This window comes from Peromyscus leucopus, chromosome 19 (genome assembly GCF_004664715.2).
Source record: "Peromyscus leucopus breed LL Stock chromosome 19, UCI_PerLeu_2.1, whole genome shotgun sequence".
Classification (NCBI taxonomy): Eukaryota; Metazoa; Chordata; class Mammalia; order Rodentia; family Cricetidae; genus Peromyscus; species Peromyscus leucopus.
Window position 1 is genome coordinate 30,658,842 of NC_051079.1, and position 285,724 is coordinate 30,944,565.

Consider the following 285,724-nt stretch of genomic DNA (forward strand, 5'->3'; position numbering starts at 1 on the left):
GTGTCAGATCCCCTGGAACTGGAGTTGTAAGGGGTTATTAGCTATCATGTGGGTGCCAAGATCCAAACCTCAGTCCTCTGCAAGCACGGCCAGTGTGGGTAGTTGTTGAAAGATGCACCCCTCCAGCCTTTCCTATACATTCTTTTTTTAATTAATTAAAAATTTTCATTTATTTTACATCCTGACTGCAGTTTCCCCTCTCGCCTCTCCTCTCATCCCCTCCTGCCTCCTGAGGACTTGCTAAGATACCCAGCGTGCAAATGGAAGTGGAATCTAGCCTAGCTAGGTGACTTCAAAGCCACACTGCCTGCCACAATACGCGATCTTCACTGGATTCCCCAGCAACAGTCACCTGACCTCAGCCTTCAGGTTCCTTGGGACTGTCAAAACTCGCCTTTCCCATACTGAACCCTTCAAAAATGGAAATATTTTTCTCCTCTGCTTGTCAATGCCTTACATCTTTTCATTATATAAAGACAGATGATGAGAGATGTCAGAGTAAGAGCACGCTGTTCTCAAAGTTGAGTTATCCAGCAACACATGGTTACAACATCTTAGTGAATCTGTGCTCTTCTGGCCTGCAGGGGTGTGTGCAGACAGAACACTGTATATATAATAAATAAATAAATCTTAAAAAAAAAAAGATGAACACATGTAATACTTTCTAATAAAATAAAATGTTTATAAGTAGTATAATCTTTAAAGCTAGTTAGACTAAACTTTGCTAACTCTTTCTATCTAGGAGAAAAAAAATACTAAACTTACTAGAGATGAAATAAGTTACAAGCTATTGATAGTGTCTCTGAACCTGGACAGTGACACACACAAGGCAAAACTAGGGGCTGGAGAGGTAACTCCATGGGTGAGAGTGCTTACTAGCAAGTATAAGGAATGGAATTCAAATTCCCATACAAACATTGAAAAAACCTGGGCATCTGGCCAGCAAGATGACACGGCAGGAGACCTGAGTTCAATCCCTAAAGCCCAAGTGAAGGTGGAAAGAGAATACCAATATACAAAGTTGTCCCCTAATCTCCATGTTCCCACTGTGGTACAAATACCCACCCACCCCCACACCACACATATACACAATAATAACAGTAAATTGAAAAGCAAAAATATTTGCTTGGGCTCCATAACAGCCAGTGTAGCTTAGGTTCAGTGGCAGACCATGTCTCCTGGGAAAAAAGCAGAGAACGACACAGCAGAACACCCAATGTCGTCTTCTGTGTGGCACATGAGCATGAGCATAGAGTTCTGCACACTACATGCACATCTACTACACATGCTCACACCACACTCATAAAAGTAAGTAATGGAATGAGCTCACTCACTATTGTCTTTTTCTTCTCTCTCTTTCTTTCTGTTTGTTTCAAGACATGGTTTCTCCGTGTACCCCTAGCTGTCCTGGAACTCACTCTGTAGACCAGGCTGGCCTCGAACTCACAGAGATCCACCTGCCTCTTCCTCCCGAGTGCTGGGATTAAAGGTGTGCGCCACCACTGCCCAGCTCTAAGCAGTTTAGCTAACTCCTTAAGTGGATATATGATATTATATAGAGCTGTGATGCTCCTTAACCTGCATAAACAGTAAAACTACACTTTATAAAAAGGACACACCGACAACAGGGCACAGTGGGACATGCTTCTAATCCCAGCATTCAGGAGATTGAGTCAAGAGGATCATGAGCTCCAGGGCCAGCCTGGGCTACAGTGAGACCCTGTCTGAAACACAAAAAAACAGACCAAAAAGGAAGTGGCCTAACAACTTTGTGTAAAGATTAAAAACTCCTAGGAAACAGAAATTACTTGTTAAACACAAATAATGTGGCACAAACCATTTCTCTTGGAGGCCCAAAGGTGAAAAAAATGCAAGTTTATTTTAGAAATCAAGGAGAACTGATATAACTATGATTACATACAGAATCCAACAGTTAGAAATGAAGTCTATGTAGATCTAGCTTGAGATTCTCAGGGCAGAAGTACCTTAGAAACCATATTAAATCTCCAATTTGCATGAGCTCAGTGAACCAGATAGACCATTGTGTCACCAATATCCGTGCGTAGCCCATTCTCCGTGAGGTGAACTTTCTTGCTCACTAGATCCACATGGAAAACAGCATTTTCGGAAATGAGTGTCTTCTCACTGTGTTCTCTCCCTAGGACTGGAACTCGTCGAGGCCCCAGCAGAGGATCATCAAACCTCATCAGTTTCACTTTGGAAAGATCTATAGCAGAAGAGAGCACCAACATGAGCATCTGCATACAGTCATTGACACAATCCAGTTGTAATAGCCAAACACAAGCACTGTCATCAGATTCTCAGGAGCCAAGCTAGCATCTAGTAAACTCATCCCCTTCCAGCTTTACGCCTGATTCCAAACAGTCAGAGAATCTGTGTAACACATCCGGAATGTAACACATCCAGAACACCAAACTAAGACGGGGGGAAATAGTGTTCTTTTTGTTTTAAGTGCCAGCCTATGGTTTAAATCATCTTTACATGCTTCAACAAAACCTTTGGTGCTCTTGAATGTACTCAGCTGGTGAAGGGACCCTTTTTGAGCTATTTCTAGAGAATTCACTGTGAGAAACAGTACTACCTATTTCTTCTTTTGCTTAAGAGATAAGAAGTGCTTGCAGCACAAGCTTGTGAGAATCAAGAAGAGAAGGAGGAGCAGAGGGAGGCACAACTTTGAGATGAGCTCCAATCTGACCTGCATCTGGTCTACTATTGTGCAAGCTAGTGAAATGGCTCCTGACCAAAAACAAATAGGAAGCAAAACAGCTACCCAAAACCAAACAAGTGCTTGCCCTATGAATAAATTTATGATTCAACAATCTGGTCAAAAAATTTTTATTTAACCAATTCTGAGACGTCTCAACATCAAACAATTTTGTCACAAATGCTCGCTCTAGGACTATGCCGTTCCGAGCATAGTGTGGCCAGTTATGCTTCACCTGCCCCTCCCCCAAAGACATTTCCTACATCACTTCCAAGCTTTTCTAAAATAGATCACTGGGTGGTCTGTGAGCTACATTCCCTCATGGTGTCTCAAGAGGACAAAGCTGAGCTTTGTAAGGGATAAGAGATCAAAGAAGACATTAATGCAGCTGGCAGCCATACCCAGAGTACAAGTCTTGCAGGCATTCTCTTCTCTCTGGGAAACAAAGACTGAAAGGCTGCAAGTTTAGAGAAGAGCTCTCAGGGCTTACAGAGCAATTACCTGCATCTGCCATAAAAGCCAACCCTGCCTGGGGGTGTTCAGAGTCTCTGCAGAAACCAACAAAGCACAAGCCCTGAAACCTAACATAGGAGAGAGGCATCGAGTCTTCCCCAAGCCTGCATCTTATTTGGGCGAACACAATTCACTGTAACAGCTATTGCAATTTCACCTGTACATCAGCGGCACCAAGTATTTTGCTATAGAAGCAGTAACAAGCTCTGCCAGCAGATTTTATACATTCACTGCAGCTCGCTCTCTAACAGTCTTCCCTCGTCATTTCAACCAATTCTAATTCGAACTATTTCAAAGAAACCTTAACACTCAATCAGCCTTCTAAGTGACAAAACACATTTGCTTTGATGTTTTGCCATGTAGTTCATTACTGCCAATAAATTCATAGGGCTTTCGTAGTGGCCTTTCTATCTATTCTTATCCTAGATCTCTGTCATCACCGAAAATGTTGAAATTTAAGTCTGCAACCACACAAGATTTAAGGCACTTAGAGAAAAGATAAAAGCGATTGAAAGCCCCTAGGGACTGATAACATGAAATGGAGCCTCTCACCTCCAAGTTATTAGTTCATATGTGGCATACGTGTGAGTGATTTAAAGTCATTATCATCAAGAGTTGCTCAGTGAGTGGCCTTTGTGGAGTGAAATGATGGTTTGAGTCTAGTTCCTCCTGGCCCTAGATCATAATCACTCTCAATACAATTGGCACTAATTGGACGGCTTGCTAGCTAGTGCAGCGGACAGACTATGAAGTGTGTTATTGAATTGAACTGTTTTTCTATCTTACATACTCAATATGCTCGGCCCCCATACATATCAAAGCAACCCGAAAGCCTACGGAAAGTATCAAGGTTAGATACTTCTGTGGATTCTCACGTAAATACCAATTTCAAACTTTGCTAATGCATCTATCCATTTTCCAGACTTAAAACACTATATATTATTCACAGCTTGTATGAGTAGAGAGTGGAAAAACTGTACCAGAGGCTCCATGAGGAAAGACAACAAATAGAAAGCAATGCCAGCACAACTCTGAGGAACCCAGGCAGTGTTCTGAGGACCTTTAAATGGAAGTTGACTTAACATCTTAAAAAAAAAAAAAAAAAATTGCCAGGCAGTGGGGGATGCATACCTTTAATCCCAGCACTCAAGAAGTAGAGGCAGATGAATCTGAATTTAGAGGCCAGCCTGGTCTACAGAGCGAGTCAGAGCTATACAGAGAAACCCTGTCTGGAAACCACTCACCCACAAATAAATAAAATTTATTAATTTATTTATTTTATGAGTGTGTGTGCATACATGCATTAGCATGCATGTGTAACTCAGAGGACAATTAAGTTTCTCTTCTTCTACGACACCATGTGGTGTGGTGGCCCACAGGTGCCTCCTAGTGAGACCTTATTCAAGGTCAAAGAATCTGAGCTCACTTTACCCAGCAGGGCTGCATAATGGGATGATTTGACCATGGGTCATGATTACCAGGTGTTTTAAAGGGTCTACACTTGGCCGTACATTGTGCTTTGATCTTGAAAGGGTAGTCTTTTGCCTTTCCCCTTGACATTCTAAAAAAACTCATAAGAATAAGGGATGGGGGCTGGAGGGATAGCTCAGCTGTTAAAGGCTAGGCTCACAACCAAAAATATAAGAATAAGGGATGGGGCGAATGGGTATTGACCCAGGGCCCTCCTGAAGTATCCTGTGTCGCTGTCTTTCTCCTCATTGCTATCTTTCTATCTAAAAGTTCCTCATTCTTCCCTCCTCCACCCAAGAACCCTTAGAAAGGTGGGAGCAGGTTGGAGATGGACTCCAGCAGACTCCCACAGTGGGGACCAAGGTCATCAGCTTGGCAACAAGTGCCTTAGCTCACTGAGGCATCTCACTGTCCCCAATTTAACTCTTCCCAATACAATTTTCAATGCAGAAACATGTCCTCTAGTATACCACAACCTCATAATAAGGACCCACAGGTCCCTACAAATACCTGTTTTCTTTAAAAGCCACTCTAAATGTCTTCCAGGGCTACAAGTTCTTCCTACTACAAAATCTGCTTAAGACTGAACAAAAGCAATACAAATATGAAGAGGCTTCCTAGATATTCATACTTTCAAATTTTCAAGTCCTGCTTATTTGTTCTAAAGGCATATCTATCATTCTATGCTATTTCACTAAGGAAACTTAATAAATGCCTATATGGGCTAGAAAGATGGCTCAGTGGTTAAGAAACTTGCTGTTCTTGCAGAAGACCCAGGTTCAGTTCCTATCACCCAGTTACAGGTGGCTCACAACCACCTGTAACTCCAGTTACAGGAGATCTGACACCTCTTTCTGGCCTCCATGGATGCCTGCACTCACATGGTGCACATACATACACTCAGGCATATACATATACACATAATATAAAAAACAAATCTTTAAGAACATCAATGAATCTTGGAAAACAGTGTGTGTGTGTGTGTGTGCGCGCGCACATGTGGGTGCACTCACATGTGCATGCAAAAGCCAGAGGTCAATGCTGGGTGTTTTCCTCTGTCACTCTCCACCTTATTATTTATTAAGAACCCGGAGCGTGCTGTTTCAGCTGCATTGGCTGGCTATCTGAACTCCATCTGTCTCCACACACCCCTCAGCTTTGGGGTTGCAGACACAGGTCACTGCACCTGGCTGGTTTTTGTTTTGTTTTGAATACAGGTGCTGGGGACCCAAACTCAGGCCTCCCATCTGCATAGCAAGCACTCTCCAGACTGAGCTAGCTCCCCATGTCAGCCCACGGGAGACATTTTGCTTAGGGAAAAAGCTTAACAAGAAAGGAAAACTGCTGCTGGGTGAAGTGGCGCATGCCTGTAGCTCGAGCTGCTCAGGAGGCCAGGCAGGAAAACTGCTTAAGTTAGGTCAGGGCCGGATAACAGTGAGGAGTCACATCTTTTAAGAAAAAAAAAAAAAGTCTACTAATAAAATGTATCTAATCTTTAAAATAAAGTATAGATACATAGATCCTACTTCTGTGAAGTACCTACAATAGGCAGGGAGGTGAAGGGTGGTCACAGGGACTAGAAGGAAACAGGAAGAGGCAACAGTTACTAGACACAGGGCTTTGGTTGGGAATATGAAAAGTTCTGTGGCTGAACAACATGAATACACTCAATGACCTGAAAATGACTCCAACAGCCAAGCATGGGGGGCCACACTTAAAATCCTAACCCTTTTATATTTTTGGTTGTGAGCCTAGCCTTTAACGGCTGAGCTATCCCTCCAGCCTGCCTTTAATCCCAGCACTCAGGAGGCAGACCCAGGTGAGTTCGAGGCCAGCCTGGGCTACAGAGTGAGTTCCAGGAAAGGCGCAAAGCTACACAGAGAAACCCCATCTCGAAAAACAAACAAACAAAAAAAATCCTAACCCTCAACAGGATTGGAAGCCCAAGGCCAGCTGAGCTACACAGAGACAGCCTCAAACAAACAAACCCAAAAAAAAGTACATTTTATGTTTATAAATAACTTACTATAATTACAAACTTTTTTTTTTTTTTTCGAGACATGGTTTCTGTGTAGTTTTGGTGCCTGTCCTGGATCTTGCTCTGTAGCCTAGGCTGGCCTCGAACTCACAGAGATCTGCATGGCTCTGCCTCCCAAGTGCTGGGATTAAAGGTGTGTGCCACTACCGCCTGGCTACAAGAAACCATTTTCATAAAATAAAATCCCTTACTAGTCCACTGTGGTTAACCACACGTGTGGTGAAACACAGTGTGCGCTCTCTTCCTCCTAACACATTTCCTTTGCTCTCACGAGGCCCAACTAGACAACATTTTCTCCATAAATACGCCCATAATCACCACAGCTGGAGAGCTCACCTCCCTGTGGCCTGGACTCAATCTTCACTTTTCTTATGGACTCAGTAGTTTCTCCCTCAATTACAGACAAGTGTTTCAATAGCCTAGTTCCCACCCTTTCACTCCATACAGCTCCTAATCAACAGTGCTCTAAGGAATCCTCAAACCCAGGATCAACAATTGTTCTTACACATACTGCAGGCAGACTCTCAGCAGACATCCAAAGCGCAGGAACCAACCAACCAGAGCAGAAACAAAAACATATGTTAAAGTGAACTCAAGTCTTCTATTTTAATAGGATATGACCACTCAATACAGTTCTATAAGTCAGGTTACTGTTGGGATTTAGAAATACTGTTAGCAAATTTTTATGATGGGCTGGTTAGATGGTACCGTGAGTAAAACTCTTGCTGCCCAACCTGACCACCTGAGCTTGATCCTTAGAATCCATGTAAAAGTGGAAGAAATGCCCTGCCTAATCACAGTAACTGTAAAGAAAATTTTTATACTGATTGAAAGTAGGCTAGTTCTTTTTTTCTGAGACAGGCTCTCACTGTAAATCCCAGGTTGGTTTCCAGATTGGCCTCAAACTTTTGATCATCCTACTCCAGCCTCCCAAATGCTGGGGATATAGGTATGTAACACCAAACCCAAACTAATCCATTTTGATTATTATCAAAAAGAAAAGAGGGCCAACAAGATGGCTCAGCAGATACAGGTGTTTGCACAAGCCTGATGACTGAAGTCTGACAAGCTGGCCTCTGACCTACATGTATGTGCATATATACACATACATACTTACTAAGTGAAAGTCATAAAAAATGAGATATAACTCAATGGGAGACACCTTGCCTAGCATGTACAAGAACCTGGACTCAAAACCTGGCACTGCAAAGAAATGAGGGGCTGCAGATGGCTCAGAGGTTAAGAACATGGGCTGTTCTTCCAGAGGCCCTGAGTTCAATTCACAGCAAGCACATGGGGGCTCACAACCATCTGTAATGGGATCTGATACCCTCTTCTGGTGTGCAGGCAGAAACACGGTATATACAATAAATAAATCAAAAAAAGAAAGAAAGAAAAAGAAAAGAAATAAATACATAAAATTCAATGAGAAAAAGACCAATCCTGGGGACACCTGTAATTCCAGCAGTTAGGAGGCAGAGGCAGAATTGTCACAAGTTCAAAGCCAGCCTGGTCTACATAAGCAAGTTTCAAGTCACCTAGGGCTTCATGGAAAGAGCCTGTCTGAAAACACACACACACACACAGTGAGGGAGAAGAGATAGGAAGAGAGGGAGAGATCAATATCCTCTAAAAGACGGACATTAACATTAGTCAGTCTTTATAATCCTGAAGAAAAGTACTGGAGACATACTGACCTGTCTCTCATGGACCTGGCTAGAGTAGAGTGATGGTTAATCTTCACTAACTTGACTGCATTAAGAATCAAGGAAGCACAGATCTGGATATGGAAGGGCATTTCCACAGAGGTTTACCTGAGGAGAGGCCTACTGCGAATGTGGGTGGCACTAGCCCATGGACTTGGGTCCAGACGGACTCGGAAGGAGAAAAGAGTAAAGACAGCTGAGCATCAGTGCTCTCCCACCTGCTTCCTGACAGCAAATGTACTGTGGCCAGCGCTTAAAGATCCCGCGGCAACAGCCAAGGGCTAGTCTCACTGCCAGGCCTTTGCCACCATGCACTACACCCTCAAACTGAGAGTTAGAATCAATCTTTCCTCTCTTAGGTCGCTTCTTATCAGGTACTTTTTCATAGTAATAAGAAAACTAAAACACTTGGTACTGAAAGGGGAAGCCACAGCACTCAGGAGGCAGAAGCAGGCACATCTCTCTGAGTTTCAAGAAATCTGGTCTACATAGCAAGTTTCAGGCTGGCCAGGGCTGAATATATAGTAAGACCTGCAGGGGAGGGAAGAGGGTGTTTATATTGAATTTAAATCACAGAACATGTACTCTAGTCTAGATCAGAAATTGAGATTATTTATATATTTTGCCTGGAAAAACACTGTTTAAAAGAAAAAAATAGGAACTTTGGAGTCCAACAGTTTGAATTCTAGGCTTGTGATTTCCCAGCTGAACAGACTTTGCAAGTTACTTTGTGAACTTCCACTTCACTATCGATACAAGGGGAATAACAATAATACTTACATTGTAATTGTAAAAAGATTAAAAAGCTAATGCATGGAAGATAATCAAAAACTCATTCTATTTTTCCTCTTTCCCTAGGAAGAGACCAAGCTGGATAACTTTGTCTAGAATACTAAGGGTATATGTTTCTAATTTTGAATTACCACAAGAAACATAAATCACTTATTGTAATTTTAGAACCACATAGGATACTGGAAAAATATCCAATCCAGAGCACTCATGACATTGAAAGAAAAGAGAATTGGCTTGGCACTTAAGCAGCACAAAGTTACAACTACCTAACTCCAAACAAGACCAAAAGAATCTAGGTCCCCAGTGTGGGGCCCAATTCTCTTCCCACAGCTGCGTAACACCATCCCTTCTACTTACAACTCATAAATACACGCGCCTCTGCTAAGTGGGCGTTTCAAGGACACTATTTTACCTTTGATTCCTCGGTCCATTTTCATTAAGCGTCTGATGATGGACTCACAGCTGTCTCCTTGCCTGACATCAATTTTGGTTGAGAAGTGGCCATTGGATGGCTGGGGATTTACTAGGAAAATTGACACACCAGGCTAGGAGAGTAAAAATATAAGTTATGACACATCAAACTTGAACACTGCCAAAAATAAGGGCAATCTCCACTGTATTTTTTTTTTGCTTTTTCTTCTTCTTTTTTTTTTTTGGTTTTCCAAGACAGGGTTTCACTGGCTGTCCTGAAACTTTCTCTGTAGACCAGGCTAGCTTCAAACTCACAGAGATCCGCCTACCTCTGCCTTCTGAGTGCTGGGATTAAAGGCATGCATCACCATGCCCAGCCCCTCTTCTACATTTTCAATACCCACTAAAGTCATTTCTAATTCTGCATAAAATCATGAGCAAGACACATGAAAGAAAAACTGTAAGTTCATGTTTACACCTAGATGTCTTGGTAAAACGGATTACAACTGTATGTATCAATGCTGGTGACAGACTATAACAACAACAGCATTTTCTCTTCTCACAACTACTATAATTTGTTCAACTTCTCTATTACAGGCCAGGCACAGGAAGAAGCACTTTATTAGACATGACTTCCATATCCACACAGGGAAAATTAAAGCTGTATAAAACACACTGTTTCATTTATTCACTTCTGCAAGCCACACCATGAGACAATGAAAGAATTATTATAAAATTCAGGTGTGATAAACTCAGGTCTCCATGATATGATTACCTTACTCTTTCAAAATAGACCAGTTTTCAATTAAAAATGGTCCAAATAACAACATGTCTAAGTCCTCTATTAGAATATTCTATGCAGTCATAATTGTAGTCCAAAGCTGAATGGATTCTTAGAGACTAAATAGAATCTGTAAGACCTTTATACGTCTACCAATAATGACCAAAAAATAAGGAGAAGGCAATTCCAGCATTAATTAAGATGATGAACCTGCCTGGTTTATACCAAAAAGCAAAAAGCCTTGCATAACAGATAGTCAGAATAAGACATTTGAAAGTTTTGTCATGGTTTAAAAGTCTTACCCACAGCTAGCTTGTTTTCATTTTTTCAGTAAAAACCAGGTTCAAAGCTGGGTGGTGGCTACACATGCCTAATCCCAATGCTCAGGAGGCAGAGGCAGGTGGATCTCTGTGAGTTCAAGGCTAGCCTGGTCTAAAGAATGAGTTCAAGGATAGCCAGAGATACACAGAGAAACTCTGCCTCAAAAAACAAAAAATAAATAAATAAAGAGGTAAATAAACAAACAAATAAGTAAATAAATGGTCCAGAGCCTCTTACTTTGGTTTTTAAAACTACAAATAATAAACAACACTACCATAAGGCATAACCAGTACTGCACAAGCCAGAACAACAGAACACCTAAGTGCAGCCCCATTTTAACCCTTCCTATTCAATTCCTTCCACCTATGAATGACGATGTTGCTCTTGTCTAGGCCTAGAGCAATGATTCAACATGGCATCTTCAACTTACTTCTGTTCTGAAAACATTAAGCGGCTTCCCAGGACAACATTCTTCCCTGACTTTATCGTCAGCTTCAGAGGCAAACTTGACTTCTATATGTTCTAGCTAAACGGATAGGGAAACAAAAGTCATTAGCAGCACTTAATATGGCTGAAATCAATCACCACCTCATCTCATTAAGAGCAAACTGGTTTCTCCACTTAATACGAAACGATCTGTACAATTTATTGTTTTCCTTACAAATATGAAGTGAAATGTACAATGTTATTAACATTCATTCATATTAGCTGTTTCATGGCATTGTTCTTTACAGTTGTGTGTGTCACTTTCTATATCGGAATCTGACATCTACCCACCACAAAAGAAAGAGCATGAAAACCTTCCACCTAAACAACAGAAGCTCCAAAGTTTATCATTTGAGAAGTACATAAGCAGAATAGTTCAGTAACGAAACACACTGCAGATTCCTGAATCTGACTCTGAGGTGTGTACCTACTGTCCATGTGAAAAGACTAAAAGGAGTTCCTGACTGTTGAAAATGTATACATGAGCATTTAGAGATACACATAAAACAGATGTCTGCTAATCTTTGACTTCGTGATCAACAGGCCTAGCAGGCACAGGCTCTGGGCTCAAACACCAGGGACAAATGCACAGTGACAATGCGTTCTCGTGGAGAACTCTCCTTCAGCTGTGCTCAGGAAACAGTTCACAGTCATTCTAAACCCACATGGTTTTCAGTGTCTTCATTATCATTAGAGCCACATTCTGAGTCTTCTAACAGTATTCTGCAGCAAATTAATTTTCCTTTTGCCTCAGCTAAGGGAAAGCATTTTTAGATTCTGTGTAAGTTGTACTGAAAATGGACCAGGACCACAGATTATAATTAAGTCAATTCTGTAACTCTGAGGTCTGAATTTGGGACAATTAAAGCCTTCCTATTATGCCACATTCTAAAAGGCATCTAAATACAAAAAAGTGTCGCTCTGGTTTGGGGCTATGGGTTTTCTTTGTGTGTGTGTGTGTGTGTGTGTGTGTGTGTGTGTGTGTGTGTGTGTGTGACACGTGCTTCTGATTCTTCTGATTGCTTTAAAGACAATCTAAGGAGAATCCCTAGCCATATATAGCCCATGTTTTACATATAAGATAACTGATAAATGAATAAAGTGACAGATCATTTTCTTTCTGCAATTTTTATATCCACTCATTTGCTTTCATCTGCAAAACGTTTATTAATTATTTAGTAAAAGTTCTAAAGACTGAAGATGAAGTTTATGGAAAGTATCCTAACAGGCTGCAGAGCTGGACTGGTTTTATAGGAAACCACAGTAATTAGCTATGCAATCCCCAGCCCTCTTACCTCGAGAGAATTTGTTAGGTAGACTATGTTCTCCATAAGTACTGCCAGCTCATCAAATTCCAACTGTAAATCCAAGACTTGAGGTCCTTTCTTCTCCATATTTTCCTAACAGCCAAATGGTTTTGAAAAACAAAATCATATTAAAGACATGTTTAAAAGACTCTATTTTTCCTAAGTAATCAATCATTCTCTCAACTGATAAAACCTTTACATTTCAGCAGGTAAATGAAAGGCCTTTGACTCATGGGTTTCCCTTATCTTGCTTGTTAATGCAATTACTTGCTCAGAATAATTGCCATTTAAAATAAGATAAGATTTAAGGAAGAAGTGAAAACACTGGAAGGCTTGGGATTTCAGGCATTGAAAATAAATGTGGTTTTAAAACTGTGTGTTTAGATGACTTACTGTACAAATGGATTCATGAAAAAAATTTATGAAAAAAAATTTCTTCAGCTAATTTTTTTTTAATTTTCCAAGATAACAAATAGTAAAAGTCCCAAAGATATTCCTGCAAAGCTTAAAGAAAAACTGACACTGTCATACTATATAAGTATTCATATAATCTTGTGATATTTAAAAAACAATTTCTTATTCTTAATTTTCTTCAACATTAAATATCTGCTACTCCAAACATAATCTTAGTGGTCCTTCTCCTTAGGTGCACCTACAGCTGTGTAACACAATGCGTTACACTCCTGGGAAAGTAGCCCCACATTGTTCCCACTGTGCACAGGCTACCATCTGCAGTTGACTGGCACCTTTCTATAGGGAGCATCAGCTACTGATCCCAGTGCACTGCGGGTGCTCCTCACCGGTCCTTCCCCCATGGTGACATGGCACAAAGGCAATCGGGCGGGGGCCAGTGCTGCTCTTAGTCTCCCAACCTTCAGAGCCACAAGGCAAAGAAACTCCCGTGTTTATACAAACTATCGTCCAGCCTTGGCTAGGGATGTCACATGGTAGGATGCTTGCCTAACATGTGCAAAACACTACATTTAATTGCCAATAATACCACAAAAAGAGAAAGAAAAAATTATCCAGTCTGTAGTACTCTGTTATAGCAGCAGAAAATGGACTAAGATATCACCTACGTTCTGTTTCCTTTCCCATAAAGTACAAGAAAGGCAGTTTCTTTAGAACTGCCTCATTTCCATATAGTCCAGATTGGTTTTCAACTTAATATGTAGCTGAGGAGTGCCTGAAATTCTTATCCCCCTGCCTCCACCTCCCAAGTACTGGAATTATAGGTGTGTACCACCACACCTGGTTTAGTGTGGTGCTGGGATCAAACCCTGAGCTTTGGACACAGTGAGCATGCTCTCTACCACATGAGCCACATACCCAGCCCAAGAAAGCTATTCTCTTATTCTCAGATCCATCGATCATTTTCAACATTTGCAAAACCACTGCTTTTTTTGCTTGGCACATCAACAATACTATTTAAGAATATATTACTGCTGGGCATGGTGACACACACCTTTAATCCCAGCATACAGGTGGCAGAGGCAGGAGGAACATTTAATTTGAAGCCAGCCTGGTCTACAGAGCAAGTTCTAGGACAGCAAGGACTACACAGAGAAATCCTTAAAAACAAAAACAAACAAACAAAACAAAAAACAAAAAAAAAAAACAGGCAGGAGATCTCTGTGAGCTTGAGGCCAGTCTTATCGTTCCAGGCTAGCCAGGACTACAAAGTGAGACCCTGTAACAAAAAATTAATTAACTGAAAAATAAGCAGCCAGGCAGTGGTGACGCATGCCTTTAATCCCAGCACTTGGGAGGCAGAGCCAGGCGGATCTCTGTGAATTCGAGGCCAGCCTGGTCTAGAGAGTGAGATCCAGGACAGGCTCCAAAATACACAGAGAAACCCTGTCTTGAAAAAAAAAAAAAAGAAAGAAAGAAAAAGAAAAAAGAAAAGGAAAATCTGATACTGAGATCCTGAAGAACTCAATTCTTTCATAACAAAGAACTTACCAGCCCAATACATCAACAGCCACTGTACTATCCACGAATCTAGCCACGGTCACTGTAGTGCATGCTGCTCAGTTACCCACAGAAATGTGGAAATGTCATTCCAGTCAAAGGATCCACTAGCAACACCCTAACACGAGCCAAAGAACGTACTTTCTTCCTCAAAATTGGAGAGGAAGAAAGGCAGAGCATGGGAATAAGTCAGTGCAGCTACTCTAAGCCTAATTTTCTTCTAGAATACATATTTTCATATATTCAGCAATTGTGCAAGTAAATTCAAAATCTGACTGTTCATGTCTCACAACCACTGACTGAAAAGTGCTATTTTAGCATGTCATGCAGGGAGATTGGGAAGGCTTTTCTCTTCCCTTCCTCTGTCCTAGCTAACCATTTCTTAAGTGGTCATAGCTGTCCAAGGCCCATACTCACTCACCTTAATCATGGCAACAAATGGCATAACTTTCTTCATATATTTCTTCAATTCTGGCAAATTGCCTAGTTCACAAGCAATGACTTTGTTATCAGGCAATTTTCCACCGTTGGCCTAAAAGTGGAAGCAGGAGAGGAGTGTAAAGAGAAATATTTAAAGATGATACGAGACCACAGGTATGCCTGCAGGAACTGTGCCAGATATAGAGGGTAGCTGCTGGAGAGGATGCTCAGCCTAGCATCATGAAGTACAAGTTCAGGGGCTGATGCAGAAAGATTCCTTTCTGAATAGAAGAGGCCTGTTTGTCAGTCCAAATGAGGAACACAAGTGCGGTGCACCGAATATTTGCCTTTCTTAATAAAGGCAGCCCCTCCTGGTAAAAGACTGACGCAGTCTTATAAAGATCTTGTCCTCAAGTTCAAAGATCTTATCATTTCATTGGTCATGTTAAAAAGGAAAGCAATACATTGCTTATATAAAACTTATATATGACTACTTTGGGAAGATTTTTCCCCCATGATTGTGTGAGTGAAAGTGTATGCATCTGTGTGTGAGTCTGTGTACATGAAAGCAGGTGCCCACAGAGGTGAGAGGTATCAAATCCCCATGGAGCTAGAGTTGCAGGCAGTTGTGATCTGCCTGATGTAGGTGCTGAGATCCAAACTCAGGTCCTCAGCAGGAGCCATCTCTCTAGCCCTGAAATATGATTGCTTTTGAATAGTCTCCTGGGGGGGGCGCGGTAGGGAGAGGATTCCCTAGTTTCTGATGATAAAAATAGTGTCATTTCTATCTACTCAAAACAAAACAAAACAAACAAACAAAAACAGTTATCACATATCACCAATGGACAGTCATGTAATGGTACACAGACATACACACATGCAGGTAACATACACTTAAAATAATATACATATACATACTATAATCATACAGATAAAAAAAATTAAAAAGAAAAGTTAGGGTCAAGAGTAGTGGCACACCTTTAATCTCAATACTCAGGAGGTAGGGGCAGGCAGATCTCTGTAAGGGATTGGCTGACCAGGATTAGCCATAAAGATGTTGGAGGACTGAGGAAGTCAGATAGAGAGGGACAGGAAGAGAGAAGGGAAGGTGGAGGGAGATTTCCGGGGTTTTTGGATGGGGAGGATTGGACGTGGAGAGCAGGGTCAGCCGATTACTGATTCCATCCTTGATTCAAGGTGGCTTTCTTGGCACAGCCGATTGACTGTGAGAACAATCCTACCACAACAGTTCTGAAGGGAATCAACATCACCTCAAAGTGGCTTCGCAGGACCGACAGGGTGACGTGCTGCCAGAGAGGGTAGTTCTTTGCCACGTAGATGGTGCAGTGTGAGGGCCTCTGTGGTGGTTGCTTGTCAGTCTTCTGCACAGGAGGAGAAAAGAAAAACATGGGTCCTGTGTAATCCAAAGATGGGAACACTCAGCACCTAGACTACCACCCTTAACAGCTGGAACATACATGCTTCAAACATTTAACAGTTAGAACAAGCATGCTTCAGACATTTAACAGTTAGAACATGCATGCTTCAGACATTTAGCAGTTAGAACATACATGCTTCAGACTGCTAATAGTTAGAACATACATGCTTCAGACCTTCAACAGTTAGAACATACATGCTCCAGATCCTTAACAGAACATACATGCTTCAGACCTTTAACTGAACACTTCAGTTAGAACACTTCAGACCTTTAACTGTTAAAACATACATTCTCCAGACCTTTAACAGTTAGAACATACATGCTCCAGATCTTTGACAGAACATATATGCTCCAGACCTTTAACAGAACATACATGCTTCAGACCATCAACAGTTAGAACATATATGCTTCAGAGTTGTATCCATAGTACACATAGGACTACCCATTTTAATCACTTAGTTTTCACTAGTTTGTTATCTGACCACATGTCATAAGTAATGATCTTTTTAAAAACTGGGCTAGAGAGATGGCTCAGTGGTTAGGAGCACTGGCTGTTCTTCCAGAGAACAATTTCCAGCTTACAACTGTCTGTAACTCCAGTTCCAGGAGCTCCAGACATACATGCAGGCAAAAACACCAATGCACATACCATAACATAAATAAATAATTAATTATAAAAAAAACAAAAAAACATTTGAAGGATAACTTTACCTTCCCTTTAGCAGGCATCATGTAATTCTTGAGACGTAATCTAAGGTCATGTGCTACTTCCATGAGATACTGTGAGGAACGGATCAAAGATTCATCCACAGGACCTGCCACAGGCCATGAGGCATTCATAATTGAATCAGGCTTAAAAAAAAAAAAAAAAAAAAAAAAGAAAACACGACTGAGTGAGATTAAACACTTGCTTTCCAGGCCTTGCTTACAGTTTCACACCATGGCTACCATCTGTAATCGTGTGCCCCAAGTTCAAACCTGACTGCACATAGCACACTTCTCCAGTCCCTGATCTAATGTTCCCTAGAATTCAAGCTGTGAAGTCTGACTCTACATTCTTAATTAGCATCCATTTGTACAAGCATATTAATACCCACACACATATGCTCACTTTCAAAGAAAATTATGTAATGCTAATTTGCCTAAATTTAATCATTATTATATAAATTATGCATGCTCTCGGTTTTTATCCTATTAATACTTCCAATATTAAAAGTATAGCTATTCAGCATATAGCTCACTAGCACACTTCCGCATGTGCTCATAGACTGGAAAACACAAACACCTGGCTAAGGAGGCTGGAAAGGAACATGAATCAGGCCAATCTACTGATCTGCAAGCCAAGGAGAGACAACTGAATTTATCTTCGTACTATGAATGTGACATAGCATCCTGACATGCAGCCCTATATATGCAAGGAGTTTTATATAAAACAAGAACATTTATGTAAATATACTCTTATATCTTTGTTCATAAGCACTTCATTCTGTTAATTATAGCTCTCTAAAATATTTCCACCTTTTTAACCACAGGAAGAACCATATTACACATGCATTCAAATGTACATCTGAACATATGCAAATACAGATGGGAATTAAATAGTAGACAACATGCACATGATCACATTTCTAACACATACATATGTGTATGTACAAATGCACATATATGATCTCTCTTGTATGGCTCTTTCAATCTGATGATGATGAATCTAGTATTATTCCTGAACTTCTCATGAGTAACAGCATTATCACAACACTTATTTACTAAGGCCAAACCATACTACCCACAATATTTAAAACCCAATGATGTGTGTACCTTTCCCAGCAGTGTCCAGATGTGCTCACACAAATGTGGACAGAAGGGAGCAAGAAGAATTGTCTGAACTTCAATAAACCGGAACACAAGCTCTCTGTGCATCCCTTCTGTGGCCAGTTCACGGTATTTATCTTTCGAAGCCTATACAAAATTTCAAAATTATCATTTTCCTCGTCTTTAAAATAAAGATGAAATGTTCAGTTTCTTGGTTTTAAGGCATTAAGTCTTTTAAAAATTCCATAAGTTAATATAAAGATTTCACTTTATTTTTAAAACTCTACAGTATAAAAAGAAGCTCTTGTCCAGAGAATATTATATCTTCATATTAATGATTCTCAAGAAAGAACGTAGCTGAGTAGCAAGAGTGCATGCCTACCTAGCACATGCAAGGCCCTGGGTTTAAAACAAACCAGATAATTGTTTCAATTTTCTTAACTGCAAGAAAAATAAAGAACAAAAACAAGTCTCAGAATTTTGTCTGTTTGTCTACCTGGTTTGGGGTTTCTGAGACAGGGTTTTGCTATGTATCCTATGCTTGCGCTACCTCTATTTTTATGACAACACTCTTTGATCCAGGCTAACTTCAACTCATAGCATTCCTCCTGCCTTAGTCTCCCAAGTGTTGGGATTACAAGCATGAGACCATGATGGTCAGCTTTTTTATTTTTTAAGGCATTTTAAGGCATGTTTATGTCAGTGAGGCATAAAGCTAGATCTCTGCACTGTTTTCTAAGGTCAGGCTTTGAGCAGCGCCCAGAGCAACACTAACATAAAGGGCTATGAATGCAAGATGTCCACGCTCAGCACTTGGCCTTATTTAACCACATCTGAAAACCAAGTTACATAAATCCCAATGTAACATTTACAAAACTGATTGAGTAAAGCTCCATGTGGCCCTTGAAATGCCAAACTAGGAAAAATACTGACACCTTGTGGAGAAACTCAGAAAGCATTTGCTTTCATGTTTATGGCAATTAATTATACTTTTGCCTTCATATTTATCAATTTAAAATGCTTTTGTGCAGTGGGACACAGTGGTACATGCCTATGTAGAGGCAGGAGGACCTCTTCTTAATGCTCCTGGGTAAAATAAGAGCAGAATTTTCTATACTAAGATATCACAGACACAATGTCAAAGAAAACTACTTTTAAATCACAATTTATCAGAAAACTCAGAAACTCACTGAAAAGATTTTCAGTCTGTACTTTGGACATGCAATTATTTCATAGCAAGAAGAAAAAGGAGGAAATACACCATATTAATGCTGACATGTTTTAGATACCAAAATAATAGCATACCTGAAACTCAAAAAAACCTGTTTTCAAAGCTTCTTTAAACATCATTTTTTCATAGTTTTGATCTGTTTTTATAATTCCTGCATTCATTTCACTATTGAATAGGGAAAGAAAATCTATTCAGTTTAAAGGCAACTATATATTTTATGTATTTTAAAGTATTATTGTATACTTATATTTATGTTTTATATATTTATATGACATAGAATTGTACTTATGTATTTTATATACATATAAATATATACATAACTAATACATAGATCAATAACCAGCAAAATGAGTATGACACCAAAAATATTACAAACTGCTCAATACAAGGCCCAGGAGGATGGCTCAGTGAGTGCAGGGCTGCCATACAAGCTTGAGGGCTGAGCTCAGATGCTCAGGGCTCAACTGAAGCAGATGATGTGAGATGGGAGGCTGAGATAGGGGAATCCAATGAGGCCCTCAGGCAAGCTAGCCTGCTGTACACAAGGACCAATGCCTGAGGTTGTTCTCTCTCTCTCTCTCTCTCTCTCTCTCTCACACACACACACACACACACACACACGTTTTTAATTTTTTTGGTCTTAAAAAAAAATTGCCCAATATAAAAACTGCTTTGTCCCCCTTAAAACCGTACAGTTTATTTGTCTACCCACTTGTTTGCAATGTCGGCTTTCACTATCCAGGGCTCCTATTTATAGTAACAGACTTAACAGGGTTTTGTTGTTGATTGTTAAGTTTCTTGGTGGAGCTGGGCATGGTGGCCTGTGATCCAGGTACTTGGAAGGTTGAGGCAGGATGATATTAAGCTCCAGGCCAGCCCTAGGTAGTGTGAGACCCTGTCTGCCCAAATACTTCCTCATTGAAATCATTGTTAATGATCCTTAACACGCTATGAAAATCACCTAACTAAGGCGGCAGCCAGGATTTACAGATGTTAATAGATACCAGCTATTGGGAAACACATCTCTCACCATCCCAGGTTTAATCTGACCTGAGCTGGCCCTGATCTCTTTCATGTCTTAGCTCTCACCTACATACAGTGTGCTTCACATACCATACCCTTCCCAGGGATTGTATGTGTTTTCTCCCCTCCCTTCAAGACTACTGTCTATTCTTCCAAGAAGCCAGCATTCCCACATCTCCCGAGTCCTCCTCACTCCTGCTGCCGACTTCCCAGGTAGTAGGTGCCTTGTCCTCCCAGCAAGTCTGTGTCGTCTCACTCATCTCTCCCAAAAAGGCCAGCAAGCATCTTGATTTTTTTTAAAGGTCCTCCTCCTTTTCTCTTAACCTGTTCACCTATCACCATTTTATGCTACTGTCATGGGAAACCGTGAGAGAAAGATTATACAGAGGTTTTGGAGATACAGACAAATTCACATCCCAAGTTTCCTATTACTACATCAAGGCATGTAACGAAATAACTGCTAAGCCTCAGTTTCTTCATCTGCAGAGCTGAGCCAGCTGCACTGTTAGCGCACGAGGTAGCTTTGAGGCTAGAGTCTGATAGAAGTGTCTGGCACAGAGAGGCCTCGACAAACAGCAGTTATTGCTATCATTTAACTTCTTTTAGAAAAAGAGGAGAAAACCAGGAGCGCTCGGCCATTCCCACGGCATAGCGTTGGCCCAGGGTTACCTGGCAAACACACGATCATTGAACGAGCTGGCAGGTCCACTTCTGAGGCTGTCGCGGTTGGCGAGCATTTCTTTGACCCACTCTACCCATGTGTACAAACGGAGGATACCTGCATCTGCCATGGCTTCCACAAAATTGGCATCTTCAACAGTGTCACCAGCATCAGCCAGAGCCAGGCGCATTCCTGAAAGAAAACAAGATCGGTCACTTAAAAACATGGTTACTGGGCTGGAGAGATGGCTCAAAGGTTAAGAGCACTGATTGCTCTTCCAAAGGTCCTGAGTTCAATTCCCAGCAACCACATGGTGGCTCATATGAGATCTGGTGCCCTCTTCTGGCCTGCAGCCATACACGCAGGCAGAACACTGTATACATAATAAATAAATAAATCTTTAAAAAAAAAAACATGGTTACTGACTGGGGGTGGTGGCTCACACCTTTAGTCCCAGCAATCAGGAGGCAGAGGCAGGAGAATCTCTGAGTTTGAGGTCAGTCTGGTCTACAGAGAGAGTTCTAGGACATCCAGGGCTACACAGAGAAACCCTGTCTTGAAAAACCAAATTATATATATGATTATATATGATTACTAAAGGCCAGGCATGGTGGCAAACACCTGTAATCCCAGCACTTGGGAGGTAGAAGCAGAAGTTCAAGGTCATCCTTGGCCAAATAGAAAGTTTGAAGCCAGCCCAAGCTATATGAGATTTTGTCTCAAAAAGGACAAAACAAAGCACACAAAGGACAAAACAAAGCACACACTCACATTCTAGGAAAAAAATTATGTATCCAGTTGGGTACACTGCAATCCTTACATATAAATTAAGAAATAATAAATGTTATATATGACTGTCCTGGATCAACAGCAAAAGTAAGACTCTCAACTATTTACAATACTTTTTTTATCCTTTGTATCACATTTGTCTTCTTTTATACATTTGTATCAGTTTGCACACACTTAGGACAAGGTGTTTCTTCCCCAGGCATGTTGAGATGATAATGGTACTGAGGCATGTTTCTTGTTATACATAGTGAGACAAGCAATTAAGGCTGAGCCTTAGGATTAGAAGTGTCTGTGAAAGGAATCCCAGGTCAGCAGTCTTCATTTATGTGGTATGGGGTGGCATGCCTGCTTGATGAGTGGGGTCTATCACATGAATATGAAGATGCCCTGAAAACAGTTAAAGGTTTAGAGGAAATTTTACAGTCCTTGAGATTAGTGCACAGGAGTCGAGATCGTCAAAGAGCAGCTGAGTTTGCCTGGCCTCTGCTGTGTGTGTAGTGAGAAATACATCTGAGTCCAAGATGGTAGCCAAACAGGAAGTTGTTTGTATAAAGGAACAATTACAACAGGAAAGGGAGATGTGGCTAGCACCTCTGTGTTAGCCTCTGATTTGGCAAGTAAATTAGGTAAATGAGAAGATGAGATGGAGGTGCTGGCTTGCCGATTCTTTTTAAAGATTTATTTATTTATTATGTATACAAGGTTTCTGCCTGTGTGTATGCCTGCAGGCCAGAAGAGGGCACCAGATCTCATTACAGATGGTTGTGAGCCACCATGTGGTTGCTGGGATTGAACTCAGGACCTCTGGAAGAGCAGCCAGTGCTCTTAACCTCTGAGCCATCTCTCCAGCGCCCAGGCTTGCTGATTCTTAAGGCTTAGGTGCCAGAAGAAAAAATGAGTACAAGTTAGATCTATGCTCAAAAAGCCCTTCCTTGGATCCAAGAACTTGGAATCTATGGGAAGACTGAGAGAGTGAGGAGGAAGGGGAGAACATGGTAAAAAAGATAAAAGATACCCCTCAAGTCCAACCTTTAATAGAAAAAGCAATAATCTATAATCCAGTATGCAGGTGGGGGCATTAACAATGGTCCAATGCAAAAAAAATTAGTGTGATCAGGACTGTGGAATTCGGAAAGATTTTTAAAACAAGCAATGAAAGAGCCTGTCTCAGGCTGGCTTGGGGGGTTGTGGGACAGTGGATGAGATCAGTCTAAGTGCTATGAAGACAGAATAACTGAGTGATGTAACTTTTCATCCCTTTTTTTTTTTTTTTTTTTTTTTTTTTTTTTTTTTTGGTTTTTCGAGACAGGGTCTCTCTGTGTAGCTTTGGAGCCTGTCCTGGATCTCACTCTGTAGACCAGGCTGGCCTCGAACTCACAGAGATCCACCTGTCTCTGCCTCCCAAGCACTGGGATCAAAGGCATGCACAGCAGCCACCGCCGCCGCCACCCGGCTCTTCTCATCCCTTTGAAAGGAAAATGCTGCATAACCTGTGACAGTGTAAGGGAAATCAGTCCCTGATGGATTGGCTTATCAAAGCCATTAGGAACACTTGGTTATATCTGTCTAAAGTCCCCATAAATATCGGGAGTTGGAGGACCACAGAGGAAGGACAGACACCACTGAGGAACTAGGAATACAAGAAGCTGTGTTTGAACCCCAGTTCGCTGGACCAGAGAGAACTGTGTTCATGGAGAAGTTAGAAAAAAGGCTGACCCAGCAAGGATGGTATGGAGCTTTAGCGGTTTTGCTCAGTTCTTTGGTGGAACAAGATCTTCATAAAGTAGGAAAGGCTCTGGTGGCTCCTCGACTTAGACCACCAGCATGTGAAAAGTGTCCGTAAAGGAAAAGAACAAGCTAGAGGAAATAAGGAAAATGCAAAGCAGAAGGAAGGGGTCTGTCTGGGTTACTCAGAAACAAATGTGGCAAGATGTGTGTTGAGCTGAAGTTCCTAAGAAGAAAGCTGACAGGAAGCCAAATTGTGTGCTAACGAGCTTCTCGGAGGCTTTAAAGCCTGAGGGCAGTCCACAGAAGACATCCACGATGGAACACCACCAGAGAAGATGATCAAGCCTGTCCCAGGGTGGAGAATTATTCTCCCAGACGAGGGAAGGCTCATTTCCCTCCAGCAAAAGCTTATGCTAGGAGTGGAGATGGTCTGCCTAGTCAAGAAACTCCTCTAAGAGCCAAGTGTGGAAACAGGGAGGCTACAAGCCACTGTGCCCACCCAGGGCCACTCACACCAAGGGAGGTAGCAGGTACACAGGGAAAAGCAGGGCCACACTCGTTGGCCCTGTGTCTGAGCAGATTACGTCAGGCCCACTAAGTTTATCAGGTTTGGAGAACTGTAGGAAGACTCCATGGATGAGCTCCAGGCTATGGAAACATAATGGCTCAGAAGGAGCTATCTAAGCTTTCTACCCAACCTTGATCTGTGGAAGAAGCAACTGATACAAATGGATGGAGCCTTTCTGCGCTGTATTAAGACCTTGCTTATGTTTGACTTTAGTATCTTCTTAGCTGTGAGCCTATGGGGTCACCTGACACTTGCTGAGAACAGGTGACAACAGACTTTCAGAGTACTTCACCAGGGTTATCTTTTAGCCCCACTATTTGTTATGGAATGGTGGCTCGGGATGTTGCCTTGTCCCGCCCAAGGTTTTGTTATATAGATGACACAATGCTAACCTCTAGGGTTTTGCAGATTTGGAAAGCCATTAGAAAGACAACCAGGCATAATGGTACTTCTGCAACCCTACTGGGGCTGGGTTAATTGAAATAAAACAAAACAAAAAATTCCAAAAGGAATCCTACATGGGTGAAAAAGGACACTCCCAGGGGCCATAAGGTTACTGAATGAAAATTCCAGTACTAAGAGTGGAATACTTTCCTGTGAGTTGTTGGCCAGGAAAGCCCCTCGGGCCCCACAAATCATAAAAGCTATTGCTATTTCTGTTGGTTGTATGCCAGGACTAGACTGTAAGATGTTATTGCCAAAGGCACTACATGTACATCCTTTGACTGTGGGACATGGAGAAATTAGCCAGGACTGAACTAGAAACTCCCACCCTGCTGACTGGCTATGATAGCCTATGAGGGCGCTATGTAGGCTGCTGGTGAAGAACTGTCACCAACATTCTTGTTTGGCTATGGACCCACGTGTGCAAAATATCAATATGCCAGCAAGATGTGTCTGTTTGTGCAATAGTTGCTCAGCTATCATGGATAAGGCCAACAGCCTTCCAATTGGATTTAAGATCTGCTCTAAAAAAGGAAATTCACATCTGGTACTGTAAGCCAGGACAAAACCTGTGGCTTGGAAGATCAGAAGCCCCAATGGGGAAGCAACTTCTATAGTTTTATTTGATGGGTGTCGGATGCCTGTCAAACTGCCTTCTAAACACCCACAGACCACCGTTATCAGCCTCAACTCATAACCACTGGTGAAGCTTTTGGGAACAAGTGACTGCTACTGTGACGTGTAGCCTATTTCTTAACCATAGGTGGACATCTGTAGTCACCTCCTTCAAGGCTCAGGGATCATTGCAAAAGGGGGCAGAAAGGATGTAAGAACTGAAGGAGGCCGTGGAGTGTTGTTGAACAGTTTCTTGTGAGATTGAAACATTCTATCCTAGAGAAGCTCTTTCCACAGGAAAGGGAACAACTCAAAATACCTTCAGGAAGTCCCTGAAACTAACCAGATTCCACTAGGCCCCTCCCTGCCAGAGAAAACAATAAAAGCTGAGAGTCCAATCAGACAAACTGAAGCCGAGCTGCAAATAAGATACTCATAGGAGAAAAGTTGCAAAGATGACTCTGAGACTAGATCAGCTGCCTAGATGAGGTTTAGGCCAACTGAGGCACTTGGGAAGAACATTCTCCAACCTGCTGAGTTGTGCAGGCTGTGTACTGTGCTCCAGGTTCCCAGCTATGTAAGCTGCCACATGTGCTGGGGTGGGCTTTGGTGATAGAGCTGTCTTTGAGTCATTTCTGCTCCTATAAGTAATACCAATAAACTCACTGGGTCACCAAAATTTAGTTTCCATATTTTGGAATATGGAAGGTATCCACATCTTGGTTTGTTATGGAATCCCTATCTAGAGTGAGCAGATGTGTGTGTGCTGAATCTCCCCAGAAAACGTTTTGTCACACAGCAGGCTACATTGAGGGACCTTGTCCCAAACAAACAAATATTCTAGGCCAGGGAAGACCCCACACACCACCACCCCCATTGGTCATCTAATGCCAAGTAGTCAACCCTGAAATCAAATACATAAAGTAACATCACACAGACTAAGCAGGGTATATCTATATAATAAGAAATATGGCCAGGCAGTAGTAGTGCACACCTTTAATACTAGCACTTGGGAGTCAGAGGCAGGTGGATCTCTGTGAGTTCAAGGACAGTTTGGTCTACAGAGTGAGATCCAGGACAGCCAGGGCTGTTACACAGAGAAACCCTGACTTGAAAAACAAAAGAAATATGTATGTAACAACAACTAAAGGAAAGAAAGGTCATGAGTGTGAGACAGAGTAGGGGTGAGGGTGTACATGGGAAGGGTCAGAGGGAGGAGTGGAAAGGGAAAATGATGTAACTGTATTTTCATTTTAAAAAATAAAAACATTACAAAAAAACTGTAGAGCTGTCAAGACGGTTCCATAGGGTAAATGCTTGTCATGCCTGATGACCCCAAAATCCCCAGAACACACATAAAAAAGCCAAATGTGGTGGCACACATCTGTAATCCCAGAATCACTACAGTGAGACGAGAGGTGGAGACAGGAGAATCACCCCGAGTTTGTTGGCCAGCTAGTATGAAGCACACAGAGAAACAAGAGACCCTGCCTCAAAGCAAGGTAGAGAGAAAAATCAGCTCTAAAAAGCTGTCATCTGTTCATTGAAGACAATGCTGTGGGAAAACAAAGCTGTCATCTGATCTACACATATGCACCACAGTATGTGCATGCTCACTCACACATGCATCATACATAGATGCACAAAAAATAAACATCTTTATAAACATTGAGTTTTTTTAATAGATTATATCATCAATACTCCTGTTTTAACTTATATACTGTGCTGCTTATCCACAAAGAAAACATGAGTATTTAAATTTCTGTTAATAGCAAAAGAACCTATCTTCTGCAGCCCTATCTGAGTAACAGCAAGGATAAAAAAACATGTACTCACCATCAGCTGAAAATTTGTCAACAGCTTGGCTCAAAGTGAGGAAATTGCCCGTAGATTTTGACATCTGAAAAAGAAAGCAGTGATCAGGCATTAATAAGGATATATATAAATGAGCAGGGTGGTGGTGGCGCACGCCTTTAATCCCAGCTCTCAGGAGGCAAGGACAGATGGTTCTCTATGAGTTTGAGGTCAGCCTGGTCTACAGAGTGAGTTCCCAGACAACTGGGTCTACACAGAGAAACCCTGCCTTGAAAAAAAGAATATACACAAATAAGACAATCCAAATCCAGTTAATCGGACTGGTGGTGAGGAGTCAAAGAACCAAAGCATCTGAATGAGAAGGACAAGGAGGTGACATGACCAAGAGGCAAGCACTGAAGCTGAGGCCATTAAGGATCTGCGTGGGTTCCCAGTCATCAACACTTAGGACAGGGCCTCCCTGTGACCTCCTTAAGGCTGGGTCACAGAACTGACTCGACTATACTAGGGGACACTGGCTGCTTATACAGGGGAGAGCCTTGCTGACCTGGAGTCATTAGAAACAGAATGGGTTCCCTCACGAGGGTAGAGTGAGGCTTTCGTGACCTTCAGCAGCACTTAGAGAGCAGCATTCACAGCAGACTAAGAAAATGCTGTATTCCAATAGGGTCTAACCATGTAGCCCTTGCAGGCAGAGCTCATAGAGAGTGCTAAGATGAAAGGTGGGCACCACTACACCCACCCAAGGAGAAGAACTTCTAACATTCACCTTTCGCTTCTGGGTACTGGCTCTATCTGACACCGTATACTGTAATTTATACCATCTGCTGTTTGTTCAAATCTGTATCTATTTCCATTGTAACACTTCTAAAGACTGGTTTTCATTTGTATTTATTTATGTCTATGTGAGGATATGGATGTGTGTGAGCATGCACATGCCCAGAGTCCAGAAGAGAGCATGAGCTCCTTGGAGCTGTAGTGACGGGGGTACTAGGAGCTTTGAGGTCTGAGCAGCCCTCCAGTTCCTGCTGTAACACTCAGAACAGCAGCCCTGCCTGCCATTACTATTCTATTGATTACACCAACACCGATTGGTTAGCCAATGAACCTAACTTATTAATTTGGAAGTAAATGCAGTCACTTTTGAAGGGTGTGTGTGTGTGTGTGTGTGTGTGTGTGTGTGTGTGTGTGTGTGTGGTTTCTGTTGAGCAGGCATTAGAGGGACAAGTAGGGAGACTGCATAGCTGACTTAGTGAGATAAATCCTACAGAGCCAACAGAAGGGACAATATTCCTAAGGGTGTTGGGAGAGCAGTGTACACGGGAACAGCATTACATGATACATGAAAACCCCTAGAGATGCCAATGTTCTTGTTCCTCAAGAGCAGTAAGTCACAGCAGCAAACAAGGAGCAACAGGCATTCTCTGCACGAGGTGAGAGGCAGCGGATGGGTCACAATGCTAAGATCTCTATCTATGCTTCCTGTCCCCCCTCCTTTCTTCATTGCTCTCCTCCAGTGAGTGCCAATACCATAACAAACCTGTCTGTCCTGCTTACTCAGAAGATGAAATCAGAGTTTATGCTATTAGTCCTAAAGCGTTTACTCTAATTCATATCACTGTTTACTTTTGTCCTCAGCTGAAAGCCTTGCCCAGAGCCTCACCTTCTCTGAGTTGAGCAGCAGGTGTCCATTTGCTCGCACAGCCACGGGCCACTTGTCACTTCACAGGTACACAGTGCAAGACAGAGAACAAAAAGTAAAACAGGATTACAGTTCCCCATGATACCCTGAGGTGAATGTTAACAATGAGCAGACTGTTGAGACAAGGCCAAGGCACTGCAACTGTGGGTGGCTTCTGCTTTGACGTTCTAGGGCTCAAAACCAGGGCTTGGCTCATCTCACGGAAGTGTTCCCTGTGCTGCGCTCCTGTTGCCAACAGGAAGTAACTGAAAAGAACCAAAGGACTAGGCCGGGCAGTGGTGGCGCACGCCTTTAATCCCACCTTTAACTCAGGAGGCAGAGCCAGGCAGATCTCCAGTGAGTTCGAGGCTAGCTTGGGCTACAGAGTGAGATGGAGGACATGCACCAAAACTACACAGAGAAACCTTGTCTCAAAAAACTAAAAAAAAGAACCAAAGGACTAGCTCTTTGAGTTATGAAGACAAAAACAGAGCAACTGTTTTGAAACCATAGGCAAGGCTCAGGTATGAACACAGGAAGATCTTGAAAATATGCTATATACTGTGGTTACCTTTGCATGAATACAAATATAGCTAATTCCCAGAATACGCATAAACATTTGTTCCAAAAGAAACCAGAAAACAGGCAGGTGATGGTGGCATACACCTTTGATCCCAGCATTTGGGAGGCAGAGGCAGGAGGACCTCTGTGAGTTCAGGCCAGCCTGGTCTACAGAGTGAGTTCCAGGACAGCCAAGGCTACAGCAGAGTAGAGTAAGCACAAAGGTGGGTGAAAGGGCATGAGCAGCCTTTTATCTTTATACACTGCATTATGAACTCTCCAACTTGTCTTAAAATTGCTGCATTCCTGCAATAAACAGATCACTATCCCTTGAGAACCTGAAATAAAAAACACTCTGTGGGCTGTCAGTCCAGAAAGAAGTGCACATTCCACTTAAGGCATACTGTGACAAATCCAGTTAAACCCTCCATAGCCATTCCTTAAGATACTTGAAGTCTTGCCGGGCGGAGGTTGCGCACACCTTTAATCCCAGCACTTGGGAGGCAGAGCAGGCGATCTCTGTGAGTTCGAGCCAGCCTGCTACAAGTGAGTTCAGAAAGCGCAAAGCTACACAGAGAAACCCTGTCTCGAAAAAAAAAACAAAAAACAAAAAAAAAAAAAAAAGATACTTGAAGTCTTAAGGTACCTTACTGACCATCAAAAAACACATCCCACCCAGACTTGAGTGTTCACCTTTGTTCCGGCCACATGGCCACATGGTTGTAAATGTAATACGAAAGATGATTTGGAATCAGATCTTTGCCAGAGGCTCGAAGGTCCACTGGATACCAGAACTCAAACTCCTGCTTCAGCTGATCCAGTTTTTCCTTTGGAATTTGAGTCTTAGGAAATGGAGCATCCTTGAAGAACACATAATCCCAAACTTCCTTAGTCATCTGCTGGGGTCTGCATTGAAATAAAGCAAACAAAGGAACGATTATTTTGAAATAATCAGAATTTTCACCTACTCATGAATTGAAGTTTTAATTAGTTATAGTATCAAGCAGACAAACCACTCCCCTGTGAATCGAGAAGGCATGAATGCACAGGACGGGCTACTTAACCACCTTTATCAGTTGCACAGTACAAAAGCGAAACATAACAAAATACTGCTAACTCCCCCCAAGAAAGACAGGATCGCACCATGTAGCCCTGGCTGTCCACTATGCACACCAAGCTGGCCTTCAACTCACAGAGTATGGTCTACCTCTGCCTCCTGAGTGCTGGATTAAAAGCAAATGCCTCTTGCTAGCCAAACTGAGAAAAATAAATATGAAAGAATCAACTTCTAAATATGTAAATCAAAATGTCACCATATGTGCAACTGACCATGTGCATAGTTCTTAACTATGTACCAACCTGATGCCCAGCGGAGACTCTGCCTGCCCTCGCAGGTCATTCCCCTGCAACAGATGTGCTACTGTGTAAAATGCCATGTAAATAGTGGAATCTGACAATGACTCAATCAACCACTGCTCATCCCAAGGCAGACGAGTGCCTGCAACACAGAAAGGAAAAAACAATGATGAATGAAGCTAAGAGATGCCCGCCGGAAGGAGGCCCATCTTCAACGCTACTATCTAGGAAGTTCTGCTGCTGTTCCGAGTGTGGGTTATTGCTATTGTTTTGTTTGTGGTGGTAGGAATTGTGCCCGGGGCCTACACATAGGTCACACTCTACAATTGCACTACATCCCCAACCCTAAGAAGCAAAAATTCTACTTTAATAATTTGTAACGATAAAACAGATAAAAAATAAAAAATGGGTGAACCTCTGGAGTCCTTTAATAAAAATGCCATGGGGCTAGAGAGAGGGTTCTATAAGTAAGAACTTACCTGCCCACACATAAAAACCAGAATTTGGATCCCAACACAACGTAAAATCCTGAATCCCTTGGCCCTGGCACTATGGGGGAAACCACTGGGGCTTGCTGCCTGAGAGCCTAGCTCCAGAAAGTGACAGAATGGGACACCAGACCTACTCCACTTGCCTCCACCCAGGCAAACACACTCTGCTCACAAATGTGCCATATACACACACCATACTCACATACACAGGGTAAGTACATCTAACAAGCAGATCATACTATCAAAGGCATGCGGGTTGGATAGGACATACCTAGCATTAGGTAGATTACAGAGAGCCACATCCTAGTTTTTCTCGTCCTCTAACCAAAACCTGTCACTTCCAAGGTAGCAAACACCAGAAGAAAGGGGGAGGGAAGGTGAAAAGTGCATTCTCTATCTAACAAAACCATCCGATCCGAAGTGCGGGAAGTCTGCTCACCTAAGCCGTACGTTCTTGAGCAAGCATGTTCTTGCAGCCAGTCTAAAGAAGCCTCAAAATTCTTCCTGCTCTCCTCGCAGTACCTAAGAAGAACAAAGGCCAAAGTGTGTCTTTTCTTTGATCAGCCTCCACATTTCTCACTCCCACGCCCTTCTCACTTTCTCCCATCTTACGTTTCCATGTTCTTCAAACACTGAAATGTCTCTTTCTTCCAGCTCTCGTCTCCATAGTCCAAGTACCTGGGAGGGAACAAATGAAACTTTTCTTACTGTCAGAAATGACCACAGTGACTGACGGAATCTTCTTGTCATAAGAGGGACTAACCACTGGTCACACAGGGCCACGACACATTCATCTGAAGACCTCGACATCACTTGTTTTTCTGGTTCCATGTAGATAAGTGCATCCCCCTAAATGAAGGTAAATAAAGACATGGCAGATGTCACATCCAATTCAGCCCTTATTCTTCAGGGAGAGAAGCCTTCCCCTCCCCAGGCTTGACAAGGTCTGCTTTTCTGTGCAATGCCTGCTTCTGAAACACTTCATCAAGTGGACCACGTTACAGGCTGCTCATCATTTCAGCACTTTCTAATCTTAGGATTTGACAGGTGGGGCTTCTTATGACGCTTCTTATCTTTGTTATAAAAATACAAAGAAGAGCTCATTCCTTTCTCTCTCCCTCTCTCTCTACGAGGCTGCACACACCTTCGCTTTCTCTCTTTCCCTCTTTCTTTCTCTCTCTCTCCCTCCTTCTCTCTCTTCCCTCTTCCCTCCCCTTTAATAAAAAAAACTTTTCACATGGGAAAAAAAATAAAGAAAAATTTAAAAACTAAATACATAATACCACTGTTTTTAAGAGAAAAATATATAAGCATGAAAAATCTTATCATAAGATTTAGAGTCATAAAAAATTCAGTTTCAAATAGAAAACTGAACACAATTTACTTACTTTTGATTTTTTGAGGCAAGTTTTCTTTTAGCCCAGGCTAACCTCAAACCTGCTATGTTGCAGAGGATGATCTTGAACTTCTGATTCTCCTGCCTCTACCTACCAAGTACTGAAATAGGTATGCAACACCATGTAGGCTCAAATCTTATTTTATTCTTTAACTAGATATAAATATCTCTTAGTATATTGTAGAGCCAAACTCTTTAAGCTAGGAATTTTTTTTTTCTTTTGATTTTTTGAAACAGGGTTTGTGTAGCACTGGCTGTTCTGGAACTAGTTCTGTAGCCCAGGCTTGTCTTAAACTCAGAAAGGTCTACCTGCCTCTGCCTCCCAAGTGCTGAGATTAAAGGCATGCACCACTACCATCTGGCAAGCTAGGATAATTTTTAAAATTAAAATCCAATATTATCATTCAAAAAATGACTCACTGCTCTCTACTTACAATGCAGTTCTTCAATCTAAATTAAAAAGCTATGCTTTTGGTTTGTAAACAGTGGATCAGAAATAAACATTTAACTCCATCTAAAATTCCAATTCCAACTGACAATAAAAAGATGGAGAAATGGACTGACTCTACAAAGATAAGTAGAGACAGAAACATAGAGGTATGACAGATGGAGATCAGTATTAAAATAAGCAACACAGTTGAAAGCTGTCCTCTCCAAAGAGAAATTAAAAGGAATGTGAAAGGACAGAGTAAATGGCTGCTTTCTGTTGCTATTGCGTGTGTGTGTGTGTGTGTGTGTGTGTGTGTGTGTGTGTGTGTGCACATATGTGTATGTTTGTGTGCATGTAGAAGTTAGATATCATTCTTTAGGTGCCATCTATCTTTTGTTTTTCCTTTTGAGACAGGGTCTCTCACTGGCCTGGAATTCACTAAGCAGGCTAGTGAGTGACCCCCAAGAGTGTGCCTGGTTCCACCTCCCCATTGCTGTACATTGGCATGCACCATCATGCAAGTCTTTCCCAGCCTGTTTCCTTTTGGAACCAGCATCTTGGCTAATGGCACACTCATGTTTCTCGAGCCTCTGCCTCCTGGTTACAGACATGAATCAACACACTCAGCTTTGCTTTTGAATTCAGTAAACATAAAGACCACTGTCTATATCGTTGGTCAGAATGATTGTCAAAATCAAAACTTTAAGAAGTAGCTAAGTGCCGGGCGGTGGTGGCGCACGCCTTTAATCCCAGCACTCGGGAGGCAGAGCCAGGTGGATCTCTGTGAGTTCGAGGCCAGCCTGGACTACCAAGTGAGTCCCAGGAAAGGAGCAAAGCTACACAGAGAAACCCTGTCTCGAAAAACCAAAAAAAAAAAAAGAAGTAGCTAAGCAAAGTTCTATCAAAGGAGGAAGGAAGGAAGTGAAGAAAAAAATACAGAGGTAAAAAGCAAAGCAGCACAGAGAAAGGATGCAACCACTGTACAAGGCCACGGTCAGAGACATCGCCAGAGTCCTCTGGTTGTGCTCAGCACACCAGCTTTGGTTTTGTTTGGGTTTGACTTCTTCTTGTTGTGGGGGAGAGGGTGTGTTGAAGACACGGTCTGCATAGCCCAGGCTAGCCATGAAGTTGAGATCTCCCTGCTTCTGCCTCCTAAATGCTGAGATGACAGGCACACACCCACATGTGGCACATGTCAGCCTTAGGGCACAACCTCATCCCTATTACAGGACATGTGAGTTAAATGAACTGCAAACAGGCCTAGTTCCTGCCTTAAAGCTATGCTATCTTCTTTATACAGTGTTAGGTTCCACTATAAAACGCACTGCTAAAAATACTCGTAGGTCTATTAATTAGTTAAGTGCTCTTCCCAAACAGTCCCCAGAGGACAGGCTACCACGTACAGAGTCAATCATGTTTTTCTGAATAGTCTTCTTTACGTTTTGGATCTTCTGTCCTTTAAATCCATCCACCAACATTACCTACAAGGATGAGAGAGGAAACATATAGAACAATTAAAATTTGCTTCAAGTTTCCCTAGCTAAATTTACTTAACAGACCAAACCAAAAAATTTTTTAGAGTAACAGTTATCCCATTTATAACTTTATTTTAATACAGCTGACACAACTGATATTCATATACTTATTTCTGTAAGTGTAACTGGGTCTAGTACAGTTGTCTTTCTGTAGCTGTAGCTAATGTCTAGAAAGATACACTCACTTCCATGCTCAAGCTTCCACATGGAGATGAATCATTTATACCAGTGGTTCTCAACCTGTGGGTTGTGACCCCATAAGGGTCACATATCAAATATTTACATTACAATCTATAACAGTAGCAAAATTACAGTTATGAAGTAGCAACTAAATAATTTTATGGTTGGGGTTCACCATAACACGGACTATATTAAAGGGTCGCAGCATTGGGAAGGCTGAGAACCACTGTTCTATACTATAATCATTCCTGGTGGTTTTAGAGGTAACCAAGTATATTCCACTCAGGCATCTCTTTCCAACCCTGCCCATTACAGTCCTGCTATAGGCCTAATGTCCTCCAACTTCTTACTTAGTGGGCAAAGAATTAACTCACCCTTTGTTCCCACAGATTAGGCCACAGGCCTTATAAAGCTGCCTTGGGTAAAAAGGTCAAGTTTTTTTGTATGTCTGACTCTGTGCCACTAACAAGTAGTTCCCATTTTAGGTGGAGAAACACACACCGCTTTTGCTCTTCAAGTTTCTAACATATTGATGCTTCATTCTCTATAACTATGAAGTTAGAGTCATGATCATCACTGTGCAGGACCAGATCATGGAGCAAAGCTGTCAACTCTGAGTCCCCATTCTGCCACAAGCTACCTGGCTGGGCTTGAGTAAAACACGTAGCCTCTTTGTGCTTCAATTTCCTTACCTGTTAGTGGAGATGATACTGCCCACTTTGCAGCATGATTTTATGAATTAAGTTACTTAATAATGGATCTGGACAGATGGTTCAGCAGGTAAGAGCACTTGTTGCTCTTACAGAGGATCTGGGTTCAGTTCCCAGAACCCACATGGTGGCTCACGGGCATCTGTAACTCCAGTTTCCAGAGATCTGGTCTCCATGGGCACCAGGAGCATATGTGTATGTGGTGCACATACATGTATACATACAGGCATAACACACATACATATAGTAAATCAATAAAGAAATAAAATTATCTTTCCTTTTAAGTTAATATATTGAAGTATTGGCTCTTATTATCATTCAAAATACTGTCATGGTTTGACAAAGAATGACCCCCACAGGCTCATATATCTGAATGCTTCAGCACAACTTGAAAAGGACTAGGAGGTGTGGCCTTGTTGGAGGAAATGTGTCACTGGTGGGCTTTGAGGTTCCAACAGCCCAAGCCAAGCCCAATGTTTCTCAGCCAGCAGATCAGGATATAGGTCTCAGCTACTTCTCCAACACCATGTCTCCCTGCATGCCACCATGCTCCCCACCATGATGATAACGGACTAAACCTCTGAAACTGTGAGCAAGCCTCATTTAAATCCTTTCTTTTATAAGAGTTGTCTTGGCATTAGGATCAAGGTCCATCCCTGGTGCATGAACTGGCATTATGGAGCCCACTACCTATGGTAGGACACCTTGCACAGCCTTAAGGCAGGGAGAGGCGCTTGGACCTGCCTCTACTAAATGTATGAGGCTCTGCTGACTCCCCATGGGAGGCCTTACCTTGTTGTAAGAGGGAATGGAGGGTGAGTTCAGTGGGGGGGGAGGACTGGAGGGGCGAGAGGAGGGAAGAGGGGGATCTGTGATTGATATATAAAATGAATTAAAAAAATTTCTCAATTAAAAACAAAAAAGAGTTGCCTTGGTCATGGTGTTTCTTCACAGCAATAGAACAGTGACAGAGACAATACACAATTCACTTAAAAAAAAAAAGAAAGAGATTAAACTAGTTTTTGTTTATCTAGGAAAGGGGAAATGCAAAATTAAAAGAACACTCTCAATGGTGTCCTTAAAACCATTCACTTCGCCCGGGCGGTGGTGGTGCACGCCTTTAATCCCAGCACTCGGGAGGCAGAGGCAGGTGGATCTCTGTGAGTTCGAGGCCAGCCTGGTCTACAGAGCGAGATCCAGGAAAGGCTCAAAGCTACACAGAGAAACCCTGTCTCAAAAAAACAAAACACAAAACAAAACAAACAAAAACAAGACAAAAAAGCATTATTTTTCTAAAATTTTAAAGATGTATTTATTTACTTTATGTGCAGTACCTGCATGCCTTTCCGATCCCCTGGAGTTACACTGGTGTTACAGTCGGTTGTGGGCTACCACGTGGGTGCTAGGAATCAAACCCCTGTCCTCTGTAAAAGCAGTAAGTGCACTTAACTGCCAAGCCATCTCCCCAGCCCTGGAAAAGGAATTCTTGATGCAGCCAACCTTTAGTTGTATTGTATAACAGGAACTAATCTTAAATATCTCAAGAAATTCTTAGAGATTCCTAGAGCACACCAAAAAAAATATATAATTCTAAAAATGTTTCTAGAAATGACATGATAAAAATTGGAAATTTAGAATAAAACGTATTTCTCTTTTTCAAATCAAAAACTACATTGAATTTTTCTTTTTCTTATTTTTTTAAGTTAAAATTATTAACAGGAACACCAGAACATATAGCTACAAATAAAAACAATAAAAATTATGACTTACGCCATCATAAAATCCTCTTAAATACAATTTCTCCTTTGCTTCTGCAAGTTTTTCACGGTCATTCTGGCTCTGAATTTTCAGCTCATCACAAAGGGTCACAGCAGACAGAGTTCCAATCCCTGGGATTTCAAGGACCGGCACCTGCAGAGAACAGTAACACCAGAAATGGATTCACGCTGAAAGGCAGACACAAATCAGCCGTGAGGACATGGTCCCTTTGCCCGGTAGAGCCACCTTGGCTCTTACCACCACCAGGCAGGGACATACACTCGGTGCTCACAGACCACTGACCTGAAGATGGGAATGTGTGCACTCCCTTACCACAGGAACACCACATGCCACCCCGGCTCTCACCCAGACACACAGGTCACTGAATAACTAAGGCTGCAAGAAGCAAAGCAATGTCAACTATTGTTGTGGATCGTTTCAAGTTTATGTCAAACTTTTGGGAGTCTTTTCCCCCAGTGCTAAGGATCACACCTAGGGCACTGAGCATGCCCACGCTCACTCTCCTACTCTCTTCATGACAGTCATTTGCTAGTACTGTTCTGACTTTTCTTCTGCAGGTACTGCATGAAAACAAGGAACATTAAGCAGCACTGCAAGGCTACAAAATAAATATTCCTGAGTTAAGTACGGTACGATGTTGACAAATTAGTACAAAACCAAGGAGGATTAAAGGCTGTTCCCAGACTGCAGGTGCCAGGTAGAAAGAAAATTCGTATTGTTAATTTTTCTTTTGCTGTTATTTACAACAGTAAATTATCAAATTAAACTAAGAAAATTATTCCCTCTCTTATTTTTAAACTCTACCAATTATTTATTTTTGTTATAAGAAAAACATGTAAGTGTCTTTTCGCCTCTGATAAAGATGTGTGAAGCCTGTGAACATTCACATACTCACCGGCTCAAACGGCAGGACCATGTCATCTCTAATTCCATATTTTGCTCGGAATGCCTACGGAAAATTCATAAGCTAACATTAATGCTCAATTGTATTACTGATACAGTCAGTGAGAAAGCAAACTCATTTTTTCTTTCCTGAGGCAAGGCTTTACTACAGTAGCCTATGCTGGCCTTACACTTCCTGCCTCAGCCTCCCTCTCCCCTGGCTTCAAACTTTTATTCCATTATTTGTTCTCTCCATACAGAACATTTTTAACATTATCAAATATTTCAATAAGGGATCTGTGATCTTTTAAAACTCAACAGTTTACTTTAATGTGAGTGCCCTTCAGGTATATTCAATATTGTGCCGTTGTGACAAAACTTGTCATCTATACAGTTCCCGATTAAGAGCTATGCAACCAACTTACAAACAAAACCTTGTGTTTTCAATAAGTTTATGATTTTTCATTGAGCCTCATCCATAGCTATCCTGTGACACATGGAATCACACAGGCCACAGGTTGGAAATGCCTGTAGGAACTGCAGTCAAATGCAACAGTACACACAGACATCTAGATGTCACCCCAGGTAAGAGTAACATTCCCACCTGTAATGAAATATGAATATAAAGTTTTTCTGGGGCTGGGAGAATGAGTCAGTGGGTGAGAGGACTTACACAGCCTGAGGACCGGAGTTCAAATCCCCAGCACATATGTGAGAAGCCAGGCATACTAAAACCCCAGCACTGCACCAAGTGGAGACAGGAGGATCCCTGGGACTTGTGGCTACCAACCTAGCTCGTAAGTCCCATGAGAGACTGTCACAAGAGTGAGGAGGAGAGTGGTAAAGCAGGACACCAAATGTGCTGCTCCGACCTGTGTGGCGGTGCACATACTTAACACACACACAACCTTTTCAAATGTGTCACAGAATTGTATTTAAAATTCCAACCACAGAAACATACAAATACTGAAAACCAGGTTAGAGAGAATAAATAGTTCAGAGACAAACATGTATGCCCTCAGCCTTGTCTCACAGCTGCTCAGTAGTATCCACTAACATTATGCTGAATTTAAAACAAGGATATGGGCTAGTAGTGGTAGCACATGCCTTTAAATCCCAGCAGAGGCAGGTGGATCTCGGTGAGTTCAAGGCCAACCTGGTCTACAAAGGGAGTTCCAAGAAACTTGTCTTGGAAAAAAAAAAAAGTAAGAAAGAATAAAACAGGGGCATGAAACAGATACTTGCTTGCTTTTTCTTCAAGTCTCTGAGCGCTGCAAGATCATCCGGGGAATCAGAAGGAACGCTCGTGACCACACCAGTGCCTTACAGAAGAAAGAATAAAATAACTAACTAATACAACCAGAATGTGGTTAGCAAAGCATTCTAATAGCAAAGTCTGTACCTTTGTCCTCCTTAATGGTGAGCATAGGGAGAACGTAGACCACCTTATAGCATGTCAGGGGTGCAGAAAGTGAAGCCCCAAGGATTTCCTGTAAAAGAGGAGCAAAAAGGTGAAGAAATACAGGTAGCTGCAGTGACAAAAAGTTAAAATAAATATTAAATTTTAAGGTCAAGAGGCTACTATTGAAAACTATACAGGAAGAAACTCCTGAGAGCTGTATCTGCACAAGGCAGTTGCTGCAGTTAATGACATGGTGTTACACAGTCGAAAATCACAATGATTTGAAATGTTCTCACATCAGATGTGGGAAATCTGAGGTACTGCTTCTTAATTAGCTTTACTTAGCCATTCTACCATGAATACATATTTCAAAACATCATGCTGCTCACCATAAATGTGCACAATTTCTCCACCAAGTACACAAAATAAAATATATAAAAAGTAGCTGGGTGGTGATGGCACACACCTTTAATCACAGCACTCGGGAGGCAGAGAGCCAGGTGGATCTCTGTGAGTTCAAGATCAGCCTGGTCTACAGAGTGAGATCCAGGACAGGTACCAAAGCTACACAGAGAAACCCTGTCTCAAAAAAAAAAAAAAAAAAACCTGCTTCTAGGATAAAAGACAAACCATTCAGATCATTCAGATCATTCAGATTTCTATTAATTATTATAGAGCCAAACAGTGAAAGCTTGTGTAGTTATAACCAATAACAAGGAAGCTATTTTGGTAGTGACTGCCAAGACACAGTAAGGTAAAACAGAAAGCAAGATACAGTACAATATCCATATACATTTGCCTATAACGTATGTGTTGTTAAACCGTGAAAATATTTCTGGAAGAACACACAGGACATAGACATATTTAACTACATCTGGAAAGGAAAATGTATGAACATGGATATCTGCTTCCCCTGTGGTACTGGGGACCAATATCAGGGCCTCACAACACCAGCAAGCTCTCTACTAATTACACCCCTGCCCTGAAGAGCTATCATTTTTATCTTTCTGTGTCTTTTGACTTTTGAATCTTGTAAAAGTTCACAAGACATTAGGTGAGCATAGTGGCTATAATCCCAGACTTAGAAGGCTGAAAAGCAGAACTGCCACAAGTTCAAGGCCAGGATAGGCTACAGAGTAAGACGTCTTAGAAGAACAAAATGGCTAGAGCTGTAACTCACTTGGTACAGTGCTTGCCCAGCATGTACAAAGCCCAGGGTTCAATCCCCAGCAACATATGTGTCATGACACGCATGTAACCCAACCCTCAGAAGGCAGAAGCAGGAAGATCAGAAGTTTAAGGTCATCCTTGGCTATGTAACAACCTTAAAGCTAGCCTGGGCTACATAAGACCCAATCTCAAAAAAAAACTACAACATAAATAATAAATAAAAATTCAACTGAAAGGGAGACAGTAGTCTGTCATATTTTTCTTTTACAGCTTGATTATCAAGAAACCGAAGATAATATTTATTAAATGGTAGAAAAGCAGCTCTTATTCCAATCTCAGGAACAAAGGCAATGTTTTCAAAAACACTATTCTCATAGAGCTATTAACCCAAAGAAGAACTGTGTATTTTTTCAATCAAGTACTTGCTGAGTTGAAACAAAATTTAAAAACACTATTGTAGGGATAATGCAGTGACTACCACACAGTAAATAAAAACAGGCAACCAGACTGCTTGGGATTGGCTAGACACACAGGACGACATACAGAATGATTCCATTAGGTCAAGTTCAAGAATAGCAATTATTGGACTGGAGCGATGGCTCGGCGGTTAAGAGAACTAGCTGCTCTTCCAGAGGTCCTGAGTTCAATTCCCAGCAACCACATGGTGGCTCACAACCATCTGTAATGGGATCTAATGCCCTCTTCTGGCAAGCAGGCTTAACACTCTATGCGTAATAAATAAATCTTAAAAAAAAAAAAAAAAAAAAAAAAAAAAACCAGCAATTATCATGGATATGTCAGAGCAGAGGCCCCTTTGAAGGGGTGCGGATTCGGCATGGCAGAGCCTTCTGGAGAACCCTGACAGTTCTGTGCCTTGCAAAATACAGATGCCCTGCATATATTATCCCATGTGCACTCTAATTGCAAAGGTTTTTGATGCTTTTCCAAGCTCTACTGCTAATACTTTCCTCTAATTTTACAATGAAAATCCAGAGTGTGCTCCCCAACTTACCTCCCCCATTAATTCCTTCACAACAGGCACCACTCCATTGTGCTTGGTGAAGCCTTGGTATGACATATTCCTGGCCGCTCTCTGGGTGCAGATGAATATATCACCATTCGCTGTCTCAAACCCAATGTACTTCATATCAGGCCGAACCCAACAGTTTGTCTGTCCAAACATAGTCTCAGGTCTAAGGGTAGCAGCTACTAGGAAGAGATTTTTCCCTTTCAGGCCACTAAGAAGAAAAAGCACATATTTATATTAAAAATGTAGCTTCCCTCATAATTACCTGATTGTTCAGAAATTATAAATCAAGCCAGGCATAGTGGCAACTTCAATCTCAGTACGCAGAAGGCAAGTGCAAGAGCACTAGGCTGCAAAGCAAAACCCTGTCTCCAAGAAAAGAGGGGGGAAAAAAGGAAAGAGAAAAAGGAAAAAAGGATAATGAAACAGTAATTTTTAGAAAACCTACCTTAATTTTGATGGGTACGGTTCAAGCACCTTCAGTTTAACTAGGGTATATTCCTGAGGTCCAACACCCTAGACAAATAAACAAGGGGAAAAACGTGGATTCACTCTGCTAACTTATGCAGGAATCTGCTTCAAATTTCTGACATGGATTCTTGCACATAAGAATAATTCTTCCTTCCAATGAAGAGAGTGCCATTGGTCATAATAAAGAGTATCACAGTGACTACTCGGTGTCCCAGATACTCACCTCTCCAGTTTGTCTGTCATGATCCATGCAAGGTTGTCCATCTTTTGGAGAATAGATGGTGTACCTAGAGGGGGGAAAAAGGGCAATAAGCAGCAAATATTGTTATATTATTCAAGTTACATCATAATGTATCAGCGAGTATCACTAATATATTACAAGTGTGAGCTGTGACTAACATCCTCAACTAAGCCAGTGCCTAAATCACTCATGCTTTGATGAGTAGTTCCAAAAATGTAGTTATTAATATCTCCACCTTCATGAAAGAAAGCACTACTGAAAACTTTGGATTATCCTTAGCTTTGCAGTAATGAAATGTAAGAGTATAAGATAAATTCACATAGCCAGGCAGTGGTGGAGCATGCCTTAATCCCAGAATTCAGGGTGCAGAGGCAGGGAGATCTCTGTAAGTTCAAGGCCAGCCTGATCTACAGAGCAAATTCCAGGACAGCCAGGGTACACAAGAAACCCTGTCTCAAAAAAAGAAAAAAAAAAAGATAAATTCATATATAAAGTGTAAGTTGTTTTTACTTGATCTACATTGATCTACATAATCAAGGAAGAAACTTAGCAACTTATAGAAGTATAAGCTAAAACACAAATAATTTTGTTAGTGGTTTGCTAGGAATATTGAACAGAATCATCCCATTCTCTCTGGTTCTAGTTGTCAAAAACACAAAATAGCTCAGAGAAGTCAAGACACTGTGCAGCAGCGAGGAACTGGGAATGCAGCTCCGTGACAACACATTTGTCAAGCAGGTGCAAGCCCGGAGTTCAACACAAAAATGAAAGTAGAAACAGGCAAGATTAAAGGAAAACCAGAGCTACAACAGAACGAGATGAGAGTGATGAAAAAAAAAGACAGACAGACAGATGAATGGGTGGATGGACAGATAAGAGAGAATAAGAAAATACAGGGTACAGGTACTGAACTGCAATGCAAGAATTATGATTTTTAGTTTATTATACTGAAACAAAACAAACTCACCGCTTCCCAAATTTTATTTTGTTTCTTTCTCTTAATGTTAAAAACTGCCACCTGACAAAAGAATCATAGTAAGGATTCACATCCGTGGTGATGAATGAACGCCGCCAGTCTACCTATAGAAAGAAAAGGAAAAGATAATTTTTATAGATAAGGATTCCTATGAGTCAACTATTTACCTTTCTACTATTTATTCCAACTTAAAATTAGATCAACTATTAAAGAAAAAAATCTCTAGTTCCACACATTAAACACATATAAATCATTAAAATAATTTGTTTAATTAATAGGTTTTAAAATATACACACTTGCTGAGCAGTAATAGCACACGCCTTTAATCCCAGCACTCAGGAGGCAGAGGCAAGTGGATCTCTGAATCTGAATCCAAACTAGTCCACAGAGGGAGTTCCAGGACAGCCAGGCCTACCTAGGAAAACTGTTTCAAAAAACAAAAAACAAAAAAACACACTTACATATTAGCTAACATATAAGATTTATAATAAATGTAAAAGAAATACTTAAGTAATACAGTCAACATACTCGAGTTAAAGACACTTTGGTGTCTTCATATTCTTTAAATAAAACCCCTTTCTTACCAACTGTTAACAAATGTATTCTGATAAGACAAATATTGAAGTTTTCTTCCTCACATTGAGTCCCACTAGTTGCCAACAAATAACATCCAAATTTTTGGTGACATTCAGCCAGAATAACTGCTGTAAATTTAAAAGTTGTTCCCTATATTTTTAAATGATATAAAAATTAATGCCTTTCACTTGTTAACACTGATGGCAATGGCATACCTTCAAACCTATTTTCTTCAGATCCTGAACAGCCAGTGGTGGGAAATAATCAAGCCAATGTTCCGCTTCAGAGAACTTCACTATGTCTTCATCAGAAAGCCCAAGGGATTTCATAATGTCCCACTGGTACTTGGAAGATCCTGTTTTGGCAGCAGCTTTACTCTGAAAACAATTAAACACAAACTCCATTAAAGCACAGCCAAAAACTGTTCAGCATCCCAGGACCACAGTAACTTTAATTCAGTAATCCCACTTGGTAATTCTGTTTCTTTTGGAAACAGGGTCTCACAATGTAGTCCTAACTGGCCTGAAACTCACTATGTAGACAGGCTCTCTCACAAGGGATCTGTGCTCTGCCTCACAGCAACACTGCTACAAGGCCACAGAAGGCAGGGATACTGTTTTGTCAGGATGTCCCCCAGGAAACAGACACTAGGGACAACAAAAGGAAGGACCACTAAGGAGCACCATCATGATGGTCTTAGCATCAAACTCTTTCTTCCAATAGCACACATGCCCTTCTTAGGTCAAAGTGAAAACTGAAGCACAGTCTATTGAATGGTTTAAATGTTGGCTCCACTGTAACCATAGGAATCTTGTTCCCCATGTAACAGCGTTAAGAGGTAGAATCTTAATGAGGTTCTGCCCTCAAGACTGGAGCACTGCTGCGCCACAGAAGACAAACCCAGCCGCTCCTCAACATGTTACTTCCTCTCTCTCTCTCTCTCTCTCTCTCTCTCTCTCTCTCTCTCTCTCTTTCCTGTCCTACTACTATTTCTTTGCCCTTCCTTGACAGATAACCAGCATGAAATGCCTCATCAGGTACTGAACTCTCAACATAAGCCTTCCCAGCCTCAAGAACAGTGGGCCAAAAAATTTCCAGTCAGTATAAATCACCCAATCTGTGGTATTATCGCTGCAACACAAAAACAGACATGACTTTTTTGACAGCCAATAAATTCTATATCTGAATAATACTCCATGTCAAAAATCATAGAAGACAACAGTATAGTGTGGATTCTAGATTGAGTCTTTTTCTTTTAAATTTATTCACTTTTTCTTTATGTATATTTTAGGCTGGAGACATGGCTCAGAGGTTAAGAACACTGGCTGTTCTTCCAGAGGTCCTGAGTTCAATTCTCAGCAACTGCATGGTAGCTCCCAACCATCTGTAATGAGATCTGGCGCCCTCTTCTGGTGTGCAGGCAGAACACTGTATACTTTATGTATATTTTGCTCGAAAAATACATATCATGTGTAGGCCCGGTGTCCTCAGAAGTCAGAAGAAGCCATTAGGTCCCCTCAATCTCTGAGTTGTGGATGGCTGTGAACTATCACGTGTGTGGGTGTTGGGAACCATACCTGGATCCTCTGCAAGAGCAACAAGTACTCTTAACTGCTGAGCCACCTCTCCAGCCCCTGCACCCGCCACTCCCCAACTGGATCTTAAAACAGAGAAACCATTAGGAGAAGGATGGGGGATATCTTTCTGTACACTGTGAATATGTGTTGCTCTGATTTGGTTGATAAAGAAAGCCATTTGGCCTGTGGCAAGTCAGGTTATAGCTAGGCAGGAAATCGAAGAGAGAGACAGGAAGAAGAAAGGCAGAGGGAGAAAGATGTCAGCCACCACCGAAGGAACAACATAGAAATGGGTTAATTTAAGATATAAGAGTTAGCTAGCATAGTATTGTAAAATAAAATAAATAAATAAATAAAAAGAGTTAGCTAGCAAGAAGCTTGAGCCATAGGCCATGGCCATGCAATTTGTAATTTATATAAGCCTCTGTGTGTTAACTTGGGTCTAAGCAGTTGCAGGACCAGATGGGGCACAAGCATTTTATAAATGGCTGTGGGACCTTGGTGCCGGGAGAGACAAGAAAAACTTCTAACTACAGAGAGGTAAAACTTCAAATACAAGGTCAGCAAGAGGACTTATTATGGGTCCTATCCTAGATCCTACAGGACGGCAGGAAGAACCTACTCCAGAGCTGTCCTCTGACCTCCATAAGCATGCACCCACTGGTAAGCTTGCCCCCACACACCTCCATAAGCATGCACCCACTGGTAAGCTTCCCCACACACCTCCATAAGCATGCCATGTAAGCACTCCATAAGCATGCACCCACTGGTAAGCTTTCCCACACACCTCCATAAGCATGCACCCACTGGTAAGCTTCCCCACACACCTCCATAAGCATCCCCACTAGCCCCCACACACCTCCATAAGCATGAGCCCACTAGTAAGCTTGCCCCTATCCCCCTCCTACATACAATTTCTAATTCAAATAAGGAGGTTAGAGAGAAAGCTCAGCAATTAGGAGAGCACACTGCTGTTGCAGAGGACACATATTAGGTTCCCAGCAACCACATCAGGCTGCTCACAACTGCCTGTAACTCCAGCTCCGGGAATCCTTCTAGATTCTGTAAGTACCTACACATAACAAACCCACACAAAGACACACACATACACACATAACTAAACATAGAATCTTTTAAAAAGTGAGGTCTTCTTTTAAAAAACTTCGGATGAACTCTATAATTTAGTACACAGCACTGAACTAATGTTAGCTGCTGAGGTAGGAGAATTGTATCAGTTACAAAAGAGTAACATTAGGGAGGTGGGCAAAGGTTATGCTGGAACGCTGTACTATCTTATAACTCCTTTAAATTTAGAATATATCAAATTAAAGTGAAAAAATAACAAGAAAGCCAGACAATATTTTGATTTGATGTGTTTTTTTTTTTTTTATGTATATGGGTATTTTGCCTGCATGTATGTCTGTGTACCATATGCATGCAGGTACTCAAAGGGGCAAGAAGAGGACAGCAGATACCCTGGGACTGGAGTTACAGTCAGTAATGAACCACGATGTCGGTACTCGGAATGGACATGGGTGAACAGTGCTGTTAACTGCTGATCCATCTCTCCAGCTGATCTGATGTATTTTTCATCTTTGTGGGTGTATATATGATGTATGTTTATGTGTGCACGCTCATCAGTAACTATGCTGCACATGTGGAGGTCAGGACAACCTCCAGTAGCATTTCTTGACTTCCAGCTTGTTTGAGGCAGTCTCTGTTGTTCGACACTGTGGCTCCAGACTAGCTAGCCAACAAGCTTCTAGGGATTTTTCTGTCTCTACTCCCATCTCATTAATGGAGGGCTGGGATTTAGAGAGATGTGCTTACCCAGAAAGCTCTTTACCACTGACCCATCTAAGCAGCCTTGATTTGATAGTTTCTTAAAATTACCAAGTACCTTTCATGTGCCAAGCACCTGCCAGTGTTGGGTATGTACATATAAACCAGAGAGGGAAAACTTTAGCCAAGAAACTGAAACATAACCACCAGACCTTTTTTCCTTTGGCTTTATCCTTCATTATTATATCTCCAGGCTTAACACTGCTGTCTTCCTCTTCCTCTTCTTCCTCTGGAAACTCAGGAGGGCAGCCATACAGCTCTATTTCTCTTTTCAGCTTGTCAGCACACGCCTACAGCACAACAGGAGAGAGAGCCAAGTTCAGAACTCAAGGAAATAAAGCTGTTTCCAAGACCAACTAAAATGGACTTTCTGAAATTGTGTGCAACGTCTATACATACATATTCTATACGTGTCACAATAGAAAACCCAAACGATGCAAATCACACACCTCAAAATCCTCTGATATAGTTTGTATTTTATTAAATATCTACAGTACTCAATGTAGCATCCTGATACACTAAACAGCAGAAATGAAAAGATTCATAAAACACAGTATGTCACTTTGGGTAATAATACTAAAGGTTTCTCATTTTGAAGATTATCTTTGTAGTGGAAGGTAAATTCTTACCCTGTTAGTAATCAGCACTCCTGCTAGGCAGACAGGACAAATACTAAATTAGAAAATAGCCGGGTGGTGGTGGCACGCGCCTTTAATCCCAGCACTTGGGAGGTAGAGGAAGGCAGATCTTTGTGAGTTCGAGGCCAGCCTGGTCTATAGAGTGAGATCCAGGAAAGGCGCAAAGCTACACAGAGAAATCCTGTCTTGGAAAAAAAAATAGAAAACAGACACTGACATGAAGTGATTTATCCAAGACTATAAGCTACCGAACTGGGCTTTCCACCACAGCTCTTCCCAGCTATACCATGAGTTAAAACATTGAAGAGTTTTAGTTAATAAGTAAGATACAACTAAAAAGGTACTACTGACACACACAGATGTTCTGGGGGTTGAGGCAGGGAGATTACAAGTTCACGGTCATCCTGGGCAATATAACAAGACTGTCTCAAAGTAAAAATTAAATAAAAATATGGATATAATTCAGGTTTAGAGAGACTATTTACATAGTAAAGCAAAGCCCTGCCTCCAAGTCTAGTACTGAAAGGGGAGAAAGTCCCACCATTTGGTTTGAAGATGTGACCCAGAGTTAGAGCACTTGGCTACCATGTATAAGACCCTGAGTTCAATTTCCAACACCACATACGCAACACAAAACAGTCATCATTTTGCAACCACAAATACAGTAATTCAAATAAGCCAGGATTATCAAGAGATGTTAACACCACTGAGCTACTGAATTATAAGCCATTCAGAGGTTCTTAATATAGTCCCCACACGCTACTTTTTAATTACTAAAGAAGACACCCTTAGAATGAGGAACTCTGTCATGTATTAACTTAATGTTACTAAAATGGGACAGGCTGCCATCGTATGCTTTCTGATGTGACACAATGAGAAGTTTATGCCTCATCAATATAATATTATTTTCAAAGTATCTAAATCCAAACATTAATTAACATGACAAACAACTAAAAGGTCTAAAGGGAACTACATGTGAAGCACAACCCCTAGAAGAAAACGTAAAAATGCAACCAAGAAAGACATCTTGAGATGACCAAGGAACTACAGAGAAGATACAGGTAATAATATCACATTAACACTCAATCAAGAGGAGATAATGTGACTACAGTGGTACACAGAATGCCCCTGCTCTCCAGAGATGCACGCTACAGAGGAAAGAAAGATGCATGCTACAAAAGAGATGAAGACTACAAGAGAGAGAGGACATACTGCAAAGAGAATACACACTATAAAGGAGATGAACTATAGAGAGAGAGATGTGCACTAAAATCTTCAGGTAGATAACATAACATCTGCAACTTACTTTCAAAAAGTGCACAGACGCCGGGCCGTGGTGGCGCAGGCCTTTAATCCCAGCACTCGGAGCAAGGCAGGCGGACTCTGTGAGTCAGAAAGTCGCAAAGCAATAGAGAAACCTGTCAAAAAAAAAAAAAAAAAAAAAAAAAAAAATGCACAGAATAACTACAGAAAGGCATGGGTGCCTAGGTGTGAGCTGACAGAGCTAAAGCAAAGGCAACAGACTGCAAGTAGAACAGACTAAACATTCCCAGTACCACCCTTTCACCTCTTCTGCAAGTCTGACAGCTGCCAAAACAACAGGCTGGAAAACACAGGTTCCTGGGCTGGGGTGCAGCTTAGGCATCACAGTGCTCACCTCACCCACATAAAGTCCCGATTCTAGCCCCACATCATACACACCAGGCATGATAGCACAGCCTATATTTCCAGGACTTATGGGATGGAGGCAGGTCATCCTTGGCTACACAGCAAGTTCAAGGACAGCCTAGGCTACATGAGACTTTGTCTTAACAACAACAACAAAAAATCCTAATTCTGTTACTTTTAAAATCTTTTCGGGCTGGAGAGATGGCTCAGAGGTTAAGAGCACCGACTGCATTTCCAGAGATCCTGAGTTCAATTCCCAGCAACCACATGGTGGCTCATAACCATCTATAATGAGATCTGATGCCCTCTTCTGGCTATTATCCATAACAAATAAATATTAAAAAAAAAAAAAAAGTAACTCTTAGAATTAAAGATCAATACTGAAAGAAGGAGGTTAATAAAAATGTCATAAATTGTGTTCAAACTAAGGGTAGATGCTGGAGAACTTAACTCTTAAAAAAAAATCTTTTCAGCAGAGTGATAGTGGCAAACACCTTTAACCTCAGCACTCAGGAGGCAAAGGCAGGTGGAGCTCTGAGTTCAGGCCAGCCTGGGGAAAAGAAAAAAAAATCAATTCTCGTTTTCTGATCTATTCTTCATTGAAAATTACTTCTAAAATAAGCTTTTATTTTGTTTTGTTTTTGAGAGAGGGTTTCACTATGTAGATCTGGCTTGCCTAGAACTCTCTCTGTAGACCAGGAGACCAGGCTGGCTGAAAACTCAGAGATCTGCTGGCCTCTGCCTCCTGAGTGCTGGGACTGTATTGCTTTTTTGAGACATGGTCTCACTATGTAGACTTGGTTTGCCTGGAACTCACTATGTAGATCGGGCTAGCCTTAAGCTCATAGATATCCACCTGCATCTACATCCCAAGTACTAAGATTAAAGTTGTGCATACCATGCATCAGCAAATGAACTTGCAAAAATGATCAAAATACGACGTGCATTACTGTATGTCATTCTATGTGTACAAACAGATATATATCGCTGTACATTTTACTTGTTAGAAATAAGTACCCAATTCCAACAGATATAAATATATAAATTATTCAAAACACATTAAAAAAGACATAGAAATCACTTGTGCATCAATGTGTGCTTTGTGTTTTTCCTTTTTCCTGAAACAGTCTCACAGTGTAGTTCAGATTAGCCTCAAACCCTCAATCCTCCTGCCTCAGCCTCCGAAGAACTGAGACTATTGCCCTGTCACAGCTGGCTAATGTATACTTTTACTTAAGCCCTTCTTTCAATAAATTTGCATGTGCCCATGCATGTGCATACATGTGGAAGTCAGAGGACAGTCTCAGATGTCAGTCCTGGCCTTCCGGTTTGAGAGAGGGTCTCTTGTTCACTGCTCCATATGCCAGGCTAGCTGACCCTGAGCTTCTGGCAACTCTTCTGCTTCCCATATCCTAGTAGGGGGACACTAAGATTACACATTTGCATGCACTGCTGTGTCTGGCTTTCAGGTGGATTCAGGGCTCTGAATTCAGATCATCAGGCTTACTTGGTGTGATGTATGAATAAAAATGGCCCACCGCCGCAGGGCGGTGGTGGCACACACCTTTAACCCAGCACTTGGGAGGCAGAGGCAGGCGGATCTTTGTGAGTTCGAGGCAGCCTGGGCTACAGAGTGAGTTCCAGGAAAGGCGCAAAGCTACACAGAGAAACCCTGTCTCGAAAAACAACAACAACAAAAATGGCCCACCTAGGCCCACAGGGAGTGGCACTATTAGAAGGTGTGACCTTGTTAGAGTAGGTGTGCCCATGTTGGAGGAAGTGTGTCACTGTGGAAGCAGGTTTTAAGGTCTTACAAGCTCAAGTCTGGCCAGTGTGGCACACAGTCTCCTTCTGCTGCCTGCAGATCCAGATGTAGAACTCTCAGCTACCTCTCTAGTACCATGTCTGCCTGCATGCCACCATGCTTCCCACCATGACTAAACCCCTAAACTGTAAGCCAGCCCCAATTAAATGTTTTCCTTTGTAAGAGTTGCCATGGTCATGGTGTTCCTCACAGCAATAGAAACCCTAAGACACTTGGCAAGTGCTTTACCCATTAAGCTATCTCCCCAGCCCTTCAAAAAATTTTAAATTAGCCAGGCGGCGGTGGCAAATGCCTTTAATCCCAGCATTCAGGAGGCAGAGCCAGGTGGATCTCTGTGAGTTCGAGGCCAGCCTAGTCCACAGAGTGAGATCCAGGGCAGGTACCAAAACAACACAGAGAAACCTTGTCTTGGAAAAAAAAATAATAATAAATTTATTTTCACTATAACAAATTTAATTCATTTCATAGAACACTTTAACATAATATGGCACAAGTTAAATCCAATTCCAAGATCATAAATCAGGTATTGTTGGGGAATATTATTTTAAGGTGTGTTACCTTTGCTTATGTTGCATTTGTTTAACTCTGTGAAGCTGTGTTACTGTGCCTGTCCAAAACATCTGATGGTCTAACAAAGAACTGAATGGCCAATGGCAAAGCAGGAGAAAGGACAGGTAGGGCTAGCAGGCAGAGTATTTATAGAAGGAGAAAACTGGGAGAAAGGATCTAGTAGCCAGAGGAGGAGGACTCCATGGGCCAGCCAGCCTCTCATCTACACAGCAAGCCACAGAGTAAGAGTAGGATTTACAGAAGTAAGAGAACGGGAAATGCCCAGAGGCAAAAGGTAGACAGGATAAGTTAAGAAAAGCTGGCAAGAAATAAGCTAAGCTAAGGCCAGGCATTCATAAGTAAGAATAAGCTTCTGTGTGTGATTTATTTGGGGAGCTGGGCCCCCCAAAAGAGCCAAGAAACAACAACAAGGTATAATTGTTTACTCTAAGCTTAAGAGTAGAAACCAAGGGCTGGAGGGATGCCTCAGAGGTTTAAAAGCACTGGCTGTTCTTCCAGAGGTCCTGAGTTCCATTCCCAGCAACCACATGGTGGCTCTCAACCACCTATAATGAGATCCGGCATCCTCTTCTGGAGTGCAGGCATACATGCAGGCAGAACATTGTATACATAATAAATAAACCTTAAATAAAAAAAATTAAGGAAAAGAAGAGTGAAAGCCAATCCTCTAAGCAATCTTACCTTAATAGGCATACCGGTACAGTGTAACCCAAAGGGAAACAGACAACTTTTTCCTTTTAATCTCTGGTATCCAACTGCAAACTACAGGAAGAGAATCAAATTTAAATTATAAATATAAATGGTAGATGTACATAAAATGCTAACTTTTGACGGCACTAATTTCCCTCTGCCCAGCTTTAGAACAGACACTTTATCACTGCAAAATTCTTCTCCACTATCTTTTCTTGTTGTTTTTCACCAACACAGAAATTCTGAACATAAAGATGTCCAGAGCCCTGAACAAATATGCACATGGCATGGAAACAAAAGTATAAAAATTACACTATAAAAATTATTCTTTAAAATAAAGAATTTGAATTCCCTTAAAAGGAAATAAATTTTACGCATGCAATTTTATACAAACTGATATTTATTATAGACCCCCCCATCCCACCTTAGAAAACACAAGAGCATTACCTCACACTTGGATAAGGAAAACGTGTGTCCCAAATGAAGGCGTCCATTCATGTATGGATATGGGAAGGTGACAAAGTATTTGTCCTTGCTGCAAAATAATCATGTGAAAAAGAAAGTACGGAAAAGAAAATGTTAAATTTCTTTCACAATAAACAATGGGACAGAAAGGATGCCTGGTCATGCAAGTACTGTTCAAAGTCTAGTGTTTTAAGGAGCTGGAGAGATGACTGTGTTAAGAGCACTTGCTCCTAGAATAAGAGGACCCACATGACAGCTCACAATCATCTGCAACTGTTCCAAAGGCTCAAATGTCTTCTTCTGAACTGTGCAGGCACAGCACTCATTAGTATACTTACATGCAGGCAAAATAACTCATACGCATGATACAAAAATAAAATCTTTTTAAAAAAAAAATAAAGTCTAGCTATTAAAAGGTAGCAAGTTTGGGGTGGACTTGCCTTTAATCTATCACTCAGGAGCCAAAAGCAGGTGGATCACACAGCATGTGCAGTGGAGAGACTTCCTTTTTTTTTTTTTTTTTTTTTTTTTTTGTTTTCGAGACAGGGTTTCTCTGTGTAGCTTTGCGCCTTTCCTGGGTAGCCGAGGCTGGCCTCGAACTCACAGAGATCCACCTGCCTCTGCCTCCCGAGTGCTGGGATTAAAGGCGTGCGCCACGACCGCCCGGCAGAGACTTCCTAAATATCACTGAATAGCATGTACCTTGGAGAGATTTCCTAAATATCACAGAGCATGTGCAGTGGAGAGACTTCCTAAATATCACAGAGCATGTGCAGTGGAGAGATTTTCTAATATCACACAGCACGTGCAGTGGAGCACCTTATTAAAAGCTATTTCATTTCTCAGACGATCTTCCATTTTCATAAGAAGTATTTGTAACATGTATTTATATCACACAGCATAAATGGCACATTTGTAAGTGTTAATTTTTCAGCTAGGATGGAAGGCAGAGGAGACAGGGAGATCTCTGTGAATTCAAGGTCACTCTGGTCTACATAGTGAGTTCAAGGCCAGCCAGGGCTACATAGTGAGACCCTGTCTCAATAAATAAAACATTCATTTTATTACGCCGTGTAACATAACTGAGCACTTACAAATGCACCCTCCAAGTTATAACTCAGTGATGCCAAGCATGTGTGCTCTCTACTCCCGACAAGGGAAAACCAATAACTTCCACCTGGCTTTGTCAGTCTCTTCCTTTTCCATAGTTTACAAATAGTGTGGCTCACTTGTGAATTTTTTTAAAGCACAGTATATTTCACAAAGACTTTTGCAATTTGATCTTCACAATATTAATAAACTTCTTCAACAAACTACATATCTCAACCGGTCATTCTTTTACTGAGCCAAGCATTATTGTGATTCATATTTTATTAAATTTATTTAATGTGGACTAAAAATTCTAAAAACAAACTACAGAAGCAACAAACCGTAGTTTAAGGCGTAACAATAGATACTGTATGCCAGCAATTTCTCTTTCAATTTAAATATATCATACTACATACATCCCACTAGAGTATAGCTAAGTAGTAAGGTAAGACGATAGAATTTTAGAATTAGTAAGCCCTATAAACAGCCTACAGTCACACCTTAAGTTCATCTGCTCTTAAAAACCTGGTTAATTGCCTGGTTAATACTTGGAAGGGTAGAGCAAGGAGTAGTCCTACATGCCTTTAATCCTAGCCCTTGGAAGGTGAAGGCAGGGTGAGTTAGAAGCCAGCCTGGTCTACATAATGAGTTCTAGGACAGCCACAGCTACATAATAGAGAGACCCTTCTTAAAAAAATAAAAAAATAAAAAAATAAAAAAAAAACACTTGAAGGACAGAGGTTTAAAAGACTCACACCCTGTGAATTCTTATCAACTTTGAGAAGTTTGCTTAGCCTCTCTGTATGTTTCACCATCTATAAAATGTAGCTTAGTAAGAAAGAAAGAAAGAAAGAGAGAAGAGAAGAGAGAGAGAGGGAGGGAGGAGGAGGGAGGAGGGAGGAGGAGGAAGGAAGGAAGGAAGGAAGGAAGGAAGGAAGGAAGGAAGGAAGGAAGGAAGAAAATTTGTTTACCAGATTGGGGATAGCTTAGTTAGTTGATTGCTTGCCCAGAACACACAAAGTGCTGGGTCTGAGCCCCAACACCACATAGATCAAGCATGGTAGCACATGCCTATAACCCTAGCACTTAAGAGGTAGAGGCAGAGGATCAATTCCGGTCATTCTCTGCTACATGGCAAGTTTGAGGCTAGCTTGGGATAGTATGAAACCTTGTCTCAAAAAGCAAAAACAAGCATTCAATTTAAAGGTTATTAAGAAGCCAAGCAAGGGACTGGAGATGCTCAGTGGTTAAGAACATCTGCTGCTCTTCCATCAAACCAGAGTTTAGTTCACACACCTACACAGCAGCTCACAACTGTCTGTAATTCCAGTCCTAAGGGGCCTGATACCCTCTTCGGAGCTTTGTATGCACCGGGTGCCCACACGGTGCACAGACACACATGCAGGCAAAACACCCATAAAACACCATTTAAAAAAATAATAATAATAAATAAACATAATAAAAAATTCTTACAATTCAATGAGAATATTGAATAATATTCCTAGAATAATATTCCTAGCACACAGTAAGTTCACAGTTAGCCACCACCACACATATTTTTTCTTTTGTTTTTGTGTAGGCCAGGCTGGCCTGGAACTCAAGGATCTACCTGTCTCTGCCTCCCAAGTGTTAGGATTAAAGGTGTACACCACCGTGCCCTACTTGAACAAGGTCAACATATCCAAACTAAGGGTTTCACACTAATTTAACATTTTTGGTTTTTTGAGACAGGGTTTCTCTATGTAGTCCTGGCTGTCCTGGAATTCACTCTGTAGATCAAGTTGGCCTCAAACTTGGGGATTCACCTGCCCTGGCCTCCTGAGTGCTAGGATTAGAGGCATGGCCACTGTGTCCAGCTATTGCAGCATTCTTTGTGAGGACAATTACTTTGCTTTTGTTTTTCCTCCAGTAATCACTGTCTACAATTTGCCTCAAAATTATTATCTTAGGGGCTAGAGAGATGGCTCAGCTGTTAAAGGCTAGGCTCACAACCAAAAATATAAGAGTTCGGTTCCCAGCCCCCACAGCTGTCTCTCTAGCCAACAAAAAAAAAGGAAAAAAAAAAAAATGTTATCTTAGTATCAAAGCAATACAGTATTTATGAAATAAAATCAACAAAAACAGTACCCTTCAAAATTTTATTCTATATTGGAGTAATATCAGTAAGAATTTCCCAAAGAAAAAAACTTTCCTTTTATTAGTCAGTAAATACAAAACTTCAAAATACTCTCCTTTATCAAAATGTGAAAAAAAAAATAGTTTTAAAAAATCTGTATGGCTGGAAAGACAGCTCAGTGACAAAGGCTCTAGGTCAATCCTCCGGACCCATGCGGTGGCCATCAATTGATTCCTGTAAGTTGTCCTCTGAATTCCACACAAGTATCATGACACACTTGCAAATACATACAAAAAAAAATTTTTTTTTAAAATCTTAATATGAACAAAATCTAAGAATTCCGTAGGAAGCATCTATCTGACTTGAATACATGGTGGAACTCAGCTCCTTCAGTCCACTGTGTATTACACACACTTTCTTACATTCCTCTTCCTGGGGCAGCTGAACGTGAGGATCTCACCAACTCACCTGGTCTGTTTCTGCTTCTCCAAATGAGATGCATTGAGTTCAAACACTTTCTCGGCTTCCCATTTCTGCTGGACTTCTTTCTCAATCTTCTTCAAGAAGTCGACTTTGGCTGTTCCTTTTCTTTCCTATTAAATACAAAAGGACACAGAATGGCTTGCTTTAAGAAATAAGAGCCAGGGACACTACTGCATGCCATAATCTCAGCATCTAGGAGGTGGAAGTAAGAGCATCAAGATTCAAGTTCACCCTCAGCCACATAGCAAGTATGAAGCCAGCCTGGGCTACATGAGACCCTGGGTGAAAAACCAAGAGGAAAAAAAAAAAGTCAAGCTCACAAAGAACTGAGCTGTTCACTGACAGATCAAATCCCTCATGCCTACCTCAAAATATAAATGAACAAGATTAAAAGTTAGTTATTGAACCCAACAGTAATGCCACAGGCCTTTAATCTGAGCACTCAAGAGGCAGAAGCAGGCGGATCTCTGTGAGTTCCAGGACAGCCAGGGCTACACAGAAAAACCCTGTCTCAAAAAACCAAAATCATAATAATATACCTGAACTCACAATAACAAACTAGAAGAAAGGAGTGAGACTGCTGTCACTATAAAGGAGCTATATTTGAGGAAATAGATATTTCACCCGATCACAACATATGCATGCATTGAAACATATGGTAGGTACCTCATTAATACATATAATTTCTATGAATCAAGTAAAAAAAGTTTTTTTTGTAAAAAAAAAAAAAGTTTTAATTGAAGAAAACAAAAAAAGAAAGAAAGAAAAGAAAAAAAGAAAGGCAAGAAATAGCATTGAAATTGATTCAAATCGTGTTTAGTATCTCCAAACACTTCCGTATCCTCAACCCCCAGAACATATCATATTGCCCAAGATCCTTGGATTGCTTGAATCACCCAGGCCTCTGCCTGATGACTTAACTCACATCATTTGACAGGGTCTGACCTAGAGGATGTTTGTCTAATACATAAACAGATGAAGAAAGTTCTGCTCATACAGAAAAAGAAAATTGAACTTATTAGCTACCTACTTCAAATCAATATATAAATTTTTTTTTTTTTTTTTTTTTTAAGATTTATTTATTTACTATGTATACAGAGGAGGGTGCCAGATCTCATTACAGATGGTAGTGAGCCACCATGTGGTTGCTGGGAATTGAACTCAGGACCTCTGGAAGAGCAGTCAGTGCTCTTAACCTCTGAGCCATCTCTCCAGCCCCCAATATATAAAATTTTTGAAATCTCTTTTTTAAAAATGATACAAACTGGATATGGTGGCACATACTTGTAATCCCAGCACTCATTAGGAGGCTGAGGCAGGATGATCACCTTGAGTTTGAGGCCTGCCTTAGCTACATGGTATGTTCCAGGACAGCTAGGGTTACAAAGAGAGACATTATCTCAGACAGACAGACAGACAGAGAGAGCATAGATGTAGGTAGATGACAGAATAGTAGAAATGGAGAGTATAGATAGATGACGGGTAGACAGACACAGACAGAGCAATAGATAGATAAAATTAGACACTACAATGAAATACTCTCAACATACTGCTCCTATTTCACATGAATACTTACAAAAGTGAAGGCAATCCGACACAAAAAACATAAATTTGCTTTAAAAGCTAATATTTTGTATGTTATTTTTGGTAACTGGCTTGTGCAATTCTTGAGCACAAATTGTGTAGATGACAGAGTCATGTCACAGTATCAGAAGACTGGAGATGCCTGAGACTCTCATTTACTCCAATTACCACTTTCCCTTGTTCTTCTGCCCATATCCTGGCTCCACCACTGCCTAAATACAGCACCAGAAACACAACAGTTCTCTCCTGGTTTTCAGTCTAACAGTTCGGTACCCTCTTGATGCGCCAGTCTATTTTCGGCCCAACAGTCTTTTGTAAACTGCAAGGTGTACTATGAATCAAAGTATATTACTTTTTACTTACAGATATTTAACCTTGCACGATCAGAAACACACACATCAACAAAATAAAACAGAGAAATTAGTTCCTGCCTCTTTTCTTGGGGTTTTTTTTTCCTAGCTGGCTGTCTAACACTACTTCTCCCATAACGATGGATATGAATAGCCATGGAGATGATCACTTCAAAAGATATTACTATAACTAACTATAAATAGTCCTTTCAAGGTGGGTATGCAACATAATGGTAGGCCACTGGCCTAGCTTGTGCAAGGCACTGGGCTCAATTTCAAGTAACACTTCCAAAAAAAGGGAGGAGGAGGAGGAAAGAAAAAACATGATCTTCTGAAGAGCACAGATGAGTTACTTTTAAACCAGACAGGATATTGCACTGCTGAAATCCAACCCCCTTAGAGAAGGAGGCAGGAAGACTCAGAGTTAAAGCTACCCAGTGAGTTTCAGGGCCACCTGGGCTACATAAGACTATGGTTAAAAAAAAAAAAAATTCTAGCTCCAAAAATTCTTCAACTTTAGAGGGACCTTCTACTGATAATGGATTGATTCCCCTTTTCACCAATCCTTAGCCGGCCAGCCCACCCAGTGCCATCTTTCCACTGCCTCTCTGTGTCCACTTGTGCAATCGCTTCTGGTTCCAGTTACTCTTCCTCACCATGCCTACCTGGAAATAACCTTCCCAGTCATCTCTGCTCCTCCACCTCGGTAGGTGAACGTGGCAGGAGGAAAAACCGCCTGTTCCCAGAGGCCTCAAGGAATACCTCTCATTTCTGAAAGTCAGTCGCTCCCTCCTGCTAAGCTATTGAGGCCATCCCCTCCCCAGTACCAGAGATTGAATTCAGGGTCTTGATCATGCTAGGTAAGAACTGAGCTATCTCGCCAGCCCTTTTCACTTTTCATTTTGAGACAGCTTTGCTAAGTTATTCGGGTTGGCTTTGAACTCATTCTATAGTCCACGCAAGCCTTTAATTTTCAATCCTCCTGTCTCGGTCTCCAAAATAGCTGCGATTACTAGACCTGTGCCACCGGGTCCAGCTGCTTAATTTTAAATTAAAGTACATTTAAAAATCAGTGCCCTCGGAGACCTTAAACACATTCACAGTGAGGTGCCCGATGCTGGTTGTTGAAACGTTTACATACTCTTCTCTACCCCTATTTTAATTTGAAGCACGATGAAATTCCGTATTCGGAATCCAAGTAGTCCGTGTCCAGTGAAGACACCGGCTCAACTAGCGAGGAAAGCAAATGATTCTCCAGGAAATCCGTGCCTCAAGCGAGGGAAAGACGGCTTTCAGGAAAGGAGGTTTCCCTTCCCGACGACGGGCAGCATGTGGAGAGCCCAGAATACCCAAACAGCCGGGTTCCAGGGCCCGAACCTGGGGACGCTCTTCCCGCCCAAACTCACCGCCATGGTGCCGCCCAAATGACTCAAGATCCAGCACAGTGGTCCCGGTGATACCCTCAGAGAGGTGGCTCCAACTTTTCCCTCCCACTCGGGGAAGCCTAGCCTCCCAGGACACTAGAGCACACACTCCACACTTGCTGAGGCAATCTCACAGCTCAGAGACTACAACCGGGGGCGTCTCGCGGACAGCAGGGAGTTGTAGTTCCCAGACCATGAGTACTGAGAGCCAACTGGCATCTGTGAACTACAATTCCCAGAAGACAACGGGATGCCGGAAGTTGGTCGTAGCCATAGGCCCACTCCCAGGTGACACCGGCAGTGACGTCACCCGCACGTTGAACTACAAGATCCGTGATGCAGTTCAAGATGATGGACAGACGCAAGTGAGTACTAAAGGAGGTGGAGTTAGGAACGTGAACCTTCTCACCCCGTAGAGCTGTCTGTCTGTCAGGATGCCAGCATGCGGAATTGATTGCTATTCAGTGAGTGAGGTGCTAATTATGGCTTGCCACTATGCACAGGTATATATTACTACCAGTGGCGTTCAACAGCTCAGCATGTAGACATTTAATGGCATTTATCAAACAATCTGCACCTTTAGGAGAGAGATCAAAACCCCACCTGTTCGCTGAAGCTTGGCTCAGACCACGCCCAAGCCACATTTCAAGTACTCATCCGTCTATGGCTACCAAATTGGTTGGTGTATATATGCTAAAATATTTCCATCGGCACGAAAATATTCTATTGAACAGACCTGATAATAGATGGCTTTTACTCTCTAGTGCTCAGATTTGTTCATGCATTTATCCATTAATCCAGTAAACACTAAGCGTCTGCAGAGCTCTTTAAGAGAGGTGAACAACTCAAACGTGTGCTACCAACAGTACTAAGGATTTTTTTTTCACAAGTAGTTGGAGGTAAAATTTAATGATGGTGTAATACATGCCTGGAGTATAATATGAGCGCAATAAAAAAAATTGTTGGATGAAAGAAAGAAGGAACCTTAGGCTATAAAGAAGAAAGCTCCGGCTTTCCTAAATAAGGGCTGCACACACAAATACACTCCCTCGCTTTCCACACCTTCTTGTAACTAGTAACAATTTAGAAATCACTTTTTTTTGTTGTTATTTGTTGTTTTGTTTTGTTTTGTTTTGTTTTCAAGACAGGGTCTCACTGTATAGCCCCGGCTGTCCTGGAACTCACTCGGTAGACCAGCCTCTGCCTCCCCATGCCTCTGTGATTAAAGGCATGCACCACCACTGCCAGGCTAGAAATCTGTTCTTAACACTCCACGTCTGGGTTAAATGTCTCTTATATATTCCCTGAAGTGCTTCGTTTTCTCTCTCCCTTAAAAAAGAAAAAGAAAAAACATCTAACTAAATTTAACTGCCTGTTTATCGCCAGACTTCAAGCTTCGTGATATTAGGACTACACCTAGCAATATGTGGCACATGATAGGTGCTTTATAATAATTTTGAATGAGTGAGAGAATCTCATACTCCACAGCTTTTATAGCTGGTTGTACTTTCCTGTTACAATTGTGACCTAACCTGTACCATTTGTCATCACAAATCACACTGGCAATTGAAATCTTTCATGTAGCAAATACTTACTAAGCACTTCGAGTGAACCTGACATAGAACTAGAATCGAGCAGAGAACAAAACAGACATAGTTGCTGTCTTGTGGGGAGTATCCTTTATTTTTTTGAAACAGGATTTTACTATGTAGTCCTGGCTCTCCTGGAGCTCAGTATATAGACCAGGCTGGCCTCAGACTCAGAGACCATCCTGCTTCTGTGCTGGAATTAAAGGTGTTCCCCACAACCATGAGACTTTGGGGGCACGGGTATGAAGAGCATTTGCTATGCTTGCAGAGCCCCAGGAGCCAGTTCCCAGCACTTACATGATTGCTCACAACTACCTGTAACTCCAGTTCCAGGGGATCTAACACCCTCTTCTGGTCCCTGAGGGCACCAGGCATGCACATGGTACACAGACATATATACAGACAAACACCTATACATATCAAATTTTTAAAAATTAAAGAAAATTAAAATGTTAGTGAGGGGTACTCTGACTTTTTGATTGGGAAGTACTGATTAGACCATGTGGCCTACCCTCTATCAGTAAATGTAATTAGGAAGATAGCACTGTGGGTAAGAGCTCCAGCTATAAATCCAACAGATCAATGTCATCATTTCCCGAGTGATCTCAGGGAATTCCACAAACTGCTCTTTAAAGATAATAATAGCATGTACCTCATCAGATTGCTATGAAGATGAAAGGGGTGATGTGTGTATGGACCCTGTTTCTGTGTACACGTGTGTCTGTAAACATTTTTAAATGTTAGCTATGTATGGCATTAGGAAAATGAATCTAAAAACATTAGCCCGATTTAATGGGAAAAAGCTTTACCTGTGCTCCTGAGAATCTCTCCCCCTGCTTAATTGAGCTTATGATCCCATAATTGTGTGGCACGCCTTTTCTGATTGCCAAATCATATAATGCTCATACTTCAAAACTCAGAATAGAACTCAGTTTCTCTCTCTTTTTCCTACCTAAACTTGCCCCATCGCTTAGGTCATTCAATTTAGTACATTTTCTAAAGTAGGATTCATAAGGCTATACTTAATTTTGACTTGTCTTTGAGTCCTTCCGTGTTATTTTTTTATGCCTATTTACCTAACTTCTCTATTTTGAAATGACAAGGGATTGTGAGGAAAAGATTGTAGGCATTTTTTAAAATTTATTTATTTATTTATTTATTTATTTATTTATTTATTTTGGTTTTTCGAGACAGGGTTTCTCTGTGTAGCTTTGCGCCTTTCCTGGAACTCACTTTGTAGACCAGGCTGGCCTCGAACTCACAGAGATCCGCCTGTCTCTGCCTCCCGGGTGCTGGGATTCAAGGCGTGCGCCACCACTGTCCATCAATTGTAGGCGTTTTTCAGGATAGCTGCCCAGGCACATGATACTCAATGAGTATTTCATGGTTAGACAGATTTTTGTTGTTGTTGTTGTTTTGTTTGTTTTTTTTTTGTTGTTTTTTTTTTGTTTTTCGAGACAGGGTAGTTTTGGTGCCTGTCCTGGATCTCGCTCTGTAGTCTAGGCTGGCTGGGATTAAAGGCGTGTGCCACTGCTGCCCATGGAGACAGCTTTAATTTTTAATTGGTGTTCTCTTAGATTCATTTTCTACCTTTACCTTTACACTTCTTCAATTTTTTTTTTTTTTTTTTACACTGGCTTCACTAGGCAACCCAGGCCGGCTTCCAGATCACCTCGCAGCCAAGGCTTGCCAAGAAGGCATGATTCTACAGCTTCCACCTCCCAAGGGCTAGGATCACAGGTGTGCATCATCACACACAGCTGAACATTTTTTTCCCTCATGATCTAAGCTATAAGAAGAAAAATAAAGAGAAGGAAGAATAATCCTTTTAGGACTTACAAGCTTAGTTGATGACAACATTATTCTGTATGCAACTTCCAACACAGTTCATGAGTCAGCTGAGGTTGGGGGTGTGTACAGTGGTTACTTTTATGGGCTTTGGAATCAGGTGCCAAGGTCTGCATTGAGGTTTGTCTATCTCTGTGACTTTAGGCAAGTTCCTTCAACCTAGGACCTCTGAGTACTCAATATAAAATGTAGATAATGATCAGACTTACTTCCTTAGGTTGCTGAAAGGATATGAGCTTGTGCCATACAGGGGACATATTTACCAGTGTCTGGTACACAGTTAAATGCTCAAGAAATATGGAGGAGGCAAGCAAGCAAGAACAATAAATACGGAAAGCCAGTGCCATCACTTACAGGAAACTCGAGACCTGATTGCCACAATCTGGGGACAGTCATTAAGTTAATGGAGACTGTGTCTTATTTTAGACAAATGCAACCGAATTAGGGAAATTATCGTTCTCAGGTACAAAAATGGCTGAAAATCTTGCCTGCATTTCTTTTAAAGCAGTGATACCTGTAACTCCACCAGTCACTTATCTAGACACCACCGGTCACTGATGCAATGATTCCAGACTCAGCATCCGCAAGGTGAGGCTGCCATCTTAAACATTCCACAGAGCACTGAGAGCTGTGTCATGGGCTTATAAGGGCAATGTGACACCTGAGTCACTACACACTGCTTTTGAGCCAGATGTGGTGGTCCAGCAGGCCTGTCATCTAGTAGGAAAGGCACGGGCAGGAAATGGAGAGTTCCAGGCCAGTCTCAGCTGCAATGCTAAGACGCAGTGGTAAAACAAAGAAGTGTCAGTGCCTGGTGACATAGGTTTATAATCTCAAGTACTCAGAAAGCCAAGGAAGGAGAATCGCAAATCCAAGGCCTGCCTGGCCTACACATCAAGTTCAGAACAGTCTAGGCAACATCGTAAGAACTTGACTTAAAATTTAAAGTTTTGAAATGGCGTCAGATGTATTTCATGAGCGGTGAGTCCCTAGTTTTATCTCTAAGACAGAGAAGAAAGAAAAAAAAAAAAAAAAAAAAAAAAAACCACCTCTTGCCACCTAACAAATTACCCTAACCCCTGGTGGTAACAAACCATTCATTATCTCCCAGAGTTCCTATGGGTCGGGAATTTGTACACCTTGCTAGTTTGAGTGTTTTCATGAATACACAGTCAGGTGGTGATGAGAAACACAGTAGGAGCAGGAGAGCAGTGGGTTTGTTGTTGTTTGGTTTATTTTTTAGACAGAATCTTGGTATATAGCTCAGGCTAGCCCAGAACTTTCATTCCTCCTCCCTCAACCTCTAGAGTGCCAGGAACAGGCATTTGCCACCACGGCCCTGCCCTACAAGCCATTCTTTAAACCTATTTTTCCCCCATTCCAGGCCAGTTTCTCAGGCCAAACACGTTGGTGTCAATCTTGACTCATATATGTCTTTTATACCCAAATTAATCTGTCATCGAAACAAATTGACTTTATCTTTAAAGTACACCCAGAGTCCAACTGCTCACCATTCACCTAGTCTAAACTTGCGTTCTCTCCTCTTGGGATAGGCTTCCCTACCCCAACTTCTGCCCACCTCTCTAGTCTGACAGACATGAAGCAGTCACAGTGACCCCATTTTTAGAAAAGATTTTATTCATGTATTTTGATTGTGATATGTGTGTATATAAGAGTCTTTACTGGCTGAGCCATTTGGATAGCCCAGGATTCCTTTTTCAGTTTGGTTGGTTTTTCATTTGTTTGTGAAAATTAAATAATGTTTATTTATTTGTATGTATGTGTAAGTGTGTGCATGTATGCTGTGTGTGTGTGTGTGTGCCCATGGAGGCCAGAAGAGGCAGTCTAGTTCCCTGGAGCTGGTGTTATAAGCAGTAGTGAGCTGCTCAATGTAGGTGCTGGGAACAGGATCTGGGTCCTCTGGAAGAGGATGTCACATTCCCTGGAGCTGGAGTTACAAGCAATTGTGAACCATCTATTATAGGTGCTGGGAACAGAACCTGGGTCCTCTGGAAGAGCAGCAAGCACTCTTAACTACTGAGTCATCTCTCAGATCCATCTTGTCATTCTTATCTACCACCCCAGTCAAGGTACAAAAAGGTTGCACTACCACTTGGTTGTACCTCCCGTTCAGTCTCCACTTTTAAAATCATGTTATTTTCAAACATTATATGAATAGAAACAGAAAGTATATAAATTTTGGAGACAGGATTTCTCTGTGTAACAGGCCTGGCTGTCCTGGAACTATTTTATAGATTGGGCTGGCCTCAAACTCACAGAGATCTGCCCGCCTCTGCCTCCCAAGTGCTGGGATTAAAGGCATGCACCACCACTGCCTGGCAACAGTTTTAGTTTTCAGAAAAGTGTCTATCTGCTTTTCAGAAAGGCTCTGCCATATTACATCTCCATCAGCAAGGTGTGAATGGTCCAATTCTTCTCTGTACCTACTATATCATTCAGTATTATACATTCACATACACAAACATAAATGTGTGTATATATATGTATATATTCTAAAATGTATATATTTTTAAAATTTTTGAACCCCTTAAAACAGAGTTCTCTCAGGGAAACAAATCTGTTTTCAGAATAAAGACACTATTCAAGTTGACTCATTATTTGTCTACCAAATCACCTTGTGTTTACACAACTAAGATTCCAGCCACTCTTATTAAAATGACTTTTTTTTTCTGAGTCACATGAGTTGATCCAGGTGACCCAGACTCAGAACAAACTGAAACTTTAATTTTTTTTTAATGAATTGCATATACAAGTTCTGCATTTATATCCTTTCTCCTCCCCTTTCCTTTTTCAACACCCTCCCCCATGATGCTTCCCCTCTCTCAAATTCATGGCCACTTTTTATTGTTGTGGTTTTGTTGTTTTTGAGACAGGGTTTTTCTGTGTGGCCTTGGCTGCCCTGGAACTCTCTCTGTAGACCAGGCTGGCCTCAGCCTCCCAAGTGCTGGGATTAAAGGCATGTGCCACCACACCCGGCTCCAATCTTACTGTCTTTACCCAAGAATAGTAGCTAATGGATGGTAGTATGCTCAATTCTGTGTATTACACAGACAACACAATGTTGAATGAATTTTGAAGTAACCACACAGCTCGGATTATAATGTTTGTTATCAAGATAATTTCATGACAGTTAAAGGTGTGAGCTCTGAAGTAAAAGGGGCATAGTTGAGGATGGATCCTTGTGTTGATTATTTTGTAGACTTTCTGGCTTGCAGTTTTCTTGCCTGTGACAAAGGCTTATATGTTTAAGGGTGTTTAGGGGTAGTGTGAGAATGAGAGACTATAACAGTGTACTGAAACAGTGTACTTATCACAGGGTGGGTATAGAGTATGGGACTTGCTTCTAGAAGTTTCTATTTGTCACTGTCTCTTCTTCTCTGGTACTGGGGATTGAACCCGTTGGCCTTATATATAGGTAAGTGTTCTACTGAGCTATACTGCCTACTTACAAATATAAGAATGAATATAACCTCAAATTTTCCTTTGTCTCTGGCATGTGGAAAGCAGCACCAATTATGTATCTGCATGTTGAATTAACATATGTATATACTGCAGTCAAGGTAGCCTAGTAACTGCATGCCTGGAGTAAATGCACCATCCATCCATTCATGAATTGCAGGTGAGTCAGTTCTTTATACACAATGCATGCTACCAAACAAAATCAATGGAAAAATTCTGGCTCATAGCTCCTGAATATATCTAAACCATCTGGCAAATTCAGTGAGCCAAGCATGGAGGTGGAATTGAATACATTGGTTGGACAGACTTACTCCTGTGAAAGCAACTGTTCTTTTTTTTTTTTTAACAAAAAACAGAAAAAAAATCCAAAACACCCCCTTAAAAAACCATTTATTTATTTACTTATTTGTGTATTTGCGTGTGTGCGTGCGTGCGTGCGTGCGTGCGTGCGTGCGTGTGTGTGTGTGTGTGTGTGTGTGTGTGTGTGTGTACATGAGCATGCTCCATTGTGCGCAGTGGAGGTCAGAAGAGTCTTGTAGGAGCTGTTTCTCTCCATGTGGATCCCAGGGATTGAACTCAGGTTGTCAGGCTTGGCAGCAAGCACCTTTACCTGCTGAGCTACCTCACCTGACCAAACCAATTCTGTTATACATGGTATTTATCCAAGAGACGGTTTGCGGTTTGCTATGTTCAAGAACTGGTCCTAGTGTTTATAAATCTTCACACACACACACACACACACACACACACACACACACACATACACACACACACACACACACACACACACACACACACACACACACCAGGTATATATACATGTATCAAATACCTAAATTAACCAAAGTGATTATGATAACACTGAAGCAGAGAAAAGAAGAAAAGTTAGGCAGAGGCAGGCAGATCTCCTTGAGTTTGAGACCAGCCTGATCTACAAAGAGAGTTCCAGGACAGCCAGGGCTACAAAGAGAAATCCTGTCTCAAAAAAACAAATAAACAAATAAATAAAAGTAAAGGGCTTGAAGTTTAAAAAAAAAAAAGAAATTAGGTTGTAAATTTGTTCAGTAAATACATTAAACATTTTGCTGTTGTTGTTTTCAACACAGGGTTTCCCCGTGCATCTCTGGCTGTCCTAGAATTCACTCTGTAGACCAGGCTGGCCTCGAACTCACAGAGATCCTCCTGCCTCTGCCATCCAAGTGCTGGGATTAAAGGTATCTATCTATCACTATGTCCAGCTTTTGTGTTTGGTTTTTAGAAAAAGATTGATTCATTTTTATTTTATGTGCATGTTGCATGCCTGAAACTCTGTATGTGCACCAGAAAACGATGTCACGTCCACTGGAACTGGAGTTCCAGGCAGCTGTGAGCCACCAGCATGGTGCTAGGAGTGCCCCTTGGCCCTGTGGAAGAGCAGCGAGCACTCTTCCACTCTTAACTGCTGTGCTGTATACTCTTGTGGTTTTTGTGTTGTTGCCTTTTTTTTCTTGTTTGAGACAGGATCTCTCTATGAAGTTCTGATTATCCTGGAACTCCCTACATAGACTGGGCTGGCTTCAAATAACAGAGATACACCTGCTTCTGCTTTCCAAGTGCTGGGGTTAAAAGTACGTGTCACCACACATAGCTTGTTGTTTGGTTTTGAGGCAGGGTGTTATTATGTAGCCCAACATGGAAGTGGCCTGAGACTCTTCACTATTCCATCTCTGCCTCTAAGTGGTGGGGTTACAGACATGAACCTCCATACCTTGCTCATGCTTATACCGTCAAGAATTAGGCCTGATGAAATCACTCTTTAAATATTATTTATTTGCTTATTTCTTTTCTTGATTTTTTTTTAAGGCAAGGTTTCAGGCAGTCCACCCTGGTCACCAATTCACTAGGTAGCTGACACTGGCCTTGAACTGCCAATCCTTCCTCCTCTACCTCATAAGCGTGAATGTCAGTGTGTAAGCGTGAGTGTGAGTGTGTAAGCGTGAGTGACAACTGCATTAGGATTTGTTCTTTAAAGCTTGTGTCATTTTTGAGGGTAACACTGTCATTGCTGAAGTGAAAGAAAAACATGAGGAAGCATTAAAGGGGGGGGGAGGGAAGAGGGAAGAGGGAGCAGTGGGATGTGGGAGGGCTCTGGGCTGCCATCAGAACTTCTGGGGGCTGTGATTCCGGAGAAACCAACTCATCTCTCTGGGCCTTCCCTCTCGTTGGTAAATAGGCCTCCTATTTTGTTTCTCCTTATAAGGGGTATGCAAATAGAGGCCAGGAAGCCAAACTCCGCCCGCACCTGACTTCTGCACCTGTGAGATTACAGTGCCATTGAGATTTTTAAGTGATTGAAAAAAAAAATGAAAAGAATAATATTTTATGAAATGGAATCAGTCTTGATGTCCATGAACAGGCGAACGGATAATGAAAATGGGCTACATACTTATGATGGGATTTTTTTTCAGCTGTAAAGACAAATAAAATTATGAAATTTGCAGGAAAATGGATGGGTCTGTGCATTATTATATTAAGTGAGGTAACCGAGTTCTGAAAGGTAAATATTGCATATTTTCTCTCATTTTCAGATCCTAGCTTTTAATATTTACATACATGGGCGTGAGTGATGTCCTGATAACAGAAAGGGGGTCATAAAATGGAGGAAAGCCACATTGAGGAAAGGGTGAGGGTAAACGGACACTTGTGAAACTTGTGTGGCATGAGAGACTTACTAGAGGTATAAGAGTAAAGGGACAGGCTGGGGGGGGGGTGGGGAAGAAGAGAGAAGAAGGTGGAGTAACAAAAACAAACTGAAAATGAAATAATGATAATAACATTGGGTGCAATTTTTTTTGGGGGGGGGCAGAGGCTGGAGAATAGAGATGAGTCTCAGGCCAGTTCCAAGACCCTGTCTCAAAAGCCAAGAAAAATAATACTTTATGATACAAAAACTTGGAATTGACAGTTTTATTCATTAGAAATTTCAGGCTACTGGAACACAGCCACGATCACTTGTTTACGTATCATCTATGGCCAGATTCATGCCAAGTCATTTCATGTCGAGTAGTTGCCCACATTGATCTCAAAGTTCATATAACCAGACATGTTTACCATCATCTGGCTCCCTTTATAGAGAGCAAGCTAGTTCTCTATAAAGGTACCTGTTCTATGTACGGTGTATTTAGTACAACTGCTTATTTTGTGTTGATCCACCTCTTTTATGTGAGATATGTGCTCATTAGGTATTTTCCAAAATGTTATTATACTACATAACTCCACAAACAGTTCAGTTATCTAGAAGAGGAATTTCCCCTCCAATGGACGCTAATGCTTTAGTGTAAGTACATAACAGGGTCTCCGTATTTGTTACTGAATCAACCTTTTAACACCAGGGACAAGTCACTAATTTAAGAACACCAACAGGAATTTCTCATCTAATAAAAACTCAGTAACCTATTCTTGGCAATTTCCAACTCTCCTTTGCCATTATTTATTTATTTATTTATTTGTTGGTTTGTTTTTTGAGACAGCCCCGCTTTGCTGTTATTTTTTAAATGATGTTTGCTGTTCAAAATTCTCCCCGAAAAAAAGAACAAAAACAAACGAGAGAGAGAGAGAGAGAGAGAGAGAGAGAGAGAGAGAGAGAGAGAGAGAGAGAGAGAGAGAAATTGAGAGAGATTTTTAGCGCCGGGTGTGGTAGGCACGCTTTAATCCCGGTACTCAGAAGGCAGAGGCAGGTATCTGAGTTAGAGGCCAGTCTGGTCTACAGAGAGTTCCAGGACAGTCAGGGATATACAGAGAAACCCTGTCTCAAAACACACACACACACACACACACACACACACACACACACACACACACACAGAGAGAGAGAGAGAGAGAGAGAGAGAGAGAGAGAGAGAGAGAGAGAGAGAGAGAGACTCTGTGTAATTGAAGCTTAACAGCAGTAAAAAAAAAAAAAAAACCCAAAATAAATAAACAACAACAAAAAAAACCAACCCAAAAAAAAAAAAAAAAACCCAAACAAAAACAGAAGCGTGAGCGCCGATCATCAAAATGTGTAATGAAGAAAAAAAAAATAGCAAGATCTTGCTTCTTTGCAATGTGTCCAGCGTGAACGCATTGCACGTTGTGTTGCAGATTTACTACAGCTGAGTCATTTCGGGACACCGGAGTGAGTTTCCAGGGAAAAAACGAGCGGAAGGAACCAGGAAGAGGGGCTCTCCGGGTTCCCCCAGGCACTCCTAGCAGTAGACACCGGTATTCCGGGCGTGGGTGGCGGCGTGGTGAAAAGAGGCGCCGCGGACCCTTTAAGAGGCACAGCACCTTCTCCAAGATACCATCTTGCACCGGGAGTTCACTGAACTCTCCACCTACCTTGCTAGGTCCCTCCGCCCTCACTGGATACGGCCGGCAGGCGGGGCGGGTGGGCCTTACGATTGGCCCATCGCGCGCGGCCCTCTCTCGCCTATTGGTGAGTGCGCCCGTCGCTCCACGTTACCTCCCGCCCCCCGGAGCCTCCGGGCTAGGTTGAGTGGGGCTCTTGGGTTAGTTCCTGTTAGGCCCCGGCCCAGGGAGTAGGTGAAGTCTCTAAGATGCCCGGTGGGTCAGGGCACCCGGAGCTGTGAGGGAACGTGAGGCGGCGGCGAGCGGAGACCCGCGGCGGGCCTTAGGAGGAGCGGCGGCCGAGCCCGCCTTCCCTGCACCATGCTCATAGAGGATGTGGATGCCCTCAAGTCCTGGCTGGCCAAGTTACTGGAGCCGATGTGAGTGCGCCGGGCCGCGCCGGGCCGGCGGCATGGGCGTTGGGGACCCGCGGGGGCGTGGGGGAGGGGAGGCGGGAGCCCGGGCCGCCCGCCTCGTACTCGTCTGAGGCGGTGTGAGGTGTGTGTGGTGGTGGGGGGGAAAGGGGCCGGGCACGGGCGGCGGGGCTTCCCCGAGTACACTGGGAAGCCGGCCCGGGCTGCAGGCCGGCGGGAGGACTGAAGGACGCCGACCTGGGAGCTGGGGCGGGCGGCGCGGCTGTCGAGGGATTTTTAAATGTGAAAGCTGAGGTGTGGGACGGCGCAGCGGGCTGGAGGACTTTGCAAACAGTGGCCAGGAGCCCGGTGTCGAGGGCCTTCTCGGAACAGAGGGGCCGGGAAGGGAGAGCAGGGGTCCTGGAGCTTAGTCGTAATTATGGGTGAACTCCGAGGGGATGAGGCTATTTGAAGGGTTTGAAAGATGGAGTGCTGAAGTGCACATGGGCGCATGGAAGGGTTTTGATAAATTATCGGTGGAGCTCATGAGCAGGAGAGCAAGGGTACTCAGGGATTTTAAGGTGTTCTTGAGGAGTTGATGGTAGAATTGATAATTTTTAGATACCATAGGATGTTGGGGGAAGAGTCGAGATTTTTAATGTTTTATTGAGGGTTAAAAGAACCAGTGTATAGTATGGATGATGAGGTTGAAGCGGGTATAGTTGCAGCATCTCTCTCTCTCTCTCTCTCTCTCTCTCTCTCTCTCTCTCTCTCTCTTTAAATTAAAGATACGAATAAAAGGGGCACAAGAAGAAGGACCTTGTAAACATTGTTGGAAGATGATAGGGCCACTGTAATTGAGGCGTAGGGTGACTGTTGAGCGGCAAGGAGAATGAGAGACCTGTCTTCTGAAGATGTTTTGAGTAGTGTCAGTTGTGGGCATCTCATTGAGAGCCTTGACAGGGACAGCAGAGGCGTCAACTTCTTGTTTTAAGAAAGTAGAGGCTGCGTGGAGTGGCTGGAGATACTCGGTGTAGCTAGTCTCTGGCACAGCCTTGTGGGGAGGAAAGGATGGAAGGCAGGAGAGACGAGTCTAGCCGACTCTTTGAAGAGAGCATGGGAAACGGAATGGGAGGGAAAGAAGCATTTCCTGCGCGCTCGCTCTCTGTCTCTGTCTCTGTCTCTGTCTCTGTCTCTCTCTCTGTCTGTCTCTGTTTATTTGCCTTCTAATTACCCCCCCCTCCCCGGATGGTTCGAGGAGAAAGGCCGGCCTTGATTCATGAAATCAGATTACTCTAGTTAAAAAAGAAAAGAAAAAGGTGTTTTTCAGGGGATGGAAATGGGAAGTAGTCCCAGAGGTGTGGAAGTATGATAAAGTTGAGGCTGTTGGGACACATTATCATGCTTGCTTTCCTGTTCATCTATTATTTCCTCCCCACCCCCAAGATACTTGGTTAACTAACTTTTTGTTTTTGTTTTGTTTTGCTACTTTGTTTTTGGAGGGGTGGGGGATGGGAAGGTACCTCAGGAGGAGGGTCATCTGCGGAGGCAGGATGGTCAAGGAGGCTGTCTGAAGAAGTGATACTTGCATTCTGAGAGTGAATGAGTAGAGCATAGGTATAAATGAATGAATGAGTAAGCCTGCAGTAAGGACTTCTCAGGTTTAGATGAATGGTAGTCAGTCCAGTTAGAATGAAAATGACTTCTGGGCATACTTGAAAGTTTGGTAGAAGAATATTTGCATCCTTTTTCTACATTGGAAAGTTTTAGAGCTCTAAGATGGAAATGGATTGTGATGTGCAATTTGGAAATAAGATAGAACTAGGTAAATTTACCATACATGAGGAGAACTAAAAAAAGGGGAAAAGTCTGTATGTTTTTAAAAATCATTTGTATTTTTCTCTTTTGGTTTTTCGAGACAGGGTTTCTCTGTGTAGCTTTGCTCCCTCGAACTTACAAAGATCCGCCTGGCTCTGCCTCCCGAGTGCTGGGATTAAAACGTGCGTCACCACCGCCCGGCTGTGTTTTTCTTAACACTGGAAAGAGTCTGTTCTGAACAGCAGCTGTCCTGTTGTCTTTTCTTGCATTGTAGAATATTGAACCCAGGGCCCAACCAGTGCTTTACTGAATCACAGCCCCAGCCATCCCACCTTCTTTTTTTTCCCCCTCCTAAATTTTCCCTGGTATAAGCTCTCATCCTGTTGGTTAGTAGAGCTCTTTATTATCTTTTAAAATTTAATCTTTTAAAAGTATTAAATGTATGTTCTGTGTATTGGGTAGATAGTAACAACTTTTAGCATTATAAGTCCTTTTATTTAGTTTTTTTGAAGCACCCTAAAATGTTTTACTAGATAGTGAAGGTACTAGCTAGTACTTTTCTTTTTATTTTTTCATTTTTTTTATTTTTCAGGACAGGGTTTCTCTGAATAGCTCTGGCTGTCCTGGAACTCACTCTGTAGACCAGGCAGGTCTCCAACTTACAGAGATCCGCCTGCCTCTGCCTACTGAGTGCTGGGATTAAAGGCCTGCACTACCACTCACCAGCTCTTTTCTTTTCTCTTAAGGAAAAATCTAGTGTAGGAATGTCATCTTTCTTACTAATGATGTTTTTGTTGGGGTGTTTTTTTTTTTTTTTTTTTTTCCTGGACTGACAATTTTAATTATTCTGTAGTCTTGAATGAAAATTACATTTTAAAATGAATGTTTGAGAGATGGCTCAGTGGTTAAGAGTATTTGCTAGGCCGGGTGGTGGTGGAGCACATGCCTTTAATCCCAGCACTCTGGAGGCAGAGCCAGGTGGATCTCTGTGAGTTCAAGGCCAGCCTGGTCTACAGAGAGAGATCCAGGACAGGCACCAAAACTACACAGAGAAATCCTATCTCGAAAAAACAAAAACAAACAAACAAAAAAAGAGTATTTGCTGCTCTTCCAAAGGACCTGAGTTAGGTTTCTAGAACTCATGTGAAGTTGTTCAGTCTGTAACTCGAGCTCCAGGGGATTTAACATCTTTGGCATCTGAGGATACCTGCACTCACATGTACATACCAAAATGCAGACATACACCTACAAATAATTAAGAATAGAATAAGAATAAATCTTCAAAAAAGTAAATGAATACTTGAAAGCTAGGCATGGCATTGTACACTTGCAGTCCAGCACTCTGGAGGCTGAAGCAAGAGGATTGCCATGATTCCCAGGCCAGCCTGGCCTGCATAGTGAGTTCCAGCTTAGCTAGCACTATGTAATGAAGACCTTGTCTCAAAAGAAGAAAACCAACCAACCAAACAAGATTGCTTGATTTTAGTGTTAAGACTTAATTTGTGTTGATTTTCAAATCAAATTGAAACACACAGCATTCTTTGTTTTTGTTTTTGTTTAGAGACAGTATTTTCCCATGTAGCTTGTAGCCCATGCTGGCCTCAGACTTCTGACAATCCACTTGCCTCGGCCTCCTAAGTACTGGGATTAAAGTTACTCATTGAAGATTAGAAAAGAAAAAGAGTTAAGCTGGCGTCATATGCTAAGCCATATAGCATATACTTCCTAATGTATGCTAACCCTGAGTTTGGTCTCTAGCATACAAACATAAGCTAAGTAAGAAAAAAGACTTAACATTACTAATTAGACTAACAATGTGTCTTTGCTATGAAAGTTTAATTTTTAATTTATAGTATTGGTTTTATGTTTTTTTTTGTTGTTGTTGTTTTTTCGAGGCAGGGTTTCTCTGTGTAGTTTTGCGCCTTTCCTTGGACTCACTTGGTAGCCTAGCTGCTCGAACTCACAGAGATCCGCCTGCCTCTGCCTCTGCCTTCCAAGTGCTGGGATTAAAGGCGTGCGCCACCACCGCCCAGCTAGTATTGGTTTTAGAAAGAGATGTTGATAAAAAACAGTAAGTGCAAATGTCATATAGATCTTCATTCCTGGTACACTGTCATGGCAGATTACTTTTTGTTTAGATATTCTAAAAACATAAGTATATGCTAGTGTGGGTTGTGTTTGTAAGTTTACTTATTTCATATTCTAGATTCAAGAACACTTCATGGCAGATTGACATGTTATTACAACATAGTATTTCAGAGCAGTTGTCAGGCTTTGAGATAATGTAGTTGCAGTGGTTAGGTTGGAATCAAGCTATGGCTGAGCACATGAGTTCAGTTGTACTTTTTAAAAAGATTTTATTTTTATTTTATTGTATGGGTGTTTTGATTTGCCTCCATGCATATCTGTGCACTTTGTTTATGCTTGTGCCCATATATGCCAGAGAGGTATTAGGTCTCCTAGAATTGGAGACAGAGATGATTGTGAGCCATTTAGGGACCGGTAGAAGAGCAGCCAGTATTCTTAACCGGTGAGCCATCTTTCCAGCCCTGGAAGGAATAACCCTTTACCTCCCTTAGCTTTCTGGGAAAGACCATTACCACCATTTTTGATGGCAGTACACTAAAAGGGGAGGAAACAAGGTAAAGAATTAAAGACAGACTAAACAACAAAATCTTGAGACACAAAGATCAAAAAAAAAAAAAAAAAAAAAAAAAAAAAAAAAAAAAAGAATTAAAGACAGACTAGACCAACAAATCTTGGGTCCTTATTTTTCTTAAAAAGAATCGTAGACATCCTTGTCAGAGATACCATGTAGGCATTATGTATAAATTATGATGTTGTGGCATCATTTATCAGAAATCACTACTCATTTTAAGAAATTAATTTGTGTGTGCGCGTGCATGCGCGCACATGTATGTTTCTACATGGAAATCAGAGGACAACTTGTAGGAGTCCATTCTTTCCTACCATGTGGGTTCCAGGGATCCAGTTCAGGTTATCATGTCTGTTGGTGAGTGTCTTTATCTGCTGACCTATCTCTCTGGGGCCAAGACAAGCATTTTTACTTAACAGACCTGCATTTCTACCAAAATAAAAAGATTTAACTTTTTTCTTTTACAATACTAAGATTTGAACTTGAGACCTAGTGCATTCACGGCAAGTACTCTACCACTGAGCTCTCTGAAGGGAAATTTTAAACATTTGTTGCTTCTTGTTTGGCTTATTGCAAAAGTTTGTCTTAGTATGTTTCCCTCCCCCTCTTGGTTTTTTTTTTTTTTTTTTTTTTTTTGGACAGATCTTATTATATAGCACATATTGGTCTGGATTTCACTGTTGCCCAGAGTGGCCTTCAATTCACTCACAATCCTGCTGAATTCTAAGTGTTTTGATTACAGGTTGTGTGCCATTGGTGTGTGTTTTTAAAAGACTGGTGAGGTTTGTAAACTTCCTAGACAGTTGCTTCTGTCTGTATATTATAATGGAACACTGTGTGAATCAGGGCAGTGAGTTTCTACTTCTATATCTGTCTGATTCATTTTGATTTTTGCAGAAATTATCTTTCTCCTCTTAAATATTAACGTTTTACCTATCTTACAAATATAGTGTGGTAATAATGCAGACTCTCAGAAGTGTTCTTCATGCATTAGGTACCATACATTTTATTTTATGAATAGGAAGATACACTAAACTTTGTAGTTATTTTGCTTATTAATGTTAGGTACCGCTACCATCTTTAACAAATGTCCATTTGTCTTGTGTATAACACAGCCAGTGACTCATTGCCATCCTATAAGTAAGAATAGGGCTTGCAGGGCTAGAGAAATGGCTCAGGGGTTAAGAGCACTGGCTGCTCTTCTAGAGGTCATGAGTTCAATTCCCAGCAACCTACATGGTGGCTCACAACCATCTATAATGAGATCTGGTGCCCTTTTCTGGCATTCATGCATATATGCAGGCAGAACACTGTATACCTAATAAATCGTAAAGAAAAAAAAAGAGTAGGAGTTGCTAGTGAAAGTCATGGACTTGGCATGTAGTTTCTGTGAGTTCTGACCATTTCAGAGTCTTTCAAACTATAATAGGAAGTACATTATTTTGGAGTATGATGGAAAGGACAGCAAAAGCTTCAAGAGTAGGATTATTTTATTGGTCATATTTATTGGTTCAATAGTCATGGCAGGTATGGTTCACATCCTGGAGTAGGCTGGCAATTCTTAGGACATTAAACTCTGGCTAGTTATCATTATAGTTGCTCAAATGGGAGGAAACATGAGCGATTGGTCACTAGTTCTGATCTAGGGTGTAATGAGTATTTGGGACGCTGTTTTTTTTTTTTTTTTTGTTTGTTTTTTTTTTTTTTGTTTTTTGAGACAGGGTTTCTCTGTGTAGCTTTGGTGCCTGTCCTGGATCTCGCTCTGTAGACCAGGCTGGCCTCGAACTCACAGAGATCCTCCTGCCTCTGCCTCCCGAGTGCTGGGATTAAAGGTGTGTGCCACCAACGCCCAGCTTTGGGACTCTATTCTTAAGATGGAGAAATATTCCGAATTTTCTAAAGTGGCTTGGCAGAATCCTTGTGCCTATAGCATGGCATGAGACTTGTTTAAGGTGACCTTCACAGGCTTATAGGACAGGGGTTATTTTGCCAGATGACTTGTTGACATATTTTGGTGTACTAAGTTAAGAGCATACTTGTTCTTATGTTCTTGTTTTGCTTCCTAAATATGTCTGACTTCATTCTTGCTGGCCTAATAGCTGTAGACTAGAAGCCACAGTTGCTTTTATAGCCCTGCATTTCCTATCACTGTGCTCTCTCATCCTCGTACAGTGTTTTTGCTTTCCTAGTTAATCCATGTCTTTTTGTACCATATGTGATTTTGTTCTGTATTTTTTTTCATAGTCATCTCCTAGTCATGTGACTTGAAGAGCAAGGTCGGTTTTACTAAAAGTAATCCAAGTCATCAAACAAGAGACTTGGCACTAAGCTAAGTGGTGGTGGTGGCAAATGCCTTTAATACCAGCATTTGGTAAGCAGAGGCAAGTGGGTCTCTGAATTTGAGGCCAGTCTGGTCAACAGAGTGAGGTCCAGGACAGCCAGGGCTACACAGAGAAAACCTGTCTTGAAAAATCAAAAAAAGAAAGAGACTTGGTACTTAATTTCAGTTAATGTTGAAATGAATAAACAGCCTCATGTATATATTTTGATTGCTAGACAATTAGAAAATTAAGCTCAGACTGGGAGTGCAGCTTAGTGATGAGTAATGCAGAGGGCCTTGGGTTTGAGTCTCAGCATAAAAAGAATTTGTTTTTTGCTAATTTAAGTTTGTGTATATATTTAACTGGTAGTAGCTGTTCTAGGATCCATAGTTCAGATATCAAAGTGGCATTTGGAGCTGACAGATGGATGTGTATGTCATGCATATCATCCAAAGCAAAACCAAAAACAAACCTGGAAGTATCTCTTCCATATTTTAATTAGGAGTATTAATTAACCCCTAAGTAAGAGTAAGATGGGGGAAAAAAGAGTAAAATGAAGCCAGGTGTGGAGGCACATGCCTTTAACCCCACCATTTGGGAGGCACAGGCAGGGGGATCTCTTGTGAGTTCCAGGACAGCCAGGGTTACATAGTAAAACCTGTCTCAAAAACAAACAAACAAACAAACAAACAAACAAAAACAACCAACAAAGAATAAGATGAGCTAGGTGTTGTGCACTCCTTTAATCCTAGCACTTGGGAGTTTGAAGTCAGCATGTTCTACATGCTAGCGATGGCCATGTAGTGAAACCTTATCTCAAACGGGGTGGGTAAGAGGAAAGTGCTGCAGTCTTGATGTTAATGTCACCCAATATTCATGTTTTGAAACTTAATCTCCAATGTGAGGGTATTAAGAGGTGAAGCCTTTATTAGTGCACTGTAGAAAATAAAATTATCAGTGTTTATTTTCAGTTTCTTCTTTATGTAGGAACTTTGTATAAGCACTCACTGTGACATTTTCTAGCTTGATTTGTAGTTGACATTATGTCAGAAAAGCATTTTCATATTTGTGTGTTACTTATATAGCCAGCCTAATATTTCCTACATCGTGGTTTCTATGACTATTATTATTTGGTTAAAAGTAATGCTATCTTTCTATAATAAACAGATTTTTTTTTTAGTGTCTTGAGTGTTTTCAGTGTTAACCTTTGTTTTTTCTGTCTAGTTTTTAGTAAATATGGATATTGGTGGCTGTTAATACACATTAGGAGTAGGAGACCTTTACCCTATGATTTGTTAGCACACTTATTAGTGGCCTTATCTCTGAAACAGATCATACTAAGAAGTTAAAATCAGGCTCAAGTTAAGAAAAATGTAGATTTTGCTTGAAGTGGAAGAAGGTGTAGTAGACTCTGTCTTCTTCCTGAAGCAGAAGACTGTAATGGCTTTTTAGTGGTATCAAAGGCCCTTGACTTTTTCATTTGGGATTAGTATATGTCTGAAATCGGAAGCTGGTGTGTTAGCTGTGCAGATAGTAACGTCTGCAAATGGGGAATTTATCAAAAGAGAAAAAATTCAAAGTTGAGGGCTTTGTACATGTTTGTAGGTCAGTATTTCTGTTAACTTTTCCTAATAAAAATTCTGATTTTTCTCTTTCTTTCCTTTTCTTTTTTGATACTGGGGATTGAACTTCGGTCATCACACATGTTAGGCAAGCACTCCATCACAGCTCTATCTCCATTTTTTAGTTTTATTTTGAGATAGGGTTTTGCTAAATTGCCTAGGCTGTTAGTTCACTGTATTCCAGGAAGGCCTTAAAATTATAATCCTTCTGCCTCAGCTTCTCAAATAGGTGGGACTTCAGGTCTGCTGTGTAAATGATCTTGTTTTTTAAGATGACTTAAAGATCATTAAACCGTATTATACAGGATGTGAGTTTTAATGAGTCCTTGTATTGGTAACACACTGTTTTATTTCTTTTGTTATTATTTCAATTAAAGGTAACTACTGGTTGAGGCTTATAACACATTAATTTATCTTGCAGATATATGTTAGAAAAGTATATGTGATGTGAAATACATTTTACTTGCATGGAGTTACAGCCTAGTTTTACTTCCAAAGGAGGTAAACATTTTTAAAATTTATTTTATTTGTGTATGTGTGCCTGTGCATGTGTGTGTGCATTCTATGTGTATGTGTGTTGTTTGTATGGACATTGAACTCAGCTCCTCAGACTTGGCAGCAAAGGCTGTTAACCCACTGAGCCATCTCACTAGCCCTTCTCTTGAGTGGAGTGCAATTTTAGTGTTAGCTTTTTTTATTTTTAATCTGTCTGCTTGCCTATCTATCTGTCTATCTTTCTTTCTTTCTATCTGTCTGTCTGTCTGTCTGGTTTGTTGTTTTTAGACTTTAATCTGTCTGTTGGTTTGTCTGTCTGCCTGTCTGTCTGCCTGCCCGCCTATCTATCTATCCATCCATCCATCCATCCATCCATCCATCTATCTGATTTGTTGTTTTTAGACTAGGTCTTACTATGTAACCCTGGCTGGCCTGGAACTCACTATGTAGGCCAGTCTGACTTCTAACTCAGAGATCCACCTGTCAGCCCCTCTTATCCCCCTCCACTCCTCCTCTGCCTCTCTATCTCTCCCTCTCTCCTTTGCCTCTCCTCACTTCCTCTCCTCTGCCTCCTCCATCTCACTTTCCTCTGCCTCTCCACATCTCTCCCACTTCCTCTTCACCTCCTCTTTCTCTGCGTCTCCCCTTCTTCTCTGCTTCTCCCATCTTTCTGCCTCTGGAATTCTGGCTGTTTTGTTTTTTGAAACAGTGTTTCCTATAGCTGAACTGAACTTGACCTCTGATATTGTACCCTGATCTGCCTCCCACCTACAGAGCGCTGGAGCATGGGCCACCTTTCCCAGCCCAATGGAATAATTGAAGATAGATGTTAGAAACTTTTATAACCTTTTTAACAGAAACCCATTTTTGCTGGGAAATATACATGTCTAGTGTATCTATGGACATAATAATTTTAAAATTTCTTTCTAAACTATGCTGTATCAGTAGTCAAGCAGAATCTTTGAGCTTGGTTCCGTAAAAGTAGCTAAAGGCTTTGTGTACTGTTGCTGCATACTACTGCTGGGTACAGGAAGGGAAAAATCATTTTGATAGGACAAGGATGGTTTTGTATATCAAGGATCTTAGGCTGTTTCTGTGATAGTTCTGGAAATCCTATTGGGCTACTATTAGTTTAAGTATTGTTACCATGCTACTGTGTAATAATTGTGAACTTTTAAAGATTATGTAGTAGGAGCTGGTGTGTAGAAAGGATGAGTAAAACTTCAGAAAGGTCTAAACATTTGCAGCACAAGACTCCCAGATATCTTTGTTTCATCTTTCACTTAGTGTGACTTGGTGTTTCAGACTGATGGTTTCCTTGATAGCCCACTTTATTGGCACATATTGGGAGATGACAGATTTAAATGCTCTTATTTCTTTGGATGTAACATGCATTTGTGTTCAGTGTAAAATTCTACTAGGTAGTAGCAGTCATTCATTCATTTCCATTAAACAAATGCTTAAACTGTGATCACCTTTCCTAGAGTCTTTTTACTCTTTTATCTTAACTATTCATCTTTTAACATTATTATACCAAAGTGTGTTTCATTAGATCTAGAAGGGGTATTGTGGGACATGCCCAAGAGCCTAGCACTAAAGTGGGTGCAGCAGGAAGGAGCACAGCTACAAGTGTGAGGCCAGCTTGGGCTACATTGAGATCCAGGCTAGTGTGGGCTACATATTGATAACTTGTTTCAATACCCTAAAAAGTGTTTCATCAAAAACAGCTCAATTCTGTATTTGTCTTTTAGTCCGAATACTCAATTATGTAAAAGGTACCTGGGTTTGTGTAACTCAGTAACTAGATATTTTGCCTGTTTCTACTAGAAGCTTCATTTTTTTTGGGGGGGGGGATTTGTTTGTTTGTTTGTTTTTGAGCAGGGTCTCTAAATAGCTCTGGCTGTCCTAGAACTCACTGTGTAGACCAGGTTGGTGCTGAACTCAACAGACATCCACCTGCCTCTGGATTAAAGGTATAAGCCACACTGGGCTTCATATTCTAACTTCAGAATTATGCTTGTCAGATCATGAGACTAAAGATTTTGATAACAGCAAAAAATAAATAATGTTGCCATTTGTTCAATTTATTCATTTATTCAAATATTCAAACATTTATTCAAATATGTGTATGAGTATTTTGCCTGTACATATATATGTGTATCTTGTGTTACCTAAGGAGACTAGAAATAGGAGTTGAATACCCTGGAACTAAGTTGCAGGTGGGTGTTGGGAATCAAACCCAGGTCCTCTGCAAGACCTTAACCATTTAACCATTTCTCTGGTCTCTTATTTATTTTTCTGTATCCTTTTTTATCTGTGTTAGAGACTATCCTTACCTGGTAAAATGGCTTAGCAGGTAAAGGTGCTTGCCACCAAACCTCTTGACCTGAGTTAAGTTCCTAGAGCTCACGTGTTGGAGGGAGAGAACCAATCCGCACAGGCTGTCCTCTGATCCCCACCAGTGTGCATGTACATGTACACACACACACACACACACACACACACACACACACACACGTAAATGTTTAAACAAGAAGTCTGGTTTTATGTCAACTTGACACAAACTGGAGTCATCAGAGAGGAAGGAGCCTCAGTTGAGGAAATGCTTCCATGAGATCCAGCAGTAAGGCATTTTTCTCAATTAGTGATCAATGGAAGAGGACCCAGTCCATGGTGGGTGGTGCCATCTCTGGACTGAATGGTCCTGGGTTCTGTAAGAAAGCAGGCTGAGCAAGCCAGTAATCCCCCCCCCCCAAGCACGCCCCTACCTCCAGGATCCTGCCGTTTGAGTTCCTACCCTGACTTCCTTCAATAATGAACAGAAATATGGAAGTGTAAGCCAAATAAACCCTTTCCTCCCCAACTCGCTTTTTGGTCATGGTGTTTCATTGCAGCAATAGAAACCCTAACAAAGATCTGAGTTTTCTTTCTTTCCTTCTTTTTTTTTAAAAGATTTATTTATTATGTATAGTGTTCTGCCTGCATGTATGCCTGAATGCCAGAAGAGGGCATCAGGTCTCATTATAGATGGTTGTGAGCCACCATGTGGTTGCTGGGAATTGAACTCATGACCTCTAGAAGAGCAGCCAGTGCTCTTAACTTCTGAGCCATCTCTCTGGCTCCCTTCCTTCCTTTCTTTCATTTTTTGAGATACAGTTTCTCTGTGAAGCCCTGGCTCTCCTGGAACTAGCTCTGTAGACCAGGCTGGCCTTGAACTTAGAGGTCCACCTGCCTCTGCTTCCCAAGTGCTGGGATTAAAACTGTGTACCACCACTGCCCAGCTGACTTTCTTTTTAAATTGTGTATTATTGTAGTATGCAAATAATAATACATATTCATTCCTAGCACACTTTGACCATTCCTTCAGATTTTGTAAATTAGCTCTGTGTTTTATAGAATTGACAATGAATATATTTTTTCTTTTTTAGAATTAGGTGCATAGTCTGTCTCTGTCTCTAGTATTAGGTGCATGGTCTCTCTCTGAGCATGTGTATGTGGAAGCCAGAGGTCAACATCAGGTGTTCTTCTTATATCTCTCTCTACCTCCGTCTCTTACTGAAACTTGCTGATTGGCTACATTGGCTGACCATCAAGCTCTGGGGATCTGTCTCTGCCCCACTAATACTAGGATTACAAACACACGACCATAACTCTTTTTGTTTGTGCTAGGGATCCGAACTCAGTCCTCATGCCTGTCCTCCAGGTGTATAGGCTCTAGAGAATCCCCTTCCTTAAGACAGTATTGGCAAGGAAGGAAAGTTTTGCTCTTTTACTAATGTGTAGGTTTTTGTTTAGGCTTATTTGTTTTAAGATAGTTTCCTTGAGGGGTTGGGGATCGAGCTCAGTGGTAGAGTGCTTGCCTAGCAAGCACAAGGCCCTGGGTTCGGTCCTCAGCTCTGAAAAAAAAAAGATAGTTTCCTTAACCAGTGTGTCCCTAAACTCAGTGCCCTGGTCTCCCGAATCCTGGAATTTTAGGTTTGAGCCATAATTTCTGAAGTAGAGGTACTAGTTTTCCTTTTGTTGGAAAATGTGATTGATAGTCATAAGTTTAAATGTCTTAGGGCTTTCTCTTTGACAGAGGAGGCCTAAGAATTATCTAAACAAGATTATATTGAACGCTGGGCGGTGGTGGCGCACGCCTTTAATCCCAGCACTCGGGAGGCAGAGCCCGGTGGATCTCTGTGAGTTCGAGGCCAGCCTGGACTACCAAGTGAGTTCCAGGAAAGGCACAAAGCTACACAGAGAAACCCTGTCTCGAAAAACTTAAAAAAAAAAAAAAAAAAAAAAAAAAAAAAAAAAAAAAAAAGATTATATTGAGTAGCACTTTATAAAGATTTGATCACTTTGCTTCCCCGATGATTTAATTTACTATCATCCTGAATGTTCATTTTACCTTGATAAGAACAAGGTGTAGCACAACAAAGGTAGCACACACCTCCAGTTCCAGTAGGCAAAGGCAGGAGGATTTAAGGCCACACAATTCTAGATAAGTGAGACCTTCTCTCAGAGATAAAACAAAACAAAAAACCCAAATAACTCTGAGGCCACATGGGATTATGTGCTACTTAAACATGCATGTATTGGGAAATATAGTCTATTTTAAAAATACATAATATGTACATACAACATGTAAACTTTTAGTGTAATATGACAGATCAAACATTATTATGTCTGACAGATTGGTCAGGAGTCAGCAGCCAGAATCATATCTCTGGCATAGGAGGTGTTTTGAGTATCAAGCAAACGAGTGTTCTTTCTGCCACCTTTCAAGCACTGGTAGACTTGTTTTTAGCTCTTGGCGCTTTCTTTTGCTTGCAGCGGTGAAGCCAGCTAACCAGTAATGACTAAAGAACAGGGTGAGGTTAGTTAGTGGTAGGTTGAGTAGCCAGTTTTGGATGTTGGTCCCTGTGGCCTTAGGGGAGGGTACTCTGAGAAGAGGAATAATCTGTCCATCACTTTCCCTTCCTTGCTTTTTCTCACTGGTCACATGAAACTCACAGATCCTGGGGGTATTAGTGGTGCCAGCATTGTAGGGCCTACCCTTTCCCTGGTGCTTCTGAGAAAGCAAGTAAATGTCCTGGTTCAGTGTTCTTGGTGTTACTAGAGCCTTGGAAATAGGAGGCAAATTAATTATTAAAACAAATAAACGGAAAAGGAAAATCTCACTTGGAGTACATATATGCTACTTGTTATGATAGCTGCCTGTGTCTGAAGTCACTTTAAATCTTTGATCTTTGATTTTCTAAAATAGGGGTAATTTTATTAATAATGTCACTGTTTACAAACAATGTTTATGATTTTAATTTTCCCTTTGTCTAACTAGATGTGATGCTGACCCTTCAGCCCTAGCCAACTATGTTGTAGCACTGGTCAAGAAGGACAAACCTGAGAAGGAATTGAAAGCCTTTTGTGCTGATCAACTTGATGTCTTTTTACAAAAAGGTAATTGTTTGGGGCCTTCAAGTATTTTAGGTAAATATTTGTAATTTAAAACTTCCTGAAAACAGCCAGGAGCAGCAACACAACCAAACTTCATGAAGGTATAAGCTTGAGGGGGGTAGGGGCACGGCCCTTTGAATCCTTCAGTATGCCCATTCATGTGTGTGTTTAGGAAGGACATATTTTCCTGTCCTTTGCTTCTTTCCTGTATTGAGACAGTGGCTCTAATACTTGCTAGATTCTTTGCAGCTTTGGCAGTACTTGGCTGATGGTTGAGGGATAACTATTTAAGGCAACTGAAGTTGCTTTCTAGTGCGTGCGTGCGTGCGTACGTGCGTGCGTGTGTATGTGTGCGTGTGTGCACCCATGCATATATATCGTGTATGTGCAGGTGCACGTAAGTATTTGTGGTGAAAGTAGGTCAACTCTGGTGTCATTTCTCAGGAACCTTCCGTCTTATGTTTCTTGTCTCATTGGTCTGGAACTTGTAAAGTAGGCTAGGCTGGCCAGCAAGTCCCAGAGATCTTCCTTTTCCAGTGCTGTGACTACAAACACGTGCCACCATGGCACGGATTCTGGATTCAAATTCAGGTTCTTTTTGTTTGTTTGTTTGTTTGTTTTTTTGTTTGTTTGTTTTTGTTTTTTTGTGACAGGGTTTCTCTGTGTAGCTTTGCGCCTTTCCTAGGACTCATTTGGTAGCCCAGGCTGGCCTCGAACTCACAAAGATCCGCCTGCCTCTGCCTCCCGAGTGCTAGGATTAAAGGCGTGCGCCACCACCGCCCGGCTCAAATTCAGGTTCTTAAACTTGTGTAGCAAGCACTTCACTTGAGCTGTCTCCCCAGCCCTGAAGCTGCACACTCTTTTTTTTTTTTTTTTTTTAGATTTATTTATTTATTATGTATACAGAGTTCTGCTTGAATGTGTCCCTGCAGGCCAGAAGAGGGAGCCAGATCTCATTAGATGGTTGTGAGCCACCATGTGGTTGCTGGGAATTGAACTCAGGACCTCTGGAAGAGCAGTCAGTGCTCTTAACCTCTGAGCCATCTCTCTAGCCCAAAGCTACATACTCTTGCTGTTAATACAGAGAACAAATGTTCTTTTTCTTTCTTGTCTGGGGCATTTGAGATCCAAGAAGAATGGGTTATGATTCTCCTCTCTCTGTACCTTTAACTTCTCATCTCCAACTGGACATGAGGTGCTTGCCTGTGATTCAGCACTTGGGAATTGGAAGCAGGAGGATCAGAAGATTGGTTGTCCTTTGCTACATAGCCTGGGCTGCATGAGACTGTCTCCGATTTCCTTTACCAACATCCTCTAACCATACAGAGCTTGCAGGAAGTTTCTCTTACTGTTTTCTTGATAGTTCCTGTCCCATCCCACCTCTACCCAGTCCTCTAAGCCACGCTGCCCACCTCCCTGTCTTTGTCATTGAGTGTGTCCTTTCTTAGAGCCTGTGGACGTGTTTTATGTTTGCCTGGAGTAGTCTTTCTCATGTCCTCTGGATCTCTTGAGATGTCATCTTGCATAGTTCTCCCCAGTGTAGTTTATAGTAGTCCATGCTCCAGTTACCCTTTTTTTTAAACCTCCTCTCAGCTCTGCTTTATTCCTTTTTTCTTTTCTTTTCTTTTTTTTTTTTTTTTTTTTTCGAGACAAGGTTTCTTTGTTTAATAGTCTTGGCTGTCCTGGATCTCACTTTGTAGACCAGGCTGGCCTCTAACTCACTGAGATCCACCTGCCTGTGCCTCCTACATGCTGGGATTAAAGGTGTGTGCTGCTGCTGCTGCCGCCGCCGCTGCCGCCGCCGCCGCCACCGCCACCACCACCACCCACCTTTTTTTTTTTTTTTCTATTTCCAGCTTGATACAGTACAAATTTTTATCCTAATAGTAAAATGTTTCATTGAGGCTTGCCTAGTAACTGAGTAAAACCAAAACTTATAAGCCACAGTCATCCTAGGGTCCCCCCTGCTATATAACCTCCCTGGTTCTGTGGGTTGCCGTCTGATTGTTCTTTGCTTTATATCTAGTATCCACTTATGTTTGTCCTTCTGCGTTTGGGTTACCTCACTCGGTGACTTTTTCTAATTCCATCCATTTGCCTGCCAATTTCATGCTGTCATTGTTTTTCTCTGCTGAGTAGTACTCCATTGTGTATATGTACCATATTTTTTTTATCCATTCTTCCGTTGGCGGGCATCTAGGTTGTTTCCAGGTTCTGGCTATTATGAATAGTGCTGCTATGAACATAGTTGAGTATGTATCTTTGTGGTATGATTGAGTATTCCTTGGGTATATGCCCAAGAGTGGTATGGCTGGGTCTTGAGGTAGCTCAATTCCCAATTTTCTGAGAAACCGCCATACTGATTTCCACAGTGGTTGTACAAGTTTGCATTTCCACCAACAATGGAAGAGTGTTCCCTTTGCTCTGCATCCTCTCCAGCATAGACTGTCGTTAGTGTTTTTGATCATAGCCATTCTGACAGGTGTAAGGTGGTATCTCAGAGTCATTTTGATTTGCATTTCTCTGATGACTAAGGATGTTGAGCATTTCTTTAAATGTCTTTCAGCCATTTGTGATTCTTGTTTTGTGAATTCTCTGTTTAGCTCTTTAGCCCATTTTTTTAATTGGACTGTTCAGTATTTTGATGTCTAGTTTCTTGAGTTCTTTATATACTGTAGAGATCAATCCTTTGTCAGATGTGGGGTTGGTGAAGATCTTTTCCCATTCTGTTGGCTGTCTTTTTGTCTTATTGACTGTGTCTTTTGCCCTGCAAAAGCTTCTCAATTTCGAGAGGTCCCATTTATTAATTGTCGTGCTCAGGGTCTGTGCTGTTGGTGTTTTATTTAGGAAATGGTCTCTGGTGCCAATGCGTTCAAGAGTGCTTCCTACTTTCTTTTCTATTAAGTTTAGTGTAACTGGATTTATGTTCAGGTCTTTGATCCACTTGGACTTGAGTTTTGTCCATGGTTACAGATATGGATCTATTTGTAATCTTTTACATATTGAGATCCAGTTATGCCAGCACCATTTGTTGAAGATACTTTCTTTTTTCCATTGTATAGTTTTGTTAGCCCATTTTTTAATTGGATTGTTCATTATTTTAAAGAAAAGGTTTCACTGTGTATCTTTGGCAGGCTTTGAACTTATGACATCTGCTTGCCTTGTGTCTCCTAAGTACTGGGATTAAAGGCAGGTACCACTGTACCCGAGTGCCTTATTCTTTTCTTTTCATGGTGCTTGTAACACTCTGCTTATATTTGCCAGTTTATCTGCCTTTTCCTTGTTTGCTTTTCCTTTTCTTGAAAGTAGAGACTTGGAACCAACAGTATTTGGTATATAGACTCTGAAAAAGTACATTTATTTATTTTGCGTGTGTGCGTGTGCCACAGCATGCATTTGGAGGTCAGAGGACAACTTTCGGAGTGGGTTCTCTCCTACAATGTGGGTCGTGGAGATTGGAGTCAGGTCAGCAGGGTTTGTGGTAAGGGCCTTTACTCATTGAGCCATCTCATTAGCCTTGTTTTTGTTTTTATTTATTTATCTCTCTGTTTATTTTTTTTAATGAACTGTCTTTCAAATTACAAAATTGATCCCTGTGAAAATACAATAGAACATGAAGAAAGTTGTTTATAAAAGGTTTCGAAGAGTCTAATCTATTACCTTAAAGTTATATGTAACAGTCAGCAACAGTTAACAGTTTTTGTTTTTTTTTTTAAAGATTTATTTATTTATTTTGTATACAGCATGTATGCCCGCAGGTCAGAAGAGGACACCAGATCTCATTACAGATGGTTGTGAGCCACCATGTGGTTGCTGGGAATTGAACTCAGGACCTCTGGAAGAACAGCCAGTGCTCTTAACCTCTGAGCCATCTCTCCAGCCCCCAGTTAACAGTTTTATTTATTCTTACATGTTTTTCTTCTTTGTTGATAGGGACTCGTATAGCACAGGGTATATTTGAACCTATCATGTATTGGAGGATAACCTTAGACTTCTGTGAACTTATGGTCTTCTTGCCTCTGTCTCTGAAGTATTGGGATTGTAGGCATAAACCACTAAGCCTAGCTTACTATTGATTAAACCCAGGATTTTCTACATACTGGGCAAACACTCACCTACTCCAGATCTATTTTTAATTTTTTGAAAGTTATTTTTATTTTAGGTGTTTGAATGTTTTGCCTGCATGTTATTCCAGTGTACTGTGTGCATGCCTGGTGCCTGTAGAGGCCACTAGAGGGCACCAGATCCCTTGGAACTCAGTTATGGATGATTGTAAGCTGCCAAGGGGTTTCTAGACCCAAACCTGGATCCTCTAAAAGAGCACCAAGCAAGCTCACTTAACTGCTGAGCCATCTCTCTAGCCCCTGTGTTGTATTATTTATTTATTTATCCTTTGATGGGAGTATCCCTCTAGTACAGGCTGCCCTGGAACTCACTAAGTAGTCTAGGTTCGTGATCCTCTCACCCCGCCTCCTGATTACAGTATTATAGCTATGAACCACCATGTTCCACTTCAGCTAACAGTTGTATACCATTTTGAAAAAAAAAAGTTTGCTTATAAAATTAGTAGTGTAAAGGAGTTTGTCTGAAGATGCTTTTCTGAGGTAAAAGTAGTTGGCATTTTAGAAATGTAAAATATGTAATAATTGAGCATTAGCAATGCTCATGTGATACCTTCAAAGTACTCAGCCCTCCCATATGTTGGGGATTGAACCATCAGGGCAAGCCCACTGCCACTGAACAGTACCCCTTTAGGTGTTCCCTAGGACAAGACCAATGAAAGTTACTTAAATTTAACTAGAGTAAAACTAGAAATATTTTGATATTTGTGTTTTTCAGCAAAACTACCTGTTTCTCTCATTCTGTTTGTCTGAGGAAATTTCAAATAGGCTATAACATGGATTTGAGTCAAACACAGATATTGATTTCAACACATTCAAACATACCTAATTCAATCTTTGAGTGGGTAATGCATTCTATCCAACACGTAAGATTATACTGTGGGATTACTTCCTCCTCTACTACATATGCTTCTTTCCCACCCATAGTACAGTTTGTCATTTCAGTTTCTTTGAACAGATAAACACATTATTAGTTTCTGTCTTTACAGCTGATATTCTTAGTAGGTCAAGAGAAATTTTGTAATCTCTTATTTGATAGTTTGTTAGTCTCTTGCTGATAGGAACTTTGTTTCTAATCTGTTGTTCTTAACTTAAGCAACAAAATCTTACATTTATATCATTTGCACACATGTAATTATGTTGGAAAGATTTAAAAAGAAACAAAACTTCTAGAAATGATGTTTCTTCCTTTAAGGTAAGTCTTGATTTTAAAAACCTGACAGCAGTGTTAAAGATCCCTTGTTTTTCTAAAGCATTGGCAACAGTGTTTAAACTTTCCATTTTTGTTTGTATAACATTTCAATATTTTTTTCTCTTCAGAGACTTCAGGTTTTGTGGACAAGCTCTTTGAAAGTCTTTATACTAAAAACTACCTTCCACCATTGGAACCAGTTAAACCTGAGCCAAAACCACTAGTTCAAGAAAAAGAAGAAATTAAAGAAGAGGTAATACATTTCTTAGATTCTGTTACTAGGATTCTTAAGTTGAAATTAGTTTTGTTTCTTTGTGTTTTTTTTTTTTTTTTTTTTTTTTTTTTTTTTTTTGAGACAGGGTCTTACTGTGTAGCTATCACTGTCCCTGAACTTAAGAGATCCACCTGTCTCTGCTTTCCATACTGTTGTTAAAGGTGTTGTCACTGTGCCCTTTTTTTTGTTTTTGTTTTGTTTTTTTTGTTTGTTTTAAGGCAGGGTTTCTCCCTACACCTAGAGTTGGATTTTCTTAGCTAGGCTACAAACCAGCTGGCGCTAGTAATCCTTTGCCTCCCAGAGTTGGGTTACAGATGGGAGTAGAATGCGCCATTAATGTGGATGACAGCATTGGAACCCAGGTCCTTGTGAGCAGACAGCAAGCGCTGTTAGCGGTAGAGCTATTTCTTCATCCTTCAGAGGAATCCAGTGATTTCTAAAGAAGGAAAAATACAGAGGCTTGAATGAAAGTAAAGTATTAATGACACTTCAAGAGAAATCATTAGGTAACATACTGTCACATAGACAGAGAAATGATTTACTCTGTTAACCACACTGTCTGCTTTGGAAAAATAAACCGAAATATTGTTAAAGTATAAAGACATGATTAAAGATACCAGGCTAAGGAGCTAGAAAGTTGGCTCTGTAGTTAAGAGGTTAAGAGTACATACTGCTCTTGCAGAGGTCTTGAATTTGGTTCCCAGCACGTACATTTGGTGGCTTATAACCATGTGTAACTCCAGCCCCAGGGGATGAAATGCCTTTGATGTCTGTGGGCACCTGCACTCATATGTACATATACACTCCCACAATATAATTTTAAGAAGATTTCCAACCTAATTGCTTGCTTGAACCAATAAAGGAATAATATAGCTTTCTTTCATTTATAGTTTCTTTTCTATATAAATCAAGCAATATTTGATAAGAATGTGGAAAAGAGGTTTTTTGTTGTTGTTGTTGTTGTTGTTTTGTTTTGTTTTGTTTTGTTTTTTCAAGACAGGGTTTCTCTGTGTAGCCCTGGCTATTCTGGAACTCGCTCTGTAGACCAGACTAGCCTTGAACTCAGTGATCCAGCCTTCATATTAAAGGCATGCACCACCACCACCACCTGGCTATGGGATGAGTTTAAAAAGAGATGGGGTCTCATATATCCCAGGCTAGTCTCAAACTCACTATGTGGCCAAGGATAACCTTGAAAACCTGCTATTTCTGTCTCCACCTCCAGAGTGCTGGTGTCATCGACATGTGTCACCACACTTAGTGTGGGACCTGCCTTGTGTATGTCAGGCAAGTGCACTCTGAACTACACTCCCAGCACACAGATCACTATTTAAATTAAACTTTTAGTCCTCTGTGTTGAAGGAGAACTCATAGAGGTCCTCCTGCCTCTATCTCTGGAGTGCTGGGATTAAAGGCATCCATTGCCACCCCCCAGTTGGAAAAGAGATTTTTATGTACACATATAGGTAGTCTTTAATCCTGTACCAGGAACAGAAATATTTTCTAACTTTTTAAAGAAATATTTGTTTTTATTTTATTAGCTGTCAAGTTGGCTTAGTGGTTAAGAGTGCTTGTTCTTGTAAAGGATCTGGGTTTGATTCCGACCACAAACATAGCAGTTCACAATCATCTATAACTCTATTTCCATGTTGTACATGGTACACAGACATACATGCAAGCAAAAAATTCATACATATAAAGTAAATACATCTAAAAAATGATTTATTTTTATTTTGTGTATGTGAGTATCTGCCTGCCTGTATGTCTGTGCACCATGCACATGCCTGGTGACTATGGAAGCCAAAAGAGGATGTTGGATCCTGTGCTGGCTAGTTTACTGTCAACCTGACACAGGCTGGAGTCACTGGAGAGGTGGGAACCTCAACTGAAAAATGCATCCATAAAATCCAGCTGTGGGCAAGCCTCTAGGGCATTTTCTTAATTAGCAATGGTGGGGGAGGACCCAGCCAATTGTGGGGTGGTGCCATCCCTGGTGGGTGGTTCTAAGTTCTATAAGAAAGCAGGCTGAGCAATCCATGATGCACGAGCTAGTAAACAGCACTCTTCCATAGCATCTGCATCAGCTCCTGCCTCTAGGTTCCTGCCCTGACTTCCTTCATTGATATGCCATGATGTGGAAGTGTAAGCCAATAAACCTTTTTCTTCCTAAGTTACTTTTGGTCATGGTGTTTCATTATAGTAATACTACTCCTCACTAAGACGGATCCCCTGGAACTAGAGTTAGAGACAGTTGTGAGCTGCTATATGAGTTCTGGGAACTGAACCTGGGTCTCTGCAAGAGCAGCAAATGCTCTTAACAGCTGAACTATCTCTCTAACTCCCATTTTCCAACTTCTAGAAATTTACTTAATTCTAAAGACAAAATGACTTAAAAATCTCTTATTTAGCAGTAATTGTAAATTTAGATCAGAATTATCCAGGTAGCACCCACAACATTCATGATGCCTACCTAGATGTGTTATTGATTTGCCTCACTTACTTTCATTATATGTCTGCACCTTAATTTTTTTTTGAGTCATTGCTCTCATAAACCATGGCCCTTCATCTTTTTGCATTTTCTAAGAATAAGAATATTTTTTGGGAGCTGGAGATTGAGCTCAGTCTGTAGAGTGCTAGCCAAACACCTACAAAGCCTCAGGTTTGAGCACTAGTACCACATTAAATCAGGCGTGATGGTGCACATGTCTGTAATCCCAGCAATTGCATGGCAAGGGCAGAGGAATCAGAAGTTCATGGCTATATAGTGAATTCAAGGCAATAAATAGGATATGTGAAATGTGGGATACATGAAATCCTGTCTCAATAAAAAGCTGGAGCAATTGTTCAGTTGATAAAGTGCTTGCTCCACAAACTTGAGAGCCAGAGTTTGATTCTGCAGCCACAGAACCCTTATACAAAACCCTAGTTCTTGTGCCTATAATACCAGTACTGAGAGGATGCCTGGGGCTTGCTGGGTACCAGTCTGGTGGTACCAGTGAGCTCCAGGTTTAGAGAGAGAGAGAACCTGTCTCAAAGAATAAGGTGGGGAGTCAGAGGAAGACACTAGACATAGACCTCTGGTGTCTACATTTATACACACATGTGGTATGCCCACCTGTGTACACACACACACACACACACACACACACACACACACACACACACACACGCGCGCACGCGCTAGGGTAGTTATAGCACCATTATCAGTTTCAGTATAGTTAACCTTCATACCATGTACTGTCTATTTCAGTTTTATTAGTTTACCCAGCATTGTTCCTTACTTATAGTCTGTTTATTTCCTTTTGTATGGAATTCATTCTGAGATTTGTGTGTTGTTTAGTTGTCATTTCTGACTCACTTTAAACATTTTTTTAGATTTATTTTTATTTTGTGTATGGGTATTTTGCCTCCAGTATGTCTGTGTACCATGAAGAGAGCCTTGAAACTTGAGTTAAAGACAACTGTTAGCCATCATGTGGGTGCTGAGAATCAAACTCAGGTCCTCTGGAAGAGCCGTCAGTGCTTTTAACCAAATATTAATATGATTATGATTTTTTAAACACTCATTTATTTTGGGTAGATGTATGGTACTGAGGGGTTTGAACCTGTAGCCTTGTGCGTGCGAGGCAAGTGCTCTGCCACTGAGCTGTATCTCGAGCCACTTAACCAAATATTATATAATTGAACTGATCTAACAAACTGTGACTGTTTTAAATTAAGATCAGCTGACACCATTATCACTTACCTTTTTTTTTTTCTTAAAGTTTTCGAGACAAGGTTTCTCTATGTAGCCTTGGCTATCCTGGAACTCACTTTGTAAACCATGCTGGCCTTGAACTCACAGAGATCCACCTGCTTCTGCTTCCTGAGTGCTGGGATTAAAGGCATGCACCACTGCTGCTTGATTTTTCTTTGTTCTTATATAATTTCTTTTTATTTATGTATGTACTTACTATTTTTTTTTTGTAGTATTTCTTGTAGTATTTTTTGTAGTATTTATGTGTTTGGGTGTTTTGCCTATGTGTGTGTCTGTACACCATGTGAATATAGTGCCCTCAGAAGCAAGAAGAGGGTGTTGGATGCCCTGGGACTGGAGTTACAGACAGTTTGAGTTGCCATGTGGGTGCTGGGAATTGAACCCAAGTTCTCTGCAAGAATAACCAGTGCTTTTAACCACTGAGCCATCTCTTCCATCCCCAGCTTACAGTTTTTGAGGCAGGGTCTCATGCAGCCCAAAGTGGCCTAGAACTCTTGATCCACCTGCCTTCACTTCCCAAATGCTAGACTTCCATGTGTATACCGACCCCTGAGCCTGGCTCATAAAGTCTTTAAAAAGTAGGCCAGTGAGGTTTTTGCTATGTCTTTTCAAGTAGGAAAAATGAAGACCTTCCTTGCATACATTTGAGAAATTTTTCTTTGGTGCTTTATGGTATATAATTTATGTATTTGGTATAGGTTAAATATTTTATAACCTATTTTTTAATGACAGGTAGCCCTTTTCTGTAGTTATAGCAGGTACAAACTGACTTCTGAGAATCTAATGGCAATTGATATGAGTATTAACAAAATACTGAGCTGAAGGGATGATGGCTCAGTGGATAGGCATTGCCATTGCTCATGAGCTTCCCAGCTCCCTGGTGAGAGAGTACAAACACCTGCAGCTCCAGCTCCAGGTGATCTAGCCTCTCCAAGGCACCAGCCCCTCACTTGGGACATACTCATATATGCAGAACTCACTCACAAAAATCAATTGTTTTTTAAAAATTGTTATCTTGTTTGAAAAGAACAGTTTAAAAAAACCATTACAGGGTCCCATTTGTAGTATCTTTGTAATAAAGTCTAATTTTGAAAACTGAAAAATGGATAATGTGAGCTTAGTTCTAGAGCTCTTCTGATTGACAGTTGTCTGGCATTTCTTGTTGCTAAGGTTTTATGTTTGAGTTCATTGTGATTACTGGTATAAATAGTAGTTCATATAGCCACACGTACATGTAGTGGTTTAATTCCTGACTTGCTCAGTTGCTGCTTTTGCAGCTCGAAGCTTGTTCTGAAACAAATCTCAGGACCAGCCGTCTTGACTTCTGGAGCCTCAGCTGCATTGCACCGTCAGTTGTTTTCATAATTAGATTATTGGCCACGGGGGAAACAGGCAAGAGAATTTGGACCATTGACGCGGCTCTTCTGGTGCTGAAAAACAATAGAAGATGTGTGCTAAAGTTTATGTTGCACACAACATTGTTCCTTTTTACCAAAACGTTCCCAAGATTTTGTTTTGTGAAGAAACACTGTTTGTTCTGTGGGGTTTTACTGTCTAGATTCAGCTTGTTGCTTCTTGGTGGATTAATGCATCATTTGTGTTCCTTGTAAATTGCTGGAGGAAACGGACTTTTGAATCCAGTTGGATGAGTGTGTTCTCTGCTGTCATATGCCTGCCACATTGTGGTTGCCATTATTATACTGTCTGCATTTTATTAAATTGTTACCTTCTGGTCCATTTCCTGATTCTGATATTAATAAGGAAGGAGCTTCTCCATTATTTGGAAATTTGTTTAGTTCTTACAAATTTGATTCATTTGTATGCGGTACTAAGAATCAAACCCAAGACATTGTACTTGCTGTGCAGGCATTCTACTATTGAGCTAGGCTCCGAGCTCCACAATCTTTTTTTTTTTTTTTTAATTTTGAGGGTCTCATGATATCCAAGGTTGCCTTGAATTCATAATCCTTCTGTTTTAGTCTCCAAAATGCTCAATAGGATTGCTTTTGCATATTACCATACCAGGCCCAAACTAACCTATTTATTTATTATGATTTTGAGACAGGGTCTTGCTATGTAGACTGGGTTGGTGTCAAACTCACAGAGCTCTGTCAGGCTCTACCTCCTGAGTGCTGAGGTTAAAGGCTTGCACAGCCACACCAACCCAAACTTCATTAATTAGTTTTTATTATTTTATTTTATTTTTTTGAGGCAGGGGCTCTTTGTAGTTCTGGCTGTCCTGGAACTTGCTCTGTAGCCCAGGCTGGCCTCAAACACAGAGGTCCACCTGCCTTTGCCTCCTGAGTGCTGAGATTAAAGGCGGTGTGCCATCACCAACTGAGGATTTGATCTTATTTCTAACAAATCTCACAGGTATTTCAAGAGCCAGCAGAAGAAGAGCGAGATGGTAGAAAGAAGAAATATCCTAGTCCCCAAAAGAGTCGTTCAGAATCCAGTGAACGAAGGTTTGTATTTGTCTCTGAATAGTAAGTTGCTGAAAGCCACTTTAGCATGCAAAGTTAGTTGCATAGCATTTATGGTCTGTGTCTCAATGCCCTCTCTAAAGCTCCGAGGGTGAGAGTGTTTGCCTTCTTTCCATTCTATCTTTTGCTGTTGTCTCAGCTTCTGTATCTAAAAAACAGTCATTATTTGCTTTCCCCAAGAGCACAGGGGTGGGAGCAGTCTCCTCAGAGAATTATAGTGAAATGTTCCATTTGTTTAGGGGTGCTCTGTATTAAAATTATTCTTGCTAGCATATGCCAGAAGGGTACAGTTTGGCAGATGTTCACCTTTGATCACAAAGTGCTCTTGGTTTAGGAAGACTTGTTTTGAGCCTTTCCCACTTTCTCCTTATGATTTCTGTCTTCTCCCCCACTTTTCCTCATACTTTGGGTTCACCTCTTCCTTTTCATTTCTCCCTACCTTGTGTACTTGAAATGGAAAACCCTTCCCCCTTTTAATAATGGTTAGAAGAATTAGTGGTAGTCTTGAGACATTCTAAAATAGACATTATGAATTGTGGTGACTTAAAGAGAGGTTTTTATTTGCTGGACTTGTGCACAGATCTCATTTCTCGAGTCTCCGTATGGCTTTTATATCTGTATATTATAGGACACGTGAGAAGAAAAGAGAAGATGGCAAGTGGAGAGATTATGAGCGGTACTATGAGCGGAACGAGCTGTATCGTGAGAAGTATGACTGGCGAAGGGGCAGGAGCAAGAGCCGGAGTAAGAGCCGAGGCTTGAGTCGGAGTAGGAGCCGAAGCAGGGGCCGCAGCAAAGACCGAGATCCAAACAGGAACGCCGGTGAGTAGGCGACAGCCCCGGCTGGGAGAAATGGGAAAACTGGAATTGTCTCCCAAAGCTGGATATTGATCTTTTTACAGACAGTGCTAATCTTGTATACCCTTGGAATTAAGGCAGTTTTTTTTTAGAAGTTATTCTAAGTTATTATATCGTATATCAAGATTTAAATCGTTTTTTATAATTGATACAAATGTTTTTTTAATTAGTGACAACAGCACTTGAGTAACAAGGTTGCCTTCTTTTGTTTTTTTTTTTGTTTGTTTGTTTGTTTTCCCTGGGAGTAATAGAATTGACTTACTATGAGGTTGCCCAGTGTTCATAAAAAGAAAAATCCTAAAATGCCAGTGGAAAACCTGACTGAAATTCTGTCAGTGTACTTGTTGATAGTGTAAAATTGTTTTTCACAAGTCTGTTGAGATATGCCGAGGTGGCGATGTTCCTGCTTTTAGAATATACTGCTAGTTAGTGAATGTGTTTAAGCTGTAGATCTCTCAGTAAGCGTAGGCTACTGTTCTCAGCATTGCTGTTCTGAGACAAGAAGTGTAGCTTAAGCATGTAAATATGTGACCTCTCTTGTTTCTTTGTCTCTAAAACAGAGCACAGGGAAAGATCAAAGTTTAAGAGTGAAAGAAACGACCTGGAGAGCTCCTATGTGCCTGTGTCTGCTCCACCTCCAAACTCTTGTGAGCAGTACTCCTCTGGGGCACAGTCTATTCCCAGCACTGTCACTGTGATTGCACCTGCTCACCATTCTGAAAACACCACCGAGAGCTGGTCTAATTACTATAACAATCATAGCTCTTCCAACTCTTTTGGTCGAAACCCACCACCAAAGAGGCGCTGCAGAGATTATGATGGTAAAGACTGCCTTCTCTTTTGTCTGTGCTGTCCCAGCTAGGAAAGCAAGTGTTGCAGATACTGCATGGGTGCTCCCCAGCAACCTGCCTTACTTTTTTATGTGAATACTAGTGTTTTCTTTTCTTCATACACCATGTAATGTTTTTTCACTTACAGTTTCCTGAAAATACCCCCATACTGACATGTAAAGAACCTCAATTGTTTTTTGAGGCTCTTACTTAGTATTCTATATGTTTGAAAATATGTTTAACCCATTTATCTTAAATATGCACTTAGTTCTTTCTGGTATTTTCAGTTATAAGCACTTATACAATAAATAGCCTTGTCTTCTATACCTTGCCTACTGGAAATTTAATGTTAAAATATTGTTTAAATTGATGCATACTATTCATACTTATAGCATATAGCACGATTTCAGTACATGTATACTGTATGTAGTAATCAAATCAGGGTTTGGTGTTGGAAACGTTCATGATCTTTTCTACCAACTATTTTAAAACAACTGTTAACTATAGTTATTTTATTATATTCTAGAACATTACCTATCTTCTATCTACTTGAGTATTTTAAATTTAAACCATATATAGCAAGAATGGTTGCTTTAAAAATATTATGAAATAGATCATTGAAATGAAATTATTAGTTCAAGGCTTATTCTTTCCTATCAAACCTTTGATAAATGGATATTTGGTAAAATATCTAGTTTTTATTATTTAAAAAAAAACTTTTTTTTAAATGAGTCTTATTATATAGCCTTGGCTTGCCTCAAATGTGCATGTAACTCAGGCTGGCCTCAAACTTGAAATCCTCCTGCCTCAGCCTCAAGAGTGCTAGGATTACAGGAGTCACCACCACACCTGTTTCTTATGAAAATTTAGCAACTTGGTTAAATTTAATAGTAGCTACTTAGTATCCTGTTTGACCCTGCTGTTGTAAAATTTCAATACGTCATACTCGAATAGAGAATAGAGAATATGCTTGCCTCTACCTCAAGGTTATGTGGTTACTAACAGGCGAGCCCTAAGGAGATTTTCCACTTCTTAGAAAAAAACTTCAATGTAAATTAGGATGTTGAGTTTTCTGGAATTTGTTTTATTCTTTTAACTCTAAGTAGATCGTAATAAGGTTTTTGTTTTTGTTTCTTTAATTTTAATTCTTACAGAAAGAGGATTTTGTGTACTTGGTGACCTTTGTCAGTTTGATCATGGAAATGATCCTCTAGTTGTTGATGAAGTTGCTCTGCCAAGTATGATTCCTTTCCCACCCCCTCCTCCTGGGCTTCCTCCTCCACCACCTCCCGGAATGTTAATGCCTCCAATGCCAGGCCCAGGCCCAGGCCCTGGTCCTGGCCCTGGCCCTGGTCCCGGCCCAGGCCCAGGCCCTGGCCATAGTATGAGACTTCCTGTTCCTCAAGGACATGGTCAGCCTCCACCTTCTGTTGTGCTTCCCATACCAAGTAAGTATGTGTTGGTTGAATCTTGTTCTGTTGATGAGTTGTATTTAGAAGAACCTCATCCCCTTTGCTAACTTTAAAATGTTTGAAAAACAGTAATGGAATTTAAAATATTCTTCCATAGTTAAGATGTTCTTACTTTCTGCCATTCTTTACCATACCTGCAGTGTGCCCTTTGTCAGTAGTAGCCTACCTTGTATTGATCTGGAGATGAAACCTTGTTAGTATCTTAAGATGTTAGCAAAGAAACATGCTGGTAGGTTTGTGGATTTTCTTAGTACTTAAAGAAAATCTCTTCAAGAATATTAAAATAACTTGAGATTTTTTTTAAATTATAGACTCTTTAGAGGATGAATACTAACTTAGGCAGTATTTGTCTAATTGGCCTCAGTGATTATCTATTCAGTCAACTTTGATTTAACTCTGTCCTCATAGTGTTTTGGGTTGATTTGTTTTTGTGGGAGTAAATTCTAAATACCATGTCATTGTAACTGTGTGTATTTCTATGTGGATTTCTTTACTGAAAAAGAGTTTTTATTTGTGTGTGTGTGCTTTTTTAAATTGCATTTATTGTATCCACCCTAATCAAGAGTAAGACATGTTTTAAAATGGCCATTTAAGGGCCTGGGGAGATGGCTCATCAGTAAGAGTGCTTGCTGTGCAAACTTAAGGATCTGAGTTCAAATCCCTGGTGTTGACATTAAAAGCTCGACATGGCTGTATGCCTATAGCCCATCTCTGAGGGGGTAGGGTAGAGACAGGAGGATTGCTGGGGTCGTTGTCTGCCAATCTAGCTGTGGGTTCAGTGAGAGTCTAGAGGGAATAAGGTGGCGAGTAATAGAGCAGGACATTTGACATCCTTCTCTGACCTCTGTACACATGGTGGGTGTGTGTGCCTTAATACCTCCCACACAAACTTAAGACGTATTAGTGGTTGCTGGCTGGCTGTGGTGACACACTCCTGTTATGTAGCACTCTGGAGGCTGAGCAGACAGTCGAGGTAAGGTTTTGAGTATAGCAAGAACAGGGATAAGACTAAATTTTTAAAATTCAATTGGAAAAGCTTACAGAATGAATTATTAACATACATGTAATGGTCTAAGAAAATATCTACTGACATTTAACATTGCATTATTAAAGAATAGCAAATTGTTATCTTAAAAATTATTGCAATTTAAGCAATATTTCTCTGTTCCCGATACTAGGGATAGAACTTAGGGCTTCACTCGTGCCTAAGCAAGTACTTCCCACTCAGGTTTACTCTCAGCCCCTTTCGATTTATTTTGCATCAGGGTCTCAACTAAGCTGCCCAGACTGCCCAGCTTTGAACTAACTATAGTTCAGGCAGGCTTTGAGCTTGACATCTTCTTGCTCAGTGTAGCCTCTTGTGTAGCAGGGATTACAGGCCTGAATCATCTGGCTCTCTCTGTCTTTTTCTTCTCCCAGTTCTGGGGGGTTGAACCCTGTTCTTCATGCATTTTGGGCAAACTGTCAACCTCTGAGCTATATCCCCAGCACTATTTTTCTTTTTTTAAAGCACTTTATTTTAGTGCAGTGGTATAGCTCAGTACTACAATGCTTGACTGTGACTTATGTGTCCCTGATTTTTGTCCCCAGTGCCAAAACTATAAACAAAATAGTTAGGAAAAGTAATGTAGCACAATCCTGTGTACCCATTGCTGAGCTTCCCTGTAGTGAAGTCTACAACAACATTAAAGTTGGTAACAAAAGGGCTGGCGGGATGACTCAGCAGGGAAAGGTGCTTGCTGTGGAAGCCTGGATGTCCAAGTTCAGAAGAGAACTGACTCCATAGATTTGTCTTCTGACCGCCACATGCACACTATGGCTAACCTCCCCTCCACTAATAGTAATAGTAATAACATTAATCATAAAATGTGCCATGAGATGGCTCAGCAGATCAAGGAGCTTGCCACCTAGCCCAATGACCTGAGTTTGATCCTTGGTATCCATATGGCAGAAGGGGAGAGCCAACTCCCTCAGCATATCTCCTGACCTCTACATGTATTCTGTAGCATGTGAGCTTACAAAATACATTTTTAAAAGTTGGCAATAATACACAAGGATTTAATATATAGATTTTTTTTTTCAACTTTGCTTTGTGGGAATGATGGTGTTAGGGATCGCACCTCGCAGGGCTCTGCGTATGCTTTCAGTCCTAGTTTTCCTTGTGCTGCTAGATAAAATAGTGACTGAACCTGGGGTTTGTTTCACTGTGGCACTTACAATCAGTCCATCAGTGAGGGCAGCCAGGGCAGAACTGAAGCAGAGACAAAGAAGGAATGCTCAGTACTGGCTTGTTCAGCTACAATTCTTATACAGCCCAAGACCCAGAGTGGGCTGAGCATCCTGCTCAGTTAACAGTCAAGAAACTCTCCCATAGACATGCCTGCAGACCAGTCTTCATTTGAGGTTCTCTCTTCCCAGGGGATTAGTTTGTGTTAAGTTGACAGAAATTAACCAGTACACTAGGCAAGCACTTTACCATTTAGCAACATCTCCAGCCCTTAACTTAGCAACTGTGAGTATTAAATATTGATTAAAGGGGGTCAAGAGATAGCTTAGCAGTTAAGAGCAGCTGTTGCTCTTCCAGAGGACTTGGGTTCAGTTCCCAGCACCCACATGGTGGCTCACAACCATTCATAACTAGTTCCAAGGGATCTGACACCCTTTCCTACCTTTACAAATACCAAGAACAATTTTATGTGATGTACATACATGTGGGCAAAAATATTCATACATGCAAGTTAAATAAATGTTAAAAAGTAATATAAAAATATAGCATATAACTCAAGCTTAGGAAGAAAACACATTGCTTCTACAATATATGTTGAAGTGATTTTATTCTCTTAAGCTTTTCTTTATTTACCTATTTTAAATTTAATTTGTTATTGGGGTACGGACAGTTGAACTCAGGGTCTTGCAAATGCCAGGCAAATACTAGAGGAGACCACTGAGATCCGATCCTTATCACCCTTATTCCTCTATTTATTTATTTAGAAATGGGATCTTTAATTTCTTATCCTTCTGTTTCCACTTTCCAAGGGCTGCAATTGCAGACAAGTGCCATCATGCTGGGGATCCAGATCAAAGTTTTGCACATGCTAAACAAGCACTCCACCAGCTGAACTACATCTCAAGCCTAGCTCTCCACTTTTTTTTTTTTTTTTTTTTTAATGACAAAATTCTCTGTATAATCCTGGCTGACCTAGAATTCCTATGTAGACCAGACTGGCCTTGAACTCACAGAGATCTGCCTGCCTCTGCCACTCAAGAGCTGGGGTTAAAGTCACGAGCCACCATGGCCCAGCCTCACTATATCTTTGATACTTTCCATTTGTCCTCACAACCACAGATTAATAAGTGTGTTTATTGCCCACTTATGCTTAAGCCATCTACTGTACCTCAAGTCCCTTCCTGCCATTCTCGTGTCTGCCTGCAGAGGCACCCAGCCCCACCTCCCTTCGTTTGTGATAAGCTTTGCCTCTTGGAGAACTAGGACTGTCATCAGGATTGTTAAGTCCGAATAAATTAGTATTAATATCATGCTCTTACTACTAATTATTATTAATCCTGTACTTCTCACTCTTTTTTGATTCTCTAGGACCTCCCATTTCACAGTCAAGCTTAATAAACAGCCGTGACCAGCCTGGGACAAGTGCAGTGCCCAATCTTGCACCAGTGGGAGCAAGACTACCTCCTCCTTTACCCCAGAACCTCCTTTATACAGTGTCAGAAAGTAAGTAATGTTACTTCAAGAAATTCTTAGATTTTTGCTTTTTTAATTAAACAGATCAGTTTTTCATACACAGGACAGATGATGGGCTGTAAGTGGCTGCAATTATGGCTTTTGGGCCTTGTGAGACAGGGGACAGGATGTCTTTCTATGTTCTGATGAAGACCCTGTGTGTAGCTTCTGGGGATGCATCCTGTAAAGGATGGCAGTCCAGATTGGGTGGTGTACAGTTCCAGACCCTTAGTGTGAGCTGCTTTGAGTGTAACTTCTAGTCCAGTCATACAGTTCTGGTCCAAGGCTAGGGTTTTAGATTTGGGGCTGCAGCTCTATGGTGTCATTTCTGCCTGGGCCTGGTGTCAGCATGATGTCGTGTAGGGCAGTCTGGGGATTTGAAGGGAGACAGACCAACCCAAAATGTGTTTTTGATGGGTTGTCAAGATATGGTGGGTAAAGGCAGTTGCCACCAAACCTTAGGACCTGAGTTTGATCCCTGGGTTCCACATGGTGGAAGGAAATTTGCAAATTGTCTCTGATCTTCACACATGCATTGTGATACTGTGTGTGAGTACACCAAAAATGCTATTGTTGCTGGCCATGGTGGTGCATACCTTTAATCTCAGCACTTGGGAGGCAGAGGCAGGCAGATCTCTATGGGTTTGAAGCTAGCCTGGCCTACAAAGCAAGTTCCAGGACAGCAGGGCTCTTACACAGAGAAACCCTGTTGGGGGAATTGGGGAAGGAGAAAGCTTATTCTTTTTTTGGGGGGGGGGGGCGAGACAGGGTTTCTCTGTGTAGCTTTGCGCCTTTTCTGGATCTTGCTCTGTAGACCAGGCTGGCCTCGAACTCACAGAGATCCTCCTGCCTCTGCCTCCTGAGTGCTGGGATTAAAGGCGTGCGCCACCACCACCCGGCATAGAAAGCTTATTCTATTGGGATGCATAACTGTAAAATTGTATTCATATTCACAAAGCAGCTATGTCATATGGCTGTATTTTAATTTTGTGTGCTGGGTGGGGAGAAGCAAGGAGCCCTCTGCTGCTGTACAGTGGCCGGGTAGAGTCTCTTCATAGTGACTGCTGCAGTCACAACATTAAGCTTTTGCTAAAGGAATCTCTAAAACATGTGGCCTGTCTTCTAAGACGTATACAAGAGTCAGGTAAAATATGTCTTAATAGTTGAAGTGAAGATAGAAAACATGTGAAGTGCAGTGTTTTAGTACATTTTAAACATTGATGTTTTAAGTATTTCCTTTGATTTATACCTTTCTAAAAACCAAATGCCTGGTTGATTTTGTTTTTGTTTTTTGAGACAAGATTTCTCTGTGTAGTGCTGGCTGTTCTGGAACTTGCCCTATGGACCAGGCTGGCCTCAAACTCAGAGATCCCTGCCCCTGCTTCCTGAGTGCCAGCCTGGCTTGATTTTACACACACACACACACACACACACACACACACACACACACACACACATATTTATTTAAGTTATTTTTCAGAAATATGTTTTAAAAGTTAATTAAGCCAGGCATGATGGCATACTCCTGTAAATCCCAGTGCTGGGGAGGTAGAGGTAGGAGGATCAAGAGTTCATGGCCAGTCTCAGCCACATAGCAAGTTTGAGGCTGCCTTGGGCAACTCCAGCCACTGTCTCAAAAAACCAAAAGCATTCAAAAAAAGTGGCTGTTTTACAGTGTCAGACTGTGAGCTCTTCCTTTACAGAAATGATGGCATGTTCACTTTTTTGTTTATCTGTTCTTATAAATTTGCTTTGCTTCGGAAACGTGTCCTCATCTCTTCCATGTCGCAGAAGCAAGCAAGTAAAGTAGTCGGGCCTAGTTTAAGATCCTGGTGCTTCACCTATTCTTTCTCATCTAGGCCAAGTTAATTAACTTCTCTGTTCCTCAGTTTCCTTTTCATTACTATTCCTCTGAAGAGAAATGAATTTGTTTGTATTCCTGTAAGGCATCTAACATGTTTTTGGCATCTAGTAATCTGTAAAGGATTAGTTACATTCTATGTAGTTTCTATTTTCTAGTCATATTTTAACCTCTGAGAATAATGCCTATTCTTAAATCTCTGCCTCTGCCCTTGTCCTTGTCAATGGGTTCAAGATCCAGCTACTTATAAGGACATCATCGTATGAGTGACACATTGTTGCTGTGCCACCCCCACCCCCCAGTGATGGTGGGCTGCAACATGGGCCTCTAGCATGCAAGACAAGCTCAACCTTGCTTTGCTTTTTAAAAAACTTAGTTCATCCAAGTCCTTTTTCCTTTGAAGATTCTCTTTTGCTATATTTCCACCCGAACTTCTCCTTTTATTCACATTTGCTCACTGCATGCACATTTGGATCGTTGGACACTATTATGCTTGTTTAAGCCCCTTCACCAAGGTGTGGCACATAATATTAATTGAGTGAATAGCTATCCCTCAGGCTTTTGTCATTAGTGAATTATCAGAGACTCTTATCTCAGGCTCTGACTCTGGCTGTGGTTTACTACTTTCCTAATCCTTTTTCACTGTTTCCCAACTTGTATAGTGCCTGTTCTCCTGCTGTGACTCAACTTGCCTTTTCTTCTTTTCTGCTTTATAATATGCTTTCTCTTCTGCTTCAGGGGTCAAGTCTAAAAACTTGAGAAACATTCATCTTCTGTTTCAGATTCCTACATAACATACAAGCATTTGTGTCATAACAGTGCATACTTAAATATATAGTCTGTTGGATTTTCCATTTATGAATATAAATCAGAAATCTCTGACATTTTCTCTTGTCTCATGGTCTTCTGATTAGTATCTTGACAGTGCAGGTTTGTTTTATTGTTGCTATCAGTGTTTTTACTTATGATAACTATCAAATAGACATAAAAATGAGGAGACTATTATAATGACCTGAGGTATACGCAGTATAACAAAGATCCTTGTACTGTTATCCAGCTTTAGTAGTGACCAGCGTGCCAGTTAACTCTTTCATCTTTTCTATATTAGTCAGCTGTTAACAGTTAAAAGTGGCTTTTGTACTTACAAATATGAAAACCTGGATTTATTGCAGTCTATGGCAAATGGCATAATTTTATATTGTTAAATTTAGTGTTGAGTCATAGTAAAAATTCTGCTTCTTTAAAAAAAAAATCTGGCAGTTGTCCATTTGTTTTTATACCAAATTGTGCATTTTGACACTATAAATACTCTGCTTGGTGTTATTGAGACAGGGTTTTTCTACATATCCCTGGCTGTCCTGGAACATACTGTGTAGACCAAACTGTCCTTGAAATTAGAGCTATATGCCACCACACTCAGATGGTGTTAATTTTTAAAAATTAGGCAGTTGCCAGTAATCCCAGTGACATAGCTTAATATTCATAAAATATTTGTTCAGTGCTTACCATGTACTAGGCATGAGGCAGATGCTAGGGAGTGAGATGTGTAAGATCATAGATCTCAGGGGACATTTCGCTCGTGTCTTTAAAAGAAAGAGAGTAATGTTTTAAAACAGAAATTCCAAACGTTTGTTTTCCAGAGGCTGGTAATAAACCTAACATTATTAGGACAACTATAATTATCAACTTCTTTGTCAGAACAGAGGACTGCATAGGAAAATAGCTAGTATCATTTTCATCTTAAAAATACATTTTATGCCAGGCAGTGGTGGTGTACTCCTTTTTAATCCCAGCATTTAGGAGGCAGAGGCAGGAGGTTCTCTGAATCTCAGGCCAGCTTGGTCTACAGAGAGAGTTCCAAGATAGCCAGGGATATACAGAGAAACCTGTCTCAAAAAACAAAACAAAATAAAAGCCCCCAAATTTAATACACAAAAGATAAAATCTTAGAATAAAAGCAATCCTTTTTTGATAATTACCATTTTTGTCCCCAAACTAGTAAATGTGATAATTTTCCATTGGTATTTGTGTTTTACTACTTTATAGTCTTAGATATTATATCAGTATTTATAAAGAGAATTAATTTGTTGGCAAATAGAATATTAATATTGGATAAGTCACAGTTGTGTCATTAAAGCGACTTTGTGAATTTCCTTCCTTTCTTAAAAGCCTATAATTTGATTCTAAATATATAGGAGGAGCAGGGGATGGTTCAGTAAAGTGCTTACTGTGCAAGCCTGAGGCTCTGGGTAGGAGTCAGGGCTGGAGTGGATGCCTGTGGCTCTAGTGCTGCAGGGGAGGAGACAGGGGTTCCTGGAGCACATGATAGGTTCAGTGAAAGACAGTGTCTCAGAAATAAGAGACAGGATGGGATGTAGCTCAATTGGTAGAGTGCTGGTCTGCTTTGAGTGAAGCCCTGGGTTCCAGGATCAGTACCACATAAAACCAGAGATGATGGCACATGCCTGTAATCTCTGCACTTATGAAGTAAAGGCAGGAGAATCAGGAAGTCAAGGCCATCCTTATTTACATAGTACATTTGTGACCAACTAGACATACATGAGACCCTGTATCATTTTTGAAAAGGAAAAAAGGTAGAAAGCAAAGCAATATAGAAAGACATTGATGTCAGCATTGATGAAGACATGCTTGTGCCCACATAAACATGTACATATACTATACACATAGTTTATAGAAAAAAATTAAAACCCCAGGGGATGCTATCTGGTAGCCATCTAAGCATTTAAAATACAATTTCAGGGGCCTGATGAGATGGTTCAGTGTGACCTAAGTTTGATTCTCAAGACCCATACATGCAGTGGGAAGAGAAAGCTAGTATAAGTTGTCCTCTGCTACATATATTTGCATGTACACACACACACACACACACACATACACATGTACACACACACACTAAATAAACGTTATACATTCTGTGATCATTGTCAGTACATTGGTCTGCAGTGAAAATCACATGTGTAAAAAAAAAAAAATTGAAGGGGCTGGAGAAATGGCTTAGTGGTTAAGAGCACTGGCTGTTCTTCCAAAGGACCACGGTTCAATTCCCAGCACCCACATGGCAGCTCACAACTGTCTGTAACTCCAGTTCCAGAGGATCTGGCACCCTCACATAGAGCAAAACACCAGTGCACATAAAATAAAAATAAATACAATTTTAAAAAAAATTGAAAATTGGAGATACATGGGGAGGTGGTTCAAATGGATAAAGTACTCACTGTACAGCTATGAAAACTGGAATTCAGATTCCCTGAACGGTTAAAGCCAGTTGTGGTAGCACAATTCAGGTAGTATATGCTCCTACAGTAAGAGGACAGGCAACTCACTGGACTCTTGAGTGACAGTTGGAGCACAGCATGAGACCCTGTACTAATAAACAAGGTGAGAAAGCAAAGACTGATACCCAAGGTTGTCCTCTGAGCGCCTCCCCCCATATACACCCAGTGGCACACAGTGCATTGACAAGAATACATAAACACAAAATATACACATAAAAAACCTTGAAAAATATAATAGTTTCAGTAACAGATTTTCAGTATCTTTTTATTTAGTTGATTTTAATGTAGTTTTTTTCCGTTCTAAATACTGTCTTTGAGACATAAGTTGAGCCCTTAAAATTGTTCAAGTTTTCATTTGTAAATAATATAATTGGTAATTCTAAACAGTATAATTTGGTTTGTTCAGATAAAGTAAAGAGCTTTATGTATATTTTTAGTGTATTGGGAAATTTGAGGGGTTGGAGAGTGCTCCTTGGTTAAGAGCACTGATATTCTTTGAGCACCCACATGGCAGCTTACAACTGTCCATGACTCCAGGGTATGTGACACCCTTTTTTGTCCTCCATAGATACCAGGCATGCGTCTAACCAACTCACAGCCACCTTTCTTAACGTTTGAATTGCATGTTGTCTGTGGTTTTAAAAGTACACATTGTATAAGCTTGTCCTTTAGTCTAGTTATTGGTTACATATACTAGGCAGATTTGTGCTGCATCGTCAATTTAAAGTCATCATACTGATTGGCATTACATTTCTTTTGTTTTCTCTTGAGCGTTGTTATTTTTCACAGAATTCTCTGTTGTAGGACATGATTAGGACTATTTTCAAATGATTGAGAGGATATATTACTGTTGCAGTGTACTGATTGACTCCTTTAAAACAAATTTTGAAAGGATTGGTGTTAAATATGTAGTTACATCATCTGCTTTGTAGTGAGGTTTGTTATCTCTTTTTCTCCATACACGTGGACAGAGAAGATAGGAGATTTTAGCCTATTTCTTCTTACTATTATGAAATCAAGTGATTACTTTGTGGCCTGTCTTAATCTGTGTGTGTTACAAATCTAAAGGAATTGTACAACTTGTAAAGACATTTAGTCACATATTAAAAATTTTCTAACTTTGCTTTATTATGTCTTAAGGCCTTGTGGTATAAAATGTTAACAAAATCTTACAAATTTAAGTTTCATATGTTGTCAGGGAATGGTACTAAATAGAAACCAAAGGAAGGTTTTATTCTGTAATACTTTGTAATTTTCTGATCCCATTGTTTAGAATTTGTGTCTGTATATATGTACATACGTGTGTGTGCATGCATGTGTGTTTGTGTTCCTCAATGTACTTTATTTTAAAACATGGCACCTAAAATCCAGAATCATTTCCTATATCTAGTATTGATCTGTTTGCATTTTTCTTCATTTTTTTTCTTATCACCCTCTCTGTGATGATAATAAATTTCCACTACCTTTTGAATTTTCTTCTTGTGAACATTTCTTAGTCTTTGTGAGGCTATGGGTATGGTAGTTTGTTTTTTATTTCTTATCCCCCCCCACCCCCGGTTTTAGATATGCCAGTATATTTTGTGCAGAGTTGACATTTTGTTTGTGATTAGAGTGGCATGTGCATGACAACCTTCATTATCTGCACAGCTCGTCAAGTATCAGATTCTTTGTGAACTAGCTCAGGGTGCCTTTCTGTGACTTGATTGGTTCATTGTTCAGCTTTAGATAAAATTAGCATACATTTACTCCATTTAAGATTCAAAAAATAGAAAGCCAGGTGTGGTGTTGCATACCAATCCCAGCACTTGGGCCATGGAGGCAATAGGATCAGGAGTTCAATGTTAGCCTCAGCTATGCACTGATTTTGAGGCAGGCATGGACTATACAGAACCCTTTCTCAAGAGGCAGAGAGAGAGAGAGAGAGAGAGAAAACATTCTAAAAGGCAGATTATGCAATGCTAATTTCTTTGTACCTTGATGCATCCTAACCAGTTGCATGTCTGTGCTTTCTTGAGTTAGACTCTCAATAATGTCTTTCTCTGCTACTTGTTCCTGTTGTTGTAATTTCTCTGTTCTTGGCTCACAGTCTCAGGAAGTACACCATTGCCTCAGAGAAGCAAGCTTGTGACTCTCAATCCCAGCTGCCCTCCTATTCTTTCCTCTGTAGGACAGCCCATGTATTCTCGTGAACATGGTGCTGCTGCATCTGAGCGACTTCAGTTGGGGACACCGCCTCCTCTGTTGGCAGCTCGTTTGGTGCCACCTCGAAACCTCATGGGATCCTCCATTGGGTATCATACCTCAGTCTCCAGCCCCACCCCTCTGGTCCCAGGTAAGCTTTGCTTCAGATAGCCATCCACCTCACTGACCTTTTATACCTTAAACTGGTCAGCCTAACAGATGACCTGGCACTCTGACCTGTCCAAAGTTCCCATTAAAACTCTTAGGTAGAGTTTTTCTGTTTCTCTGCTTCTATGGTTTGTCCCTAGTGGTTGTTGATGATTAGGCCCTCTGTGTGTGTCCGTCATCTCTGTTGTCCTGTATATTTACATTCAGTGCCTTGGCAACAGTCACATCTTCCTTGAAATAGATAGGAAGATGGTATTTGCTTGAGTATTTTCTAGTTAATTACTTACATATTATGAGAAAAACTAGGGTAATTTTTCTTTGAAATAAAACTGCATTTCTCGTTTCTTGCTGGTGGTAGATAAACATAGTTTCTCCCTTCTCCCTATTGTATGGACAGATTGCTCATAATGAATGTAGTATTTTTGAAAGTTATTTCACCCTATTGACATGTTTTGAAGATTTGTGCTATGCTTTGTTGGTATCTTGTTAGCCTCTTTATTTAAACTGATGTTTTCCTCACTTTGCTTTTAGATTCTAGTTTATAACCAAAGGACTTTTTAAAAAACAAAAAAGGGTCACTACATAGCCCAAGTTAGCCTTGAACTTGGAATCAAGATTACTAGGTTTGCAGGTGTGTGCCACTATGCTTGGCCTGACTGCATTGGGGCTCAGTGTACCTAGAACATAGAACAAGATCATTTGATTGTGTAAATTCCGAACCTTTTTGTGGCCTCAACTGTAGGAGAGTTTTTGTTGCTACTAGGCAATAATTGAAAACTTTGGACCATACTTTGTTGATTTGCTTAAAAGTTGAAGTAGTGTTTATTTAGTGTTATTAGTGGCATGTGTCTTAGGTAGGGTTACTGTTGCTGTGATGAAACACCATGACCAAAGAAACTTGGGGAGGAAAGGGTTTATTTGGCTTATTCTTCCACATCACAGTCATATCATCAAAGGAATTCAGGACAGGAACTTAAGCAGGGCAGGAACCTGGAGGCAGGAGCTGATGCAAAGGCCATGGAGGAGTGCTGTTTACTGGTTTGCTCCTCATGGCTTGCTCAGCCTGCTTTCTTATAGAACCAGAACCAGCCGAAGGATGGTACCACTCACAATGGTCTGGGTCCTCCCCCATCAACCACTAATTAAGAAAATGCATTATAGCTGGATCTTATGGAGGCATTTTATCAATTGAGGTTCCCTTCTTTCAGATAACTCTAGCTTGTTGACATAAAACTAGCCAGGACAGCATAACTGTGGAATTTGGTATTTTACATATCATCCTCAAACTATTGCTCAGATATTTAACATACTTAAATTTAATGAATAGATAGGATTTGTTTTTAAGCTATACTTCACTAAAGCACATGTCTCTTGATAAGTAATAATTCTGTCTAGTTGTCTTAAACAAGCAAAAAATTCAGGGCATGGACCATTCAGTATGATGCTTGTCCCCAAATCATGAGGAGCTAAGTCTGAATCCCCAGCACCCACATAAAAAAGCGGGCATGGTGACATATACCTATCATTCTGACACTAGAGAGGGAACTCCTGGGGTTGGTTGGCCAGCCACTGTAGCTGAACATTCAATGAGAGACTTTATCTCAGGAAGTAAGATGGTAAGGGATTGAGAAGAACACTGAGCATTGACCTCTGTCTTCTACATGCTTGTGCACACATGTGTACTAGTCTGTACACAGAGAAACAAAAAGTTGTAAAGAAGAACTTAGAGCAGGAGCTGATAAGATTCAGTATGACGTCCAAGAATGCTCTGGCAGATTGACTATATGGGTAACGCACTGAGATGAAGTTTGGTTGTATAAGGCATTATCAGAAAGCTTTAGGCTGAATATAAGCCTTGAGAATGAATGTAAACTCTGTAATAGGAGCATCAGTGTTATAGTAATTTATTAATTTTCCTTAGCCATTCTCTGATGAGGGGCCACAGACCACAATGGTGACTGATTTTCAAGATCATTTATGGTTTTATTATAGGGAATAGTTTCTAATCTACTGATGTTCTGTACCACACCATGACCTGTTTTCAAAAGTGGAAGGAAAGAAAATGAGGGGATATATGGGTGAGAAGAAGCATTGGCCAGCAGTTCTAGTTCTGATGCCATATGTCTCAGTAGGTTGCCCCTTAGTGGCATTTAATTGTTCTAAACTTGGAGTTGGTGTTTTGTACAGGGAGAGAATTTGCTCGTGGAACCTGAAGTTGCGGGGGAAATATAGTATTCAGGGCAAGGTTTAATCTAAGTAGACAGAGGCTGCAGAGTCATGCTTTTAGAATTCAGGAAGTTCCTAAGGGGAATTGTTCATTTTAAGAATTTATTTTATTTTATTTGAGACAGAGTCTCACTATATCACTCTTGCTAGCCTGGAACTTAACCATGTAGATCAGGCTGGCCTCAGACTTATGAAGATCCACTTGGTCCTACCTCCCAAGTGCTGATATTAAATATGTGTACCCCCACACCTGGCTTATTTTATTATTTTTTAATTGTGTGTGTATATGTCTGGGTGTGGGTATATGCAAGTGAATACAGGTGCCCACCCCACCTAGAAGAGGGTGTTGGATCCTTTGGAGATGGAGTTGTTCACATGTGGTTATGAACCAACCCGTGTATGTGCTGAGAACCCAATTTGGATCTTCTGCAAGAATAGTGTGCTCTCTAATCCACTGAGCTATTTCTAGCAAGTGGATCATTTATGAGCTTATCCTCTGTATCATATAAGTGGCAACCATTAGTAAAGATCTGAATGAACCTGATCGTGTAGCTTGAACTTTATATGAATCATTAAACATATTTTCCATTAAGAACAAAAGGGAAGAAACACAAGAACTTCTGAATCATAACTATGGAAAACAGTGTCTTCAATCTGTCTTACTCTGATTTGATGTAGAGTGAAGGGGTTATGTGCCATTTGGGTTCTCTGTCATTTCTTTCAGAATTGCTTTTAACACTAATAAAATAGTTACTTTAGGGTCAGAATTTTTTAAATGATTTTTTGTTTTAGAAAAAAGAAGCATAAGAAATATGATAAAAGTACATTGGTAAATAGTAGGGTGGTAATGAGATAATTATGAATACCTACTTTTTTTGTTTGTTTGTTTGTTTGTTTGTTTTTTGAGACAGGGTTTCTCTGTGTAGTTTTGGTGCCTGTCCCGGATCTCACTATGTAGCCCAGGCTGGCCTTGAATTCACAGAGATCCGCCTGCCTCTGCCTCCCGAGTGTTGGGATTAAAGGCGTGAGCCACCACTGCCGGACTACCTACCTCTTCTATTTGAAATATGGTTTGGATAGGAAACCAGCTATTCTTTTTTCATCTTAAAAAATAAATTTAGTTGTTGATTACAGAAATACCTAGAAATTGAGACACAAAACTCAGTAATCTTTGAATGAACAGTGTGTTCATGTATGTGAATATTGATAATGAAAATATGTATTGTTATTAGACTAAGTGATTGGTATACAGGGTAGACATGACTGAGTGGATTGGGAAGTAAACTTCACTGTTTGAATTTGAATGCTTGTATGTTTGTGATAGTAGTACTGTTTCCTTTTACTCGTAAAAGGAGTGTCTGGTAGAGCTCAAAGAGAAGTGTATACGGTTTGATGTCATTATGTTTTTTTGAAGAACACATAACTTGAACAGCTCTTTATTTTTAGTGGCAAAGGAATAGTTTGAGCACTCTCTGATTTTCTAAGTGTTTTTCTTCAGATACATACGAACCAGATGGTTATAACCCTGAAGCTCCTAGCATCACCAGTTCCGGCAGATCACAGTACAGACAGTTCTTTTCAAGAGCACAGACACAGCGCCCCAACCTGATTGGCCTCACATCTGGAGATATGGATGCAAATCCAAGAGGTGAGAATGCCCTTTTCTGATGATAAACGCCATGCAGCAGTTCATCAATAGCCAATACCTTTGTGTTGCTGCTCTCACTTGAGGAAATCAGACTACTTAAACTTTTTAAAGATATTTTATAATATCTTTATATATTATATATTTTATATTATCTCAATAGTTTTATAATAACTTCACTTCTAAATTTTATTTTAATGCTATAGTTAGAATATATTTCTTTTTAGACACAGAAAACAGTAATACTTTTTAATCGCTTTTTTGGATAGGACTTCAGAGCATTTTAGCTGTGTGCTGGGTGTTTAGATACAAGAAGGTGAGATGATTGGTCCCTTTCCTTCAAGAACTGATCCAAGGTGTATTCTGTATTTTGAGATCTGTAGCTTCAAACCAATAATGTTACAAGCCTAAACACTGCAAGTAAATTAGCATTTTATCAATTTACTCCTTAAGATTACAGCTATATACTCCAGCCCAGTGGCACATATTTTTTATCTGTATGGAGGCAGGAGGACCACGACTGAAGATTATCTTTATATAGCAGGTTCAAAGCCAGCCTGTGCCGCATGGACCCTGTCCAAAAACAGAAAATAAGCAAACAAAAACCCCCAAAATTACATCTATGAGGATCTGCTTCAAAGTTTTTAAGTCACAAACCTTAAAAAGTTAGGCCATGACAGTTGTGGTGGTACATGCTTTTAATCCCAACACTCAGGAGGCAGAGACAGGTAAATCTCTGTGAGTTGTAGGCCAGCCTAGTTATATAGTAAGTTACAGGCCAACCAGGGCTACAAAGTCAGACCCTGTCTCAAGCTGCCCCACAAATCAAGCTAAGATTCAATAGAAGCATATACCTTTAATGTGAGTTCATTCCCCTTCTCGCTAATTTGTATTTAAGATAGGGTCCCATATAAATACATAGCTAGGTGTTATCTGACACCTATAATCCCAGTCAGTGCTCAGCAGCCTGAGGCAGAGGATTGCTTGAGATCCAGGCTAGTGTGGGCTACACAATGAGACCCAATCTCAAAATAAAGAAAACAAGAACTGTAGAGATGGCTCAGAAGTTAAGAACACTGGCTACTCTTCCAGAGGACCTGAGTTCAATTTCCAGCATTCACATGGCAGCTCACAACTATCTATAAATCCAGTTCCAGGGGATCCGGTACCCTCACACAGACATACCATGTAGGCAAAACATTAATGCACATAAAATAAAAAAATTGTTAAAAAAAAATGACAACAAAATAATATGGTAATATTGCATATAAGAAAAATCAAGATTCTTTATGATGTGGTGAACTTTTTGTTAGACCATGACAGGGGGTAGATATCTCTAACACTGTTTGATCCCTTATCAAAGACAGTAATTGTTATATATTTATATTGTTAAGTAGGTAAATTTATGGTACCATCTGTAAAATAAATAAATGTCTTACTCTTCAGACATCTTTTTCCAATAACTTTCTTGTATTCATTGATGATCTGTGCTTGAGTTAATTGTCACATTGGATTGCCTTTGAGGGTTGTGGGTTTTTTTTTTCTTTTGAGGAATGGTATTGGAGCTACTTTATTTAAAGAATTGTTATAACACATCTAGTTTATCAGACTGCAGAATTTCAAAATCTGGCACCTGCAGAAGTGTGATTTGTGTTTTTAGAGCCTTTGAGGTTTTAAGCTTGCATTTTAATTTTTTGAATTTAAAGAACAGAGACATTTGTAGGTTTTCTTGCTAATAGACATTTCTAAGAACGAAGTGATCAGCTAGACACAGTTGTGCATGTCTCTAATCCCAGTCCTTGGGAAACTGATCCAGGAGGTTAGTGATCTTGTCTTCAAATGTAACAAACATAGAAAATGGTAGTAGATGAATGCTGTCCACAGGACTTTTTAGCTCTAAACTAAACAATCCAGTCATTTGATGTTTTCCCAAAATATAGTAATGGGAATTTTTGTTTTCAACAGCTGCTAATATTGTCATCCAGACTGAACCACCAGTTCCTGTTTCAATTAATAGCAACATCACCAGAGTAGTCCTGGAACCAGAGAGCCGAAAGAGAGCTATTAGTGGTTTGGAAGGGCCACTTACAAAGAAGCCTTGGCTGGGAAAGTAAGATGGTTTTGCTTATTAGAAATATGTAATTGATGCTTGTGTTGTTTCATTTGTGTTAATAAAGTAGTTTAAATTATCATTAACCTTGCTGGGAGTGATGGTGCACACCTTTAATCCCAGCACTTGAGAGGCAGCAGCAGGTGAATCTCAGGGTTTGGGGGGCCAGCCTGATCTACAGAGTGAGTTCTGGGATAGCCAGGGCTACACAGAGAAACCCTGTCTCAAAAAATCAAGAAAAGCCGGGCAGTGGTGGTGCACACTTTTAATCCCAGCCTCGGGAGGCAGAGGCAGGCGGATCTCTGTGAGTTCAAGGCCAGCCTGGGCTACAGAGTGAGTTCCAGGACAGGCTCCAAAGCTACACAGAGAAACCCTGTCTCGAAAAACCAAACAAAAACAAAAACAAACAAACAAAAAAACCAAGGGGGGGGGGGGCTGGAGAGATGGCTCAGCAGTTAAGAGCACTGGCTGCTCTTCCAGAGGTCCTGAGTTCAATTCCCAGCAACCACATGGTGGCTCACAACCATCTGTAATGAGATCTGGTGCCCTCTTCTGGCCTGAAGGCAAACACAGAACACAGTATACATAATAAATAAATAAATATTAAAAAAAAAAAAAAAAAAAAAAAAAAAAAAAAAAAAAAAACAAGGGGGAAAAAAACCCATATGGGAGAATTAACCAAGATTCATCAATGCTTGTTTCAGGCAAGGGAACAACAATCAAAGTAAACCAGGGTTCTTGCGGAAGAATCAGTATACAAACACAAAATTAGAAGTGAAAAAAATCCCCCAGGAATTGAACAACATTACCAAGCTCAACGAACACTTCAGCAAATTTGGAACCATAGTTAATATCCAGGTAAATTAGTTTTATCAGTGACAGAATGCATGTGTGCTATGAGTCTTGGAAAGTATTCCTATCATTCTTGATTAGAATCAGTGGTAATCTGACATCTTTGTAAGAGTTGTAAGTTCTATTATATATCCAGTGTGCATGTGTGTATAATGGAATTATTTAGTTGAATTTGTTTTTGAGAATTCATTTGATTCTTTTCTATAGTCCCTTCCTGAAAATACTGGACTAGTTCCTGTTGATTTTTATTGTTGTTTTCAGAGGTCTTGGTCTGAACAAATGAACCCCCCCCCCCCATTATATTGTTAGTCTCTAAGAAGCTGAGATTTTTTGGCATATTAACCAACACTAAATCAATTGTAGTGACAGTATAAGTTTTGATATCCACTTGTTAGTAGTTTGAATTTATAAATTTGTTGTTAGAAGTGAGGATTTAATTGAGTATATTTACATGCTAGTTTAAAGTTTCATGTCCTTAAATTTGTGTCCTTTTTCTCTTAAAAGTTTTCTGCCATTATTCTTTATGGCATTTAGAAAAAGAACTGGATGGCTTATTATACATAAGTAAAAAGTTTTCTCAGATGCCTATGTTTAATACCACAGGCTGAATAAACATACAATAGAAATTTGTTCCATTGTAGGAGATAGTTTGGCAATTAAGAGCACGAAGTGCTCTTCCAGAGGACCTGAGCCACATTGGGTCGCTCACAGCTGCCTGTAACTCCAGCTCCAGGGATCTAATGCAGCTTGTACTTGTTTGCTTCAGAGGGATTCCTTCTTAGCTTGTAGATGCCTGGTTTCTCATCATCTTCATATGGCAGAGAGGGAGGTGGAGAGAAAGAGAGGGAGTCCTTGGAGACCCTTTCTTCTCATAAGGCTACCCTAAGTTAAACAGTTATGGTCACAAATTTAGTACCTCATGTAACCTGAATTTTTCCTTAATCCTGTTCTCCATTGAGGGATAGGGTTTCAACATACGGATTTGGAGGCACATAATTTAGTTCATAGTACAGGACTACACCACTGTCCAAGTTTAAATTGTTCTCATTATTTTCTTTAAAGGTTGCTTTTAAGGGTGATCCAGAAGCAGCACTCATCCAATACCTTACCAATGAGGAGGCTAGGAAAGCCATTTCTAGCACAGAAGCAGTTTTGAACAATCGCTTCATTCGAGTCCTGTGGCATAGAGAGAACAATGAGCAACCAGCACTCCAGTCCCCAGCACAGCTCCTCCTGCAACAGCAGCACACCCTGAGTCACCTTTCACAGCAGCACCATAGCCTACCACAGCATCTTCATCCGCAGCAGGTGATGGTAACCCAGTCTTCCCCCGCATCGGTCCATGGAGGTATCCAGAAGGTAATCATGTTTACTAACACTCTAGTCTCACTTCCCAGTATTTTCCGACTCACAGTCCTGACCCCTTCCACATTAGAGTTGTCCATGGTCTGATGTATAAACCAGCATCATCTGCTCTCCTGAGACCTCATTAGTTTAGAAGTACAGATTCTTAGACCTCTCCCTCTTTACTTTAATTAACTGAGCAAGTATTTGGTGTGGGTACGGGTGGGTGATGTGGGTGAGTGATGTGGGTGAATGTAGGCCCAAACTTGACATTGTGTATCTTTGTAGATCCTCTCTACTTTATTACTGAGGCAGGGACTCACTGAATCCCAAGCTTGCCAGTTTTGACCAGCTTCCTGAGGATCCTCTGTTTCTTCCTCCTAAGTACTGGGATTGGGTGGCTTTTGTGTGGCTGTGGGGATCTAAGCCTGTCTGTCTGGCTTTTTATGTGGCTGCGGGGATCTAAACTCTAGTTCATCTTTTATCCAGCCCCCTTACCTTCTGAATCAATTCCTCAGGATATGACCAGGAATCTGCTTTAGAAAGCTTTGTAGTGTCCTAAAGATGAGACAGCTGTTCTATAGCAGGGTCGCTCACCTAGGTGTAACTTGTTTGACTTTACCTATAGGACAGAGTTGTTCTCTAGATAGGAGCTTTTTAAAATCTGATGTTTAAAAAGTATCTGAAGCGAGGCACATGTACTATCTACCACTAAATTCTGAATCTTGAGTTATTTCATATCCACCCATGTGTCCTTTCTCATGCAGATAGTTTTACTCATTTAAAAACTGAAATGGAGGCTAGGTGGTAGTGACGGCACACACCTTTAATCCCAGCTCTCAAGAGACAGAAGCAGGCATATTTCTGTGAGTTCAAGGCCAGCCTGGTCTACATAGTGAGTTCCAGGACAGCCATGGCTACACAGAGAAACCCTGTCTGGGAAAACAAAACCAAACAAATAAAAAAACCAAACAAACAAAAAGTAAGAGTCTGTTTTTTGGTTTATATATATATATTTAAAGATTTATTTATTTATTATGTATACAGTGTTTTGCCTACAGGCCAGAAGAGGGCACCAGATCTCATTACAGATTGTTGTGAGCCACCATTTGGTTGCTGGGAATTGAACTCAGGACCTCTGGAAGAGCAGCCAGTGCCCTTAACCTCTGAGCCCTCTCTCCAGCCCTGTTTTTTGTTCTTGAGAGGAGGACTCAGTTTGTAGCTTAGTTTGGCCTCGATATGGTCCTCTACCCTGGCCTCAGAAACACTGGATATATAGTTACATTGTCATGTCTAGCCAAGAATTAGGGTTTTGAGTCTTGTATTTATTTTGTCCTCAGTGCCTTGAAAATAAGTAATGCCTAGTATATACATATTTCTTAGAGCATTTGGATGAATAAGTAAAGGAAGGAAAGAGCTAACCACTGTCCATTAGAGCAGTTCAGATATTGACAGTAATAATTAACCATCTTTAGGATAAATGTGTTCTGGTGAAAAAACAAAAGCAAGCAAACAGGGCATTGAGGCGAAGGCTGTCAAGTTTGAGGCCAGCCTATGCTACATAGCAAGTTCCCGTTTCAAAACATTGAAAAATATGTGCATGTATATATTCCTTACCCTATATAGTCTCAGTTCTGTTAACTGTTCCTGCTCACTAGCATCTAAACCATACATTTTTGTTTGTGTTCTGTTTGGTATTTGGACCCAAATGTGACTACTTGTCCTAGATGTTGGACGAATGATGAAAGAATGTAGCCAAAGACTGTCTTTTCATTTCACTTCTATTTATACTGTTAAAAACCTGTCCTTGAGCCGGGTGGTGGTGGCGCACACCTTTAATCCCAGGACTCGGGAGGCAGAGCCAGGCGGATCTCTGTGAGTTCAAGGCCAGCCTGAGCTATGGAGTGAGTCCCATGAAAGGTGCAGAGCTACACAGAGAAACCCTGTCTTGAAAAACAAAAACAAAAACCTGTCTTCAAAACATTGTATACTGGAGAGAAGATTTTTAAGTTCCCAGCAGTTTGCCTGTGTGTGGGTATGTGTATTACTGTGAAAGATGTATTTTTGGAGTTAAGGATTGAACCAAGGGGCTTGTGCACACTCAGCACATGCTATACTACTGAGCTCCTCCCAGCTATTATGATGTGTTAGACATCTAAAACAACGTGGATAATAAAACTATCTGTATATACAGGTAACTGAAGCACCCCCTCATTTCAACTTTAAATTCTGTCTTAAATTTGTGTCATTCTTGGGTGTGTTTTTTTAAACTTATATCACATAGATGTTTATTTTGTATTTGCAGATGATGGGCAAACCACAGACCTCTGGTGCCTACGTTCTCAACAAAGTTCCTGTTAAACACCGTCTTGGACATGCAAGTACTAACCAGAGTGACACACCTCACTTGCTAAATCAGTCTGGTGGTTCTGGAGAGGATTGCCCGGTATGTAGTTCTGTGACTTCATGTTTATTTAGAGTCATTCATTCAATGACATAAAAATTCATTACCATTAAGATTTGTAGTCTCTCTTGCCAGGTGGTGGTGGCGCACACCTTTAATCCCAGCACTCGGGAGGCAGAGCCAGGCGGATCTCTGTGAGTTCGAGGCCAGCCTGGACTACCAAGTGAGTCCCAGGAAAGGCACAAAGCTACGCAGAGAAACCCTGTCTCGAAAAACAAAAAAACAAAACAAAACAACAAAAAAAAAAGATTTGTAGTCTCTCTCAACAAGACAAGCATGACATTTGACCTAAGTATACTTCCCTAATTTCCATAGCTCAGTCAGGAATTTGCTGGTCAATTTGTTTTTATTTAGAGCTATCTAAGAATTAGAGAATTTTAGCTTTTAGCTGTTTATTTATAGATAGGGGTCCTTATTAGTTGACCCTCTCCCCCATTATTACCACCACCTAATTTTTGAGACAAGGTCTGACTATGTACCCCAGGCTGGATTCTGCTCATGATCCTGCTGTTTCAGCCTCCCAGATGCTGGTTAAAGACATGTATTACCACATCTGGCTCTCATTTTTCCTTTTAGGTATAATTAAGAACCTAATGAAGGCTAGGGAGATGGCTTTTAAAGGTGACCTGAGTTTGGTTCCTAGCACCTACACTTAGCAGATGACAATTATAACTTGCTCTCAGGGATCTGATACCCTCTTCTGGCCTCTTTGGGCACTGCATGCACATGCACAGACTCACATACAGACACACATTAAATTAAAAATAACTAAATAATTGAAATTAAAATCTTAAAAAAAAACAGTGAAGATAATTCTGCCATAAAATCAAGTGTTGCATCTCTTTCTTTTGCTTTTAGGAATATATCTGCAATAACTCTAGCGTAGTGGTTCTTTTTTTGCGCCTTTCCTGGGACTCACTTGGTAGCCCAGGCTGGCCTTGAACTCACAGAGATCCGCCTGGCTCTGCCTCCCGAGTGCTGGGATTAAAGGCGTGCACCACCACCGCCCAGCTAGTGTAGTGGTTCTTATAGACAGCCAGAGGAACTCTGAAAAAAAAAATAGTGATAGGGGATAGTCTAAAAATACTATAAGGTCTGTTACTAAAACAGTTTAATGGTGGCACAGGAATTAATAGACAAGTGAAACAGAACAGAAAATCTAAAATAGACTTCATTGCAAAAGAAATTCATTATTGACTAGCTAGTACCAGATCAGTGAAGAAAATAATGGGTGTTTTGGTAAGTCCTATTAGTATAAGTGGGTAGCCATATGGAAAAGATAAAATAACATTTTTTTAATTGCACCATTAAATTCCATATGGACTTGAGACTTAAATGCTGATGGAAATACTAGATTTAAACCTCATGAAATGAAATTTGGCAATATTTGGCAAAAATTATGTGTAATATACTACTCCTTTTCTAATAATGTGTACCAGAGATATAGTGTCCAAAATGTAAAGTATATATGTATAAGCTACTGTAATTATAATCTCTTTATAATTATGAAAATCCCTTAAATTGTAGTGTATCCATATAGTAAAATGCATTTAACTTTACAAAGGACTGAGGAATACATTTTTTATGTACCATGAAGATGTTTTAGGGCATAAGAAACTGAACAAAATGAAATTTAAAAGTATATAGCTGGCACCCAGGAGGCTAGGGCAGGAGAATTGTAAGTTCACTGCCACCCTGGGATTCTTAGTTAAGACCTTGTCTGAAAAATAAATAAATAAATAAGTAAATTAAGTAATTTAATAATGAGAAAAGTGAAATGATGGTGTAGTGATTATGTTGGGAAAAAGGAATCCATGTCTTTTAGAGATAGAACTAAAATTAGTGAAATAAATAAAATGCTTGTGGTAATAGTTGGTAATATAAATAAAATAAGATTATTTTTTGTTTTTAATGTATTTTTATTAAAAGTTTTGAGAAGGAACAATCATTAGTCTTTGTGGAGAGATTTTTAATAATTTTATGGTTTGGAAAGTGTTGACATTTTTGTCTGTGTTCTCATGATTATGGAATAATCTTGATTCTGTCTTGATTCATTGTAGTCATAATAGTAACCTTATCTGATGTTGGTAGTTTATGATATTGTACTTAATAGAAGGACACTAAGGTCTTGGTTAGAAGCAGGCCATCTCCTATGGGTGAGGCCTGCTATTATTTCTCTCATAATTAAAATGTAAAAGGAAGGAAACATGGCATTATATTGAGAAACAGAATATTGATATTAAAAATATATTTTTATCTTCGAGGTACAATTGAATTTATAAAGAACTAGATTTTATGTATGAAATGTGTTTGTTCATTTGTTTGGAACAAGGTAAGTAATTCAATATAGACCAGACTGACCCAGAAGACACAGAGAGGTTAAAGGCACCATACCCAGCTAATGAAGTTCTTAAATATAAAAAACTTTTGTGTAAGCCAGGCAATGGTGGTACACACCTTTTTAATCCCAACACTTGGGAGGCAGAAGCAGGCTTGGTCTACAAAGCAAGTGCCAGGACAGCCTGGGCTACACAGAGCAACCCTGTCTCAACTCCCTTCACCCCACCCTCAAGTTTGTCTCTTGAATAGAAGCAGTTATTCTGAAACTGATCTTAAACATTTTAAAGATTGAATTTAATCATACTCAGGTGTTAATATTTTTGGCTTTCACTTTTTTTTTTTTTTTTTTTTTAGGTATTTTCTACTCCAGGTCATCCAAAACCAATTTACAGTTCCTCAAACTTAAAGGCACCTTTAAAACTTTGTTCAGGGTCTAAATCTCATGATGTTCAAGAAGTTCTTAAGAAGAAACAGGTAATGGCCTCCATTCTTCTGCCTGTTAGATCTTTAGTGCCTGTGCTAACATCTTTACATTCATGTTGCTCTAGAGCTGTAAGACATGCTGACTTTCTCCTCATTTAATACACGTAAAATGATGAACAAACTGAAAAGTGCTAGACAGTTACCTTCAGTAGCCACATTAAATACAAAGAATAGATTGGTTTGTTTGTTTGTTTGTGAGGATTAGACCAAGGGCCTTAAGCACACTGAGCTATAGCCACGAAAATTTTTTATATGCAGGAGGTGGGGTCAAGTCAGGGTTTCTTGTGTGGTTCAGGCTACCCTGGAACTTGCTTTGTAGGTCAGGCTGGTCTCTAAACTCAAGAGATCCTCCTGTACCACCATGCTTAGCTAACCTTTTCTTTTTCATTCAAAGAACAGACAGTTTTCTTTCTCTTTTTGAGGAATGGAAACCCCAGGGCCTGGCACATGCTGGATAAGTATTCTACCACTTAGCTACACCCCCAGCTCAAAGTATTTTCTTTTTCAATTCCCCCCTTTTTTTTTTCAAAGATTTATTATTTATTTTTATGTATACAGTGTTCTGCCTGCATGCCAGAAGAGGGCACCAGATTGCATTATAGATGATTGTGAGCCACCATGTGGTTTTGGGAATTGAACTCAGGACCTCTGGAAGGGCAGCTAGTGCTCTTATCCTCTGAGCCATCTCTTCAGCCCTCCAATTCCTTTTTTAAAGTCAGATAATGTTTCACCTAAGTATAACATGCTTATGACTCATCATATGACTCAGCTTTGAGTAGCATTACCATTTTAGATGTAAGCTGTTTACATAGGGATTTTCAGCCAAAAGCATTTATTTATTTGCTTATTTACTTACTTACTTTTTGGTTTTTCAAGACAGGATTTCTCTGTGTAGCCCTGGCTGTCCTGGAATTCACTCTGTAGACCAGGCTGGCCTTGAACTCACAGAGTTCTGCCTCTGCCTCCCACTGCTGGGATTAAAGGCATGTGCCACCACCATCCCCTGGCAAAAACATAGTTATATGTACTGTCTCCATAAAAAGATTTAATTTCCAGGAGTGTAGAAACAACATTTTCCAGGCCAAAAAAAATTTTTGAATCCTGGCTATTCCTAACTTATAGTTTTAAAACTTGAAGCTTCAGAAATAAGGATTTGGCCTATTACACTGGAAAGTGAAAGCAGTTTGCTTTCATTTAAAGATACACAGTATAGCTATAAATTACACAATTATACTGGAATTGTTGGGAAAATACAGTCAAAGTCTTCATTTCTGATTTTGGGTTTTTTTTTTTTTTTTTTTTTTTTTTTTTTTTTGGTTTTTAGACAGGTTCTTGTGTATCCCAGGCTTATAGACTTATACTAGCCACATCCCATCCCCCAGCTGCTGCTTTCATCTGTTTTCTATTTAGGAGGGAAAATCCATTTCAAAAAAGAAATGAATTGGGAATATATCAGTAGCAGATTTTTTTTTTTAAATCCATTACTGACTTCCTTCTTTACATTATTCAGGAAGCAATGAAGTTACAGCAAGACATGAGGAAAAAGAAGCAAGAAATGTTGGAAAAGCAAATAGAATGCCAAAAGGTAAAGTAAGAACTCATCCTTTGCATTCTGGAATGTCATGTAGAATTTGTTTACAAAGTTATAATGGTAAGGCTTTAGGGCTTAAATTTACTTAGTATAGACTTACTTTTTTCTAATTATTTTGTAGATGCTAATTTCCAAGCTAGAAAAAAACAAAAACATGAAGCCAGAAGAAAGAGCAAATATAATGAAGACCTTGAAAGAACTCGGAGAGAAGATCTCACAATTGAAAGATGAATTAAAAACGTCTTCTGCAGTCTCGACACCATCCAAAGTAAAGACAAAGACGGAGGTATCCAGTTGCATTTCTCCTTTAGCATGCTTACAGAACATCTGTGATGTGCTTGGCATGTTGAAAGTGCAGTACAATCCATGGGTAGCCCTAAACTATCTGGTGGTAAAGTTACTACTAGACTAGTGGGAGAGAAGCAGGCTGTTAGAGAATAATGCTGTAAGTTTAAAATCCTGTTTGGACAGATGCTGGTGCTTGGTAGACCTCTGGCCACGTGCGTTTTAAACAGGTGTTGTACCAGTGAGTACACATGTACACCAGCCCCAATGAGCTGTCAGTTTTGCCTTTCATATTCTTAGAGGCCTAAAACTATTTAGTTTTCAGGAAAGCTGGGGTGGTTTTTTGTTCTGGGGAGGTGTCTTTGTTTATATGTGTGGTTTGTTTGAAACAGAGTCTTAGTATATAGCCTAGGCTGGCCTTGAATTTGTTATCCTCCCTCCCTGCCTTATAGCCTGATTGTGGTCATTACAGACATGTGCTACTGTAATGTTTTTTTGTTTTGTTTCAGTTTTTTTTCACCCGAGACAGTTTCTCTGTGTAGCCTGGCTGTACTGGAACTTTGTAGACTTGCCTGCTTCTGCCTTCTAAGTGCTGATATTAAAGGCATGCACCACCACTGTCTGGCTGTGGGATAAATTAAAAACAATAATAACAATAATAATAATTATTATTGTTATTATTTTGAGATAGGGTCTCATTTATCCCAGGATGATTTCAAACTCACTATGTGGCCAAGGATAACCTTGAACATCTGCTCCTTGTGCCTCCGCTTCAGCATCATAGACATGTGTCACCGCACCCAATGTGAGACCTGAACTAGGGCCTTGTGTATGTCAGGCAAGTGCACTCTGAGCTACACTCCCAGCACACAAATCTCTATTTAAATTGAATTTGTAGTCCTTTGTGTTGAAGGAGAAATTGATAAAATATAAGAAGGAAAAAACTATTTCCTATTTTCAGCTATGCTATGATCTCTTACTAATTGAATGTAGCCATTGATTTTGCAAGAGTAAAGATTTAACACACTAATTAAAAGAATAATCAGGTCCATTTCCTGGGAATGCTGGAATGGACCTGGCCAGAGTCCATCAACATGGCCAGTATTTAATTAAAGCTTGCTTCAAATTTGGCTTTAAAAACAAAAAAAGAATCAGAAATTCTGGATCCAGCTAAACCTATTTTTATTAACCTGTCCATTTTCTTACCCTAGAGAGCACTTGCTTTGCACAGAGGTTTCATTGTATCATAGCTCTGTATTAGGATTGTTTTAGGTTACTTTCAGCCCTTGAAGAAATGGGAATAAACTTATTACATATATCTGTATGCTTTTATATAAAAACATATACAGTATATTTGAAATTATACTTCTTTTATTAATTTAATAATAAATTACTGGGGCTGGGCGGCAGTGGCTCACGCCTTTAATCCCAGCACTCAGGAGGCAGAGCCAGGTGGATCTCTGTGAGTTTGAGGCCAGCCTGGGCTACAGAGCGAGATCTAGGACAAGCACCAAAACTACACAGAGAAACCCTGTCTCAAACCCAAAAACCAAAAAAAAAAAGAAAGAAAGAAAGAAAGAAAAAAATTCTTGGGCTGCTGAGATAGTTCAATGGTTTGTTGCAGAGCCTGAGGACCTAACTTTATTCACAGGCCCACATGGTAGAAGGAGAATACTGAGTCCCACAAGTTGTACTTTTCACTTCCGCATGTTCACTGTGTCACATGCACACACTAAATATGGGGGTTTGTGTGTTTGTTTTTTTTGTTGGAAAGGCTAAATCTTAAATCAGGATTTCTTTTTAAAGCTGGATGTAGAGAAACACTATACTTCTAGTACTGGGAGCAGAAGCAAGAAGAGATGTTCACAGCCAGTCTCAGCTGTGCAGTGAGTTCCAGGCCAGCTTGTATTACATAGACTCTGTCTTTAAAAAAACAACTCCTTTTTAAAAGCCAGGCATGATGACTCGTATTTCTTAAAGTGGGGAAAGGGACATTGAAAAATATAGTCAGGGACTGGAAAGGTGGCTCATTGGTTAAGAACACTTGCTGCTCTTGAGGACCCGGGTTTGGTTCTTAGTACCCACACGATGGCTCTCCCCCTCCCTCTCCTTATGAGGGTGTCTGCCTGCCTACACCCCACCCCCAGCCTCTCTTTTGTGAAAGAAGGTCTTTGGATGTTACTCAGGTTGGTCTCAAACTTGTAGGCTTTAGTGATCCTTTCAACTCAGCCTTCTAATTATTTTAAATGGGACTGTAGGCATGTGTTACCATATCCAGCCAGATGTGCCTTTTGCAAATACAGGGGGCTAGAGAAACAGCTCAGTGGTTAAGAATGAATACTGTTCTTCCAGAGGACCCAAGTTTGGTTCCCAGCAGCCACATCAAGTGGCTTTCAGCTGCCTCTTTCAGGGAATCTGACACTCTCTTCTGGCCTCCTTGAACACTGTGCAAACCATACACACAGATACGCACACAGATACACACAATAAAAAATAAAGAGCATGTGAGGGGCAAATCTTCCATAGCTACCTGAAGACCTGTACGATTTTATATTTTATCTAATTAATTAATTTGTTTTAAGACAGGGTTCCACTCTGTAACCTGGGATGGCTCTGATTTGAGGCAGGCTTGCCTTAACTTCTGATTCCTGGGATTACAGGTGTGAGCCACACTCCTGGTCCTGTGTAAAGCTGATAAATACGTTCTCTATCTGGTCTTTGTTTGATCAGTTGTGTTTCATTATGGTGCTTGGGTAGCCCTTACACTTGCTTTCCAGCAGAGTCATTATGCTGCCTATGTTTGCAGTTATGTCTGTGAAGGTTCACTTCCTCAGAGCACCCATGTCTTTTCTGTCTTGTTTTTTTTTTCAGAGAAGCATGCTATTGTGTAGCTGTAATGCTCTGAATAAGATCTTAGTGTTTATAAACCTGAAGTCTCCCTCTTCACTGTTAACTTTTCCCAGGCCCAGAAGGAGCTACTAGACACTGAACTGGACCTCCACAAGAGGCTCTCTTCAGGGGAAGACACAACAGAATTACGCAAAAAGCTCAGTCAGTTACAAGTTGAGGTGAGATTTAACCTATATAACACCTCAAAAAAGAGAATTTTCTCTTTATTTACTTATGAAGGGATAATCTAATAATGTGCGTTACCTTCTATTTCTTGTTATTTAGGCTGCAAGATTAGGTATTTTACCTGTGGGGCGAGGCAAGGCTATGTCCTCTCAAGGTCGAGGAAGAGGACGAGGTCGAGGAAGAGGGAGGGGCTCACTAAATCACATGGTGGTGGACCACCGCCCCAAAGCACTCACAGTTGGAGGATTCATTGAGGAGGAAAAGGACGAATTGCTTCAGCATTTCTCAGTAAGTTTTTCATGGAACTCATGCTCACTCTAAAAACAGTGCACTCAGCACTTTGTTTGCTGTAATCTATAAATATCAAATGATTTCTAGGTTATAAATCTTTGTTGTTAAAACTTGGACCTTACCAAAATTTTATTAATGTATTTTTAAAGGTCAGGAAGTAGGTTTGCTCTGAAATTCCCTAGTAATCTATGAAAACACATTTGTAGTGGGACAGTGTTCCAAAGCCAGATTTGATTTTAGGATTATTTCAGTTTACCAGGTATTTCTAGGCAACGAATTAATCTGGAATGGAGACAAAGCTCAAATTACTGGGGTAGTAAGCATGTTTATTCTATATACAGTGTTGAGACAGATGTTGCTGCAGACAAATAACATGCCCAGTATATTCCCTTTCCAGCCATTCGTTAACTCATTTGGTAGACATTTCTGAATTAGAGTTTCATAAATGGGTTTATGGTAATGTTAAATTACTATAAGTATAAAAAACAAGTGAAATATATAGTAAAGTCTTTTTTAAAATTTTAGACAGGGTCTCAAGTACCCCAGGTTGTCCTCAGACCTCTGTGTGTAAGCAAGGATAACCTTGAATTTCTGATCCTCTTGCTTACATCTTGCCAGTGCTTAATTAAATTACAGGCATGTATACCTGGTTATAGGTAGTGTCAGGGAGGAGTGCTTCCTAGGCAAGCACTGTCCAGGTTGAGCCTCCTCCCCAGTCTCCTGTGAAATTCTTTTCTTCAGATGAAACGTCAGTCTTAAACTGATCACACAGGTGACAAGTACCAGAGCCAAGATAACCAGGTTCCCCAGTCCTGGGCAACTTAATTACATTATTTATTTATTTGGGAGTGTGGGTGATTGTACCACAACAAGCATGTGGAGATCAGAGAACAACTTTTGGGAGTTTCTCTCTTCTATCTTATGGGTCCCAGGAATCAGACTGGGGTTATCAGGTCTGCTGAGCCATTTCACTGACACCACCCCCCCCCCCCCCCCCCCCCCCCCCCCCCCCCAGAGCCAGACATCTTATTTGAGAAAAATATTTCCAGCCCTGTTCTTTATTAAAGATGGTGAGGCAGATCATGATGAGGAAGGCCTCACTAAAATGAAAATGTACATAGGTGGTACTGGGGAGGTAGTTCAGTTGGTAGAACATAAAGAACTGAGTCTAGATCCCCTTGAGACATGTAAATCTAGGCCGGCGTCTTATACCTGTAATTCCAGTGCCAGGGCAGCAGAGACAGCCCTGAGGCTTGCTGACTAGTCAGGGTAGCCTGCTGTTGAACTCAGTACAGTGAGGCTCCTGTCTCAAACAAGTAGGAAAATGTACCAGGAAAGACACTAGTGTCAGCCTCAGCCCCCCACAAGCAAATTCACATCTGAACACATACAGAACCACCAAAACTAAACATACCATATATAATATACAGTCTGGGTTATCTACAACAACATAGGGACATAGAACATTATAGTATGTATCAAAAGTTGGCAGACTTTGGGCCTAGAGAGATGGCTCAGCAATTAAGAGCATTTCCTGCCTCCCCGCTGGAATGGTGTTTAAGACATGTTCTTTCTACATAGCTCAGGTTATCCTAGAACTCACTGTGTAGACCAGGCTAGCCTCAAACACAGAAATCCACCCTCCTCTCCCTTCCAAGTGCTGGAATTAAGTGTGTGACACCACTGCTGGCTGAAAGGCTTGTTCTTGAAGAGGGCTCAAGCTCACAGCTCCTAAGTCCAGTGCCAAAGAACCTTCTTCTGCCCCCCTCAGGCACCTGTAGACACAAGGCATACACTCACAGACCCCCACACACATACATATAAATAAAAAACTTTTTTAAAAGTAGGAAGACTTTTTCTGTAAACAGTCAAGTTGTGAAATATTATAGGGTTTTGTGGCCTCCAAATAGTCTCTGTCATGTTTTCTCTTTCCTGTACTTTCTTTTCCTTTCTTCTGGTTCTCTTCTGTTCCCCTCCTCTCCCTTTTGGTCATTTTGCTTTCCCTGTGTATTTACTACATGCTTTCTTGCCTTGTAGCCCTTGCAGTTTATTGAGAGCATCTTCGGTCCAGACTAGCCTCTCAAAGCTTTCTGTGTAGCCAAGACTTACCTAGATCTCCTGTTCATCCTGCCTCCTAGTGCTAGGCTTATGGGTGTACAACACCAAACTGGCTTTGTTTGATTTTTGAGACTGGGTTCCACTCTATAGCTCATGCTAGCCTAGAACTCACAGTATAGCTTAAGCTTGTTTCAAACTCATGAAATCAGCCTCAGCCTCCTAAATGATGAAACCTGTACCTGGTCTCCTTTTTGTCCTTTTAATAACCATTTTAATAAAGTACAAACTATTTTTAGTTCATAGACCATCAGAAGTAGAGTGCTGAGTGAGATACAGTGGTGTGTCCTGTTGTCCTCGCATTTAGGAGCTAAGGCAAAAGGATCACTTGAGTCCAAGACGTGAGGTCTAGAAAACAGAATCCCATCTCTTAAGAAACAAAATCAGTGGTGGTAGTGCACACCTTTAATCCCAGCACTCGGGAGGCAGAGGCAGGCAGATCTCTGTGAGTTCGAAGCCAACCTAGTCTACAGAGCAAGATCCAGGACAGCCAGGGCTGTTGCACAGAGAAAAACTGTCCCGAAAAACCAAAAATAAAAACAAGAAGACAAAATCAGGCTTCTCTGTTACATGTGGTTTGAGAACTGTAGTTTGCAGAGCTCTGGCATTTTATTACTTTAAATATTAAGTTTAAGACTTTTGTCCTTAAGTATGAAATATTGTTATATATGAATAGAACTTTATACATTTTAAGAATCAAAATCAATGAGTCCAGGAAAAACTTTTTAAAAAGAATATATTCTTTATGTCACAGAGATCTGAGGACAGTAAAGATCTGTTTTTGTTGGTGCTGCTTTTTTTGTAAAGATTTATGTGTGTAATTGTATATGTGTGTGTGCATGAATGTACATGTATGCAGATGCCCAACAAGGCCAGAAGAGGGTATTACATCCCCTGGAGCTGTAGTTACAAATGACTGTGAAGATGCTGGGAACTGAAAGGGATCCTCTAGAAGAGCAGCAAGTGCTTTTAACCTCTGAGCAGTCTCTCTTGCCCTTTGGGTTTTTTTTTTTTTTTTTTTGTTTTTGTTTTTGTTCTTGTTGTTGTCTTTGTTTTTGAGATGGAGTCCTATATAATTCAAGGTGGCTTCAAGCTTATTACATCACCAAGGCCTGCCTTGAATTAATGATCCTCTTGTCTCTTGACCAAGTGCTGGCATTCTAGAATGTGCCACCATGATTGGCTGATGCTAAAGCGGATTATGAAGAATTCTCATTAAGGATTTAAAGTTTAATCCTGAAGCTGGTAATTTTAAGTCCTACAGTCTTGTTTAAAAGGCACAAACAGGACAGGCACTTTTACACTCTCCTTCATCACTTCTTGAAGAGATTTGGTGAATGCATTATGGAAAATGGTTTTCCTAAGTGTTGGACTGCCCAGAGGAATTTTTCAAGTAGTGGACACTACTAAGTTGTCCGTTGTTATTTTGAGGCAGACTCTCACTCTATTGCTTTAGCTGTCCTGGCATACAATATGTAGATTAGGCTGGCCTCAAATTCAGAGCTCTGTCTGCTTCTGTCTTCCAAGAGCTGGGATCACAGATGTATACCACCATTTCTGGTTCTAACCATAAAATTTTTAATTGTGTAGTGTGGTTTATTTGTTGTACTCAGTGATGGAGGGTGTGGTACTTGGATTTTTTTCTCCTTTCTTGATTACAAAATAACATATACTTGCCTAAAGATGCATCTGGCTGCAAGTAACATACTTTGAAAATATCAACTATCTTTGAGTATGAGGTGTATATGTATGTGTATATTCCTGTGTTTGCACATGTGTGTACATGCCTATGGAAGCCAGAGGTTGACATTAACTGTTCTTTTCTCTGTCACTTTCCATTTTACTTTTTGAGACATGGTTTCTCATTGAAATTTGGAGCTTATTGTTGTAGCTAGACTGGCTGGCCAGCATGCCCCAGGGATCTGCCTATCTCTGCCCTTGCTTTCCTCCCCAGCACTGGGGTTACAGCCGCTCTCTGCTGCTCCTAGTTTTTATGTAGCTGCTAGGGATATGAACTTGGGTCACCATGATTGGTGACATGGCAAGTCTTACCTTCTCAAAAGTTTACATTTAGTTGTCTTGTGTATGTGATGTGTGTGGGCACACGTGCTACTGTGCATGTGTGGAGCTCAGAGGAAGGCTTTCGGGAGTTGGTTCTCCTTCTAGCTTGTGGACTGAACTCACATTGTCATACTTGGCAGTAAGCACCTTTACCTGCTGAGCCATCTCGCCCACCCTCTATTTTCTTTCCATTTAAGAATCTTTGGGGGAAGCCGGGCGGTGGTGGCGCACGCCTTTAATCCAGCATCGGAGCAGAGCAGGCGGATTTCTGTGAGTTCGAGGCTAGCCTGGCTACAAGTGAGCTCAGGAAAGCGAAGCTACGCAGAGAAACCCTGTCTCGAAAAACCAAAAAAAAAAAAAAAGAATCTTTGGGGGAGATTCTAGCGTTACTTAAACACACAAGCTCCTACTCTATTTCTCTTCTACTTTCCAGCTATGTTGAGTGGTAGCTATCTTTTCCTCAGGCTGCCAGAATGTCAGCAGCAACACAAACACCACAGCTTCCAACAAGAATGTCCAGAGGCAAAAAGGAGGGTGTGTTTCTTATGCCAGTTTTTAAAATGCCATCGTCTTCCCAGCAAACTTTCTTAACTCCCCCAACCTGACTCACACCCAGTGATGTGCTTTCATGTCTTAGCCATAAGTATCTCTCTGTCTCTGTCTGTCTGTCTGTCTGTCTCTCTCTGTCTCTGCTGTCTGTCTGTCTGTCTGTCTCTGTCTCTGTCTCTGTCTCTCTCTCTCTCTCTCTCTCTCTCTCTCTCTCTCTCTCTCTCTCACACACACACACACACACACACACACACACACACATCTGAATTGATCTTTTCTGAGGGGAACCAGTTACTGTGATTAACTTAAACTACTCTTGAGTTGCCCTCTGAGCAGAATTGCCCTCAGATTCTGTTAACATGGAGAAAAGTTAAAGTTGTTGATTATGGAGCAGTATCTTTCATGGTGTTCACTGAAGAAAACTTAGATATCTGAAATATAGAAGGAAGTGAACAGCACCAACCTCAGATACCTTAGAATCTTGTATGTGGGGTAGGGTGGGGGGTGGGGGGATGCTTATGCCACGACACACCCATGTACTAGGAGGTCAACAGATAAAGTGTGGGAGCTGGTTCTCAGGGATCAAAGAGGTTGTTATCAAGTTTGTGGGATGAACGCTTTAACTCATTAAGCCATCTCACTGGTCCACCTTAGACTTTTGTTATTAATTTAACTTTGTTTTCCTAAAACATATATATGTATATCATTTAAGTCTAGAAATGGTTGGGCGGTGGTAGCGCACGCCTTTAATCCCAGCACTTGGGAGGCAGAGCCAAGCCGATCTCTGTGAGTTTGAGGCCAACCTAGTCTACAGAGTGAGTTCTAGGACAGGCTCCAAAGCTACACAGAGAAACCCTGTCTCAAAAAACAAAAACAAAACAAAACGAAATAAGTCTGAAATGTAGTTTAGCGGCACAGTGCTTGCGTATAGTGGTACATAGCATGCACAAAACCTGGGTTCATTCTTCTCTCTATATAAAGAAATAAGTAAATAAATAAAATGTCTTCATGGACATTTGCTGAGAAGTATTTAGAAAGTAGTCCTGAGGAAAACACTTAGGGGTTAGGGATATAACTCTGGTGGACCCTTGCATATTGTGTGCAGGACCCTGGGTTCAACCACAATGATACCGGAAAAAGAGAAAAGAAAGAAGTTTGACTGTGAGTTGGGACTATGTGACTTTTTCTTTTCTTTTTGACCAGATCTCATTCTGTAGTTCAGACCCTTTCTGGAACTCAGAAGGTAGCCAGGCTGAACTTGAAGTAATCCTTTCTCAGCCTCCATGGTGCTGGGATTATAGGTATTAGACACCAAGCCCAGCTCTAATTGACATTTGTTGAATATAAAGCTAGGCAGCTCTGACCTTTTGAGAAAAGAGTGAGCATCATGGCACACATCTGTAATACAAGTGCTTGGGAAGCTGTGGCAGGAGTTTGAGTTCCAAATCAACCTGGGCTCTGTCAGGCCCCATCTCTGGAAAAGAAGGTTGGGGGGTGGTGTGTGTGTGTGTGGGGGGGGGGGGGCTCAGAAGAGCTTTATCAGGCATAACTGAAAAATGCATTGCAGTGACTGACATGAGATGATTTATCTCAGAAATTACAGGATTTGAAGGTTTTATGTATAAATATCAAAGTCACAAGGTCAGTCATTGAAGAAAGTATTTTTTATCCTCATCCTGCCTGGCACAGAAGAGTGACTGTAACACAGTAGTGTTAAGGCACCAAACATAGCAGTGCCTTAATCGATGGGCCCCGCCTTAACAGGTCATGTTCCCTCAGACCATTACACTTTTATCAATAGCACAATGTTTGAAGAAATCCTTAGGAAATATGAGTGCATACTTATGTGTTCTTTTAAAATACACTTTAGGCTGCAAACCAAGGGTCAAAATTCAAAGACCGTCGGCTACAGATATCATGGCACAAGCCCAAGGTACCATCTATATCTACTGAGACTGAGGAAGAAGAAGTCAAAGAAGAGGTAAATTCAACCATTAAAATAAGATTTGAATTCCAGTACTTCTTCTCTATTTTTCTTTTTATCAAATACTGTACATTTAAAAATAGACACCTAATTTTCTTTTACTCAGTTAGTTAAAACCAGTCTAGAAGTAGTAGCCTCTTAAAATATCATAAGTAATTTTGCATTTTTGTATTCTAATTAGTTTATTATAGAGAACATTGAGCCCACAATGTAAGTTTCTGATTCTATAATCTTGCTTTTTATTTTTTTTATTTTATTTTTAATAATTTATTTTTATTTTATGTTCATTAGTGTTTCACCTGCATGTATGTCTATGTAAGGGTGTCAGAAGGCCTGGAACTGTAATTACAGACAGTTGTGAGCTGCCATGTGGGTGCTGGGAATTGAACCTGGGTCTTCTGGAAGAGCAGTCAGTGCTTTCAACCACTGAGTCATCTTTCCAGCCCCCTAATCTTGCTTTTTAAAAGAATCAAGTTTTTCTAGTTAATGAAGTATGTTCTGACTATGTGGACAAGTTTATATAACAAAAACAGGAGTGTTCCCAGGTTAGGAAGAAAGTAAGTCTTCCATGCTGATGATGTTTGTAGATATTTCCATTTTGTGTCAGATTTTAGATTTTTATATAAGATGTGCAATGTCATGTCATGGAGAGAAAGCTGGCATATCTACTCACAAATCAATGACAGATAGCCCAGGAAAAACTGGAAAAGTTGCTAATTTTCCTCATTTTTGTTAATGGAGTAAAATCAGTTTTAATTATTTTTTATAATTGACAGTGTGTGTGTGTGTGTGTGTGTGTGTGTGTGTGTGTGTACAACACACATATATTGACTAACTCTTTCTAAATATCCACTTAATAGTTTTGTTCTTTTGCTTTTTGAGATGGGATTTTACCCTGTGCCCAGGCTACCTTCAAACTCACAAAATGCTGCCTCAGTCTCCTGACTGCTATTATAGGCGTGTACTGAGATGGCTGACTTCCACCTAGCATTTTATTTTCTTAGTGTTATTGGAATGGAAATCTCCTATTAATGTTTTCAATATAAACAGAGATAAATAGTAATATCCATTTTTAATGTGTATTCTGGGATATGGGAGAAGAAATGAGTTAGAAGGTACAAAATCACAGCCAGATAGGAAACAAAAGCTCTAGTAGAGAATTAGCCACATTATATTGACAGTTCTCCGTATTGTGTTGCATAATTCAAGGTCACTATTAAGAATGTTGAATGTTACCAATACAAAGAAACAACCGTCTTTGTTGTATCTGAGTTGATCAGTTGTTTAAATGTGGCAAGATACCACACTATTCTCCATATTAAAAGATTGGGGTTGTTGGTTGGTTGGTAGTTTTGTTTGTTGCCCTGAAAATAAACTACTTGTATATTTTTGTAAATCTGACCTGCATTTTTAAGCTAGTCTGCTTATCAGGTGGCTGTTTGACTTTGCGTTTGTGCACAGCTAAGCGGTTGTACTCTTCTTTCTTTAGGAAACAGAAACCTCAGATTTGTTTTTGCATGACGATGATGATGAAGACGAAGATGAATATGAGTCTCGTTCGTGGCGAAGATGAAATTTGATGCGAGCTGTGTAATTTTTAGAAATATTGTTTAGAGGAACAACTTTTTAAAATTATTTAAAGAAGTCAATGAGCCAAAATTTTTTTTATTTTTCTCTTCAACACAGTAGGTTTAAGGACAGCAAGTTGCTATTCCAGCACATCTCATAATTGTCTGAGATAATCAGATCACCAAAGGCCGTGACTTTGTGCAGTTGTGAAGATCCGCAGGAGTGACCGGATTCTCTAGAACCTTACTTTCCACACCATCTGTTTCTGCTCTTGGTGCTGGATTACAATGTAAAGACAGGGTGTTCAGAAAGTTTATTTTGGATTATAAATCTGCTGATAAAAATTTCATTAAATGTCAAAATCGCCTGGAATCTCTTAACTCTTAGCTATTATGGATGGGTCGTCAGACAGTAGAAGATATTCATAATTTAAACACCCTTTTCTTTCGAGGATGAGCTTGGAAGAAAAGTAATTTTTTTTTTTTTTTTTTTTTTTTTTTTTTTTACTATGGAAGAGCCCACTTTACAGTAGTCTTTAGGAGTTTATGTGCAGCAATACCTCAGTGAACCCCCATCTCCGTCACAGGTGCTGCAGAGCGCTGTAGCTGCCTCTGTGGTCCTCAGCCTCTCCTCACACTTGCTCCAGGGCTTCTGCACTCATCCTTCCTTGCTTAGTGGTGATAAGTGGTGAGCATCGCTTCAGTTGGTCCTCTCTCTTTTTTTTTTTTTTAAAAAAAAATAATTCTCAGTTTGCCTTTTACCCCTTCATTTTTCCCCCTCATCTTCCTCATCCCTTTTGATTAATAGGCCTAACTTTTTAAATAAGTGATTGAGTTGGGCAATCAGGAATCAGTCATCAGAAAAAGGTTTAAACCAGCACCTTTATAAGTAAGTTACCTTATGATAAAAATAAAGGCAGAATTCCAGGGGAAAGAGTTACTGGCTTCCCTCCCTTTTTAAAGCTTCAGCGTAGTTCTAGTTACACAAACGGGTTAAAGATATCTGAAGTTCTTTTCCGAAATTGTAACCATGATGGTGAGGTGCTGAGGTGGGGGTTAGGAGTCTGCATATGCTAGTAATAAATGAGATTCTAACTTGACATTGATCAGATGACCTTATATTTTCATAATTTTATAGATGTTGCTGTCCATGAACATACACATACTTCAGTAGGCAGTTTCCTTTACTGTGTGCATTTTTACTGTACACTGTACAGAGTATCTGTTAGGTAAAATATACGTGTAAATGTATGTCCTTGTGTTCTGAATGTTAGATGGAAAAGCAGAGGAGCAACACTACGCTGTACTGACTACTGGGGAAATGAAATGATTACTGTACATAGGATGTCACTTTTTCAAGGAGATACACATCTGTGTTTTTATAATATGTGTGGTGTGAAATTTGAAACTTCCTGTTGGCTACAGAAGGTTCTTGGTGATCACTAACTGTGTCAGGGTTTTGTTCCCTGAGGTAAAGACTGTTTCTTAAAATAGAAATAGTTCACTCAGAAACCTAAAACCATTAGGACTCTAGATTTACATAGTGACAAGAAGTTAGATCCCACCTTCTGATCATCTTTTTTCTCTTCATATTGTCTTGGAATGACGTGTCAAACATCAGGATTCTTTTTAAGTTTGTGTAGTTTTTCCCTTTGTAGTGGGACTTCCTCTCTAGGTTTTTTTTTTTTCTTTCTGCTAACACCGGGGCTGAAGTAAGCCCACAAAGAAGGAACACGTTAGAACAGGGAACCTACAGTAAGCATCTTGCTCCTTACTTCTCCATCATCTCTAATGAAATTTTCTTGATGTCTGTGGCTCAGTCAGTATATATTTGGAAAGATTCATTGTGGTGAATATTTTGAGTCCTGACCATTTAAACGTGATAGAGGGAACAAAGGATTTATATATTTTTTGTACAAAGTTTTTTCTTAAACTGTATAATTTTGTAAATAATTTGTTTGGGTTTTTTTCTTTTGTGTACTAAAACTACCAGCGTATAGATTTCAATAAGAATTGTTGTATTTTTGTATTTGGAAACTGAAAATAACAGTAAATTAGTGAAGCCGTAAGAAAGTCTCCATAGACTGACATTCAGCAGAATGAGATTCCTTTTCATATGATTTTTTTTAACCTTAAAATTGACATCTTTATACACTCACTAGAGAGAGTTGAGGATTTGTTTGGCTGTTGAGTTATTGGGGGCAGAGGATGAAAGAGAAAGGTGCTAATGTAAAGAATAGATCATTTTTCAGTAAGGTTTTTGGTCCATAGTACAGAACTTGGGTATTCAGTATTCCTAAATAACTAAAATTCTTTTCCAATGTGTTTCACTCAAAAATGAGTTATAAAATAGAGATTAATTATACTAAGGTTAGCATAAATTAGCTGAATATGTGTATGTGTATATCTCTCCCCTTTACCCCCATCCACAATCTCCAACTATTAGAATTCCACACCATGACCTGTTTTCTTGGCATCTTTGTTTATAGAGATAACATTTAGCATTTGAGGCAAATTCTGCTGTTCCTAGTATGTGCTCCATGTAGCCAGTGACTAGGTCAGTCAGATTTACTAGATTTCTGCCCAGACCTAAAAAGGTAACCCCAAGGAATACGAAATTCTTCTCAGTTTCTTCTTGAAGCATTGGGAAAATGTCACCAGCTGAGACACTGGAAAACAGTCCTTTTATAGTGAAAAAGATCTGTGGTGATGGATGATTATTTCAAAAAGAAAAAAATCATGTGAAAAGGAATAGTGTTTCCTCTTGATGTATAGTATGCCTGTATTATAGTTTTTACAAGATTGTGAACTTGTGTAATAGTATATAGGAGATATTGTTGGATTTCTAACTGTTTATACATTTAAATTCATATATGTAATGTTTGTTTTATCGATTACAATCTGAATTTCTAAGAAGCATGTTGACTTTTGCAATAAAGATGCAATATGGAATGGTTCACAATTGGGGGGAAAAAAGAAAAAAAGATGAAAATATTACAAATTTAAAAGAATCTGGAAAATTTATGAACCATTCCAAAAATTATAACAATCACTAAAAGAGCTGTAATTCTGGCTTGTTCTGGAAAGAAAGAAATGTGAGTGTGAGCTTGCTTGTGAGCCTGAATGAGTAGTGGATATTCGTGAATGCTTTATGTACATGAGAGACTGTTGCTTAGTATGAAGTTGAATTCAGATCCACTGGTTTAAATGTTGAAAAGAATTATTTCTTTATCAAGGTAGTCTGGACCACAGAGGAGCATGGCAGCATATGCTTGGTGTCCCTGCATGGGAGTCCCACCAGAGAGACCCAAAGTGAGGTTCTAGTTCAGAAAAAGAGAGAGGGAGGAAGACTGGGAGAAAAATATACAAGTTCAGCTAGTAAGTAACTTAAACAGAAAGAAAGATTTTATTTTATGTGTGTGTGTGTTCTGTCTGTAAGTATGTCTGTGTACCAGATGTGTTTATTGCCTACAGAGGTCAGCAGGGACTGTTGGAGCCCCTGGAACAGGAGTATAATTGTTAGCTGCCATGTGGGTGCTGAGGGTCCTCTGGAAGATCAGCCAATGCTCTTAACCACTGTACCATCTCTTCAGCCCCCTGATTAACCTTTCATAGCCATGTTTTTGGGTTGTGAATAAGTTTATATCTTGAAACAAAGCACAAGCAATTTAACAAAGACATTTGTTTTAGTACTAAAGACATCCAGTATGCCTACCAACAGTAGGAAGGATATTTAGACTAGGAGAAAGAAAAGGGCCCTTCAGAGAAGATGGATCACAGACATATCAGGGAACACCAGGATTCTCACCATGGTGAGAAAGAGTACAGGAAGTATGTTACTCAGACACCTGTTAATTTGTAAGTTGATATAAAATACCCCTCCAAGTGACTCTGCCCTCTCTAAGAATGTTTTTTTTTTTCTTCAAGAAAATACTGAAAGGTGGTCAATTCTATTTTCATCCTTTTCAGAAAATTAGAAGAGTGTCTATCTAATTGGACTGGCAAAGGAAGTGCCTGTTAACGTTTGTTTTGACTAGATCATAGATGATCCCGTGCGTATTGATTGCTTCTGGAACTCTGGGGGCAGGCATTCTGAACATCACTGTATGTGTCTAAAAGGAACACCGTTTTTTTTTTTTGCTAAAATGGAGCTCTGGCTAGCAAAAATTACTGGTTTTATTGACGTTTTTTGTTGTTTATTCCTGATTCTGCTGATTTGCTTATACTAAGGCAAAAAATTACACTAAGGCAAAAAAAAAAAAAAAGGGGGGGGATCAGTTTTCGGTTATGAGCCCCAGATAAGACCTAGTCAGAATTTTGTTATAGTAGACATGATCCTGGTTTGTGTGTCCAAGTTGGTTTATAGTAGAGCACATTGATTGGATCACATTAATTTCAGGGCAGACCTGCACATTTTGTATTTTCTAACTTTAGGAGCTAACCATCATTGGCTCAGACTAACAGTGTTAAAAATCACTTTCACCTCTGATAAATTGATAAAAACAAGAGTTGGTGTTTCAAAGGATCATCTGCCATGCGGCCTCTTACTGCTTACCTGCCTTGGGTTAATCAAACCTTCCCAGCAGTCTGAGACAGGTGACTTGATACAGGCACAGTTAGGTCAAAATAGTGGTTATTTTTAAGATTTTTGTCATGGAAGTTGTTTGGTAGTCTAAGATAAACGTGTAAAACATTGCTTTTATGTTTATGTCAGATCCTGTGTGGGTGTTCTTTACTCAAAAAAAAATTTTTTTTTTTTAAGCAATTTTAGCTTTGCTGATATCTCATAAAACATTGTGACCTCTTCATTCACCCCCAGACCGCTGCTGAGAGATGCCGATAACATTTCAGTTTTCAGTTAAATAATAGCAAGGGCTAATCTGGACCGTGCCATATTAGTTGGTTCCTCAAGGAGGAATGAGGCTTCTCATAGGCTGTTTTGAGTTCGTAGGCCACATGCTGTCCATCTGTAAACATGTTTATCTGAGTAAAGTTAGATTTCAGTCTCTGAACTACCTACCTACCCTCCAACTAGAGTTACTTGCCATGGGATTTGGTTGTTAGAACCTGCAGGGGGCTCCAAAGGGCAACACTTAGGCGTGAAACGGTGGCAGCCTTCACAGCAACCCAGACCCATTCTCCAATGTGAGCTTCTCTTAGTGCACATCAGACAGAAGTTCACAAGTACTTATTGTGCAGAGCACACGTACTTTTATATTAGCAAAACTTTTATGTCTGAACTCCCGTTGGGCTCTCCAATGGTAGTTTGGAAAGCGAGTGTATTGGGTTGCAGGATGAACTGCATCTCTAAGTACCTTCTCACTGTGACACCATCAGTACCATTTTAAATACTACATGATGCATTTATTTCGCTTGGAAAAAATTCTAGGGTCCAAAGCTGACCTTCAGCCTAAAAGGTAAAAGGGGTTGGTTACATAAGCTTCTTGGTGCTGTCACCTGAAAGGTAGTTTTTTTTGTTTTTTTTTTTTTTTTTTTTTTTAAATTTATTTATTTATTACATATACAGTGTTCTGTCTACAGGCCAGAAGAGGGCACCAGATCTCATTACAGATGGTTGTGAGCCACCATGTGGTTGCTGGGAATTGAACTCAGGACCTCTGGAAGAGCAGCTAGTGCTCTTAACCGCTGAGCCATCTCTCCAGCCCTGAAAGGCGTTTTTTAATCCTGGGTTTTAAAAGCAGGCTCTTCTGTGAGCCAAAACAAACCTGCCCCCCTCACCCCACAAAAGCACCCTGGAAGGACCTCTGGGCCATTACTGTCCTTTTGTTTGCATCCTTCTCTTGAGATGCATCACAGTGCCACTGTACTCGGCACTGCTGCTTAGGTAGTTGGAGTCACTTCAGGAGTTATTTACATATATGTATATGTATGTGCATATGAGAGCTGCTCGACACGACTGTTTAAATATGATAAATTTTTTTTATTTAATTTCGTACGTAATTTAGAGTTTATCTTAGCCATCAACGAGTTTTTATATTTGTGATAAAATTATACACATTCTGACATTGTGCAGTGGGATTCTACTTCAAATAGTTGCTTTTAAGTATAAGAATTAGCTGGGCGGTGGTGGTGCACGCCTTTAATCCCAGCACTCAGGAGGCAGAGCCAGGCGGATCTCTGTGAGTTTGAGGCCAGCCTGGGCTGCCAGGTAAGTTCCAGGAAAGGCTCAAAGCTACACAGAGAAACCCTGTCTCGAAAAACCAAAAAAAAAAAAAAAGTATAAGAATTACAATAGATAAACCGATATATTAAAAATAATTCTTCCCCCCCCTCACTTTTAACATCTGAGTATTTACTCCTCTTTGTTTCTCACTTGAATTCTGTTTTGCCTATTAAAACTTAATTTTTCCCATTAATTATCAGGTCATACTGTTCAGGATCATGAGAGGAGGTGACATTTCAGTTCATGCAGAGTATACTTGGTGAATGGGGTCCATTGGGTCTGTGTGGTAGGCTCAGCACGAATGGTATTGCAAGCTTCATGCACAACCCTGGATTATAAACCTCTTGTCCGTGTGCCAGTCATACCCCGTAGGCAATCAGGTCACACTTCCTTATGCTGCCGTGGTACCATGGCAATATTTTTGGCTACTTTAAAACTTTTTGGAGCCGGGCAGCAGTGGCACACGCCTTTAATCCCAGCACTTGGGAGGCAGAGCCCGGCGGATCTCAGTGTGAGCTCGAGGCCAGCCTGGGCTACAGAGCAAGATCCAGGATAAACACCAAAACTACAAAGAGAAACCGTGTCTTGAAAACTTTCTGGATGACTCGTTTTGAATGCAGACTGTGACTCAGGGCAGAGCAGTTGCCTGCTTTCTATGCCCACAACTGTTGGGGAAGATACGCTTATGTCCTTGCTTTTAGTCTTGAAAATGCAGTTTGGGAAAGGGATAAGAGGCTTCCCCAAGGCCATACACACACACACACACACACACACACACACACACACACACACACACACACACACACGAGTACAGGGATCAGGATTTGAACACAGGTCTGTCTCCAGAGCTCATGGCCTTGACTTTTGCACTCTGCTGCTTCGAACACAGTGGAATACTGCAAGTCTGTGGGATGTCACTGATCTTTATTACTGTCAAATACTGTCATCTTACCTCCCGTCTCATATGCCTCAGACTGGAACCAAGCTTCCCCGGGGGATACCACCACACTTTTAGATAGCGTATTTGGAACCAGGGAAAGCAGCGTTTATTCATGCTAATTCGTGGAGAAACGGTTTAAAGTAATCACTTTCTGTGACCTTTGCAATGTACAGCCAGCCAATTTGATACATTTTACAATAATTTGGCTATATCATAACTTGTTTATTTTATTTCCAATCTTATCTTAATATTTTTCCTGTGGCAAACTGAGTTATGATAATCTCACAGTATTTCTCTATTGCTTCTCTGTGTTTTTCAATATTTCTGGTGCCTTCGTTTAACCTTGGCATTTAGAAAATCATGTTGCACATAAATGAGTTGACATGCTTTATTGTTGTTTTCATATAGTATACTGAATTTTCTGGACAGAAAGTGCTGAGAATAGCAGTGTTCATTTGTAGTTATGTTTATACCTTTTTTTTTTTTTTAAAGAACAATCTTACTGAATTAAAAGCAATAGTCACATCATGGTTCTGTTTATAACTATTTGCCTTTATATGCTCAGCTTCTTTATTTTAGAACTACTATTTTAAAACCTTGAGGATTTCTACTTTTCACTGTTCTGGCCACTAAACAATGTTTACTGAGTAGTAATTTTTATGGTATAATTGTCAACTGAAAGAAAAAAAAAAAGAAAGTGAAATCAGCTGTGAGGGAGAGAAGACTTTTAGTTTTTGATAGCACTTGAGAAAACTAGACATGACCTAACCGGCCCAATGAAAAGTATTTTTCTTCAGAAGTGTGTGTGTGTGTTTTGTTGATGTGTGTGCACATGTGCTTGTGAGTGCATGCACATGTGTGTGCTCGCGTGTGGCTGCCAGAAGTAGATGGCAGGCGTTGTTTTGTATTCCATCCCTTCTCATTTTTGATGGCAAGTGTCTCCCTGTATTGCATCCCATCTCATTTTTCAAGACAGGGTCTTTCATCAAAACTGGAGCTCACCGATTTGGCAAGACCAACTACCAACAAGCCCCAGGGATACCCCTGCCTTCACCTACCTGGTGCTGGGATTATAGGTAGGGCCTTTAAGGAATGTAGCAGGGATCCAAACTCAGGTCCTCGGCTCAAGTATGCTACCGACTGAGCCCCTGCTGGTAAATTTTGTGGGCACAGGGAATGTTTCCAGCATGACACTGTTAAAAGAAATGGCTGAGAGAAAGGAGACTTGACTGTAACTTCCCTACTGCTAGTATAGCACTTGCTTTCACAATGGGAATTCTTCCTAAAAATACAATGGATTATGTCCTGTTTTAGAGAATACTTCTATTGCTAAGTGCTAAAAGCACGACCTATCGCTCAGAGCTGTCCGCGGCTCTGCTGTGACATGGTAGGACAGACCACAGACTTGCTTTCTTAGCTGTAATAGTTTGACTTAAAATTCTTCTACCAGTGACTTTGAAACACTTCTGACTCCACAGCTCACTTAAGTCCTAATAAATTATACATTTCTGTAGTTTAGCCATTCATGTGAAAATTATTTGGATTCACTCAGAATGGTGTGTGGTCTCTTAAGGCCTCTTGTGTGTCAAAGAAGTTTAATTCACTCTGTTTTACACTTTCAAGTAAATACTAGTGGTAAGTCAGATAAAGCTGAAGAAAACATCTTTAAACGTTGAAGTAAGTTATTAAAATTTACTTAAGACTTATATAAGGACCTTTTTAGGGGAAAATTTTTGTGTTTCTGGTACTTTGAGAAGGCTTTTTGGGAGTCGTAAACTCAGAAGTGGCTGCATCTAAAGAGACAAAGGAATCTGGGATGTTCAGATGTGCGTGGAAAACAGCTGTGGAGAAACCGTTGCACATCTGTTTGGTCTTGTGTTTTATAACCAAGAGGAGTGTTCACCTTTGAGGTCTTCTTGTCATCACTGGTGTCAGATTCAGGATTTATAGACTCAAGGTGGCAGGAACAGTTACAGTAAGTTTTGGTGGTTTTTCTCTTCACCTGCACACACTCCTGAGAATCCAAAGGAGACCTGTGTGTTTAAGGAGAAAGCGTAACTAGCTGTGAGTGTTCAACTTTTGTCGGGTTATCATCCTGTACCATTCATGTCCGGCAGCATGGGGAGAAGGGGCGGAGGAGTGCGGTGTGTGTCATAAATAAAATTAAAACAGATGAGAACTCGAGGCATTTTGAACACTCCCTTCAGAAATCGTTCAGTAAATGACTCAATGAAGACCCAAGAGCTAATAAAGAGCAACCCATCCATCTCTCCTTTTTCTTCAGTTCATTCCAATCTCATTTCGACAGTCAACGTTAATGAGTAAGTTATTGTAAAAGCTATATTATTTTATCATGAAACTTTATTGATTTTTGTTTCTTTAAGTATTTGCCACTTTTATGTGGCAATTTTAATGTCAGTATTCTCTCTCTGAATGAGGTAGCAAGCAGCACTCGGAGAGCACACAGACCAGGGCCAGGCAGCTCATTGCCCACAACTTAGGGCTCTTCCTGCCTGTACTGTTGTCAAAATCTCTCCAGCCTAATGGTCAAAGTATTGTTTATCATTACATAACTAATGTGACACACTCTGCTGAATGCTTCCCAAACACATTTAATGTCCATTGACTCCGTGAGACATACTATTCCTTATATCTTAGTTTTTTTGTACAAGGGAAAACTGAGGCATAGAGAGGTTGTATAGATGAGAGCCTCACAGCAGAGCAAAGGGTGGAAACCACTTAGTTCTGCTTGATGTCAAGGTAGGACTTGTGGCTATTGCCTCTTTTTTTTCTTCTTGAAGATTTATTTATGTATATAGTATTCTGTCTGCATGTATGCCTGCCTACCAGAAGAGGGCATCAGATCAGAGATGGTAGTGAGCCACCATGTGGTTGCTGGGAATTGAACTCAGGACCTGTGGAAGAGCAGCCAGTGCTCTTACCGTGGGAGAGGGTAGCTCCCTAGCAGGCATTCAATCCCTGGGAGAGGGTAGTTCCCCAGCAGGCATCTCTTCAGCCCAAAATTAATCAATCAATCAATTAATTAATTAATTAAATGTGCATTGGTGTTTTGCCATGGGTGTTGGGTCCCCTGGAACAACAGACAGTTGTGAGCCACCATGTGGTTGCTGGGAATTGAACCCAGGTCCTCTGGAAGAGCAGTCAGTGCTCTTAACCACTGAGCCGCCATCTCTCCAGCCTGCCTCTGTTTACTTAGGCAAGATGAGTAGTTTTTAATTATTTTTGCTTTTTTATTAAAATTTTAGATTATTTTAAAGATTTTATTTATTTTATGTATATGGGTACTTTGTCTGCATGTACATATGCATACTAGAAGAGGCCATCAGACAGTTGTGAGCTACCATGTGGGTGTTGGGAATTGAACTCAGGACTTTTGGAAGAGCAGTGAGTGCTCTTGACCACTGAGAAATCTTTCCAGCCTGATTTTTTTTTTTTTTTTTTTTTTTTTTTTTTTTTTTTCTTCGAGACAGGGTTTCTCTATAGCTTTGGTGCCTGTCCTGGATCTTGCTTTGTAGACCAGGCTGGTCTTGAACTCACAAAGATCCACCTGCCTCTGCCTCCCCAAGTGCTGGGATTAAAGGTGTGGCCACCGCCACCTGGCTTTTTTTCTTTCTTTTTCTTTTCCTTTCCTTTCTTTTTTTTTTTTTTTAATACTTTTTAAAAATTGAAATAGGGGGCTGGAAAGATGACTCAGAGGTTAAGAGCACTGGCTGCTCTTCCACAGGTCCTGAGTTCAATTCCCAGCAACCACATGGTGGCTCACAACCATCTGTAATGAGGTTTGGTGCCCTCTTCTGGTATGTATGCCTACATGCCAGAACACTGTACACAGAATAAATAAATCTTTAAATAAATAAATAAATAAATACATACATACATAATACTGAAATAGAATTATCACTCCCCACCCCCTTTTCCCTCTCCATCCCCTTCCAGCTACCCTCCCTCAAATTCCTCTGATGTCCCCCCTTTCTTGAGCTGACAGCCTCTTTTTGATTATTTGTTACACACACACACACACACATACACACACACACACACACACACACAAGGATAAATTGTATTGATACAATTGCTGAGTCTGTTGGTGTTTGTTTTAAGGCTGACCACTGCATTGGACAACCCACAAGGGGGCTCATCCCTGGGAGAGGGTAGTTCCCCAGCAGGCATTCAATCCCTGGGAGAGGGTGGTTCCCCAGCAGGCATTCAATCCCTGGGAGAGGGTGGCTCCCTAGCAGGCATTCAATCCCTGGGAGAGGGTAGCTCCCCAGCAGGTATTAGTTGCCTGTGGTTCTTTGTCTAGGGATGGGAGCCTGTAGAATTATTTATCCCCCTTCCATGTTAGTATGTCTGTGGATACTGCCATCGCCCCAGTCCTGTTTATGGAGGGGAAGCTGTTTCACAGCAGACTTCCTGGTGTTCTGGCTCCTTCAGTCTTCCAGTCCTCCATGATGTTCCCCGAGCCACAAGGTCAGAGCTGAGATGTGGAGGTGGCCATTGAGGCTGAGCTCCCATGTTGATCTCTGCGTTTTATCCAGTTGTGGCTCCCTTGAATGGTCTGCTCTTGCTGTAAAGAGGCTTCTTTGATGAAGGGGGGTAGCTACCCTTATCTAGAATAGTGTAGGGAATTTCACTGATCTAGCAAAGTGGTGATCGTAGACTCTTTTCTAAGGTCCATGACTACTGTACTAGCCCCCAGGAAGCTGGCTAGGTTTCCAGGTCAAAGCATGATTTCCCTCCTGTGGAGCGGTCCTTAAGTCCAACCAGACAGCTGTTGGTTGCCCCCGACATGTGAGTGCCACTTACTGCACCTTTATGCATATCTTGCATGCTGGTAATCACTCTGGTTCATAAGTGTTGTAGCTGGGTAGGACTGTTCAATAGCTTCCCATCCTTGGCAGCTTGCATAGTATTTTCTGGAACCATGGAAGCTGGACAGCAGGAAAGAGGCTTTCAAGTCAGATTTAGCTCGAATCATCTGTGCACTGTACCCTGTATGTTGTGACAAGTATTTTCATATTAGCAGTGTCCACAGGATATCAGTGAGCACTGAAGAAGTTAATATCACTTGAAAATACCTGAGAAATGACATTGCTGTTAGCAGAGCCGAGCTTCATCATGTTGTCCAAATGGAACTATAATTTTCGACTCTAATTGAATTTCCTACCTCAACTGTTAAACCATGTGGCATCAGCTGTGAGTGTTAGTGACCCTGGAGAAAGACAAGACTTCATGTCTGAGCTTGCAGCTCTGTAAGGCATCAGGGGAGTTAATAGACCTCCAGGGATGAGCTCCCTTATTGGTTGTCTAATTTTCAGTTAGATCTCAGCCATTGGAAGTGCACTTTACCTGTGGCCACAAAGTAAGGCAAATCCAGCGTGTTTTGATGGAGGGGGCTTCCTCTCCTTATTACAGTCCCCTTTTGCCAGTTTTCCTTATTCTTCCTAACAGATTCATAAATATCTCCCATCCGGAGCCCTGATCGGGGACAGGCTTCTCTGCTGTGTGTCCCTAGGACCTGCTCCTGATAAACCCTTCGGTCAGTCATTTAGTTATGTAGAATATGTTTTTCCCTTGCCTCTTTGTTTTGGAGCCCAGGACTGAATCTAGGCTAGGGCTCTACCTCTGAGCTCTATTCCTAGGCTCTCTCCTGAGCCATTCTCCGAGGTGTATATATTTGCATGTAAAAAGAAGCCAGTAAGTCCGGTGGTGGTGGCAGCACTCGGGAGGCAGAGGCAGGCAGATCTCTTGAGTTCAAGGCCAGCCTGGTCTACAGAGTGAGTTCCAGGGCAGCCAGGGCTACACAGAGAAACCCTGTCTTGAAAAAAAAAGAAAACAATAAATAAATAAAAATAAATAATTAAAAATAAGCCAGTGAATTGTGTTTTTGTGTGTGACCAGAGGAAGACCACTGAAACTGAAAAGTTTATTAAACTATTTTCATAGGAAGTAGATCTGTGTGGGGGACAATAGATAAGCTACTGGACGTCCAAAGTCTATGAAATAGTGCCACAACTCACCCATGGACTGTGTTTCTGAATAAAATGCAGATAAATAGGAAAAAGCAAGCTAGGAGGAGGAGCTGCTGGGGAGATGGCCTGGAGGCAAAGTGCTTGCAGTATAAGCAGGGGGACTTAGAACTCAGACCCCCAGCACCCACACAGAAGTCTGGCCAAGTGAGGCATCAGTCTATAGTCCCAGCACTGGGACAGCCGGGGGAGGCAGGGGGAGAGCCGGGGGAAGTGTGGGGGAGGCAGAGCTCACATCCCAGAGGCTTCCTAGCTGCCAGGCTAGCCTAAACATCAATGTCCGGGCACAGCGATAAACCTCTCTCAAAACTAAGGTGGAGAGGACCCAGGGGACGATACCCAGCTGACCTCTGACCTCTGCATGTGCGTGCACGGGCACACGTATGTGCACACATACACCACACCCTCAAAGCAATTGAGAGGCTTAGCAATAGAGCACTGGCTACTCTTCTGGAGGACCCCCATTCATGTCCTAGTTGCACACTTCTGAGGGGGATCCAATGCCGCTTCCGTGCCCCACTCTCAGGGCACCAGGTGCACATGTGTTGCACATATACACATTCAGGCAAGACACACATAAAAATAAATGAAGAAAATGTAAAAAGTAAATTGCTATTTCTGCCATTTCACAACTGTCTAGAAAATGACCCATGATTCTGTGCAAAGTAATCAAGTTAATAAAAGTATGGAGGATTCAGGTATAGCTCAAATGAGAAAGTGCTTGCCTTGTAAACATGGGGGGGGGGGCTGAGTTCGAGCCCAAGAACCTATATAAAGGAGAACTGGGTGTGGTGGTTGTGTGCATGTAGTCTCAGCTCTGGGGACACAGACAGGTGAACCCGTGGGTCTCACTGACCAGAGAGCTTAGCCTACTTAGTTTAGCCAGGTCCCGACCTTGTCTCAACAACAACAACAACAAAACAAAAACAAAATCCCAAGGCCTAAGGAACCACACTCTGATGCCCACACATATTCCATACACACGTGCCCATGCACCTAATGTCCACATACAGTTTATACATACATGCACATGCACCTAAACATGCACTACGCACACATTCAACTTATGTAAATAAAACAAGTATTTCTTTAAATTGGGTTTAAACAAGTGATTTATTGAACGTCCTATAATATGGAACATATTTTAAATGTTCCATTGGGAGATATACTACACGTTCTGTCCTGAAGTGAGACTTTACCTTGCTTCCCTCTCTCGTCACTACTGATGTACCACACAGTGGCAGTGACTAAAGGCAGATGTTTGCTTCCACGATATTGATGTTTTGATCTCTGTATGTCCTTAAGACATCACCTCTGCATTCAACTGTGTTTCTTTCTTTCTTTTTTTTTTTAAAAAAAACACATTTCCTGTAGCAAAGGGTTTTCTTTAGGAAGAAAAGGAGGTTGTGACAACATGATTCCAGCAGGGTACCATGCTTAATTCACTGGACAATCCTGTTTTCTGTTTTATCTTTCTCTCTGTTGGGGTGATTAACTTCACGGACTACCCAGGAGCCAGGGGCAGAAGCTGTGTTTCAAATTTAAAATCAAAACGGAATAGTAGGTGTGAAATTTTGGATAACTATCAGGACTAGATCTGGACTACAAGAAGGGCCTCATCCCACCAGTAATGAGCAGCAACATGTGGTCTCCACCAGACACTCCATGCAAAGCCAAGGGCTCACTCCTGTAGAAAAGGACGATCCGACCCTGAAACTGACAAGTGCTTTCCCAAGCTACAAACTTCCTGGCTATGGGATCATTCAGGCTTTCAAGTTGTTACAGTATTTTCTGTTGTGGGGTCACACATTGCTTGAGAGTTTGGAGCTCTCCCCAAGTAGGAAATGATAATTTGGCGTTACCACGCTATGCCTCGTAGAACTATGAAAAAGCTTTGCCCAGTTTATGAAGAGCTTACCACTACCGCGCCATGTCGGGAACAACTGGGCCTTCGCGTTTGTTTCAGGACTGTGTTAAATCCCATGACAAGCACGGAGGAAAGACACGGCCTTGCCCTTCCCCTCCCCCTGTACATGTTGATTTTAAATAATCTCAGCTGCTCACATTTTTATGAGCATCATCTCCTTCCGAGCAATCAGAAGTTGGCAAGGCTGAGAAACGAAGAATTCTGGAATAGCTGTTTAATTTTCTGCCTTTCTCCCACTATCTGGTTTAATATTTTAAGACTCTCTGCAGATATTTCAGTAATGGATGTAATTCTAGATGTTGCTTTTTAGAGGTGATAATATCTGTCTCAGAGTAAAAATGCCAGAGCAGAAATGTATGAGGATCAATGGGGTAAAAAGTAGTCTGGAAATCGTGATTTTGAACACGTTGCATAGGCAAGCTAGAACACTGCTGCGAGGTGACCCTGGCCCATAGATGACGCCACCATCTTTGGTGGTGGTAATCAAAACATCTCTTGACGGTTATCACTGTGTTGTTAGTGGCTTATAAAAGGCAAAGGTGTGTGTTCTTACAGACGGTGTGGGTACTAAGCATTTCCTGGCAGTAGAAATGTAACCCACCGGGAGGAAGGAACTGGACACAGTGTTGCCCTGTAGCTGAGCATCTCCGAAGTTGGTCGGTCTGTGCAGAGGAAATGCTTGGTACCATTGCATGGCCTTCCTGGCTAAAAGCAAAGCAGCAGGGACACCAAGTTCTGCTGCCCCATCTGGCTGCTGCTTTGCTGGCACAACTAAGAGTGGCTTGGCTTTCCTCGGCCCTTGGGTGTTTTCTCCGGAGTTTGGACACCTGAACTAATGGCTGTCTGGTTTTAGGGAGCAGACTCTTTTCTTCATGGCATCCCTATTTTAATTTCACAGCCTAGCAGCTGCTTCTGGGGCTTGTTCAGGCCAAAGGCTTTGCACACTTGAGAGGGGAGCGGGATACTAAAGGACTCTGCTGTGCTTGCTCTGTTTTGTTTATATCACCTCTAAGAGCGCCTTTGAGTCCTCAGCTGAAGCTGATTCTGGAAGAGGGGGAGGGTGGGCTCCTGCTGGGGACGGTCCTGGATGGACAGAAGGCAGTACTACCCGCAGGAGAACTTGCTGGAAGCCTGTGGGAGACAGCAAGGTTGTGCCTGCCCTGCTCAGTGTGGCTGGCATAACCGTGTGAGCTGCCCACTGCCATGACCAGTTCCTGAGACTTTTTTTTTTTTTTCAGGTTAGCACAGGCATATTTCAAGACCTCCGTTAAAGAGCGCTCTCGGATGGCACTCACTCACTCCAGAATCCTGAGCCAGCACACAGGGTGATGCCCCAGCCACATGGCTTCCTCTCACTCCCTGCAAGGAAGCATTAGAAAGTACAAGCAGAGAGTGACTTCTCTGGGGGGGATAGCCTCAGATCTACCCTCATGTGTGGCAGCGGGTTGTTCATTAACTACATTCCTTAGATCAAATGTGCTGCGACACAGGATGCAGACTCGCTGCCTTTGATCGGAAGCTCCTGGAGCAAACTGTGCAAGAAAGGGGCCTGGAGAGCATCAGAAAGCACTAACTGCCGCCCCAGCACTGACGAGTCTCAGGCAGGTGTCCTGAGTGAGGTCTCTCTTCTCTCCTCTCCTCTCCTCTCCTCTCCTCTCCTCTCCTCTCCTCTCCTCTCCTCTCCTCTCCTCTCCTCTCCTCTCCTCTCCTCTCCTCTCCTCTCCTCCCTTCCCTCCCCTCCCCTCCCTCTCCTCCCTCCCTCCCCTCCCTCCCCTCCCTCGTGCCCTCCCCTCCCTCGTCCTCTCCCCTCTTCTCTCTCTCTCCCCCTTTTTTCCCTCTCTCCCCTTTTCTCTCTCTCCCCTCTTTCTCTCTCTCTCTCTCTCTCCCCTCTTTTCTCTCTCCCTCTTTGTCTCTGTCTCTCTCTCCCCCATCCCCCTCCCCCTCTTCCTCCTCCCTTACTCTGCCTTTCTCCCTCTCTCCCTCCCTCCCTTCTCCACGGATATAGATATACATACATACTGGAACTGTCCACAGTATGGAAGGTATGTCCTAGGATCATGTCATGTACTGACTGATGTGTCATTCTGTAGGCAGGATACAGGTTATGGTATTTCCATCGAAGGATAAGCACACATTTATCGTGACATTCTTATATATAAGTTCTGACTGCCTACAGCCATACCGCCCTGAACATGCATGATCGAAGCAGCTGAGCAGGGTCAGACCTGATTAGTACTTTGGTGGGGGAATCTTAAGATCCTAGTGCTAAAGGTGCCATGGAAGGATCTAATTCCCAGTCTTCAATGAGGATTGGGAGCAAAAACCTGGGAAAAGGAAAAGGTTAGAACCCATGGACCCCAGTCTGGTCTCCATGCTGATAATGAATTATCCTGCAAACCTTCCTGGAACGTGAAAGGTCATTGTGCTCCACTCAGGACTGTGACAAGCACTGTGACCGGAAGTGTGAGTTAGGAGGAAAGGTGGGGTCTCTCACTGTCATTCCATCATGAAAACACACAGGCGAGAGCCTGTGTCAAATACCCAGTACTGTTGTGACCAACTGACCACAGAAACACTAGTTCATAACATGCCAAGTCCTTGCCCTGCTTGGGCCCTGGAACTAAGGGTACTGAGCTAATGAAGGAATGACCGACACACAGACAGACACATGGACAGAAAAGCTGGGATCAGGTAGCCTGGGCTCTCTAGTGAAGATGCTGCAGCATCTGGGAGCTCAGTGTGTTTATTACATACAGTTGAATAAGGAGACAGTGTTATCAGACACAGCTGAACCAGACCCAGACTTAGCTAATCATGGTAGAAGCAGTCTCTGTAGGGGAGCAGACCTCAAGATGGAAGCATGGGAAAATCCACAGTGGACATTTTCTGCACACACCGTCAGCATTCACACTTGGGCCTGAAGAAGGCGGTGTCGTGCCTATGATCTTTACCCGGGCAAGGCTTTGCTGCTCCCGTGGGGCTGATGCACTGGGGTCCTCGACATGGCTGACCTCTGCCAACAACACACATTCACTCGGGATTTCACTCACTCCCTTCAACAGTAAATCACAAAACACTGGGCCTATCATGGGATACTCGAAGAACTCATTTTGTAATGCTTTGAGGTGGATGCTCCTACGAGCCGGTACTGGCAATGAAATTGAGGAGTGGCTTCATCATAGAGCTAGCAAACAGCAAGGAGACAAACCCAGGGAGCTTTCTAAGTAATGGCAGCCCCTTCTCCTGCATGAACAAGTCATGGAACTACAGGGACTATCGAGCCATCTTCAAAACTCAAAACTTAAAAAAACTTTTAAAAAAGCCAGCCAAACTTATGAAGGCAAAAGTGAAGGTTTAGATCATTTTGGATTTGTATGAAATTATTTTAAAACCTTCAGACTTACCATACGTTTAACACTTGTGAAGGAGGGTGCTGTCAGATGCTTACTGAAGTTGGATGCTTTCTAAATGTTGTCAAAGAGAAGAACCTAATTCTCCTCATCTCTTACCGTTAGTTTTAGCATCCATACACTCTATTCCTAATTTTATTGATTTATACAAGTACAGATTATTGAAAGCAGGCTATTTACTTCATTAACTTGGTGTGTGTCTGTGTTTGGGTGCACATGTGGAGTTCGGAGGATAATTCAGTTTTCTTCTACCTTGTGGGTTTGAGGGGTCAACTCAGGTCATCAGGTTCAGCCACAAGCACCTTTAGCTGATGAGCGAGCTCGCCAGCCTTTGAGACAGGGTTTTGCTTCATAGCTCAGGTTGGCCTTGAACCTGAAATCCACCTATCTCAGTCTCTTACGTGCTGATATTGTAGGAGTGTGTTACCAATCCTGCCTTAATATAATATTTTAAATGCTGAAAACCATGAGAACTATGTGTGCCTTACAGTTTAAAGAGATACTGTCCTGCATGCAGTGAAGCATTCACTGGTGTTTCCTGTCATTGCTATACACACACACACACACACACACACACACACACACACACACACACACACGCATTTTTTCCTGTTTGTGCCTCTTTTATTCCCATTCTATTCTTTATGAAGACACATCTGCTTAGCTTTGGTGATTAGTGGAAACATTGGCAGACCTACTGTTTTAGAGCATAAATAATTAATGGCTGCTCCTGATTAATTTCTTCGGAAGCTGACTCTTGTTAGGCTGGAGTTAGATATATTTCTTGAATTAAGAGGAGATAGAAAGATAGGGACTCCGCTTACTTTGAAAATAGGCCATTGACTTTTGAGGGAAAATCGTGGCATCTGAGTCTATTAGTGGCAAGAAGAACAAACCTATGTCAGGGAGCAGCAGCCCTTGACGTTGGTCTTCTACGGTCCCTGTACCACAAGGCATCTCTATGACAATCCGTTTCTCAGTGTTTTTTAAAGTTTAATTTTTTTCCTTTTTCCTTCTTTCTTTCCTTCTTTCCTTCCTTCCTTTCTTTCTTCCTTCCTTCCTTCCTTCCTTTCTCCCCTTTTCTTTTTCTTTTGTTGTTTTTGAGACAGTTTCTTTAAGTGGCCTGGGCTGTCCTGGAACTTGCTCTGTAAACCAGGGTGGCCTCCAATTCAGAGATCCACCTGCCTCTGCCTTGACTACTGAGATTAAAGGCGTGTGCCATCACTGCTCAGCTATTTTTTTATTTTACTTTTGAGACAGGGTCTTGCTACCCAGCCCAGGTGATCCTCCTGTCCTAGTTTTCTGAAGACTAGGGTTACAGCCACCACACTCAGCTTGCAGGTCTTCCTGTTAATCAAACATCCAAAACTCAAAGATCCCTCCTAGCCCCGTGCCTGTCCTCTCTGCTTCGTAAATCTCCCCCTTGTCATGGCCTGCCCAAGGGCCTCCTTTGGGATGACCTCACACAGCAGAGCCCTTGCCTGTTCACTTTTTAGTCCTTCCATTTGTTAATATGCATCTCTTATAAATAAGCTATTTCAATTAATGAGCAGGCAATGAAAATACGGGTTCTGGGGCAAACAGCCTAGTGAGATACTTGCTTCCCCGAGGCATTAGCCTGATGAATAGACTCCTTCCTGGGATAAGAAGTATATATCAGCATTTGCTTTCTTCCGATACCCTCAGCAGACAAATCACACACACACACACACACACACACACACACACACACACACACACACACACACACAGCAGCCACAACATGGTTTTTCGGTCTTTCAAGGGCCCTGGGAAACTTTAGCCTCACCCAAAACTGGGCTGTGCTTTACCCACTGAGAGTAAACTGTGGCGAATTTAAAAACAAACCCCCAAGTTAGTAGGTTTATTCTGCAGAAACTGGTCCTTCAGTGTAGCCTAGAGTGTGAGTCCCAGGGAGGTTGTGCTGAAATTCTGAGTAATGAAACTTTTACAGTAGAGAGAGGCTGACTTTCAGGGGTCGGAGTGGGGTTCGTGCTATCGCTCTGGCTTCTAGAGTTTTCTCCCAAGCCGACAATGCCAAGTGCTAGTGAGGAATGTTAGTGTCCACCAGAAAGTCCAGGCCAGCAAAAGCAGATCCATCGAACAGGTTCTAGAACAGGCTGGGGATGTGCCTTGGTGTCAGAGCATTTGTTCAGCATTGCAAAGCCGTGCAGTCGATCCCTAACCACCGCACAAAGTATAACCCGGCACACAACCACATAGGACCCCACTTGTTATATCCACTTTACAGGTAACCTATTCTGATGAAAAGCACAGAGATGAAGTAACTCAGGGAAGAAACGACTAACCAAGGGCGTGGATGCAGACAATATGAATTTTTGATTTATAATTTTTATTACATTTTAATTTAGTTGGTTATATGTGTATGCGCACCTACATGAGTGCATGTGCCTTTGTGTGTGCCACAGCAGGTGTGTGGAGGTCAGAGGACAACTTTTAGAGGCGGTTTTCACCTTCTACCACCAGAGTCCCAGAGATCAAGCTCAGGTCCTCAGGCCTGAAAGCAAGTGATGTCGTCACTTAGCTGTCTCATCTCCTTTGAAAGGAGAAAACGACTTTATAAAACTCATTTCCAGGAAACTCTTGTTTTAATTTAAAAAATACATATTTATTTATTCATATTTTTGTGCCTGGCTAAGGAGAATTTTTTCTCTTCTTTCACTCATAATCATGTATCAATAGCATCTTTGTATTTTTGTGACTAGAAAAAAAAACACTTTTGTATTTGAGATAAAAATGTATTGTTATGTTTAAAATAAAATATATTAGCGGGGGCTAGAGAGATGGCTCAGCAGTTAAGAACACGGGCTGCTCTTCCAGAGGACCCAGGTTCAATTCTCAGCAACCACACGGCAGCTCACAACTGTCAGCAACTCCTGTTCCAGGGGAAACTGCCACCCTCACACAGATCTACATTCAGGCAAAACACCAATGCACGTAAAATACAAATAAATAAATGATAAAGAAGATATATTAGCTATTTATAGAGCTGCTACAATGTCTCTTCCTTGTCTGCTTCATGATGTCCTGTTGATATTCTTTTGACATTGCTACCTAAGCTCTCAACACAGCAGCACCTTGTGGAGACGCTATTTTTAAAAAGAATAATGCTTGCTCCACTTTTCTGTTAGGTTTCTTTCCACTATGATTTAGAATTGATGTATGAAGAAAACTAGGCTATCACTCACGTCTAACCAACTGCAACATGCCCTTCGGGCTGTGGCTGAGGGTCTGCACACCAGGAGCTAGGCAAAGTGTACAGCAGAACGGAGTTCACCAGAACACTCACAACTCAGTCTTAATATTGGCCTCTTTAATAAATGGAGCCATAAAGCTGTATTGAAGTGAGTATACATTATTAGTATCGCTTACCGTGTTTATGATCAGCTCCACATCAAAGTGACATAAAAGGCAGAGCTAGTACCAATTAATACCCAATTGCTCATCAAACTTTAATTTGTGTTTGCTTTCCCCTGATTGATACATCTTTTATAACTGAAAGCCTCCATCTCTTCATAACATAAGCTATCATTCAGGGCCACTTGTTTTAATCACTCTGCAAACCAGCGTGAAATTGTCTAATAATTCACCCAGGTTTTGTCACAAGGGCCTGAAGTTACAGCAGCGATCCTTGAAATGCTTGGAATTATTAAAATAGCACATCGGAGTCCTGGCTAGGAAGCAGTCCTGTCTGATTGATGACTAAAATGACGACTCTTCGGAGGCATGAAGTGTTATCTCTGTTTTCACCCCAGCCTTGGATTTGGGTAGTGTAGTCATGGAAGAGGATTAACAGATGTATGACTGTTGGCGTGGGCTTGGGGCGGGGTGGGGGTGGGTGAGTGGGGGGTGAAGAGTGGGGTGGGGGGTGGGAGTGGTACCTGTGAACGTGGTTTCTGCAAGAGCAGTTCTAAGTCATTGTTGATTCAATCTGGACATACTACAGAATGACAAAACCACATCTATTTATGTGGCATTTATTAGTCCTTCTGCAGATGCAGAATTGTGGGGCACCCAGGAGTCTTCATTTTGTTTGGCTGTTGCATGTTACAGGGTATCAGAGGGATTTGTAGTATCTAGGGAAGGTCCCAGGACCCTAGGAAGCCCCCCCACTTTCAGGTTCACACAAGGCTTCTCACAGGTTCAGGCTATTCCCAAAATATTGTAAAATAAAACAACAAAATGCAACTAGGAAATTTTGTATTTTAATCCTCACATTGACTCACACAAATGCTTCTCAGTATTTTAAAACAGAAAGAAGCCTGGAGAGATGGCTCAGTGGTTAAGAGCGCTGGCTGCTGATCCAGAGGACCCTGGGGTTCAATTCCTAACCCTGGTAACATCCCCCACACCTAATTTCAGGGGATCTGACCCCCTCTTCTGGCTTCCGTGGGCACTGCACTCACAGGATGCACAGACACACGTGCTGGCAAAACATCCACACCCATACAATAACAATAAATATTTTAAACAGAAAGAAGAGGAAGGAAAGGGAAAGGAGGGAAGGGGGAAGAGAAGAATGGCAATGATTTTAGACACAGCCTCATTTGGAGAGAGAAAATCTTGACCTAAAGGCGCTGCTCCAAAGAACTTGGGCCGAACTCTGAGAGAGGTTGTCAACCCTGGCCATCCTTTCCCAAGGGGATACAGGTGGTGAACACTTCCTTCATGGGGGGAGAAGGTAGATGTGGGATGTGTCTGGTTGTCTGAATTATCTCAGTCAGACAAAATGATCTTCAACTGTTTTCTGGACTACGCTGGAGATTATGAGCCCAGAGCTTCCAGGGTTGTCGGTTGAGTGAGGCAAACGGGGTGCCCATAGCAAGCTGGAGGCATCATCCCTCATCCCAAGGAGGCATCATCCCTGCTCCCAAGGAGGAAGCAACAGCAGCTGTCAAGAACACACATCTTGGGGGTACACTTGCCAATCCTGGCTCTGCATCTCCTAGTCGTGGGATGCTGGCCACGCTGTCCAGTTTCTGAGCCTGTTTGCTAACCATAAATGCAGGGTAAGCATGGCACTCCCCTCCTGCAGGACTGTTAGGAGGATTCAATGAGACTCTCAAGCCCTGGACACAGTGCCTGGCACAGTATAAAGTTCAATAAATACAACTAGCTATTACTATAAAACTATTGCTTGCTGCACTTCAGAGCCAAGAGGCCAGGAAGGTGCAGACGTGGGGTGCTTCTCTCCACTGTCTCCCAGGACAGCAAGTGTGGTTGCAAGAAAAGCATCATGTTATCCAGGGAAACACAAAAGATAGCAGCCGTTTTATTTTTTTTAAACTATAGAATATTTAAACTTCGTATAGAGTCCAGAAAAGAACATGACAGTCACCAGAACACTCATAATTCAACTTAAGAAATATGACACCGTGAACAATAAAGTGCTGTATCGCCAGGCATTAAAATGAATCAAGTAGGATCCTGGGCAGAGACATCTCAAAAAGAGAGCAAAACGACGATAGGATGCCCAACAATATGAGGCCATTTATGTCAGATTCATAAACTTTCAGGAGGATGGCCCGAGTGAACTTCTGAGGGATGTAGGCATAGTAGTAAAAGTACCAAGGTATACAGGGGAACATAAGCAATGCTTTGAAGGATGGGGCCTCTTTAATTCTCAGCTGCTCTGTCTTTGTTCTCAGCAGGGCCCAGGCCAAGGGTTCCCCTCCCCGTTGTCTTTACACAGATGTTAGCGCCTGCCCTGCCGAGACAGAACTCCAGGCAAGCAGTGTTAAATACACTGAAAGCAAAATTCTTCTTTTGAATAGATTCAGCTCCCATTAAAGTCCAGGGGCGCTCTCCCTGCAGGCCCCGGTCTCTTTTTGACTGGGTGATGCCTCCTACGCATCATGACATGGCATACCCGGCCTGCATTCTGAAGGTTGGATGTAACATGAAAGCAGGCAGCCAACAGCATAAATGTATATGGAATGAAATCAATAGCCAGTGTGTTTTCCCCTCCATTGAAGGTAGTCCTGGGAGGGGACATCACAGGAGGTGGGGCAGGGCTGAGGGGAGAGGAATGAGAAGAACGGAGAGGGGAGAGGGAGGGTGCGCACAGGGAGTCGGGGGCAGGCAGTGCTGGGTAGCATTCACTGTGTGAGCCGGGGGTTAATGAGAAATGGCCTTCATGACTTGAAAAACAAAATCAATTATCAGTCCTTACATGATAGAATAGGAACTCTGTTTTGTTCATTACACTTTATCCTAAGAGATCATTGTAATAAAGAATTTTTCCTGAGAGTACGTGAATTTTTGTTACAAAAGGTTGATATAATATTATATTCTGGGGCTGAGAAGATGGCTTAGTGGTTAAGAACCCTTGCTGCTCTTCTTCCTGAGGACCCAGATTTGGTTCTCAGGGCCCCGGTTGGGCAGCTAACAATGGCCTGTAACTCCAGCTCCAAGAGATCCATCACCCTCCTCTGGCTTCTGTAGGCACCTGTACATATGTGGCACACATATGTATAAGTACAAATACATATGCAAAGGCACATATAAATAAATTATAGCGCCGGGTGGCAGTAGTGGCACACACCTTTAATCCCAGCACTCAGGAGGCAGAGCCTGGCAGATCTCTGTGAGTTCGAGGCCAGCCTGGGCTACAGAGCGAGATCCAGGACAGGCACCAAAGCTGCACGGAGAATCCTTGTCTCGAAAAAAACAAAATAAATAAATAAATAACAAAATAAATAGATAAATAATAGCAAAAATGAGTCTTAAAAACTAAGATTGTGGCTTATAATAGGATTAAAAACTGGGGCTGGGCGTGGTAGCATACACTTTTAATCTGAGCACTTGGTAAGGAGGCAGGTGTATCTCTGAGTTCCAGGCCAGTCGGGGCTACATAGTGAGATTTTGTTTTAAAAAAAAAGAAAAAGAAAAAAAAGAGAAAAGAAAAGTTGAAAAACAAAATAGAAGATTAAAAACTGAAATCAGGCAGAGAGAGAGAAACAGATTAATACATTATTCCCCTGCAGAAACCGTGGAGGAGAGGGATGTCATACCTCAGTGGCGGCTCAGTACTTCTTGGTGAGTGCTTCATGGTAGTGATTTTCCAAAAGGTGGGACTATGTGGATATGTGAGAGCAAAGGTACACTCTTAGCCAAGACTGAACTCAGGGAGCCTGACACCTGTCCTCTGTAACGTGTCTACCACACGGCACGCTGTGAATTAATGCTGTGCTCACTAACCAGCTTATACCCAGACTTAAATTTTACATCATGTTCTATTGCCACCAAGGCTTTGGGAACTGTTCCGTCCTTCTCTGTCCCAAAGGTTATACTACATAGTCTAACACTGGAGCCTTAGCCTGAAACCGAGGCCTCTTCTCTAGCAGCCCCCCCCCCATTCTAAATTTACTTTGCTACATCTATACAGTATACATCTGTCTGATATTTCTCTTGTAACCGTCCCCCACTTTCCCAGAGCCGGGTCTTTGTATATTGCCTGCCCATCTGCAGCCTCAGGTGACTGACCCATGGGGAATGTCTGGCTTTGAGAAATCATCCAGACATGGTGGGTTTTCAAGAAGTTCAGCATTTGTCTGTTTGTTTGGTATTGGTTTTGTTTTGAGACAGAGGCTACTGTAGTGCAGGCTGGCCTGGAAATCTCTATGTGGTGACAGTGGCCTTGAACTCCAGATGTTGCAACTCAACCCTCTGGTGCAGGAATGATGGATTATTTCATTGAATGCTTCAGAGTGCCTTTCGTTTTCAGCAGGAGGTAGTGTTCCCTCCACAGCCCAACACACGATACATTTGTTGATTTGCATTCATTTTATTTTCAGGGAACAATGGAGACTTTCAGAGCTCTGGTCACCAGACTCCAGGCACACATTTTCCACGAGAGTGTAATGTTGGACCTCTGGTGACCTTGCAAGGAGTCAGAGGATGTGAAATGGTTCACTTGGTGATTAGGATTTTTGGTGCGTTGGTTGTGAGCAACGGAGACCAATCCTGACCGCGATGTGGAGTAACTCACAGAATTGAGAGGCTGCAAAGCTCATGGTATGAGAGGTAACAGATTAGAGGGCCTAGAAACAAAGCACTTTACTGGAGGAGGCTGTCTGAACACCCATTGTTTCTTCGTTTCTTTTCTTTTCTTTTTTTTTTTAATGGTTTTTCAAGACAGGGTTTCTCTGTGTATCCTTGGTTGTCCTGGAAATCACTCTGTAGGCCAGGCTGGCCTTGAACTCTGAGATGTCTCTGCCTCCTCTACCTCTGCCTCTGGGATTCAAGGTGTGCACCACCACCTGGCTATTTGCTTCCTTATTTTCTAAAGCAGCAACTGAATATATGGCACCTTGGAGTCTTATGGAAGCCAGGGGACTCAGGCCACGGCACAGTTGCCTATACATGCTAAGGACAAGGCCATCTGTCACCCTCCTTCTCTGTAATCAGCTCTCTGATTGGAACTCAGATCTATACCGTCTAGAGGAAAAGAGAACCTGACCTGTGACACAGTTAGAGATAGTTTCTAACTTTGAAAGTCAATAATCAGTCCCAGTCAAGTCCCCAAATATGTCTCCTACTTGTCAGGAAATGCCAGCTCCCTTTGATTTACCCCCTTCTTTCCAGTGAAAACAAATACTTCATATTACTCAATTTTGGATGCTGTCCATATAGATATAATAGCTTCCCGGCTGACTATTTAGATTCACAAAGATCATTGTCTTCTGAAATATTCATCACTTACTTTAAAATAATTTTTAGCACTCAAGTAATTTATGTTTATTGAAGAAAAATCAGAAAACAGAGACAGAAGAGAAAGAAAGAAAGAAAGAGAAAGAAAGAGAGTGAGAGCTGGAGAGATGTCTCAGTAGTTAAGGGCACTTGTTGTTACCCAAGACCTGGGTTCAATTCCCAGCACCCACCCGGAGGCTCACCATCCACTCAGGGACCAAGCACGTATGTGGTGCCCAGAAGCACATGCAGGAGAAACGCTCATACACATAAAGTAATAGAAATAAATCTAAAACACAATTTCGAAAAGCAGAATGAAAGAAAGGGAAGAAAAAAGCCCATAGACAACTACCTCATCATTTTGTGTATGTATACCACCTGCTTCTTTTCTATGTGTAAGGTATTATACACGTGTGCTCACAATTTCAAAAAAACATCTCTTCCACATTGTTTTTGCACTTCCAATGAGCATCAGGATTTTGTTTCACTTTAGACAAAGTCTCCCTCTGTAGATCAGGCTGCCCTGGAACTCACTCCAAACTGGCCTTGAACCCATGGTGATTCTTCTGCCCGAGCTTCCCAAATGCTAGGATTCCAGGTATGAGCCACCACACCTGTCTGCGCATCAGGTCTTAATATCATTTTTGTTTACTTGTTCATTCTGGAGACAAAGCAAAAACCATGTACTGCTTTTCTCCTTTGGAGACTTCATTTGATCATTGATCTGTTGGATGATAATCAGAGTAAAACTAAATGTTCATTCTATCCTCTTTGACTTCTCAAGAGTAGTACAGGAAAGACCTTTCGAAGAAGAGCCAAACCAGGGGTGATTCTCTGGGTTTCTGTTTTTGTTTTTGGTTTTTTTTTTTTTTTTTTTTTTTTTTTTTTTTGTTTTGTTTTGTTTTGTTTTGTTTCTGGTTTTTCAAGACAGGGTTTCTCTGTGTAGTCCTGGCTGTCCTGGAACTCACTCTGTAGACCAGGCTGGCCTCAAACTCACAGAGATCCACCTGCCTCTGCCTCCTGAGTGTTGGGATTAAAGGTGTGTATCCCCTCACCGCCCCCCACCCCCACCCCTCATGGCTGATTTGTCTCTTTATGGAGCCAGTAAATATAGATTTCTTTTGATGGTAAGTGACCTAACAAAAGCCCTGACACAATAGTGGTTTTCAAAAGTCTTAACTGATCAGGGCAACAGGCTTTCCCTTATGGATACCTCGGTTTGCTAAGGAGCCCCAAATCCTTGGGGGGTATTCTTTATAAGGAAGAGCTAACACTACTGTCTGCATCTTAGTGCTAAGAAAAGGAGACAGACAATACCAAGGCCATCAGAGAAGCCAGTGGCGGAGCCCAAAAGAGAAACTCAACTTCTAATGGCCCAGTCCTCTGATGAAACCACAAAGCCACAAGGCTTCCCTTTCCGCCAATTCAGGGCTGGGCTCCCACTGTGGCCTGAGTGGCGATTTGCCATTCACAATCCTGGTTGCTCAGTCAAGAGAGCTGACTCCCCAGCTCTCAATTGTGGGTGAAGCATCTTATCATGCACAGGACCCATTGATCGGCTTCAACAGCGACTCCTGAGTTATATGGCCCCTAAATGTTTGCTGAGAGAGAGAGATCTATACTGTGGATGCAGAGATGAGTACTTACGGGAACTCTTGTTTGATGTATGAGTTCTGCTGCTGTTTTGTCTCAATGAAATATCCCCATGCACTTGGAGACTGCCTTCTTCCAACCTCTTTGCCTTCTCTCTGTTATGCCAGAAAATAGTGAAGTCACATGCCTTTCTTAAATCATACTCTTGAAAACACATACTCTGAGAGGGCAGAATCTCTGCTCCCCCCCACCTTGCCTCTGTTTTCTGAGGTAGAATCTCACTGTGCCGTCTGGAATTCCCTATATAGCCCAGGCTGGCCTCCAACTTCCATCAGTTGCTCTGCCTCTCAAGTGCTGTGATTACAGATGTGCACCTCCACACTGGGCCCAGCAGTAGCTTTTTGATAATGATTTTTCAATTCATAAGAAAGAGCAAGCAAGCTTTTAAAATGTTCATACCCGTTGGCTGAGAAATTATGAGTGAGTAATTTATGAAAATCAAATGATGCTGAGGAGCTCAGGGGCTGCATTTTCTCTTCCGTATTTTTTGTTTGTTTGTTTGCTTGTTTTTTCGAGACAGGGTTTCTCTGTGTAGACTTGGTTGTCCTGGAACTCGCTCTGTAGCCCAGGCTGGCCCTCAAACATAGATCCACCTGCCTCTGCCTCCTGAGTGCTGGGACTAAAGGTGTGCACCGCCACTGCCTGGGTTCTATTCAGTATCTTTCACTATGATGAGGCACCCAGAGTGAGAAGAGGAGACTGCCTGGACTATATATACTGGGCTATTGCATAGTGTTGTATGCATCCATTAAAACTAACTTCGCTAGAGCCAGTGACCCCAAGAAAAATTATTTTATGATATAATGTTAAGTTTTAGAAGTCACCCACTACCTTGATTTTGATGCCTGTTTTGTGAAAACAGTGCACACTCAGAACCCCTGCCTTCCCTGGTATCTCAATCTCAGCTGTTCTCACCCTTTATTCTGATGATGACCCCCTCCCCATCACTGGCCAACAAGTGGTGGAAGTCCTCTCTACCTGAACTATCTTCCTTACACACCCTTCAGAGATCAGCCCGAGCGTTCTATCCATGGGAAAGCTTTCCTTAACCCTTAAATAGGGTTTGGATCCTTTCTCTGTTCCGCGTCACGAGTCTGAGACAGACATTCTTATACACAGTGTTATCAAAGTCCCAAGCATAACAAGATTTGATCATGTCACAGACTGTCATCATAGCCACATAGAATAGAGCCCCTGATCAAGTCACTTACAGAAACTAATGGGTGGCAGCTATCACTAACACCTTGCAGACATCCATCCACTTTGCCCCCAAACGACCTAATGATTTGCTAACCTAAGTATTGTACCACAAATGCAGAGAAACTGGTCTTTGTAACTCCGCTTGAGCTGACTTGGACACTGGACACCTGTGCTCTGCTCGGCTCTACTGTCCACCTCTAGGTCCCCACAGTCGCTTTGTGGGCACGGTGGACAGCTTACGAAAGAAAGTTGCAAAACCGAGAATGCAGATGAACACTTCCACTCAGGAAGTAGAAGCGGGGGCACCAGAAGTTCAAGGTCACCCTCAGCGACACAACAAACTCAAAGCCAGTCTGGACCACAAGAGGCCCAGCTCCTCCCCTCAAAAAGTCAAGTTACGATGTGATATTTTGAAACCATGGATGTAATGGGGCTGTCAATTCAACAATTTCCCCCTCAGTGTTCTATGGCAGAAGAGTTCCTTTCGGTGGTCTAGACAAGACCAAGTCTTTGCTCTAATTATAGACTTCAGCTGGTTCTTAAGAAGCATATGATGGGAACTTCTTTAAATTAATGTTATTTACCTGCTAGGGTATAAATGCTAAAAGGATGTGGTCTGCATTATGGACGAGGGCTCTGTAAAATGTGATATTAGAAAATGGAAATTTTATGAGTTCTGGGAAGAGAAATAGGTGAGGAGAGCGAAGTGGGAGAAAGTCCTTATTTTGGCTGCTTTGTTGGAACTTAGTGATTCAAAAATATATGTATTGTTTAAATTGTGAATATCAGAACTACAGTGTTTCAAGGTAAACTGTACTCATTCTGGCCCCACCAAGGTCTGTGCTTCTTCAAAGTAACCTGCTTAACATAATAGTCCTTCCCGTTGGAACTGAGGAGTTAAGCCACAGAATTCCAAGTCACAGAGGCCCTGGATGCTGTCACATCCTTGCTAGAAGGGGTGTGAACCAATCTTTCTTGGGTGGATCGCTCACCTCACTTGGGGACCTTGAGGAACATGGTAGTAGAGCTCATGGAGGCCTTGATGGGGCCTGGCTCTTGGGTAGTCCTCACGAGCACTGAAACTGTGACCTCTTTAAGACTTGGTTCTAGTCATCTCTAAAATGAAGGCAGTAATAGTTCCTATAGGAAGGACTATTGGAGGGGACAAAGAGAACATCAGTGAAGTGTGTGGTACTTTCATCATTGTTAGCATCACTAGCATCACAGACAAGTAGAGCCATAAGAGACACGTAATGATGTGAGGGATAAAGGAGGTTCTGATGCCAAAGAAGAGATGACTCACCCACCCTCAAGACTATGTTTGGTCAGAAGGTACCCATCTTATCTTTTGCTTATTTGTCTTGTTTTATGTTTTCGTTTTTTTAGACAGGGTTTTTCTATTTCAGTTCTGATTGGCCTGGGATGTAGACCAGGCTGGTCCTGAATTTTGTAGCTTCACTCTGTAGCCCAGGCTGGTCCTGAACTCTCAGCCATCCTCATATCTCAGCCTCCTGACTGCTGTGATTACAGGCATGTTCCATCATGCCCAGCTTCATTCTGGTTTGAGCTTGGTTCTCAGGCCAATTCTGTTCCTCTCACTTTTGAGGAATGCTTATGATAGCCTTCTATTTTGAATGTCCACCGGCATTTTCAAAAAGTCTACATGAGGTCAACAAGAAGACTCTGTAGGCACTAGCTACCAATTCTGATGACTTGAGCTCAGTCCCTAGGGCCCACATTGTATAAGTCGAGAACCAAGTCTCACAAGTTGTCCTTTGACCTCCATGCCCACTTTCTCTACCACACACAAAATAAATAGAAGTACAGAAAACAATTGTAAAGCCTATCTTATGTAAGTGTTCTCATTAAGATGGACAAAATAAGGGGAAAGGTCTCAATAAAGGCAGATAACCTGACTGACATCCTCAGCATCCTCAGATTAGCTGGTCCAGTACTAACCTACAGTATAACGATAAAGTTCTCCTTTAGGCAGTTTGATTTACAGTTTGCACGTACTGTCTCCTACTGTTATCTCACTGAACACTGGCAAAACTGGGAGGAAAGCAGAGCATGGATTGTTGTTTTGTAGTGAGGGGAGCCAAGGGAGAGAAAGCTGAAAACTTGCCTGATATATTTCTGGGCGGTGGTGGCATATGCTTTAATCCCAGTACTTGGGAGGCAGAGGCAGATGGATCTCTGTGAGTTCCAGGCCAGCCTGGCCTACAAAGCAAGTTCCAGGACAGCCAGAGATTTTACACACACACACACACACACACACACACACACACACACACACACACACACACCCTGTCTCAAAAAAACAAAAAACAGAGAGAGAGAGAGAGAGAGAGAGAGAGAGAGAGAGAGAGAGAGAGAGAGAGAGAGAGAGAGAGAGAGAGAGAATTTAAATCATTTATTTAGAAGGGCAGGGTGCATTTACACCATGTCCCATGTGGAGGTCAGAGGACAGATCTCAGGAATCTGTCTTCTCCTTCCACCATGTGGGCTCCTGATCATCAGGTCCTCAGGCTTGGTGGCAGGCCCCTGTGCCTGCTGAGCAATCTCACCAGCCCCATAGTCACCTTTAATAGAACAAAGTCAGTGTGTCTGTGGATCTGTTAGCCTGCCATCTTTTCACCACCCTAGACAAAGGACACGCATAAAGCCACTCACTGATTCTTTAACTAGAATAGACAACACTAATCAATTACATTTTTTGGGGTGCTACTTAAGTGCATGTTCAGGATCAAGCCCTTTTACAATGCCCCAGGTGCTCTTTACCAACTGGACACAGGTTGCCCAGGAGTTACAGTAACTTACTGGTCATTTGGGGACAAGACTGTCTAGCCTTCCACGTGATCTCACCAGCTAGTTAACTTGGCACATCAAAACTACTGAGGAAGAATCTTTTCCTTAGAAATATTATGCCGGGTGCTATTTCCAGTTGGCTTAACATTAATTGTGTGCTTCTCCAGGGAAAAATCCTGGTCCTCTTCACGTTCTACAACCTAGAACAGAACCTGACACAGACAGATACTGAGCCATATTTTGATGGATGGATAGGTGGGTAGATCGGTGGACAGACGGATGGAGTTAGCCACTGAATAGGCCCATAGAAAAGGCCTCCCACTTCAGCTGGTGGCTTGACGCCTTTCTGTCTCCTAGGAGTGGGCTGTCACTCTAGAAAGCGCAGTCTGCCTCCCAAACGCCATTTATCTCCATTTATCAGAGAATATTATTAGACATTGTGATGCTGAGGTAGCAAATTAGTTAGGGCTTTTAGTTCTGGGTCTGTGCTAAGGATTTAGGGAAATGAGTGCTAAGGATTTAGGGAAATGAGTTCTGCTGGGGAGGGAGATGATTCTGCTGGGGAGGGAGTCTCTCGACTGCTCTGGGCTGACGACAGCTGCACCCTGCTGAGGGATCCATACCTGGCTGCCAGTCCGGTTACTCCTCACTGGCTATTTTAAGGACCTCCACAGAGACCTCCTGGACTCAAGAGAAAACATTCTGCAGCAATGGAGCCCATTGCGGCTCCTCTGTAACCTCTGTAACAGGGTATAGCTCTAGCTTTGCCTCTGAGCTTGGGCGTGCGCGTCAATCCAGAGTTCTCCTGGAGAGTATTATCAAGCCACTTTTGAGGGGGCAAATATCAGCCACCTCCCTGAACTTCCAGGACACTCACACTTGGGCATTGCTGGTGAGAATGTGAGGTTCCAGACACTCTGCCTTGCTTAGATTGCTCCCCCCCCCACAAGTTGTCTCTTTCCTAAGATAAAAAGCCAACAGGACCAGGGGATGCTTTTAATTCACAATCTTTTATGCACTTGGGGTTGATTTGTCCTGCATGTGATAGGTTTGTACAATCCCATTTCCTTACTCTTTGAGGAGAGGTATTAGCATCCCTTTTATGGTAATAATGACTAATAGAAATAATCACTACAGATTTCGTTGTTGTTTGAGACAGGGTCTCTCTACAGAGCCCTGGCTGACTTGGAACTCACTCTGTAGACCAGGCTGTCCTCAAAATCACAGAGATCCGCCTGCCTCTGCCTCTTGAGTGCTGGGATTAAAGGCATGCACCATCGTGCCTGGCACTACAGATTTTAAAAAGTAAAATATCTTCAATATATACAAGACCAAGACTAAATCCATCAATCTATCCCTAATTTAGAGATAAAACAGGGCTGGGCATACTGGCCATGACTTTAATCCCAGGACTAGTGAGGCAGAGCCAGGCGGGTCTCTGTGAGTTCGAGGCCAGCCTGGTCTACAGAGCAGATCCAGGACAGGCACCAAAACTACACAGAGAAACCCTGTCTCGAAAAACCAAAATGAATAAACAAACAAACAAACAAACAAACAAACACAGGTATTTGTGATGTGATTCCTGCTTCTATTCTGGTCCTTGCTCCTACTCGAGTTGTCCCTTGTTCCTTGCTTCTGCCACCTTTAAGCTTCCTCTTGTGTTTACGCACTTTGTCCCCTCCAGTGTGAAACACCCCCCATCATGTGTGCCTCTCAAGCTCCCTCTCATCCCTTTGGGATCATCTGAAATGGCATCTCCCCTAACAAGACACCTCCACCTGTAACCATGCCAGGCAGGTCATGGGACATGTCTTCTGTGCTCCCTGAGCACTACCAACTAGCTCCGATATTTTACACATTAATTTCTTTCTTTTCTTTCTTCTTTTTTTTTTTTTTTTTTTTTGGTTTTTTTTTTTGAGACAGGGTTTCTCTGTGTAGCTGTGTAGCTTTGCGCCTTTCCTGGAACTCGCTTTGGAGACCAGGCTGACCTCGAACTCACAGAGATATGCCTGCCTCTGCCTCCCGAGTGCTGGGATTAAAGGCGTACGCCACCACTGCCCGGCTAATTTCATTATGGAGATTTAGTATGCTCCTACTATAAGTCAGGCCTTGCTCTTTACTCCAGGTTTACAGAGATGAGAGAGATAAGGTCATGCCATTTGCAAACATGACAAGAAGATGGAGAAGGAAACAGATGGGGTGATGTGATGGTGACTGGTCAGTGTTCTTTAGGAAGGTAATTGAGAATGATGCATCTAAGGGGCTATTTGAGATGGAGAACTAAAGGAATACAGATAAGTCAGTTCTATGATGAGAGGGTGGCAGGATTTTCCACAATGCACATCCCATGCCCACTTCTTCACCCTGGAAACTGTATGTAATTTATTTGATTCTCCGTACCTGACAGAGTGCATAGCATCTAGTGTGGGCCCAGTAATTGATCATCAAAATGCTTCATGAGTAAATGAATGAATGAGCCAAACTGTGTCAGCTCAGAGCAGACCCGAGCAATCAAACTTCCAACAGTCTTACCTTGAATGCACTAATCACATCACCCCAAATCAGGCCTTCTCCAGTGCCAATAGATATGGAAAAAAAGGAATTCCACTGGTCACCAAGACTCCGACATTGAGGTGCGAGAGAGAAGGGCATTTACCCCACGTCAGAGTGTGCCTCGTGTTGGAGTTTGCACACTTGTATTTACGGCTGACCCCTGCAGATGCTCAGCTCCTAGTTTGGTGCTATCTAGCCCTTCAGTCACTACTTGTCATTGACACACACACTGTTAGCATGTGGCCTGCATAGGCATGGTCTCATTGAAACCTTGGAACACTGTTATTATCTCCATCTCACATGTGAGAACTGGGAGACACCTGGAGGCCAGATAGCTAGGAACTTAAGCCCTAGGGCTTAAACCTGGGTCTGTCTCCTGGGAAAGCCTGTGTTCCCCCAGACCCAGGGCCATGGGCAGCAGACGGCATGAGACTGAACAGGCTGTGCGTCTGTGTTTAGAAGGGTCCTGCACTTGGTTAATGTTCTGATTTCACTACCTGGAGATTCTCCCGACATTTTGACCAGATGATCCACATTTTCCAAGCCACTTCTACCCAATGCTGTGTTAAATGCTGTGTTCACCAGTCCTTAAAACACAAACTCCCTTTCTCAAGACTTCATGCAAAAATCAAGATATGCACACAGCTCCCCCCTACCCCTACCCATGATAAAAGGAACACAGGCAGCAGAGTTGGTAGAGATTACAGACATGCCTGTAATCCAAGCACTCGGAAGGCATAGGTAGGTGATCTCTCTAAATTCAAGCCAGCCTGGTGACACAGTGAGTTCTAGGCCAGCCTGGGCTACAGAGTGAGATCTTGTCTCAAAACAATACAACACAAACACAGTAAAACGTTGAAGGTGGTAGTCGAGAGGACTGTACACAAGTTTTATATACAGCAGAGCAAGTTTCATGAGGAGAAAATTAGGCTGGCACACAATGCACTGTGTCCTCTAGACGAACTCCCAGATCCTATTTACAGATTTCCTTTAGAGTAATTTTTAGACTTAGTCTCAGATAGATGCCCCAAAAGAAAATCCTCGGATCTGTGTTTCCAGGACAATCTTAATACTTGTACATGGCTCTTGTTCCATTACATGCCACGTAAGCATCTTTGACATTTATTAAAAATACCTTGTGAAATAGTGTTAGTATACCTCTTGATAGACACCTACCTTGTTAGAAAGGGTGACTTGGTTGAGACTAGGGATGTAGGTCAATGGCAGAGCACTTTCTTAGCAAAATGTATGGCTCCGGGCTTGATCCCCGATACTAGTGTGAAAACTTCAAAGGTGACTTAGCTTATGCCTTGTACATTCCTTCTGTTCTCCACAGCCCACCCCACCCACACCCACCCACTTCCTTTCCTCTGCCAAGGCTGAAATGAGCCCCCAGTGTGGTTTACCACTTGATCTCCCAGGCTGGTGATTCCTCAGACCCTCTGTTGCCATGAAAGGACTCACATTGTGGAGGCCGGCCCGTGCTGAAGCTGGTCAGGTAACTTCGGTTACTTAGCAACTTCCTCCAGCTTTGTTAAGTTGGGCTGTTCAATCTCCTTAATGAATAAGAGCATCAAGCCAGGTAATTGATGCCTGGACGTTTAGCTCATGAATAATTGACTGTCTGGGTAATCCTAGATGCATTTCCTCGATCAGATTGTACAATGGAACAGTCATGTCATAGCCAGTGTCGAGTTTTTAATTTTTCCCCCCTCTTTATCTTAATCAGTTTTATGATGTCAGAAATCTGCTTTCTTGACCCAGACGCTCAGGTGAACAATGAGGGTGGCCATGCTCCCAGACCCAGACACATTTCCTCTTTCGTCCACAAGAGCTCAGCATTTCCCCTTTGGTTTGGGTTTAGGAAACTTGCGGCCCTTCTGTGTTATCTTTCCCTGCATACATCGGGAAGGCAGTGTGATCTAACGGGAGGAGAGGAGTGGGAATTGGGTTTCCTGGGCAGTGCCAATCACTCACTCTGCAGTTCCAGGCCAATCCTAGTTTATCTGACTCATTTGACCCTCTGTTTTTAAGTCAGTTTAAATCTATTTTCTGATGTATAGGACAGGTGGCAGGTGGGGGCTGGGGGGCTACAGCACACACGCGGAGGCCAGAGGATAACTCTGTGGAGTCAGCTCTCTCTTTCCACGTGTTGACTCAGAATCTTGCTGGTTGTTTCTGCTGCAGTGTGTGTCCCAGGCTACCTAGCCTTAGAGCTTTTTCTGTCCCTGCCCACCTGTCTCATTGTAGGAGGGCTGTGATTACAGATGTGTGTCACCATAGCTATCTGTTTTTATATTTATTTATTATTTATTGGGTTTGTTTGTTTGTTTTGAGACAGGGTTTCTTTGCATAGCCCTGCCTGTCACAGAACTTGCTCTGTAGACCAGGCTTGCTTCAAACTCAGAGATCCACTTGCCTCTTTCTCCCAAGTGCTGGAATTAAAGGTGTATGCTGGGCTGGAGAGGTGGCTCAGAGGTTAAGAGCACTGCCTGTTCTTCCAGAGGTCCTGAGTTCAATTCCCAGCAACCACATAGTGGCTCACAACCATCTATAATGAGATCTTATGCCCTCTACTGGTGTGCAGGCAAACATGCAGACAGAATACTGTATACATGATAAATAAATAAATATTAAAAACAATAAAGGTGTGTGCCACCATGCCTGGCCATAGGTTTTTTTTTTTTTGTTGTTGTTCTGTTTTTTTGTTTTTAAAAAACAAAAAATAATACAGGTTCCAGGAGTTGAACTCAGGGCATCAGACTTGTGCGGTAGGTGCCTTCACCTGATGAGCCACATCACTGGCTCTGTTCTTCTATTTGTTCATTCAGTTCACATATTGAGCACCTCTTATGTATCAGGCATAAAAGATTCCAGAACAAATAGTTTAGGCCTATTCTTTCTGTCTGTATGAGGTTTATACACTGTTATACAGGCATATAAGTAAACCAAGAAAGGAATTACGTTAGGTTAAAGCAAAGTAAGTTACTTTTCCTTCAGGCAGTTGAAAAATACTCCGAGGGTAGTGGGATAAACATGACTGAGGAGAAGATGGGCTTCACTGTAGCTTCAGACTGGTCTTGAACCTGTGATCCTCCTGTCAGTGCCCTCCAAGTCCTGGGATTGCAGGAGTGTTCCTCCAAGCCTGCCTTAGGGTTTATATTGGAAGGGTCGGAAAGAGTATCATGGGCCCTGAGTAGTACAACAAAAACCACAGTGTGAGCTGATTTTAATGCACACATTGGATGTCTACTTTTGATACTGTCTGTGAACACAAGAATCTGTCAGCTAGGGGAGTTATGGGCGGTGAACTGTGGATGGGACTAAACTTTTCAAAACGCATGTTTCACTAGCAGGACCGGCAATGGTCCTCTGAATACCTGAGAACCGCATGTTGTCAGATTTCAGGGAAGGAGCTCATTAGGGAGAGCACCTCTGTAGGATGCCAGAACTTTCGGTTCAGGCTCCAGCACTGCATAAAATGGCATGTTGGCAAATGCTGGTCATTTTGGCACTCAGGTGGAGGCGGAAGAACCCAAACTTCAAGAATCACCCTCAGCTAGAAAGCTTGAGGCCAGCCTTGTCTACAAGAGACCCTGTCTCAAACAAAACACTGTAGCCCAGGTTCATCCACTTACTCGGTACATATTTTCTGAGTCCTAGGGTTAGTAGCAGAAGGCATGCAGAACCCACTAACGTCGGTGCCCCGGCCTCACTCGGTTTACATTTTATTAGGGAGATAGACACTGGCCCAATATGCAAGCAAAGTGGAGCTATGGGGCATTCAGCATGGTAAAAATGAGGAAAAGAGCAACCAGGCAAGGGGCTTCAGAAGAACTCTGCGAGAAAGGTGGGTACAGTTTCCACCGGGTGGTCGCAGGGAGCCATCCGTGAGGAAGTGACATTCAGGGGATAAGTGCGCATTGTGGCTAGCTGGGGGCACATCTTAGACAGAGGCAACAGCAAGAGAGCCTTTTCCTTCCCTGTCACCTGCTTGATTCTGGGTTTTACGCTCCCCCCACCCAGAGACCATCAAAATACTTATCTCAATAATGTTTAGAATAAAACGTACATTCCTTGCCCTGGCTTGCAAGTCGCATTAAAGCTCTCTACCTCTCTCCGTGCCTTTTCTGAAACCCCCTGTTCCGTTGTGGCCTATGGCTGCAGTAGCCTTCTTCCTGGTCCTTGGAGATGCAGACCCGTTCTTCTCTGGGCCTCAGCCCTCACTAGTCTCTCTGCCCAGAGATTATCCTATGCTAAAACTCTTCCTTCCCATAAAGGTCTGGCAACTGAGAGAAGGCCAAAGAGACTCACTGAAACTCTTTGGCCACTCTCCACCCCAGAGTTGCCCCCCACCCCATTGTTATCATCAAAGTGTCTCTGATTAGGACCACTTACCACTTACAAATGATACAGTCATTTCCTTCTGCAATGAAATTGGCCTGTTATGTGTAATGTGCTCTTTGGAGAAAATGAGGTTATAAATGTGAAATGTAACAGAGTACCCGCTATCATATTGGGGAACTTACAGCCCATTAGAATGTGGCGTCCCTTTCCTGGTCCTTCTGTTTGCCACCAGGTCTGGGTTTGAATTTTTGAACCATTCCATTGCAATGACTGACAATCATGGTGTCTATTTCAAAATAGTAAAGGATTTTGAATATTCCCAATATAAAGAAATGATAACAAATATGCCATTTACCACCGTATATTTGTACAAGTCATATATGTACATATGCATGTGTATATATTGTACAGATGTGTTAAAAAAAAACCCTGCTCCCCATAATATGTGTATCTAGTGTGGGTCAGTTAAAAATAGTTTTGAAAGACTCTTGGGAATGCGCTCAGAGGTTTCTGTTGCTCAGAAAGTGAGGGATCCAAGAGCTGGAGAAATGAATGAACTGCCATTCTCACAGAAGGAAAAATTGTAGAAACACTGGCGTTTCTCCCCAGGAAAAGCCTGCCTGTACTTGGTGTCCCCGGAAGAGAGAGGATTGTGATTAGCTGGAGGGAATTCTCTGAGTCTTATATCCTGGCAGGCCAGGCTGCTCAGTTGGACCAGCTGGAGGAACCCCATGAGGGAAGAAGGGAAGGTATCTCTTCCTCTCTTTCTCCAACCCAGCTTGTGAGCACATCTTCCTCCCATTACCAAGGTTTAACCACGAATGAATCACCATTGGTATTTCCAATTTGGTGCGTCTTTTCCTTTTCAAACTCAGGAGTTCCATCAATTATTGAGGCCTGAGTGCTGCTCTCAGGCAACGACACCTCGGTCAGTCTGTGTGGCTTTCTGAAGGGAAACCAGCTGGCCCCCCTCACCCGTTCATCCTGGCTTTCTCTCCGAGCTCCTAAGGTGTGGCGACCAAGAACAGCGCCCAAACCATCAATATTTCACAGCGGTAATTAAAGTAAGCAGAGAGAGTTGAGCGTGGGCCTCTTGTAGCTGGCTCACTTTTCCAAAACAAGCGCCAGGCATCTTAGGAGAGGGGGTGAGGGGGATAAGGCTGGAAATAGGCTTCTGGTGAAAGTTGGAATGGGGGCGGGGTCTAGGATTTCATTTAACAGGGTCCTGGGGAGTTGGAAAGCCCCTGGAGTCCTCTGGTTCGAGTCCAGGACCCTCTTTTGGAGATTCCTTCAAGGGATTAGAAATTAGGAGGCAGCGGCGGCGGGAGCTGCAGACTGGCTGCACCCACTCCTCTAACGTCTAGCCATAAATGAACCTAGGGGCTTAACAAAGGCTTGCCTTTGTTGGGGTTGGGGAGTGAGGAGTGCAAGGTGAGCTGCCTGTGAGGATCTCTAGCTCCTGTTCCCCCTTTGTGCGGTGCGCACACAGTCCCCAAGTGCCAAGGCACCAGGCAGCCTGGTGGGCGGGAGAGACGGGAGCCCCGCGTTTCTACATCTATTAATTACCTCCAGCATGGAAGAACTGCCTATAAATACAGTGGCACTTTAGATAAAACTTTCATGCAGCTATTTAGAGCCTTTAAAATATAAATGATTTCCTCTAAATTTTTTATCATAAATCAGGGCATGGAGCTAGGCGACGAGACGCCGACTTCCCCCCTGATGGGAGCAAAGCCTTCTCTTCTTTTCTTTTTCTCTCCCTGTTCTACCCCTCTTTTTCTTTTATTCCTTTTAATTTAGGAAGAGTGCTTAAAAGATCCTTTTACTGAGTCCAAGACTTAAGAGGAAGGGAACAAATTTCACCACGCGCCACCAAGCTGCCGTGGTGGGGGGCAGGTGTGGTGGAGGTAGCTGAGGTGTAGGGTCATCCTAACCTGAGTTCAAGTCCCATCTCTACCAGTAACCCCTGTGTGACCTTGAGTAACGCATGTAACTTCTCTGATCCCCAGTTCAGAGAAAAAAAAGTTTAACTGACATTGCAAAGCCCGGCTCCAAGTGAGAGCTCTTGCCCAGGTAGACAAGTTGCTCCATCTCTTATACATAGAGAAAGGGGGAGGTGATGCTGCTTGTTGCCAGGGAGCACCCTGAAAGCTGAACAGATAGTAGAAGGGCTCTAAGCTTTGTAACTTAGAACGTGAGGGGAGTCCCCCCGCCCAACATGTGCTGGGCACAGTGGCCCTGTCAGTGTGCATTTGTGACTATACCAAACATGGAGTTCTCAGGCAGATCTCAATTCCGATTTATGTGAGAGACGTGGCCTCTATCCTCTTTCTGAGCTCACATTTTAAACCCTGACCTGCTGGAAGAGCCTATGTGGCCTATCTCCCCAGGCCCCTAGCAATGATTAGAAAACAAGTCCTGACCCCGAAAGTTACTGATCCAAGGTCATGTAGTCAGTCAGTCATTTGTGCACTCTGGAATCCACACTTTCTGGGCTCTGTCACCTACCCCTGCCTGCCTCTGCATGTCCAAGCTGCCTGGATACAATAAATGGCTTAAGTCTTTGGCGTAAAAAAAGAAGATCGGTCCCAAAGAGAATTTTAGGAAATTGAACTCTTAAGAGGCCTGTGGCTGGACAGTGGCGGCGCACACCTTTAATCCCAGCACTCAGGAGGCAGAGGCAGGTGGATCTCTGTGAGTTTGAGGACAGCCTGGTCTACAGAGCGAGTTCCACGACAGCTGGGGCTGTTACACGGAGAAACCCTGTCTTGAAAAACAAAAACAAACAGCAAAAAAAAGAGGCCGGTGAATTAGAGGAGAAGAAGGGAACCCAGACCCTGTGGGCCAGAGCTGGCCATGCTGTTCACAGCTATTCTTAAAATCTGGAGAGGGCAGAATTAAATAAACAAATAAAAGAAAGAAAGGAAGGAAGGAAGGAAGGAAGGAAGGAAGGAAGGGAAGAGAGAGAGAGAGAGAGAGAGAGAGAAGAAGAGAGAAGAAAGAAAGAAAGAAAGAAAGAAAGAGAGAAAGAGAGAAAGAAAGAAAACAAAACCTAGTCACTGGATGCAGGGAGAGATGGGAAAAGTCTCCCAGGTAATATATATCAGACACCAACTATTGACTCGGATTCTCTGAGAAGCAGTAGATAGATGAAACCAGGGAACCTGGGGACTGTTCTCTCTCCTTGAGCCCTCCTCGCTGAGTGCTGCACAGATACAGGGTAGGTTACCTGGGAGCAGACCTCAGCTCCCAAGAGCATCCTGCTTGGAACCCACCCTTCACAGGCCTCCCACTCTCCTCAGAATACTCTCCTTCCAGGACCTAGCTTTTAGCCAGCCTCACTGCTCATGGTGTCCAGTTCACGTATCCTCCAGCCACCCAGGTCCCCTGGCTTGTCAGGCTTGGTGTCCCCTCGGGCCCTTTCTGAAGTGTTTACTTTTCATTGTATCCATCCCTCGGGCCTTACTTAGCTCATAGGCTATTCCTTCCTTTTCTGCCTATGTGTTCTCTACACCGTGACCAGTTTATTTCTCTGCAGCAGTCATGTATCTTTTTAAAACTTTACCTTCTGCGGGAGCTTCGGTTCTCCAGGGCTTAGAGGTTAATGCAGGTGAAGGGCTGTCTGACTTGTCTGCCCGTAAGGTCCTGTCTACACTCATAGAGACACGAGTAGGAGGTACTCAACAATGGGTTTTCTGTTCATTTAACTGAGAAGTGCTCTTAGAGAACCCTTGGCTCAGTCCACTCAGACGCCTTTCTCCTTTTGTTTTCGTGAGACATCTGTCTATGTGGCCCAAGTTAGCCTCGAACTCTTGATTCTCTTGCTTCGGGCTTCCCAAGAGCACGCGCGGGGTGGGGATGGGAGTGGGAGGGATATTTCCAGGCATCAGAGATCATGGGCCTTCCCCCCTCTCGGTGATGCTGGGGTGGAAACCAGGGCCTCCCACCTGTCAGGTAAACTGAGGCTGGTACGCCGGCATGGGGGAGGGGGCTCGCTCACAGGCGCGTGCCTCACAGTTGGGATGCTTGGCCTCTGGCTCCCCGGTCCCTCTGGGCATCTCGGATCCTCAGGAGCCTGGCAGACAATGAGAGGCAGCGGCCGACAGGCGAGTCCCGCAGCAGCTGCGCAGGCGGCGGGTACACGTGAGAAGTTTGTGAAAGAAGCCGAGAGAAAGGGAGAGGAAGGCTCGCGGCAGGCGGCTGCGGACACCTGGCACGGGCGGGCGGCCTCGCCAGCTGCCTGCCTGCGATGGCATCTTGAGTCCGGGGGCTGGTCCTATCGAAGTCATCTTGCCTGGCATCCTCCCTGCCCCCTCTCCAGTATGCCGAGGTTAGGCTGCGCTGATGTGAAGGTGGCTGGGATTAGCTGTGGCTCCAACCAACTGACCCTGCTCCAGAAGAGGAAGCCGGTTTAGTTCAGAGCCTAGCAAACCACTATGTAAGGGGGCCATGTCTTCACCTTCACATTTAGCATCCCTCTGGCCAGAGTCTAGGAGAGGATTTATTCATGCATTCATTCATCCAACACTAATTGCGTAAACTTACAGACTGGCCTGGAGACACAGGCACAGAGAAGACTCACTCTCTAAAAAAGTCCTAGAGTCTTTCAAAGAGCCTTGTTGTCACATTCTTCTTAAGAAATAACAGAGCAGAGATGGAGCAATGACCCAGTGGTTAAGAGCACTTCCAAAGGACCTAGTTAGATTCCCAGTCATCTGTAATTCCAGTCCAGGGGATCTGATGCCTTCTGGCTAGTGCCCACACCAGACATAAATGTGGTACACAAATATGTATATACATTTTTAAAAAATGTGTCTATGTGTTTGCCTACACGCATGCTTGTGTGCACCCAGTGTGGGCACCAGGTGCTTGCAGAGGCTAGAAGAGGATGTTGGAATTAGAGACAGCTGTGAATCACCATGTAGGTGCTGGAAATTGTACCAGTGTCCTCTGGATGAGCAGCAAGGACTCTTAACGACTGAGCCATCTCTCTAGCTTCTCACATACATTGTTTTTAAAGAGTCATTTGTTGTACAGGCTGTGGGGGAGGTTGAGGCAGGAAGGTCTTAAGGCCAAGGCCAGGCTTAGTTATATAGAGAGAACCTGTTTCAAAATAAGAGTGAAGGGGCTGGAGAGATGGTAAGAGCACCGTTGTTCTCACAGAGGACCTGGGTTCTGTTCCCAGCATCCACATGGAGGCTTACATCCATCTATAACCTAATTCCAAGGCACCCAAGACCCTTCTCTGTCCTCTGAGGGCACCAGACACTCATGTGGTAGACATACATACATACAGGCAAAATATCTATAATCTGAAAAACATCAATAAACAAGTGGAGGGGGACTAGAACTCAATGGTAGAGCCCTTGCCTTGAACACACTGGGCCGTAGGTTCGGTTCATCATATGGGGTGAGTGCATGAAGTAGTTCACATTGTGCCAGACAAGGAGCAGAAAGAAAGGGGGTGCTGGCGCCGCCCTGCCTTCCTTCTCTCCTCCATCTTATTCCTTTGTGTATACCAGCCCTTGGGATGGTGGCACTTGCATTCAGGATGGATCGTCTCTCCTCAGTCAATCCTCTCAAGAAACATCCTCACAGATACATCCAAAGGTGTGCTTCCTACATGATTCTAGTGAGGATTAACCACCACAATCCACTCTTGGTCTGCTTAACACTCAGATACATCTCTCTAAACCACAACCTCCCATCCTGGCCCCCAAATGCTCACGCATATCATATCTCATAATGCAAAACACTCTATCCAACTTCGGAGGTTCCCATAGTCTTAAAAGTTCCAACATTATTCAAAAGTCCAAGTTCAAAATAGTCTCTGGGTCTCAAAGTCATTCCTTAGCTGTGAGCTCTGGTAAAAAATCAGGAAACAGTTTGCATCCAGTATACAATGACATCAAGTGAACATCACATTCCAAAAGAGAGGAAGTCACAGGGCAGAGGGATGGGACCAAATCAAGACCAAAACCCAGCAGGGCACATTAAACCCCACAGCTCCATTTCCAGCATCAAGGGCACATCATATTCTGAAGTGAAGTCAAGCTGGCTTGGGAAACCCTGTCTTCTGGCTTTGCTGTTGGTGGTCCACGTGGCCTCTTTCGGGGGCTGGCTGTAGATATTGCCTGTATCTTCCTGGCACGTACGTCTACTGTCACCCTCATGTGCCTGAAAGAGTTGCTCGGCAAGAAGTCAGGAGTCAGAAACAATGGTTAGCTCCTTTGTTACACAGTTTCTTTGTTATTTGTATATATATATATGAGACAGATGGCTCACCCTCTCATCCAACCAGAAAGGAAAGCGATGGGCCCCTCTGGCACCAAGTCATGGATCTTTAATATTATTGTCAACTACACAACCTGAGCATGAGTAGTTCTAGAACCCACATCAGATAATCACGATGTGATTTTTTCACAGTGGCTCTCAACCTGTAAGGGAAAACTCAAGGGAAATGACCCTACTGTACATGTTTCACACCTTTGAATCTGTGATATACATGTACCCAAGGCATGATGAAGTAACTTATATAATCTGATCATCTGTCTTCTTTGGAGACAAAGTCTTCTGAATGTAGCTTGGGCTGGTCTTGATCTTGCTATATAGTCAAAGATGACCATTAACTTCTGATTCTTCCAAATTTAACTCCCTAATGTTGGGATTATAACTATGCACCACCACAGCCTGCAATTTAATTATCTTTTTATGAGCATTGGTGTTCTGCCTGCATTTTTATGTCTGTATGAGGGTGTCAAATCACTTGGAACTGGATTACAGTCATGAGCTGCCATGTGGGTGCACCACCACAGCCTATAATTTAATTATCTTAAGAGGTAGAAGTAGTCTCATGATCCCCCACAAACTTTCTCCTATCAATATCTTCAAGCCTATCAAAAGTGTGCCCCTGTTCCTGGGGTCCCTCATTTTGCCCCCAAGTGTGTATACTTTTGCTTTCTCAAATACTTACTTATTTTTGTCTTGTTCAGTCAGGGTCTCCAGTAGCCCAAGTTGTCCTTGAACTTTCCATGTAACTAAAGATGACCTTGAACTCCTGATCCTCCTGCTTCCACTACCCAAGTGGTATGATTATAGGTTATGTACCACAATGAACTCAAATACATCTATTGTCAACAAATCTTTTGCCTTGTGTGTCTACCTATAAATTATTTTATGGAGGATAAAACTAATTTTGATAGTCTGACCTTACTAGTCAATCTTTTCTACAGCCTATCACCCTTGCCTCCAGGGTAAAAAGAAACCAACCTCACCACACATTATCAGGTTTCCTACAACTTCCCTCCAAACCTGGATGGAATCTTCCACAACACTGTAACTCTTATATTTTGCCTGTAAAATCGGCACCGTGTGGATGACACTAAGTTCTGCCGCCAGCTTGAGAAGTATCTGGTCCCCTTTTGTGGTGGTTTGAATGTAGTTGCCCCCACAAGCTCATAGGGAGTGGCACTATTACGAGGTGTGGCCTTGTTGGAGGAAGTGTGTCACTGTGGAGGTGGGCTTTGATAAGGTCTTCTTTGCTCAAGCTACTCAGTGTGACACAGTTCACTTGCTGCCACCTGCAGATCAAGATGTAGGACTCTCAGCTCCTTCTCCAGCGCCATATCTGTCTGCATGCTGATAACAGACTAAACTTGTGAAACTGTAAGCCACTCCAATTAAAGATTTCCCTTTATAACAGTTGCCATGGTCATGGTGCCTCTTCACAGTAATAGAAACCCTAACTAAGACACCTTTGGACCTTAGCTTCAGTGACTTCTTAGTGTCTGGGCAACCAAACTCAGAGTTCCCTGGTAAATGTCTCTTCTTCCTGTCCTTCAAATGAGTTTACAATTTTATATTAAGGACTGTGATGGATGGTTCCTAGACAATTTTTCATTGCCCCAGTGGAAAGTGGTTGGCTATTTTCTTTTTTTAAATTTTGATTTGTTTGTTTTATATGTATGGGTGTTTTGCCTAAACTTATGGGTACCATGTGTATGTCTTGTGCCTTAGGAGGCCAGAAAAGGCCATTGGATACCCCTGAAACTGGAGTTACAGATGGTTAACTGCCATGTGGGTCCTGGGTTCTCTGGAAGAGCATTGGCTAATTAAGAAAAATATTTTTTTTGTGTGTGAATTAATTTACTTATCTTGTGGGTGGGGCAGGACATGCATGTGCCACAGCATGAATGTGCAGGTCAGAGGACAATTTGTGGAAGTCACTTCTATGTGTTAGATCTAGGAAACCAGCTCAGGAACTCAGGTCCTCAGGCTTAGTGGCAGGCATCTCTGTAGTAGAATATTATTCTAAGGTGTGCTTTTTTTTATGTTGCATTTGTTTAAGTCTGTGATGCTGTGTTACTGTGCCTGTCTAAAACACCTGATGGTCTAATAAATAACTGAACGGCCAATAGCAAGGCAGGAGAAAGGATAGGTGGGGCTGGCAGGCAGAGAGAATATATAAAGGGAGAAATCTGGGAGGAGGAGATCTAGGAGACAGAGAAGGAGGAGGACATCAGGGGCCAGCTACACAGCTACACAGGAAGCCACAGAGTAAGAGTAAGATTTACAGAAGTAAGAGAATGGGAAAAGCCCAGAGGCAAAAGATAGATGGGGTAAGTTAAGGAAAGCTGGCTAGAAACAAGCCAAGCTAAGGCCAGCCATTCATAAGTAAGAATAAGCCTCTGTGTATGATTTATTTGGGAAGGCCCCCCCAAAAGAGTAAAAAACAAAAAACAACACATCTCTACTAGCTGAGCCATCTCACTGGCTTTGGCTTTTTAAATGGGTGCTAATCACTTTAATAACAGCTATCTTCTTTTCCACAGTTTTGAACTCAATCATTCTTCTGGCCATATTATATGGTTTTCAAATTCGTCGGCTGTCTCGAGTCTTACTATAAACCTGACTAAAAACAGTAACCATGCCACAGCCAGAATTCTATGCTGTCTTGGAATTTTCTCCACTAAATGAGTCTGTCACCTTTAAGCTACCCCCTACACACACACACACACACACACACACACACACACACACACACACACACACATATTGGGGAAAATTATAAAGGCCACTCCACGTAGTTAAAAGGAAGATTTATTTAGTGGATGACTTACAAATGAAGGAATGGATAGGTCGCGGGGGTCTGGGGAAAGTGTATCGCAATCCAGCGGTGTTCTCTGGAGCTCTGCACAATCAATCTCCACTATCCAGGGTCCAGGCGCAGAGAGCGCGCCCAGAGCGCGCTGCCATCCAGCCCTCAGGTTCCAGCACCCCCTCGCCCGCCTCGTAGGCGTGACAGTTGCCAGAGTCTCAATGGGGGTTGGAGCTTCCAGATCCAAGCTGGAATGGCTACCCACTACACACACACACACACAAAGTTTGTGGACACAGACAAAATCCTTTGCTAGAATGGAATTCAAATGGTCTTTGGTCAAGTTCCCAATAGAGACGTCACTTCCATCAAAACCGTCAGGAGACCAATCTTTTCTTCCTGTACCCCTAGTCTACTGAATTCTGGATACAATTCCCCACTAAGCTCAGCTCACCGCGTTCTAGGGCTTCTCTAGTCTGCCTCTCCAAAGGGGCAAAAACTACGTCATTAGGTTTAACCACAGCAAGAATGGAACTTCTGGTCCTAGCTTTCTGCATTAGATACCTTTCTTGTCGCTGGTCAGATACTGATAGAAACAACTTAAGAGAGTTGAGACAAGTGTGGAAGATCAGAACACAGCCCTTTCACGCTGTGCTGGGTCAGGAAGTGGAGAAATGAGAACGCGGGCCCCTGTTGACGTTTTTCCTTTCACCTCTTTATTCCACCTGGGCCTACAGCCCATGGGGGTGGCACCACCTACATTCAGGATGGGTCTTTTTCTCCCTTGGTTAGCCTTCACACTCACAAGTTGACTTCCACGGTCTTCGGGGTCATTCTAAATATAATCAAGTTGACAATGAGGATGAATTACCACAGCCCTTGTGCTCAAATCTCTAAGTCTGAGTTTGAGATGCTCTGTTTGAAGAAGCTGGAGTGGTTTCTCATTCACACTAATGTTGAAAGCCACTAGCCCACAGGAAGATGTCTTTTGCAGCTACCTTGTATCTCTCTGGAGAACTTGGTGCTCTGAGCCCTGACTTAGAGTTATATGTGGCAACACCATGTCCTTGCCAAACTCTAAGATCTTGTTTTGTTTGTTTAATGGTTTGTTTGTTTTTTGAGACAGGGTTCACTATTTAGCTGCCTTGAAACTCATTAAGTAGACCAGGTTGGCCTCAAACTCACAGAGATCTACTTGCTTTGGCCTCCCAAGTGCTGGGACTAATGGTGTGTGCCACTATACCTGCCTTAAACCCTAAGATCTTGAAACAGTGTGCTCTATACCTACAGAACATGCCATGAAACCCAGCAAACAGTGGATATTTCAAAGTACTTAAAGAATGAAAAATGTGACGCCTTTGCTGCCACTTGCATAAATGCTCATGAGGCCCTTGGCTGGGATTGTTTTGGACCCTGTGTGTATGGTTTTTGTTTATTTATTTGATGGTTGTTAGGTAGGGTCCCTATTATGTAACTTCAACAGGCCTGGAACTTACCATGTAGACCAGACTGGCCTCAAACTCACAGAGATCCACCTGCCTCTTTATGTGTGTTTTGATTACAATTTAATGCCATGGTGTAAGTATATGTTCTGGTTTAGTTTTGTGTAGGCCAGTCTCTCTTGCATGTACCAACTACAGATACTGGTTGGTTGAGTTATTAGATTTTCATCTAATTGACTTTAAGTTTGTAAGTCCTGGAAAGTGTATGTTCTAAGGCTCATCTGGTACTTGCATTCTTTTTTTTTTTTTTTTAAATATTGTTTTGTTTTTCAAAACAGCATTTCTCTGTGTAGATCTCTGGCTGTCCTAGAACTCACTCTATAGACCAGGCTGGCCTTGAACTCACAGAGATCCGCTTGCCTCTGCCTCTTGAGTGCTGGGATCAAAGGCGTGTGCCACCACTGCTTGGTCTAAAAATTATTTCATTTTATGTGTATAGATGTTTTGTATGGAAATATATTTGTGTACCACGTTTGTACAGTGCCCCTGGAGGTCAGAAAAAGGCACCAGATCCCCCAGGAGTGGAGTTAACAAATAGTTGTGAGTGCCATGTGGGTGCTGGGAATTGAACTTGGGTCCTCTGGAAGAGCAGCTAGAGCTCTTAACCTCCAAGTCATGGCTACAGGCCCAATATTTGCATTCTTTATGATCTTTTTCCCCCTGCTGTCCCCAGTCTGTTTTCTAAAGGCCTTCTTGAAAAGGCTGTTCCTATAATGTGACAAGAAAACATTTGATAAAGAGGCTCAAACACAAAGCTCCTTTAGAAAGCTAAGTAAATACATGTATGAACACAATAAGTACATGTATGACTGTGATTAATCAGTTTTTAAAATTTCAGCCTCTTTCCATAGCTGAGTGTCTCTGCATCTAGTTTCACTCTGTCTCCATAAATAGGTTTTTGTTTAAGTTAAGGCCATGATCAGTTTATCTAAGCATCATCTCCAGTGATAAGATACTCATGTTGTATTAGTTTTGTTGTTGTTTGCTTTGTTTTGTTTGAGATGGGATCTCATGTAAAACAAGCTGACCTGTGTTGTCAATGTGAGTCTTGAACTCCTGATTCTCCTCCACCCATGTCCCAAGTGCTGAGGTTACAGATGTGCACAACCACATCTATTTTATAGGTTTTCAATGGTTTAATGGCCTTTCTGATGCTATAGAATAAAGAAAAATGCATTTCTGCCAGCTAAAGAAAGAAATTGTTCCTTTGCAATTTACATTTCTTATCTTTCAGACTAATTGATGGTTGAGTTCTAACCATGTTCACTATGGTACTGGGCAAAAGATTAATTAAAAAAAGTGACATAAAAATAAATATTCAAAATGGCACACACACACACAGACACACACACACACACACACACACACACACACACACACACAGAGACAGGCTGATTTTTACTGTTAGGTATTAGCTTACTGCCGGTTGGGGACCATTGCTAGTAGACTGTAAGGGAGGAGAGGACTGGAGGATGTTTCCTAGGAGATATGAGGGGAGTGGGGGTATTGTCCTGATCAGTATTTTCCAAGCCCATGAGGGACAAAAGCAGTGAAGGATGGGTGTGGCTGAGAGTTTCCCTAAGTATTAATCTTCACAGACAACTAGGGCATTATGTAGAGAGAAGAGGGTCTTGGGGCTCTGTGGGGCCAAGTAAAATAAAGATCCCCCTTCCCTTTGGACTTCACACTGAGCAAGAAACACAACCGAGGAGAATTAAAAGCTAATGGGATTTAAAAAAAAAAAAAAAAAAAGCTAATGGGAGATAGAATAATACCTGTTTGCCTTCTGGGGACTTGAGGAATCCTGGCCAGAAACTTAGGGCTTGCTCAAAGTGTGTTACAAATAAATCCAGCATGCTGGCCTTTTGTTAAAAACTGGAAGTACTTAGCAGTCGTGTAGTCTGTTCTCTCATTTTGGTAAACTGAGGCCTAGCCATGTTCACATTAACCCAGTGTCAGAATCATCCCTCTGAAGTCCCACTGTTTTGATGTATAGTCTACATTTCAAAAATCCCAGTTGCTGTTGGATATAATGTTCACACCTGTAGTCCCCGTACCTGGGGGGTGGAGGCAGGTGATCTCTGTGTGAGATCGAAACCAGCCTGGTCCACATAGTGAGTTCCAGGACAGCCAGAGCTAAACAGTGAGATTGGGGGTGGGGGGCAGGCAGCTTGCCCTGAGCTATGTGCCTGATCTGTGTTCCCTCTGCTAGTTAGTAGTCTGGTGACTCATTGGAGGCTGGATGGAGTATCATTCACAACTGTCCCAGCCCCTGATGTTGTGGCACAAACCCAGTACTGAAGAGGGAGAGGAAACAGTTCACATCTGCAGAGAGACCACCACATTCATGGAGAGTCTGCAGACCACTCTTCCGGTTAAAGAAGAGGTACCAACATTTGTTCCATCATTTCAACTTCCAAGTGCTTACTGCCAAATAATCCTCACAACGGTGGGGGAAACTTGCCTCCAGTGTACAGGTGGGCACTGCAGTATTGAGGCTTCAAGATGACTGTCTGTAGAGGCAGAGGAGAGCTTTGAATCTGATGGCAGCATGCACTGGGGTGGGAGGAAGTGTCCTGAGCACTCAATACTTTCTTTACTGCTTTAAATAACCATCATCATCACCACCACCATCACCGTCTTCATCATCATCATCATCATCATCATGGAACCCAAGAAAGCTATGTGAGCACTGTTACCGTTGGCCCCCTTCACAGGGATTGATTTGTTCTTTTTCAACCACCACAAGGCAGGACCCAGAAGGTGCTTTGGGATGAAGAGAAGGGGCTGACTGATGGTCTCTAGGAAAGAGGGGAGCCAGGTCTAAGGCAGGGTGTCCTCTTAGGCCAGATTCATCCCTGGGGTCTAGACTTTCCACACTCCGTCCTCACTGTGTTCCGATTCTGGGAACTCCAGCAGGCACTTGGGCTTGGAGACACAGGGCTGTGACACGGCTGGGCACGAGGAGTTTCTATTTCCAACCCGAAGGCGGCTCTCCAGCAGCCACAGTCCCAGGATTCCCCATCCATTATTCATGATGTTTATTAGCTCCCGGGACCGGAGAGGAAAGAAGGGGAGAGAACGAGGAGACAGTTGGGGGGACACAGAGGGTGGGACAGAACCAAATTTAGGACCCCGAAGTTGTGGAACTTCTGGAAAGAAGAAGAGGGGGCTAAGAGATCAAGAGCACAAAGTCAGACGTGCTGTCTGCGCCACACCAGTGAGTGAATGACTCTGCTCGACGCGAGGAGGTCTTGGGCTAGCTTCTTTGGTTCTTGTTTTCTTCGCTGGTCTAGTGGGATAGCCCTAGCCACTTTGGTATCGCCGGCAAAACTTCGGTCCTATAAACTAACTCTGAATTGCCTTGCACAAATTGGTAGCTGAAAATGATAGCTGCTGTTACAGGTATTGTCGCTGGTAAGTGGTGGTCCTTCAGAAGTGTGCTGAGGGATTGCCCAGGCTAGGCGGATTGTCCTCTATTGTTATTATTGTGAAGACGACTTAGCAAGCTTCCTTGGGCCCTCTAGGCTGGGAAAAGGGGGATGGGCCAAGTCTTCTTTTTCAAATGAAAATGAAAAAAAGGCAACGATTGGGAAGAAGCCACAGGCTTGTGGATCAGGAAGGCAATTACTGTCCTTGCCTCCACCCAAGCCTACGGTAGTGGGGAGTGCCACCCGAGGTTCATTTTGGTAGCTTCTGGTCCTAGCCCAGGCTGGTCTCTGAGCTTGGAAGCCCCTCTTCCCTATGCGCAGGGGTGCAGGACTTTGGTGGAGGCTCGGGCTTGGGTTCCAGAGAACCTTGGAAAGGGCCAGTTTGGCGACAGTTGGACTGATTCTGTGTGTGTGTGTGTGTGTGTGTGTGTGTGTGTGTGTGTGTGTGAGAGAGAGAGAGAGAGAGAGAGAGAGAGAGAGAGAGAGAGAGAGAGAGAGAGAGAGAGAGGAGGAGGGTGTGTGTGTGTTGGGTGGTCTGGGTGAGGTAGGATTCCTGCCCCTCGCTCAGCCTGAGTCTGCCCTTCTGCCCTTCTGTCTAGGCAGTTCGAGCTGGGACAGGACCGAGGTTTAGGACTTTGTGCAAAAAAGTCCAGGAGGAAGGAGGAAGAATCCGTAAAGTCTAGCAGGCTGGAGCCAGGCGGGGCGGGGCGGACAGGAAGAGGCCCTGCCAGGCCCGGGTATAAATGCAGTGGAGGGGGCGGCCGCATTAGGCTCCGAGTGGCGCGCCGAGACCTGCGGTCCCGCCTTGCCTCCCGGGCCGCCCCTGCGAGGCCCGGGCGCGTGTGCACGCCTGCGCGTGCTCGGGCCCTTCCTGGCAGGCTGCTTGTAAGATGAGTGAAGAAGCAGGTGGGGGAGAGGGGAGGCAGCAAGCGAGAGGGCGAGGGGAGCGCGGGCGCTGAGCGGCGCTCACTTGGAGCTCGGAGAGCCAGCAAGACGAGCCTGATTCCATGTCCCCCGCTGCCTCCCTGCCAGACTCCCGAAGATGATGGCCATGAACGCCAAGCAGCCTTTCGGCATGCACCCCGTACTGCAAGAACCCAAATTCTCCAGCCTGCACTCCGGCTCTGAGGCCATGCGCCGAGTTTGTCTCCCAGCCCCGCAGGTACGTAGCGGAGCATAATTACCGCTCTAAGGCACATTTTTTGACAGGCACTAGCTTCATGTTTTTTTCATGTCGCCCAGAACAATCGCCGCTGTCTGAACCCCTCGCCTTGTCTCCCCCGCGCTCTCTCGCGGCGCTCTCTCTCTCTCATTCATGTCTCTGATCCACACGTCTGTTCCAACAGAGAGGCTGCCTCCGTATTAATTTTTATGACCTGGGCTTTGAGGAGAGGCATCTCGGTTGCTTGAAAATGTGTTTTAATCCTGAGTTGACAGTATTCCCCACTGACCGTGCTGTGCGCCTTCTCGCTTGCAGCTGCAGGGTAATATATTTGGAAGCTTTGATGAGAGCCTGCTGGCACGCGCAGAAGCTCTGGCGGCGGTGGATATCGTCTCCCACGGCAAGAACCATCCGTTCAAGCCCGACGCCACCTACCATACCATGAGCAGCGTGCCCTGCACGTCCACCTCGCCCACGGTGCCCATCTCCCACCCGGCTGCACTCACCTCGCACCCGCACCACGCGGTGCATCAGGGCCTCGAGGGCGACTTATTGGAGCACATCTCGCCCACGCTGAGCGTGAGCGGCCTGGGGGCCCCGGAGCACTCGGTGATGCCTGCGCAGATCCACCCGCATCATCTAGGCGCCATGGGCCACTTGCACCAGGCCATGGGCATGAGTCACCCGCATGCCGTAGCGCCTCACAGTGCCATGCCTGCGTGTCTCAGCGACGTGGAGTCAGACCCTCGAGAGCTGGAAGCCTTCGCCGAGCGCTTCAAGCAGAGGCGCATCAAGTTGGGGGTAACCCAGGCGGACGTGGGCGCGGCTTTAGCCAATCTCAAGATCCCTGGCGTGGGTTCACTCAGCCAGAGCACCATCTGCAGGTTCGAATCTCTCACCCTGTCGCACAACAACATGATCGCGCTCAAGCCGGTCCTCCAGGCCTGGCTGGAGGAGGCGGAAGCCGCCTACCGAGAGAAGAATAGCAAGCCAGAGCTCTTCAACGGCAGTGAGCGTAAGCGCAAACGCACGTCCATCGCGGCTCCAGAGAAGCGCTCACTTGAAGCCTATTTTGCTATCCAGCCACGTCCTTCATCCGAGAAGATCGCGGCTATCGCTGAGAAACTGGACCTTAAAAAGAATGTGGTGAGGGTCTGGTTCTGTAACCAGAGACAGAAACAGAAGCGAATGAAGTACTCGGCGGTCCACTGACTACGGCGGGTGCGGCATCCGGAGGAGCCGGGAGAGCCTAGTGGCGTCGCCCCCTTCCGATGGGAGGGACCTTTACGGGACACTCCAGGGTGTTTCCTGGCAGGTCAGGCTCTCTCCCCCCAGTCACAGACTTTCCCCCTTTGTCCCGCCTAATTGCCTCCTGACCGTCTCTTCCTCCCTTTCCTCTCTATTCCCACCAAAAAAAAGTTCTGGCGCTAGGGGAAAAAAAAAATTCAAGGGAAGGCCTGGCGGAACTTTGTGCTGTCCGCGGTGCTGAAACTCACCCTTGAGCGTGCAGGACCTGAGACCTGTAGCCCCAGGCTGACTGGCTAGTGGATTGACCCCGCCGTCAGACTCCACGGTGAAAGTACCACTTCTTTGCTAAGCGTCATTAGGCAAGGGCAAAGGTAAGGAAAAGAGTGATAGATAACAATATAAAGTCTAGGATATTTAAGCAGGACACAAACATGGAGATTAATTTATTAGAGTATATAAAACACACATATGTTTCCAAAGGATAGCCTTATAATAACTCCCTTCTGCGCCTAAATTATACCCATAATATCCGTTGGTTTACCGTACATTCTCATTAAGTAGCATGGGTTAATGTGTGGGGAGATGGGAGTTCCAGGCTATTGGTGGTCAGTAGGATTCCAGGCAAGGTTGGGCCCAACCCAGCCCCTGAAAAATACTTGAGATGTCTTGACTGTTGGTGAGCAGAGGTCAGTGCTAACTCGGGCTACCATCCTCAACCTCCTGGAGTTTGAAGAGCAATTGCCTTTTGGAGGGCCGGGGTTGGTTGGTGGTTCCAGACCAGACCAACTGAAGACTCCCCATCTATGCTCACGGTGACTGTAACTTCTGGAATCATATGCAAATCCTTCCAACACATCTAACCTAACTGTTGCACTTTTATTACTGTGGCTGTTGGCAACGTTAGTTCCTGTTACTTATTTAACTCCACTTCTCCTGCCCCTTTTGTGTGTCTCTCTGTGGAAGTTCGCTTATAGTTTTAAGCCAGCAAAAGAGCAGGACCACAGACAGAACGGGACCCTTCTCACTGCAGCCACAGCTTTCTCAGAGTTTATTTTTCGTTGCTTCCTGTAGTTTGGGTGTTGCTGTGTGACCTTTGGTTTCATTTCTGGGATAGATACAAATAAAACATTGTGTTTCTTCTCTTTATCCCTTATATTAACTTCTAAAATAAATGCTTTATTTTTCAACCTGAATTGCTGTAGTTTTCCTTCTCTGGCACTAAAGACTTGGAAAGGATGTAAAAATGAAAACCTGTAAGGACTGAACCATCTCTCCTACCCAGTCCCTTCCCAAGCAACCTCACACTCTTACTTCAAACACAGTTGACCCGGTTTTGGCTTCTCCCAGAATCTCAGATGCCTTCAAAGACATTTTCCTCCATGCTTCTTGATGCCAAACTGTCAGGCTATTCTCTTAACTTGGAAACTTGGAAGCCTGGCTGACTGGGAGTTCAAACTCCAGTGCTGTCACTCAGAGGCTAACCCACCTTGGGGCTAGATTCCTAACTTTTCCCTATCTTCTGGTCCAGCGTGTTGGTCTACAGAATGAATGCCTATTACCCATCTCACACTGTTATGCTCAAGACTGCCTAAGACTATCCATTGAAGGCATCTGGTAGGTGGTGCTTGGCACTTTATAAGAAGCAAAATACTATTTTAAAGGAGTCAAACACCGGCAGGGATGAGGGCATAGAGGCAAAGGGGGGAGAAAAACATTTTCTTGGACAGAACATTGGAGCCTTTTCCAAATTTCTTCAACTCTTTGGAAACCGTCCCCGGAAGATTATCACAGGATAGTGTGTCTTGGCTGTTCTGCGGAGGGACTAAGATGCCTGTTGCAAAAAACGGTTATCAGTGCTTGGCACCCGGTAGATGCCAACGAATGCCTGTATCCTTCTCTCTTTCCACTCCATGTGAGCGGAAACTTTTTGAGTGCGTGTGAGCCTTAGAAACACGTTTGTGGTTTAAAAATTAATGTTACAGGACCAAGAGTCATCTGCACATTGCCCGGGCGGGTCTTCAAGGAGAGCTGGGTCCTTTGCCTCTAGCCCGAAATTCAGAGCAAAGCAGGCTTCGGTTCCACGTTGTGCTCCAGCGCCGCTACATCGCCTCCCCCCCCCTCCCCGCCACCTCTGTAAAAGCAAACTTGTGGATAGCCCCCAGTTCCTCAGGCCTCAGCCCCTCGCACCCGCCTTGCAGAACAGCCCCAGCAATTCCTCCACCTCCCTCTCCATCGGCGTCCTTTAATAATAAATGCCCTTATGCCATTACATTATATTGTGGGTTTTGAAAATTTAAAATACGGCTGATGCAATATTAATTGCCTATAGTGGTATAAAACACAGGGCCGGAGCCCAGCCGGGCTGCAGACGAGGCGGCCCGAGAACGTCCCGCGCCGAAGCGAAGCGCTCCAGAAGGACGCGCCTTTGCCGGCTGCTGGGTTTCCTGCAGGTAAGAGCCTTGAAAAAAAAAAAACAAAAGAAAGAAAGAAAAAAAAATTCTTTTGTTTTTGTTTTTGACCCAAGAAAGACCCTGATATTCACCTGTATCAACTTTTCGAAAAGTTCCCTGCTGTTATTTAATTCACTTTAAAAATATTGACCACCGCAGAAGTTGGCGAGATTTTTGGAGAGGCGGAGAGAAGCTGCCTGTCCTGAAGTGCTCTGGGTTAAGAGTTCGAGCCGTGCTTCGGCTCCTCTTGGCGTTGCGGCGCCGGCCTTGGTTGAAGGATTTTGACCAGCTCGAATGCGGGCAGGAGTTGAGGCCCTGTCTGCAAAGCGCCCCACCCTCTCGCTCTCGCTGAGTGCGCCCGGCAGGCGCCGCTGGCTCTCCCCTTTGGCTTTTTCAGGAAGCCAGGGGAGATGTGGTTTCCCCAGGATAGTGCCGCGGCCTCTGGCACTGTCCGGTGGAGGTACAGACCTTGAGGGGAGGGGGTGGCAGCAGATTCGGGGTTCTCCCTGGCCTAGTTTGCATCGTCAGTGGGTCATTTTCTAACACCGTGACCCTGGGCAAGTCGCATTACTACTTAGCCTTTGCTGGTGATGACTTCTAATTCGAAAAGTAATCTGAGCGTGCATTTCCAGAGCGCCTGGAACAGGTTTTAATGTTTTAAATCCCACCAGCAGCTTGCAACATTCACCATTTAAGACCTAGCTGGAGTTCTTTGGTCGTATCAAGAGAAAGTGAGGCCAAACGCGCTAGACTGTTTGTGTTGAGGGGTGCTGTGGGCCTCTGCAGGGGGTGGGGCTTTGAGTGTCCTCTGGGGATCCGGGCGAAAGGCGTCTAAGGACCTTAAGTGGAATGAGTCAAGCCAACACTGACTGACTGGCAGAACTGGAAGAGAGGAGTGCTGGGTTCCTTAGCTGTGTGGTCTCTGGCTTTTTTTTTTTTCTATGTGCCAGAGAGTGTCTATTTTGCTCAGTATTTCTTACCCAATGCCCAGCTCTGATTATGACCTAGAGTAGTCGATAGACATCTGTTGAATGAATGAAATTTTGGCTTTGTAAAGTGAAAACATTTCAGGTTAAAACGGAGTCAACAGTGAGACAGACTCCTGGGCACTCGGTTCAAGAAAAAGGCTGTTGTGCTGCATCTACTCAAAAGTGGCCAGGTTCCGTCCTCCTGAAATGGAAAAGGTTGTGCCTTGCCCAGTGGTGATCATGACTTCAACAGAGTGTGCCTGAGACAGACACAGAGCCCTGGAATGGTGAGGAGGCGCAAAGAAGGGCCAGGGAATGACATCTGCCTTGCCCCGGTGTGCCTGGCCAGCCGTTGGCTTGCACTTCAGCTCGGGTTCCTGGTTTCCTTGCTCTGGGCAAATCAAGGGCAGAGTAACTGGTCCTCCCTTTGCTAAAGAGATCTCACTTCTCAGACCTTCTGTGCGTTTGTCTGACAAACGGAAAGACAGAACGTAAGAAAAGAAAAACTATCTCCCGGGGTGGCTCTGATGATTAAATGGGATCACATTACACAAAGCAGGGTCAGGACTCTTGGCAGGCATTGAGGAATAGTCTCTCTTTAAAACAGAAAAAAAGTCAGTGTTGTAGGGCAAGTTCAAGGCTTAAACTGAACTAGACTGACCTGCTCAACACTTCCCCTTTGAGAGACACAGCCTGGTCCTGGATAAAAATGAGGGGTGTTGTGCCTGTAAACTCACTGTGTGGCAACGCAGAAAGTGTAAATTAACTTGCTTTGCACCCAGCGGCGTCGATGCTGCAGAGAGGATGACTTTACTCTCTGGGAATCTCCTGAGAATATATCTGGTTCCCACAGGAGGAACCTGGTCCCAGTCTCTTGAACTCAGGACTTCCATCTGGTGTCTGCAGTCCAGACTTGGAACTTTCCGCAAGTAGAAGATGAGGAATGGGGTTTCAGAGTTGTTGACTACTCCTTCTGCTTCCACATCCGCCCCAGAACCAGAATGCAGGAGCCTAGGATACAGCTCCTCGAATCCCCTCATTTTTTATTTTTGAAGGTCTTGGTTTGGTACCTTCTCTTATTGGCTTCTTCTTCTTCTTCTTCTTCTTCTTCTTCTTCTTCTTCTTCTTCTTCTTCTTCTTCTTCTTCTTCTTTTTTGGATAGGGTCTAATATATCCCCAGGGTGTTTTTGAACTCTGTTAGCTAGTCTGCTACTCCACACACAACCTCCCTCCCCGCTGGTAGTCCTTCATACTCCTGATAGCACCTTGTTTGTGTACACAGTAGTAAATGCGCTCTGGGAGAGCTAGTCTCTTGGTGGGCTTTGGTGGGCTTTACTTCTGCTTCCCAAGAATGCACAGCAAGCCTCCCACTCTCATGGCAAAGCCTTTCTTACCAATGCTTCTTAGATCACTGAACAATTATATCTAAAATGTATGGAGGGTTTCCTGTATACCTGGCTGGTTTATACACTTTACCAGCATTCATTTTCTAGTTCCTACACACGGTGAGGAGAACTGATGGATGGATGGATGGGCTGATGAACAGACATATGCTGGGGATGGAGCTCTGAGTGACTTGTTAGGCAAGTGTTCATCCCATTATTTATTTATTTATTTATTTATTTATTTATTTATTTATTTATTTATTATTTTTCGACACGGGTTTTCTCTGTGTAACAGTCCTACCTGTCCTGGAACTCGCTTTGTAGACCAGGCTGACCTTGAACTCACAGAGATCCTCTTGCCTCTGCCTCCCAATTGCTGAGATTAAAGGCGTGCGCCACCAGCGCCCCTCCCCCTTTTAAAGCAGGGTCTCCCTGTATGCTCGGGGCTTCGAACTCTTCTCCGGTTTCAGCCTCCAAACTCCAGAATAATAGGTGTAGTCGTCAGTATAATTTTCAATTCCATTTTACGGATAAGAACACAGAGGCAGAGAGGGTCCCGTGACAAAGTGAACACAGCAGTTTGGCCAAGAGAGATCTGGCTACGTGTCTTTGCTCTTTCTGTCCCCTGTGCGGGCCCCACGGGGCTGGAGCGGGGAAGCAGGGCAGCCTGGGATGCAGGCGGCACGGGGAGGCGATGAGAATGGAGACTGGCAGTGGTCGGTGGTCTTGGCTTCGCTGCGCCGCCCTAGGTCGCCAACTCTCAGCTCCGACAGACGGTCGATGGTCCCCGTGCAGTCCTCCTCCTGCAACCCCGCTGTCCCTCCCCCGCCCCGCAGGCACCAGCCGGAGACTGCCCAGGGCCAGATCCCCCGGGCGCCGCGGAGCACCCGCCCGGGCGGCAGTCGGAGCCCACAAGGGCCCCGCGGGCGAATTAGCCTCCGGTTCGATCGCTACTTTCCGATCACGTCAGGTTTCCCTCCGCCCTGGACGCTGCTTCTCCGGCAGCCCGGCTCCCGGGGCTCCCCCACCGGGGTCGAGGGTCACGGGCGCCTCCGGAGGGGCTTCCCCTCGGCCGCACGCAGCCCCAGGGCTTCGGACCCAGAGAGGCCTCCGCCCTCCAGTAGAGACCCCGCAGCAGCTTGGTCCTGGAAGCAGCCCCCGGCCTCAGTTCAGCTGCCTTCTAGTCTATGTAGGAAAAAGTAGATGAACATCTCGCTGGGTTTTCGTTTTGTCTCCTTCCTTCCAACTGTCATTTCATATTGCAAAGATTTTTTGATCTCTAGGATTTTAATCATAAAAATTCCAACCGTTTACCCCTGGGTAACCCAGGTTTTTGTTGGTCTTCTTTGGCTTTATAGTTGTTTTATTTTGAATTCTAGCAGGAGGCACCGCCCCTGTAGTTCTATCGTCTGGTGGAATCCCACCCGGAATCTCACCTTCTCGCTCCCTTCCTCTTCAGTCCAGCTCCAAATCCCTACCTCTCTCCATGCCCAAGGCTTTGCCAGGCCGCCCAGCTCTCGGCAGATCAAGTTGGTGTCCAACTCTCATAAATCAGAACCATAAAAAGCTTACTTTCGTATGCACTCAATTTCTACCAAACCTAAACTAATTGCATAAATTCCTTTAGGCCACTCAGAGCTGCTCTCTGGGCTGGGATCTGATCAATTAGTCATTAGGTACTCCATTAGCTGGGGTTTAAGCTGCCTCATATAAATGTCTCCTGTCAATGTGCTTGTAATTGAATGAATAAAAAAGGGTACAATTATTAGCGCAGAAGATCAGAGTGAGGAGAGGTCAGTTTTATTCAAATATGCTAAAAGTCTCGATCTAATAATAATAATTAATAATAACAATATCAAAACAACAATAGCAGTTAGCAGACGTTTAGACAGAAGTCAACCCAAGAATTCCTGTCTACTGAAGAAAAAGCCCTGGCCTGAGACAGCAAGACACCTTAGTGGGAAGCTGTACTCTGTCCTACCTTTGATTTGAGTTTCCTCACCTACAAAATGAGATTGGTAGACTCCACCCTTTCCCCCCTCTCCTCTCTCTTCCCCTCTGCTTCTCTCTGCTCACTTTCCCTCCTCTCCTCCCTTTCTTCATTCCCCACCCCCACTTAGCCCTGGCCTCCAACTTGGTAAATAGCTGAGGTTGACCTTGAACTTCTGATCTCCATACCTCCACTTCCCAGATGCTGGGGCTACAGGTATTGGCCACCACACATAGCAGAATTCAATTATTAAAGCTCTTTTTTTTTTTTTTTTTAAACCTCCTCCAAGTGAGCCCGTTTCTCCAGTAAGACGATGAGTTTTTCCTTCATGTTCACAACTATCGTAGGTCTGGGGAAGACGCTGAGCACGATGCTGGAGAAAATGCTGCTGAGCACACACACACACACACACACACACACACACACACACACACACACACACAGAGGCATGGAGAAATGGAAGGGGATGCTCAGGTGGTGGTCTTGATTTTCTGCTGGGAGATCTTCAGAGTACCCTTTGGGTTTTGTTTCGCATTGTAATGACAGAGACTAATCTAACTTTAGAAAAACAACCTGAAGGAGAAAAAGATTTGCCCAACTCTTGGTTGCAAAGGTTTGTCCAGTTATTGGTTGGCCAAAACCCCAAACAGCACCCTGAATATCTCCTAGCAGAATTAAATGACAGAAACGGAGTCATCTCTAGTGAACACACCACGCTACACCACTGGTGTAATGAGAAAGAACCTGGGCTATTCCCAGAGATCTCAGGTCCAGACTTGTTCTCTTCAGTTTGACCTGGACAAGTCTATTGATGTCCCAAGGCCTCGGTTTCCCTGGCTTTAACTTGAAGAAATTGAACTAGATAATAGTTTGATTTTTGTGAAAATCCACAAGATCCCTTAAGACAGTGAGGAAAATGCTTTCTCCTCTGCATTTTTAAAAGACACCTTTGTAACTCAAATACTTTGCCAGTCTCTTGAAGTTGTTCAACCACGGACCTCCAGGATTCTTGTGCCCTAAGTGTTAAGTCTCAAACCCTGGGACAAAGGGCTGAAGTGCCTAGTTAACATATTAAAGCGGACGTGGCCGCCAAATTCTCCCTGTGTCCTTCAGTTCCTACCTGTTAGGGTATGGCTGGCATACCCTCCCCCACCCTAAACTTCTCCAGTCCAGAGACTGGGCTGCCCTTCCATACATAATAACCCAACCATTTTAGTTACCTGATCTCTTTTGGTCTACCTTTTTCTTTCCTAGACATCTGGTCTGGCTCTCCTCATACGGTTCAGGGTCCGTCCTGTTCATTTTCGATTCTCCCAGATGTCCCTGCCTCTGGCTATGCTCTCCCTTTTATCTACAACAAAGTTTCTAGTTTCTCCCCCACCATACCTAGGAGCAGTCATGTCCTTTCCTTTTTTTTTTTTTTTTTTTTTTCCATTCACCAGGGTAGAACCTTAGACTAGTGAGTTATAACTCCTTGTATGTGACTATGTAAATACCCTTAAGCACTGAAATCAGTTAAACAAACTGGGAAGAGGCTCACAGAAGGCAGAAGGAGGGGCTAGCTGGACACAGAGTGAATTGCCAGCAAACTCCAAATGCAAAATGAGTTTTCAGGGCAGAAGTTAGCCTTCGAAGCCACAGAAGAGGGAAAGGCCTGATGATCTGGCATTGTCAGCAGCTGGGGGGAGATTTCAAATTGGCAATGTCCTTCCTCTGGCTCCTCCAGAAACCAGAGGGCTGGATGGTGGTTGGGGTGTCTCTGAAGAAGCCAGCATACCACTGTGCTCTGTGTATACAGTTTGGTATGTTTGATTTTTGATATTTTGATATGTATTTTAGCTTCTTTTTCTTTTCTGTCTTTCTTTCTTTTCTCTTTTTTCTTTTCATTTTTTCCACCCTTGGAGCATAGCAGTGTAATCAAAATTAGGCTGGTGGGCCTTTAATTCCATTACTTGAGAGGGTGAGGCAGGGGGACTGTTTTAGCCCAAGAATTGAATCCCATCTTTAAAATAAAAATTAAAAACATGTTTTAAAAAAATATTTATTTTTGTGTGGTGTGTGTGTGTGTGTGTGTGTGTGTGTGTGTGTGTGTGTAGGTAGGCATGTGAATGTGATTGCAGAGGTGTTGAATCTCCTGCGAGATGGAGTTACAGGCAATTGTGAGTGCTGGGAACTGAACTTAGGTCCTCTGGAAGACCAACAAGAACTCTGAAACACTGAGCCGTCTCTGTAGCCTGCCTCTAGTCACATTCTTTATATTTTTTCCTTTTTATCAAAAGTATTTTTTTCTCATATAATATATCCTGATTATGGTTTCCCCTCCCTCTGCTCCTTTCAACTCCCCCCTCTTCCCCGTCATCCAGATCCACTGCCTTTCTGTCTCTCATTAGAAAACAAACAGGCTTTTATGGGATGATAATAAAATAAATATAGGCTGGGCAGTGGTGGTGCACGCCTTTAATCCCAGCACTCGGGAGGCAGAGGCAGGTGGATCTCTGTGAGTTCGAGGCCAGCCTGGTCTACAAAGCGAGTTCCAGGAAAGGTGCAAAGCTACACAGAGAAACCCTGTCTCAAAAAACCAAATAAATAAATAAATAAAATAATATAAAACAAAAACTCGGGCGGTGGTGGTAGTGCACGCCTTTAATCCCAGCACTTGGGAGGCAGAGGCAGGCGGATCTCTGTGAATTCAAGGCCAGCCTGGGCTACCAAGTGAGTTCAGGAAAGGCGCAAAGCTACATAGAGAAACTCTGTCTCGAAAAAGAAAACAAAACAAAATCTTAGCCGGGCGGTGGTGGCGCATGCCTTTAATCCCAGCACTCGGGAGGCAGAGCCAGGTGGATCGCTGTGAGTTCGAGGCCAGCCTGGGCTACCCAAGTGAGCTCCAGGAAAGGCGCAAAGCTACGCAGAGAAACCCTGTCTCGAAAAACCAAAAAAAAAAAAAAAAAAAAAAAAGATGAAACAAAAACTAACACATCAGAATTGAACAAACCAAGCAAACAGAAGGAAAAGAGCCCGAGAGAAGGCACAAGAAACAGAGACCCACTTGTTCACGCACTCAGGAATCCCACAAAAAAAACACTAAACTGGAAGCCATAAGTAAAAAGAGAGAAGAAAAAATATAAATAAAAATTTAAAAAAGATAAAATTAAAGGAGAAAAAAAAGGAAAGGCCCTGACATGACATTATGAGACAGAGGACCTCCAAAGATGCCACTGAGTTCCCTTTCTGTAGGTTATCTATCGCTGGGCCTGTAGCCTACCCTTTAGAGTAGTTTGTTTCCCCAGTGAGATTCCCTTGGAGGAAACCAAATTTTCATTTGCAAGTGGTCAGACCTCATTCTTGAAAAAAACAAAGCGATCTGAAAGAAAGGGCTACCAAGTGTGTCATGCCCTGGGTTTCTAGTTCTCAGTTCTGGGACCATGTGATAGAGACATGACCTACTCACCTTTCCCTCCAACCGCCTTCCCTGGATGCTTAGTGTACCTATATGTACCACATGTGTGTGCAGGTGTCCTTGGAGGCCAGAAGGGGGCGTTGGGTCCTCTGGAGTTACAAATGGCTGTGAGCCACACAATGCGAGTGCTAGGCACCAAATCTAAATCTCCTCAAGAGCAGCAAGTGTTCTTAATCTCTGGCTATCTTTCCAGCCCTCATTTGTCTCATTTTATACAAAGTGCTAATATCATTCTGAAAGTCATTCTCCTGTCCTAATTACCTCCTTGAGGCCCACCTACAGTTGCCATTGCATTGGGGATTAAGGCTTCAGCTTAAAAACTGAGGTGGGTACAATACTCAGCTCATAGCTTATAGCCTCCTCTGTGTCAATAAAATGAGCTGATATGACATCCTATACACTAATATTTGGCCCACAAGAACCAAATATTAACTAGTGTAACCTTTTTGTTTTAGGGTAAAAATTAGATCCAAACACACATTAGTTAATATCATCCTCTCAGGAGTAGCAGGGAACGGATTCCAGACACCTTGATGACTCTAAAATTTGCAAGTAGTCATGTCACTTACTTAAAATCAAAGAGTATTTGCACGAATCTGCACATCTCATCCCTTGTACCTTACGTTATCTCTAGATTACGGATAATCTATAGTGCAGTGTAAATTCTGTGCAAATAGTCACTGTGCTGCTGTCCTAGTTATGTGACTGTGATAAAACAAACAAACAAACAAACAAACAACAACAACAACAAAAAAAACATGTCCTGAAACTACTTGGGGAGGAAAGGGTTTATTCCAGCTTACACTTCCAAGTAGCTCATGGAGGAAAAATCAGGGCAGGAGCAGGCAAAGGAGACAGGAACCTGGAGGCAGGAACCCAAGCAGAGCCCACAGAGGAATGCTGCTTACTGGCTTGCTCTCCATGGCCCATGGTCTGTTATCCAGCTTTGTTATCCATCCCAGATTCACCTGTCTGGGCATGGTGCCTCCGACAGTGTGCTGAGCCCTACTACACCAATCATCAATGAACATATTTTCCCACAGACTGAGCCATAAGCCAATCTAGCCTGGGGAATCCCACAGCTGAGCCTTCCCTTTTCCAAGGTCACTCTTGTTTTGTGTCAGTTTTCCATACAAACTAACCAGACCAATTATGTTCTTTTTTTTTTCAATCATGTATTGTTTGTAGTGTATGTGTGTGTGTTCAAGTGTGAGAGTGCACTTGAGGTGGACTTTGGACATCTTCTCCCATCACTTTCCCCTTTATTCATTCACACATGGTGTCCTGCTAAACCTGGAGCTTGCTGGTTCATCTACTCTAGCTCACCATCTCGCCCAGGGATCCCTTGTCTCTGCCTCCTGAGCACTGGGATTACAGATGAACTGCCACAACCACTGGCTTTTATGTGGGTGCTGGGGATCCAAACTCTGGTCCTCATGATTGCATGGTAAGTGCTTTATCCACTGAGCCATTTCCCCGGCCTGTATTCTTTGGAGAAAAAAATGAAAGGACAGGGTATGTCCAGTTCAAATATACCATTTTCTTAGTTATATTTGTGGATTTAAGCCCCATACATAGAGAAGACCTATTGCTTATGTTAAAACCAAAACCCAAACCAAAAAAACCCCCAAAAAGAAAAAAAAAAAACTCACAAGAACAACAACAATAAAAACAACCTCTTAGTGTCTTTGGAAGACTAGATATTTAACAAATATTTGAAACCAAGTCAGTGAGTGAGCTGGCTGTTCTCTCTTCCTGTGGTTTTCTGGACTCCCCACTGTGCTAGGTTTTCTGCGTGGGAGAAAATTGAGGATGCTTTCAAAGGTGAGACCAGAAGGGTTTTCATGAGAAAGAAGGCTTGTTCATGTTCAGTGAGGGTCCTGTGGGGCGTAACTAGATAGGCAATGGAAGTCACACAGAGAAAAGATTTTAACTGCAGCCATGGAAGAAAGTCCTGAGGGTCATCAAAGTTAAGCTAAGCTATGACCTCATCAGAGCAGAGTACTGCAGCAGAGAGTCCAGTGAGTTCCGGAATGTGTCGGGGAGATGCTAGTGTTAGATGTATGGCTGGATGAGACTGCATCTCTTGACCTGAGAGCTGAGGCTGCAGCATTTTCAACAGGTCATTCCCAGCTTCTCCTGATGACAGTGTAAAGGTGTGGTTGAATCAGAAGTATGTACAACTTCCTGGGGGGTATTAAGGAACATAAATATTAGTCAAGTATTTTTTTTTATTTGTTTGTTTTTTTTTTGGTTTTTTTGAGACAGGGTTTCTCTGTGTAGTTTTGCGCCTTTCCTGGAACTCACTTTGTAGACCAGGCTGGCCTCAAACTCACAGAGATCTGCCCTCTTCTGCATCCAGAGTGCTGGGATTAAAGGCGTGGGCCACTGCAGACCGGCTAGTTAAGTATTGTTAATCTTTGCATTTGCTTTTGGAATATCAAAGTACTCGCTATTAGGCGTTAGGCTCGGTTCTCTAGTAATTAAGTGGATTATGAAACTTCAGAATACTTGCCTGTTTGTAGTGTCAGTACAGGAAACCATGGAGTTGTTTTTTTGTCAAAAGGGGACTGGATTGGGTGCCTCTCTTGCTGTTGCTTACTGGTATGATAGTTTCTTCTCTTCTGTTTTTTTTTTTTTTTTTTTTTTTTTCTCCTTTAGGGAAAAGAAAAAAAAAGGAGACAGGCTTGGTGGCTCAGGTCTATAATCCAACCATGTGGGGACCTAAGGCAGGAGGATCAAAAGTTCAAGGCCTCCCTGGCCTGGAGTGTGATCTCAAGGACAGCCTGGACAATTTATTGAGCTCTTGTCTCTAAATAAATTGTAAAAAACAAAAACTGGAAGGTAGCTGAGTGGCTGAGATTGTCTAGCATGAGAAGGGTGTAGTCCCAGTATTTCCCTCACCCCAGTTTTGAAGGTCTTCCTTCTGTCTCCTTAGTTCTTTCCATCTATTTATTTATTTATCTATTTGTTTGTTTGCTTGCTTGTTTGCTTTTGAGATGGTCTCACTGTGAAGTCCCAGCTGACCTGGAATTTGCTATGTAGACCAGGCTGGACTCCAGAGATCCACTTGCCTCTGCTTCCCTAGTGCTGAGATTAAAGGTGTGCACCACGGTGTCCAGCTTCTCTCCTTTTTCCTGGTCAGATTTGATGCTTGGGAAGGTCAGTGGTACCTGTTGCATTTTCATTTGGGCCTGGGAGTATTCTAGAGGCAGTGGGTCGTGAGAAAAGCTCTAAGTAAATAGAGACAAAAATCAAGTTAAATTAAGCCAACCAATGCACGGCTCAGGATTCATACTATTTATTTTATGTCTACTCAAACAGGGATTTTTCAGAAGCCTCAGATGCTGAATACCTTGGCTACCTTTCCAGGGAGGTCTTGAATGGTGAATGTTGCCAGCTGGTGGGCTCTAAACCCCTGCTGCAGGTGCTAGACACTGAGGGTTACTCTTCAAAATAAAAGCTATCAGCAAAGCTGTAGAGAGGTGATATGACTTGCCCAGGGTCATAGTGTCAGGAAATGGCCCACTGATGATGCAAACGAGGCCAGTGAGAGTCCCAGATCCGAATCTGCTGTCACCTCGCTCCCCTCAAGGTTGAGGCCACTGTACTATCCTGAGGAAACCACATCTCCCTGGCTTCCTGAATGTTGTCTTCCAACCCTTTTATTGAGTGTACTCCATGACCATTTAAAGATTTTTTTTAAAGAAAATCTTTTTTTTTTTTTTTTTGCTCGTTATATTAAAGAAGGAAATTTGTGGGGCTGGAGAGATGGCTCAGCAGTTAAGAGCACAAATTCTTACAGAGGACCCAGTACTACAAAGCGGCTCACAATTTGTAATTCCAGTTCTAGGGCATCTGATGCCCTCTTCTGACCCCCGTGGGCACAGGCATCCATGCAGTGAATAGACATTCATGCAAGCAAAACACTCATGCTCATAAAAGAAAATAAAAAAAATCTAAAAATAATTTAAAAAAAGAAATGTGCTGGGGAAAAGTTACAATGAAATAACAGGAGGAAGAAAGAGACTGGAGCTGGAGTGTCGGCTCAGTGGTTAAGAGCACTTGTTCTTGCAAGGGACCTGGGTTTGATTCCCAGCACCCACATGGAGGCTCACACCCTCCTCAGGAACCAGGCACGCATGTGGTGCACAGCCACACATGCCGGCAAAACACTCATGTGCACGAAATGATAAAATAAATCTTCCAAAAATATTTTCAAATGTCAAAAGAAAGAAAGAGACCATGTGTCATAGTGCTTGTAATCCTTGCATTTAGGAAGCAGATGCAGGTGAATCTCTATGAGTTCAAAGCCAGCCTGGTATCTATAGCTTCACAGCAAGTTCCAGGGCAACCAGAACTACACAGTGAGAACTGTCTCACACCTTTTTATCTTACATGGATGCTCTCCTTTCAGTTATACATCTAAGATTATTACCCACAACTTCTTTCGAATGTCTTTTTTCATCTCCACCCCTGTATTAAAAACCATTGAATTAACAGGAAAAATGTTTGTTGTTTCTAGGCATGAGGGCACACATCAGTAATCCCAGAATGTGGGAAGCAGGGGTAGAAGGATTGGGAACTTGAGTTTAGCCTTGGATACACAGGAAAGCCCTTCCTAAAAGGAGAGTTCTTGGTTTGGGCTTCCTTTTCTTTGTTTTCCTGCTAGCACTGGTTCTCAACCTTTCTAATGCTGTGACCTTTTAATACAGTTCCTCAGGTTGTGGTGGCCCCCAACTGCAAAATTGTTTTTGTTGTTAATTCATAACTAATTTTGCTGCTGTTTATGAGTAATAATTTTTGGAGATAGAGGTTTTCCTAAAGAGGTCACAACCCATAGGTTGAGAACAACTTTACTATTTCCTTGATTCTCTAAGGTACTGACTTTCATTTTTGGACAGGCTAGATTTCCAGAGAAGACTCTCAGTTTCCTACCTAGAGGGTTTATGTCTGATTGTTCATGTTCAAGTTGCTGAATAGATGAAAAGGAGTGGAATTGTCAGCGTTTGCAACTTACAATTTTATTAATCTTTGTTTTTTAGATGATTTTTTACCTGTATAAGTTCCTTTGCTCATCACTGTGACAAAATACTTGAAAAGAAGGCAAGGTTGACTTTGGTTTAGTTTGTGGGGTACAGTCCATGATGGCTGGGGAAGGAGAGGTAACAGGAACAGGAGGCAGCTAGCTGGTTACATCAAGTCTGAAGACAGGAAGTAGAGAGAGAGAAGCCTGGTACCCAGCTCACTTTCTCCTTTTTCTTCAGTCTGGGACCTCGACCCATGGAATGGTGGGTTTTCCTTCCTCCGTCAATCCCATCTACAAACTCCTTCACAGACATTCATCTCCCAGGTGACTCTAGATCCTGTGAAGTTAACTGTTAATACACACCATCACACTCTCTGTAACTGTAGTTGGTATTTCAATCACAGATGTTCATTTTCCGGTGAGTAAATGCCTAGCCTTCTGGCAGTTTGGTGAAAGGCAGTGACCCACTGGGCCAAGCGGAAGGCGTGAACTGGGGAGACAGAGGACATGAGTAAGCCTTTCTGAAAAACACTCTCAACCAATCAATCCCATGGAGCCTGTGCCTAATTCTCTGTTCCAGGCACCTGTTCCTCGGCATCTTCTCAAGGCTATAAGGGAATTCGCTGTGCATTTCAGGGTGCTTACGTGTCACCTATAAATATATAAATAAGCTTTATATATTGCTAATGCTTATTTCAAGCTTAAGTTTGGGAGACGGCGGAGTTGCTGCATTCAGCCTGACACTGCAGCTGTAAGTTTCCAGAGAGAGAGAGAGAGAGGATATGACCAGAGGGCTGAGGACTCCTGGGAGAGTCAGGGAGGCACACTAGAAGCTCTTTGTATCCCTTGAAACTGTGTGGATAGTCATGTCTGTTGCATTCTCACCCTTGCTAAGTCTACAGCTTGTATCAAATTCTTGGAGGCCTCCGTAGCCGCCTCCACTTCTGAGTGCCATTTCTCAAGAGGCCATATGCACTGCGGCTTGCGAATACATGAAGGTGCTGGCGACGGGGTTAAAACTGGCCTTGGTAAGACGGTCAGTCGTAGTAATTTCACCAGATTCCATTGCTCTTCTCTAGGTTCAAAGAAATTTTGGTTTCCTTAAGGACAGAACACACGCATGCTGACATTTGAGGTGGAAATTAACTGATGAAACTTTTAACAGATTCGAAGTAACACGCTCAGTCACCAGAGGCCATGTCAATGAGAAAAGTCAGGGCTGTACCTTAAATCAGAGAGCAGTGCACGACTGGCTTAAAGGAGACAGGTTTCCCAGCATCCATCCACCACCATTGCTGTGTGTGTGGATGGAAGCAGGGCAAGCAGGTCTTCTCATTTCCCCAGAAAAGACAGAAGTCTAGATTTCTAAAATATGATATCTTCTCTTGTCTCCTACCATAAAAATAAATCAAAATTTAAAACCATCTGGGATAAACCAAACCTGTCTATAAGCCAGACTTAGCTCACAAATCACTAGTAGGTGATATGTAACATATGCCCATCTTTTCCTTTGGCATATTAGAACCCTGCATCCCAGAATGAAGATGCTCCAAATGCTGTCCTTGCCCAGTATAGAAAGTTCTAGACTAGCTTTTGGGTCTCTGGATCTTTATTAGTTGTGTGTGTGTGTGTGTGTGTGTGTGTGTGTGTGTGTGTGTGTGAAGAGAGAGAGAGAGAGAGAGAGAGAGAGAGAGAGAGAGAGAGAGAGAGAGAGAGAGAAACCAGGCAGAAATTGTAGGCAGCATTAGCAGACAAGGAGAATTCTGGGAAGGAAAAACAGAACTGAGTCAAGAGACACCAGCCCGCCGTCTAGGGAGCAGGCTGTGTGTAATGACACACAGGTAAAGCCACAGAACATGTAGATTAACAGAAATGGGCTGAGTTTAAGTGTAAGAGCTAGTCAGTAGTTAGCCTGAGCTAATGGCCAAGCAGTTTTAATTAATATAAGCCTCTGTGTGTTTACTTGGGTCTGAGTGGCTGCGGACTAGGTGGGACACAGGAAATCATTTAGCTACAAGAGAGCTTTTAGTGTGTAGTAGATTCTAATGACATAAAATGAAAAAAGTTCTGGCTTGAGTCCTCCTAGCTTGTACACTCAGAATTTTCTGTGAGAGTTATAAAAAAAAAAATACGATAGAGTAGAAAAGGAGGAGCAACAATGTTAAACAGATAGATTTAAGGGATTCTAGAAAGGGCTAGCATTGCCACCTAAGATATTCTGAGATTATAGAAATCTTTTGTTTCCCCAGGACGTTCTCACTGTGTAGCCCAGGCTGTCTCAGCACCTGGAGTGCCAGGATTACAGGATGCAGAAAAGCCCCTTATTGTCACTGTTCTACCATGGCACCCACATCCACATGTGGCGATGGAGTGTTTACAATGCGGCCAGTGCAACCAAGGACCTAATTTTTGGTTGCATTTCATTTAATTTAAATTTAAAAGCCACAATAGCAGGGAGCTACCATATTGGGAAGTGTAGAGTGTGTCTCCCCACCCTACACCCCAGGAGGTATGTGAGAGTGAAGTGGAGTGATAGAACAACCAGTCTATTCTGCAGCAACATCCAGAGGTCTATACCAGTGCACACGTTTTCTCTGATTTCTGTGATCTCTCTGAGGCAGCTGCTTGAGAGTGAGTGGATAGGTTTGTTTGTTTAGAAAGAGTCTGCTGTAGCCCAGGCTAGCCTTGAATTCACTATGTAACCGAGACTGGCCTTGAACTTTTGGTCCTTCTGCCTGCACCTCCCCTGTGCTAGGGTTGTAGTTAGTTGGGAGACACCCTAGCTGGCTGAGAACAGGTTTGCAAAGGGAGTGAGTTGGAAGAAACATTCTCGCTAAACATTTTTAGTAAATACATTCCATAAGTAGTGTGTGGATGGTATATGCATATAGCCAACAAAATGGTCACAAAATGACTGTCATTGGGGTAACTATCAGCTATATAGACGGTGACCAAATTATGGTCACCACAGCACTGGTGGCTCAGCTACCAGTTTGCCACAGACAGATAAGGTCAGAAAACTTCCAAGGCAGTTCCATTAGTGTTGCTGTTTGCTTCGATGCCAGAACTTGGAACTTTTTAGTCTTTTACAAATTAGAACAAGAAAGAATATGAAATGTAGCACTCTTCAGACCCTTGTGACCAAAGCATGACCCTTTCTCCCCTTTCTCTTAGTGGCCGCCATCGTTTGGAGGAATCTGGTGTTTCTCAGGGACCCGTTGCTCAGACCCTGGTAGCAAAGGTTTCAGTACATATCTCATCTGTGGTGAGACAGGAGTCTGCCCACAGCAGCTACAGGCAGAGCAGAAACACTGGCATACAGTGTGCCTGCCTGGAATCCTCATTCTGTGAAAGTGGGCAGCTGGAGATCGTGGGCCCATGGGCCACAGTTTGTTGACCTATAGTGTAGAAGTCTTCCATGAGTCACCCCCATCCTTGTCTGGGTCATCTGGATCCCAGATATCTCTGTCTTAGGTGGTTCAAGGCTCTTCTGAACCTTCCTTGAGGGCTTTTTGCCTGCTGCCCTCCAAGCGGTATCTAAACACCTGGGGGACTTTGGGCAGGACCTCAGTCCCAGCCAATGAGGGTGTTGATTTTATTCCTTGTTATTCTGTAGCTTTACCTTAAAGAATAACACTGACAGCGCCCCCATCCCTCACGTGGGACAAAGCACATGAGACAAGAAGAAAAAGCTCCCAACCACAAAACCACGCTGTGGCCCATAGAACCTGCCTCTGGCAAGCTGTATGCTTCTAACTGTAGAGAGCCCCTCAAAACACAGCGTCTGCTTACCCTTAAGATTGGAGTAGAATCCGGCAAAGTTCTAGGTGATGGAGAAATCTGCTTCATAGCCTAGTCAACGCAACGTGTGAAAACTGAAAAACTGAGTGAAAATTTACAAAAAAATCCCCGCCCCTGACCACTGCCAGCCTCAGCCTAGACGGGAGCAGAGCTGTGCCTGTGACACTTTGCTTGTGAGAAGCGGCCCTTTGATAGCATGGTGCCTCAGTGGAACCCAGCCTGAAGCCAGTATGGGGAGCAGTGGAAAACTCCAGGTAGCTACAGGAGCCTGGAAAATAGAGGTGACTCTAGTCTCGAGGACTTGGTTAGAAAGAGCTGAGAAAAGTCTCTCCCCAGCCACCTCGGACTACCACAGCGGGTAGAGACACAAAGGCACGCCTGGTTTGTCCTCCTGACAACTTGAAAGTGGAGGCGAGGAAAGAGTGACTTGCCAGTGAGGTGACCTTGGGCCTCACCATAGCTGTCTGGGAAATGGGGCGGGTAGGAAATGGAATAGTAACTTATAGTCACCGAGACGCCTCTGTCTGGCACACATGCAGATCTGACTGTAGACATTCAAGGTTCCTGTCCCCAGGCTTACATTTTAACTGGGGCAGGTAGATACTAAGACAGCAACTACTAGGGGTGACGGGAGGTTCGGCTGTGTAACAGGAAGACAGTGGAGGGTGGGATGTGAGAAACAATGGCCAGGATTGGGAGTGACTGTTTTAGTTAGGTTAGAAAGGAACAGGCTGTCCATGGAAGAGGTGTTTTAGTGGATGCATGAAGGATTAAAGGGACCAGCCTTTACCGAGTCCTTATGAGCAAGCTGGACAACTACCTTTAAATGCAGGACCTCATTTGAGGCCAGCACTAATGTCAGAGGGCTGTGGCAGAGAGTTAAGTATGTTTCCCAAGGACACATAGGTTGGGAGGGGTCAAGTAGGAATTTTAGGCAGGATAAAACACCAAATCCCAGCCGGGCGGTGGTGGTGGCGGCGGCGGCGGCGGCCTGGTCTCCAAAGTGAGTTCCAGGAAAGGCGCAAAGCTACACAGAGAAACCCTCTCTCGAAAAATCAAAAACAAAACAAAACAAAACTCCAAATCCCTAGCTCCTTAAATATAAGGTATACCATTATATGTTTGATTATTTCTATTAGTTTTTTAAATTAATATTTATTTTATGTGTATGGGTATTTTTTTTTCAGGACAGGGTTTCTCTATGTAACAGTCCTAGCTCTCCTGAAACTTTGTAGACCAGGCTGGCCTCGAACTCACAGAGATCTGCCTGCCTCTGCCTCCGAAGTGCTGGAATCAAAGGCATGCACCACCACCGCCGGCTCGTGTATGGGTATTTTGCTTGTAGGTATGTCAGTGAAAAGTTTTTGCACCTCAATAGGCCTCTCTGCTGATGCAGCAATCCAAATCAGACCAAATTAGAAAGAGCCCAGGTTTAATGGTTAAAGCGTTCCAGGGTGGTTCTCCAGCCCACACCGAGAGAAGACAGAGACTACAGAGACCAGAAAACCAAGGTCTGTTTTCTGGGATGCAGCTTAAATACCCGTGGGAGTGGTCTTGAGCCTCTCCAGGGGAGGAGCTGTGTTTGGGGGAAGAGAGGAGGGAGGGGAGTTGAGGTGCCTCTTCCATCAGAACATTCCAGACTCTTTGGGTATAGGGATGCCAGGGTGCCAGGGGCTGAGGCAGAGCTTCCACCAGAACAGTCAGTGAACCGTTTGGTTGGTTGTTGCCCTTGGAGGCTAGAAGAGAGTATCAGATCCCCTGGAACTGGAGCTATGACGTGGACAGTTGTGAGCTGCCCGTGTGGGTGCTGGGCACTGCACCCAGGTCCTCTGAAAGAGCAGCCAGTGCTCTTAAACACTGAGCCACCTCTCCAGCCCATCTATTAGTTTTTGTTGTTGTTTGTTTTCGTGTGATTTATTTGAGGTATGTGTGTGCTGTGTGTGGGGGGGGGTCAGAACGACTTTGTGGAGTCAGTGATCTCCGTCCACCTTCATATATGTCTGAGGCTCCGATTTGCACCAAGTGCTTTCTTTATTGGCTGGGCCATCTCGCAGCTGGCTCTGGCTTCCTCCTTTACACTCAGCTTACCTCATAGGCTGTACTGAACCCTAAATAAGAATCCCTGTGCCAACCGAGTCCACACACAACAGGAACTTAGTAAGCGCAGGGGTCAGCCTTGTCCTCCGTCATGCTCCCCAATAACTGACCCTTCCGGGTGACTTCCCTAGAAACCCCTGTGTAAGGCCCTACAGAGCATTCCGCGGGATCCTGGATCCTGCAGCATCCTGGAGTGTAAGGAGCTCAAATGTACGCAGGGAAGAAACCCTTCAGCGATGACCCCACCCCTTCCTCCATCACAGTCAGCAAGTGGGCGTGGAAATAGGGGTGGGCTGTGAGAAAGAGGACCTTAATCCCAGCCTGGATTTCCAGGAGAGCTCAGCAGGGACCAAACGCTATCCCAGCGGCGGCGGCCAGGTCTCTTAGGCAGGTGTTTGACCTCGCAGGCCCCTTCACCACTCCTTCCCCTTCTGGCACGCTCCCCAGGATCCTGCCGCGCTTCTCCCCAGAACCGGTTCCTTGGAGATGAAAGCCGAGAAAACGCAACAAGCCATCGGCGGCGCTCACTCGATTGATTTTTACACAAAATTTGCCTTCATGCACGAAGGATGGAAAAATGATCCCATAAATAATGGATAACAAAAACAAATGCAGGGAAGAAATCAATAGTCACACACTTGATACTGAAGGGAGCTGGGAGAGGGAAATAAGGAGCCTGTTCCAGCCGAACGGCACCTCAGGGAACCCCTGCTAGCACGTCCTGCTGGGGAGGGAGAGGCCGGGCTTGCCCTGGGGACCTCTGGAGGAGCCAGAGTGGGAGGTCCCCGAGGGGAGGAGACAGACAGCTGAAGTCCACAGATGTTTGGGCTTCCGAGGGGCTTGGGGAGGTCTCCCCCGCCCCCCCAGGATTCTTGATGCACCTAAGGTCAACGGAACCCTCTGTCCCTTCAGGGATGCCCTCATTTCCAACCCGTGTTCCTTCTCCGGGCTGTCTCTGACCTCAGTAACAGCTTTCCAGAGCTGCTAAAATAACTTCCATGCTCTTCTGTGCTTCTCTTTCTAAGGAAGCTCAGCAGTCTGCCCCACACTCACACTGTGCTACAGCGACGCCCCTCCGTTGTGGCCCTGAGACAGGAGTCTGAACCCTGGTTCTCAGTCACTCTACTTTCTGTCAGATGGGCAAGCGCTGAGCCTGCTGGGGAGAGATCGATGGCCGGGTGTGCATGAAATTCTGGCCATTTAATACAGCAAATAGTCAAAATAAAGGAGGTAAAAATTACCCACAAATGACACCAGAACCCACATTTTCTCTGCCTACGTCACTTCCAGACTGGACACATGCAGTAACCTCCTCCTCAGTCTTTATGCGACTCTTGCTTCTCTCCTCATGCTTGATGTCCTCTCTCTCTCTCTCTCTCTCTCTCTCTCTCTCTCTTCTCTCTCTCTCTCTTCTATGTGTCTTCTATATCATGTATCTTTTTTTTTTCGAGACAGAGTTTCTTTGTGTAGCTTTGCGCCTTTTCCTGGAACTCACTTGTAGTCCGGCTGCCTCCACTCACAGAGATCGCCTGGCTCTGCCTTCCAAGTGCTGGGATTAAAGGCGTGCGCCACCACCGCCTGGCTATATCATGTATCTTGATCCTATTCATTTCCCCGTCCCTTTGCATCTGCCCTTCATCCCTGCACCCCCAAAAATAAAACAAAATTTAAGAGAAAAAAAGGAAGAAAAGGGAAAAAAAAGAAAAAATTAAAAATCTCATTATGGAAGCTGCAGTGTGACCCAGCGAGCTATGCTGTGAACCCCTTTGTCCATATATCTTTGCTTGCAAATGTTCATTGTAAAGAGTCATTGGCCTGGCCTCTGATTTTTACTACACTCTTTTTTCCCCCCGCCCCTCTGGAGCTGAGGACCGAACCCAGGGCCTTGTGCTTGCTAAGCAAGCGCTCTACCACTGAGTAATATCTCCAACCCCTCTACCACACTATCAATGCTAGGCCCTCACTGGGACTCGTCCTGGGTATCCTGTTGTTGCCCTGTGTTGCGGAGATCCTACAGCTTTGGGTCGGCAGGTCAGGTCCCAGCAGATCATAGATACGGTGCTTATTGGGCAGGCCAAGTCATAACCCTGGGTCTGGACCTGGGCAGATGTAGGGCTGGTCTGCCAGATGAGAAATGTGGACAGCTCTGCATGCTCACAGTTTCGGGTCCGGCTCACCCACACCAGCGTTAACAGGTTGGTTCTGTTGTGCTGTCCTGGAGAGGTGCAGGACCTGCTCTCCCGAGTGTTGCAGCTGGCGGGCTTGCTGTTTTCTAGAGTCCCCACTTTACTAGAAAACAGGTCTAGTTACGTCCTGTGCATACAGTGATAGGCAGCCAGAGTCCTTCCTTCTATTCCCATCAGCCCAAATACCCTCCTGAAGACATTTTATTGATAAGCATGTATGTTTGTTTATATGCATGTGTGTACATGAATACATCTATATGTGTATGTCTTCATGTGTTCTTTTCTAGATGACAGTGAATTGTATACTATTCTATATTTTTATTATCATACATAAGATATAAGTATGATATATCTTGATATTTAATGTCTGTCTTTCTTTCTTTTTTCCTGTCCTGGAACTAGTTCTGTATATTAATCTGGCCTAGAATTCACAAAGATCCACCTGCCTCTGCCTCCTGAGTGCTGAGTTTAAAGGCTGGGCACCACCACCACCAGGGTTTTTTTTTTATTTATTTATTCCATTCTATGAATGTACTATAATTTATTTAACCAATCCCCATTGATGGGGTTGAATATTTTTCCTAGTCTTTTTCCTTTGAAGATGATGCTGGAATAAGAAACTTCATGCATTAGACAATTTTTCAGCACATCAACAGTATAAGTTCCTACACGTGTAGTTTTCAGGATCAAGGGGACACACATTTTTATTATTTATTTATTTATTTATTATTTTTGTTTTTTGAGACAGGTCGTTCTGTAGACCAGGCTGGCCTCGAACTCACAGAGATCTGCCTGGCCCTGTCTCCCGAGTGCTGGGATTAAAGGCGTGAGCCACTGTGCTTGGCTGTCACACTTGTATTTTTTGATAAATGTCACCAGTTTGTGCTTCATAAAGAGTGTCTGCACCCGTCCCGTGGGAGAGCACGTGTTCTTCCTCACTCTTGAAATCCACTTAGGAAGTCTTCAGTAGGCCTCGCTCACCAGCCTCACTCCTCTCCTTAGCACGGGCTCTGCTCCAAGTACTGAGGAGTGTCATCATTTCCCCATCCCTCGCCTGTTGTTGGAATTCACATGCTCTGCCTCTGCCTGCAGAAGTCCATCCGCTCTCCAGAAAGCCCTTGCTCAAATGCCACCGTGTCTGTGACCCTTCCCAGTGCTCTCTAAGTAGAGTCAGTCTATAGATCCTCTCTCTGTCCCCCCCGCCCCCCAGCATTGTGTATTGTTGCCATTGTGGTTACCACAATTGTCATATTGTTTACAGGCTTCTACCCTGTTCACTGTCTCCTCAGAGAGAATTGTAAGCACTGAATTAATATCTCCTGGACAGATGTGCAAGGTTCTATGCTAAACCCTGTTGGGAGAGCAATACTGTAAAAGGCTGGCTCCCAGCCCTCAAAGAACTTACATAACTTTTTTTGGAACTCTGGCTCTCTAAACGAAGACTCATATTAATCATTTCTGTGACTGTCATGAGACTGAACATACATTGTACACAGAGGTGGGAGAATGCATTTGTATTTGAGAAATGGAAGGTTTATTATCAACCCCCCCACTCTGTGTGTGTGTGTGTTTAAGGAGAATGTGTGTGTGTGTGGGGTGGATCTAGGTTGGTATCCAGAAAGCCCCATACACCCCCTGTCTCTAAACCTCACAGTGCTGGCCTTAGAGCTGTCTTGGTGTGCTGCCATACCTGGCTTTTGAAATGTGCGTGCTAGGATCCCAACTCAGGATCTCCTGCTTGCACATCAAATGCTCTTGCTTGCTGAACCGTCTCTCTCTAGACCCTATCTTACCCCAATTCTCTTCTTAAACCACTTCTCTTTCTTCTGTGGTGCTGGTGGGGATTATAAATCACGGGCCTTAGCCACACTCAGCTAGTACTCGACCTCGAGTCACACATCCCAAACCTATCACCTCCCCCTTCCATCCCCCAGTCTCTCCTTTTCTCCTACTCTCCCTTCCTTTTCAGAACAGATGTGGAAAATCGGCTTTGCTAGAGTCAGTAGGAAACGCTGAACTATGAAATGCATGACAAGAACCTGTGCAGCTCTGCTTCTCAGGGGGCACCCTGCACCCTAAGTCTGAGTCAGACGGTCAGAGGCCAGGAAGCAGTGATGAGAAGTGCAGGCTACAGTTCAAGAGGTCACACAATGTAAAGCTATAGGAAGCAGAAAAGACACAACAGAGCAAGAAACAATTGCTGAAAAGTTAAGTGTGTGTGCACGGCAGGACCAATCCCTTAACCGAAGAAAGTGTCAGTTTCCCATCCTCTCGACAACCTGATTTGAAACCCCAAACCTATCAGAAAGCTTGATCCTTAATGTGGATTATTGTTTTATAAATTATTAAGGAGAGCAATATCTCTCCATTTACTGAATGTCATAACAAAAGAGATGGGAGGGAAACCAAGACATTGTCTACCCAAAGAGCCCAGCATTTGGACAGTGTAAAGTCACTAAATAATTCAGCAGCTATTTGAAAGTATAGTGTTTTGTAATTTCGACAGAACCATCTTTGTCTGGCTCTATGTAGTGCAGAATTTTAAAAAGACGCTTGCCTCCATGAAGACCTATTTCTAAGAGAAATGGGAGTTGGGAGAAATGCTGGTTGGGAGGAAGAGGGCTGTCTAATTAGAGAGGCTTGTGTTTGCTCTGGTTTTAAATTTTCATGAGACTGTAAGGTCTAACCATTTTCAAGTCACATCTTTGATTTCTTTCTCTGTGCCCACATGTCTACTATCAGAGAATACCTATCCACACCTTCTTTTCTCATTCCTCCTTCTGTGAACACCCACGGAAGGGGACCCATGTGGGTGAGGTGACTCCAGCATGCCATCCAGGAGAAGGACGAGACAGTAAATGCAGCGACCGCAAACCGTAGTGGTGAAGCTGATCATGTTCCGCCCTGGCTTACTCCACGGAGTCAGAAGTATCTGCTTAATGTTACCTAGAAGAGAGCGTGAGGCAAAGCCAAGGAGGACTGACCTGAAAGGAAGCCATCATTCATCATTTTTGGTTTGCTTATTTCTAGCTGATCTTACTAGAGAGGATTTATGTAGCTGACCACAGTACATAAAACTAAAATAAAACACTCTGAGTATTACTGGAAGCCAGTAGAACAGTCATTCTCAACCTTCCTAATGCTGTGACCCTTTAATACAGTTCCTCATGTGGTGGTGACCCCCCCACACCATAAAATTATTTTTGTTGCTACTTTATAACTGTAATTTTGCTACTGTTATGAATCCTAATGTAAATATCTATGTTTTCTGATGGTCCTAGGTGACCTCTGTGAAAGGGTCATTTGACCCCCAAAGTGGTCACGACCCACAGGTTGAGGACCACTGCAGTGGAGAACACACAGGATTGTATCTAGGCCCTACCGATCACTGCTGTGTGAACTGGGGCAGATAACAATCGGTGTGCTTCAGTGTCCTGATCTTTACAAGGTGCATAATAATCATGCTTACCTACAGAGTCATCGTGACGGTTATACCAGAAGGAAGACAAGGTAAAAATGACAGAATGCTTCCTGTCACATGTTCAATATGTGTCAGCAACTTCTATTTCTGTCCCCTCAGATCCTTTGATCTGAAAACTTAGGGTGGGTAGGTAGCTAATTCCAGAAACGAGAGTTCTGCATTGAATGTGGCTATTGAGTGAGTGAGAGAGAGCCTCTGCAAGTACTTATTGGCAAGACAAACTCCTGTGGATGAGTTATGTGCTTGGCATCCCAGAGGTCCCGGCATGGATGCAAACCAATTAAGTTAAGCACTTACCGCAATCACAAGTGCAACTCTTGGGTTGAAAAGTGGGAAGGGAGCACATGTGAACTCGGCTTTGCTTTGTCAGATGGATTAGAAATGTAGTCCATGAATTCTTCCCTCTAGTTCTTCTCAATTCTGGAGTACTTTTTGACTAACAAAGCATAGAATCTTATAAGCTGTGTAACCCTTACTTAGGTTCTTTACGACTCTGATTTCTTCATGTGTAAAAAGGAAAATAGTTTCAGTGCTGGAAATAGAAGCCACTCCAGTAACTTTGAAGCACAAGGGATTATTTAACATTAGGAATTGGGTACCCCTAAAATTATTGGAAAGGTTGAGGTGTGGCTTTTGATTAGGCATTTGGAATAATTCATGAAGTACTGTAAAAAGTCAGGGAAGCAACTGCCTTTGCCATGGCAGAGATGGTAAGGGGGTAGCAACTTGCAACTAGGGCAACTGAGGGCTAGAGCATATCATTTTGGCTACTATTTGTACTTCAGAATTCCTCCATTGCTTCTTAAGTCATCTGGTTACAAGACTACTGAGACCTCAAGCCACTGGCAGTGCCTTTGAAAGCTGCAGATGAAACACTAGTCTCTCTACACTTACTCTTGCCAGATGAAAACAGAAAACTACACTTCCATTCATTTCTGCCTCCAAGATATTTGCCGGGGTATTTCTACTTCATAGAATTTGCTGATTGCACATGTAGACCTTAGCTGCAAGGGAGTCCTAGAATGACTTACCTTTCTCATCTCTGGAAAAAAAAAAGATTCCTAAAAGAAAGGTATGTACCAACATACAATCTAGAAAGTCAAGGCCATAATTACCTTGTATAGATACTGTAGGAGGTTAAATAAAATAATGAACTTTTTTCAACACTAGCAAAAAGTGTATGAACAATAAATTCATTATTTTTGTCACTATAAATATAATGTGATTCAATGTTTCTGCTTCTAAGAATATCCAAGGAGAATAATTTTTCAGTTGATAGCTGACTCTGCTGCTAAATGTGGGAGAATTCTCTGCCTGCCTCAGTGTCCCCAAGGGCCTCAGTGGCTCCTATATTTATCCAAGATAATGCCATAGGTACCTATTTAAAGGGCTTTAGTCTTTTGCAGGTCATGTTTCTTCCTTTCTATGTGAAACCTCCTGCCCTTCATCCTGGACTCTATCATTCTCACCCTGTTCCTTTAGGTAGTGACAGCTAAGGAGAAACAAATTGCTTGGCCGGGTCCCAGTTTTGTATCTATTCTGTTCCCACCTGGCCTGGGGACTCTACACTAGAAATGGAGGCTAAGATTTGTAGGGTAGGAATTCAGCAAGGAAACTATGAATTATTAGAAGCTGGAAGAAAGGCCTGGGAATGAACAGATCAAGTTAGTCTGAAGCAAACACATGGAGAAAATTTACCACCCACCCCCTGTCAGATGCTTCTTGCTATTTCCTATTCAAGTTTGTTGGTTGTTGTATTTGCTTGTTTGTTTGAGACAGGATCTTATGCAGCCTAGTATGGTCTCAAACTTATATGCCTGAGAGTGATCTTAAGTTTCTTATCCTCCTGCTTCCTCTCCCTCATGCTGGAATTACAGGAGTTCACCACCATGCTTACTATCCTGTTTGTGTATTAAATTTTAAAATTGCCTTTCCATTCAGACATTCACAGCCAAGTTTACTTATCCCATACTTCAATTTTTTTTTTTTTTTGGTGGGTCTTATAAAGTGATCAGTTTAGGTTCTGAAGGCTACCTGAGCCTCAGTTCAGTACAGCAGAAATTGAGTCAGCATTTCAAGGGCATAGTTGAAGGTGGCAGAAAGTTGAAGAAGCTGCCCAGGAGGAATAATGATAGTTGCGGCTAGTTCTGAGAAGCATGGGGTAAAGGAACTTGAGAACAACAGGAGGGCTGGCGTGCCTGTGGAAGCAAATACCTTAAGGAACCCCACCAGGATAGGTGGCTTTCTTTCACAAGAACTATGTACAGTTAATACATGACTCAAAAGAATCAATGTTGGATAGCATGCTTCTCAAGGCCTCAAGGTAGTGTAAAGCAATTGGAAAAGCCTTGATATCAGGGGGAAATGTTAATATCTCATGGGTTATAGCAAACAAATGACTTTCCTACTTTTTCAGAAAACCAGTCCTGGGAGTTAATATTCAACTGTTCTCCCTTCTTTCCCTCCCACCCTCCCTCCTTTCTTCCTTCCCTTTCCTTTTTAAACAAACAAACAAACCGCCTCAGAATCTCATGTAGCCTAGGCTAACTCCAAACTAAATATGTAGCTGAGGACAGCTTTTAACCCCTATTCCTTCTGCCTCTATCTTCCAAATCCTGAGATTATATTCATGGGAACCATACCTGGTGCTGGGATCAAACACAGGGCATTGTGTATGCTAGGCAAATTAGCTACATTTCCAACACCTTGATATTTAATTGTTAGTAAAAATAGCTTAATCATAAAATGAGTTTGTATTTTATTCTCTATTTTATGCAATTCTGGGCAAATTACTGAACCTCTCACAGTTCCCATTTCTTTATTTATTTAATAAGAAAAAAAATAGTAGCTACCTTAGAGATTATATTATGAAAGTTACATATAAAGGATTTTTTTTTACATTTAATGCAAAAAATAAGTTTGTTATTGAAGTACTCTGAATTAATTGGCACAGTATTTAAAAGCCAGTAGAAAATAAGGTGATGTCACTAAGTAAATAAATGAGATATTCTGGAGTCTGTGATCAGTAGAAGGAATAAAAAAGTATATCCCTTAGTTAGGCACTGTGGCTCATGCCTTTAATCCCAGCACTCAAGAGGCAGAGGCAGGTGGATCTCTGAGTTCTGGGTCAGCCTGGTCTACAGAGCAAGTTCTAGGACAGCCAGTGCTTTACAGAGAAACCTTGTCTTAAAAAATTAAAAAGAAAAAAGGCATCCCTTCAGAAGCCCCTGGAGTGCTTCTCAGCATGGAATAAACTTGAAGGAAATCTCCAACAAAGATAGCAAGTCTAGGGGCACGTATGTGGTTTGTACAGCCTCGCTGAACTATGCTGTTTGTAATCTGCCCAGTTAATGGAACAAGTGACTTGTCTGGAGTTGTTTGCCTCATCCTCTTTCACCTGAAACAGATTGCCAAGGTTTATTACTTGACTAACAGCAGCACAGAAAAGAGGGGTGAAGGGGAACCTGAGACATTTTTTTTTTTTGGTTTTTCGAGACAGGGTTTCTCTGTGTAGCTTTGTGCCTTTCCTGGAACTCACTTGGTAGCCCAGGCTGGCTCGAACTCACAGAGATCTGCCTGCCTCTGCCTCCTAAGTGCTGGGATTAAAGGCGTGCGCCACCACCGCCCGGCGAGACATCTTAAATACGCAAAGTCCACCACAGTATGAACAACCATCTTAAACACTCGGAAACAGGTCACAAGTAACCATATGAAAATACCACATGTGTTGTGCTGCATTTGATCACTGATGTATGGTTATTATTATGAGAGAGGCTTTGCTAGTGTTAGGAGGACAAAGCAGAGAGGGACCCTAGGGAGACTGACAGATAAAGATCATTAGTGAACAATACTTTTGAAATAATGGGGGCTGGACAGATGGCTCAGCAGTTAAGAGCACTGGCTGCTCTTCCAGAGGACCCGGGTTCAATTCCCAGCACCCAGATAACAGCTCACAACTGTCTGTAGCTCCAGTTCTAGTGGATCGGACACCCTCACACAGACATATATGCAGGCAAAACACCAATGCATGTAAAATAAAAATAAATAAGTCATAAAAAAGAAAATAATGGTCTTCATATAATTTTGTAACACTGAAGAGATAAGGAGGCATTGAATGGCATACAGTATAACTCTCTTGATGTTAGAGTATGCTCCACAGGGGCTCGAGAGAATGCTCAGCAACAACATGTTGCTCTTGCAAAGGACCTGAGTTTGAGTCCCAGTACCATATGGCAGCTCACAACCATCCATAATTTCCATCCCAGGAAATCCAATGCCCACTTCTAACCTCCTTGGGCAGGAGACACACACGTGGTACACAGACATACATTCAAGAAAAACACTCATACACATAAAATAACATTTAAATATCTGGGGAAAAGTTCAAGAAATATTGAAACTATAGCATAGAAAACTGCCATCTAGTATTTTTTTTTTTATTAAAGTAGCAGGGTTATAATTGTTATAATTATGTGTCTCTCTTCAGCTATCTATTTCCCAAGCTTTCTGTATTTTCTATGTTTCATTTTCCTAGTGAGAGTTTAAGTGTGATGTAGTTTTGAAAGCAACACTTACCTATAGAGATGCCGTGAAATCAAATCAACAGTTACCTTCCTATCTCTTGCTGCCTGCAGTTGGATGGCCATGGTGACTGAGACACAAACTTGAGTGCAGATATTTTCCTTGGGAAGATACAGTAAAGAAGAGAGACACAGGGAGGAAGTGCCACCTGGGGGTGGGGAGCATCCTTGAGCAGTCACCGCGGGTGCTGCTGGCACTTAGCCTCCCTGGGGCCTCTCTGGAGACCGTTTCTTGGCTGGGTTTTCCTTTGGGAAGCTGGGCATTTATCCACTGACTTCTATGTCCATCGGGCAATGACTGCTATTGGAAGCTCTAACCCCTTTTGAAGGACGGGGAGGAGAGAAGAGCAGATATGGGGCTGGAAGCCCTAGAGTGGACGGCTGACCTTGGGCACAGAGCTGTCCACATGCTGACATCAGGTGGGACAGAAGGTATGGACAAGCACACAAAGTCCTGCAGCGTCCACACGCGCCTGTTTATGGGCTCTGTCCTCATGTCTCCTGATCAGGGTTTGTCAACAACTCAAAAAACTGAAAGGCAGGCTTCTCATGTTTGAGAACAGGATAGAGTTGGGAGTGAAAGCAGATTCAATGAGTACCAGCTTCTGAAAGGTCAGCTAGAAATAAGCAAACCAAAATGACTGATGATGACTTCCTCTCAGGTCAGTCCTCCTAGGTTTTAAGTAAAGAGATATGCAAATTAAACATTTATACATAGTTCCTAACAATGGCACATGGCTTACTGAAAGAAAAATTTATGCAACAAAAATAAATGTGGGGTTGAGTTCCTGTTTCCAAAAGAAATTTTGGCTAGTCTTACATTGCAATTTCTGCATGGGATGGAGGGCTAAAAAAACATTTAGTAAGTGCTTAAAAAATGACAGCTAAGAACTTATAAAGAAGAGGATTTTTTCAGAAAAAAATTCAAGTTGGTGTCTATGGCCATAGTTTTAAACGCAAGCCTAGAAGCAAACGACCTAAGTTTAATCTACAGAGTGCCTCTGGCACCCTCAAAGTGGTCCAGAATTGATATACTACCTTTGGGAGAGTGAGATCCATGACATTGGCCACTGTCAGACGGCTTTTGGCTGAACCCTTGGAGGAGATGGCTCAAGAGCACTCTTAGTCTTCTACACTGGGGTGTTCACTGCGCCTTTGCTGACCCCTGTGCTCATCTTACAGTCATCAGTGGTGAGGTTGCCATGGGAACCATGAAAGGTTCAGAATTCTATGTCTAAACCCGAATCCCAGAGGGAAGAGGGAAGCACCAAGGCAGCCTCCCCAGTAATGGTACACATTTTAAACTGTCTAATTAAATATTAACCCCAGAGACAGAGCATGAACGGGCCTCCTGTGCAAACTTCGTGTGTCTCATAAACACATGCCAAGGAAATGAAGTCTCTCCGTACACCTCTCTGCTCTGGGATGACTGACAGCTGGCACAGAGAGCTGCTCGGAGGTCACTACCCTCCTTCTAGCTCCCTGGTTGCTCAGAATGGCCCTTCCACTGGTATTTGTGGTGAGGGTGGGCAGGAGTGTTACAAAGGAGGGCCCGAGGCAAATGGCATCTTCTTCTGCCCTTTCCTGTTCTTCTCGAGTCTTTTCCCATCCCTGGAATCCCCAAGTGGCTCTCTGCAGTGGATGGCAGCAAGAGACAGAAGACACAGCCAGGTGGTTTCAAGGTTAGAGAATAAACAGGACCCTTACTGTCCCAGCCAGCGGGATCTTCAGCAGAGACCATAGAAAGGGGAATGGTGAATGAAAGGGACACTACAAAGAATTGACAGCAAGACAGTATTCTGATCAAGCTGCAAAATTTTATTTTCCCAGGTGGGTTTTATTGTAAGCCGACCAGGAAACTTTCTTAGGGAAAAGATCAGGGGACTGTTGAGTTGCCAAGCAAGCCAACCAAGCAACCTAACCACAAAACATTGTTACTAGTGGTCACTGTAGCAGAAAGATAAGGAAATGTTATTTTTTTAATAACTCAGGACTTGTCCAGGCATGTCAAAAGTTTCTGGTTAGAGGCTCAACACTGGACAACAGAGACTTAACTCAGGCAGGCAATATGGCATGACTCTTAAAATTGTCCTCGGCACCTTATCAGAACCAGTAGTCAGGAGATGCAGGGTTTTGCGTTAGTGTTGTCATTTTGGATGTGTCCAGTGATGCCTGTGGGCCCAGGTTCACCTTCTGGGAGAAGAAAAGGAGAATGTGAGCTACAGTTCATTGATTTCCTAACAAAAATTTTTAAGGATCTCCTACCCAGGGTACAGGGGTGAATAAAGCCTGGTTCCTGCCTTGGTGGGACCCTTAGGATCTTAACCTGGGTTCTATGCATCTCTCCGCAGCCAAGAAGTGGCCTTTCTGGAATGCATGAAGCCATTGTAACTTTGGAAAACCCTCTACTTTCACTAAAGTCTTATTCTTAAAGTCCCAAGACTCCAACAATGGAGGTCCCTGGTCCTCTTGAAGCTCTTCCCAAATCCCATGTTAATTGTATACCTTTTATCTGTGTCCCTGGTACAGAATTTAATTATAATGCTCTCTTTAAAATAGGATTGGAGCCGGGCGGTGGTGGCACGTGCCCTTAATCCCAGCACTTGGGAGGCAGAGGCAGGCGGATCTCTGTGAGTTCGAGGCCAGCCTGGGCTACCAAGTGAGTTCCAGGAAAGGCGCAAAGCTACACAGAGAAACCCTGTCTCGAAAAAAAGAAAAATAGGGTTGGATGCATGATCATAGCTACTTTCATAATTTTATATACATGAAATTATGGGTTTGGTGATATATAGTACAGATACATAATGTAAACTTTAAAATAATTCAGGTCGAGGTTTTTTTTTTTTTTTCTCAATAAAAAAGTCCATGGGTGGTAATATAGCTCAAGTTGATCGAGTGTTTGTCCAGCATGCATGAAGCCCTGAGTTCTCCAACATGGCATAAATTGGTTGTGGTGGTATACATCTGTAATCCAGGATCATTGTAAGTTCAAGTTCACCCTCAGCTTATAAACTAGTTTGAGGGCAGCCTGAGATACATGATATCCTGTCTCAAAAATTAAAATTAATTTAAATAAAAACAAACAATTTCCCCTTATTATACAACAGCCAATATTCCCTGCTCCCACCCAAACCACACACCTCACCAGTGCATAGCTTGGGAAACATGTCTCGTGGCTCATAAAATCCATGCCAGCTACAGGGACACATACAGGAAACTTCTACCCTCCTTCCATCTACCCCCTCCTCCATTTCTCTATCGCTGGTCTTAAAGGGCAGATATCACCATCCCATCTTTTTGCCTTGTTCGACTTTGTGATCAGACATTGTGTGAGGCCGCTGTCACACCCCAGTGCTGTCTCAGTACCCAGGCTGGCAGCGGAGGACCGTTTGCACCTTGAGCATCCCCTCCCTGCTGCGGAGGCTGTGCTGCTGGCCTTGCCGCCCGCCTGGCAGGCTTTCGCGTGAATGACAGGGGCTGGCAGAAGGTTGGCAGTGAGTGGAAGCAGTCCTGACACTCGAGCCGTGTGCCGCGCGCTAATTACACTGATGTGGGGTCTGGGCCGCGTGGTCCATTGCTCAGAGGAAGGATGCGAGGCGGGCGCGGGGAGCGAGCGGCACTACAGAGGAAACGTGGGAACAGCCGCACCTACGCGCATCCATAATTTATAAAATGCCAGCAGCAACAAAGGCAAACAGGGACCAGAAGCAGGAGAACAGAATGGCATAAAGCTTTTTAATGGTCGTTTTCTATTAATGTCAGATGGGCGACCGTTTTTCAAGTGGGTGGAAGGGTTCCAAGGCCCCCACGGTTCAGTCACAAAAGCTAAATGCTGCCATTTACCCCTCCTCCCGGAGCTTTGGGGAAGAGCTTTGCTGTCCTACAAGCCAAATGTAATCTTTGAGGTTCAGATGGGCATCTCATCCTTCTAGCTGTTTGCTCTTTTAAAGGGGTTTCTAGCTGTAGAGCTGAAATCGCTCTTTTCTTTCCCGGTGACAGTAGCACTGGCAGTTTAGTATGTTGTGCACAGAGAAAGGCGGCGAGATGTAGATTTTAAGATTCCAGGCTCTTCAGCCGGGCGGATCCGGCAGTGAGAACTTGGTCCCTGACGAAACAGTGCTGTTTCCTCTTGGAAATGGCAGTTAATAGACAACCCACATTCTGACAGTATTCTGACGCTTTGGTGATAATGTCCACGGATTTTCTAACAGTGTCAGGACATTGTTAGAAACCAGGACCTCAGACCCACTGTTAGATAATGTAGGCCTTTACCTACAGTCGTCTCGAAGCCCTTCACTCTCCCAGGGCTTCCAAGGTCCCTTCTACTTTTTCTGCTATTTATCACCCCCAGAAGTAACTATTATTGTGAAATCATATGTATTTTATCCATGTACGTTAATTTTTTTCCAATGTAAATATTGTCAAATAAATCCATACTTTGGAAATTTGTGTATGCTACCACACTTGGCTTTGGCTCATTGATGAGCTTGACTGTGTAGACTCTTTCTATTTTCCAAATGTTGATGAGGCTTTCCTGCTTCAGTTCCTTTACTCATGTTCCACACCGTTCGAGCTTTCCTCTTCTCTTTCCTCGGTGGATTTTTCCACTTGGTTTTCAAATACAGTTGTTACATCATGGCTCAGAAGTGTCTTGCTCAGCGGAACGTTTTAGGTGTTTGAAGTAGGAAAAGGAATCCTTGGCCAATGTTTTTCTGCCACCGGACTTTCTGCTAGTGAATTTCTTCCCGGCGGTGACTGCTCCAACACAGAGGAGCCTCAGAATCAAGTCTATTAATTATGAGATATCACTTACACTTTGTACTTTCTCTCCTAGAGCAAGCCCCCCTAAAGTGGAAAAATCACCTCCCCATATCAAGGTGTGGGGGTGACCACTGTAAGGTATATTGAAGAACAGTGAGTCTCAAACTGACTGTAAAAGTTTTAAGATGAAAGAAAACATGAGGGGTCAGTATATAGAATTAAGGAGAAAACAAGCAACCAAGTACTCAAACAAACAAGCTTGAAGAAGTCACTCAACATGACGAACACTGGGGAAATGGTGTCTAACACATCTGAGTTGCGATAACCGCTGACTTCCTTTCATTTAGGGGCCATGAGGAATCACTGCAATGTGGATTAATCAGTTTGCTAGGGCTGCTGTAACAATGTACTACAGAGTGGGTGTCCCAAACAACAGAAACTGACTGTTTCATAGTTCCAGAGTTCACAAGTCCCACATCATTTTATCAGTAGCATTGGTTCCTTCTGAAGAAAAGCCTGCCACAGGCCTCTCTCCAGAGTCCTGATGAAATCTGGCATTCCTGAGTTTAGAGTGCACCACGCCATTTTCTGCTCTTGCCTCTGCACACTCCTGGTGTGCATGCCTCGGTGTTCTCTCTCTCTCTCTCCTCTCTCTCTCTCTCTCTCTCTTTAAAAGAATCTTTTTTTATTTTAAAGTTTTTTTGGGTTTTTTTTTAAAGGTATGAGTACTCATCTGCATGTATGCCTGTACACCCAGAAGAGGACATCAGATCTCATTATAGATGATTATGAGCCACCATGTGGTTGCTGGGAATTGAATTAGGACCTCTGGAAGAGCAGCCAGTGTTCTTAACCACTGAGCTATCTCTCCTTTTAATAAGGATGCACAATCCTCTTAGCCTGATCATTTACAGCAACCTTATTTACCACTAAGGTCACATTTACAGGGGATAGAATTAGGACCATCTTTGTCAGAGACATAACCCAGTGTAAAGTGTGGGCTTAAAAAAATACTTCCCACAACGCCCAGTCCAAACTCCTCGCCGGCCTCTAGAAGAGGTTAGACGGCCTCTCTAGTCAAGGGCTTAACCATCTCAATGACACTGACGTAGCTAGCCATGCCTTGAATAAGACAATCTGACTTCTGAATCATTGCCTCTATCCACAAAACCCAAGAAACAACCTACAGTTCAGCAAGAGGGAAATGGGTAAATATGCTACCTGACTCTCTGCGCAAGTAAACACATCTGAGCTAGGCACAGCAAGCAAGTGTGTCTCTTAGTGCATTATACTAAACTCACTCATATAGCAGAAATAACTTCTTAACTTGCATTAAGTGGTTACCTTGGATGTCTGGAAGGAAGCGGGACACAGGCTATGTCACCACAATATTATGGTCTGGAGAGGGAAAATATCTTAAATATTGATTGTTTTTATTTTCGCGTGTTAGGTCCTTGGTTATATTATATCTATGTGCTTTTTTTTTACTCTGCTTGAAATATGTTAATAAATTTTAAACTGTTTTATGGAACACACATTTTTAAAAGCTTTTACTTTTCAAAAGGGTTAAACGTGTTTACATGACAATAGAAGCATGAATGTTTATAACAGTATCACCCATAATAGCCAATAAGTGGAATCTGCCAAAACATACCTCCAATCAGCCAGATGATCAAACACATTGGATTGGATCCATAAATCAGAAAATCACTCATCCACAAAAATCCCACTATAAAGTAGATGAACATGGGAAACACCAACACACTAAAGGCAATAAGATAGGCACAAAAGACCACATATCACATGCTTTTATTTGTCTGTGTTGTTCATAATAGACACATCCATACAGACAGTAGATTAGTGGTTACAGGGCTGTGGAGAGTAAGGAATGGTGAGTGGCTGCTAGTGAGTGTGCCATTTGTTAGGGATGATGAAACTGTTCCGGAAAGAGATAGTGGTGATTTCTTTAACAACATTGTGACTATTGTCAGCTCTTTCTACCCAAGGGCTCTGAATCCATAGGTTTAACTAACTGCAGAACCAATATCTTTAAGAATCACTTGCAGCTATCTGGCACACAGGTGGACATTTTTCTGACCGTGTATTCTCTAGGCAAATTAGTATCAACGACTGTTATCATTGCACGTCTATTGTATTGAGGCACTGTACTGTGAGTAATCTGTAGATCAAAGAATACCAGGCCCCCAATTTGAAGTGGTTTGAGTCAGGATTTTCCACTTTATGATAGTATGAAAATGACGTACACTCGGCAGAAATCCCATGTGGAATTTCACTCTTTCTCCAGGCTAGTCATGTTTGGTATGATTCTGTCTTGTGATGCTGGGTAACAAGAAGTAACCTGGACAGTCAGTCAGCCACAGGACCAGGGAACAGCAGTTTCCTCTGGGCTTAAAACATTTCATTTTGGAGGGGAAATCTTGAGACACAGGATATAAAAAAGGAGGTGAAATAACAGGGTGTTCTAAAGAGAGGTGAAACATTTTGTCTTCAGGGAAGCTTTCGAAACTCTGGAAGGTAAACGACTCAATGGCTTCGGGAAGTCCCTGAAATGGACCAGATTCACTAGGTCTCTCCCTCACCAAGCATATTTAAGTGGTGATGACTCCTGAAGACACTCTCAGACCGGCAGAATGGTCTCGAAGACTCTCAGACCAGAGGAGCAGCGTGGAAGAAACAGAGATTAGCTCAACTGCCTAGAAGAGATAAATACCAGCCTAGCTGCCTGGAGGAGGCTCAGACCAACTGAGCCATCTGCAAAGGACCTGTTGGGCTGCCTGCCATTGTGTGGTATATGCTTCCGGTCCCAGCTTTTGTGAGCTGTCACCCATGCTGGGGTGGGCTTTGGTGACGCAGCTCTCTGTGAGTCATTAATCCCCTCACCCATATTCCTGTGAGTAACCGCCACCCCCAAAACCCTCATTGGCTCACCAAGTTGGACTTTAGTGGTATCTGTCTCCAGTTGCCTTTTTTTTTGGGGGGGGGAGGCGGTGGATAACTAGATGTTTGTTCATGTATCCCAGGAATAGTGTCACACAATAACTTCACAGTGCACTAGGCTGCTCAGCCACAGTGTTCGGCAGGTTAGGCTAGTGAAGCCTTTTAGGATATGAATATTTATAACCTACCATGGATTTATTGGTATGTCACCTCATGAGAAGATCATATAACGGTTTGGAGTGTCTGCCATGGGCTCATGTTTTGAATGCCCGATCCTGAGCTTGGGCACAACATTGAGGGTCATGGAGTTTTTAGGAGGTAGGGGCTGGCTGGCCGAAGTCAACCACTAGGGGTACTTCTGCTTCTGGCTTATTCTATGCTATGTGAGTAGGGTTCTCCACATATTCCTGCTGCACTGATGAGGCTGTGCCACAATGCATTCCCTATGAAGGACTGCGACTTTCAGTCTTTTGATCACAGCAATGAGAAAACCAGTCAATACAGTTTTAAGAGTATCCATGTTCAAGATACTGTGCGTAGGTTATATGCAAGCACTGTGTCATTTTATACAAGAGACCAGTAACTAAGAATCTTAGCATTTGTGAGAGTTCATGAAACCACTTCTCGACCAATGCTATAGGGTGACTACTTACTAAAAGCCTCTGAATTACACATTTTACTTATTTTAGTTTCACATGTGAGTGTTCTGTGTGTCTGGTGCCCAAGGAGGGCAGAAGAGGATGTCATGTCCCCTAAAACTGGATTTATAGATGGTTGTGAGCCACTATGTGGGTGCTGGGAACTGACTCGGGCCCTCGGCAGGAGTGTTAAGTGCTTTTAATCACGGCGTCATCTCTCCAGCCCCCTATAATAATACTTTTTGATGTTTTCAAGTTACTAATTCTGTAACATAGATGGGGGGTACAGAGACTTAGAAATCTAGAAGTAATAACAGCTACTAAAATTTATTGATTGTTTAGCTCCTGTTAAGGCAGATGCTTGCTAAGACACAAGCCACTTTTTTTAAAGATGGAAAATGGGTTCCTAAAACACTAGGCAGCATGTGCAAGGGAATAAAACTAGAAAAAAAAATGTGGAACTGGATTTGAATTCAGGCTGGCTACCTGAGAAGTCAGCAAACTTTGCTGACACATTATTATATTGTAAAGACTAAAGCGTAGGCAGAAGTAACGGCATTCTTACGAGCCCATGGGAAATGAATACAAATTAATTCAACAACAACAACAACAACAAAAATCTCTAAATCATTTGCTCATATATTTCCATAAACGCACCTTTTTGTAAAGCAAGACATGCCTGCATTAAAAAGACTCTAATTTACCTACAAATTTTCCAGTGGCTTCTCCATAATTGAGTTAAAAAGAGAAAGGTCTCGACATTTCTTTTCGCACACAATTTAATACTGGCTGAGATGCATAAAGGATAAGTCCAGGCTGGGACAGCAGTGAAAGTTTGTGAAGTTATTTAACCACCAAGGCATTAAAGGTTCTCAGCTGCCTGTGTGTGCCTAGTGCAAAGAAGAGTGGGTATTTGGTTGCTCTCCAGTTCCTCTGTCTGAGGACTCAGCCAAATGGAACCATTAGATTCAGAACATACTCAGGGGTCTGAATTTTCCATCCCAGCTGTCTTTAACAGCCAAATGAGGCAGGTAAGAGAGGTGCCCATTGTAGATGCTCCATCCATCAATGTCCTGGAACGAGTTCTGGGATTTGAACTTTAATTCAGAGTGAGGAGGGAGATTGGCCAGGGAAATGACAACAATGTGCTCTTCCCTAGTCGTGAAGATTTGCCTTCTGTTTATGTTCAGGAAAGAGGTGGAGAATGAAGACGTAGGTAGAAAAGAGTCACAGAAGCTGGGCGGTGGTGGTGGCACACGCCTTTAATCCCAGCACTCGGGAGGCAGAGGCAGGCGGATCTCTGTGAGTTCGAGGCCAGCCTGGTCTACAGAGTGAGATCCAGGACAGGCACCAAAACTACACAGAGAAACCCTGTCTTGGGGGGGAAAAAAAAGAAAGAAAGAAAAGAGCCATAGGAGGAATGTCAGCGACAGAGAAAGCACACTGGGGAAAATTGAGTTTCTCTCGTTCAGGGCTCTGCATGAGGCCTTGCATGCAGCTGGACAAATACTTACTCTTGAGAACTAGTTCTTAACCTCATTACTTGAATCCCCTATGGGCTATGGTGCATGTCCAGCCTGCTTCCCTCTGAGGCATCCAATTTACGCCTTGGTGGAAATCTACTCCACCTGTCATGGTATCGACAATTAAGACACCTTCCTTCTCCTGGCCAAAGGTTAGCTTGTGGCCACCGCAGGCTAGACCAGTAGCCACATCTTCAAGAGACTGTGTCACCATTTCCTGCCATGAAGATGCCCAAACTGTTCCGGTTTCTGCCCTTCTGTGTTTCTGTTCGCGCGTGCTCTCCTTTCTCGGGGAGGAGTCATTTCTTTGTTTAGCGGGTCAGTTTCTACCACTTAGCTGATGGGTCCCTACTGTTATTTCATGTTGCTGGGTTTTCTATTTCATGATGCTTCAGAGATTAAAGAGAAACTCCAAGAATTTGGAAACCATTCTGAGGACAGTCACAAAAATAATTAGAGGGTGATAGGTTTGCCAAGCCTCATTAAAGGAGATAATTTTGTTTCAAGAAAGGAAATTTGAGAGGAGTTAGAAGACCTGTTATCGGCTGTGCTCTCAAACAGGATGAGAGTTGAAGTCATTATCTTGAAAACTTGTGTGACAATGGACCAGTGTGTCACCTAGGGGATTATTTATGTGAAGACAGACTCTCAATCTCCCCTTTACCCGTCTTCATATGTAGGTATAATGAACTTCCTGAAGTTGTTTACATTCACTTTCTGAAAATGCTCAACTCCGGCTCACTCCTCCCTTCACTGTGGTCTGGACCCGAGCCTCACAGCCGCTGTGCTCGGATCTCGTGCGTCCCCACAGACCTCCTGTCATTTGGCCTTTGGCAACATTGGGCACTGCTGACCACTCACTTATTGAGCTTCAGTCACTTTGAATTCGCCTGACTTTCTGCTCCAACCTCTCTGATTGGTCTCCGCTACTGGAAGCCCCTCCCTCGGACCTGCCTTTACAGGCTGCTGTTCCTCAAAGCTCTGACTTCCCGCTTCCTTTCTTTGTACTCCACACAGCTGGTGGTTTGTTTAATCCATCCCTATATCTTCTATTACCATCTATTTACAGATGCTTGTTAAATGTGCCCTCCCTGTCTCTGAGCACCAGATTCTAGGTGTAACTGCCTTCTGGAATATTCCTCCGGATCTGACACATTCCCCCCGCCCCACCCCACAAAGATGCCTCTGATGACATCCCTCTTGATACCTACCTTCCTTTGACTTTTTCAAGCCAGTAAACCACAAAGGCCTATCCATTCAACTACTCCCAACCATCTCTGAGACCATCCACTTATCTCTGCTGCCAATGATTAGTTCGGGACACTATTGTCTCACCCCAGTGACTGCACCAACCTTTTAGCTCATTTTTCAACCTCCCTCCTCAAAGTGAGAAATCCACAGAGTTTGCTTAAAGGGCAAAGGGATTTATTAGGAAAGGAAAACTCACAAGACAGAACAGAGGGATTGTCGCAGGGTACAGGAAAGATGATGCATGGTCCCATGCTGTTCTTCTGCCTGAGACTGTCTCAGTATCCAAGTCCCACAAGGGATCAAAGATAGCAGCCTACACGAGTTTCAGGTCTTAAGGGTAGCCCCGGGCCATGTCCCAGGGGCAGGTACTTCAATGTCATAGGTAGGTGGGATGGTCACCTGCCGCATCTCTAGGGGTGGTGTTTCAAGGCCATAGACAGAACAGTTACCCACTACACCAGCCCTGCCCCCACACCCAATGTGTCGCCTTCTTCTGACTCTTTGCCCACACTGGGCAGCCAGAGTGAACCTTGCAAGGCACAAACTGATGGCGCTGTGCCCTTGGAGTGAAACCCACATTCTTAGACTGACTGAACCTTCCTAACATGCCCTTACTGGTCTTTGCAGTTCCACGTGGTTCTCTGTCTCCTGTGCTCAAAACAATATGACTTTCTCTCACACCTTACTCTCTCTCTCTTGGCTTTCCCATGGCCAGGAACACTTTTTTTTTTTTAACCAAACACCTCCTCATCTTCTATCTCTTCTTTTTCTGAAATTGTTCATGAGCTTTCCTTTTCCTCACTCCTGTGAGAACACCCTTCTATGGTCACATGAGATTCAAGCACCGCCTTTATCATAACACATTGGAATCACACATATGTAGCCACATGCCTGTAAAAGAAGGGAGAAAAAAGAACATGCTTGCTCACTGTTGTATATCTGCCAGTGAAGTGTTAGCATATTTATTGGATTCATATTAGTCAGTAACATGAAAGAATATCAAGAACTTGGCAAATCGTTCTTTGTTCCTATCATGAATAGGAAGAGGAAATATTCAAATAGGAGCATGGGAAATTTGATTAGGCTATTTGTGAAACATTTTTGTGTTTTGGCTAGTAAATATTAGGAATCCTTTTTTTGGAGAGTCATGACATCTCTTGGAGACATAAAATGTGAGACTCTTAACATGTGAGGAAAGTAGGCAGGAAAAGAGACGGGGAGAAGTCTGTAGACCTGTGTTGGTCCTATGAATCCATGCAAACTTTGCCGAGTTGGCAATGTGGCTGACTCAGCAGCATGCTTCTGATCCCCTCGTGCATGAGTACATCTGGATGGTAAAAACGCACATCACGAAAAGATGACCAGTTTGGACACTCGTTATAACCATCCCTTTGCATATGTGTTCAAACACTGGCTCTTCCTTCATTTTGTCTCACTCCAGGAACGCAAGGGCTGTGGCTCAGCTTAACCTCACCCACCCTGAGCTGGGCCCATGCAGCTGATAGTGCAGGGCAAACTCTCACACCCACACTGGCAGGTCTCATTTTAAAAGGATGACTGGAATGCCAGTGGTCCCTTATGCCGCCAGGCAATCATAGTGTCTGTCTTTAAAACTTTCTAAGAATTTATGTGTATGAGTGTTTTACCTGCATATGTGTATGTATATCATGTGTGTACTTAGTGACCAGGGAGGTCAGAAGAGGCAGGAGACCCCTAGCAACTGGAGTTGATTGTGAGCCAACACGTGGGTGCTGGGAACTGAACCCAGGTCCTTTTCAAGAGCGGAGCCATCTCTCTAGCCCTGTGTTGGTTTTTTTTTTTTCCCTCTGAGACATGGTCTCATTATGTAGTCCTGGAGGGCCTATAACTCAGTGTGTAGAGCAGGCTGGCCTTGAATTCACAGAGATCTGCCCACTTCTGCCTCCCAGGTATTGGGATTAAAGGTGTGGGCCACCTATCCCAGCCCTCAGTTTACCTGTGCTGGTACATTTTCTTATTTCTCTCCTATGGCACTGGGTCTTCCTTCATTGTCTCCTGCCGGTTTCCCCCTTTCTTTCCAAGGGGTGCCGGGTGCAGCATCCGGGGCTTGCCCTTGGCTCCCTGCTCCTGCTACGTGGAATCTGTTGGTCATCTCAACGCTTCTCTCCTCAGTACTGTCCACTCACACACCTTCACAGCAGACCTCTCGCTCCTGAACTCAGGGTGGGTATAGCTGACCGCTGACACCACAACTCCATTCAGAGTTCTAACAGACACAACATAGGTCAAAGGCTCAAGTCCTGCTCTTTCTCACTAAAGCCACCTTGGATCAGTCATCCTCCCCATCTTAATGTCTTTTTTTTGTTTGCTTACTTTGTTTTTGTTTTTGTTTTTTTCAAGACAGGGTTTTTCTGTGTAGCTTTGTGCCTTTCCTGGATCTCGCTCTGTAGACCAGGTTGACCTCGAACTCACAGAGATCCACCTGCCTCTCCCTCCTGAGTGCTGGGATTAAAGGCGTGGGCCACCACCGCCCAGATGGGAGACCATCTTGATATCTTGTAAGATCTATCACTCTAGCTGCTCAGATCCAGAACTCTAACATCAGACTTCAGTCATCACAAACCCTGTTAGATTTTTTCCCTGCAAACGTGTCTACCCACTTCTCCTCACCCCCTGCTAGCGTCTCCTGATTCTGCCCTGCCCCTCTTCAGCCTGCTCTCAGCAAAGCAGCTGAAACTGTGTAAGTCAGCTTGTGCCACATGTATGCTCAAGATAGTACTTGAAAGGTACATACTAAAGTTTTTTTTTTTCTTTCAGAGATAGTGTCTCCCCCATGTGTCTCAGATTGTCCCGAAACTTAGAATCCTTCTGCCTGCCAAGTGCTGAGATTACAGGCATGTAGGGACACACGTAGCTTTAGAAACTGAAGTCTTTCCTGTAGCCCATCTGATCCCACATGATCTAGATGGCCGATTGCTCTTTGTTTCCATCCTCCTCGGTCCTGGCTCGCCCATCGCATCCTCTGGCCTCCTTGCTCTTTCGGGATGCTTCCAGCCTGTTCTGCCTTTAGAGTCTTGGTTGCAGCTGTTCTCTCTGCTTGAGCTGTTCTTCCTCAGTTATCTATTTGCCTACTTTTCTCATTTACCTCAGATCTTCGCTCAAATCTTTCCCACTCACCTCTGGCCATCCTCTCTAATACTCTCCACGACAAGTTTTTTTTTTCTTCTTAACATTACTCAACTTTGCCATTTAAAAGAAGAGCATCTACTACTGTCTAATCCACTCATTATTGTCACAGTCTACCTTTGATTTCTTATAACATTTCTATTCTACAACAGCTGGGGTGTTTGTGTATTTGGAATGCAATTTCTCTAAACATCTAGAATAGGTGCTTTCTCATCTTTGGCCTTAATGACCTCTGGGCTGCATAATTCTTTGTGGTGGAGTCTGATCTGTGTGCATTGTAGGATGTTTGGTGTCATCCAGAAGCAAAAGAGCCATTTTCAGTGATATCCCTTTATTACGAAAAATCCACGGAGTCAGCTTAATGGGTAAAGGGATTTATTAGGAAGGAAGACTCTACACTACAGGAGATTTATCGTAGGGTCCTGGAAGGCCGAGGTACAGCCTCACACTGTTCTTCCACCTAAGTCTGTCTCTGTGTCCAAGCCCACGAGGTAGAGAAGAGAGAGACACACCATCCTCTCAGGTCTTAAGGGTGTCCCCGAGACCACACCCCAGGGGCAGGTACTTCAAGGTCATAGGTAAGTAGGACAGTTACCTGTTACATCTCTAGGGGCGGTGCTTCAAGGTCAAGGATAGAACAGATATCCACTACATCCTTTAGTTGTGATGGCAAAAAAAAAAAAAAAAATGTTTTTAGACTTTGTTCAATGTCCCCTGTGAATGCAAGTCGTTCTCAGTTGAAAATAACTGTTCTAGAAGAGTGCTTGACACAAGCAGACACTTAATAGTCATGTCTTGGAAGAAAGAAAATAGAATGAGCAAGTCATAGGTACACTTATGTCTTACGTAATTCCCCCAGCATTCATAATTCACCACAGCCACCAGTAGGAACACCTTTCAACCTAGAAAAGGACTAAATCACAGGCATTCAGGGGATGCCCAGGCTTTCTCTGTGGATGACAGCATATGGCAAGAAAGGCGTGAAATTAAGGGCAGCAAAATGAAGTCAGGCAACAGGATAAAGCCTCACTCAGAGGCTAACTAGAAAAGCCTCTCTTCTAAGAATTGTGCGAATTTGCTCAACAATATTTTTAGGGTCTGACAAAAACTACTTGGGGAGTGAGTGTACCCCCTGTACAAATGAGCTTTCATGGCGTGAACACAGACATGTTGAGAACTTCAGTGCCTCAGACTCACGGGAACGGCAATGCCTCCCTCAGGGTAGGCTCGGGGGAAGTTTGGATACTGACAAACAATGGCATTTTAGCTAAAGAACAGTACATGGAAAAAGTACCAATCACAGCTTCCTTGTCAGAGGTGGTTCAACATTTCATGCGAGTGCACAGCGAACCTGATCTTTCCTTTATGTTACTTATGTCTGTCTTTCTTAATCTCTCCAAGTCCGGTTTCCAGGACCCAGCTGCACTGGTTGTGGCACAGCTGTTCTTTTTTATTTTAATTTATTTATTTGGATTTTATGTACATTGGTGTTTTGCCTGCGTGTATGTGAGGGTATCAAATTCCCTGGAATAGGAGCTACAGACAGTTGTGAGCTGTCACGTAGGTGCTGGGAATTGAACCCGGGTCCTCTGGAAGAGCAGCCAGTGCTCTTAACTGCTGAGCCATCTCTCCAGCCCCACAACTATTCTTCCAAACTACTTCCATTCTGTCTTTCCCCTCTCAGTGTACCTATGAGTCAAGTTGAGTGTTCAGTACTTGGTTCTCTCCAAGGAAAGTAGTAACAGAAATAGCATTTAAATAAAACAGTTTTTCTTACACTATTGATTAAGTAATTTGTCTTAAGCAGTAAAGATGGAGAGTATGTAAGGCAGCAGAGCTAGAATGGAGAATGTGCTCAAATGATACGCCCATAAGTATAGTATGCCTAGTCTCATTTATATATAATGACTATCATATAAACAATATAGTAACTGTCACAAAGTCTGTGCAAAAGTCAGTCTTGTTAATTGGAAGCAGTGTATATCATCTGAGGCCATCAAACTTCTATTAGTACAGTCAGAAAACATCTAACAAATCCAATCATACAGTAATAGTAAGTAAGATGAGGATTGTAGCTTAGTAGTAGAGCATGTTCTTAGTACCTGTGAGGTCCTGGGTTCAGTCTCCAGCACCCTACCGCACTCAATAATTAAACAGTGTTCGTAGGAAAGAACATGACTGTTATCTCGCTCTTCCGGGAGGATTTTGGAGGCTTTAACATGATTTGAGGGTAAGGAAAGGCCATCCTCAGTGAGGAGTCATTTCTCAAAGAAGGTGTACCAGGGCCAGAGATTCCTTTGAGCTAAGAAACACAAATACCTGTCAAAGGTAAGGCATGCACACGGCACAGAGGGCAGGAGAAACTCACAGTTCTACCGTGAAAGGCAAGTCAGCTGCACTCTCCTGTCTATCAGCTGTCTGGTGTCTCTTCCTAGAAGCAAGACTGTCTCCCACTCCATGAGTCCTTCACGTCTCGTGTGGAAAGGAGAACACAGTGAGGGGCTGGGGAGATGGCTCAGTTGGTAAAGTGCTTGCCATGCAAGCATGTTAATTTGTGTTCGATCCCTAGAGCTCACATAAAAAAGCTGGACATGATGGTTCTGGGGATAGCCAGATCCCTAGGGCTCGCTGACCACCTAACCATGTGAAATTGACAAGTCCCAGGTCCCAGGAAGAAACCCTGTCTCAAAAAACAAGGCAGATGGCAGCTGAGAAATGGTGTTCACTGAGGGGGAAAGACAGAATGGGAGTAGCTTGGAAGAATAGTTTTGGGCTAGAAAGATGGCTCAGCAGCCAAGAGCACTGGCTGCTCTTCCAGAGGACCTGGGTTCAATTCCCAGCACCCACATGTGTGTTGACCTCTGGTCTCCATGGGTGCATACTCTCACACAAATGCTCTACACACACACACACACACACACACACACACACACACACACACACACAGCCTCACACATATACATACACACACACACACACACACACACACAGAGAGAGAGAGAGAGAGAGAGAGAGAGAGAGAGAGAGAGAGAGAGAGAATTTGGGACGTTGGCTGTTGAGGCCCTGCCTGTTTCCAGAGCACACCCACATGCCTCTTCTCTTCTGATTCTCATGGCAAAACTCTGAAACTGCATGAGAGAAATTTGTTGATCAGCTCTACACTTGCCCACTTCCCATCACTCATCCTGGGTCCCTGGACATTTAATGAGTTCTGGCATTTTGCCCACAACTTGCTGCTTTCCTCTACCCTTTCGGAAAAATCGGAACACAGAGCGTCCTATGGGCATTTGGTAATAAAACCCAAATAAAATGGACAAGACTTGCCGAGGGGGCCTTCTTCGTCTCCTTTTTAAAAAAGTACTGGTCCTTGAATTTCCCTCATGTGCACATCTTTCCCTTCTTCCCTGGGCTCAGATGCCAGATGTATGTTGCCATGGTCCGAAGAAGGACCTGTGGGTCTCCCCTGGCAGATGCTGCCACTGTTTTAGCCTGAGGGCCCTGCAGGCAGCCCCTGGCAACATTTTAAATTCCACATCAAACTTCAGCTTGAAATTTTAAAAAGAGGGGAGAAATGACAAGATGTCAATGTCTCCGAACTCAGCAAGTGGGGTTTGGAGATGTACAGTCTGGGGTTCTTTGAGCGGGGGAAGTTTCTTGTCCTTTAGTGGCCGCTGGGAATGACTGTGACCCATCAAAGAGACCCTAAAGCATGTTGTGAAAGGTATCGGGGGATGCGGCATCTCAAAAGGAGACCTCCAGGCCCAGCCAGAGAGTATTTTAACAAAAAACAAGGGAAGGTGGAAAGCTGGCCCATGTATATTTTTATCTCTGAAAGGTAGGCTCTAAAATACTGTATTTAAAAACAACACTGGAGACAGGGAATGTGTGTTCAAACGCACATCAAATAATTTGGAAGGCCCCCCCCTTTTTTTTTAATTTGTGCATTTTATTTTATTTTATTTTATTTTATTTTACAATACCATTCAGTTCTACATATCAGCCACGGGTTCCCCTATTCTCCCCCCTCCCACCCCCTCCCCTTATCCCCAGTCCATCCCCCATTCCCACCTCCTCCAGGGCAAATCCTCCCCCCCCCAGGACTGCAATCAACCTGGTAGACTCAGTCCAGGCAGGTCCAGTCCTTTCCTCCCAGCCTGAGCCAAGTGTCCCTGCATATGCTCCAGGTTTCAAACAGCCAACTCATGCAATGAGCATAGGACTTGGTCCCACTGCCTAGTTGCCGCCCAAACTGATCAAGCCAATCAACTGTCTCACCTATTCAGAGGGCCTGATCCATCTGGGGGCCCCTCAGCCTTTGGTTCATAGTTCATGTGTTTCCATTCATTTGGCTATTTTTTTTCAATAATTGAGTAAAACCAGAATTTATTATAAGCCACAGTCGTCCTAGGGACCTCCATGCTATATATATAGGGAAGGCCCCAAATTTTATCTTTCTTCATTGTCTGAATTTTTTTGTAAGGACATTTATAAAAGGATGTTACTTTTATAACTGGAAAAGAGTATGTATACAAAACTTGAAAATAAAAAAGGTAACTGGGAGGTTAGGATACACCTTTAGTCCTAGCACTCAGGAGGCAGAAGCAGGCAGATCTGAGTTCCAGGCCAGTCTGGTCTACAGAATGAGATCCAGGTCAGCCAGGGCTGCACAGAGAAACCTTTCTCTAACAGCAGCAGCAGCAAACAACAACAACAATAATAATAATGGTCACAAAGCTGACCTCCTATTCCCTCAATACCCATTGAATCCTATAACAGAGAAACAGCAAACCCTGGCCTGCCCAGGAAGCTCTGCTTAGGGCTCAGATCTCCAGCTGAAGCTCAGAGGCTCATTCACCCAGCAAAATGTTGGACTCGAAGTGGGCATCGTCTCAGCAGCTCGTAACTTCCAGAAGAATAACCTTGCAGTTCACCACTGTGCTCCTCATCTTCATCCTCCACAGCATCTCTGGAAAGTTTAGGGAGTTGTTTTTATTCTCAGTTTGCATGTCAAGGAACAGGCTCAGAGAAATTGAAGTCGAGGGTTTGGACAGCAAACTTGTCTTCAGACTTGGAAGCCCACAGCCCTGCCGCATGGAGATATGCACTTGTGTGCACACACAGCTGGGGGGTGGGTCTCATGAATTCCTGATAAACACTGCTTGTGTGGAGTATGGGGGCGGGGTACGTTTTGCCCCCATAGAGTAAAGGGCTCTCTGTTCACTAAGTTGTGCTGGGCCACTTGTCTTCCAAGAAAGACTTTGCAGGATCTTAAAGGACCTCTCTATTGTTGACCCACTGATCTCTGGATCCTAGTGTGGCAGCCAATGAGATGGGGTTCTCTTTTGATGGTAAGTGAATGAGAGTTTGGGTTGGGACATCAGAGGAGGAAGGGCCTTCTTTCTCTTTCATAAGCTCCCTGGTTCTCCCCAGGGTTCAACTCCCAAACCTTCGACTTCTCTTCTCCCCTGAGACTGACAGCTTGTCTCCTCTGCTGATCAGAACTGTGACGTGGAAAGTGAGTGAGATGGAGAGTAGAGGGAGGGAACATCGGGAGTGTAGAAAAGAGATACGCTAAGAAGAGGGTGGAAGGTAGAAAATCCCAAGATGTGAAAAACAATCTCTTTACCCCTCATCCCCTAGAAAAGGGATACACTTCCCCCTCAATCCTAGCAGCTCTGATACTAGCTATAAAAATAAAAAACGAGAAACAGAGTCAGTTGCTGTCATTTCAAATACAAATGGGCACGTACATCCAGCCTTTATGTCTGGGTAACTTCCCCTACAGTGCTCAGTATTTATTGGTCTTCACTTATTGATAGAACATTCTGGGGCCTGATGTCCTCCTTCCCACGGAGCTAAGACACCATCAGCAATTGCTCTCTCCTCTCAACCATGAATAATAACGTGGAGGATGATGACGGTGTTATTATTATCATTTGGTATTTAGCCAACGTCTTTCCCCGAAGTACTTAAAGCACTTTCTAGGCATTGCCTGATTATTCCTCATAATACTTCCCCAGAGAGAGGGCCCAGAACAGAGATCTGGTTTTCAGTTCACTGGGAGGGGATGCTGAGACCCAGGGCAGCGAAAAAGCTGCCTCAAGGTCACCTGGAGAAATTGGGCTGAGGTCAGGACAAGACCCAAGAGCTGGTAATGGCTGTTTAAGGGCGCCTTCCCACTGGCCCCCAGGGAGAATGAGTCATTAGCTCATTCACTGAGTTCTGAGTCTAACAGGACATTAAAAGGGGAATTTTGGCAGACACATGCTCTAACAGGAGGCACTAGAGTAAAGTGCAAAGACTTTTAGCGTGGATGGCTGAGAAACCCCTCACTTACCTCCAGAGTATTTTAGAAGAGCCATGGGTTGAAAATCAAAGGGTTTTTGAAGAGGATTTCTTCACACCAAAGGGAAGCATGCAGGCTGCAGTTTATCTCAATCCTAAGGAAAATGACTCCAAGGAGATCCCTCAAAGAGCTGCAAATGAGTCTGTGTAAGTGGCCTACCACAAACATTGTGAGCTATTTCTGGACAGCAAAGGAGTGAGAGCCTAGCTGGAGAGGCCTCTAAGCTGGGACTTGGGAAATGATTGCTACCCTGGAGTTCATCAGAACAAACATTGCAGGAGAGTGCCTCATGGCTAGATGTGGTCCACATGCAAGAGCAAGGCAGAGTGGGCTGACTGAGATGTTGCCCTGTGGGACCATCTTAAAGCAAGAGGACCCCACTGGAAGGAAACTGGAAATGGGATCTAAGATGCATGGGAGGCTGTGGGCAGAGCCGAGAGCAGTCAGCTGGAATTGGAATGCACCTAACCTGCGACAAGGAAACTGAAGCCTATGCTGTGACCGTCTCCAAGGAACTCATGAGAGTAAGAACGTTGCTGCTGCCCCTGAGACTTGCCTTCCTCTGAAGAGTTAAGGATTTGCCTGAAGAATGAGCACTATTTAAGGCAGTGTAGACATCCCACTCTTTAGCTCCAGGTCTAAAGGCAGAGAAGAGAGGATGAACATTTTGTTACAGCACTCCCCTCCCAAGCCCCGAGACCTTAATAGGCATCTAGACCTTAGCACAACTGACGCCATGATGGAAGTACCATCTGGGCCTTGAAACCCAGCACATAGACTGCAACACCTCCCAAAACGAGAACAAGGAGACTTCATCCATTAAATCCATAGTTCTGGGAAATTCCTTATGTGTGTTTGTAGTTGTTTTTTGTTTGTTTTTAATCTTTGGGGGCCTACTAACCAGCTCCCAAATAAATACATGGAGACTTATTCTTACTTATGAATGCCTGGCCTTAGCTTGGCTTGTTACTAGCCAGGTTTTCTAACTTAAATTATCCTGTTTCTCTTTAGCTATGTTTTGCCTCTGGGCTTTTACCTTTCTCTATTTCTGTAGACCTTTTCTTTCCATCTTACTGCATGGCTGGCTGTGTGGCTGGGTGGCTGGCCCCTTCTTTTCCAGCTCCTTCATCTTCCTTTCTTCCAGACTTCTCCTCCTATTTATTCTCTCTGCCTGCCAGCCCTGCCTATCCTTTCTCCTGCCTAGCTATTGGCCATTAGCTCTTTGTGTTTTAAGCAGACAAAGTAACACAACTTTACAGAGTTAAACAAATGCAACATAAAAAATGCAATACATATTTTCATCATTAAACAAATATTCTGTAGCATAAACAAATGTAATGCATCTTAAACTAATATTCCACACTATGTATTAACCTTTCTTTATGACTTCTCTAGTTCTGCTTCTGGCTCTGTTCTTGCTAAACTGAGGTGTATCAACCCAATATGTTTTTTTGCACTTAAGAACTCACCCTGAGAAAGGCTCGAGACTACACAGAGGTCCTGGACACCCAATATAGTCACCACCATGCTAATAAAGACTTTCTATTGGCCTGAGCCCGTGTCTGAGTGGTATTCTCTGGTGGATACCTCACAACATTTCAAGTAATAGCAGATAGATTTTTTTATTACATGGTGATTGAGCATCTTAATTCCCAAACTGAGGTGATGTTGTATGAGTTTAGATGAAATAGAAAGTCATATTGGGTTGATATACTTCAGTTTAGCAAGAACAGAGCCAGAAGCAGAATTAGAGAAGTCATAAAGAAAGGTTTTCTCTATGTAACAGCTCTGGCTGTCCTGAAACTTGCTTTGTGGACCAGGATGGCTTTGAACTCACAGAGATCTGCCTGCCTCTGCCTCCCAAGGGCTGGGATTATAGGTGTGTGCCACCACCACCTGGCTCCTTTCTGCATTCTTACATCTGGATCCTCTCATCTCTTCACTGAAGGCAGTGTCTTAAAAGTCATCTGTTGAGGGCAGTTTTTCTTGAAGGCCTAACTTAGAATAGATGCCTCTTTTCTTGTCAGCTTGCCTCCTGTACAGCACTCTATTTCCTTCGGAGCAATGACCATAACCTGGAAGTATTTTGTGTTCATTTGTTTACATGCCTACTCATCACTTAGACCCTAAACTCAACAAAGACCAGTTTAATAATGAAGATCTATTAAAGGAAAAGGCGAGGAAAGGAGGTGGGGAGGCTACTATGTGATCTCTGTCTCCTGAATAGAGGTGCCTAATCACTCCATCACAAAGTATGACTTCAGGTCCCACCCCCTAGCTGCTGTAGATGTTGATGGCTTACTCACTCTCATATATTGTTCCTTTTTTGAAAGGATTTGTCTTCGGTTGAAGGAAGCTTCTTGGCGAATGATGCCTGGGAAGTCATCCCATGAACAATGTGTGGCACCAGGTTGATGTCAGAGGACATAATCCCAGCTCCATTACCTGGACTGGACAATCTCTGAGATTGCAGCAAGCCTGCAGAGTTCCCGGTAGGCCTAGGCCTGGGTGATACTTTTCCTAAACCCTGTCTTTGGTCTTCGTCCAGATCCATCCCCTTTCCTATTCTATTTCCTTCTCTGCCTCCATCTCCAATCCTCAATACAGGTCTCCTCAGAGGGCTTTTCCTCCATCAATCCCGTGCCCACGAATCCACATCTCAGCTTCTGAGACTGGGAAACCAAGCCTGTTGGTGAAAACCCATGGTTTTTGGAATTGGAGGAGGGGAGAGGGAGAGGGAACGGATTGAAGCTGACGAGGGACTACCACAGTGCTGGCTTCCTCTTTCCATCCACTCCATCCTGGTTGGTGGTACAGATGCCGTAACTGCGGCACACAGAACCTCATCAATTATTGAAGAGACCCCAAAAGAAAGAAATGTGAATGAAGATGAAAGAACCCAATGGAAGAGAGACAGGTCCCATAGCTTGGGGAGGACCGAAGCCATCATGACAGGGAAAAGCATTTTTTTTTTTTTTTTTTTTGGTTTCCTGATGAGTGTTGGAAGCTGAAGAGGCTGCTCTGGCAAAGGCGGAAAGTGGTGGGCTGGGCTGGTGCTCTGAATCATAACCCTGCTTTTGCTGATCAGAGGCAGGTGCTGTGAGTCTGGCAGCAGCCCAGAGAAGCGAGCAACTCGCTTTTGCATACCTCCCCTGCTGGTGGATGGATTGGCGTGTGTGTGTGTGTGTGTGTGTGTGTGTGTGTGTGTGTGTGTGTGTTATGGTATACAGGTGTGTTCATGTTCCTGTGTACGTGCACATGTGCGTGCTTGCATGTGGAGGCCAGAGGTCACACTGAACAGCTTCCTCAATTGCTATTTTAGTTTTTGAGACAATCTTTCCCTGAACCTGGGGCTCATCCATTTGTCTAGGCTGGCTGGACAGAGAGCTATGGCAATTCATCTGTTTCTGCTTCTCCGGTGCTGGGACTATAGACATTGCCAGGCTTGGCTTTGTACATGGGTGCTGGGGATCTGAACTTGGGTCCTTATGTTTGTGTGGCAAGCGCTCTACCAACTGAGCTGTTTTCCCCAGAGTCTCTGTCCAGCTTTTGTTTGTATGTTTTTTGTAGCACAGGCTGGCCTAGAACTGACCATCTTTCTGCCTCTTGAATGCTAGGATTATAGGTGTGTGCCCCTGTGCCTGACTCCTCAGGCGGGAAAGAGTGGAAATTGGGAATCCATCTGGGCTGCCACAGTCTAACTTCCTGAGTGGCAGCCTCCAGAAGTGGGAGCAGATGATAATGGGCCTTTCCCTAGTCCTTGGTCCAGGTTCAAAAAAAAAAAAGGATAGAATGTTGTGTGCAGTGTGCAATGGCAGGCTCTCCTGAACCAGCTTCAGAATTGTATCTGGCACTTGCATGAATGAAGGAGGGCAAATTCAGGTCAAACCAGAACCTTTTTTTTTTTTGGCCTGGTACTAGGAATCAAACTCATGACCTTGAGCATGCCAGGCAAGTACTCAAGTACTCTTCCACTGAACTATAGCACCAGTCCACCTTTCCCACGTTTTATTTTGAGACAGGGTCTCACTAAGTTATGCGGGCCGACCTGGGTGTCATTGTAGCACAGCTTTTGAACTTTTGATTCTTCTATCTCAGTCTCCCAGGTAGCTGGGATTATAGTCTGCTATACCAAGCCAGGCTCTACCTGGGAAACTATTTTTTAATTAATGTACGTGTGTGTGTGTGTGTGTGTGTGTGTGTGTGTGTGTGTGTGTGTAGAAGTGCACATGTGTCCTAACGGCATGCGTGTGGAGATCAGAGAACAACTCCCGACTGTGCTTGACTGTGGGTTCTGGGATAGAATGTAGGTGGTCAGGCTTGTTTGGCAAACTCTTTGGCCCTCAGAGTCATCTCTTGCCCCTGGGACACCTTTAAAAGGGAGGTGTAAATGAGGTGTTATTATTCATCCAAAACAACTTCACTTTTCCTCTTACGGAGACCTAAATGGAAAAAACAAAACAAAAAAAAAAAAAAAACAAACAAAAAAAAAAAAACAGAGAACCCAGCAAAACAAAACAGTCAACCAATAAACAACAGCTGACAAGTATTTATTAAGGACTAAAAACAATCCAGTTGCCATACTAGTCCACGAAATAAAGCCCAACCTAAAGCCAAGAACTGCCCATACTAGTTTCAAACTAGCAAGGGGAACTAGGCATGCCCACATGCCCACACCCTCCCGTGCCAATCACTGGACCGCCAGGTTTGTCATTTAGGAGGCTGAGCAGACCGCAAGCTTCCCGGGAGCAGAGGCTTTGCCTGCCTGCTGCTCCCCATGTCTCCAGTGTTTAGAGCAGTGTCTGTTCCCTACAAGGGGCGTGGTGTGTGTTTGTGGGTTGGAGGAAGGTTAAGTGTGGCTAAGGTTAACCTGCATGTTCAGCTGATGATGGAGTTCCCTTTCTTTTTCATCAAATGTTCCTGGACTTTCTGAGTTTGTTTCCTCCTATGTACAGTAAGAGGACAATGACCTCTGCCTTCTCTGTCCTGAGTCTGTATGCGGGACAGAGCATACATGACAAACGATGGTGGCTGCTGTTTGCCCTTCCCAGTTCCTTGTGACAAACAATAAAAATGGAATTTTACCAGAGCAAAAACTGAATTCCAATGTTGTTGAACAAATACAATTAAACATGGTGAAATCCCAATTTTCCTGATGAAAGATCAAAAAAGAACCAAGAAAGAAAAACAAAGCCATTTTTGGTTATTGAGAAATCTAAAATGGCCATTTTGAAATGGAGCAGGCAGTAATGTGCTGTGAAATCCAACTTGTCTATCTATATCTGTTTCAAAAGACTCAAAATTAAATGATCATATAATGATCTGTAAGAAATACCACTAAGGGAAGAAAGCAAGTTATCTAATTATGTATTTGTGAATTTCATCTAATTGGAATACAAGTTGAACATAAATATATTCATTTATAATAAAAACCGAATGATGATTTAAGAGCATCTCATTCAGCTTTGATTTTAGAGTGAAATACTTAGGCCGGCACACAGATTTGATGTGATGTATCTAAGAGAGCCTATGAATATTCATAACCAGCGTCCAGACTACATGTCCACATCCATATAATACACTTCTTACTCAAGCTGAAAGAGGCACCCTTTCTCCTCTGGAAAGAAAATAATCAGAGTGTGATTGAAAACGTAAAAATCAGAAACAATCCCTTAAATAAAAGTCACAGTGTCCAGAGGGGCTGGGAATCTAACAGATTGTTTGTTTAACTTGCCTGCCACAATGAGGCTGACAAGCCAACACGAAGCTTAAAGGGAAATCTGCCAAGGTGGCCAGTGTGCCTGGGGTGTGGACTGCCTCGGGCACCTCCATCAGCAATGATGAAAGTCTCAGAAATCCCAATGTACTCTGCTGGAAGCAAAGACAAAATCCACTGACCGATGTCAGTCAGAGATCTTGCTGGGCCTCTTTCAACCACAGGCAGCCCTGATCTTGGAGCCCAGGAGATTCTTCTAGACTTCATCCTGCATCTGCCCACGCCATCTCTCAAAGACCTGCCCTGCGGGGATATCTCAGATTAGAGTGTGGATTTCTGAGCAAGGGTGTGTGCACACACACAGGTACACTTTGGTGAGTTTTTAGTTTCTCTCTCTCTCTGTCTCTCTCTGTCTCTCTCTCTCTGTCTCTCTCTCTCTCTCTCTCCCTCTCTCCCTCTCTGCATTTGCCCATGTGTGTGCAGGTGCACATACATATGTGTTATATGTGCCAATGTTATGGAAGCGAAAAGTCATTGTTGGTTGGGTCTCCTTAAAATTGCTAGTCATTTTATTTTCGCAATAGAGTCTCTCGCTGAACTTGGAGTACACTGTTCTCCTATAGACTGACTGGCCAGCGAGCCCAAGCAAGGAGTGCCCCCATCTCTGCCTCCCCAGCCCTGAGATTGTGGGTGCTCAGGTTTTTATACAGATGTTGGCATCTGGATTTAGGTCCTCAGGCTTGCTCAGCAAGCAGCTTACCCACTGAACCATCTCCCCAGACCCAGGTGTAATTTTCAAAGGATTTCCCAAGTTGATTACTATTTTCCACACATAGGAGAATGTGAAAGGGTTCTATGACAAATCCTTTTAAAATAAGGCATGCTGGCGATGCTGGTTTTTTTTTTTTTTTTCTTCTACAACTATCAAGGAGAACCTAGTATGGCGACAGCCAGCACTCAACAAATACCAGGGAATGGCCTAGCCATGAAGTGCATGGCCTTTGGAGCCACACATCTTACATTTGAGTTTGTATCCTACCACTAGCTGAGCGCGCTTACAGAGCATCTTAGTAGAAGAGTCTTCTTTTCAACAACGGGAGTGATAATATTTGCCCTGGAAAGGAGCCGAGGGCACGAGAGAAGCTTGGCTTAATACTGCAAGAAACACTCCCTGAGTACCAGTCCCCAGCATGGCTGATGCTTCCGAATGCTTGAGACATCCCCATGGAACCCTGCTGAGTCAAGGTGATGAATACAGTCCTGAAGAATATGGAGAACCTCCAGGAGTCCTGGGCGCTCTTTCTCCGTTGCTCTGATTAAGCCTTCCCTTTCTCCGGCTTGTCTGAGCATGTGCCTTCCCGCACAGACTGAAGTTTCCGCAGGAGCTTATTGCATGTAGTATCACTCGGGTCCAGCAAGGTGCCTGATACACACTCTGTGGAGCTGAATTAGCTCAAATTGTAGCTTCATATAAGTGCAGGTGCGACTGTAAATGTCAAGAAAGGGGAAGACTCTGTGTGCAAAAATGCTTTACTTGAAAATACAGCAAGTCCAACTTGCATGGGCTTCAACACAGGAGAGAGCCAGGAGCGGGGCTTGCTGAGACAACTCTAAGACCCCATTTGTCTCCTGTTGCCTACCACAATCGCCTCTGATCGCACCCTTTCAAACAAGCTCTTTGCCTCGAGCTGGCAAAATTATCACAGGGTTCCAGACCCAGTGCCTTCCCACTTTCCATTTTAGATATTTAAAAAAAAAAAAAAATGCTAGATATGTTCATGTTCTCATTTCCCAACTCCACATACAATATCTCTGTTAGAATTATTACTATCTGCTTAGCAGCTTGTTTTGTTTGTTGCTGGGTTGTTTGTTTGTATTTTAGTAAAGTGACTTGCCTGAGGACTTACAGTCAGTGAGTGGCCGGCAGGGCTGGAACCAAGCCTGGTTGTTCTCCTCCTTTCTTGTTTCCAAACTGTGGGGCCCCCTCCCCCACCAGCATATGATAACTTGAGCGTTAAGAAACCTTTTCTCTTTAAAGCCCCCTGAAACACTGGTTCTGTCAAGGACAAAGTTCCACTTCTACTTGATCTTTTCTTTTCTTTCTCAGCTCTGGGGAGTGGACTCAGGGCCTTTCCCACAGCAGGCAAGAGCACTACTACTAGCCTACATCCTGCATCCACCAGCGTGAATTTGTAACAGTTTTCCCTGCTAATGTTGGTCCCTCTTTCTGATTTTTAAAAACCAAGAAAGCACAGGTCTCAGGCTCAGGACCCACAGCAAGCATAAATCAAGGGCTAGAATAGAATATAATTCTTTTCATTCATTTATGACAAGTATATTGGTGGTCCATTTATTTTCCGACATTGTTTCTTTTGAATTAATTTATTTGTTGAAGTTTAAGAAATGTTGATTGCAAACAAATGCCAAGACTAGGAATATAGTTCACGGGCAGAGCACTTCCTTCTATGTGCAAGGCTATATCAGCTTGACCCCTGACCCTGCAACCAAACCAAACCAACAAACAACACCCTCTCCACACATGCACATCAAATGCTAACTCATTGATATTGTAGGTGACTTGTGGGTATGCACAAATTGTGAAAAATGGTACCCACGACAGTCTGGAAACAACTCATTGACCAACAGGAATAGAAGCCTGGAAGGGAACATGTAGGAATGTTCTTATTTCTTTTTTGTCTAGGGAAGAAGAGAATTGGCTCAGATCCTGTCTGGACAGACATAGTTACAATGTTCCAAGACTCTGGTCTTCAAGTAAGGGTCCAGGGATTCCTGCCAAACCACTTGATGTTTCCCAATTCTATGTGAAAAGGAAGACTATAGAGTATGCAAGGCTGCCAACCATTATTCCTTAGGTAAGGCTATTCCCTATCACATAACTATATTTTCATGTTTTTGTTCTTTTGTGTGAGTTCATGTATGTTACAGTGACTTCAGTGACTCGTTGATGGCGATAGATGATTGTCATCTATTTGGCAAACCTAAAAGCCAGCGACCTTGCCTTCCCAATGCCCTCTTCCATATATCATTGAACCTCTGTTCCAGGAGACTTCAATTGCAGGAAACAGCTCACATTCTATTGCTAGAGGAAAGAGATATTGATAGAGCCCACATTAGAATTGTGGTCACTAACAATGCAAAGCAGCAAGCCATAAATCCTCATGAGCTCAGGCAGTGCTGTTTACCATTAAAGGGATCCTTCTTCCTCTCCAGTGTAACTAAATAGATGGGAGATCAGTGAAACAAGATAGCTGTTAAATTAAAGAGGAAAACCGTTCAAGTTACAGAGAGGCCGTTATGAGAACAGACACACCAACCTGCAGCCCTCAGTCTCCGACAGCAGTGACGTGGCTTTCAATGACTTCGCAGCCTATCTTTTTTGACCTAAGGGAGCTGATGACAGCTCATCAGAATGACAACTCCACTCCTCCTCTTATACTCTACACACTGAACACTGGAATAAATGATAGTTATAAGGATGCCAATTAGAAATGCCACTAAGTATGCAGGAAAGCTAGATATAGCTGAAACATCCAACACCAAGGGACTGGCTATGCAAACTGTGTGTAACCTTTTCATGCAAGACAGCAAGTCTAGCCAGGTGGTAGTGGTGCATGCCTTGAATCCCAGCACTTGGGAGGCAGAGGCAGGAGGATCTCTGAGTTCAAGGATAGCCTGGTCTGTAGAATAAGTTCCAGGACAGTCAGGGCTACACAGAGAAACCCAGTCTGGAAAAACCAGAGAAAGAGAGAAGGGGGAGGGGTGAGGAGAGAGAGAGAGAGAGAGAGAGAGAGAGAGAGAGAGAGAGAGAGAGAGAGAGAGAGAGAGAGAGAATACATATAAAATGTGTTGTAGAAAAATACTCAATATTACCAAATCTGTAAAAATATATTGTTAAAGGGGAAGGGGAAATTATGTAATTATAACCAAATATATAAAAGAGTCAATGGGGTGCTTCTTGTTCATTGAATTTTTGGTTAAATGCCAAAATTATATTGAGTCTCCCATTAAGATGTTGTGAAAGTAACCAAATAAAATATTCCTTATCTAGAAAAAATGTATTGTTAAGGTCAGCCGGCTGGCTCATCTGGTAGCTATTTATTTATTATTAAAACCAGCTTCAAGCCAGGCGGTGGTGGCACACGCCTTTAATTCCAGCTCTCCGGAGGCAGAGCCAGGTGGGTCTCTGTGTGTTTGAGGCCAGCCTGGTCTACAGAGCGAGATCCAGGACAGGTACCAAAACAACACAGAGAAACCCTGTCTCAAAAAACAACAAACAACAACAACAACAACAAAACAAAACCAACAGGTTTTGTTTCCCAGACAAACCTAAGCAAACTCCCACCCAATCTTTAAGCCTCCATTTAGACATCATTTTTTCTTGCAAGTGCACCATGACCCATCCTCATGTAAGCCTGACTGTTCACCAACGTATGCAGATCTGTCTCCAAGACCTGGGATTTGAGGACCTTAAAGAATGGGGCCAGCTATGGTCTAACACTGTAAACCACTTCACATCAGTCAGTGTACTTTCATACATAAATGAAACAAAGAAAGCAATGATCCAAAAGAGGTTTATTTAGCTCAGAAGAACATGTAAATAAATGTCAGTAAGCACATACTAAATATTAACAGGGCATCCCTTCTCAGAACTTTCTTGGGACAGACCAATTTTAACACAATGACCTGGTACTTACTATAGATCCTACCCCAGAAAGCATTAAAGCAAAGCAAGGCCGAAGGCCATGTCCAGATTCGGGGTACACTGAGGACAGTACTCAGCCTATCCTTTCACCAGATTGGGTTCTATAGCTACGTTCTGACATCCAACAGGAATAAACGTGTCTTGTAAATTGAATGTAAATGTTTAACTTGGGGGCATGAAAGCATGTCCAAGAACAATCCAAGAGGCAAATGCACCTCAGGTAAGAGGCCCTCTGCCTTTTTTCTGGAGCCTCCCTCACAGTTCCTCAAGGCTTGGTTCATCATCTGTCATTCTTCTGACTGTGCCATGACACTGACGGACTTGAGTTCACTCCCTGTCACTCACAGTAGTCAGAGAACTGAATTCTGAAAGTTGTCCTTTGATCTCTACAGGCAGGTTCTCTCTCTCTCTCTCTCTCTCTCTCTCTCTCTCTCTCTCTCTCTCTCTCACACACACACACACACACACACACACACACACACACACACACACCACACCATAAGTGAAATAAAAATCAAAAAGAGAGTGTATTGTTAAGTGAGAAAAGCACAGAAAAGCCAGAAAAAGAAACAAGTAAAAAAATACTCAACATAGTGTGACTTGATTTTTATTTAAAAGACGATACAGTATGCGGTAGAACTTGGTGCTAGATGAAGGGTGAGTTCTGTTTTCTTCTTTTCTTGCCAAGGGTGTTTTCTAAAATGTCTATGCTGAAAGTGTACACTTTTACTTTAAGAAGAAAGCGATGCCTTTAAATCGGCCCCATTTAACCTGTTTAAACGGGTCAGCAACCCTCCTCATCACCTTAAAAGTGTGCTTGTGGCCTTGCATTTTGCAGTGCTGACATGCTTCCCCTAGAACCGAAGGGAGACACGAAACCTCTCTGCAAACTCTTTGTAGATTCCCATCTGTGACTTGATGAATATTTGATGCCGTGGCCAGTCAACATCGCTGCATTAGTGAAACTTCTGCCCAGGAGCAACTGCACACAGCTCTCAGCGATGAGACCGGAGTAAGTTAAAAAGAGTGGATTCATTAACTACTTCAAAGGCTTGGGTTTTTTTTTTTTTTCCTTCTTTCTTTCCACTGGCAATTTTGTGGACTGGATTATTGGCCCTGCTGTCTGTACTGTGAGGACTACAACCACTACTGTACGGAGGAGCTTGCCTTTCCCTGTAGCCTCATTCTTTTCTTTGTGTTCATAGCCCAGGAGCAAATGCAGCATGACACATTCCCCCCTCCCTTCCCATCTTCCCCATGGTTAATCAGCTATGGATATTTGTTATAAAGTGAGTTAGGACCTGCATGGTAAATCTGCAGTCTGTTTTTCATATCTGATACAGGTTTGTTTTTTTTTTTTTTGGTTTTTTGAGACAGGGTTTCTCTGTGTAGCTTTGCGCCTTTCCTGGGACTCACTTGGTAGCCCAGGCTGGCCTCGAACTCACAGAGATCCGCCTGGCTCTGCCTCCCGAGTGCTGGGATTAAAGGCATGCGCCACCACCGCCCGGCCTGATACAGGTTTTGGACAACCGGACAGACCATGGTTCACTCTGTCTCTAGGGACATGGTTGACCCTATAAAAATCAACACGTAGCCGGACGGTGGTGGCGCACGCCTTTAATCCCAGCACTCGGGAGGCAGAGGCAGGTGGATCTCTGTGAGTTTGAGGCCAGCCTGGTCTACAAAGTGAGTTCCAGGGCAGCCAGAACTGTCACGAAGAGAAACCCTGTCTTGAAAAAACAAACAAACAAACAAAACCAAAAAATGAAACAAAACAAAAAAGAACCTGACTCACAGCCTAGCCAGTTATTGGCACTTAAATATCACTTCTTATTAACACTAGTTATAAAAACTAGTACATGCAAAGCTGTAGGTCTAGTGCAAATATATGAACAAGGAACTTAACGTCAAAATAATCAAGAGTTATAAATAAGCTAACAAACTATTAAATGTTATAAGATACATTCCACCCTCCTTCTACTTGTAAAGCAAACTTAAGAACAATTAACTGTTTTTTTTGTTTTGTTTTGTTTTGTTTTTCCATTTTGAGGGCATGATCCTCTAACAGCTTCAGCTGGCCTTGAACTCTTCATTCTCCTGAGTCTACCTCCTGAGTGCCAGGATTTCCAGACATGTACCACTGCACCCAGCAGGGACAGATTTGTTTTTACTTGTTTTTTGAGATTTAGTTTCACTGTGTATTCCTGGCTGGTCAGGAACTCGGAGATCCACATGTCTCTGCCTCCCAAAGACATGTATCACCATGGCTGGCATTGCAGATTGTTAGAATGACTGAATATTAGCAAATTTTTAAAAGTTCACTTTATTTATTTATTTATTTATTTATTTGTTGCATGTGTGTTTGCCACCACATGGGTGGGGGGAAGGGAGTGCTTGCCATAGTCCTATGTGGAGGTCAGAGGACAACATTCAGATATTGGGCTTCTCCTTCCATCATGTGGGATCCTGGGGGTCAAATTCAGGTCATCATGGGTGGAGGCAGGCACCTCTATCCTTTGAGGCATCTCTCTGGCCCCTCCTAGCAACTTTTAGAGTGGATTGGTCTTCAGTGTCTTACACCCTTATTAAAGTTCAGTAGTTGGCCTGAGTAATGACACAGGCATTCAGAATTTCATACATTGTAATACTGCTTATACATTTGTTTCATTACAATTACTTTTCAGGTCAATTTTAACAAAACCACCATTTATGTTCTCCTCAAGAATTTTACACAAATAATTTTTAAGGAAGGGATGCCAAATTAGACAACCTTGCCTAGGGCAGTGTACTCTTATTTTTAAAATTAAATTCAATGTGGAGAAAACCTGATTTCAAGTCAAAAGCAACTGTGATTGTTAGTGCAGTTACTTCGGCAGAGTTTACATTCAGAAATCAACCACAAGTTTCACAAATCACAGTTAATAGTGTGGTGGCTTGAAAGAAAATGGCCTCCAAAGGGAGTGGCACTATGAGGAGGTGTGGCTTTGTTGGAGTGGGTGTGGCCTTGTTGGAGGAAGTGTGTCATTGTGGCGGTGGACTTTGAGGTCTGCTTTGCTCAAGCTATGCTCAATGTGGTACACAGATCACTTCCAGTTGCCTTCAAATCAAGATGTAGTATTTTCAGCTTCTTCTCCAGCACCATGTCTGCCTCTATGCTGCCTTGCATTTCTACATAATAATAATGGACTAAACTTCTGAACTTTAAGCTAGCTCCAATTAAATGTTTTTCTTTATAAGAGTTGGCATGGTCATGGTGTTTCTTCACAGCCATAGAAACCCTAAGACAAATAGTATGGTGAGTTTGGGCAGAATATGATCATAAAAATTTCATCACACAAATCTCTCACATTACCATTCTCATTTTTTTAAGGGAAGAATATATGTTTCCAATAAAAATTAAGTTCTTTTAACGATCTTCAAGGCTGGGTTTTTATTGAAAAAAATCAAAACAAAAAACTATTAATATGTTTTATATTGATCCAAATACCTCTTATTGGAGTTTGTTCTTTGATCTGCAACAGTTATTTGGTGGAAGAACAAAGTAGTACACCCACTATGGAAAACAGCATGAGATTTCCTCAGAAAATCAATAGTAGAGCTATCATATCCTTCCCAATCCTAGGTATGTATCCAAAGGAAATCAAATCAGCATGTTCAAAGGGATGTCTTCACTTCCATGTCTGTTTTAACACTACCACAGCACCCAAGAAATGGAAATAACCTAAGTGTCTACAATGGATGGATGGATAAAGAAAATGTACATATATATGTATACACATATACAATAATCCAATACTATTCTGCCCTAAAAAGAATGAAATCCTGTCATTTTTAACAACATGGGAGAAACTCAGAATGTGAAATAAATCAGACATACAAAGATAAGTTGTGTATGAACTTGGAATCTTAAAAAAAAAAATGGCTGGGCAATGGTGGCACACACCATTAATCCTAACACTTGGGAGGCAGAAACAGGCAGATCTCTGAGTTTGAGGCCAGCCTGGTCTACAGAGTGAGTCTCAAGATATCCAGGTTTACACAGAGAAACCAGAAACAAACAAACAAACAAAAAAATGGTCTCACAGACATGGACAAGAATTTCAGTTACCAGAGGTGAAAAATAATAAGTAGGGGTGAGGAGTAACTATGATCTCATGAGTATTATGTTGCATTTGGATATGAATAAGAAGCTGAGGGAAGGGCTAGGGAGATGGTTCAGCAGTTAAGAGCAGTAGTTCCTCTTCTAGGAGACCCCAGTTCATTTCCCAACACACCCATGGCAACTGTCATCCATCAGTGTCTCCAGTTCCAGGGGATCTGATGCCCCTCATCTGATCTCTGCAGACACCAAGCACACACATGATGCACAGATACATATGCATGAAAAACACACATATAAAAATAAACCTTTTTACAAAGCAGCATCAGTAACATGCAGCTGCACAGGAGGGTGACTCTAGGTAAAAGAATGGAGAGTTCGAGGCCAGCCTGGACTACAGAGTGAGTTCCAGGACAGCCAGAGCTTCACAGGGAAACCCTGCCTTGAAAAACAAAATAAGACAAAACAAACAAAGAACTAGAAGAATAGATTCTGAATGTTTCTGTCGTAAAGGAGTGATACATTTTTGAAGAGATATGTGTGTTTAATCTGTTGGCACAAGATATACATGTATAAATTACTTCTCAGTACTTCATTAAATTACAATTAGCGTGTTATGTATCCAGTAATTAAATAATTTTTTAAAAGTTTCTTAAGGAAGACAATTTTATTTTTATTAGAGGGATGTGGGTTCATTTCTCAGCACCCATACCCACACTGGCAGCTCACAACCAGCTGTAACTCCAGCTGCAGGGCACCCATACACATATGCACACACACACACACACACACACACACACACACACACACACACACACAATTAAAAATAAAATCTTTAAACTGTTATTTTCTACAATTTTTTCTTTTTCTTTTTCTTTTCCTTTTTCTTTTTTCTTTTCTTTCTTTCTTTCTTTCTTTCTTTCTTTCTTTCTTTCTTTCTTTCTTTCTTTCTTTCTTTCTTTCTTTCTTTCTTCCTTTTTTTTCCGAGACAGGGTTTCTCTGTGTTGCCTGTCCTGGAACTCACTCTGTAGACCAGGCTGGCCTCGAACTCACAGAGATCCACCTGGCTCTGCCTCCCTAGTGCTGTGTGTTAAAGGTGTGTGCCACCACCGCCTGGCAAGTTTTTATGACTCTCGCATGCTTCTACATTTTGGCATGAAGTTTGTGGGTTTTTTTTGTTGTTGTTGTTGTTTTTTGTTTTTTTGTTTTTTTTTTTTACTAAGAAACTAGATAATTTTCATTGTCTTCTGTGAATATTGTGCTGTTGGTATCACACAAAGCTGGGCTAAGTGTGGATAGCCAATGCTGTTTTTGTAGGGCTGTTATTGCCAGGCAGAAATGCCCATCTCTGCATTCGTTTCCTTGTTGAATGCCGCTGATTGTTTGCTGTTATTTCAGACTTCTTTTCAGTCCTAGTATTTGTCCCTCGCCTCTTTTTTAGTGCAACTAACATTTTCTGATCTTTTAATTAAAACCCGGCATGTTTCTGGCTATGAACACCATCCGTGCGGGAAAATGATTGTGAAGGTAGACGGAGGTTTGTGTAGCAATAACAGCACATGCTTTGTCTTCCCATTTTAGATGATAAGACAGTTTCTACAATTTCTCATTTTGAAAATATTTCACCATGATATGCAATGCTAAACTTTTTTTTTTTTTTGCCAGTTTATACAATGAGAAATCAGTAATCAATGACTTGAATCAGCTTGTTCCCTTGGAAAGGTGCTCCTGAGTTCAGAAGGTTTGAGCAAACATGTTTCCAGGTTCTCCTCAGAAGGCTTGAGCATGCTTCTCCAGGCTCTCCTTACAAGGAGAATTTATAAATATTGAGAGCCTTTCTCTTCCTGTCCATAGTCACCAGTTTTCCTGCACTTTATCTTCAGGAAGTGGATCCATCTTGAATCTGCTCCTTCTGAATTATGAGTTAGATCTGAAAAATAACCTTTTTATTATCTTGTTTGGATCAGGAAGAAAAACATTCATAAGTAAAGAATATAAGGTGAAGGGGGACTCATCTGGCCTATGGATTTGTTCTTCTTTTAATTACTTCACTTAGTGACTGAATCTTCATTAAATTGTAAGGCTTCCTTGTGTGTTTTACTTAGGCTGTGCTCGGGAGAAGGTGGCTTTATGTCACGGTCTCCAATATAACAGCAGGAGATAACTTTCTGAGCATGCTCAGTTTTCTTCTTCTCTGCCTCGATTCTTCTGAGCTCCACTTTCTGGGTTTGTAATTCTGTCCCAGTCTCATTTTGTTTCCATTCTCAATGATACAAGGAAATAAAAGTGGGGTGGGGGAGACGGCTGAGTGGGTAATAGTGCTGGCCACGAAAGCCTGAAGACAGCCTAAATCCCAGCAAATACACAAAAAGGTGGGTGTGAGCGTGCATGAGACTATAACCAGAACTATGCAAGGTGGAGATAGAGGAATCCTTGGGGCTTGTGGCCAAGTTCCAGACTCAGTAAGAACCTTGTCTCAAGAGAATAAGGAGAGTAATAGAGTGGGATACCTAACATCCTCCTCGGGCTTCTAAGCATCATGGTGTATGCAACCACACACACACATACACATATGCACACACACAATATCACACTTATGGGGCCTCAAGCCTGAGTATACCACACCAAAAATGTATTTGAAGTAGATATTGAAATATCAGAAAATTAAAAGTATTTTTATAAATTAGAATCTCAACCTTATTTTTCTTCTAAATCATCTAAAATTATCAATTAGTACATAGTAGCAATATTTAAAAATAGTAATTAATGAATGTTTACACAAATTAAAAATTTTAAATAAAAGTAATTATTTACTTCTAAGTAAACTTTTACTAAATGTTTTTATAAATATAAATTATTTACAATTGTTATGTTCAAAACACATCAGTTGCAAATAAAAAAGGTCATGTCATTGCCCTTGTTAGTTTTTTTTGTCAACTTGACACAAGATAGTGTCATTTGGAAAGAGGGAACCTCAGTTGAGACAATGCCCACTTCTCATTTCTGTATTAGTTACTTTTCTATTGCTGTGCTAAGATATTATGACCAAAGCAACTTAAAGAACAGTGGTTCTCAACTTGTGGCTTGTAACCCCTTTAGGGTTGCATATCAGATCTCCTGCATATCAGATATTTACATTATGATTCATAACAGTAGCAAAATTATAGTTATGACATAGCAACAAAATGATTTTGTGGTGGTGGTGGGGGGGGTCACCACACATGAGGAACTGTATTAAAGGGCCACAACCTTAGGAAGGTTGAGAACCACTGTTATAGAAGGAAGAGTTTATTGGGACTTACAATTTCAGAGGGTGAATCCATGACCATCATGGTGGGGAGCATGGCACCAGGCAGGCATGGAGCTGGAAGACGTAGCTGAGAGCTTAATTCTTGAGACACCACCACAAGAGGTAAAGAGAGGGAGAGACAGAGACAGAGACAGAGAAACAGACAGAGACAAAGAGACAGAGACAGAGAGACAGAGACAAAGAGAGACACACAGAGAGAACACTAACTGGAAATGGGCTGGCTTTTGAAACCTCAGATCCTACCCCTACCAGTGACTCACTTCCCTCCAAGGCTGCACTTCCTCATCCTTCCCAAACAGTCTGCTATCTGTAGAATAGGAATTCAAGCCTATGAGCTTATGGGAGCCATTATTACTCAAACCACCACGTGCCTCTACCAGGTTGGCCAGTAGGCAACCCTGTGGGGCATTTTATTGGTTAATGGTTTATATGGGAGGACTGTGGGCAGTGCCATCTCTGAGAAGGTGGTCCTGGGTGGTATAAGAAAGCAGGCTGAGCCATCCATGAAGAGCAAGCCAATAAGCATCATTCCTCCATGTCCTCTGCTTCAGTTTCGGCCTTCAGGTTCCTGCCTTGAGTTCCTGCCCCGACTTCCCTTCTCAATGGACTACAAATTATAAGGTGAAATAAATAAACTCTGACCTCCCCCAAGATGCTTTGGTCATAGTGTTTATCACAGCAATAGAAAGCAAACTAAGACAGCTTTGCTTCACGCTTCCAGCATTCTATGTCTATACTACTTGTAAAAACTAAGAATAAATGCTATTTAATATTGCAAGTGTTCTTTGGCCACCATGGACAGCTGTTGCAGACACTGCACTAATCTGTGAGTACTTATAGGCCCACAGATTGGAAGCAAGAACGTGGATGTTCATCACCCCTGGGAAACAATACTTTATTATGCAGGAATCTATAGCATTCATGACATCTGAGAGGAAGGATTTGACAGGTTAATTAATTTGCCTTTTCTCTTGCCTAAATGCTGCCACAGCTCAAATTCTCCTACTTAGGTCTGTCCTTCCATGGTATTGGCAGAAGCACAAGCCACAGTCTTGATGACATTTGGAGAAAGTCACCTTCTGCTTCCAGGACAGACGGCAAGAAAGAAAAAGGAAGAAGGCAAGAGGAGCATTTGAGGTGGTGCATGTTGAGGGCCATGGCTGCACCATGCAGTGGGCACCACGTGCTCTTTAACAAACTTGCCTTCCATTGTGAGTTTGTGATGCAGGACTCTACGCAGAACATTTGGGGTGGAGCCTCTTGTCCAGGTCTAAAGGATGCCCCAAGCTCAGTACAAAATCCAACACCCTCCACAAGGCAACCACCATATGGGGAGTAGAAAGATGTTCAACCCACAAGTATTCAAATGAATTATGATATAAACATTTTAATGTTTGTTTTCTAGAAAAAAATACTAACATGAACATATTATTTTACGTATTTTTTATTTTGATGATGATGATTTAGCTTTTGCGAGACAGGCTTTCTCTGTGTAACTCTGGCTGTCTTGGAACTTGCTTTGTAGACCAGACTAGCAGCAAATTCAGAATTCCACCCGCCTCTGCCTCCTGAGTGCTGAGATTAAAAGCATGCACCACCACACTGGGATTTATGTATCTTTTTAAATAGGCAAGGAAGATTACTATATAAAGGCTTTGATGAGCTTCTTTCTCAGGTAATACATTTTGTAACACTTTCCATGTTGTTACTAAAATTTTGTTCACTTTCTATCACATAAGATTGCAATCATTTCTTTCTTGGTTGACATTTTTATTCAAGTTTGTCATTGTAAAACTCATATAAAAACATTCTGTGCAACTGACTTGATCTCTGTTTATACTCATACATGCTTTGGTCGATGATTACTAATTTATAAATATTAGAAATTAACTAAATATATCTGCCATAAAATTGCTTAGTTCTTACTCATATTTTCATCTTCTGAAAAATTTTCTGAACAATTAATTAAGTTATAGATGAAAACTTTACATTAGGGTGGTCTCTATGATAACCAAGGCAGGTGAATATATAAATGTATTAATTTTATCTGGCAACATATTTATAAATTCAGATTGATAAGAAATGTTACATGGAAACTCAAATATATTTACATATGTAAATATTTTATGCATGTTATACATGATTAGACATAGATAAAAATATAAATGTATAGTATATAACAAGTAATAAAAAAAAAAAAAAGCAGCATTAAGCATCTGGTCTACAAAGAGAGTTCAGGACAGCAAGCTGTTATACATGAAGCCTGTTCAAAAAAAAAAACAACAAAAGATTATATATAAAAACACACAACAAAAAAACAACAAAAAAACACACGTGCGCAGTGCACGCGCGTATGTGTGTGTGTGTGTGTGTGTGTGTGTGTGTGTGTGTGTGTGTGTATTTATACATGTTGTTGCTTTGTGGCTTTGGAACTAGAAAGTCAATCCAGGATGAACATTCAGGATTGGCTGACCCCAGTGCCATAGACTTGCCCCTATACTGTACACTGTAGTTGAGAATAGAACTCAGTGAGGCCTCAAGGGTCCTTTGAATATAGGAACAAATTTGTAAATACATTTTAAAAAATCATGCAGTCCCACTTAAGGAGTAGAAAGGGGTTAAAGAAAGGATAATGGGAGTTTTATACATTCTGTATTTCTTAACTTATTTAAATACTAAAAATGGATTCATGCTATACTTGTTAAATCTTTTTGTTTTTTTGTTTGTTTGTTTTGTTTTTTCAAGACAGGGTTTCTCAAGGTAGTTTTGGTGACTGTCTTGGATCTCGCTCTGTAGACCAGGCTGGCCTTGAACTCATAAGAGATCTGCCTGGCTCTGTCTCCTATACTTGTTAAATCTTCAAGATTAATAAAAATAATCTTTTACATAGTTGGAGTATGAAATGCCATGGCCTCTTTGGAAACAGCTTGGTACTTGCTTATGGAGTTAAGCAAACATTTAACACATGACCCGACAAATCATTCCTAGATGTTTACTGAAGGAAGAAAAATGAAAATTTATGCCTTTGGAAAAATCTGTACACAGATGTTCATCACAGATTTATTCACAGTCTCTAAACTCTGGAAGCAATCCATAGGCCCCCTCACAGGTGACCACATGCATAAGCTGTGGTACAACCTTGCAGTGAGATAATGCAGTGGCACCAAACAAAACAGTAACACACTATAAGTGTTACAACGTGGCTGAGTCACTAATGCTGGGTGGAAGATGCCTGATACAAAGGGTTACTGTGTTACATGATTCTGTTATATAACAGTGAGGAAAAAGGAATGAGATGGTTAGAAAACAGATTAGTGCTTGGTGGAGGTCGGGAGGCACATTGACTAGAAAATGCCACAGGTATCTTTTTGCAATGCTGCGAATTTTCTACATATTGGTTATGTTAGTGAGTATACAGCTGTATATATTTGCTCAAACTCTTTAATGCTATACCTAAAAAAAAAAACTCATTATCAACCAAGTCATAAGTTGTAGCTTGTATCGTGGCTATATTATAACGTATAGTTGTTGTGGGATAGTTGTAAATTATGTGAAAATGTATTGCTGCAATTGGTGTAATAAGAAGCTGAATGGCTAATAGCTAGGCAGGAGTATAGGTGGGATTTCAGGGCAGAGAGAGAAAGGAGGAGGAATCTGGGCATGCAGGAGAAACCAGGAGACATGAAGAGGAAACAAGAGGTACAAGATGGAAGAGAGGTATGAATGCCACATGATAGAACATAGATGGATATAAATATAAATGGGTTAATTTAAGTTGTAAGAACTAGTTAGAAACAAGCCTAAACTATAGCTTCAGCTTTCATAATTAATAAGTCTCCACATCATTATTTAGGAGCTGGCTGGTGGGACAGAAAAAGACTTGCTACATATAGTCTTTTCCATCTAACAACCTTTATTATACAATGTTACAGATTATCATATTGTGTAATAGCATGTAAAACATAGGCTATGTGTTGGGGCACACAAAGGCAGTTGGAAGGAGGGTCCTGGAAATGGATGGTCAGTTCAGATGACTGTATAATATGGGCCTAAATGACTTAATTACGATGGTAACTGAGGCCAAACAATCAGCTAGATTCTGAAAGTTAATGGCACTAAGAGAATCTGAGGAAGCATAAATGCTCCAATCCAGGGCTCAAAATTAGTGTTTAAACAATGAATTAACAAATAAGTCAATGGAGAAAATATAGGAATATGGTAACAGTAGCAACAAGGCTTGTAAGTCCTTCTAAATCCTCTTGTCCTATAAAAAAGGACAGATTAGGAGCTGGGGAGACAGCTCAGTGGTTAACACTTGTTGCTCTTCCAGAGGACCCAGGTTCCACTCTCAACATCCACATGGTTGGTGGCTCACAACCATCTATAACTCCAGTTCCAGGTAATCTAACATCTGACTTCTGTGGATACCAGGCATGCATGTGGTGCACATATATACATGCAGGCAAAACAGTCATACACATAAAATAGAATAAACATATTTTTAAAAGACAGATTAAACAGCAAAATCCTTAGCCCAGTGTCAATTACTTAAAGTTAACTCAGTGAATTAGACATCTCCTGAACCCCAAATCTGAACAGGCCCTTGAAAGCCAACAAAGATAATGAAAGATGTACATTGTATCAGTGTACACAGACGAGAACAATGAGGCACGTGGCAGCTAAGACAGAACTCAGTCATGGGAATGGGTCATCACTGAACAGCAGTGGAGGCCAGTTTGGGAACACAGTTGAACACCACAGTGGATGCAATGGATACATGGGTGTAACTGGAGTTTTCCTGTGTCCCAACCTGCCTGCAATTGGGGCAAATCTCTTCCACTAGCATCCCCCAAGTAAACACACAGAGACTTATATTACTTATAAACTGTATGCCCGTGACAGGCTTCTTGCTATCTGTTCTTATATCTTTTTTTTAAGATTTATTTATTTATTATGTATACAGCATGTATGACTGCAGGTCAGAAGAGGGTACCAGATCTCATTACAGATGGATGTGAGCCACCATGTGGTTGCTGGGAATTGAACTCAGGACCTCTGGAAGAGCAGTCAGTGCTCATGACCTCTGAGCCATCTCTCCAGTCCCCTGTTCTTATAACTTAAATTAACCCATTTGCATAAATCTATACCTTGCCATGTGGCTCGTGGCTGTCTTACCGGTATCTTACATCATGCTTCTCCTCAAGGTGGCTGGCCACATCTCTCTGACTCTGCCTTCCTATTCCCCCAGTTCTCCTCTCTGCTAGTCCCGTCTATACTTCCTGCCTGGCTACTGGCCAATCAGTGTTTTATTTCTCAGTCAATCATAACAATACATTCACAGCATGGAGAACATCCCACAGCATGTGGGTGTGCCGAAGGGAAGGTCTGAAGGAGAGGCAGTCTTGACTCTGTGACCTTCTAAAACTAGAAGGCTCCTTTACAGTCAAAAGTCTCACACCAAAGGTAGACTTTGTGTAGAGAGAAAATTCTAAAAGGGGAACCCATTGGGCAGTATGGTGGGAAGTAGAAGACCCCGGTTAAAGGGAGGAGCCACAGGCTGTGAAGTTCTTAAAAGGACCCAGAAGAGGAAGTGATAGAGTTGGGATGCAAGAAAAGTTATTCTGACCCATCTTTCAACATAAAGGAAAATTGAAGTTTGTATAAAAATGACAAAAGAGCCCTCAAATAACTTGATTTAAGAAGAAAAGCAAGCACTGGGCAGAAGAGCATTCCAACAATGAAAACATACCGAAAAAAATATTTACAAAGACAGTGAAAGATGTAGCTTACTTTTTGAAGACGATCTAAAATTCTAGCAAAACAACATTAGGAAAGAAAAGACTGAGTCAGAATTAGAAACCTCAGAGGGTAAGACTCACAATTAAAGTCGATATTAATCATTTTAGAAGTGAAGACTCAAAGAGAAGAAACAGGAAAAGGAATAGACAGCAGAGAATGTTTTAAAACAAATAAAAGTTAAAAGAAACAAAGCAAACCAGAAGGCATCCCAACCATCAGAAGAAACAGACTGAAAAGGACTTGCAGCTGCTCCCAGACCCACACTACTAAGATCTGGAGGCACTGGGGGCTCTGAGTTCTGACTCAAAGCATAACTTCCATTTCCCGCTCTCTATCTCTTCTTTGGATATCCACCCACGTGCTAACTGAGCATGCTTGCCCTAACACTCTGGGCTTCTGCTACTCTTTTCTCTGAAGACTCTCCTTCCTTTCTTTCCACAGCAGCTTGTAGACCTCCAGTGCTGACCCTAGCTCAAAAGGCATGACTACTTCTTCATCATCCCCTACCTTCAGGAAGCTGCCAAGACTTACATGATGCCCGTCAAGCTGTTGAGCTCCAGTAAGTTGCCCGCCTAAGCCCCTTTGTTTATAAGCATGTATACTCTCACGTATGTGAATGCGTTTGTTCGAGGCCAAAGAATAGCCTTAGGTTTTACTCTTCAGAGAACAATCCACCTTATTTTTAAGACAGTGTCTCTCATTGGCTTGGTGCTTGCCCATTAAGTTAGGCTGGCTGGGCAGTGAGTCCCAGGGATCCATCTCTTCCTCCCCGGTGCTGAAGTTACAAGACTGTGTCACCACCCCTGGCTCTTTATGTGGGTTCTGAGGATCAAGCTTATGTCCTTGCACTCGCAAGACAGCACATTACTGACCGAGCTATCTCCCCAGCCTAAAAATTGGGGTTTTAAGATTTTTGTATTAGATGATAGCATAATAAATGTTAAATCTATAATAGCAATAACAATTAGAATAGCCACAACAATAATAATTCAGTCCTATAAAAGAATGTCCTTGTTTCTTAGGAGATATGTGCAGAAGCACTTTGGACTGAAACTTCATGGAGTCTCTAATTTCTTCTATTTTCAGACCCGCCAGCTAGAGTCTATCCTAGGACCTAAGTGACCTGGCCTGAAAAGATGAGCTGACCTGCACTGGTCAGGATCATCTGGGCTTCAAGTAACGAGACACCTTAAACTGTAAAGACACCTCATGTAATAAGAAGTGCAGAGGTAAATGGCTCCTGGATTGTTCATTCACCAGCTCTGGGATACATAGCCCTCCTCTGTCACCTTTTCTGTATTCCTCTCAGCTTTACCTCTGTTGCAAGATGCTTCCAAACCTTTGTGTATCATGTCCTCACACGACATGCCCAAAGCAGATAGCAAGGGCACCAGTTAGAAACCTCTTAGGTGTGTCCTCTTGTATCAAGGATGAGATTCTTCCCCATAAGCCCCATCCCCCTAAGATTTCCCTCACACCTCATCGTCCACACAGTTCAGTCATCCCTCACCACTTGGGAATGGTCACCAGAATAAAACTAACGAGGGATGGTTGTTGGGTGAGCAGCCAGCCATGTTTTGTATCTGAGCTGACCAGACTCACCTGCACAGGACTCTATGGGAAAAAGCCCAAACGACCACTGCTGCTAGCAGGTAAGGTGGCTTTGAACTGATAAGAGATTATGACAAGGCCAGGCCAGGTTAAAGCCAAGAACGGGCTCTATCAGTTACCAGGACCCTGATACTTTCAGCTTACAATTTCAGTTCCAAGCCACATAGAATGTACCAAGCAGAACCCCACATCGGTCTGTAGTAGGAAATATTAAAAGCACCACCCTCTCACAAAAGAGGCCATAGTTATAAATGTACAGGGATGCCTTAAGCCACCAAAGGCTGAAGTGTAGTTGTGCTTCAGGAGGTATTGGGGGCAGGTGGAACTCACACTAGGTGCCTACTTTGTGCCTCTTGCCTATTTCTTATTCTTATCACTGCATGAGGGCGGCTCTGTTTCCATGTCTCTGTGTTATCATCCCCAGCACCGCCCCCCCCCCACATCTTCTGAATTTGCATCAAAGTTTTGACCTCCACTAGGGACCCATGTGGTAGTTGGTTTGTTCCTTGATCTAAGTTTCAGATTCCCAGGGGAGAGAAACCGAGAGGTGAGGTCAGGTCAGGTGTCCAGTCTACCAAGTCCAGAGGCTTCAAGTGACAACAGATACATGTGGAGCTAGGAGAGCAAAACTAGACGCAAGGGTCCTTGCTGCCAGGCTGCAACAGTACCCCTAAATGCTCTACCACCATGTCCTTAAAGTAGCAGTTCAGAGGGTTGGGGGAGAGATTTCTTCCAGCAGATAGTTGGCAACATCTGGAGACACTGTGGTTATTGCAGCCTGTCCATCACATCTGGAGACATTATGGTTATTACAGCCTGTCAGTTCTGGCTAGTTTTATGTCAACCTGATACAAGCTAGAGTCATCAGAGAGGCGGGAACCTCCATTGAGAAAATGCCTCCATAAGATCCTGCTGTAGGGCATTTTCTTAATTAATGATTGATGAGGGAGGGTCCAACCCACCGTGGGTAGTTCCACCCCTGGGCTGGTGGTCCTGGGTTCTATAAGAAAGCAGGCTGATTAAGCCATGGAGAGCAAGCTACTTAAGCAGCAGCCCCCCATGGCTTCTGCATCAGCTCCTGCCTCCAGGATCCTGCCCTGTTTGAGTTCCTGTCCTGACTTTCTTGGATGATGAACTATGATGTGGAAGTGTAAGCCAAATAAACCCTTCCTCCCCAACTTGCTTTTGGTCATGGTGTTTCATCACAGCAATAGAAACCTTCACCTAGACACTGTTGGTGGAGACCAGGGATGTCATAAACAATTTCGAATTCTCCCATATTGTTATGTGAGAAAGAATTACCTAGCCCAAAACATCAGCAATGCTCATGTTGACAATCCCCACAGCCCACTCTTTATCTGTAGTACTGGGGATTGAACCTGGTGCCTTGTACATAGTGGGCAAGTGCCCTGACGCTAAGCTACACCCGCAGCTCTTTTTGAACTTTTTATTTTGAAACAGGATCTCACTAAGTTGTCCAGTTTGGGGCCTTGAACTGGCTCTGTAGCTCAAGCAGGCATTGATCCTCCTGCATCAGCTCTCAGGGAGCTGAGATTACAGGCCTGAACTAGCAGGCCTGGTCCCTTATGCTCCTTTTGATTATCCAGACTGTTTCAGTCAAATGTAGCACTTCCGCCCAGAGGACACTGACCTATGTCCAACCCATAGTAAGAATCAAAGGATGTGCTAGCAGAGGGGAAACAAAGGCACCGAGGTAGGAGTGCAGACATTCTATGTCTGATGACCCGGGTTTAGTATGAATTCAGTAAAAGTGCCTGGCAGCCCACAAAGGCAGGAGACTTAGACCTTGAAGTTCTTGCCCTGAGGGGTCGGGAGTTGAAGATGTTAAAAAAGAGAGAGAGAGAGAAGGTGGAAGAAGTGGGGACAGATGCAGACACACAACTTGCTCTTAGTGGTACTGAAGTGCAAACCGCAGCAGCCTGGCTGCTACCTGCTCCTCCCACAGGCCATAAGGGAGAGCTGTAGATCCCTAAATCCCAGACAGCTGCGGACTGTGAAGTAAGCATCCCCCCCCCCACTCCTGCCTTGTTAGGCAGGCAGGTACAGGCACAAAGACTTCAGGCTTTGGGGCTTCTTTTTGGCTTAGGCTATATAACACCTGCCTTTGTTTCTTAAGGGTACGTTGGCAGCTTGGAATCTTAAAAACAAACCAACAGAAATGCCTTGTAAGTGGTTCAGCGTGAAGAACCCTCTGTGGATGAGGGAAGGAAAAGCGTCTGTATGGGTAAATATGTTCCTTAAATTCCCGATGAACTCAAGCTTGCTCTTTTGACAAAGAGCAAAATTCAACAATTTAGAAAAGTTTTGAGAACAATGCCAAAATTTAGAGAATTCAGGGTCTTTGTTGCCCTCTACTGATTAAAATGAAGGTTGCAGGTGTTTGATGGGCTGGCTTTTCTGCCTTGTACTGTGTGGTGGGAGAGCATGGTGCACAGGACTGAAAATGTGCACGAGGTCTCTCTTCCAATAGAGCTTGTATTCTAGCCCGGGGGGTGGGCAGGAGATGTCTCAGGGGTGTTTGGAGTGCTCTGTAGTGGAAAGAAGGCTGCTCAAGATGGATCTGCAGATAGGGATGAAGGGTAGCGGAAAGCTGTGTGTTCTGCGCCTGGCCCAAGAGCCTTCCAGGAGTTAGAGAAGTGCATGGAGATTCCAGAGACAGAAAGGAACATAGTGGTCCCTGAAATCAGAACAGGAGCCGAGGTAATGAGAAAGAAAGACTAGGGAGACTTGTGCAGGGGTGGCAGCCATCACGGAAGATCCACCACCTGCAAAGGGACATGGATTTTATTCTGGATAAATTTCTTTTATTCAGAAGTAGCTTTCAAATGGCTGCTATATTTTCAATTAAAAAAAAAAAAACGGTGTGTGCTGTGTATGTGTGTATGTGTGCATACACACATGGTACAGGTATTCATGTGGAGACCAGAGGTTGACATTGGATTTCTTTCTCAGTGGCTTTCTACTTTATGTTGTTTGTTTGTTTGGTTAGTTGGTTTTCGAGACAGGGTTTCTCTATATAGTTTTGTTGCCTGTCCTGGATCTCACTCTGTAGACCAGGCTGGCCTCAAACACACAGATCTGCCTAGCTCTGCCCCCCACTGCTGTGATTGAAGGCACGTGCCACCACTGCCCAGTGCAAAGACAGAGAATTTAAGTGCAGGTGAAAGTATATATAAACGTTTGACTCGGAGACTCTCTCTTGCACAGATGAAGAGTATAGAACGGGAGGCTGGAGAGATACCTCAGCAGTGAAGAAAGAGCACTTCGTGTTTTGAGACAGGGAGGGTCTCTCACTGAACCTGGAGAGCTCACAGATAGGCTAGACAGATTGGCCTGCAAGCCTCAGGAGTCTGTTCCTCATCTCCTCCTAGGATTGCACCACCCAGTCATTGTTTTATATGCATGCCAAGGATCCGAGTTCAAGTCTCTGCACTTGTACAGTAAGCGCTTTACCAAGTGAGCTATCTCCCCAGCCTGATTTTGCTTGTAAAAGACTCCTACCTGTGCTCTAGGGAGGTAGCTTGGTCAGTCACATGCTTACTTTGTGAGCATGAGAACCAGGTTGGATTCCCCAGAACCTGTCTTTGAGAAGCATAGCGTTACACGCTTGTAATCCCAGTGCTGGGAAGATGAAGACAGGTGGATCTCTTGCTGATCAGGCAGTCTCGCCTCCTTGGCAAGCTACAGGCCAATGAGACATCCTACCTCAAAAGACAAGGTTTTCAGTGCCTGAAGAATGGCAACTGAGGTTGTGCCCTCGAGTGAGCATGTACACACACACACACACACACACACACACACACACACACACACACACGTGCGCGCGCGCAGCGCGCGCCGTATGTTACAGGATATCCATGACAATCCCCCCCTCCCCAATGTCAGAAAGTTACATTCGGTAAGTGAACATTGAGGTGACAACTGTCCCCTGGGTGGATCTGGATGACTGGCGGTGGCAGAAGATGACGTGGGCAGTGCTGGGAGCAGGGTAGGTGGCAGGGTGACAAAACGGAAGGTTTAGGGGCACCTTTGGGGTCTTGACTTCCAGACCCACTGGTGGGTTGGGTATGGAGGACAGCTAGACATAGTTGCTCAGGCTGTACAGGGCAGTGGGTCAGCTCTGGCGTGTTTGAGAAGCAGTGAAATCTGCAGACCTGTTCCTGCCTCCTCTGGGGCCCGTGGGCCACCACCACTGGTGTGGGCACCTTGCTCTGTCCTTCTGATCAGCCTGGGATATTAACCCCAGCAGAGTTCAGCAAGGCAGTTCTCATAAAAATGGCCATGAAGCCTCTTGCTAACATGAAGGTGCCATAAACGTCAAGCGAGGAGAATTACAGCCCCACAGGCTCATAAAAGAGAAAGCGTGTCACGGCTTGAGGAAGCCACAGCGACTGCAAGGGCACCGAGCTGTCTTTCCAAGTTGTGTTTTAGCTGCAGGGAGATATAACTGGAGGAAGCGGAGAGCTAGCCGAGGTCAAAGTGGCTTGGAGTCTTTTGTGAAAGGCCAGTTATCAAACCTGTCAGCAACGCTTCCCTTCTGCTCAGGGCTGCTTCAAGGTGAAGTGGGACATATTTGGAACTTGTTCTAACTCAGCCGTGAGGAGGAGAAAAGGGAGTAACAAACTCTGCCTCAGGCAGCCTCAGATTCTGGGGAATAAGCACCATGCAGTGTCCTATCTTTTCCGATCCTTGACCCACCTGTCAGCTAATTAGTAGGGAGCCCAGGTGTTCTCTCTGCCTTTCTCTGCTCCCCTGCTAGCCATCTGTCCAGTTGGCTTTTGATGCTCCCCACATGTCTAACAGCCCTGGCCTCCAGCCTCTTTCTTCTCCACCCTTTTACTTCACTTTCCCTTTGCATGCAACCGCCGACTAAAAATCAGGAGGATCTGATGTTAAGCACGGCATTGTGTTGGGGCCCTGGAACCAGTACAGGGGGCAAAGAAATGTGATATGAAGATCCTACTCCAAAGGAACTAGCAGTCAGCTATGTGAGTAACTTCTAGAAGCACACACACACACACACACACACACACACAGAGAGAGAGAGAGAGAGAGACAGACAGACAGACAGACAGACAGACAGAGAGGAGGGGGGAGTAGAACAATTGCATAGAATAGTGGCTATTTTAAAAGTAAACTTTATTATTTAAAAAAAAAAAACCTTGCAAATAAACAAAAGCATCACACACCAGAATTAACCAGGCACAAAGTCCATGCAACTTAATGAGCTTGCATAGAGTTAGAGCTGCCATAGCTCCTATCTACACTGAGGCTGACCACATGCCAGGCATGCCTGTTGGGGCCATCTCCTCATCTCTGTGGTCTTTACCATAACCACAGGAGGTGAGCACCACTGCAATCCCCATGTTCAGAAGAGGGAACTGAAGCTTGGGGAAATGGTGACTTCTTCAGGGTGTCACAGCTAGTGAGTGCTGGAATTCTTTCTGAAGTTTGTACATTGTTCAGTTTGATGCGTCAGCCATGATAAGCAACAGGGCTTCTGATAGCATGGGGATGCTCTGCAGTGTGCTCAGTGAGGACACTGTCCTTTGTCTCCCCCTAACATCTCTTCTGTGCACATGCACCTCCCCCCAATCTGATCTACACCCCAATCCTGAACCCAGTCCTCTGCACCCGAGTAATAAATTGACAATGAATCAAAATTGTACCAACATTTCTGCATGTTCATAGACTATTTTAAATGTGAACACAAATAACTCTGGTAAATATCAAGAAACTTAATAAATAATAAACCTTAATATATACATGTACAGATCAATTTTATATCTTATGTTTAAACATTTTTGCTATTAAAAATTATGGATTGAGCATAATGGTGGTGGTGGGGGTGGCGGTGGCACACCCCTTTAATCTCAGCACTCTGGGAGGCAGAGGCAGGCAGATCTCTGTGAGCTCAAGGCCTGTTGTACAAATCGAGTTCCAGGACAGCCAAGGCTACACAGAAAAACCCTGTCTCAAAAAAAAATAAATAAAAATTATGGATTGAATTTTTCTTTTTGTTTGTTTTGCTTTGTTGTTGTTGTTGTTGTTGGATTTTCTGTCTTCTTTTGTTTTGAGGTAGTCTTGTTATACAACTCAGGCTGCTCTTGTTATACAACTCAGGCTGCCCCTAAATCATGGGCCTCTTGCCTCAGCCTCCCAAGTACTTAGATTACACCCAAGTGCTCCTGTAATGGTTAGTACTGATTATCAACTTAAACTACCCAAAATTGTTGGGCCATGGTGGTGCATGCCTTTAATCCTAGCACTTGGGAGGCAGAGGTAGATGGATCTTTTGAGCGTGAGGCCAGCCTGGTCTACAGAGCAAATTCCAAGACAGCCTGGGTTACACAAAGAACCTATTTCAAAAAAACCATTTAAAGTGACTAAGATGGCTGCTCTGTCCCCTCAGCTACTAAAGTTGTCTCTGACACAAGCAATTCTTCATTCAGTTCTTCGTCATGCTTGAGATCAAACCCTGGCCTTGCCCCCTTGAACAGGCTCTCTGCCATGAAACTACATTCCCAAATCCTCTCCTTTAAATTTTAGAGTATAAACTTAATCACCCAAGAGTTCTGTCTAGATCAGAATCAATCAATTTGAGTTGTCTCTGGCATGAAGTTCCTTTGAGGACTGTTATCTACTTCAGATGGAACTTTCCAGGGTAAATTTATTTGATCTGAAGTCAGTTTTTTTTCCCTTTAATCAATACTACATTTAACTGAATGCAATCATAGTCACTTTAAGCTTTAATTCATGTTAGTTAGCTTTGCCAGCAATATCCATTACGAATGGGGCCACAGACTAATAGTTTATATCTATTTCTTAGCTAAGCTGTGAAACAGTTGAGGGTATTCTGTGCCACAGGGAGGGCTAGAAAAACAGACTCAGACTCAGGCATGGAGAGATAAAGAAGAAGATGCCCCCCCTTGATGGCTAGTGTTAATTGTCAACTTGACTGAATTTAGATTCACCTGGAAAGATGGGCCTTTGGGCATGCTTGTGGAGGGTTATCCTGATTACATCAATTGATGTGGTAGGAGCCATCTTGTCTGTGGATGGGAATGTTCCTGGGCAAAGGGAGCCTGGACACAGATGATGCAGAGTCAGCTGAGCTCTAGTATCCATGGATTGCACTGTTTCTCTTTCTTATTCTGAGTCTCTGTTTAGTTCATGAGTGCTTACACGCCATGGTGTACATGTGGAGGCCAGAGGACAACGTTTAGAAGTTAATTTTCCCCATCTTTTTTTTGTTGAGGAAGAGTCTCTCTTATCTCTGGTGGGGCACTGCATACTCCAGGCTAGCTGGCCTGGTGAGCTTTCAGCCAATTCTCCTACCTCTACCTCCCATCTCACTGTAGGAGTATGAGGATTACGGATACTACCACATCCAAGTTTTTCTGTGGGTTCCAGGGGATGAGCTCAGGTCAGCAAACACATTTATGTGCTGAGCCATCCTTCCTGTCTGTCCTATGATATTTGATTGCAGATGCAATGTGGCCAGCCTCATGTTCCTGTTGCCTTTCCTGCTATGATGGGCCATATGTATAATCCTAATCCCAGCTTTCACGGGGTTGAGACGAGAAGGTTCACACAGTCAGACCCTTTCCCAAAACAACAGGAAAAAAAAGACATCAAAAGCAGAGAAAAGAAGAATTAAAATTGGCATTTATAGCCAGGCAGCGGTAGCACACACCTTTAAATCCCAGCATTCTGGGAGGCAGAGACAGGGGGAATCTCTGAGTTCAAGGCCAGCCTGGTCTACAGAGTAAGTTCCAGGGCAGTCAGGGCTACACAGAGAAACACTGTCTTGGGAAAAAAAAAAAATAGCATTTATAGTAATGCCAATTGTTGATGTTTATTAGGACTTACTATGAGCTTGCTCTAAATTCCCCAAATGAGTTTACATTCATTTAAAACCTTCATAGCAACTCTTTGTAAAGACACAGTTATTTCCATAATTTTTTTTTTTTAAGATGTGTTAACACTAGCAATACATTGCTCCAAATCACACGGAAAGAGGCAGATCTAGGATTCAGACCTGGGCAGGTTGGGACAAGGGTGGGGATGGGGGTGGAAGGCTGCAACTGTTTGTGTACTTTGCTTTGTGTAGTTCTTGATACTGCTTCATAGAACACCCTCTGGGCCCAAACATCTCTGGCCTCTGCCTTGCTCTCCTGCACCAACTGTAACATAGTCGGATGCCTCCTTTTGGGGACTTAGCCTGGTGCTGGCAAGGAGGGCACATTGCCTATAGGGCTGAGCCCTGCCCCCATTCATCGGTTGGCGCCCAGCACCTAAGCTAGTCCCTGTTGGCACTCTTATCATCTGCGCCTCCAGTGTCTTTTGTTTCTTGGTATTTCTCATTAAAACAGGCTCCTTCATTTCTTCCTGTAAGACTGGTACCGATCAGCAAGGGAATGAAACATATCAAATAAGTGAATAATCCCACTTCACTTAGGGAATTTCAACAATACTGTCTTGCTTTGACACAAGTGTGCGTGTGTGTGTGTGTGTGTGTGTGTGTGTGTGTGTGTGTGTGTGTGTGTGTGTGTATTTGAGACAGGGTCTCATGCTGCCCAGACTGGCTTCAAACTCACTGTGCAGCTGAAGCTGACCTTGAAGATCTGATCCTCCTGCCTCCACCTCCTGAGGGCTGGAATTATAGGTACATGCCACCACACTGGATTTATATGATGCTGGGAACCAAACCCAGAGCCTCACACATGCTAGCTAAGTAGTCTACCAAAACTGTACCACATTCCAAATTGTCGTGCCTTTGTTTTGTTTTGTAGGCGCTACTGGGGATTGAACCTAGGGTATCCAACATGGCAGGTAAGCACTCCACTTCTTTATATTTCACTACGATAGCTTTGCTTGACAGTTCTCCTGTACAAAATGACTTGTGGTCATTCATGGCTGTTCTGGAAACAACTTCTTCAGAGGTCATGGAGTTTGCATGTGCTTGGGCTGTGGGTAAATCATTTTGTTTCCACATTCGTTCCTTTCTGTTTTGTTCTAAAAAGCAGATAGGGCCAGTGAAAGGAGAGTCCATTAGTGGGGGAAAGGAGGGTCCATTAGTGGGGGTTGGGTTGTGACTCAGTGTGAAACAGTCTAAAGTGGAAGTCTACATAGAACACAACTGTTCTTGGTCTGTACAGTGAATAAGTTAACTCTATGTATTGAGATTTCTTTTTACAAATTCCCTTCATTTTTATGTTATTTTTTATTTTGTGTATGATAATTTTGCCTGTATGTATGTCTGTGCGTCACATTTGTGGTGCCAGACCAGCCAGAAAAGGGTGTTGGATTCCCTAGGAGTTACAGATGGTTGCAAACTGGCATTTGGGTGCTAGGAATCAAACCAAAGTCCCCTCAAAGAACAGCCAGTGCTCTTAACTGCTGAGCCATCTAACCATCACCTTGTTTTATTGAATCTTGTGGTGATATATTGTGTCCCCCAATATATTATGTACCCTAAAAAAACTTATCTGGGGTCAGAGAACAGAACAGACACTAGATTAGACACAGAGGCCAGACAGTGATGGCACACACCCTTAATTCTAGCATTCCAGAGGCAGAGATCCATCTGGATCTCTGTGAGTTCAAGGCCACTCTGGAAACAGAGCCAGGCATGGTGGCACACACCTTTAATCCCAGCACTTGTGATCTCATGCCTTGCTTGGGAAAGACACACGCCTTTAATCCCACAAAGTGATGGCAGGAAGCAGAAAGGTATATAAGGCATGAGGACCCGGAACTAGAGGCTTTTAACCTTTAGGCTTTTAGCAGCAGTTCAGCTGAGACCCATTCAGATGAGGACTTAGAGGCTTCCAGTTTGAGGAAACAGGATGGACTGAGAAGTTGGCCAGTTGAGGTTAGCTGTGGCTGGTTCTGCTTCTCTGATCTTTCAGAATTCACCCCAATACCTGGCTTCCGGGGTTTTCTTTTTCTTTTTTTATTTAATAAGACCATTTAAAATTCGTGCTACAGAATCTAACTTCAAAATAACTCCTAAATCATTTCCATCCTTGTCGCCAGTCTGGGGGGGTGGGGGCAGTGTCTCATCCAGGTCTGTTTCAACAGCTTTGTACCAGCGCTCTAACTGTGAGTTTGCTCTGCTGTAAATCTCCGTTCTCACTGTGCTCCAAGAAGCACATCTGATCTGTCACCTGACCCTGAAATCCTTAAATACTAATGCCCGAACACTCAGAATAAAGTACAACTCTATCCACCTCTCTAGGCCCCTCCCCTTGACCCCTGCACATCAGTGCTCCAGCCTTAGTGACATTGTTATGTTCCTAAGATTTCTCCAAAATGATGTCTCTAATGTATTCTTTAGTTATCTTTGTTTGTCCTGTCACTTTCCGTAATAAGAGCTCTCTCCGGACAGTCTGTGTGTCTTTGTTTCTAAGTAGTGTCAGTGGAGATCCAGAGAAAAACATAGTATGGGATTGCCTGATTATATCAAACCGAGTTATGGTTAAACTACCCAAGCCTCATTTTCCTCATCTGTGAAATGGTTACAAGTAGTTATCATGCATTGTTGTGAAGAATTAAATGAGGAAATTCATGTAAGATACTTGTATATGCTAACTACAGTGAATACTAGTCTTCAGTCTTGGCCATGAAGAGTTAAATGAGGAAATTCATGTAAGATACTTGTATATGCTAACCACACAGTGATACTAAGTCTTTAGTCTTGGCCAATATGTGGTTTCTTTGTCTCCTGTTAGATTGTGTGCTTCATGGACTCATTGTCTTTAGCAAGCATGATATTTAGTGACACAATCAACAGTACATTAAATGTTTGACAAATTGACAGATGAATGGGTATCTTCTGACTACAAATTTGGAATACCTGATAACAGATTTGATTTATGGAGAAGAGTTCAGAAAACCTGTGAAATGGTGAGTTAATTCTGTAACAATAAGCAATTCTCATTTCACCCCATGTCCTGAGCCTGGTGTGGCTCCTGATGAAACAGTACAGGTATGGAACTTGATAAACTCTAAGAAATAATTGTAATGGAGCTTCCAGTCTAATTCAGTTGAGGAACACAATGTTGCAAAGATCTGGGTTCTGGTTCCTTCTCTGCCACTAGCTGGGTATGTGGTCCTTAGAAAGTTCAACTCATTCTTTGGGAAAACACCAAATGGAGATTGACACTGGCATTTACAGAGGAATGGGCTGTGGTCTTAGAGGCTGCAGTCAGTTGTGGCTACAGCCATGGCTGTGGTTGAGGCCACAAGGCTTGTGGAGGCAAAGCTGAAGACAAAGATCCCATCACCAAGCTGGGCCACCTGGTCAAGGACATGAAGATCAAGTCCCTGAAGGAGATCGGGAGATCTACCTTCCTCCTTGCCCATCAAGGAATCCAAGATTATTGACTTTTTTCCCGGGAGCATCCCTCAAGGATTGTGGGGCGTTTACCCACCACCCCCACAGCTTCCCAGAGTTTTCTTGAGTGCGATCAGCAGGAAATATTAGATAGAAGGATTTATAGCGGAGAATGTTGTGGAGATAAACAGATAGAAAATACAGAATAGCCTCGAGAGGGCCTGGAACCTATTCCAACAGGCCCCGACTGTCTCTGGCCCAGGGTTTTTATAGAGACGCCAAGGGGGTGGAGCAAAAGACCTCCTCCCCCAGCACAGCCAAGTGCAGGCCATCTCAGACACCTGCACTCAGGCCCGTGGTCCTGATCATCCTCTATTCGGACCTGCTGGTAAAGCCACGAGGAACCCCAGAACGGGCTCCCACAAAGGATGAGGTTTTAAAGACCATGCCAGTGCAGAGCCAGACTCGGCTGACCAGCATACCAGGTTCAAGGTTTTTGTCAGTATTGGGGACTATAACGGTTGGGTTGATCTTGGTGTTAAGTGGTCCAAGGAGGTAGCCACTGTCATCATCCCTGCATGGAGAGTCTACTAGAGGAGCAAGATTGGCAAGCCCCACAACTGTTCATGCAAGGTGACAGGTCAGTGTGGCTCTGTGCTGATGTGGCTCATCCCTCCCCACAGAGGCACTGGCATCGTCTCTGTTCCTGTGCCCAAGAGGCTGCTGCTGCTGGCCAGTATTGATGAATGGGACTTCACTGCCACCTTGGCAACTATGACAAGGCCACCTTTGATACTATCTCCAAGACCTACAGTTACTTCCCTGCCCCTTGCCTCCCCACCCCTGCTCCAACCCATGGAAAGAGTCAATATTTACCAAGTCTCCTTACTGGAAAATCACTAACCATCTTGTGAAAACCCACACTACAGTCTAAGTTCAGAGGACCCAGATCTTTGGTCACCACATAGGGCTTTTATACCAGAAAAATAAAGTGAATTAGTCTGAAAAGAAAAAAAAAAAAAACAAGTTGAACTCTTGGGTCAGGGGGACAGCTCCATTGATAAAGTTGCCTTTCAAGCTTGAGGACCTGGTGCTCAGTTCCTCAGAACTTAAAGCTGGGTATGGTGATCTGGGCTTGTAATCCCAGCACTGGGAGGTGGATGGACAGGTAGATCCCCCGGGCATGATGGCCAACCAGCCTAACCCTCTTGGCAAGTTCCGAGACTGGGGAGATCCTGTGTCAAAAATGAGGTGGTCAACTCCTAAAGAATGACACCTGGGGCTTTGTCTCCCATAACCCCAGATGAATTCTCACAGGCCCCATTTCCTTATTTGTTGAGCTACAGTG

General features: G+C 42.7%; 3 protein-coding genes and 1 pseudogene across 6 annotated transcripts; 3 read left to right on the top strand and 1 right to left on the bottom strand.

Moving 5' to 3' along the window:
- Positions 1-1,843: 1,843 nt before the first annotated feature.
- Lars1 (leucyl-tRNA synthetase 1) lies at positions 1,844-60,416 on the bottom strand. Its single transcript, XM_028881712.2, has 32 exons — positions 60,230-60,416; positions 56,875-56,999; positions 53,184-53,271; positions 52,728-52,808; positions 47,498-47,635; positions 44,142-44,303; positions 43,342-43,454; positions 42,357-42,420; positions 42,111-42,178; positions 41,648-41,873; positions 39,466-39,553; positions 39,309-39,385; positions 38,077-38,130; positions 37,173-37,313; positions 34,381-34,458; positions 31,915-32,000; positions 31,764-31,829; positions 31,591-31,673; positions 30,664-30,802; positions 29,998-30,210; positions 28,726-28,783; positions 27,084-27,147; positions 21,112-21,295; positions 19,494-19,584; positions 18,195-18,335; positions 17,091-17,231; positions 16,213-16,323; positions 14,943-15,053; positions 12,539-12,643; positions 11,188-11,283; positions 9,657-9,789; positions 1,844-2,227 (listed from the first exon to the last, which is right to left on the bottom strand). The coding sequence occupies exons 1-32, from the start codon at positions 60,233-60,235 to the stop codon at positions 2,022-2,024; spliced, it is 3,537 nt and encodes a 1,178-aa protein (XP_028737545.1). The 5' UTR covers positions 60,236-60,416; the 3' UTR covers positions 1,844-2,021.
- An 11,243-nt stretch (positions 60,417-71,659) lies between these two features.
- Rbm27 (RNA binding motif protein 27) lies at positions 71,660-142,508 on the top strand. Of its 4 annotated transcripts, XM_028881713.2 has the most exons (21): positions 71,660-71,909; positions 86,118-86,236; positions 91,675-91,799; positions 97,951-98,042; positions 98,689-98,882; positions 99,479-99,739; positions 100,903-101,196; positions 104,816-104,950; positions 112,284-112,448; positions 116,190-116,339; positions 118,302-118,446; positions 119,151-119,304; positions 120,361-120,657; positions 122,948-123,088; positions 125,801-125,920; positions 127,440-127,514; positions 127,642-127,806; positions 130,769-130,873; positions 130,980-131,168; positions 137,767-137,877; positions 139,370-142,508. In XM_028881713.2, the coding sequence occupies exons 1-21, from the start codon at positions 71,851-71,853 to the stop codon at positions 139,451-139,453; spliced, it is 3,180 nt and encodes a 1,059-aa protein (XP_028737546.1). In that variant the 5' UTR covers positions 71,660-71,850; the 3' UTR covers positions 139,454-142,508. The 4 variants fall into 4 exon arrangements, with proteins under 4 accessions (XP_028737546.1, XP_028737547.1, XP_028737548.1 ...); XM_028881714.2 differs by lacking the exon at positions 112,284-112,448; XM_028881715.2 differs by lacking the exon at positions 100,903-101,196.
- A 51,768-nt stretch (positions 142,509-194,276) lies between these two features.
- On the top strand, positions 194,277-196,742 carry Pou4f3 (POU class 4 homeobox 3). The gene is made up of 2 exons (XM_028881690.2): positions 194,277-194,442; positions 194,758-196,742. Exons 1-2 carry the CDS (start codon positions 194,323-194,325, stop codon positions 195,652-195,654), a joined length of 1,017 nt encoding a protein of 338 aa, XP_028737523.1. The 5' UTR covers positions 194,277-194,322; the 3' UTR covers positions 195,655-196,742.
- A 33,839-nt stretch (positions 196,743-230,581) lies between these two features.
- Positions 230,582-285,310, top strand: LOC119086221 (annotated as a pseudogene).
- Positions 285,311-285,724: the final 414 nt, after the last annotated feature.

Excerpts from the sequence above, each read along its gene's own strand:
- Lars1 (XM_028881712.2), bottom strand. Across the intron at positions 53,272-56,874 it reads GAGAAGCAGAAACAGACCAG|CAAGGACAAATACTTTGTCA; the intron begins GTGAGTTGGTGA and ends ATTATTTTGCAG. Across the intron at positions 19,585-21,111 it reads AATGATCGTGTGTTTGCCAG|TGAAATGAATGCAGGAATTA; the intron begins GTAACCCTGGGC and ends CCTATTCAATAG.
- Rbm27 (XM_028881713.2), top strand. The coding sequence starts at position 71,851 with ATGCTCATAGAGGATGTGGATGCCCTCAAGTCCTGGCTGGCCAAGTTA. Across the intron at positions 71,910-86,117 it reads GCCAAGTTACTGGAGCCGAT|ATGTGATGCTGACCCTTCAG; the intron begins GTGAGTGCGCCG and ends TTGTCTAACTAG. Across the intron at positions 137,878-139,369 it reads AAGAAGAAGTCAAAGAAGAG|GAAACAGAAACCTCAGATTT; the intron begins GTAAATTCAACC and ends TTCTTTCTTTAG.
- Pou4f3 (XM_028881690.2), top strand. The coding sequence starts at position 194,323 with ATGATGGCCATGAACGCCAAGCAGCCTTTCGGCATGCACCCCGTACTG. Across the intron at positions 194,443-194,757 it reads TTTGTCTCCCAGCCCCGCAG|CTGCAGGGTAATATATTTGG; the intron begins GTACGTAGCGGA and ends TCTCGCTTGCAG.